Source organism: Alexandromys fortis, unplaced genomic scaffold (genome assembly GCF_014885135.2).
Source record: "Alexandromys fortis isolate MF-2015 unplaced genomic scaffold, M_Fortis_MF-2015_v1.1 scaffold_6, whole genome shotgun sequence".
Classification (NCBI taxonomy): Eukaryota; Metazoa; Chordata; class Mammalia; order Rodentia; family Cricetidae; genus Alexandromys; species Alexandromys fortis.
In genome coordinates, this window is record NW_026067902.1 from 13,368,760 (window position 1) to 13,637,844 (window position 269,085).

The 269,085-nt window shown below is 44.3% G+C and overlaps 4 protein-coding genes and 1 long non-coding RNA gene across 14 annotated transcripts; 3 read left to right on the plus strand and 2 right to left on the minus strand.

The window, feature by feature from the left end:
• The first annotated feature begins 7,562 nt into the window (after nt 1-7,562).
• On the plus strand, nt 7,563-56,610 carry Secisbp2l (SECIS binding protein 2 like). Its single transcript, XM_050133136.1, has 18 exons — nt 7,563-7,726; nt 15,924-16,102; nt 17,741-18,065; nt 19,524-19,659; nt 24,571-24,797; nt 25,065-25,089; nt 25,588-25,703; nt 31,161-31,295; nt 34,233-34,313; nt 34,897-35,064; nt 35,198-35,339; nt 39,259-39,428; nt 40,673-40,805; nt 42,292-42,454; nt 45,115-45,335; nt 46,824-46,978; nt 49,720-49,939; nt 52,774-56,610. Exons 1-18 carry the CDS (start codon nt 7,703-7,705, stop codon nt 53,427-53,429), a joined length of 3,276 nt encoding a protein of 1,091 aa, XP_049989093.1. The 5' UTR covers nt 7,563-7,702; the 3' UTR covers nt 53,430-56,610.
• Nucleotides 56,611-70,056: 13,446 nt separating this feature from the next.
• On the plus strand, nt 70,057-161,434 carry Shc4 (SHC adaptor protein 4). The gene is made up of 12 exons (XM_050134230.1): nt 70,057-70,870; nt 98,149-98,219; nt 114,941-115,004; nt 116,378-116,497; nt 125,765-125,818; nt 129,039-129,090; nt 138,735-138,855; nt 140,713-140,881; nt 143,527-143,587; nt 146,751-146,918; nt 154,798-155,051; nt 159,209-161,434. The coding sequence occupies exons 1-12, from the start codon at nt 70,286-70,288 to the stop codon at nt 159,362-159,364; spliced, it is 1,875 nt and encodes a 624-aa protein (XP_049990187.1). The 5' UTR covers nt 70,057-70,285; the 3' UTR covers nt 159,365-161,434.
• Nucleotides 120,168-121,877, minus strand: Eid1 (EP300 interacting inhibitor of differentiation 1). The gene has a single exon (XM_050134231.1). It carries the CDS (start codon nt 121,680-121,682, stop codon nt 121,206-121,208), a length of 477 nt encoding a protein of 158 aa, XP_049990188.1. The 5' UTR covers nt 121,683-121,877; the 3' UTR covers nt 120,168-121,205.
• Nucleotides 145,090-150,287, minus strand: LOC126496691 (uncharacterized). Of its 2 annotated transcripts, none has more exons than XR_007590406.1 (3): nt 149,971-150,287; nt 149,537-149,763; nt 145,090-145,424 (listed from the first exon to the last, which is right to left on the minus strand). It is a non-coding gene; the product is annotated as an uncharacterized lncRNA (long non-coding RNA). The 2 variants fall into 2 exon arrangements; XR_007590407.1 differs by lacking the exon at nt 145,090-145,424 and adding an exon at nt 148,083-148,768.
• A 1,974-nt stretch (nt 161,435-163,408) lies between the features above and the next one.
• Cep152 (centrosomal protein 152) lies at nt 163,409-222,637 on the plus strand. 9 transcript variants are annotated; one of them, XM_050134179.1, is made up of 28 exons: nt 163,409-163,957; nt 167,394-167,487; nt 168,246-168,349; nt 168,559-168,631; nt 168,738-168,977; nt 170,079-170,226; nt 172,529-172,672; nt 173,567-173,706; nt 175,983-176,183; nt 180,948-181,095; nt 183,828-183,919; nt 184,713-184,876; nt 189,373-189,571; nt 195,444-195,563; nt 196,111-196,220; nt 196,928-197,056; nt 197,181-197,307; nt 198,920-199,063; nt 201,045-201,302; nt 203,197-203,328; nt 204,915-205,565; nt 209,088-209,220; nt 213,355-213,519; nt 215,720-215,816; nt 216,513-216,616; nt 218,812-218,968; nt 219,260-219,372; nt 221,358-222,637. In XM_050134179.1, exons 2-28 carry the CDS (start codon nt 167,401-167,403, stop codon nt 222,344-222,346), a joined length of 5,169 nt encoding a protein of 1,722 aa, XP_049990136.1. In that variant the 5' UTR covers nt 163,409-163,957; nt 167,394-167,400; the 3' UTR covers nt 222,347-222,637. The 9 variants fall into 9 exon arrangements, with proteins under 9 accessions (XP_049990136.1, XP_049990137.1, XP_049990132.1 ...); XM_050134180.1 differs by having other exon boundaries at nt 172,532-172,672; XM_050134175.1 differs by having other exon boundaries at nt 163,410-163,957; nt 170,061-170,226.
• The last annotated feature ends 46,448 nt before the right edge of the window (nt 222,638-269,085 follow it).

Here is a 269,085-nt window from a genome sequence, read left to right on the forward strand (position 1 = left end):
GACCAGGCTGGTCTCGAACTCACAGAGATCCGCCTGCCTCTGCCTCCCGAGTGCTGGGATTAAAGGCGTGCGCCACCATCGCCCGGCTTATGTTATCTTGAGACAAGTTACAGTCATCTGAGAGGAGGGAACCTCAATTGAAAAAACTGAGAAAATTTTCAGAAAATCTGGCTGTAAACAGGCAAAACTATAGGGTATTTTCTTTCCCCAGTATAATATGTTTCTGATTACATATGGGAATTACATATCCTGCACCCCAGTCACACTCACTTCCCAGTCCCCCTCCACCATTGTGACCTCCCCCTGCAAAAAAAAGAACAAACACACACACACACACGCAAACACACGCACGCACACACACACGCACACGCACACGCACGCACACACATGCACACACACGCACACGCACACACATGCACACACACGCACACGCACGCACACACGCACACACACATGCACACACACGCGCGCGCACACACACACACACGCACACACATGCACACACATACAAGTCTAATTTGTGTTGTTCATATATTCACTGGAGCAAGGTCAAACTCCTAGTAGCAGCCCCTTAAAGAAAACAGAGTCCTTCCCCACTCACACCCCCTGCCAGAAGCCATCAACTGTGGAGCGCTACACTTCAGCATCCTTATCACGATTTTGAAGAGTTCTCTTCAATGGTTTCCTGTCTAAGTTGTTACTTTTTTGGGGGAATGGCTGTGGGGGGGTAGAGATTGTCACAAAGGCCTTCTATGTCCCTCTTTCTCAACTGTGAGTCTGCAGTCAATGATACCTCTGCAAAGGTAGCTTTCTTGCCCTTTGCAGCCAGCAGGAGCGTGGATCATGGGCATTCACATGGTTTCCAGCATCAGCACATGCCAGACCTCAGCATGGTCTCTGGTGGCAGTACAGACCACGGGCATCACTAAACAGCCCTCTGCCACAGCCTGGCCCACAGACATCAGCACGGTTTCAGGCAGCAGCACAGCCCATGAACATCCAGAAGGCCTTTGGTTGATAACATGGGTCACGGACATCAACACGTTTCCCAGCTGCAGTAGGACCACGGACCCAGACATTGTCTTCAGCAGCAACACAGGTAAGGCATTTTCTTAGCTAGTGATTGAAGGGTGGGGGCCCAGTCTATCGTGGGTGGGGCTCTTTTCTGGGTTGGTGGTACTGAGTTCTGTAAGAAGGCAGGCTGAGAAAAGCCACGAGGAGCAAGCCAGTAAGCAGTATGCCTCCATGGCCTCTGCATCAGCTCCTGTCTCCAGCTTCCTGCTCTGGCTTCCTTTAGCGATGAACTGTGACGTGGAATTGCAAGCCAAACGATCCCTTTCCTCCCCAGCTTGTTGTTGGCTGTGCTGTTGAATCACAGCCATTGTAACCCTAAGACACCTTGCCAAACAGTTCCACGACTGGGGACCAAGTTTTCAAACATAGGAGCCTATAGGAACCATTTCCATTCAAACCACTACCATACCCTGTCATAAACCTTGAAAGTTATTTCCTGCTTTTAGTCAGCCTGACCTGAAGAACTCACTGCCATAAAAATGAATGCTCTGACTAATTTTTAAAAAAAATCTGATCTAAAGTCTACTTACATGGCCAATGATTTCCTTTTAAACCTCAGCTCCCTGTACTACATGGCTTGACTGTTGTTGAGGCTGGCTGCTCTTTGTGTAGCTGACCATACCATCCACAAAGCCTCTGAGGGTTTATTATTTTCTGCTTTTTATTTTATTTACATACAGCTTATAGCTCAAAGGAGTTGAGGGGATTCCATTAAGATCCACCATTTAGTTAGCTCTACTTCCGGTGACTCTGAGTCAGCTGCGCATGCTAGCTCATGTAGTTATTCGACAAACAGCATTAAGTAACCCTGTTATCAAGGAGTCTACACTTGGAGAAAAAAACGATTGCACAGATAATTATACCCAGTACACAAACAGTTTCGGGCAGGATGTGGCACAAGCGAGGGGAATTTTAAGGCCGACTCTTTCAGACTTGGCACCAACTGGAGGAAATTTGAGGCTCAGTCCAGGAAATAGATGAAATAATTCTCAGTCTGGGCGGGGCCAGATAAATAGGAAGCGCTGCACGAAGTTAAGGAGATGAGAGAAGGTAGTTAGCGCAGGCAGTCACCGAGGTTTCTAGACGCGTGCTCAGAGCTTCTATTAGCAAAGGCCTGCTGTGTGCTTGATGGTGATTTAAGCACAGGAATTATCCATCAGTGGTCAAAACCCAAATACCCAGCAAGCAAAACCCAAAACCTTTGTCTCCGTGGGGCGGCCATGGAAACTGATGGTCAGTACACCAAACAATAGGATGTAGCACATCACAGGCAGTGCTGAGAGCCAGACAGAAAAGGCCAGGAACAAGAGGCTGAGCTATTTTGCTGTGGTTTGTTTTGTGGTACTAGGGACTGAACCCAGGACTTTGTGTATGTGTTCTACCATCAAGGCCCTCTTTTGACTTTTATCTTGAAACAGCATCTTGCTAAATTGTTCATGCTAGGCTTCCACTCTGTCTCAGGCGGATTTGAACTTGCAATCCTCCTTGCTTCAAACTCCCAAGTAGCTGGGATTATAGGCCTGTACAATGAGCTGGTTTAGAGGTAGTACTGCAATCAGAGAGAGCCGATTTCAAAAGTCATCTTCAAGCAGTGACCTCAAGCAAAGGCTGGAATCCTGTGTGTTAAGTAGGCTGAGAGCCCTCCAGGCAGCAGAAACAGCAAGACCAGAACGGGGACTCAGGAGTGAATGCGTGCAGAATGTTTGGGAACTAGACTGGAGGTCAGGCTGCTTGAGTCAAATAGGGGAGGAAGGGAGGGAGGGAGGGAGGGAGGCAGGGAGGCAGGGAGGCAGGGAGGCAGGGAGGCAGGGAGGCAGGGAGGCAGGGAGGCAGGGAGGGATGCAGGGAGAGGGAGTAGGAGGGACAGAGAGAGGGAGGGAGGTAGGGTGAGCCTTTTTAGAGATGCCTGCCTGATCTGAGATTTATGGTTTATTCTGTCTGATTGCCAGATTAATTGCCTCAGAGGCTGTCTCTTAGTTGTAAAAATGTCTCCCATGGGGCTAGGGGTATAGATCAGTGCCAGAGTGCTTGCTCTCCATGCCCAGGGCCTTGGGTTCAAAACCTGGTACTTTTTACTCTTATTTAGTCTTAATTTGTGTGTGGTGTGTGTGTGTGTGCATATGCTTGTGTGGCGTGTGTGTATGTGTGTCTTGTGTGTGTATGTGTGTGTGGTGTGTGTGTATGTGTGTGTCTATTTGTGTGTGGCGTGTGGGGTGTGTGTGTGTGTGTGTGGTGTGTGTGTATGTGTGTGTCTATTTGTGTGTGGCGTGTGGTGTGTGTGTGTGTGTGTGTGTGTGTGTGTGTCCAAAAGCCTTGGAACTGGTTCTCCTGCTGCAGGTTCAGGCCTGGAACTCAAGTTCAGGCTTGGGAAATACCTTCTGTTTCGGAGCGGTCGCATCGGACTTAACATTTTTAACAGTGAAACTGTAAAGTAATAAACCAGTTCCTGAACAAACATCCAGATTGGCTTCCAGGTCTTTGAAGTACTAATTCTGATATTTAGGCCTTCAACTTTATGGCAAATACAAGTTTAGCAAGCTTTAAAAAAATACTCTGAGTGTGTGAGCCAGTAAATTCTACTAGAGCACAAACATTATCTCATTTACTCTTGCATTCTCTCTACCTTGTCCAGTGTCTCCCATATCATTAACTGGTATGCAAAAGAATTTTCTAACTAAGTCACCATGTACTGTTATATTCAAGAACAGTCCTTAGCTGCCAGGGGTTTCTACCCCAAAGCCAAGGACCTGTCTGCATGGCTCACCTCCAGGCTGTGGTGGTGGTAGTGGAGGGGGGGGGATGGAAATGACGACAGAAGGAAATACGACTTTGAAGAGGCCTGCTACTTAGCTTCCACCTCCCTGCAAGAGAGAAGAGATGCTACTCCTAAGGTCCAGTCAACGGGGAGCAGTTTCAGGAAAATACAAGGATACTTGGACAGCATCTCCCAAAGACTGAGAGAATCCAGGGCTTTACTGAGATATCCAAGTTCCTAGGAAAGAGAGAAGATTTTTGTGGGCTCAGAAAACACTGTGGATAAAGCTTCATTTTGTACTAATGTAGATCTGTAAGTGTACCCACTTTCCCCAGAGAAAAAGTGTACTGAAGTCAGGCATTTGTTTTGATATATACCAAAAAAAAAAATAATAAATAAATAAATAAAGGTGGTTTAATGGCTAGACAGAGGTAAAGCTTGATGGACAGCCATAGAATAAGAAAGTAACAAAAATGCCCCAGAGTTTGGTGGGAGGGAGTTCTGCCCAAAGCTGCTTAAAGAGGGTTCCACCTCAAAAAGGCTGCCCGCCTGAGTCCCTCGGGCATCAGTTGAGAGGATCGATTCCCAAGAAGCTTATGACCTTCGTCTCTAAATACTTACCGAGCACTTGTAAGATCCTGGGCATTGGTATAGATGGTGAAGACACTGCGGTGTGTGAGGGAAACACTTGATAGAAATAGAGTTTTAAATGAAGACAATGAGAGTGTTTTATATCTTTATAAAGATTCATTTACAATGGTGTATGCATTTGTTAAAACTAGATTTGGTTGCAACTTCATCTCTTTTGTTGTAAAATTTACATCTGATGACATGCACACATCTTTAAAATATGTTAGTTTAGTATTTTTAATTAAAACACCCTCTTCATACATTTTGGTCATGTTTTCCCCTCCCCTAACTCCTCCCCTATCCTTCCCACTTCCCTGAACATTCAACTTTATGTTCTCCATCTCTCCTTCAAAGAAAAAAAAGAGACAAACACATACACCAAAACAAACCAACCAAGAAACAAACAAAAACCCACAAAGGAAAAATCAAAACAAATAAGCAAAAAAAGATAAAACAAAAGAAAATGAAACAAAAAGCTCAAAAATATATCACTGAGTTTGTTTTGTGTTGGCATGCACCCCAGGCATGCAGAAATCTTAAATATGTTTTTACACTGCATTCTATTTCAAGGAGAAAACAAAAGCTATTAAGACATATCCCTTTAACTCTGGGTACCAAACTTACCATAACTGTAACTGTAGCTGTTATATATCTCTTCTTCCTTTCCTTATCACAGGGACTGTCTCTACTCCATAGGAATCCAATTTCTTCCAGGGGTTTGTATATCCTGCAACCAACGAAACTCCTTGAAGGGCTCTCTCTCTCTCTCTCTCTCTCTCTCTCTCTCTCTCTCTCTCTCTCTCTCTCTCTCTCTCTATCTCTCTCTCCTGTGTGCGTGAGGGCATTTGTGAATGAGTGTGTGTGTGTGTGTGTGTGTGTGTGTATGTGTGTGTGCATGCGTATGTGTTTGTGTTGATGCCCTGCTAGGGCTTGAACCCAGGCCCTTGTGCATGCTAGGCATGCAGCCTACACCGAACTATATCCTTAGCAACCCCCTCCCCCCTTTATTCTTTATTTTGAGCTAGACTGTAAGTTCTAGGCTAGCCTTTGACTCACTATCTCGTCCAGGCAGCCCCCGAGCTTGCATTCTCCCTACCAAGCAGCTAGAACAACAACCTCTTCTTCATTACAGTGCTTGCTTGATCTTTAGAGAATTTGTTCTTTCAGAGCCTCTGGTTTCAGTCCCCATTCCTACTGGATTTCTTTGTCAAGATCCTTTTCCTTTGGAATTACTTGCTGTGTGTGTGTCTTGCCCATTAGACAAACATGCCCTTTGCCCTCCCCACGTCTCGTTAACTGTTGTACCTCCAGTGATTAACACTGTACTTGACATGCTGACTATGTTAACACTTTTGGCTAAATAAAATAACTCGTTTGTATTACCTGTAAAATAGTTCTTTAGATTTCTTCGTTTTCTTTATAGATTTAATATTTTTTAATAGCCATAGTCATCCATTTTGGGATTCCATTAAATTAATATGACATGGTGATACTTCTTGTTTCTAGAATTCTTATAATTTATATAAATATTGGATTTAGGAGATTCTCAACCAGAGCAATTTCAGTCATAAAAATCGCATAATATGGGAAAATATTTGGAGATTCTATATTTAAATTTCCTCTTACAGATCCCCTCTTACAGAGGGGAAAGCCTCAAATACTATATAGTACGTTTCTGACTTTTTACTGAGATGGGGGTGTCTTGCTGCTAAAGACCACCAGAAGGGACACGGTTCATTTCATCTTTCTGTAGGAACGGAGGATGAACATCTGCTAGCTTATGTAACAACCTTGTATAAATAGCTTCAGTTTGTGGAATAACCTTAAATTGCTTCTGCACTCACTGAATCCTGAACAGGAGTGTGTAATAGACTCTAAACGGTCTAACATTACACGGCTTGTACATTTCTAGCACAAGTGTGTGTGCGATTTAAATAAAAGTGTGACTATGGCAGAGGAGTAAAACCAAATGCATGAAAGTCTCCATGCACAGGCAGAAATGTTTCCATCCTGCTGTGTGCACACTAGCCTTCATATGTCTTGTTGGCATAACACAGCCTCGTTAGGTTGGGAAAAGTACAGCATCCACACTAGCACACTTAGGACCTTCATAGACCAGTCCCTTCTTGGAGGCTTCAAGTCAAACCAGACTAAAAAGCCGGACTAGCCAAAAAGGCAGTTTCCAGGCTTGACTCACATGAAGCGTGATGACAAAGCAAATTTCTTAGACTTCTCTTTCCCTCTTCCAGACATTGATCCCTTCACCAGTGACCTAACAGGAGTCAACCCTACACTCTTTCTTCACTGAAGTATACATAATTCAGCCGATTCACCTTATCAAGCCAGAACTCCTCTGGAGAGCTTGTGTGTGCTGGAGGCTGTGCCTAACTCCCCAGAGGGAATCTAACAGTAGCGTCCAGTTTCAAGGCTGGCTCCGTCTTTAAGGAGTTGATGATCTGAAGATTAAAGGAACAATCCATAAGCATTGGGGGAGGGCAGCAGAATAGATAACCGCTTCTTGGATAGTTATGTAGATTCTGGGTACAAACAGGGTTTGAGGTGGGCAAAATCAACCTGGAATTGAGGCTAGACGTTGAGTCTGAACCTGAACAATACATTAATTAGTCATTATTTACGGAGCTTTAAAACAGGGTTTCTTTCCCATGGTAACTCTGTGTATGCAATTTATGTGTGCACTTTTCTGAGGGCAAGATTGTTTTCATTCGTTTAAGAGTCCTGGCAGGATCACGTGACTTTCGTGCAGCTACAAGCTCTTCCAACATCCCGAGTCAGTTTTGGCTCCTGAAGAGACTCGGAGGTCCCAGCAAACTGAACAGAGTCGTCCCGGGTTCCAGGAGGCCCAACTCTCCTAGTGGAACAGTCCTGGGAGGAGTGCAACTCGAGGCTCCCAACTCGGCTGTGCCCCTAGCCTTGGTCGTCTTCCAGCCGCCCCCCGTCGGGGTTGCTCCCCGGCCGTCCCCGCCCCTGCGCACCTCCATTTCCTACTGCGCCTCCGCCCTTTCGGCCCTGCTCGGCTTCCGTCCCAGATGATCCCTCCCCGGGGCGGCCACCGCCTCCACCGCCGCGAGCTGGAGCCGCCTCCCGGGCCAGTGGCGTAGCCGAGTCGGCGTCCGGCCGGCTGTGCGGAGAGGACGGGACCCGGCGGCACCGAGCGGGGGCCATGGAGAAAGCGGCCCGCGGCTCCGCGTACACCGACTAGAGCCGGCGTCCGCCGCCGGCGCCATGGACCGAGCGCCGGCCGAGCAGGTACGCGAGTGCCCGGGCTGTTCCCGGGCCTCCGGGCGGGCCAGGCCGTCTCGGTCGGAAGGCCCGGGGAGGTGGACCGGAGTCGGTCTGTGCTCAGCGGCGACAAGCGTTGCCCTTGCTACGGTCTGGAGTGTATTCCTTTTATGAAGAGACTTCCGCGGCTCCCTCCGTGTTTTCCTAGCTAGTTATTCTGCAAATAATTACCCTTTTTAAATGGAGCAAGAGTTCATTTTTGAGTCCGTTTTCGTACTAGCACGGTAGTTCCGTTAATAGTCTCTTTAGTTTTTGATTGCATCGAATTCTTGCTGGTAAGTGCTGGGAGGAAGGGCTAGTGACAATGTGAAAAATAACTTAAAAAAATAGTGTCATGCTTCCTCCTCCCCTCAGTATCTTACAGCTTCTCTTAAAGAGACTTAATTTGATTCCGATTTCTGTTTACTGGCGAATCTCCTCTTCCCAAGCCTTGTTCAGCTAGTCACGTAGTTGAAGGGAGAAGAAACGCTAGTGACTTGCCTGTAAGTTCTGCAAATAGTTAATTAACTCGAATAAACGAGACGCCATCTCCCAAATTCCTGTATATGTTTGTGTGTAGTTAATGACAGTTTTGATTTTGAATCACACTCTTTTCAAACGAAAACACAGCTTTCTAGTTTTGTAGGCTTTGTCGATTCTGTTTTTGAGACTTGCCCTGTTGTCCATCCTATCCCAGATCTCCTAGGGGCGATCTTCCTGCCACAGCACTTTCCCCAGGGCCTTGCCACACGGACTTGAATTTAAAAAGGAAAGACAAGCTTCGTGAGAATACAAGTCTGTGTTTATTAAGGAGCGCACAGTATCAGGAAAATTGGTGCCGGGATTCTTGGTACATACACAGAAGTATTCTGTTACAGCTTATTGTAAATTTAATCAAGGCATTATTTTTTGAAAGTAATTCCGAAAAAAAATCAGAGATTTCAAACTTGGACAAAAGGAAAGGACATTTCCTTGCATGTGGGTCTCTGATGAGAGGGTGGACGTGCTGATCCTTCGTGGACACGCAAGAGCTAGTAATGCATATGTATGCTCACCGCCCCTTTCATCTTGAGGAAATATAATTACCTATTTCGATGGTAACATTTAGCATAGCTCTCGACATGTGATTATCCCGAGAGCAAGTGCACTGGCTGTTTAGAGAGCATCCTCCTCTGTCATCCCACAAAAACACCATCCACTAAACCTCTGAAAATCCAAGAGCTGGAAGAAAGCCGTGCAAAATTCTTTTCTCTCGAAAGCTTTTTTCTCTCTACCTCTTGCCTCAGCCTAGCCTGTAGTGAGAACTACTGAAGAGCATTTAGATGGGGAAGTGTCAAATTCCCATCATCCTCCAAATGTTTGGGTTTTTTCTTTTAAAACCATTGTGGTTTATATTCAGAATTTCTGAAAACGCCTACAGCGTTAGTACTTAGTTTACATAAGTTAGTTTTTTGTTTTTATTTTTTAATTGTACTCAGTAATAGACGTGTTGCATTTCAAGTTAACCTAATTAATAAATCCTTGGAGGATTGCACAAGGGTAACTTAAATCTAAACACTTGTGTCTGAAGGCATTCATGCCGTAGACTTTTAAAATTGCCGTTTGCACAAGCTCATTTTGTGAAAAGGTAAGCCTTGTTTGTATATGTTCTAAGAAGTAAGCCATTGGTAATTAGTGCTAGATGTTTCATCCTAATTGTAATAACAACTGAAGTCATCTTACAACCGGAAGAGCCTCTCAGGAGTACTCTCTCTTAAGTCAAAACAAGTAGCTCGATTTTAACTGCCAGAGTTAGCTGTTACAAGAGCAGTTATACTTGGCACGATGCATTTTCGTGTGTGTGTGTGTGTGTGTGTGTGTGTGTCTATGTGTGCGTTAGGGGGTTGGGGAAGTAAATTGCATAGTGTGCATATAGAGGTCAGAGGTCAGGATTGGTCAGATAATCTCCCTCAGTTGCTCTTCACCTTACTTTCTGTGACACGTCTTCCTAAACCCAGAGCTCACTGTTGCAGCTAGATTGGCTGCTCAGCAAGCCCAAGGATCCTCCTGTGTTTGCCGGTCAGCACTGGGATCACAGGCTCCTGTCTGCACTAGGTTTTCCCTGAGTCTGGGGATCTAAACTCAAGTCCTCATTCTCTTCCTACAAGCACTTTAGGGACCAGGCCATGGCCTCTTTTATAATAATAATAATAATAATAATAATAATAATAATAATAATAATAATAATAATAGTGTAAATCTTGTGTAAAGGGATGTGAAGAATAAATCATGGGATTCATTTGTTTATAAAGATTCAGAGTCTATTTTTAGGAAATCTAGGAATGTTTTGGAGCGAGCGTAAGAGTGACAGGACACTTGAAGTTGCAGGCTCTTGTATTGTCTCAGTACTCTAGTCATCTTTAGTACATTAGTACAGTCTTCTAAAAGGATCTATAAAAATCCCTGCTTATTCGCCTCTTTCACGCCTAAAACAAGTGCCGTGAATTTGTGTAGTTCTGTCACAGATAAGAATATAAACACAGGCTGGTGAGACGGCTCAGTTGATAAGAGCACTTGCTACCAAGTCTGATGACCTGGGACCCACAGAGAAAGGAAGGAACTAGTTCCTGAAAGCTGTCCTTCCCACACCCCGTATACACACATGAACATAATATAATAAAAGTATACAGTTGTTTTAAGTGTTGAACTAATACCAGCACTCCAAACTAAATGTGTAATCAGTTTTCCACACCTGCAGGCTCCAGAAATAGTTCAGGGGAAAAGCTGAATCTGTACTAAACATGGACAGGCTTGAGTGCTTATTATAAGAGATAGTACGTACACAGCCCTAGACTCTGGTAGTTGTAAGTAGTAGAGACACAGGTAAAGAACACACCGGAGGGCAGGAGTGGCCTGTGTAAATACCACTCCCCCTCCAGCAGCTAAGCATCCATGCCAGGTCTATAGTGAAGGTCAGGTAACCTGTCCTGGCACTGAGGGACAACTGTATTTTATGTGTTCCTATAAAACCTTTATTATATAGCCACACAACTGATGTTTTTATAGGAAGTTCACAAATATACTGTGTGTGCGCGCGCTTGCATATGTATACACAAACATTCACACAACATGCGTATTTTTGACTTTTTTTTGACACAGAGTTTCTCTGTGTATCTTTGGCTGTCCTGAAACTCACTCTGTAGACCAGGCTGGCCTTGAACTCACTGAGATCCTCCCAAGTGCTTGGATTAAAGGCAAGTGCCACCACTGCCAGGCTAAATAATATTCTTAGGGAGTGTGTTCATTTAGAGAAAACATTTGGAAATTTAAAAAGGTATTTTCAAGTCTTTATGTCAAAAACAAAATCTGAAAAAAAACCCAGTGGAATGACATGTCATTAGGAAAATATTAACTAAATATCAAAGGTCAAAGACAAAAACTAGAATGCTAGGCTGTTAGGAAAGTATAACCACATATCACAGGTGGAACCTGTGTAGTTCTACTGAAGTGCTTTGAGACAGATGTGCAGTCTTGAATTCTCCATGTGTTACAAAGTTTAAAAGGAAAATAAAATTATCCACCCAAGGGTAGACATGTGGGGAGAAACTTTAAATAAAGCAAGAAAGAAAATAATGTAAAAGCAGGAGCTAATAAATTAGATATATGAAAATTAATATTACACGTAAAATGGTGACTGCAGGTTTTCCTAGTCCCGTGGAAGAGTGTGGGTCAGGAGGTGAGTGGTCACTCTGTAAGTCCCTGCTGTTTTCCTCCGTGTGCTCCGGAGTCTTGAGCACTGATGGCTGCAGTCTGTCTTGGCCACCAGGTGTCTGCTTCATTTATGTCCCCTGGAAGGCACTTATTTTATCTGTATGGGGGTGTGTAAAGCACCTTAATGTCGAATGCATTTCACCTTAACATAGAATGTGGAGGTTTCCTCCGTCCCTTCTGGGGGTGTGCAGCACACACTCCCAAGTTTCACTGTGGGAGAATGTCTCATTATGTTCTCTTCAGTTTTGATTTTAGGTGGGTGTCACTTTTCTGTTGCTTAATCTGGGAGATTATTTGCATTCTCCTGGAGCTTCTCTGAGGAGTTCAGAATGCATTCTCTGCTACGATGTGCTTTTGAGTGCTCTGTGCCTATGTCCTGCTCATCTTGGGGCGATGGCTTCCAGAGCTTGTGCCGGTGTGGTGATCATCTAGACTCTGTAATCCCAGAGTGGTTACCAATGAGCTCTCTTAAGGAGACTTTACCCTTTTATGTTATGATAACATCTTTGCTTTTCTAGATTATTTGTATAAATGTCATCATTGGCATTTGCTTTAATATGTACAAAATTCAAAATGAGTGAAATGCATAAGTATTTTCACAGACAGAATTAGATTTTTCATTAATTTAGGAAATTGTGAAATATCTTATGAAAGATCGTTTTGCCACTGAGTTGGGTTTTTGAAGCAGACAGTAACACAGCAGTGGTTATACTGTACTGTTACTTTATGTCTTTTATGTATATGATTATTTTATGTATATGATTGTTTTGGCTGCATGCGTGTGTGTGTGCGCATGTCAATGCCTGGTTCCTGTGGGGACCAGAAGAGGGCATTGGATCCCTCAGAGCTGGAGTTAGGCAAGCATCCATGTAGGTGCTGAGAATCCAGTCTGGGTCTTCTAGAAGAGCAGTCAATGGTCTTTAACTGCAGAGCCATCTCTCCAGCCGTATTTACATTTTCTGTACAGTAAGGTACTAGTTCCTGTCTATAAAATTTGGTTTCTCAAAGTACAGATTATGAGGGGCTGGAGAGATGGCTTGGTGGTTAAGAGCTCAGAGGACTTGTTAGCACCCACATAGGTTGCGCCCAGCTACCTGTAACTCCAGCTGCACAGGACCTAGCCGCACATACCCTCTTACTTCACTTACCACACATAACCGCATATAGTCGCGCATACATATAATTAAAAATGAAAGAACCCTTTAAGATATGACTGTACAGATATATAGATCATGAGCTAGACATGGTGGTGCATACCTAGGAGACGGTGAGTCAGGAGGGTCATGAGTTCAGACTAGCCTAGAAATAGTGAGACATTTTAAAAAATGGCAATAAAGATTAGTGAATAAAACATGGAAATTCAAACTGAGGAATAATGTTATATAAAGAAATTAGTCTAATTTTTCTAATATTTGATTACTAATACTAAAAATTGACAAGATTTATATTTTGACATTTGAATTTTAAAGGATTATTTGCACTCAGCACTGCTTTGGGGGCTGTTGTTTAGATGGATGGACAATAATTGAAGGCTTCAAAGTCACAATGAGCAACTTCAGAGAAGATATAAAGTTGAAACTGTAGGGAAAGCTTGTCCATCTGTTCCTTCTGGTGACATCTTCTGCCCATGCAGCTGTTGACCACAGTGGCTTCTCTCTCTCACTTTGCTAAAAACAAAGGATCATTTCAATGTTTGTGAATTTTATTGTTGAACGTTGGTATTTAGAATTGCACTTAGAATAGAAACCAGTACAAGCCTTAATCTTCAAGGATGCATTCATGCACATGTGTGCCTGTGTGTGTGTACGCACATGTGTGTGCCTGTGTGTGTGTGCACATGTGTGTGCCTGTGTGTACACATCAGCTTAAGTAGTCACATGTTCTGAACAAGTTACCTGGGGCTGTAACACATGTTTATGTAAAATACAAATTAAGCTGTGTAGAGAAGTTTGTTGTAACTTTTGATCTGTACAAGAATTTGAATTTGTTGCCAAAGTCGTAGATTAGGTTGTTTTGATTTTGATCAGTTTTTATTTGGGGGAACATAGGAGAAGAGTCAAGAAAAGTGTTATTAAAAACTGTTAATAGTTAATTACTGTGACTCTTTTTTTCATTGTATTCATATTCCTTACCTTATAAAAAACTAAAAGGTATTAGTCTAGATCTTATAGTTCTTCAGAGTTCTTCCATGTTCAGAAGGACTCTGATTTATAGAAAAATCTTATAAATTACATTTTAGTGTAATTAAAATAGTATTTTCCCCGCTTTTGCGCATGTGCATAAACTATATAAAACATGTTTTTATTATCTGCATTGTTGGAAGTCAGCCTCTTTTTCCAATTAATCATTTATTGGCATATTGTATATCAGTTTTCAGTTCTAATGAGTGGCAGAGTGAGAATTGCCATCTCCCTAACACTTGAAGGTGTTTTGCCAGAGTTGTATTTCAGGAAACCATCCGTAGTTCACAAGTAGGTGTTCTCGCCCCTTCAGCTTTGGCTGATGAATAGTGTGAATGTCGAGTCCACAGTTCAGTGGGCAGGGAGGGGACAGAGTTACTAGATTGTGCTGTGCTGATCTGTCTCCTTCCTCTGGTAACAAGCATTTCTCGTGTATACCCCGGACTGTTGGTGGAGCAGTCGGTTTTTCTGAGTAAAAGCTGGCCATTAAATTTTATCTTTTAATTTTCATGCATTTTTATTACTTTTGTAAGAAAATAGACCTGTGTTTTTATGGGAACTTTTTATTAAATATCACCTTAATGACTTTAGTAGAAAAATGTCCTGGTTAGGACTACTTTGGTTTGCTTTTTGTTTGTTTTGTTCTTTTCTTTTTCTTTTCTTTTCTTTTCTTTTCTTTTCTTTTCTTTTCTTTTCTTTTCTTTTCTTTTTTGAGACACGATTTTTCTGTGTAGCCTTGGCTATCCTGGAACTCATTCTGTAGACTAGGGTGGCCTCTGACTCACAGAGATCCACCTACATCTGCCTCCCAAGTGCTGGGATTAAAGGTGTGTGCCACCATTGCCAGCTAGGACTTGTTTTTTTTTTAAGTAATTGTTTTCAGTGGTTGAAATGTTGACTTGCATTTCACCAACTTTGTTTTAATAAAAAGATATTAAGTACTTTTTAGATTATAAATTTACATGGTTAACAGTCTGCTTTTGAAGACTACTGTAGATTGTTTGTTTTAAATTCTCTTTTTGTTTTTGAGGCACAGTCTCTAGCTCGGGTTGGCATAGAGTTAACTCTGTAGTAGAGGACTGATGACTTGGAACTTGAGATCTTCCTGTCTTTCTGCCTCTCAAGTGCTGGGGTTCCAAACGTGCACCACCATGTCTGATTTATGTGGTGCTGGGTTTTGTGCATGCTAGGCAAGTACTCTACTAATTGGGTTAGAACCCCAGTTGCTCCCTGCCCCCTTCCTGGGAGATAGGGTCTTGTTATACCCGGCTGACCTGGACTCCCTATTAGACCAGGCTGGTCTCAGGCTCTTGGCAGTCCTCCTGGTTCAGCCTTCCGAGGGCTAGGATTACAGGAATGAGCCACGGTGCCACCTTCTATAGCTATTTTCATGTTTCAGAAACTTAAATTTGTTAAATATAATGTGCAGAAAATTACTAAAGTCAACATACAGTTTGATAACATGTTGGACGGCTTGTAGGTTCCTCTAAGACACAGAACTTCCCAGGCACCCCAAGCTCCCCAGGTGCCTCTCCCCAGTTGCAGCACCCCCCCCCTTTCCTAAGAGCATGTTCCTGCCCTGATAGTTACAGAGCTCATTTTCTTAATATTTCTTCATGTGGATATTTTCTCCAAGGGTAATTTTTATATGGCTTTTAATTTTCTGGAACTGTATCATAAGAAAGATACTGAGGGAAGTCTGTGTTAGGGTCACATTAGCATTTGGGTACCTACTGGGAGAAGTTTCTCTCACTTTTTTTCATTTTTGTTTAACTATGAAACAGAATTTTCTCCTTATGTTTTTGACTCATCTTAGACATTTCATTGTAATTTAATGATACAAAACTTAATCTCCTGCAATGAACAGAAATAGACTAGTTTTTCAGTTACTCGAAGAAATGTAATTGTTGTCAGAGCTTGTGCCGAATGACTTTTCCCTCTCACAAAATTAGCAGAAAATACCATTGTGTTTAAGGAGCTGGATTTCTTACTACTACTGTACTTTTCGATCTGAGGTGTGACTTCCTTAGAGTCTTGATTATTTTAGCAGCTTGATTGCATAAGAAATGATTTCACTGCAATATTGTGACTTGTGCTAACTCCTTTGTTGTTTTCCTGGTTATTCACTTACTTGAAGTCGACACTGCCATTCATTCTGTGTGTGCTGTGAAGACTGTTGGTGGAGACTCTTTGTAAGCACCAAGCTTGTTTTGATTGTTCATGTGTAACCCATGCACTCTGTTTTCTCTTTGAAGAATGTCAAGCTTTCCGCTGAAGTAGAGCCATTTATTCCCCAGAAGAAAAATCCGGACACATTTGTGCTCCCTATGGCTCTCCCAAATGATAATGGAAGTGTTTCTGGTGTTGAAGCAACGCCAATCCCCAGTTATCTGATTACCTGTTATCCATTTGTCCAGGAAAACCAGTCCAATAGGTAATTGCATTATTCCTTTCTTTATTGGTGGGGATATAGAACTTAAACTTAGCAAAGTACACTAATCTTTTTCTTTTGTAATTTTCAAACTTCAATCATTTATTTGTATCTTTTCAGTGTAAGGAAAATATGCAGAAATTTGAAATCTGTCAACATGTATTATTTTCTTATTCTTTCTAAGAGGAAATGCATTTTTCTGAGCATGCCATTGAAATATATCCCTGTATAGTGACCCAAGGGAGATGTGAAATATAAGAAATCTTTTTTTTGAGATTAGATGCTTAATCTCATAACTGCCAGACAATGTCTGGCCCGCGAAGACAATATTAGGGACGGGTGTTGGGGTGCTATGGTTGAGTGTGCGCGTCTGCTGATTTCCCTAATCTAGCAAAGTCCTGGTAGCATCTAGGGTGGGACCTGTGGTAGTTGTGGTATGCTTGCTGATCCATCTAGACATCTAATGGTGCCCTCGTTGCTATAGTTCATTGTATTGACAAATAGATGTACTTTCAGCTTGTTTCAAGTTATGTCACATACAGGAAATGCTGTTTCTCAGCACTGTGGGAGAACTCTACAGCTCTGTGCAGCCATCTGTGGGCTGAAGTACCGAGTATCTGCACACCTGTAGCCCATTGTGGCACACTATCGTACCAGGGCACAGTCTTTGTGAAATTCTGGGTGTGTGGTTTATGAGGTCAGCAGACTCCCTTGGGAAATAGTAATGCCCCAGTGAAGGTTCTGAGTTTCTTACTACACACTTTTCAAAGTTAGGCAAACAGTAGGAGCTAAGAACCCTTCTCAGATGAACTTAGACTTCACTGAGAATCTTTGAGTCAGTTGTGTGTGGTGTCACAGAGGGGTAGTTAAGGCAGGAGGATCATGAATTCAAGGTCATCCTTGAAGTCCAGGGTAGCCTAGGCTCCTGAGAACCTTTTTTGTTGTGCTGTCAGATAATGTAGAACATTTTTATAAACTAAACTTAATAATACTAGTTCTTTCTGTAGCAAAATAGCCATGTGCAGTATGAGAAATTTAATTTGCCTTAATGTGAGGTAGTCATTAAGAATTCATGAGCAAGCCATCCTTCAGATTATCCTTTTAAGTAGTTTTAGGATTTTGGTAGTCAGTTTTTTCTTCCGTTTTGCTTTGTCATTGCAAAGGTGAGGAAAAGGACCCCTTATTCCTTAACAGCAATTGTTGGAGAGAGGGTTTCTAAACAAGACAGCATCTTGTGGGTGCTTTGTAGGAACTGTGTATCAGTGAGGTCTTCCTGACTTCCTTGGACATGGGCCTTAAGTTGCCAAGGAGAGTAGCCTGGACGAGACCTGAATTGGCTTAGTGATTAGGGGAAGAGGATGGCTGTGTTGCAGATGCAGAAGCTAGGGGTTTGAGAGGTTTGTAAGTAGTAAAGAATGTGGAATTTGGTAAGCTCTCAGGCTAGATCCCTTTATACTATCACGTCCGTTGCTATAAGTACAGGGCATCTCTTAAAACGGCAGAGACACATGATGGCATTAGTTTTGCCTTTTCCCCTAGAATTATTTTGAAGGCACCGTTCTGTATGTCTTTATTGTTTGTTCTGCTTTTATATTACTCTTGTACTTGTCAACAGATTTTTTTTTCTGTTTGGTTTTACAGACAGTTTCCTTTATATAACAACGATATACGATGGCAGCAGCCCAGCCCGAACCCTACAGGTCCCTACCTTGCCTACCCCATTATATCTGCTCAGCCACCTGTGTCCACAGAGTACACCTATTACCAGCTGATGCCAGCACCCTGTGCCCAAGTTATGGGCTTCTATCACCCTTTTCCTGCACCTTACTCTAGCACCTTCCAGGCTGCAAACACTGTCAATGCTATAACCACAGAATGCACCGAGCGTCCAAACCAGCTGGGACAGGCCTTCTCTTTGTCCAGTCATCGGAGCCGCAATGGTAACAGAGGGCCAGCAGTGTCAAAAGTGAGTGACCGCTTTCTTTGTGTGTAGTTTTAAAATATGATGTGTTGTTAATACTAGTATAGATAATTTACTACTTGTATCTGCTGGTCTTTAATGCTTAATTTGGTACAATATTCATCACTAGTAGAAAGTGTTAAAGGCATATTATTTAAAAAAAAATATTTTTCCTGTGATATTTGTTACCTCTCACCCTTGATTGGTAATGTAAAGTCACCTTTATGATCATTCATAGAGTTTTACATAAACACAGTACACAATTATTGCTAAATTTAATTTTGTTCTAAAACTGCACAGTGATGATGCCAACATTAAATGGATCATGTGGTTGAATGTTAATGTACCTCAAGCTGTTTCAGTCTTCTGAAATCAGCAGGAGAGAGGGAAAGATTGGTGTTAGTGTTTCCTCAGATCCTCAACCTCAGTGTCTGTATTCTGAGTCATTAGCAGGAATAGCACTTTGTCACGTGGGAGAGTAAGAAACAAGTAAGTGGTGAAGCCACTTCTGTTCACGGCCTCGTTTGACTTAAGCTGTAGGTATATATTGAAGATGCAGCGCAGGGCTCCCTGAAGTTTATCCCAGGCTGCTTTTCTACTAAGGGCTTTCTTCGAAGCTATAGGAAATGCCTATTTATAGGCAACACTGTTGAGCTCGTGGAGGACGTTTCTCTTCTTTACTACTATGGAGAAGTATCAGTTTCCCAGATTCCATTAGCTAGCTTCTTAGAAAGAAAGTCTTCACCGCCTTTTGGCATGTTTTTTAAAAATTAAAAACAAATAAGCAGCTGAGATTACTTTGAAGAGATTTTTGCCTTGGTTCATGTGGGTCAAGAGAACTCTTTCAGGGAGTGAAAGGAAATAGGTATAAAAAACAAGATCATAGTAAAGCTTGTAGCTTCCAGATGTTCAAAGGATGGGACTTCTCAGAGCGCCCGCCCAGCAGTTCCAATTCAGGAAGTTGAAGTTAAATTCTTAGCTCTGCTGTGTAAGGAATTGCTGTTGAGGAATAATTATTCTTGTTTTTAAAATTTTAAAGAAATAAATCAGCTTTTTAATAGTTTCTATTTGTACTCCAGAGTAGAAATGTTTTACTCATCTTTGTTATGAGTCTAAATTTAGTGACAGGGTAACTTTTTATGCTTTTATTATCCTTTAAGATAAAAATGTCTGGCCCTTTATATGGCATTATTAAAATCTTGTTAATTGTTAATGACTTAAAAAATAAAAATGAAAGTAAAAGCTAAAATTACCTCAGATTTTACTAATCATGTGTTAATGGTTGTCTAAAAACATGTGTGAAATGTGCTTATGGTGCATTGTTTAGCCTGTGGTGCTTCTTAGTGAATAAGTCCACAAAATCAGCTCAGAACCCGATTTATGGTATGTGTTTAGGTCTTTGTGTAGTGGATATAATGTGTAATTTGTGTTTATTATATTTATTGTTTTTTTTTTTTAACTTAGCCACAGCTTTTACAGCAACATATAAAAAACAAAAGACCACAGGTGAAGAATGTGGCTACTCAGAAAGAAACAAGCTCAGCAGGTCCTGATAGCCGGTCAAAAATTGTGCTTCTGGTAGATGCTTCCCAGCAGACTGGTAAGGAGTGGTCTGTTTATTTACTTGTTTATTCCTGCACACGCGGGTAGGTGTTTGTGTGCTGACTCCAAGTTGATGCTTAGTGTCCCCATTACTTGCCTTTCCTCCCTACATCCTCTGGCTGAACCTGGACCTGGCTGTCTTGGCTAGTCTGTCTAGCTAGTTTGTGTTAGGGATTCTGTCTCTGCCTGTGAACTCAAGACCAGCTCAGCTATATACTGAGAGCCTGTCTCAAAGAATATTGTAAGGACCGGGGAGATGGCTCAGTGCTTAAGAAAACTTACTGCTCTTACAGAGGGTGGGAGAACGGCTCCCAGCAGCCATGCCAGGTGCCTCACAACTGCCTGTAAATCCAGCTCCAGAGTCTGGTACCTCTGGTCTCCAGGAGTGCCTGCACTTACAGGCACATTACTCTCCTGCACTAAATATAAAAATGAATTTTAAAAAATTTGTAAATGTCATAATGAAACTCGTTATTACATATAAGTGATATGTGTTCATAAAAGCTTTTAAAAAGATTTTTAAAATCCCCCAGACAAGGTCTGGATTGACCTAGGTAAGGCAGCTTGTTGCTTTCTGTTATCCAAGTTTTTCTGTTGGATATTTAGTTGTGTGACCTTTTATATGTGCTTAGGTTCTTCAGGAGCAAAAGGGGGATCTGGGAATTAGTTAAAAGCCATCTGTTGATCGTCCAATGCTGTGTGGTTTGTAAGGCTTAAAGCAGTGTGTTTGATACGCTGCCCTGCTTGGAGTAGTTACGGGGAAAGTCATGTGTTCCCAGTCTGTTCCTCCTCACCAGGACTCATTTCTGCATCCTTTTTTAAACCTTAGCAAGGTTCTTAAAAGTACTGTATGGGCCAAGCTTGGTAGCACACACTGTTTTGTTTTTGAGACAGGTTTTCTCCGTGTAGCCCTGCTAACCTGAAACTCACTCTGTAGGCCAGGCTCACATCAAACTCAGAGATCTGCCTGCCTTTGCCTCCCAAGAACTGTTTTTTAAAGGAGAGCGCCATCATGCCTGCTTTTCTTTTCTCTTTCTTTTCTTTTTTCTTTTTTTTCTTTTGTTTTTTAGTGGTGGTGGGGGACACACACTTTTAATCCTAGCACAAGGAGGCAGAGGCAGGCAGGTCTCTTGAGTGTGAGCTTAACCTGGTCACAGAGTAAGTTCTAGGACAGCTGTCATCAAAAGGACAGCTTCCTGAAACATAAAAATTAGGAGTTATGGTTTAAATAGATTGTATATGCTATAAGCATTTTCTTTTTTTAATTTTATGTATATGAGTGACCCGTCTTCATGCACACCAGAAGAGGAAATCAGGTCCCATTCCAGATGGTTTGGGTCACCATGTGATTGCTGGGAATTGAACTCAGGACTTCTGGAAGAACCACCAGTGCTCTTAACAGCTGAGCCATCTCTCCAGCCCTGCTATCACCATTTTCATTCCTTAGTTTGTTTTTAACTTCTGAGGATTACCTGGCAGCAATAAGAAATAAAAATTACTTAGTTTTGTAGAAGTAGGTCTTTCCACTTGTAGGAAATTTTTACTTCTTGTTATGTAATAAGGTGGCTAGAGTCCAAAATGGGAGCTGCAAGGTGGCTCAGCAAGCGAAGGGATTTGTTGTCACACTGAACAGCTTGAGTTCGAGTCCCCGAACCTTCATAGTGATGAAGAGATCCAGCTTCCGCAAGTTGTCCTCAGCCCTGCACTCAGGCCCACACACATACACACACACACACGTAAGATAAATAGATGAAGTGTAAAAACACACTTGTCTGGATACTAGATAACAGGCAAAGGCAGCTGCGTTCCTGTGTGTCTCAAACAAGCAGGTTAAGGTTTACAGCAGCAACAGCAATTTGGAGTTTCTGAAGTCCAGGAGTGTGTCTACTCAAGCTTAGGGGTACATGAGGGGACCCTGAGATTGTTGTGTAAGACCTTAGAAAACTTGATTATCAAACACTGGCGTCTCCACAGTTAGTCTGCAGTTCAGTTGCAATTAAAATCTCAGTAGGAATTTTTGGGGAACTCAGCAAAGTATTCTAAAACAAAGGAGCAGTAATCCGGGAAGGGTTCTCTGTGCATTAAAGCTTAGAATTAGCTATGATGTTCTTGTTTTGTTCCCTTTTTCTTGTTTTTTTCAAGACAGGGTTTATCTGTAGCTTTGGAGCCCGTCCTGGAACTAGCTCTTGTAGACCAGGCTGGCCTTGAACTCACAGAGATCCGCCTGCCTCTGCCTCCCTAGTGCTGGGATTAAAGGCATGCGCCACCACCGCCTGGCTGCTTAATGCTTTTTAAGTTAATTGACTTCCTTCTTTAACAATTCCATTCATATATGCAGAAAATTCTGTTGCCCTCACTCCCATGGTTATCTTCTCCCACCCACCCAGTGTGCCCCATCTTCACCTTACAAATTCCTTCCCACATTGCTGTTTTTCTCCAGGTTTATATTATCAATGTAGTATATAAGAATCGAAAACAACCCAGAAACACATGCATGGAAATGACAAGGATAACATTGGAGGCCCCTAATTTATACCCCATTCAATTGACTGCAGATCGACCCAAGACTTAAATGAGAGAGAAAGCCAGTGAGCAAAGAGAATGCAGACACTCCTTTGTGGCTGCCTGGCTGCAGAGGAAGATCATTTCCAAAATGAAGAATTTTAATTTAAGAAAATAAACTATAATGTTGAATTAGGAGTGGCAGGGCTACGTCCCCGGCACCCGTCTGCCCGCATGGCTAGCTTATGCCCGAAATAATTACACGGAAACTGTATTCTTTCAAACACTGCCTGGCCCGGCTAGATCCAGATTCTTATTGGCTAGCTCTTACATATTGTACTAACCCATTTCTAATATTCTATGTAGCCCACGAGCTGGCTTACCAGGGAGGATCTTAACCTGCGTCTGTCTGGAGCGGGAGAATCATGGCGACTCCCTACTAAGCTTCTTGGGAAAGCTTTTTATTATTTATTTATTTTACTGTGTCTAATGAGAAAAGATTAGTAAGAGTAAGAAAATTGGTGTACTATCCTATCCTTGGAACTTGGGGGTAAGGGAGCTGGAACAATTTTGGCTTTAGGGATCTTTCTTTTGACGCAGTTAATCCATAGGGGGTGTGTCCACATGAAGCTTCCCCTTTAATTATAGTGCAAGAAAAATATCAGAACCTTCCTGGTGTCAGAGGTGACAGTTCATGAATACACGGGGTGCTCCTCCATAGAATATATGAAGCCACCTTGCAGTAAAGTATGAGAACTTGTCGTAACACAATGACATAGTATTAAACAACACAGCTTCAAATTGTATCATCAGTTGTGAGGGAGGGATTGAAGGGAGAGGGCTCAGCAGTTAAGAGCATTGCTGCTTTCCCAAAGGACCTGAGTTCAGGTTCTAATTACCTATGTTAGGGACTCACAAGTGCATGTAACTCCATCTCACACAGGCACATACACAGAAATCAACAAGTAATAAAATCAATTATTTAAAATTATGAACTAATGGAACTATAGAAGAAGGAAAAGTCGTGAATTCAGGTGACTGTAACAAGCGTTTTAGAAATGTCTTTATATTTGTGAAATTAAAATAGACATCTCAGAGGAAAATTTTCAGAAGTCAACCTAAAAGTAAAATTAATCAGAATTGTACAAAAGAAGAACATTAATAGCTAATAACATCGGAAAAGATTCTTGACCTCATTATTAAATGCAAAGTACAAATTAAAACCCATAATAAGCCACCTTTTCTATGCAGCAGATTGGCACAAGTTACAGCTGGGGAGGCAGTGTCAAGTTGCTGTGTGTGTGAATCACTGGGCGTGCTATAATACTGCTGTTGGAATGTAGGTTGTTTTAACCACTTTAAAAACTGGTTTAGAAGCCGGGCAGTGGTGGCGCACGCCTTTAATCCCAGCACTCGGGAGGCAGAGTTCGAGGCCAGCCTGGTCTACAAGAGCTAGTGCCAGGACAGGCTCCAAAGCTACAGAGAAACCCTGTCTCGAAAAACCAAAAAAAAAAAAAAACTGGTTTAGTATAATCATGTTTGAATCTTTGTGTCCTGTACAACTCATTCACGTTTGCCTTACAGAAGCTTCCGTGTGCACACGTTTGCCGTCGTGTCCCAGACTTAGTTTTCATTGAGTTCTTCCTTTGACAGTTTCATGGACACATAACATACATTTTGATTGTTATGCACCTCTGCTTCCAGTCAACAGTGGGGTTGTTTGTTTATTTGGAGCTACTCTAACCACATAGTCGAGGAACTTGGAACTCAGCTCTGCAGACCAGGCTGGCCTTGAACTCACAGAGAAACAGCCAAAGCGTGCTGTGAGTGGTGGAAAGGATAAGTCCATTGGTATGTCCTTGTAAAAGCAGTCTGTACTGCAGCGGCATTAATGAACTGGAGTGCCATGCAGCAGAATCGTAAAGCTGGTGTGGAAGTATCCTAGAGCCCATTTTGTAGACCAGGCTGGCCTCACAGAACTCACAGAGAGCCACCTACTTCTGCCTCCCAACTACTGGGATCAAAGGCCAGCACCATCGCTGCCCAGCTGACCTTTCTTTTAGAAATACAGAAATCTATGGAAAGTCTATGCAGAAGAGGGAGTGAAAACTAAACCTAGGGTAGTGGTAACAGAAGAGGAAGGTAGGCTGGTGGGGCACGTATGGTGACTTTGAAAGACTCGTGATGCTTTCCTTCTTAAGTGGCTGGTGATTTTAGTATTTTATGACACAAATATTTTATTTTCATAATGATGCCATGTTGTATAAATTAGTATTTTATGTGATCTTTTCAAAGAGTCACATATTTCTGTTTTTAGACTGTTACTTAATTTTATTAGAACCTTAGTAATTTAACAGGAATGTATAAATCACATCACAGAGAATTGTCCACTTGTCTTGCCTTGTAGATTTCCCATCAGACATTGCTAATAAGTCTCTCTCAGAGAGCACAGCCACAATGCTCTGGAAAGCCAAAGGCAGGAGGAGGAGAGCATCCCATCCTGCTGCAGAGTCCTCCAGTGAGCAGGGGGCCAGCGAAGCTGACATCGACAGCGACAGTGGCTACTGTAGCCCCAAGCACAATAACCAGCCTGCGGCAGGAGCGCTGCGGAATCCTGATTCTGGGACCGTGAACGTGTGTAATTCTTCACCTTCTTTGACTTTTTGTTTGTTGTTAGTCCTGTTGTCAGTAGTATATTGTATTCTTTGCTGAAACTGAAGGATGCATTTTTTTTCTTTTTAGCAGTCCTTAATGGTATTTGCTATTCATGAAAATATGAAACACTGTTCTAAGTTAGTAATAAATATATTTAATACTAGGTTAAATTATGAAACATTTGCAAAGTATGGCATGGTGACTCTTAACTAGAAATTAACCATCCTTTTTGTTTCATGTTTTTAGCATGCGGAATCATCAGGCTGTACAGGTACTTATTTATTTATTTATTTATTTATTTATTTATTTATTGTTTTTTCGAGACAGAGTTTTTCAATAGCTTTGGGGCCTGTCCCAGAACTAGCTCTGGTAGACCAGGTTGGCCTCAAACTCACAGAGATCTGCCTGCCTCTGCCTCCCGAGTGCTGGGATTAAAGGTGTGCGCCACCACTGCCCTGTCAGGTACTTATTTTTTTGCAGTGTTTTTTTTTTCTGTATTTTCTTCCATTTCAAGTATTCCTTTAGTGTGGCGTTTTTACTAGTGCTATAAACAAAACCTATAAGTCTCCAGTGATTCAAGTTAGTTGAAAGCATATATAGTTTTGCTAAACAAGTTGAGAAAATGTGATCTTGAGCATTCTGCAGGATGATATTTGTTTTACTAAGAATGCACAATTCCATGTCTGTAGGGAGTGACTCAGTTGTTTAGATTTTTTTGCCTCCTTTATAAGAAAATCTAATCTTTAATATCTTTGTATGTTTGCTACAGGTGGTGTCAACTGGCCCAAAGTAACTTGCCAGGCAACCCAGAAAAGACCCTGGATGGAAAAACACCCAGCGTTTTCTAGAGGGGGAAGGCAAACTGAACAAAGAAATAATTCACAGGTACTTTGAGTGAGGCTGGACATTTGATTAGGTATGAGACGGATGTTAAATTTATCATAATAATGGTATAGCAATTAGCAATCACATTATTCTTAAGTTTTAAAGGTGAATAAAGTTATCTAAATGTGAGCTACTGTGTGGTCTGTTGATAAAGCATTAGGACCTGCGTTTGGATCCCCAGCCCTACTTAAAATACTGTCATGCTATAGTGCACATCTATAACTGCAGAGCCCTTGGAAGGCAGCCAGCCTAGCTGAACTGGTGAGCTTAGGTTCAGAGAGAGACTGTGTCTAGAAACAGTAAGGTAAAGAGACGGAGGAAGTTCTATTCATACGATTCTGTAGTAATCGTTATGCTTTGCGATGTCTTTAAAAAAGGTGTTGTCTGCTGAGGAAGGCACCTGAGGCTCTCATCTGAGGAGCAACACAAACACAACATGTGTGCATTTACATGACACAGGGAACTCTCATATCCAAAACTTTTTAAATGCTGTAGCAAATACAGTGTGAACAGTGAAACGACAGTATGTTGAGAGAAGGCGGTGAAAATGTGGGTGTAAACGGTACCGCCTTTCTACTTTGTGTCTGTGACGGTATCATGTTAGAAAACTATACTCCCCACCTGCTCTTTCACCGGCTGTGTCTGTTTCCTTCCATTTCAAAAACTGGAACCTTCTTCTCTTAAAAATGGTTGTTTGAACTTAAGGACTATAGAAGTCTGTAAATGTCTAAACATGTATTTATTTATTTTGTGGGTGTGAGATTAGGATCAATCTCGGGTCATCAGGCTTGCTAGCAAACAACTTTGCCTGCTGAGCCATCTCCTCAGCCATGGGTATTTCAGTGTGACTTACTAACATTCTTCTATGCTGGTGGCATTGTCACATTGGTGACCACCTGGTGCCACAGTGTGGCTCGACTGAGCAGTTTCCTGATAGCCACGCAGAGTGGGGCTGTGCACAGCTCTGCTCTAACAGCAGCTCTGTCTTCCTGTGTTGGTTAGCTATCAAATAGGGAATTGTTTATTGGCCATTATTTCTCCTTTTTATTTTTGATAGACTCTCCAGATTCTTTATGTCTAAGTAAGGAATGAAAGCTATCTTGTAAATATGAATGGACCAAGATAACGAGTTATGTATACCAGTTGCTGCCTACTCTTGGCCTCCCTGAGACCAATACTTCTTCAGATAACTTCTTGACTTAGGCTCTACGTGCTGTTGGACAACCAATAGTATTGCCCCTTCCCTGTGTTTCTGCAAAACCTGGCCATTTTTGGTCCCAGGCTTGTGAGGCAATCTAGCTTTAGCTTTTTTTTTATGATAAAGATTAGACAAAACCTGCAAAATGTTTACTGAGTTTTTCTGTTGAAATTGAAATTGCCAGATTTGCCAGGTTCCTGGTCTTGGTCCTGGCCTGGCTTTTGCTGTTGTTTATTTTGTGACTGCTTCCACTAAAGGAAATATCCCTGAGATGAAAAACATTGTAAAGGCTTTCTTTCTACCTGATAACTTGGGGGCGGGGGGAGAAGCTAAGCAGTAAGTGTATTTTACTTGCTTTGAGAGGGGTCTTCTCTAGCGCTGAGCCTAGCCTGGAACTTGCTGGGCAGGCCCGGTTGCTCTGAACTTGTGACCTCCCCACCTTAAGTTTCCCAGGTGTTGGCATGTGCCACTCCACCTAGTAAAATTGTTTATTTTGTATCTTTCTTCATTCTTAAAGTATTAGAGCCAGATTTTGGCAGTGTGTTGGTCTGACTACTACTGATGTTTTGTTGTCCCAGTAGTTTTCTTATGTAGATACTTTTTTTTCCCCCAAATACCAACTCCTTTTTTAAGTCAAAACATTATGCCCTTTTGCAATTTCTAATTGTTTTCTAGACTTTAAAAGGCTTTTAGAAGGTAAATCCAACAGACCTATATTTTATACTAGTTGTTATTCCGTGTGTGTGTGTGTGTGTGTGTGTGTGTGTTGTAGGTCTCAGATAACTTAGAGGACAGTGCACTCTTCCAGCTTCTCCTGGGTTCCAGGGGTCAGGCACGGGTTAACCAGGCTGCACATGGGTTCCAGGGGTCAGGCACGGGTTAACCAGGCTTCTCCTGGGTTCCAGGAGTCAGGCAGGGGTTAGCCAGGCTGCACAGCTCCTTTAGCTGCTGAGTTCTCTCCCCAGTCCTGTGCTAAGTTTTTATAGTGCAGTGTTTCAAGAAATTTTTATCAGCGACTTAACTTTGATGCATAGTGATCTAGATTTTCAAAGCAGCAAACCACTTTTTTTTTTTTTTCCTACATAGGGTTTCTCTGTGTATCCCTGGCTGTCCAAGAACTCACTCTGTAGACTAAGCTGGCCTCAAACTCACAGAGGTCCCCCTGCCTCACACCCAATGCAGCAAATACTTTTACTCATTGCTTATAGCTAGGACTGGAGAGATGGCTGAGTGGGTAGGCGTGCTTGCTGTGCAGGCTTGAGGACCTAAGATTACGTCTCCATCACCTATGTAAAATGTCAGGTGTGGACATGCTTGCCTGTAACCCTGACACTCTGGGGGCAGAAACAAGAGGATTGCTGCAGCTTACTGGCCACCAGCCTAGCTGTGAGCTCACCGAGAGACCCTGTCTCAAGGGAGTAAGGCTGAGCACTACAAATGGGCGACCCAACTTCTTTGTCTGACCTCTGTACACAGATGCACATGTACCTACCCAAACAAATGTGTATGTTCTACACATGAAGACTAAACATTTAAAATACAAAAAAGAAGAAAGGAAAATCAAGGAGTAAGGGAGGAATGATAGAGTGCTTCAGGATTTTTGATTTCTGTTATGTTTTTTTTAGCTTTTTATCACTATTACAAGACACTTGGGCAAGCCAAATTTACAGAGATAAATGCTTTATTTAATTTCTAGTTTTGGAGATCAGAAGTCCAAACAGCATGATGGAAGCCCTAGTGAAGTCTCCTAGCATGTGATGGGAGTGTTTTAGTGAGGAGAGGGGATGAAACCACGTATAGAAAGTCAGGGAAAGAGACCTAGGGATCAGACTCAGTGTAGATCTTACCAACTGGCCAGCCTGTCCCAGATATCCACCTGGCTCTGCCTCCCAGCAGTGGGGTTAGAAATGCATGCCACCACGCCTGGCTTTTAAATGGATTCTGGCAATCAAACTCAGGTCCTGGTGTACGACAAGCAAGTGCTTAATGCCTGAGCTATTCCCACAGCCCTGGGCCCACCTCCTGAAAGTTCCACACTTCCCAATGCCACCAAGGCCTCCAGGAACCAAGTTCTGAAATAGGAGCACTTGAGGGGGACAATATCCAAAACAATTAGCATGTTAATTCGATTTTCAAAAGGTTTCAGTGTAGTTGAGCATCTCCATGTTTTGAGTTCTGTGCGTTTCTTTTTCTGTGAACTTGTTTGGTCATGTCTCTGTTTACATTTTGACTCTAGAACTATTTCTTTTTACTTTGATTTATTTTGAGACCAGGTCTTGTTATGTAATCTAGGCAAGCCTTGAACTTGAAATCTTCTACCTCAATCTCCCAAGAACTGGAGCTACAAGTATGCCGTCATACCCAGCTTGACTCTTGATCTCTTTCCTCTTTTTTGTCCCTCTGTTTTTGTTTTATTCCTTATACTTCTGTCTTTTGAGGCAGAATCCCACCCTGTAGCCATCCAGCCTGGAACTACCTATGTAGACCAGGCTGTCTTTAAACTTGAGGTGATCCTCCTGCCTCTGCTTCCTGAATGCTAGGACTGCAGACATATGCTACCACCATGTCTGGTTCATATGCTCACTTTCCATCAACAACACTTACTTAGGAGAACTGACAGGAAGCATTCAGTTATCATGAGGTTATTGATTTGTTCAGAAGTTATTGGAATATTTGCTTCTCATGGACCTTGTGGAAACTTAGTTTGAAAGTTTTAAGTTGTTAGCACTTTTTTCCTTTTTTCTTTGTTTGTTCATTTATTGTTGATGACAGGGTCTCTCTGTGTAACCTTGGCTGGCCTGAAACTCACTTTGTAGACCATACTGGCCTCAAATTCACAGAAATCTGTTTGCCTCTGCCTCCTTAGTGTTGGCATCAAAGGTATTAATCACCATTCTTGGCAATCCTGGTACTTTTTGTCTCCACCTATAAGTATCAAGTTGCATTTATTTTTTAAAGAAAAACTGTTAGATATTTTTTACACCACCAAACATACATACTAACAGGTTCATAGCAGCAAGCATGGGAATGGCCAGGCGTAGGTCTGCATGTTGATTTCAGAAACTTTTGTCCTTAATCTCCTGACTGGCTCACGTTGTTTCCTGTTAGGATTTTGAGGTGGGTGTCAACAGAGAGGAACTTCTCATGTCTCTTAATTTCTTCTGAGGGGGCGTTCAACGTCAGCTGACATAGGTTCTTAAGTATCTTGAAGTTCTTAGAATGCTCACCATGCCTTTTCTTTGCCCTCTTACAACGAAATGTTTTGCAGATTTATTAGTAAGATGTCTGAATCTGTGTGTTACTATGAAAAAGCACCGTAGACTTGATGCTTATGAGCAGAAAGGTGTAGTAAACCAAGGTTAAGGTACAGGAAGTTGGCTGTCTGATGAAGAATTATCACTGTTCCCTTAAGGGAAGAGCATTAGAGAGTCCTGGGTCCCTTTTACAGGCTTCATAAATCCCATCCATACTGCTCTGTTCTTGTGACCTAATCACTTCCAGAAGTCCCTGTCTCCCAGGGCTCAGGACTCACCACATGGATTTGGGGGCATAGAAACAGCTCTTGTTTAGGTAACAGGAGAATAATACTTTATGTGATTGGATAAAGTTCTATTTCCTTTCATTTTTTTCTTCTCTGGTTTTTGTTTTTGGTGGTAGGGTTCTTTATTAATGACTGAGAATCTTGCATTGTAGCTCAGCTACCTGGCACTGTTCATATTTCAGCCCCGGTCGGCCCTGACTGTGCAGTCCTGCCTCTCCCTCTCTAGTGCTGGGGTTATAGGCCTCTGCCCTTGCTGCTTCAGCTCATTTCCTGAAGGCAAAGGCTCTAATAAGATATTGCTAAGAAAAATCATCTCTAGGATTGCTGTTTTAGTTTAGGGTGACCAAGGATAACCTTAAGTTTTTGGTCCTCCTATCGCTCCTTGTTCTTTCCACTCAGCAGGGTCCCTGGAGGTTTCTCAGGTGATGATTTACTAGCAGCCCACACTTGTCCCTGGCTAGTGAGTGTTCTGGTGCATCAGTGCATCTGTTTGCCTCCTGACCTTAGGCTTGTCAGGCCTGACAACAGTGTTCAGTTTTGGGGGCAGAAGACATTCCACCTTACTGTTGGTTGTTCTGGAAGCTTTAGCTGTTAAGATAAGCTGTGCTTTATAGAAGTTCCTTGGGTCACAAACTTCTTGTGCTCCTTTACAAGTTTGCTGTACTTCAATGACAAAGTTACTTGGAAATGATATTTTCTTTCCTTTGGGGTTTCTTAGGCTGGATTCAGATGCCGAGGACACAGTACTTCCTCCGAAAGAAGACAGAGTTTGCAAAAGAGACAAGACAATAAGCACCTAAACTCTGCTCAGTCTCACAGAAGGGACATAAATTCTGACTCTTTATATTTTGAGGTAACTTTTTCAAATTTTATTTTTAAACCATTCTACAAAAAGGCTTCATAAGAAATTAATTAGGTATGTAATTATGTTATAAATAATGTTCGAGACTTAACATGTTACTCTGTCAGATTATAAATGACTTACTGTCTCGTTTTTGTCTTGATTGTATTTATGTAAGCTAACATTCCCTTTATTAATTTCTGTTTTGAGTGGTGTGTGGATTAGAAGCTGCTTTTGTCAGCACTGGGTATGTCAATTTTCAGATCTGAATAATTTAATCAAGATAATTTCTGCTCCCATTCAGGAGAATCTTGGAGAAAAAAAGAAAAACGGCTGTTTTCTTGGCTTTCCCAGCACATACATCCTAAGTCACTGTTTCTAGTGTTTGTTCAGCTAGCTAGCTTTTGTTCCAGCCGGGACTGTAACAGGAGGTACTGTGTGGTGGGAGGATACAGGTGTGAACATACCTTATACACAGTTTGCTGTGGTTGGACTAGAACACAGAACAAGCAACTTTGGGTGGATCTTAAAGAAGAAGTTTGTTGTTGTTCCAACCATTCTTGGTAATTCTTTTGTGCAGCTCACTTCAGTTAGAGCATAGATGTTTTATAAAGTGGATTGTTAGATGTGTATTAAACTGGAAGTCTTGACGTTAGAGGACAGGGATTAGTATGTTAACTAAGCTGAATGATGTCCCACAGTAGCTGAGTGTGTCTGACCTACTCTGCCAGGAACAGTTGCCACCCTTAACTGACAGGTACTCACTGACTTCATAAATAAAAAAGGTTCTAAGAAGCTTATATTAACATCAGTTAAAATCTGGAAACCATGAGCCAGGCATGGTGGTTTAAACCTGTAATCCTAGCTCTCCAGAGCTGAGAAGAAAGGATTGCCTTAAGCCACTTAGCATGCACTGTAGTGTGAGAACATGTCTCAAGAAAACAAAACAAACATGAGGAAATTTACATTCTTGGTAGAAAATATTAGAATAAATGATTTTCTGTTAATATTGAAAAGGACTGCAACTTTGGTAATAGTTTCTAGGAAGACAGCATCCCCCCCCCCCTTTTTTTCTTTTAAGTGACAGGGGGTCTCTGTGTAGCTTCCTGGCTGTTCTGGAAGTCTCTATGTAGACAAGGCTAGTCTTGCAATCACAGAGATCCACCTGCCTCTTCCTCCTGAGTGCTGGGACGAAAGTATGTGCCAATAACTGACACAGTTTAAATGAGGCTAGAACTCAGGGCTTTGTGCTTGCTGAGCTGGCATTCTGATGCTGACCTATCCCATCAGCCCCTGTTGTTTTCTGTTTACACAGGTGATTAAACTTGAAGTACTAGCTGGGTATATTGCTGTATGCCTGGAGGGAGACTTGAGTTGGGGCTTTGCTTGAATCCCTGGGTTCAATATCATGTTTGTTTGTTTCTTTGTTAGCTCTGTGTGTGGTTCCTATTTGTGGGCATGTGAATCCCTGGGTTCAATATCATGTTTGTTTGTTTCTTTGTTAGCTCTGTGTGTGGTTCCTATTTGTGGGCATGTAGAAGCCAGAAGACAGCCTTGTCCCTCAGATTCCGTCCACATTGATTTTTTTTTTTTTTTTTTTTTTTGTCAGAAGATTCCTCATTGGCTGAGAGCTCAGTGATAAAGCAAGGCAGACTGGCCCATGAGCCTCCTGGATCTGCCTGTCTTCACATCTCAGCACTGGGCTCTCTCAGTGCCTGCCACTGTGCAGCTATTTTTACTTAGGTTCTGGGGATCAAATCAGCTCCTCATGTTTGCAGAGTGAGCACTCTCCCAAGCAAGTCCCTCCCTGCCCCACTCTCAAGACCTCAACCTTCTCAGGAACGGGGCTTTGTACAAGGTTTTCATAAGTTCGGGTTAAGCAGTCTTTCTTTTCTTACTTGTGGATTTTATACAAGTTCAATATTTTTGGGACTGATAAACTATTACTTCTATTCCTTCCTTTTAACAAAAGTTCATTGTAATTTATTATAGGCACACTTGTATGATTGTTTCCACACAATCAAAAGAATATTGACTAAGAAATTAATTTGAATAAAAACATTGTAAAAGTATTTTAAACATTATTCTTCAAATTGTATGTAATAGGGAATAGAATACATTTTAAAAATGAATACTAAACTACTTAAAACCTCCAAATTATCTGAATGTGATAAATCTAGTTTGAATTCTTTTCAGTTACCTATATCCTGTCTTAGGATATAATTAGTATAAGAATGCAAAAGGGGTTTCAGAAATTTAAAGGACGTACGGATGTGATATGACTTCATACTTGAATCAAAAATAGGTTTAGCATGGGAGAAATAACATTTCCTTTTAAAGACTGATTTAGAATAGTTCAACAGTAGGATAAAATATACACTATTTTCCTACCTTTCAGAATGTCAAGCATAAAAGGTTTCTATGTTGGGTAGGTTGTTCATTGGTAGAGTAGTTACCTAGCATAAGTAAGGCTCTGGGTTTGATGTCCAGCAAACACATGTGTTCACATGTATGAGTGCACACACACACACACCACACATGCACACATGCATGCACCCCCACCTACATACACCAGGAACCCCCCCACATGCAGGCCTGCACACACCCATCCACACACACACATTCACATGTGTATGCATCCCACCCACACACCAAGCACACTCCCACATGTAGACATGCTCACATACACACACACACACACACATACACACATGTGCACGCATCCCCCACACATGCACTGAGCACATCCATACAAACATGTGTATGTATCCCCTACATACACCGAGCACACCCCCCACATGCAGGCATGCACACTTGCACACCCATACACACACACACCAAGCACACACCTCACACAGACATGCAGGCATGGACACACACACACACACACACACACACTCTTTTGTAGGGTTCTGAACATTTTCACTGACATCAGGCAAACTATTTCAGGATGAAGATGGGTTTCAAGAACTAAGTGAGAATGGAAATTCTAAAGATGAGAATATTCAACAGAAACTTCCTTCAAAAGTAGTAAGTAACTCCTTTCAAAATTATAAGAAAAATAGAACACCTTTTGAACTTAGCTATGTGGAAGGAAGTCTTGAGATTGGTGGGAAGGACACAGGACACATGGTGTGGGGGTTGTATGTTAGTGTTTACTCTCAGCACCTGAGAACCCTTACCGCAGTTGTACTCAAGTTTATGTGCATATATGGGTGGCTGGGAGCATGGCGTGCTTGAGGGAGATAGAGGACAACTTGTTCTCTCTGTCCATGGATGTCACAGGGAACCCAGGTTTTCAGTCTTGGCCATAGACTCCTGTACCCGCTGAGCCTTACTGTTTCTTTTCCTAAACAAAAGTAGTTTCTAGGAAATCTTCTGTTGTGTTTCTAAATGAGAAAACAGTAAGTACTGTCATACAGCATACAGCTTATATAGAAATTTCCCTCAGACAAGCACCACATTCTAAAATGGTCCTCCTCTCACCCTACTCTTTATGGCCCTTAGTCCTCTGAGCCTCCTGTCCTGCAGCACCTGCCTCAGTTGGCTTTGTCTTTCCTTATGGTTTGACCTCTGTGAGATGACTAACAGATATGTCTCTCTTGCTTCATAGTTGGATGACTTACCTGAAAACTCACCCATCAATATAGTTCAGACTCCAATTCCCATTACCACGTCAGTTCCCAAACGAGCCAAGAGTCAAAAGAAGAAAGCACTAGCTGCAGCCCTTGCCACAGCACAAGAATACTCCGAAATAAGTATGGAGCAGAAAAAATTGCAGGTATATAGTCACTTTATTCACAGTTGTGATTGTTTGCTGGGCTTGGTGGGATGGACAGGAATGTCAAATGTAATTACAATTTCTCATACTTTCCTAATCATAAAAAATGAATCATTTCTTATTCGCCTTTTAGGAAGCTTTATCAAAAGCAGCTGGAAAAAAGAATAAAACCCCTGTACAGCTAGATTTAGGGGACATGCTAGCTGCTCTGGAGAAGCAACAGCAAGCAATGAAAGCACGCCAGATCACCAACACCAGACCACTGCCGTACCCAGGTGATTCCTTAGTGTGGGGTATAGCTGTGTAATCTTTCTCTTTCTCCCTCTCTACTCTGCACTTGACTAGTCTCTCTCTCTCTCTCTCTCTCTCTCTCTCTCTCTCTCTCTGGTACAAGGAATATGGGTGTGCACACCTAGCATGCTTTCAGGAGTCTGTCTTCTTCCACCATGGCTTCTGAGGATCAGTTGAACTCAGGTCATCAGGCTTGTAGTACAGACACTTACCGCCTTCCCTGGCCCCATTTTTTGTTTTGTTTTTTCTTCAAAGGATAAAATTTAAAAAATCACAGGGTAATTTGGCTCTGTTAACTATGAAAGTATCCAATTAAATGACAAATTTTGATAGTTTAATATATGTAAATGAGACAGTGATCTGGCTTGCCACTGAAACTGTTTCTCTTGTAACCAACCTTGTCAGTTTTAGAGACTATTTGATCTCCCTCCTTTCCCTTTAGAGGGATAGGGATAGCAAAAACAAGGGAAGGGCATGAATTAAAAGGACTAATGGTGAGAAGCAGAATTTTCTGTCTGTTCTGTTCCCAGATTGTCCAGTTCCAAGAATATTGCTGAATAGGTAAAAAGATAGGAACGCGCTGTATCTGTGTGCAAGATGCTAACGTGTAGCTGCTCACCCATGTGGTGGAGACCTGTGCTTGAGCGACTCTTGGTAGAGGTGACATGAATGCATAGAGCTGCATGCTACTGAGCTGTGAAGAGTGGCAGTCGCCTCCCCCTGGATACGGCAGAGGAAGTGGCCTTTCAGCTCACAGCTGGGGTTCTAGTCAAACTGCTGAGCTTGGCCTCCTGCTCTTTGATTTGTTTCTTTAGATAGATATTTATCTTCCTGTACTTTAATTCCCTACATTAAAACAGAGCAGTGAAGATTCCTACTTCAAGGTTGTTTGGGGAATAAATGAGCTGATAGATATATACTACTTAGAAAACCTGTGTTATAATCACTCAGTGAACTAATGCACATTATTACAAAGAAGAGGTTATTAACCTGTGATTGTTGGAATTTTTGTTGTTGCTATTTCTGTTTTTGTTTTTTAAAATAAGACTGCCTTAGTTTCCCAAATGCTGGAACTACTGGTTTGAGCCACCATACCTAGCCATTTGTCATTTTAACTATTTTTTTTTTCTTTAGTTACTGAGAACTAAAGCTTGTCTAAGCAAGGGCCTGTGCTTGGCTAGACAAACACTACCATTAAACTGAATCTCTAATCACCATATTTTTTTCCATGTATTTTTTTTTTCAATGCTGGGGCTTGAACTGAAGGTCTTATGCATACCAGGCAAGTGTTCTTCCACTGACCTAAATCTCCATCTCTACAACTTTGGTTGATTTAATACATGTTAAGAGCTAGAGAGATGGCTCAGTGGTTAAGAACATTGACTGCTCTTCCAGAGGTTCTGAGTTCAGTTCTCAGCAACCACATGTTGGCTCAGAAACATCTATACTGGGATCTGATGCCCCTTTCTGGCATAAAGGCATACATGCAGGTAGAGCACTCATTTATTTTAAAAATGTTGTTAAACAGCTCAGAATATCTGTGCTTAGGATGTGCTGTCTGGAGCTGTTGGGGTTATGGAGATGGTGAGGATAGGCCCACTCAAGAAGCTCACAGCTGACTCAGTCGGCACTTGTTCTTGCTGCAGAGGACCTGGGTTTAGTTCCCAGCACTCAAGTGGCAACTCATAACCACTCATAACCGTAGATCCAGGGGATATAATGCGCTCTGACATAGACACCTAGCATCCACATGGTACACATCCATCCCTCCAGGCAAAGCATTTGTATACATAAGATAAATCTCCTTTTAAAAGTTTATAGCCCTGTGGGAGAGGAGACACACATGAATAACTGATCAACTGAAGTACCTCAGGAGAGATGCAGCGAGTTCTGTGAGCCTGTGTATGGGAGGGATTGATGGTATAGATGAAGAGAAATACTGATTAACAAGTGACTTCATGGAAGGTGGGGTTTGAATTGGGCTTTGGAGAATGGATAGGATTCCTAGCAGATAGAAACGAGACTCCTTTCAATCACCAATCTTTATTTGAGAGTATTGGGTACAAAGAAAGCTGTTGGGAAATTCAAGAAAAGAATGAGATTATGGGAGTGAAAAATTTGTAAGGAATTGATGGAGCAAGGAATAGCAGGATTTAGAGACAGGCCAAAGACAGCTCCAGGGTATTGCAGAGATGGCTTCATCATTCATCAGTAAAGTACGTGACGTGTGAGCATGAGGCCTGCATTTGGATCCATGGTACCATCTAAAGCCTGGCATGGACAGCAGTGCCTGTAGTCCCGGTCCTAGAGGCAGAGCCCGTAGAGCCCGCAGATCCCGGAAGCTCATTATCTAGCTAGTGTAGCTGAACTGGTGAGCTACAGGTTCCCTGGGAGACCATGTCTTAAAATCTCGGGACAAGAGTGATTGGGAACACATAGCACCAACATCTGGTCTTCACCTGTGGGCGTGCACACATGCGCAGGCGCACTCTCACCTACACAGCACCCTACCTGTGCTCTCTGGCTTAGTGGAGGGCTGCAAGGGTACCACAGTGACATGAGGAGAGTTGACAGTGGCTTTGAACTTGAAATGCTAGCAGTCGAGGCCCTGGAGACCCCGTTTGTCATGTGTTTATGCATGTGTAGTTTAGATTAGAAGTCAGTGCATTTAAAGTGAGGGGAAAGCCCGTGGAGTGACTGGATTTCAGGGACAGAAGGAAGAAGAGCCACACATATAAACATGAGTGAATGGTGTCCCAGGAAGAATTTTTGAAGATTGGAAAATTGTATTTGGCAACTGCAAATGGTTCTGTTGGATCCTTGGGGAGGGGCATTGAGACAGGTTTTTTCTATATAGTACTGACTGTCCTGGAACATGCACTGTAGACCAGGCTGGCCTCTTAACTCAGATCTGCCTTCTTCTGCCTTCTGAGTGCTGGGATTTAAAAAAGGTGTGCACCACCACTGTCTGGCTTCTATTGGGTCTTGACAGTAGTACTTAAAATACAGTGAATATGGCCAAAATCAGATGCTAGTAGTTTGGAAGAAAATGATATCAGAATGATGCCGAGACATCTAACTGGTAGAGATTGGGCAGTAAGAGTGCCTTAGGTTGAAGGCAAGCCAGTTGAGGTGTGTTTGCCTCCCAACCCCTCTTTTCTTTTAGATAGAAGGGGGGGGTGTGGATCAGAGAACACAGCTTGGGGGTGGAGGGAATGAGTATGAAAAGGATCAGCACAAGGTACTAGAGGAACTAAGGTGACATGGGCCGAGTTTGTTAGTGGGCCTTGGACAATTGTAAGGATATCTGCCCCCTCCTTTTGGATGTTTTTTGTAACTTGAGCAACGTCTTCTCAAGAAAGTGACAGGAATATTCTTTTAGAGTGAAGGGGTTGAGATTGGAGGCTTAGAAACGTTGAAAGATCAGGGTTAAAGACTGAGGGTATGAGCAGGGGTGTAGCCGGTGCTGAGTAGCACTGAGAGTGGGTGAGAGAATTTCCTTCCTGACTCTCAGCTAAAGAGGAGCGATAGACAGACTGCAGGAGTATATAAGGATGAGTAGCCGAGTCTGTAGGAGCGAGCACACCAAAGGTGGGCCAGTCTAACTGGGAGCAGCTGCAGAGAATGCGCACGCTTGGTTGCTGAAGTGGAGTTGAACTAACAGTACAGGCTTGCTTGAGACCTCTCGGTCAGCTGACTGCACTGACTTATTTCCTAATCTTAGGGAGGTTGAAGACTCGGGAAGAAGGTGTGTCTGAGGGACTCTGCTGAGCCTGATACTATGATGTCTTTTTTGTCCTGGGGAGACAGTGCTTGTGTTTTTGAAGATTTAATACTAGAAGTTGTCCCAGTGCGTGGATGTGGCTGCAGTAGTGAAGCTAATGTGTTCTTGTTTGTTTGCAGTCGCCACCGCAGCTGCTTTTCACACGAAAGACTCTGCCGCCAGAAAGCCTTTAACCAAAAGTCAGCCCTGCTTGCCGTCCTCTAGTTCTCTGGACATTACTTCCTCCAAAGCAAAGAAAGGAAAAGAGAAGGAAATTGCAAAGCTAAAACGACCCACAGCACTCAAAAAGGTAACCCCCAATCTAGAGATGTCTCTTTTATAGGATAATTAAGGGTTTACTTTTTATTTCTTTGCAAAATTAGTTGTGTTTTAGGAAGCAGATATTCTAATATATTCCTGTACACGGCTATGTGTGACTGGTTAATTCAGACCAGCATTGTATGGCAGTCGTCTTGTGTAAGAAGGTCCTACAAAGTGAAGGTTTCTATAAGGGTTAGAAAGTAAGCAGCCAAACATTTCATATCCCAAACACTAAGTCCTTAGGAATTAGAAGCTCAGATCTGTCCTCCCTTTGCATTTTTTTCTCTTAGGTGTATGTGTGGGCATGCATATGTTGGCATGCCTGTGTGGAGGCCTGCATGTAGAAGCCTAAGGTTCATGGCCGAGTTTTCTCAACTGTTCTTGACCCTGTTCTTTGAGGAATGGTATCTCAGTTGAACCCACAGCTCACCGATATGATGAGTTTGGCCAGCCAGCTTGCTTCAGGAACCACATCTCAGCCTCCTGGGCCCTGATTCTTGGGTGATCTGCCACACCCACCTGGCATTTTTGTGTATTCTGGAGATCTGAACTTCACTTGTAAGCGTGTGCAGCAAGCAGTTTAACCATTGAACCATCTCCACAGCCATGCCCCCCTTTCTCCTTCTCATCTCTTTTCAGTGCTGGAGGTCTGACCTGAGACCTAATATACCTGAGACAGGCACTCTGCCTCCAGCTTGCTAGCCCTACACCTTCTAGCCTCGGTGTTTGCTCTGTATGTAGGAGAGCAGCTTTAGGCCCACATTTTTACCTCCATCTTCCTTAGCTATAAATTGGTGATAATATCTGCTTTGGTCTAGTAGGGTCAGAGTGGGGCAATTCATTCCTGAATGGTTGAAAACTATAGAGTGTAAATCACATGAATTGTATGAGGTGGTTTCTAAACTTACAGTTAGTCACTGTTTGGGAAATCCTCCTTGGTCACCTAGGGTTTCAAGATTGAGGCAGTGTGGGGTGTTTGTTTTCTCCCAGCATCCTGCTTCCCTTTATTTGGAGATGGAAGCAGGTGAAGTGTGTCTGGCTGTGCACTCTTAGCACACTCTCCCTGTATTCTCTGTACAGCATCCCCTTCCATTTGCAGTTTGTAAAGTAACAGTCACATTTGTGCAGGTCAGATAATGCAGCCAACTAAAGCCCTCTTGGCCGTGCCATTGAAATAGTTCACACCTAGTTGAGGAGTGAGCAGTAACTGAGGAACTGTGCAATGGCTTTCAGGTTATTCTGAAAGAAAGAGAGGAGAAGAAGGGACGTCTGACTGTGGAACACAGCGTTTTGGGAGCCGAGGAGCCAACAGAAGCGCATTTGGACCTCACCAGTGACTTGCCTCAGGAGACTGTCTCCCAGGAAGGTGAGGACACCTCTCTCTGTCCTAACTGTCTGCAGTGTTGCCACTGAGAGGAAAGCCTCACTGGCTGAACACTGTATTTTATGTGCGTTGACTTACACGGTATCTTTTGAAGGCGGATGGCTGAGAGGGTGGACAGGTGTTACATAGCAGGTCGTTAACACTTTGGAGGCTGGAGCCATCATTTGTAGTAACATCTCAAACATTGGGATCTTCTGAGTGCCTGGGACTCCTGGGATTGTCATAAGAGTTCTTGTTCATCATCTTTTACGTAGGGAACACTATTTGCCAGTTGTTTTCTTTTTAGGAATGTTTTTCAGATTATTTTTTATTGATTCCTTTCTTGATTTGAGGGAATTAATATATAAGGTACAAGGAGCAGAGAACTACAAAGCAGAGAAAGATTGTATTCATGCCCAGCACATTCCAGCAGAGAGGTTCTATCTGGTACATTAAGTAGCCACACAGAGTTTTGCAGCAAGGTCAATCTGATTTGTGCAGAAATCAAGTAGGAGTTTTTCACTACTTTTCAAAAGGTGAATTTATTCCTAAGCATTATTTATCTAGGATGTGTTTGGTTGCGGTTTCCCTTTATTCTCAGTATGATTCCCCTAGATTTATGTGTGCCCATTCACCCATTCATCCCTCTGATTTTGACTAAATAACTACCAAACGTGCTCACTAAGTAGTGGAGGTAAGAGGCTGGAAAACAGAATGGTCAGGGGCTGATAATCCAGTAAACAGATAGGATTAATGTGTAACTTTGTTAATTATTAAACTGAATATACAAATGCACTTCCCGAGTTTACCTGTTGAAGAGAAGCAGTAACTTAGGAAGAAGCAGCAGAGTTGATAGTTTGCATCTAAGTGTGGCTGCCTAAGCACAGAAGCAAAGGCCAGATAAGTAGGTGGGGAAGAGGAGACTCAGGAGAGGCATCAGAATGGTGGGTAGGTGTGGGTGTAGAAAGTCAGGGGAGGGTGAACAGGTGTGGGTGTAGACAGGGTGAGCAGGTGTGGGTGTAGACAGTCAGGAGGGAGAGCAGGTGTGGGTGTAGAGATCAGGAGGGTGAGCAGATGTGGGTGTAGAGATCAGGAGACATGGAGTGACATAGGATTGTCCTTGCCACTACCACATAGAATTTGAAAGAAAGATTTAAGAAATAGGAGGCAAGATAGAGATGTGTAGAAACACTGCAGAAAGGTACAGATCTCTGTGAGTATGTGTCTTAGAAAATTTGCTTCCCCATCTCCTCTGTAGAAACTTCTAAGCTATGCTTGGTTTTTTTTTTTAGTATGAAGGTTTTACATACTTTATTCTGTTAGTTTGTAGGAAATAATAATTTGTGATAGGAAAATACCTAACTTACTATCTTCCAGAGAGTTAGGGTATGACCTGAGAAAATTCTGCCATCTAAATTGTCTGTGTCCGCCTGGAGCTTCTTAGCATTTGAAGTTGTCAGGTTCTTCCCTTCTACTTGCATCTCCACAGATACTGGACTGAGCATGCCCAGTGATGCTTCACTGTCTCCAGCAAGTCAGAACTCTCCGTACTGTATGACACCTGTGTCGCAAGGCTCTCCTGCCAGTTCCGGCATAGGCAGCCCAATGGCTTCCTCAACCATAACCAAAATCCACAGCAAGAGATTTCGAGAGTAAGTTTTTTTTTTTTCTTTTTCCCCCACTATTGCGGTCAAACAGTTGAAGAATCTTGGTTTTTCTGAATTCGTATTCTTGTTACCTGGTAAGTGGAGCAAGGTGGAATGCAGAGGTTGCTGCTCTTGTTTAACAGGGTTTGGGTCTGTTAAAGCAGTACTGCTGTCAGTATCCATGGTGTGGGGTTTCACAGTAATGCTTTTTTGTTTTTGTTTTTGTTTTTGTTTCGAGGCAGGATTTCTCTGTGGCTTTGGTTCCTGTCCTGGAACTAGCTCTGTAGACCAGGCTGGTCTCGACTCGCAGAGATCTGCCTGCCTCTGTCTCCCGAGTGCTGGGATTAAAGGCGTGCGCCACCATCGCCCGGCAGTAATGTTTTCTTTATCACATATGGCGTTTCTATCCCAGAATCCTGGCCTCTTACGTCAGATGTATATTGTGTATGTGTGTTATATATATGTGCATGTAGAATGTAATGTACCATGGGTTTTGCCCCTGCAGATGCTTTGAGTTTTTGTTTTTTTTGGTTATGTTTCGTCTATTTTTTGCATATAACACAGGTCCTTTAAAAAGCTCGCTAATCAGTTAATAACATATAATAGGGTTCTTTGTTCAAGACTGAATCTGTCACGTAAAGCCGTGCCATTTTGTTCTTGTTTGTTGTTCATTTTGTTGTGCTAGAGGTTGAATTCGGGGCCTCTTGCTTCCTGGTCAAGTGTTTGACCACAGAGCAACACAGTCAACTCCAGTACTTGCTTTTAAGCAAATATGTCTAGGTTTAAGAATTAGGATAATTAGGGAATCACTAAGCTAACTGCTGGGACATATTTTAGTATTTGTGTGGATGAAGTGGTTTTACTTTAAAAATGCCATAGGAAGGAATCCTAGAGTGAGAGTCAGTGTGGTCCAGCAGCCACTGCTCTGTTCTGCTTCCTCCTCAGCTCTAGTGTTGGAGCAGAAGCCTCTCTTCAGGCTCTGAGCAGCTAATTCTATGTCAGACAGCAGGTGTGGAGCAGATGAAACACTCACAGAGATCCACCTGCCTCTGCCTCCCGAGTGCTGGGATTAAAGGCGTGCGCCACCATCGCCCGGCTGGATGTTGAATTCTTTGAGTATATTTCTATCTTCTGAAATCCTGTCATACTTGCTTAGACATTTTGATGCAAAATGTGAAATTCCCTGGACATGTTTTCACTGTATGATGTAGACTACAGCCTCTGTAGGACATCGGATGGTCTACACGTAAAGTTGGATGACTTTCTCACCCTGGGGTTAAGTACACAGTGACCACACACTGTGATTTTGTGATAGAGCTGACATTTAAATGACCTCTGTTTGATTGTCTGCTAGATGTAAAAGCCTTTAAGGCCTCAGTTTACCTATTGAGTTCATCATCTGTAGTCATAGGCTTTTGGAACATCTAACCAAACTGATTTTTGTGACTGGAAGCAGACTTGCCCAGGATCAGAGGACGAAGGGTTTTGGGTTTCTTGGCATGTTTTCTAACATGTTCTCTGTTAGCAAAAGAAAGCAGTTTCAATAGATGGACTGTGAGGTCAGTGGGCTATGCAGTGACTGTCCACAGCCTTGAGTTTCTTTAATTTAGCACATAAAGGGGAGGGTTTCCTTACATAGGTATCACTGTGCTTTGTGCTCATTCATGCTCCCTCCCCAGTGCCTGCCGTATGCTGCTTCACTTTCTTGTCCCAAGCAGTCCTCTGCCTTCGCTGGGTGTGGTGGCACACATCTTTCGTCCCAGCACTCAGGAGGCAGAAGCAGGTGGATCTCTGAGTTTGAGGACAGCCAGGGCTACATAGTTGACCTGTCTTAAAAAACAAAAACAAATGTTGCATTACTTTCTGTTTTCCTCCCTTCTGTAAGATTTCTTCTGCCCTCTTTGATCATTTTCTACTTCATGCTTGTACTCAGGTGTACGCATATGCACATAAATCTAAATTCTACATGAAAAAAAGCATGCAATATTTCCTTGAGTCTTTGTTACTTTACTTAGCATAATGATTGCTAGTTCCATCTGTTTTCTTGCAAATGTCTTGATTTTATTTTTCTTGGCAGCTAACTAAAATTCCGGTATATATTAATAAATTTCTATCAATCTCATTTAGCCATTTATGTTGAAAAGCATTTAGGCTGTTTCCATTTCTTAATTATCGTGAATAGTATGGTGATAAGCATGGGTACACATTGATCTCTTTGCTCTGGTAACTTGGAATTCAGGTGTATCCCCAGGAGTGGTATAGCTGAGCCCTGTGGTGGCTCTGATTTCCGTGGTGCCCCAGTTTACCACCAGCAGTGTCAGGCTCTCCTCCCTGCAGGGATGAATGGTTACTGAGCTTCAGAGACCTCTAGTGCTTTTATGTCACAGTGACCTCTTAGCAAGCCAGCATTCAGTTTATACCTTTAGAAATTGAATAATTAGGAGTGCATTAGTATTTCCATGTGGCAGCCTGTCCTGGACTACAAGCTACTTTGTGGAAATTCAAAAGATAATCAGTATTACTGTTTTTCTGATTGATGTGTTGTAGAGACTGAGGACTTTATAAATATGCCGTGTTATATGTCAAAGATATTTTCCTGATATAAGTCTGTAATTACAGGAAAATAAATTAGGATGGAATTACCTGACTCTTTGCTTCCTTTCCAGATATTGTAATCAGGTTCTCTCTAAAGAAATTGATGAATGTGTGACTCTCCTTCTGCAAGAACTTGTCAGTTTCCAGGAGCGCATCTACCAGAAGGACCCCGTGAGAGCCAAAGCCAGGCGGCGGCTGGTCATGGGGCTGAGGGAGGTCACGAAGCACATGAAGCTGAACAAGATCAAGTGCGTCATCATTTCCCCGAACTGTGAGAAGATCCAGTCAAAGGGTGTGTGCATTTGTTCATTACCATTGCAGGGAATTTGAGCAAGCCTTGCCTCCGGGAGCCACATCTTTCTCTATAGTATAGTCATAGAATAAATGTTGAGCATGAGAAAACGAAATCTTCCAATACCTAAAATTAAGTAGGTGTAAGACAGGATTGTAAAGGGGATCTTTAGGTGTTAACAGTGGTTAAACATCTCTGTTAAGCCCACCAAGTGTCTCCTTCCTCTGGTCAGACTAGACCTAGTCAAGGTACAGTACTCTGAGTCTGTATATTCTTCTCTTGAAGCCAAGCAGTGGCGGCGCACACCTTTAAGCCTAGTACTGGGGAGGCAGAGGCAGGTGGATCTCTGTGAGTTCAAGGCCAGCCTGTCTACAAAGCAAGTTCCAGGACAGCTAGAGCTATACAGAAAAAGCCTATCTCAAAAATTAAATTAATTAATCAATTAAATAAAATAAAAACACTATAAAAAAAAGGTAAAGATCTCAGCTTCTGCTTATGATGATTTGTCTCCCAGAAACCAGTGGTTACATTGGTATCTTAGGGTTTTTATTGCTGTGATAACATATCATGGGCAAAATCAGCTTGGGGAGAAAAGGGTCTAGTTCATCATTCAGGGAAGTTAGTATAGGAACTCGGGGCAGCAAGCTAGAGACAGGTGCCGTTGCAGACACCATGAAGGAGTGCTGCTTACTGGCCCCCCATGGTTTCCTTAGCCTTTCTTTCTTTCCTCCCCATGCCCACACCCTGAGACAGGGTTTCTCTGTAGCTTTGGAGCCTGTCCTGGAACTAGCTCTGTAGACCAGGCTGGCCTCAAACTCACAGAGATCCACCTGCCTCTGCTTCCTGAGTGCTGGGACACCTGGCTAGCCTTGCTTTCTTATAGAACCCAGGACCACCAGCACAGGGGTGTCCTTGGGGTATCCCATCCACAATGCTCTGAGCCCTCCCACATGAATCACTAATTAATAAAGTGCACCATTGGCTTACCCATAGGCCAGTGTGTGGAGGCTCATGGCGGGCTGACATACCACTATCCAGTACTCATAGAAAGGCTCTTGGTAAGCTGGCACAGGAGCACATCACATGGTGTGCAGCCTTGTGTGACCAGAGAAAACACCTGCGCCGCCATGTTCTTCTGTCTCCCTAAATATGATCTCGTGTTACTGGGCTTAGAGACTGTGAAGGAAAGAAGACGATACTATTAACAGTGTCAACTAGTTTCTTCAAAAATGTTTGTTGCATTGAAACTGGATTCCTGCTATGCTATTAGATAGAGAAACTAAAGTACTGTGTTTGAAGGAATTTGGGATTTTATTTTGGAGAAAGACAAACATGTAAGGGGGGGGAGAGAGAGACAGAGACAGAGAGTCTGTTGTGTGTTACAGTTCAAGGAAGACCTTCCTTTGCTGCAGGATTCTGTTTTTAGCATGGTTAGCTCCAGCATGAAGGTGACTGAATGGACGCCTCTCCCCATGTTGATTTCCTTAGGTGGCCTAGATGAGGCCCTCTACAATGTCATAGCCATGGCCCGGGAACAGGAGATTCCTTTTGTGTTTGCCCTTGGAAGGAAAGCTTTGGGACGCTGCGTGAACAAGTTGGTTCCTGTTAGTGTCGTGGGAATCTTCAACTATTTTGGTGCTGAGGTAAGAAATTAGAGGAGACAGGCCCAGGGAGGTGACTTAGTAAATGACCTTCAGTCTGATCCTTGGAACCCACCTCAAGCCAGGCAAGGTGGTATGTACATGCTTGAACTCAAGCACTGGGGAGCCGAAGACAAGTGCATCTCTGCAGGCCAGTGAGAGGTCCTGTCTGGTAAACAAGGCAAGGAAGGCCCCTGAGGAGCAGCACCTGCCATTGGCCTGTAGTGTATCTGCACACACCTGCTCACCTCCCACACACACTTCCTATAGTGCATCCGCATACGCCTGCTCACCTTCCACACACACACACACTTCCTGTAGTGCATCCGCATACACCTGCTCACCTTCCACACACACACACACACACACACTTCCTGTAGTGCATCCGCATACACCTGCTCACCTCCCACACACACACACACTTTCTGTAGTGCATCCGCATACACCTGCTCACCTCCCCACACTTCCTGTAGTGCATCTGCATACACCTGCTCACCAGCCACACACACTTCCTGTAGTGCATCCACATACACCTGCTCACCTTCCACACACACACACACACACTTACTGTAGTGCATCCGCATACACCTGCTCACCTTCCACACACACACACACACTTCCTGTAGTGCATCCGCATACACCTGCTCACCTTCCACACACACACACACACTTCCTGTAGTGCATCCGCATACACCTGCTCACCTCCCACACACACACACACTTCCTGTAGTGCATCCGCATACACCTGCTCACCCCCCCCCACTTCCTGTAGTGCATCCGCACATACCCACTCACCCACACCCACACACACTTTAGAGGCCTATTCTCTTTCTCCTTCCTGTTAACACATTCCAGGAGTGAGTCATCCAAAGGAATGGACCAGAACTTCCTTCTTCAGTATTTTCTTTTCTTCCCTTTTCTGACTGTTTCTGTCTGTCCTGCTTATAATACCTGTTTCAATCTCAAAATCATAAAGCTTCATGCCTGTTCTCTTTTTACTGGTTTCATACAAATGTGTGGTTTGTTAGACACTACAAATAAAATTTGTCATTATTAGTGGTCCATGAAGGGACCGCTTTTAACCATTCTTCTTCCTCTGTAAAAGCAGTGTGTGTGTTTGACAGCTAGGTGCAGCATTGCCCCCTTAGCAGTCAGCACAGCTAGGAGCAGCATTCACTGTTTCTGGTCTCTGAGCAGCAGTGTGGCAGTAATGGCAGTGCCCCAGTGAGAGTAAAGAAAGCCTCTTGTACTTTCCACATTGTCTTACTTTTATATATAAACTTGAACATATATCAAGCCATGTTGAAATTCTCTGATGATACATGTTTATTTTCTTACTAACCAAGACATTAAAACATTTGCCAGGGGTACCAGGCAGGTAGTTGTGCATACCTTTAATCCCAGTACTTGGGAGGCAGAGGCAGTGGAGCTACAGAGTGAAAAAAAGCGCCACCCCTTCCCCTGAGCAGTCTCTGAATGATGCCGGGAAGTGCTAGGCTTTATCTCTGAGTTGAAGTGCAGCTTTGGTGCTCGTCAATATGGCCATTTTATTGACCATGAGGCTGCTCCATGTCCACTCCATTTCACTTCAGTTATTTCATTCATACTAATTTTTCTTCTATTGATGGAGGAAGTTTAGGTTAATCTATTTCCAGGCCCTGTATTCTGTTTTTATAGTTTGCCTTTGTTCTAATAATCATGCTTGCCTATTGTGTTATATTTTAACTATTGTCAAGTCCTAACCTTATCTATACAAACCAACTTCCTTTAGCCTCTTTTCAGTTCTTCCCACAATTGAGCGTTGCAGAAAGATTGTCTTTTTTATTTTTGTTTTTTGTTTGTTTGGGAAAGAACTCACTATAGAGTTCTGGCAAGCCTGGAATTCGCAGAACTCTACCTGCCTCCGCCAGGATTAAGGTATCTGTCATCACACCTAGCTAGAGGACTTTAGATTCCTTTGGAAACTGCCATCTTTTTCTTTTTTTTTGGGGGGGGGGGCGGTTCAAAACAGGGTTTCTCTGTAGTTTTAGAGCCTGTCCTGGAACTCTTGTAGACCAGCCTGGCTTCAAACTCACAGAGACCCGCCTGTCTCTGCCTCCCGAGTGCTGGGATTAAAGGTTAAAGGTGTGCCACCGCTGCCCCGGTGGAAACTGCCGTCTTCTGTACCCCTGAGCACCTCCCTACACATGCTCATTCCCTCACCTTCTAACCCAAGTAAGACTGCCACTGCCCCCAAGCTAGCCTGCGCTTCTCTGTGTCTCCCTTCACTGTTTCCCACGCTTAGCTAGTGAAAACTGCCTGTCCTTCCTTCTCAGAACTGTACCTGTTTTCAAGTTCTGTGCCAGATGATTCTTTGAATTCTTCAGTGAGGCCCACAATGAGAGATTCAGTGCCTTCTATAAAAGCTCCAGTGTTGTTAGTCCAGTGTTTGTTTTTAGAAACCTTGAGCCACTGTGCTCTTTTCCCTTTGAGTCATGCCCAAGTTTCCCTAAGAGAAGAGCTTACGTTCCGTTCTACTCTCTGTAGTGCAGACTAAAGGAGGGGCTGTTTGTGGAAACTTTTAAATGGATTGCATTTAGAGGCTTGTACTAGAATCAGTTGGCTCAGCCCTGTGAGGATTAGTAAGTCACGTCTGTTGCGTGCATTTCATAAGGTTCTGTGGTTTATGAACTGCCCAGAACTAAAAATGTAAAAAACTTCATAAAAAACCATGGTTAGTCACAGAGGAATCTCTGTCTTTTTAGAGCCTATTTAATAGATTAGTGGAGCTCACCGAGGAAGCCAGGAAGGCGTATAAAGACATGGTCGCAGCAACAGAGCAGGAGCAGGCAGAGGAAGCCCTGAAGAGCGTGAAGAGCGTGCCTCACCACATGGGCCACTCTCGGAACCCCTCTGCAGCCAGTGCCGTCTCCTTCTGCAGTGTCATCTCTGAACCTATTTCGGAAGTAAATGAAAAGGAATATGGTAAGGTGTCTCATAGCATTTTCAATGAAATAATTCAAGTGGTTAAAACTATCTATATTAAACCTTCCATTGTACTTGTTTGTTTTTATACTTATTTTTTTTTTTTGAAGTCTGACCTTGAACTCACTGTGTGGGTGAGGAAGACCTTGAACTTCAGACCAGCCTGTCTTTCTCGCCCAAGTGCTGAGATTACTGGCTACCACACACAGTTTATTTGACACTGGGAAGCAAGCCCAGGACTCCGTGCAAACTAAGCAAGAACTCCATCATCTGAGCCACATCTCCAGCCTATTTATTCTTATTCTTGATTATCAAGTTTGGCTTAAAAATTAGCTTAATAAAAGTTAAAAAATTTGGCTTAAACATTATTATTTAAAACAATATTTGGCTGGGCAAGGTAGCACACACCTCTAATCTCAGCTCTTGGGAGACAGAGACAGGACCGGCGTGGTGTATATAACAAGTTCCAGGACAACCAGGGCTATTGAGACTGCCCTTTAAGACCCTGGAATTCAATCACATTTTGTCTTAGTCAGTTGTTCCATTGCAATGAAGAGACACTGTGGCCATGGCAACTCATGAAGGGAAGCATTTAGGTGGGGCCTGCTTCAGTTTCAGAGGTTTAGTCCATTATCATCATAGTGGGGAGCATGGCAGCATGCAGGCAGGTGCTGGAGCAGTAGTTAGAACCAGATCCGTAGGCAGAGAAAGAGAGAGAGGTAGACAGATACACACACACACACACACACACACACACACACACACACACACACATACTGGGTCTGGTGTGTGCTTTTAAAACCTCAAAATCTTCCAACAGTTCTTCCAACAAAGCCTACCTCTCCTGAGGCTTCTAGCTGGGCAGTGGTGGCACATGCCTTTAATCTCAGCACTTGGGATGCCTTAGTTTTTATTTTTAACACTACTCAAGAAGTAATTAAATGCTGAACCTCTCTTTAGGAAAAAGAAAAGCCAATGAAAGGAAATGTAAATGTGACCTTAAGGCTTTTTTTCATAATGAAATATATATGAACTAATAACTTATTTTAATTTCTTAAAATTGTACTTATCATGTGTACATATTCATGATAGGATGCGGCACCGCGATGGATGCTACAGCATGTTCTGTGGTGGTCGGAGTACAGTTTAGTGGAGTCACTTTTCCATGGTTACCAGCCTTTAATAGCTGTTTTTAAGAATGTTATTTACTGCCAGGCAGAGGTGGTAGCAGGCGCCTTTAATCCTAGCACTTGGGAGGCAAATGCAGGCAGATGGCTGTGAGGTCGAGGCCAGCCTGGTCTACGGAGCAAACTTCAGGACAGCCAGGGCTGCACAGAGAAAGCCTGTCTCAGACCCACCTCCAAAATGTTATTTCCTGTGTGGCAGCCGCGAAGCGCAGATGTGGTGGAGTGAGGAAGGTGGAGGTCAGATAGGACAGTAAGTGCTTTTCAGTGGTCATGTAAAGTGGGGAGGGTCCAGTCGGGACTCTCCTAGGAAAGTCAGGAAGGAGGGCTCCTAGGATGGTCATCAGGACTTCCCCAGAGCATATGTGCTGAGACATAGCTTATCCTGGGACTGCTGGCACTGTGAGAGTTTAGTGATACTTGGGGGAGCTTGCACGGTGGGGGCAGGATGCAGTGGGACCACAAAGACAGGTAGGTACGATCAGATCCTGAGTGGCTCAGAGGTGCTAGCTAAGGAGTGTGAATCTTGTCTTAGGACACCAAAAGCCAATGAGAGAGCTAAAGGCAATTTGCAAAATAAGCTAGGAATGTACCGCAAATGAATGGAGAGATTAAGACCTGAGTTAAGACAGCAGTGACCATATTGTAGTTTTTGAGCTAGAAGTGACACAAAGTAATGAGTTCTGTGGGACAGAGGTATAGAATAAGGAAGAAAGATAGGGTAAGAGTTGTCAGTTGGTGTCTTGTGCTTTTATACTGTGAACGATTGTGTTACTAATGAGACTGCGCACATAGGCGGTAGACTGCATCCATAGGTAGGAGGGAGGGAGTGATCTGGCCTCTGCTGAAGCAGCTGGAGGGAAGAAAGGCTTCTCGTTTGTTTCCCCTTTCTGTATAAGCTGTGTCCTGACTGAAGTGTCCCAAATGCCGCCTGCATCAGTGTGTACAGTCTGTGGCTAATAAGTTAAATATAGGTTGTGTGTCGTTTTCTCTTTTCATTACATGATAGTAGTATTACTCCTATAAAACGCATTTACTGTAAGATAATTGGATATTTTTATTTAAAAATTAAGCCAACAGGAGTGTGAGACTGTGTTCACCCTAGAGTGCTAGTCTGTGAAGGTGGTTTGTTAATACTGTGTAAGCCAAGTGAGGTGTGTTTGAAGTCAGATTTTCCCAGACACGAGAAATGCATGGTTAGATTGGTTGTGTATAATGAAACATGTGACCCAAATCATAGGTGATATGCTTTTCCAAACCCTTGAGGTCAGAATTTTTGTTTTGCTAGATATCTTGGCTGTAATGCATGTGAGTTTGGGATCCTTGAAGTCAGCATAACTGTAGGGACACAAACCCCCAGAGACAGTGCACTGTTTTCATATGCAGCCTCTATGCGAGCACCAGTAGCTGTTAGCATGTAGCCTTCTACTTTCTGACACAGCGCTGCATTTTATCTCTTAGGTCTTCATTTGAATGCACGTTGTTTTGAACATTTTTATATTTTTATAGCATTTAAACTCATTTTCTCACTTAGTTGCTGAGCCAGCAAATTTTTATATGTTATTCTTACCCCTTATTTCGGTGTTTCAAATAAGTTCCATGATTCTGAAACAGTGTTTTTCATTCTCAAAAATGTGTTCCTGCTTGTAGAAACTAATTGGAGAAGCATGGTGGAGACTTCAGATGGCTTGGAAACATCAGAGAACGAGAAAGAGCTTCCCTCTAAGCAGGGCCCTTCTGAAAAGCCTAGTAAACTCGTGCTTGACACAACCCTTGTGAGGAAGCAGCCGCTACCAGCTGCAGGTAGCACTACCTCAGCGCCAAGCCAGGGGAAGCCCCTAAGTGACAAGGACGAGCTGAAGCCAGATGACCTGGAGTGGGCCTCCCAGCAGAGCACCGAGACAGGCTCCCTGGATGGCAGTTGCCGAGATCTTTTGAATTCCTCCATCACCAGCACCACCAGCACTCTTGTACCTGGCATGCTTGAAGAAGAGGATGATGAAGAAGAGGAAGAGGAGGAAGATTATACTCACGAACCCATATCAGTGGAAGTGCAACTCAATAGTAGAATTGAGTCCTGGGTCTCAGAGACCCAGAGGACTATGGAAACCCTTCAGCTCGGCAAGGCCCTTCCTGGCTCCGAGGAAGACAATGCAGAACAAAGTGGAGAGGAATCTGCAGAAGCACCTGAGGGCCTGGAATCAGGGGTGGATGGTGAGACCTGGACCCCTGACCAGCAGCCGAAGCCCAGCATTTCCATGAACAAAGAGCACTCTGACTCCAATTCTGCTCCCCCAAATCTGTAACTCAGGAAGTGTCAGCTGTCTCCAGCCGTGTCTGGCTGCAGCCATGTCCCTGACACTCCATCTCAGCGTTTTCCACTGTCCAGTTATTTACTGTGTTTTTAATTCCCAACAGACCTTTTATAGCTTCTACCTATTTTGTTACGATCTCTAGCTTCTCTCCTAACTAGTGTCCAAGTCTCTTTCTGAGAATTGTGGAGACAGTTCAGACTTGTTTCAACTTACTTTGTAATGAAAAATAATGATTAAAGAAAGAAGACCAAATTCTACAGAAAAAACAGCTAATGGCTGTTTAAGGTTATTTTACAAACTAAAGATTGAGATTATAAGGACCAGTGTTTGCTGATTCCATCTCCTTCAGGGTAATTTTTGTCTGTTGGAGTTGTGGAAGCTGCTTATGAAAAGTGCTGGAGGTAGATCAGGGACTTCAAGTCAAGGGCAGCAAGGCTGCTCAGCGCTATGCATTAAAAATGGGTGCAGATTTTACTTGGTCCACAGTGCTTGTTTCCGAAGCTGCTGGTCATTGTAACCCACAGAAGTCGGGATGGGCTGAAACAGCCTGCAGGAGTTAGGCAAGCACTGGAGTGTTACCACGATGGCCACCTTTGTAGAAAGGGATAGATGTTTGTAAGAGCAGACAGTCACCATGGTGCAGCTTGCCAGGTTCTGTCTAATTCTTGCCTCTTACCTCAGGAATGCTCTTGTACATAGTATGTAAAGTCAGGCAAACGCTGACAGGTGAACAGTATACAGGTTTGTATTAGCACAGCAATTCCCTGTGGACATCCAGAAGCAAGGCTGTCCTGCTGTGTTCTACTTCTTGCTTTTGCTTTAAGACCCTTGTGTCTTGAGACGTGGTTCTGTTTGCATATTCAAACAAATCCACTTTGTAAGTCGTTTCATCTTTTTTTAAAATGCACCTTCCTCATGGCAAGAATCACAGTTACAAGATGTCAGGGAAAGGCCTTTGGCACAGTTTGTGACTTGTTTGGATCAGGCTTGGACGAAGCTGTAGAAGAAAAGAGAAGGTTATTCTAATATGTGGATTCTTCAGATGATTTATCATATGCAGATTTATGCAGAAATTAATTTTATTCGTGGTTATCTATGTCCCTCTCTAGGAGTGGGGGGGGGGGGGATCTTAATGAGCTATTTTGTTTGCTGTCCAGCCATCACCTGAATTCCTTTGTCTTCCAAGTTTCTGTAAGATGGGAGAATCATACATCACCTGTCTTTTGTCTTCAACTCCTTTCCTTCAACCCCAGCTACCAGCACACAGACGGACACGAGCTTTCTCCACAGAGAGAAGCGGGCAGTAGCCAGGTGTATGCCCCTCCTCTGCTTATGCGGGGCAGGACTTTGTCTCCCGGAGGCAGAAGAGACAAGCTAAAGAAAGTCTTTGCTGAAATAATTGGGACCTGCTGTGAGAGTTCTGAGGCTTTATAATGCTGGCATTTAATGCTGGAGGGATGAAATTTTTGACTGATGGTATAGATTTGTAAATTGTAAAAGTTTAGGAGCATTGCTTTATAAAAAAAAAAAAAAGTCAACTTGATTAGTGTGCTAAAGGGGACAGTCTAAACTGCTGTCCAGTGTAGACTTTAGGCACTAATTATCTGATACTTCAGTTAGACGTAAGGAATGAAGCTGATACAGTGTGATGTACATGGGCGGATTCTTACTGTCTGCATATTTGGAAGCCTTAACATATGTAGAGAAATGATAGAGGTTTGGATGACTGACAGTCTTGAAAGTAGGTGTGACAGCTTCTCCTGCTTTTCATGACGTTGTTTCCTGTTGGGTGTCAGTGGTTCACATAGCTCTTGATCTGGAGGCTGTGGCTTTTCAGAGATTCCTTGTATTTGATTCTCTTCTGGGCGTGGATCATCATTTTAGAGTTTGACACTTGTACCAAAAGAGAAGTTGAGGAAGTCTTGACAATACCTGCAACTTCCTTCTGCCGCAGCTGTCAGACGTTCAGTGAGTGCCCTCTCAGAGGCAGTGGCTTTCCTGCCCCAAACCCAAGGGACCACAGGCATTACACAGGAAGCTGGTCACTGTAGAGGACAGCCCAGAGTTTATTAAAGGAAGTTCTGAGTACCCTTAAATATGTATCAGCGATGTCTTTATAATGTTTCCTTTGGGTAAATTTGGGGATGTTCGTGTATATTGAGTTCCAGGCTTTAGAGGGAGTATGAGAAATAGGAAAATCTTATTTTTGGAAGTAGGTATCATTCACTCTTTGAGACTTAGAAGATGAGTTTATCAGCACAAGAAATAAAAACTGATTTTTTCCTTAGTGTGTAGATGTAGTTTTACTGGCAATAATTAGTGTTAGATTTCTATCAGTACATGAATTACAGTATAAATTACACTCCCCTGGTTTGACTCCCTCTCTGGTAGGCTTGTTTGTTCTGAAGATTACTTCTCAAAGACAGATGTTCATAATAGCTTCGTTTTTTTGGTTTTAATCTTTGTAAATGATGTAATATAATTTCTTTTGACTAAACATGGAAAAATAACAAGTGTTATACATTGAAAAGTTTTTACAGGCTTTGACTGGGATCATTTTTGAAGAGACGGTATTTTATATGCTTCCAGTATTTGGAAAAGAATTAGTCAAAAGGAATTCAAATAATTTAAATATTGACAAATTAATATCCAAATAACATACTTGTGTGATTTTTTAATAACCTGGGGAAAATGGGATGTGGGAATTACAATGTGCAAAGAAAGAGCGATCTTTGCATTCATTTTTGACTCCTAACACAAAACTGCTAAATCGTAACACATTGTTACTTTAATATATGTATAAAGTATTACTGTTTGTAAAGCTGCTGTTTGCTTAAGAAATTATCATGTAAGTATTTTCTGTACATTGTGCCAACAGATTAGAACATTAATTTAATTTGCTGAAAGCTTATCTTTTTATTTAATTTTTTTCTGTGGAATATTTTATTTCAAACATCTTTCCTTCTTCCTTGTCCCTTCATTCTTTGTACACATCATAGATTCTGCAGAATCTAAAAACAGAACCCTGGTTAATGATAACATTTAAACTTTGTTGGCATATCACACCTTAAAAGTATTTGTATTGTTTTGTAATTTAATTTCTAAATATACCACCTGAATTTATAATTTAATGTCTTAATTGTAATGCTCTAATAAAAACTAGCAAAATTTAGTGGATTATACCAAAAGAGGACTTGTGTGTTTTCTTGTGAAGGATAAACATTATCCCACATTCAGAGGTGAGGAACAGCTGTTTGTACTAAGCACTAGCAGGGTCTTCTCTACTAACAAAGTAGTTATTGAAATGCATTTTGATATCAGTCCAGCTCCTTGATCTCCTCTGTGCAGGTTGATTTTTGAGGATTTTGCCTCCTTTGTCGCATGGCTTTGCCAGGATTCTCGTGGAGTAATAGCAGTCTCTGTGGAGGGGTCGACAGGATCTGTGGTACTCGCCTGTCTTCTGAGCAGACTGCCTGGTGTTGGATTCCTGTAGATCCCTCAGGGCTCACAGCAGCCCTATCGTGTTGGTACCAAGGCTGTGCTTTCCTTCCCAGGATAAACTAAAACTATTCAAGATCCTACAGCCAGTGAGTGGCAGGTCTGGAATTCAAATTCTAGCCACGGAATAATCATTTTGTACACTGTGAAGATATGTCTGTGCCTAGGTGCGTTTTGATTGGTTTAATAAAGAACTGAGTGGCCAATAGCCAGGCAGGAAGAGGTTAGGTGGCAGAGAGAGAAGAGGAGATGAATCTAGGCCTAGGACAGACTCCAGGGGAGACAGGAAGCAGGACATGCAGGAGGAGAGGTTAAAGTCATGAGCCACACGGCAGCACATGGACTAATAGAAATGGGTTAATTTAAGTTATAAGAGCTAGTTAGGAACAAGCCTAAGCTAAGGCTGAGCTTTCATAATTAATAATAAGTCTCTGTGTCATGATTTGGTGGCTGGTGGTTCAAGAAAGCCTGCTACACTTAATTGTGTCTTAGAGTGTCCAGGCATACACAGCACTTCCGGGGCAGCATGGACTTTGAGCAGTGAACTCTGCCCCCACGGAAACTGAGAAGCTGTAGAAGCTTGTTGCTTGGTTTTTCTTCAGATTGGCCAGAAGGTATGCGTAGCCCCTAATGACAGTTGAAAGCTGCCATGAAATGGGAAAGGGAGTTGTCTTAGGGTTTCTATTGCTGTGAAGAGATGCCATGACCATGACAACTCTTATAAAGGGAAACCTTTAATTGGGCCTGACAGTTTCAGAGGCTTAGTCCCTTATCATCATGGTGGGTCTTGGCAGTGTGCAGGCAGACATGGTGCTGGAGAGTAGCTAAGAGTTCTTCATCTTGATGTACAGAGAGCAGTTGTCACATGAAGCCGAGCTTGAGCAGGTAAGACCTCAAAGCCTACGTTCACAGTGACACACATTCTCCAACAAGGCCACACCTCTAATAATGCTGTTGCCTGTGGGCCGAGCGTTCACACATGAGAGTCTATGGGGGCCATACATACTCAAATCACAGAAGTATGTTAAACAACAGGTTTTCTGCCATGTACTTAGTTCCTACTCTGGCATGCTATAACTTAGAAACCGTGTTGTTTTATTTTAAGAGGGCGTTTAGACCACCTGTCGAGTAATGTCCTTTGAGGTTTCTAAACCATAGTAGTTCCAGACCACCCAAGAAAACAAATACCACCGCAAAGAAAATCACATGACACATTTGGTGGCTCTGTGTGTTTACACTATGCTGTAGTTCATTGGCTGTGTGATAGAATTCAGTCTAAATAACACGTGTGACAGTTACTGGATATATTAAGTTTGGTTGTATAAAAACCTTAGGCTGTTCCTCTCTATTCTTATAATGCAATGCCAAAATTGGTTCTCCATTAAATTCCTCTGTCTGTATTTTAATATCTCTGTGTTCTGTTTTATTAAGTTTTTCTAAGGCCTGTATCTTAGCACTCAGATTAACCAACTTTCTTATTGATAAGACAAAAATGATAAAGCTCACAATGTTTACAATGACATTACATAAATCCCATATAAATTAGATATCCTCTTATTTAATCATTCCATTTTCACACTGTCTAGCATATTATCATACACAGGCCCAAATCCTTCCGTTGTAATTGCTTTTTACATTAATGTAGGGAAAAAAAACCTTTTAGCTACTTCCTCCCTTTAAGCATTCCCAATTGTCTTACTAAATCTACCAGCCATGTTGATGAAGATGTAAGGCTTATTGCTACTGTGTAGAACAGTAACAGCCTGACTGGGTGTCAATGCAGCTAGCTAGTTTGACAGAGAAGGGGGTTCAGGGAGAGCCTGCCAGGGAAGAAAAAAGAAAACCAAGCCAGTCGGGCAGTGACTCTGACTGCATGTAGTTCTGGCCTATGCTGGCGGCTATAAAGTCACAGGTAAATGGCTTTTCTGTGAATTCGTACCCCAAACGTTGGGCACCAAAAGCAGCCAAGCCACTAGAGAGCTCTTACCTCTATGAAATCTTCAGACTGAATGAGAGTGAGTGCATGTCTTATCTCACCGTATATTCCTCTCTAGGGCCGGGATTCAAGGTGTGCATCCCCACTGCCTGGCCTCTGAGGCTAACTAGTGTGGCTGCTGGGGTTTAAGTTGTGTGCCACCACTGCCTGGCCTGTATGACTGACGAGCGTGACTGCTTTACACTCACCTTCAGGTAAGCTTTAGTTATCAAAAACACAAATGAATTATCACTACAGAGCCCCTACTCTCATGAGCCTGAGCCACAGTGTGATTCAATGGCACTTTCGTGTAAAACATGACAAGTTAGAGTGAACCCTTTTGCTGCTGCTTCTCCAACTGATTCTGAATATTCCATTTTGTTACCATGGCAACAGTCCTTAGCCCTTCTCTGCCATGCATAGCCTCCGTCTCAGGAAACCACTGCTTTTGCTCGTGTATAAGAAGCGGCTCATTCCTAAAGCTTGGTGTGACAGGGCAGCTCGCCCATCACATTCCAAGCCTGCTTCTGCTTCTCGTTCTTTGGCTATTTCTGCCACGTCCACAGTTAACTCCGCTGGAGTCCTTCAACGCCATCCGCATGGGCTGGAATCAGTGTTGACACATACCCTCTCCCGTGTCTCGTGGTTTTACACACGGCTGCTGGTGATTGCACCTGAATTCCTGCACACACTAGGCACACCCCCAGCCCATGACTTCCTGATAACATCTGGTCACTCCCAGAAGGCCTTTAAATTATTTCCCCCAGATCCTTCAGAGGAATTGCTATCTATGGCAGCTCTCGCCTTTCAAAAGGTATATTAGCTTTCTGTTGGTATAGTAAGATTATTTATATGTAAAGAGGAATTTGGTACTTCTCACCCTAGTTTGTTCTGTCCTGAGATGTCTCATTATGTTGCCGCCACTTCCTATACAGCAGTTTCCCAAACCTGGGGCTGCCACTCCCAGCCAGTTTGCCACAGCTTCTACCCCAGGTGCCATTTTTTGCCTTGTTCTTCCTTGCTCCAGAGACGACAGATTTTTCTGAGTATAATTGGAAGTTTCTTGTCTTGACCACCTATTCTCTGTGCCAGCAGCTGCTTCCAAATTACCACGCAGAGGCTTAATAATATTTATGAATTCTGGGCCAAATAGCCCAGGTTTATTACTAACTAGCCCTTACACTTTGTTAACCCTTATTTATGCTCTACCACGTGACAGTACCTTTATCAGCATGGCGCGTCCGTGCTCCCTCTGCATCTGGCCAGTGATTCCTGACTCCACCCGTTTCCTTCCCCACATCCTTAGTTTGGTTGCCCTGTCTATACCTCCTGCCTGGCTACTGGCCAATCAGCAGTTTATCAAACCAATTTGAGTGACAAATCCATACAGTGTACAAGAGGGTTATTCCACAGCACCTGATTCCCCATGAACCAACATCTGCACACCTCCCTAAGCTGTCCAGGATCATAGAATGGAGGAAAGTCAAGAGTCTTTCTCTGGGTTGGGCTTTGTCTTGCAGGAATTTGATTTTTTTGTCTAGACCACTACATGAGCCAGCCATCTGGATTATGTGCTCTGCTGTCATTTGTGTGCCCTCAACTGGTTCTTACAGGTTCTCCCATGAGCCTTCGAGTTCACTGCTTGGCCAGCTGCTACCAGAAGCCCAGCTTCCAGCCCGTCTTGGCCTTGGACATGACTTCTTCTCTGAGCTTCATCATCTTTAGCTTTTGATTGAAAGTGAGAAATATGTACTTTTTCCTTTAAGTTCAACACTTACAAACCATTGTATGGCTATTAATTTCAATACTGTTCTATCTTGGAGAATAGGGAGGCCTGAGGAGATAGAGAAAGACACCGGCTGATTGACAAAGCCGCCAGAACACTTACGGTATTTACTGATGTGCAGGTCTCTGTCTTACACAGGCACAGGTCCTGGGCACCTCTAAACAGTTCCGTAACACAGCACCACCAAATGTCACTGAGCCCAGAGCACCAGTGCAAACGTGATGATAATGAACACACTTAAAACATTGGTAGATTCCTGAAACAAAGACTCTGAGTGCTGAAGTGAGTGTATATTCCCAACAGGTGTGCTCAGCAGAGGGTCAGCACAAGCCTTCAAACTACATAAAGCATGGTGCTCATGAAGGGCGATAAAATGCGGAATGGGTGCAGCGGCTCAAGCTCCTGTCTCTCCATACCCTCTCACCTCGTCTTTCCCCTAGGACTGACTGACACGCCCACCGTTAATGACGATTAGACATCATCATGATAAGACAGGGGGCCACTTGTCCTCTTGTGTCTCTGTACAGCTGTCTGAGTTACTCAGTGTCAGGGAAGTCAGTGCACAGGTGTGGAAACATCTGGAGTCTTAGCCCTATATTTATATTTTTCTATATTTTTCTATTTTTTATATTTTTCTATCTATAATTTTCAGATAGTGGGACTTGGACTATTAGAGATGGGATGTATTAGTGAGTGTGGAAAGATGGCCCGCTGTAGGGTTGCAGAACTGACGCCCATTTGGGTGTGTGGGTGTGTGTTGGAGAGGGATCCATCATGCTCCTCGCAGCTCGGCATTCTGCTGCCAGCTACTGGGGTGACTTAGAGAATTCAGCCAAGGGCACTTTGCCCCCGTCGGCCATAAGTGTCAACATAGGTCTGGTCCAAGATACCCAATCTTGTGCCAGCTCCAGGAGTTCAAGCAGAGAGTAAGGAGGTGGAGACCAAATGTAAGGAGGTAGCCTTTACCCTTGTTCCATTGGCCTTCTCCAGCTGGCCAAAGGGGTGCAGCCGTCAGGCCAGCATCGAGTTGCTGCTTTGACAGGAAGAGGCAGCAGTTACAAGTGAATGGCTGGCTAGTTAGTCTGATGAGAAGAAATGAGCCCACCTCCGGATCTCCCCCACTTCCCAACGAGGGAGAATTCTCATTGCTGCGTGTGGTGTGTATCTCGTGTGCTTGGGCCCCTTCCGGACCACGGGTTTCAGTCCTTTGATCTGGCTTTCCCTCCAAGCGAGCCCTGGCCAAAGGACGTGCATTCTGCACAACTGACCACTGTCGCAGCAAACCAGGCAAGCACATTTCTATTTTCATCTCAATTCCCAGCATCTCGGGAAAGAACTTGGCTCTTACTCTGGACCGACCCCTGCAGAGGGAGGAGAGCCTGCAGGCTCCTTCTGTAACCTTTCTTTGACTTGGACTCAGAAGACAAAGGTGATCTTGAGTACTGCGGAGACACAGCTTCCCTTTATGCTACCACCAGGCCCCGGGAGCCGCCTGCTCTCTAGCACTGAGGCCCCTTTGTCCTGAAGGGGGACTGTGGCTTCCCTGCCGGGCCCCTCCCCGCGAATCGCTGTGCCTGGAGAAGCCTTTGGACTTGCCCGGAGCACACTGGCTCTTTCTTCTCAGGCCCCTGCAGCTTCGGTGCTGCGCGCCTGGTCGCCTGGCTCCGTGGCTCAGTCCGGTGTACGCTCCACGGACAGGCCTAGCTTCTGCCAATGGCCGGCTGGGACACAGTTCCCGCCGCCGCCCCCAGGGGGCGCAGCAAAGCACCGGGAGAGGCTTTCGCACCTAAGCAAGCAACAAGCTTCTAGAAAGTGTTTCCAAGAAATCGGTTTATTAGGTATATTAAGAGAGGGGGAAATCATCCCAATTTTACTGTAAAAAAATCCAAATATGGTAGAAAATATGGAAGCCAGGGAGAGTCGACCCTCATAAAGTTTTATCTAGAGCTCTCAACCTCCGTGTGAACCTCAGTGCCCCCACTGGTAAATGATGGTGCATTTACACAATGGTACAAGATAGCCATTAAAATAATACATCTGTAATTGCATGAGATATATGCAATTTTTTCCCAACAGGGAAAAAAATAGGTAGAAAAATGAGTGCAATGTTTTCGGGTTGTTGTTAGGAAAAGAAAAAAAAACATGGTTATGTATGAGGGAGAATGTGCTTTGCGTGAGACGAAAATATCAGCAAGGATTGTATTTAAATTACGATGTGGATGAATTAAATTTTCATCTATGGCTTGTTTTTTAGCTCTGTCATTAAGGTACTTCTATATAAAACGAAAGGGGCTTAAGACGTGAGTCAGCTTGAGAGGCCGAAAGGGCCCATGGGATTGTAACAGCAGGCTTTGTGACGGTGTGCTGACAGAAGCCGGCCTCTTCTACAGTGGCCATTTGCACTTCTACTAGCCCAGCAGGGAACAGAGCCCCATACCATGTCCGCCTTTCTTTGCTGGGCCCTGCACTAGCTCCACAAGCTGCATGCCCCGGCTCCTGCCAGGCTTCGGAGGCCCCTCCAGTCTCAGCCCCAGTCTCTGCAAGGGAGGGACCAACAGAGACAGAGCTTTGTGAAATGAATCCCTAAAGTTCTCTGGCTTAGCCCGGATGCAGCAAACACTAAGGGACCTGAGTTCTCTCTATGAGTACCCCGAGCCTTTTCCAGCTCCCCTCTTACCTAGAACCCTCTCTTTGGGGAAAGTCATTTGGCAACCCTTAGTTAACATCAGCTGGATGAGCTGGCACTTCCGTCTCTGCCTCTTGAGTGCTGAGGTTACAGGTCTTTGCCAGTACATCAGTTTTGTTCCCCGAAGCCAGCCTGGGCTGCACAGCAAGACCCCTGCCTCAAAAAACAAAAACAAACAAAAATCCCGAAAGAGGCAATGAACTACCGGCATGGTAGGTTTCAAACAGAAATTAAAGAAGCATTAAGTTCATCTAGTCTATCAGGAGAGTCGTTGTGATGTGAGCCTGTGAAGTTAGAGACCAAACTGGGTAACAGGGCAGTAGAGTTGCTGTTGGATTTTGGGTCACAGGTGCCACAGTAGAGGGAGAAGTTCACCGAGGCGCTAAGTCTTCATTTTCCAAAGAAGTAGAGGGGTACAGCCTTCTCGGAAAAGACGGACACCCGGCTAGCTCACTCCATTTACTCTATTCAAACAATTGCAAGGTTATTTGGGGCTGGGAATGGTTCCAACTACCAAAGTCATCTTGTTCTTGCTGCCCATGAGAACAGACAGCCCACACAGATCTCAGTCCCTTCTGATTATGACAAGCCACAATCAAACGCAAGAGCTCCAAGTCAGCTAGGAGTGTCTTAGAACCAAGGTCAGTACAACTGCCAGCTCTTGCGGAGCACCAAGTGCAGATTCTCCAGAGAAACACTGTTTCTTCAAGGTTTCAACAGTCTCAAAACAATCCTCAGCTTCTACTGATTAGCCAAACACTGTAAAGGCTTTGCTGAAGCATTTCTCTCCAAGCCAGACACAAAGACCTTACTCTGCGCTCCACAGCAAGCCATACTTTACACTTTCCTACATGTAGTGACATTTGATTTGTCTCTGTTTCAGACAAAGTCTTCAAGTTACCCTGGGACTGCAGAGTTCAAGCCCTTCTTTGTGGTAAAACACCAAACTAACCTCCCTGGAATGGAGTTGTAGGTAGTTGTGAACTGCCATGTGGGTGCTAGGAATCCAGGTCCTCTGGAAGAGCAGCTAAGTGCTCTTACTGCTGAGCCATCTTTCTATCTGTCTGTCTGTCTGTCTACCTCTCAAGTGTGTATGTGTGTATGCGCACACACGCGTGTGCATGTGCGTGCATATGTGTGTGAGCGTGTGCATGCGTGTGTGTGCATGTGCAGTCATGTGTGTCTGTATGTATGTGTGTGCATGTGTGTATGCATGTGTGTACGTGCATGCATGTGTGTGCATGTGTCTGTGCATGTGTGTACGTGCATGCATGTGTGTGCGTGTGTGCATGTGCGTTTATGTGTGTTTGTGTGTGTGCATGCATATGTGTGCGTGTGTGTGCATGTGCGTTTATGTGTGTTTGTGTGCGTGTGTGTGTGTGTGTTTGAAAGCATGTAGAGGCAAGGGGGAAACTGGAAGGACTCTGTTTGTCCTTCCATCATGTAGGTCCCAGAGACTGAACGCAGGTCATCAGGCTTGGCAGCGAGTGACTTTACCCACTCCACCATCTTGCTGGCCCCTTCCTTACTTTTCACTTAGCAGCAGCCCCTTGTGAAAGTTGGCCTTGCCTCTTGTCTGTAGCCCAGGCAGGACTTGGACTGATGAGCTTCTTGCTTCAGCCTTTCCACCAGCTGGGGCTTTAGATGTTCACATCTACACCGGGAGCTGTGCCGGTGACTGCTATTCCCTCTCATCCCTTCCAATAGTTCATTGAAAACTTCTGTTGTGGTTGTTTTGTTTTGTTTTGAGACAGGGTTTCTCTGTGTAGCCCTGGATGTCCTGGACTCACTCTGTAGACCAGGCTGGCCTCAAACTCACAGAGATCCGCCTGCCTCTGCCTCCCGAGTGCTGGGATTAAAGGCCTGCGCCACCACCTCCCGGTGATTTATTTTCTCTGAATTCATACCCCCATGCCTTTAGAGGTGGCTCCAGGATTTCCTTAGCTTTGACTCACATACTATACAGTGGCCTGAGATCTTGTCATTTCCCCTGATGCTAAGGGACCTGAGAGTGTAGGTGACTTTGGAAAACCCAGGGGCCTGGCACGTGGACTATTTCCACACCTCATTTTCCGATCAGTCTGTCTTTACTCTCCCCACACAGAAATTCAAGGTAGATTGGTGGATGGAAGTTCCCAGGCCAGGTTTTCCTTTTCACCTCGATCTGCTTGGAGGGAGGCTTTAAAGAGCCAAGTCTCCAACCCAGGCTGGGCCTACTATTTTGTTTAATATCAGGTGCAGTATATTCCTTCCTGATGTAACACAGAAAGTCACCATATTGGCATTAAGAATAAAACAAAACAGAAAACCCATCATAAATTTAGCAGTTTAACCAACACGAATGTCTGTTTTCTGTAGGTTGATCAGTCGGTTTTTTGTCCGCTATTGGCTCCTGGATTTCATGTACAACATTCATTCGCCTCATCCCAAGGTCCTCAAAGATTCCCTGCTCATTATGCGACCGAGTCAAAGTCTAGAGTCTCATCTAATTCACCCGCACAGTCGCCCCAGATCTCATCCAGCCATCCAAATTAGGAATGGCTGAGAAGGAGACACCCTGGGACGAAGTGTTTTCACTCTTCGTGGACCTGAGACAGTGAGGAAACAAATGGTCTGTTCTTAAGATAGAGCAGAAGAGTAGGCATGGGCGAAGAGCTGGAGAAGCCCCGGCTTGGAGAAGGAGGAAAGTTAAAAGGCATCGCGGCGGTCGAAACAGTTTTATGAACACGGCCTGGCAAACCCAGGTTCAAAGGTCTGGGAACAGTCATAGGAGGTACACGTGTCTGTCCTCTGCGTCTTTTTGTGTGTCGTAAGGTAGGCAGATGGTAGCCTCGGAGTTGAGGTATTGATAACCCACCATCTTCAGTGGAGCCTTTCGCGGAAGCTACAGGTTTCAAAATTCAGCGGCGGTGGGGACACTTTTGAAAAGCTACTAACACGTCTGTCCGGGAGAAAGGAGATCCAGATTCGGTGGTGGTGTAAAGCCAATATCTTGTACAAACTGAAGTTGGGACAGACGGCAGCAACCATCCTATGACAGGTTTCAATGTGGGGACAGGAGGATGGTGAAATAGCAGTGTGTCGTGTTGGTGGCCAGGACAAAATGCAGCCTCTGTGAGGGCACCGTTTCCAGAATACTGACCGCAGGGATGGGGGCAGGCGCAGGAGGGAAGCGGTCACCTTAGGATCTGCTCTGCGGTAAGAGCCTGCCACACACTATGTCATGCAGATGTCCCCTGACAGAAAAGAAAATAGAACAGCTTCCGGAACAGCCCCGCCCCTGGTTCTCTAACTCCAGGTTAACGGCTTTTCCTCCCCTTCCCTCTAGTGGTGGTAAGAATTGAACCCATGGCCTCACACGCTAGGCAAGCACCCATTCCTGTCTCCTTTTAAGTTATTGGGTTATTAACTTTGAACTCAAATCTTGCTAGTCCAGGCTGGCCTTAGCTTGTATCCTCCTAACCCCTGAGAGCTGGGATCACAGCCTGGTTCTACCAAGCCAGCCCACCCAAGACTTCTCCTACATCAAACGGCCAAATGCAGTGTGTGGATTGTGGTCTGACCATTGGGTTTTCTTAAAACCTCCAGTCTGACGTTACTCTCTCTTCTAAGAAGTCCTTGGTGGGCTACATACACTTGCTTTTCTCCAGACAGTTTTGCAGACTAGCGCTAGGAAAGAAGTCGGCGGCAGAGCAGTTACTTTCTGGCTGGTCTCAGACAGCGGACTCAGGCTTCTCTACAATTCTAGAACCTGTAAGAAGAAAAATCCTCACTTCTTCCCCCTCAAGTGTTTGCCAAAGCTCTGGGGAGTAATGAGATGCCTGTGGTCTCAACAAAGGCCAGAAACTAGATGGGCGCTTTCTGGTCTTCAGGAGGCAGTGGATACAGCAGGCATCCTGATAGGATCTTTACTCAACAGCCAGGGCCAGGCTGCGGAACTTGCTTTCCTTCACGTCTGCGCATGCGTAAAACAGTGCAGCCGCCTTAGGTAGCTAGTACTGCCAGGCATACCAGTGGGTGGGCGCTGAGCAGCAGCAGCCCCAGTGAACGTTACTTAGTGTTGTATTTGTTCCTGTTTTTAGTGGGAGATGATGTATTGGCCCTCTTGCCCGCCTAGCCCGCCTACTTACCTGCAAAGGAGCCCGCTCCCTTGACCAGCCTTCCCTGGGGCTGCTGGACCGCTTTTCCGGGACTGCAGGTCAAGGTTTTCCAGGCTCCCGGGACAAAGAAGTAGCTCCCAGCCGTTAAGCTTGTGTTCTTATCTGTTTGTCCCCACATAGCTTTGCCTGCAGCTTCCAGAATGCCTTATTATGTTGATCTGGTCAGCACGACTCGGAGTTGGGTGAGAGGGGCCTCCCAGATCAGTCGGGCCTACAGGCAGGACAGCCTCACCAGGCCTTGTACAAGTCAGCAAATGTCACCACTTTCTCCTGGGCCCATATGAGCATTGGGAATAGTGTCCTAAGACACTATTCCTTTCTTGGTGTCCCCTACTTTGTGGTACTTTTTCTTTTTGATTCCCTAAAATGGCATAGTATACTCCCACAGGTAGGAACACTGCTTCAGTGGGGACACCCTGCTTTCAATGGCCTTTCATCTGCTTGTTTATTTTGAAGATTTATTATTTTTAAGTAGGTGTGTGTGTGTGTGCTTGTGCATGTGTGTGTGTAAATGTGTGTGTGCATGTACGTGCGTGTGTGTGCAAGTGGCCATGGAGTTCAGAAGACAGCATCCCGGCGGTTGAGGTACTCTGAGTTGCCTGACACAGAGCTATTCCTCTCCAGGCCCCCCCCCCCCCAGGGGCCTTTTAAACAGTGTTCTTAGGGAGGCAGATACTCCTGGAGCATTGCGCCAAGACTTTACAGGGTTTAGAGTTATTTCATAAGCTCCCTCATGCTATTCGGTGGCTGCTTGGCATAGACAAGGCCATTACCACTCACAGAGGGCAAGGGATTCTCTCAAGGCAGTATGATGTTACTGTGGTATAGAATAGGTAATGGAGGGATGATGGGCGGTGAGGAGGACAAAGCAGAGGTGAACGAGAGGAAGGGAGAGCAGTCGGAAGATTGTTTCAGTCTTGCCTCCATCCTGTCTACCCAGGTCCTGGGCACATGAGTTCTGATTTAGCAATGCCACCTTTGCCAGCTGTGGAAGAAGAAGGATCGAAAAGAAGGATCAGTAAGGATTGAAAAGAAGGTGCATGAAGCTACAGAGGGGACCTTCCCAGAGAAAAACACACGCTAACAAAGTCGACAGACAGGATGTTGAAAAGCCACTCTGAGCCCAAGAGCGAGCGAAGGAAGCTGAGGTGAGGGGGCTTTCCTCCCGGACACCTGCACCCAGCTCATTCAAGCCCGTGTTTGGACGGCCCCCGGAGTCCAGGCCCAGTCCTGAGTACTCAGGGGCTGAAGCAGCCTGTGGTCAGTGGGAAGATGAGGTGGCCCTCTTCCCAGACTCTCTTGGCTGCTGCCTTGGTATTTGAATTCATGAATAGTCTCAGGTACTAGAGCCAAGGCTCACAGAGAAATGCAACCTCAGCTGCGTCCTCCCGGAGAATCTCGCCCCACCCCCACCCCAGGGTCTCAGCCCGTCCCTCTTCTCAGCTCCTGAATGAACCTGCATTTCTCCTGCCCAGCTGGGGCTCCAGCTTCCTGTGCGCTCAGCCTTCACTGTCGTCTTCCCGGGGCATTTGATGGGCTCAGGAAATTACACCAGACGGAATATGGAGCGGCAATCAATTAAAAAAAAAAAAGAATTACATTTCTAAGAAAAATTAATCTAGGCTTCGCACAAGTGTTGTTTGTGTACCATATGCCCTAATGTCCGTGGTACTATATATCTAATTTCTAGCTCTTTTCTCGCCCCTCCCCATCTCAAGACAAAAGGAAATCGATTTTTAATCTTCTGCCTTCCCAGCATACTGACGATCCAGGAGCAAAGATTGCTTTTACTTTTAACCCATTCTTCCGACACCACCCTCCCTCCTCTCCGCCAGGCTACGTTTCTCCCGGCTACTAGTTTAGTATATTGGCTGTGCATGACTCATGAAGCTGCAGTCTGATTGGACGAAAACCAAGCAGCACCCCCGCCACCCCACCCCAACCGGTCAGTCAATTACAGCTATTCTCGGCTCCATTCACAGATTTATTAGCTCTCACACAACGAGGGAAATTCATTCGGCAAAGTTCATTCATAAAAATTTCAACAGCCTGCGTATCATCCGCTCTGCTCAGCGTTCTGCTGTGCACAGGCTACTGAAGGAGACTGCAGGAGGGTTCGGGAGGGAAGGACACCCCGAGAAGGGGTGGGCCGGCCGGGATTGGACCCGAGCTGCACCGAGGATGCCCGGACCTCAAGCTGGAGGAACAATGCGGACCAGCGCCCGTCGCTAGGACTCCTGGCTGGTGGCCCAGAACCGAGATCCTCCGAGAGAGGGCAGCCGTCATAACCCCAGCCCATACAGAAGGGCCTTTGACTCTTATGTGCTTTTTTTATTTTTCCCTTTGAAATGAGCAATCACGGAACAAATAAAGGGTTAATGGGCCAGTCGCTGCCCCGCCCCGTGGGAGCTGGAGGGAGCAGGTTTGAAAGTTCCTGTGCGCAGCGGGAAGGGGGGTAAATATTTCTGCTAAGGCTAGAGGCGTGGTGGCACTGCTGCCCCAGCCTGGGGACTCCGGGGAGAGGACCGCTCACCCCCTCCCCAACTCCCCGGGCCTTTGCCAGGGCCGGGAGGAGACTGCAATCAGAGCCGAGGAGGCATCTTCCTGGCCTGTTATCCTTGAGAAGTCAGGGACCCGGGCGGGTGACCGCCGGAGCAGAAGTGAAAGGTGGCTGTGCTTGAGAGTCTAGCGGACAGTGAAACAGTTTAGGCTTCGGTGGCCCGTCTCAGCCCTTGCAAGGCTATGCGAGAACGCAGCCAGGACAGCCAGGCAGGACTCGCTCTGTATGTAGGATTCTTTGGGCACCTGGGGATGCTTCACAGGGCCAAGTACAGCCGCTTTCGGAACGAGTCCATCACGTCTTTGGATGAAGCGAGTCCAGGAGGCTCGGTTGGAAACAAGGGCTCGTCGCCGCCTCCCTACCCAGCCCTGGCCCCTCACCTGCCGGCTGAAGATGCCACTGTGCCCACCCAGGAGAGCCCCACCGCGCTGTGCACCTTGATCCCCCGTATGGCAAGCATGAAGCTGGCCAACCCAGTCACTTTTCTGAGTCTGAAAACCTTTTGCCTGGGTACCAAAGAGGTACCCCGGCTGAAGCTTCAAGAGAGCCAGGATCAGGCTCCAAGCAGTCCAGCTTCCCCAGAGACCAGTCTAAATAGGACTGGGCCTGCTCCTACACCGCATCCGGACCAGGTGGGACCCAGGGCCACCACTTTGCCTCCTGATGCTTGCCCACTGCCTGGCCCTGGACAACCAACCCCTAGGAGCAGGCAGGACAGGCACTCTCTGCAGCACCTGTTGGGGTCCGGTCTGCACTACTGTGTGAGGGTAAGTCTGTAAGGTCTACTCCCTGAGCACGGGCAGGAAGGTGCTTGGCTCTCTGCAGGGGCTTCATCTTACCTGGCTCTAGGCTGCAAGAAGATATACCTACCGTTGTATCTACAGAAATGAGAATCGTCCTTACAGATTTGCTACAGGGATCTGGCAGGTACCAGAGTCAGACCCTCTTTGCTCCTTGGGTATGAGGGACTGCTAACAGATAGGCAGACATAGCTTCTCACAGAGACAGACAAGATGGCAACTTAAGGTCTTCTCTGGTCCAGCGTCAAAGATGTCTCGTGGGATTCATAGTTGAAACCTAATAGGCTATTCTGACTATTATACTTGAGGTGGTGAATACAGTAGAGGTTTCCATGCTAAGATAGAGGAAGGTGTCAAGGGCCTTGTCTCGGTTTAAACTTTCTGAATCTGACATTTAACAAGCACTTCTGAAAACCTAGCAAAGCCCCGAGTGTTGTAGCAGGAGCCAGCCTTAGTTGCCTGCATAGGACCGTGGGAGCAAGAACAGATGCCTGGGTCCAGTGGGAATGCATGCTGTTCTTCATGGAGGGTCTAGATGAATTAAGATGAAGAGCGACTTCCAAAGTTTAATCTTGGGTAACACTCAGGGTGCCAGAGACAGAAACAGAGGGAATTAGGAAAGGGGATTCCTAAGTTTGCTTTCGACGTGTCAGATTACAACAGTGATATCTAAGGGGTGCTGGTATACAGCTGATATCATCTAGGGGTGCTGGTATACAGGAGATATGTAGGGGTGCTGGTATACAGCTGATATCTAGGGGTGCTGGTATACAGCTGATATCTAAGGGGTGCTGGTATACAGCTGATATCTAGGGGTGCTGGTATACAGGAGATATGTAGTGGTGCTGGTATACAGGTGCTATCTAGGGGTGCTGATATACAGGTAAACTGTCTCCTCAGCTCAGCATTGAGCTTAAAAAGTCAGAACTGAAGGTAGAAACTGAAGCGTGAGTAACTGTGTTGCAAACTGACCACATGGATCTCAAGGAAGGCTTAATGATGGGTACTGGGAGGACTGCAAAGAGGAGGGGCTCTGGGGACAGCTTGGTACAGCCCCTAAGGAAGATAAGCCCAGCTCCTGCCCTCTCCGGGGAGCAGCGCACCCTGGCCAGGCTCACATGTTTGAGGAAAGTCCACAGGTGCTTTGCACTTGTCAAGCTGTTGGGTGCCAGCCCTTTGTGGTTTGGAGTGATTCCCAAACCTGTGATCTTGGCACCTGCCCATTGCTTCAGATGCCTATCTGCCCCCCCTTTCCTCCTGTCCTGCACCCCCTGCTGGCTCCCCATACCCACAGACCTGTATAATTTTAAGTGTGAAGATGCCCATTTTCCCCAGGAGGTCCCCTTCCCAGGGTCTCTGGGTTTTTAATGAGGAGACCAGTGCTCTTCTCACAGTGGTAATCACTTACCGCAGGAGAAGTGCTGACCCCGTGACCCAGATGCACGTCACAATATTGTACCAATAAATATACAAAGCCTAAAATATATTAATGTGTATAGATCCTAACTCAGAAAACAAAAGGATTCTATTTGTTGTGTTATCAGTTAAAATGTCTCTGAGGAAATGGAATTCCGAAGGAGGAATTTTTCAAGTCAGAAAGAGAATGAGGTCGGGATTCATGTCTCCTATTTACCATTCTTAGCTTTCTTCCCCACAGGGCCCCACCCGGGCTGGCCTTCTGTTCCTCACAACTCTATTGGGATGTGAACCAATTTTTAAAAATGAAGCACCAACCTCTTAATTTTCAGTGAAAATTATTGCATCAATGAGACGTACCGTGATTGCTATACTCTTGTGTACGGGCTCAATATGAAGATGTGAATAAAAGCTTGTTTGGAGTGTTAGATTCAGGTCAAGGGGTCAAGAGACATCCTGGATGGCAAGTAGACATGCTGCCAGTGAGGACTTAGGTACAAATTTTGTAAGTAAAAGGAGCCGCCACGTTCTGCTTCCTTATCCACATATGTGAGCACTGTTCTCTGCTCCCAGTCACTCATACGTCTGACTTACACATATGGCGAACCAATCCCATTTCAGGAACTGCTGTAGAACCCGGACATTGGTCAACAAAATAGACAAACTCTAAGCATCAGAATGGGTCCCGTCCCTGTGGAGCTTTTAATGAATAGACAGGTCGGTGTCCTGTTTCAAATGTTAGTGATGCCGTGGAGAGTATGGGAACAGGGTCAACAGGAAGGCAGTCCCTTGGGCGGCGATGCTGTATCCTGGGTATGAATCAGCATTGTGATGGCATCTCATCCACTGCAACAGAGACTCCGTTTTTCCATCTACCCTAAGTTAGAGTTGGCTTTGGGTTAAACAACCTTTAAACAAGTTTTCTTCTCATGATCTTAATGTAGAATTAGTAATGCTATCAAAAATTTTTCTTTGACTCCTAAGAGTTATTTGGGGTGTGGGGGTTCGTGACAGGGTTTCTCTGTGTAACAGCCTTGACTGTCCTGGAACTCACTTTGTAGACCAGGCTGGCCTTGAACTCACAGAGATCCACCTGCTTCTCCCTCCCAAGTGCAAGAGCCTATTTTTAAGGAACTTTGGTTTAGCTCAGATTTTGATTCTTTTGGAAGGTTCTCAGGGAAGGTGGGCTAATCACCCAGTCTTTGTGAGCTACCAAACCAGGCTGTAGTCCGGGTAAGGTATTGGAGTAGGTGAAGTTCTTTACATAGTGTCAAATGGTGACTTGTGTCTTCAAGACAAAGTCTTCCTACTCTGAGGTCTTCCCAAGGCATTCTAGCCATCGACAGACACTCCTGTTGGTCTCTGAGGTGCCCCGTACAATCTGCAGTGAGTGTGAGGACCAAAAAGAGCGAGCCCTGAGTCCTTGAGCATCTCTTGCACCAGCATCTAATGACTCCAGGCATCAGTTTCCCTTCTCTATCCTTTAAAATATTAGCTTTATTCCTCCTACTCCCAACCCTAACATAATTCAAAGACTAAGGCAGAAAGAGGCTCCTTGGAGATGTCCCCTAGTAATCCTAGCTACTACCCTCTGCAGAAGACTGTTTTCTCTAAATCAGCCTAGACAGTTATGATGTCTGCATACGATAGCTAGTGAGTAGCAGATGGAGGTCCCATCCTGTTTGCCTTACTCTCTCTCCTTCTCTTCCCATTAGCAACCTCCCCCTGACATATTACCTAGAAATGTATTGATGGAGCAAAATAGATGGCAGGCCACACTGTGCAGGAAAGCTTTCTCCCAGGGTCAGTGCATACACCTGGCCTGGCTGGGCATCTGCGTGACCCTCGACTCCTGCACTTTGCCTAGCCTCTCTCAACCATTGCCCCAGACTGGAATTGCACCCAGATTGCACCCAGATTGCACCCAGGGCTCCGGTGCCACAACCTGGGTGGTTTATGCAACAGAACTTTACTCCAGTTAAGGAGGCAAGAAGCTTCAAATGAAACTTTAGAAGGGCCAGCTCTCTGCCCAGGCTCTGGGAGAGGAATCCTTCCTGCCTCTTGCAGTTTTCAGTGAGTGCCAACAGTTCTTGGTGTTTGGGGGCGACAGGCACACCCTCTCTTCTCAGCCACTGTATTCACACCGTAGTCTGCATGGTGTCCATGGCCAAATCCTCGCCTTCAGGAACAGGAGTAGCGGAATTAAGGCCTGCTCCGCTTGGGAGGACCTGCTCCGCTTGGGAGGACCTGCTCCGCTTGGGAGGATCTGCTCTTCATTACCCATCTGCTCACATGGGCCTTCTTGTGCTCAGCAGCTGTACATGAATTGAGGAGTTTCTTCCTTACCTTTGTAAATATCACAGCCTGCTCCTTCCCCAGGATGTCCCCTGTCAAAGAATGTGTTTGATTCGTGAGCCGATAAGCTAACACTCTGAATCCTGTTTGTCTGAACTGGATATAGTCCACGATACTACATGTGAACTTACAGTTCCTTCTTCGTGGGGGGAGCCCAGAACTGCGGGTTCCAGCAAGGCTAGTGCTCCCATCTCCCGGCACCAGCACCCAGTGGCTCCCAGTCTCCTTCCTCCTTAGAAGACTGAGCTAAAGCAGTGACTCTGACACTAACTGACTGTATGACCTTGGGTGGGTCACTTGGCCCTCCGGGTTTCATCTGCCTGTTTAAAACCAGAAGTAGGAATGAAGTGCTGTCTTGGAGCTTGAGTCAGGGGCTTCCTTTCCTTTCATCTATATTATCAGGATCTCTGTTATTAGAGCTTCCTGGAGGAACTTCCTTGTAGCTTCTTGGTGGCCAGTAGAAGGAACGGCTTTAGGGGCACACTGGGTAATTATTGTCCCTTTCTCTATGGCCCTTAGCTGGCTGCCACCGTCTAGGCAAGAAAGGCATGTTATTCCTGAGTGGAGCTGGTGGGTGTAAAGAGGGTGGGGGTGGAGTATAGGGTGTGTGTGTGTGTGTGTGTGTGTGTGTGTGAGAGAGAGAGAGAGAGAGAGAGAGAGAGAGAGAGAGAGAGAGAGAGAGAGAGAGAGCGCACACAGGGCAATGCATATACGAAGTGGCTTCTCTTGAGACCCTCACGCACCCCGTGACCCCTCCAGTTCTTTTCACCACTGGACAGCAGACCAGACACAGTGATGGGGATCAGCGAGTCTAGGCTCTCACAGTTGAGCAGACAGAGGTTCGATTATGAGAAGCGCCTCACCTCAAACCACGCATCCCCTCGGTGGTGGGCTCCAGATGCCTGGGTAACACTCTCGCGTCCTCAGTTCGCCTTGCTTGTTTCTCCTTGGTCCCTGCATTGTGTGTGCTACTGCAGGTGGGCTCTCCCTGGTTAGGGTGGTGGGCGTGCTTTTGAAAGATCTTGTGGGAAAGCAGTCTTAAAGTAGCAGTAAGAAACTAAAAAGCGAGTGTGGAAGCGTGGCAAGGAGTCTGTGTTAGTCTGCTTCCCATCCCTATAAAAATTATCCAACATTGAAATATTTTATAGACAAAAGGGGCTGACTCAATTCACCCCCCTTGGAGGCTGCAAGTCCAGGACTGGACAGGTCCATCAGGTGACGGTCCCTTGACGGCATCACAGCTTTGACGGCATCACATTGGGGCAGATGGTCTCTTGGTGAGATGCGGCAAGAGCGAGGTTATTGGAGAGAAAAACCAGATGGACTCAGGGTCCAGACTTCCTCTTTTATAGCAGGCCGCCTTTGTGGGAACTGACGAGGGTGCCACGGGAGCTTTCCAAGGGAAGGCACCCAAAGACCAAATTCTCTGTCCCCTCCTCCTGCCACCTCCCGACAGTACCACACTAAGACCAAGCTTCACTACCTGAACCTTTGGGGACATATTCAAACCATACCCAAACCTTAGCACACCCCAGAGAACGTAGGCTTTGCCCTTTTCACTCTTGTTTAAGGAGCGGTTTGCGGGTCACATGTGCCCATGCTGGAGCAGAGGGACACAGTGTGCTGCCATCCGACGTTCCCTGACTATGGCTTCTTCCACTCAATACCATGCTACAAGAATGAGCCCACTGTAGTTCTCAGCACACGGGCTAGCAGGTGGCCTGCATCTTCCACACTCCCTCCGCCCGGCTCCACTCACTCCCATTGACCGTCTATACCCGGAGGTGGCTAGGTTTGCACATCTGCCTGCGGCATGGCCATCTGAAGACGTTCCCAACCCCTTTGTCTTTCCTTAGCCATTTTCTAACCTGATAGACAAACTGAGATGCCTTTTTGAGTGAACATAATGGGGTTTCTTTCTTTTACGCAGTGGGACAAAGAGTGCTTGGGGACAGAACTGAGGGAGGGACCTTTCCTCCTCCGTGGGAAGAGCCTTTGCTGTCTTGAAAATGTGGCAGTGTCCTGGAACAGGCTGTCCACATTTGACAAAGAGCTCGTGTGTCAGCGGTTACTCTGTACATCAGATATTTGGGAGCGATAGAAATTTTAAAACAAATTTTGCTTAAACTTGATAAGATTTCTTGTGTGGTTAGGGACAGGCGAAAATGGAAAAAATGCAAAAGCTTTGTACAAAACTTGTCTCATCATGGGGAGGGGTGGACATTCAGAGGTATACTTTGGGGCTAGGTGTGTGTGGGGGGGTGTGGTGTAGGGTGAGTGTGTATGTGTGTGGGTGTGTGTTTGTGTGTGTGACTAAATTTGACCTTGGTACCTCACCATGTCCCTTCCCTTATCCCTGTGTAAACCTTCACCCTAGTTTCTGCTGTGACTTCTCTAAGAATGACCTGGTATCTATCTGCTGGTCTGCTTTGAACCCTTGGAGCAATAGAGCAAAAACCTTCCCTGTCGAGGTACTTGCTTATCTTTTTTTTGGGGGGGGGGGGTTTCAAGACAGGGTTTCTCTGTGGCTTTGGAGCCTGTCCTGGCACTAGCTCTGTGGACCAGGCTGGTCTCGAACTCACAGAGATCCGCCTGCCTCTGCCTCCCGAGTGCTGGGATTAAAGGTCTTGCTTATCTTATAAACTTTTCATTGTGATATTTCCAAAAGTCTTCCAAGGAGCTCCTACATCTGTTAAAAAACATCTTGATTTCTAATCTACATCTTGGACCAGAACATATGAGGCAGAGACCCAGGAACCTGCATTTTGCTAAGCCCGCTCCGTGACTCCTATGCACATAAAAATGGAAAATGTTGACGCCGGCGAGTGCTGTGGTTCACAGCCAGGGATGATTTTACTTTCTTCTCAGGCCACTTGGCAATATCTGGAGATATTTTAAGATAAAACTGAGAGGAAAGGAGTTCTTTTGGCCTAAGTGTTTTGATGCAGCCAAACATCGCTCAGTACACAGATAGCTCCCACAAGGAGCGTGGTGCGGGCGGCCTAACCGGCCAATAGAGCTGAGTCACTCAGAGAAAGCAAATACGCCTGGCTGTCAGTCAGGAGCTAATGACAGAAGGAATGACCTAGAGATGCTTAGGAGCTGCAGCCTGAGCTGCGTCTCAAATCCTTTCTCCTTTCTTCTCCCCTAAACCCACACATTTTCTGAAAGGCATACTTCCCTATTCTACTTCCTTCCCAGCAATACCCCCACCCCTTAGGTGTCAAACACAGGAGCAGCAAGAGCAAGTATACCCACATTAGCAGCCGATTCTACTGTAACAGGCACACTCCAGGGTAGCCGGCATTTAGGGGCTAGGTTGGTATGTGTGGTGTTCTGATTAAGAATGGCACGCAAAGGCTCTAGAGACGCAACCTTGTTGGAGTGGGTGTGGCCTTGGTAAGCCTATGCCAAGCCCAGGCTCTCTTGCTCTCTGCCTGTGGACCGGGATGTAGCCAGCTGTTGCTCCAGTGCCAGGAGTGCTCCCAGACTCCCACCATCCCCCACCACGATGATAACGGACTGCCCTGAGTCGCCTTGGTCACGGTGTCTCTCCAAAGCAATAGAATAGTGACGAAGTCGGTATGATGGGGTCATGTCCTTCCATTATTGGGACTGACATTTTAATAAGTCAATACTTCCAGAGCTTTAGCAACTAATTCCCAGGCCCCGAACCTACTCTGAGGCTGGAGATTCCCTCTACTGAAGAAGAAGACATGACTTAAAGCAAAAACCTTGAAGACCCACGTGCTACAAGGATAACGTTAGACATTGGACTTTTCTCCGCGTGGCGGTGCACACATTTAAACCCAGCACTCAAGAGGCAGAAGAAAGCAGATCTCTGTGAGTTTGAGGCCAGCCTGGTCTATAAGAGCTAGATCCAAGACAGCCAGAGCTGTTACACAGAGAAATCCTGTCTTGAAAAACAAACAACAACAACAACAACAACAACAACAAAAGAAAGAAAGAAAGAAAGAAAGAAAGAAAGAAAGAAAGAAAGAAAGAAAGGAAGGAAGGAAGGAAGGAAGAAAGAAAGGAAGGAAGGCAGAAAGAAAGAGAAAGAAAGAAAGAAAGAAAGGAAGAAAGAAAGGAAGAAAGAAAAGAGAAATTAGACTTTCTCCTTAGCAACTATCTTAGTCAGGGTTACTATTGCTGTGATGAAACATCATGACCAAAACAAATTGGGGAGGAAAGGGTTTATTTGACTTAACACTTCCACAATGCTTATGCGTGTGTGTGTGTGTGTGTGTGTGTGTGTGTGTGTGTGAAAGAGAGTTGGGAGGGAGGTTGATTTCTCAGGCTAGTGAGTTGGTCAGCCGCCCTAACCAATCAGTCAGTTTTAGATTCAGTGAGAGAAGTTGTCTTAAAAAAACAAGGCAGAGAACAATAGAGGAGGACACTGGACCTTGACCTTGGATGTCACAGGCTGACCTGTACACCTGCATGTGTACCACAGGTCCCTAACCCACTCCTCTGTTGCTGGCCACCTGGTGTAGTTCCATGCTGCTGTGTTCTGTGGCACAGTGAGCGGGTGTGCGAGTGTCTCTGTGGTGTGTTGACTTGCAGCAGTGCCGTACCTGGATCACATGCGAAACCTATTTCAGTTTCCGGAGGTGTCTCCATGTTCACTTGCGTAGAAGCGGGACGAATTTCCAATCCCACGGGCAATGTGTGGATAGCTTCCCTTCTGCCCTCCCCCTCACCCCCGTTTGTTGCTTTCTTTGTGACTGCCATTCTGACTGGAGGGAGATTCACTCTAAATTCAGATTCCGGTGAGGCTGAATATTTGTGAGCCCTTTGGGTTTCATCTTTTGAGACCTATTTCATTAGCTCCTGTAGTACTGAGTTATTTGTATTCTTGCTTAGCTTTCTTAGTTTTTGCTATAGTCTCTATACAGCCTCCGGTGACATTTGTAAGCAGTAAAGGATTTCTTTCATTCTGTGTGCTGTCCCTTCATTCAGTTGACGGTTTCCTTTGCAGAGCAGAAGCGTTTCTGCTTCATGGGGTCCCATTTGTCAGGTGTCAGCGTTCTTTCCTGACCGACTGCAGGCCTGTTCAGGAAGGCCTTTACCATGCCTAAATCTTGGAGTGTGTTTCTGTCTGGGAGATCCAGAGTTTTGGCTCTTGAGTGAATGCCTTTGATTTATTTGGAGTTCATTTTGCATGGAGTAGGAGATATGGATCTAGTCTCATCATTCTACACCTGTGTTTCCAGATTTCACACCCTTTAGGGTGAAGACACTGTCTTTTCTCCAGTGTATGATTTTGGCATCGTTGTCAAAAATCAGGTGCCTGTAGCTGTGTGGGCTTATGTCTGGTTCTTCTAGTCCATGGATGTCCAGGCCTGCTTTTGTGTTGTTACTAAGTTCTTTTTATTCCAATGGTTCTGCAGACACCTTAAAATCAGCTGCGGCAACACCTCCAGCAACACTCTTTTTGCTCAGAATCGCTTTGGTTATTCTAAAAACTTTTTTTTTTCCTGTGAAGAGTGGTTTTGAAATTGTCATGAATGGAGGCTACTGGTGTTACTAGTAATTCTATACCCTGCCACTTTGCTGGAAGTGTTTATTAGATCTAAGAGTTTTCTGGTGGAATCTTTATGATTTCTAACAGAATCATACCTGCAGATAAGGAACTGGACGGACCCTGGAGTGGAGGAAGATACCAGTGAGAGACATGGGGACCCCAGTAGGAGAAGAAGCATCAAGGGGGAGGTCCTGTTTCAGACAAGTTGAGCTGGGTGTGGCAGAGTCATCCAGATTGGGGGGAGGAATAATTAGCGGCAGGAAAACATCTGCCTCGTAGATCAGGGGTCAGTCAGACCTGACGACTGTCCCATTAAATGGAGTGTCTGTAAGTGATTTCAAAGAATGGTAAGGACTGGAGAGCCTCCTAATGCTGCACAGCAGAAGCCCTTGAGACCGGAAAAGAAAACATTACATATAATTTGGACACATAGGTGACTTATATAAGCACGCACTTGTGCTGTGAAGCCGAGGCCCTTTATTTGAATGCCACACGCAGTGATTCATATTCCTTTTCATTCTGTCTGAGTAAATTCTGCCCACAGCACCCCATCTGCATTGCCCTTCTTCCTGTCTCTGAAGCGAAAGGGCCCATGCAGACACCTTCACAGCAGATGAGGGCAGAGCCCACTTCGTGTTTTATTGTAGTTTTGAACAGTGGTAGCTACGTCCAACTTAACATTATTTTTTAAAAGCAACTTACCACCATGAAGTAGTTTTTTTTTTACCAAGCTTTTGACCTATTTTCATAGACAAAAAAACAACAACAATCACACCTTACCAATGTGTGTAATGTCTGTGTAGATTAGATATAGCGATGGCTAAATGAAGATGCAGCACAAACACAGAAGATTCCCAGTGACCCCACAGTTCACAGCCAAAGACATCAGTCTAGTGACACATTCTGCGTGGGTAGGTATAGACCACCCTGCTCGATGCAAGAGGTTGGTCAAGGCAGACCCAGACAAGGAGCTTTAATGTCATGCTGCATGTTAGCAGATCTGCCACGTGATTTGTTGACGTGGTTCACAAGGCACCTGCAGCTTTTGTCATGGTGTGTGTTGTCCCACAGCTGTGATCCACGGCTCACTGAGGGCCTGCCACTTTATTCAGGAGCTGTAAGTTTGCTTCGCACTTACTGCATTTACCAAACTGAGCTGAGAGTCGATGCCTTGGTGGTTGTTTTTCTCAGAGGTGGCTTTGCATCTTCTGGGATGCACTGAAAAACTCCAAGCGTTTTGTAAACATTAACCAACTTTGGATAAAGTGTATTACGAAGGAGTGATTTGTTCTCAACAGTTTTTGTCATTTAGAGGAAACACTTTTCTCAGGGAGTGTCAGCAATTAGTAATACCATGTAGTGAAGAAGACGTCTTCCCCAGAGACAAGTACTTTAATGGTTATCCAAACCCAAATGGTCAGCCCTAAAATATATATTCAGATGAGAAACACTAAAAAAAAAAAAAAAAAAACTAAACCAAAATACAAAACAAAACAAAAAAACGCTCTTTAGCAAAAACCAATTTGTGTTTATGTGCTTTACCCCATCATATGAATAGGATATCTTTGACCCCAACACTCCAGCTGTTGGCATAGACCTCGGGCTCCTAAGGAAGGAGATGTTGGCTAGCAAAAGAAGGGCGACAATGACACTACTTTTAAGGTTTGGGTTTGTTTGTGTGTCTACTAAGCTTTTTGCTGTTGTGTTTCTCTGAAATGTCAAAGGTGGCTGGGGAGGGAGCTGTGTTTTCTGCCAGGCGAAGGCCAGTAGGCGCTGTGGGCCTGGAACCTGCATTTGAATGAGAGAGAGGCCCTACTTCAGACAACAGAGATTAAAACCTTCATCGTGCCCTTTAAGAACCATCAAGTCCCTAGTGAGAAAGGTCTCGGGTGAACTCTCTGAGAAAGGAGGACCAGAGGGGCCAGAACTCCCCGACACCATCTGCAGAGAATGGATTAAGAGGCTCTGGTCATTTGGGTGAAGGCATTATGAGAGTTATGGATTTCACCAATACAGAGAACCCCTCATTTGCTCGCTTAGAAAACTGTTCAAAGGTGGAGGATCAGGGTTACAAGGTTGCCATGAAGTTGTCAGCTTAGGCTCCTTCCAATTTTCTGTGTGGCCATACTTAACACATGGGTTCCATTCTTGGATTCTCTCAAGGTTGCAACATTGCTGCTGGAGCGCCCACTGCCACATTTGTTTTCTAGATGGGAAAGGAGGATGAAAACAAAATGCTTCACCTTCTGGTTGCGCTAGCCAATTTCTAAGCAATTCCCCTTCAAGTCCTACCTACTGATATCCTCTTACATTTGTCCATGGTTTTGAGAGAGGAATCTGGCAAGTGGTTGTTTTAAAACTGGGTACATCTGAGGGAACACTGGAGTACATTTCTTATATGGAATTAAAAAATGTTGAATATAAGGTTGGGAGTGTGGCTCAGTGGTGGAGGGCTCGCCTGGATGGAGGGCATAAAGCCCTAGGTTCCATCTGCTGGACACTCCTGCATGTATATGCATGTAGCCTTGCTTATATGCATGCACGCATGTAGGCACACACACACTGAAAACACAGAAACAAAGAGCAGAACAGCAGTTACCAGGATGTGGAGGTACAAAGACAGGGAGATACAGGTCAGAGGATACAAACTTTCAGGTCGTCATGATGCCTAGGTCTAAATGGCTAAACCATTCAACACAAGATACTGAAAATTTGCTAAGGGGGTAGACTTCATATGCTCTCACCAAACATACAGAAAGACTGCCCACAAGGGTCATCTGTTAGTCGCACTGCAACGGCGGCCGTCTCAGATGTTCAGTAGGAGGATCAGAGGATTTCAACATAGGATACTTCAGAAGAATGTTAAAGGAAATGATTCAGTGGGCAAGCCATCACTGGGGGCCACAGGAATGCCTGGCTTACACCTAGTATGCTACCACCTACTCCTCATGATTCTCATTATTTTCTGCACAAAATACCCATCGTCAGGGGTCATAGCTACGGGCTGTAGGTGTCAGGGAGGAGGGAAGCTGCCCGACTTCCATGGAAATCAAGTTTGAGACGAACTCTTTATTCCGTACAACTCCCCGAGCTCTCTAGGGCCCTAGAGTTGTACTGGGGTATTCCTTTCATGTTAGCTACTCTTTTCACAGCTGTGAAAAAATGCCCGAAGTAAGCGACTAAGAAAAGAGAAACTCATTTGGGATCATCATTGAAAAGGGAGTGTGGTCCGGCCGTGGTGGCAGGAAGGCAGGGTGGAAGGGCATGAAGCAACAGGTCAACTCACGTCGTATCCCAGGTTAGGAAGCAGATAGGTTCAGATCACTTCCTCCTTCGGCCCTTTGCCTTGAGTCCTGGACTCCAGCCCCTGGAATGCTGTCGCCTAAATTGCAGTGGGCACCCTCACAGCCAAGCCTCTTGGCAAACATGCTCATAGCCAGATGCAGAGGTGCCATGCTCACAGACAGTGCTGAGGTGTGTGTCTCCTGGAGGATTCAGAATCCAAACAACTTGTCACTGATGACCCAGCCACCTCACACCTGTGCTATTGACTGCTTATGCTGGATTGCATTCCTACAAAGTTGTTACTCCATGTTCCTACAAAGTTGTTACTCTGTGTCGCGGTCAGTAATGCTAACGACCCACCTCACACTAAGGAACTTTAAGAGAGGCAGGTGGGTCTCCGTGAGTTCAAGGCCAGCCTGGTCCACCCAGGAAGTTCCAGGCCAGTTGTGGCTATGTAGTGATTCTATCTCAAAAAAGGACAGTTAAAAGCAAAACACAAAACAAAAACCCCTAAACACACAACCAAACAAAAGGAGACAGAGAACTTTCTTGTACCCTTTTTTCTCCTCAGCTAAAAATGCTGGTTTTTTTTTTTCTCTCTCTCTAAGGAGTACAAGTCATAAAACATACAATTGAATCTAAGGTCCTATTTGAGATTCATTCTGAAGGTACTGATCTAATAATAGAGGGCATTATTTAAGTCTGAATCACAATTGTAGACCCGTCGGGAACTTCCTGTCTATGACAAGTGAACAACTTGACAAACTGCCATGCTCAGTTAGAGCCTGCTGATGGTGACCTTGTTCCGGTCACTTTCTGTTTTAGGAGCAAAGAATTTATGACTCCAAATGGGTTTTCGCTTATTTGTTTTAAATCACTTTTTAAAAAAATTTCTTTGTGAGCGTTACTAAACCCTAGCATGTGCATGAAGGTTAGAGAAGGATCAGCCCTCTCCGTGTCTGCCATGTGGGTCCTTCCTGAGATTGAGCTCAACTGGCTTCGTAAGCCTTTCTCTGCTGAGCCATCTCAGGCCCCATACTGTCTATTTTTAAAATCCTGACTAGCAAGATTGCCCTTGCTGAAATGCCATCACAGCGAGCCTTCGGTCTGATCCTGAAGCACCACTGTGGCTGTTGAAGGCCTGGGTCACATATCACACAGCTTCTGGACTTAACAAAGAGGCTCCGTCACGGTCCCTCCTAAAAAGATGTAAGAGTCCCTGAAAGCTACCCAGAAAGGGCAGATGTTTTTTCCACTCCAGAAGCTGTTTGATTCAGGAACTAGGCTGAAACCAACTCATTATTAAGAAGGATTTATGTGAGCTAATCCTTGTGAGCTTTGAGACTATTTCCACTCTAGCCTTCCCCCTCCACAGCCCGGGACTGTGAATCTGCCATGGTCTCCCCTCTTTCTAGTGGCTGTCAACACTGCCGCTGCACACACTCAAGTCTATACCGCCCTTCAAACCACTCTTCTCCTCAGCTTCTTTCCTCTAATACGGAGTCCTACCAACAAAACAAAATCCTTGAGTTTAGTGAGCTTGTCTCTGCCTCCCCTTCGCCTAGATGCACCAGGATTATTTTGTTGATGAGAAGTAGAGATGTTGGAACGGATGATCTCTGAGAGTCCTCCAAGCTTGGGCTTGCCTTCAGCCTACGGCCAGAACCAGACTCCATTACAGAACTGTTGGGAGATAGTTGATCACACTCAGAGACTGTTAATAAAGTTAACCTTGAATCAGGGGGCGGAGTCAATGACAGCTGACCAGAATTAGCCATAGAGATTTTGGAGGACTCAGGATATGATAGAGAGAACAGGGAGGAATAGCCAGGGGCTTAGAAGGTTTTCATTGTTTTTTTGTTTTTTGTTTTTTTCTTTTTCTTTTTTTCTTTTTGATGTGGGAAGTGTGGAAAGAAAGGGTCAGCTGGTCGTTCTTTCACTGCTTTCTTGATCTATCAAGTTTTTACCTCAACATCTGACTCCCAAGTTTTTTTTTATTGATAATAGAACAATTTAGATAAACACTTCACAGAACACTGTGTAAAAGAAACACAGTAACAGATGATGAACACTTGGGATGCATCTCTGCAAAGGTGTGTTGGCTGACCGTTTGTTCTTTCAGAGATATCACCTAAACTGGAGACTGGGTGGATGCCATTTGGCACTTCAGCCGTAGGCCTGCTAGCGTGAGGCGTTATCTCAGCACCATGAGGCTGGCCATCTGTGCGGCGCTTTTATGATTGAACTTGGAAAGAAACCGTGTGTGTCTTAGAACTCATGGAGCATGGTACAAGTGAAGCCACCACCGTTGTCCTCAGGCTCTACCAGAGACACCACATTTCGTTAAGAACCATCAATAGATAGCAAATAATTTGGCTTTTTTCCAGTTGTCCCTTTTCAGTGACACTTACCTAAGTGGCAGTCACAGTTTTTTTGTTTGGATTTTGTTGTTGTTGTTTTTTGTTATCTTGTTTGTTTGTTTTTTTTTTTTTTTTGGTTTTTCGAGACAGGGTTTCTCTGTGGCTTTGGAGCCTGTCCTGGAACTAGCTCTGTAGACCAGGCTGGTCTCGAACTCACAGAGATCCGCCTGCCTCTGCCTCCCTAGTGCTGGGATTAAAGGCGTGCGCCACCATCGCCTGGCTCTTGTTTATTTTTTGAGACGAGTCTCTGTATAAACTAAGCTGGCCTGGAACTCAGGCAGATCTGCCTGCCTTTGTCTCTTGAGTGCTGGGATTAAAAGCATACACCACCACGCCTGGTGTAGCAACAGTGTAATTGAGCTGTATCTACCGCCAGTTGAGGCTTCATTTTTTTTTTTTTTTTTTTTTACTGAGTGCATAGGCTGAAGGCTCTCGAAGGTCAAGGGTACAGACACTCTGGGCAGGAAAGGAAATGGAAGAGGCTACTGACATCCCTAGTACCCTATGTCTGAGCAAACACTAGCAGATGTGAGCACACAGGATTTTTGTTTTTAAAGATTTATTTATTATGCATACAGTGTTCTGCCTGCAGGCCAGAAGAGGCCACCAGATCTCATTACAGATGGTTGTGAGCCACCATGTGGTTGCGGGGAATTGAACTCAGGACCTCTGGCAGAGCAGCCAGTGTTCTTAACCTCTGAGCCATCTCTCCAGTCCCTTAGTCTATTTTTTTTTCATTATTCAATGCAAACACATACCAAAGCATGTGTTCTCAAGACTGACTCAGATTTGTGAACGGAGAACATCATTAATTTCTTTTTTTAAAAAAATTGAGAAATAGAACAGAATCATTCTATTTATAGAAATAGAATTGAGAAATAATGTCATAAAAAAGATGTTCCACTTTAAGTAGATTATGGGTTGTCAGGTGAGATCATACAGATACATCATTACTAGGTTATATTACATCCCAACTTAGTTAAACAGGCATACAGAATATGATTGGTAGGTCATTCATTAAAGCATTGGAATGACTGACAGAGTTATAGTGTTGCCTTGGCTTCAAAAGCAACAATATTGAAGCCATGGCCAAAAAGAAGAAACAAACAAACAAACAAAATCCATGGTGGACAGACTGGATCACTAGGACAACAGTCACGCCATTTCTTTGTCTTCTCCCTTTAGCATCCTTATTGACACCTGCCTCCGGGCCTGCCTCTCTGCATCTCTTATAAGGGGCTGCACAAGATGCCAGTCCTTTGCACGTAGGCCTTGCGAGCTTAGATTCCCGGTAGCAGGCCTGCGAATCACGCCGAGTATCTGGAGATCGTGGTCTGGCTTTTTGCCTAGCCTTTCAGAGCCGAGGCCATCCAGCAGGCCTCTCCTGGGGAACAGATTAACTTCTGTGACTCGCTGCTTTTCCTTCTCATTTATGATTCATGACCCAGGCTGTATTTTTAGCTTTTATTTATTTGGGTCTAAGAAGTGAGTTGGAAGGAAATGCAGTTTGGAATCTCACGGAAGAACAAGGAGAAAGTGGTATCACGTTGGAGAGAGGGTTGGCAGTTTGGGAATAATAGTCAAACACGACATTCAGCAAATATTCAGAAAGCCCACGGGGGTTCCACACTGGGCTAGGTGCTGAGACTGGAAGACTTCAGAAGACTCAGCTTCCATACTCTAAGTATCAAATGGTTCATTAGCTAGCTTCTTTGTTTATTAACTAATAAAAGCAACACACATACAGAAGGACCTCCCACACCAGTTCATCATGAATATATTGTTTTGTTTTGGCCTTTTTTGTTTTGTTTTGTTTTTGAGGCAGGGTTTCTCTGTGTAGCCCTGGCTGTCCTGGAACTCACTCTAGATCAGGTTGGCCTTGAACCCAAAGATCCACCTGCCTCTGCCTCCTGAGAGCTGGGATTAAAGGTGTGCGCCCTATGTCCAGTTTGGAAAGGAATGTATTATAATCCCACTGATCCCCCCCCCTCCACATCTCTAGACTTTAGTCTCACTGCAGTACTTGGAGGTGGGGAGCACCCCTTGTGCTTGCCCTGTGTCTACTGCTTGGAAACCCCTCTTCCAACCTTACAGGCTTGCCTTTCCTGACTCCCCCAGATCCCTTTTTCTGAGAAATCTTCCCTGGCTCCCTGAGCTCCTCCTACTCCACAGCCCCACAGCTCTGCCATCTACTACTGTCCATGTCCCTACAGAAAGTGCTCTTGATTGACATCCCTTCACAGAGGTGGAGGCTTTTTCATCAGCTCTCCAAGCTAAGCAGACGGAAGAGAAGGTGCCCAAGAAGAACACTGTCAGCCAGCACAGAGACTGCTACACACTGAAACCTCCCCACGGGCCAAACATATGGTTTGCAAAATTGGACAGCTAGTAAGTCCATGCAAAGCTCAGACCAAACCCTAACTTGTTTGGACTCTGTGATATTCTCACTTCTTTTTCATGTTGACCCTCACGGGGCCAGTCAGCTTGCTCCGTGTTAACAGGTCAGTGTGGGTCTCAGTGTCTTCCTCGTGCCGTGTGTCCACAGTGCATTGTCTGAGGCTCTGTTCTGTATGATCCTCATCCAGCCACCTGGGCCAATAGTAACTTCCGAATTGTAAGAGGAAAAAAAATAGGATAGGTCGCTGTTGTGTGATGTCACCCACCAAATGAGGAGCTACATCCGACTTCAAAAAGGCTAACAGAATAATCCATATGCAGGGAAGGGGACGCTGGAAATGCTTTAGGACTGGCACTAATGACTCCCACATACACCAAAGAAAGCAGCAGAGGAAGCGGAAGAGTGGAAATAAAAGAAGGGCGCTATGTTTAGAGGAATGAGGGTCTTCGGGGACGAGGCAGGGCCTGCCTCGCTAACCACAGGCCTCTGATTTAGCAACTGTGGGCATCAATTATTCAGCCGTTTCCCCCACCCCTTAAATTAGCACTTTTAAAGCTGTTCCTCCTCTGAATGTATTAATTCTTTGACACATGGGGATTCCCCTGCCTCCATCAGGAGAGAGGCAGGAGAAAGCAGCCAACTGACACCACAAAAGTGAACCTAAGTGGGGCAGGCTTTTGCAAGCCAGGCTCTCCATTCATGCTTGCATTATGAGCCACCAGTCCCAGAAGGCTGGAGACTTTCTCCTGGAACAAGAGACTAGCATTCATGGTCCCCTTGGATTAGGCCTTTACACGTTGATAAAAAATCTCTCAGCAGCTGCTTAGAAGGCTTGGGCACAATGCCACAAAGACTTGCTTAAAGGTATTGGTTGCAACTTTTGAATTTTAATCACAGATTTAAAGCCATTGAATACAGAATACAAGGCCTGGGGACTCTCTACTAAGATGACAATGAGAATTTTTGTCAGAGAGAATTCACCTTTGTCTGCTCCGATTCCTGCTTTCTTGGGACACAAAGGATGATTGCTGTGAGGTGGAATGGAAGACTAATTTTACCCTCGAAAGTTAGTGGCTGAGTTCATATTCTGATGCTGTGGTTACTGGGTTGTTAGAGTCGGGGCCTGAGTCCCAGCGGGGCTATCCACCTGGCTTCAGCTTGTCCTCAACTGGGCAGCTGAAGAGACAGAGCAATAGGGAAAAACAGAGCAAGCAGACGTGTTCAGTCTGGCCACATTGGGAAGAGATACGAATAAGGAGGTCCCGGGTCCCCCAAGTTCATCTTCAGAGTCCAGACGTCAGGTTTATGGGTAGGTGGAAGGCAAGAAGTATGCACAAGCAAGCAGACCCAGGCAAGGTGTGCCCTTCCCCACCACTGATCATTGGCTCCGTGCCGGTCCTTTCTTGTCAAGTGGTCTGAGAATGTGTCGGAACTGTGGGGAATCTCTTCCTGAAGACAAGCGTCTTTTCTGGCTGGCACCAGGCTTTAGCTTTCTCCTTCTCACAACAAGAGTCTTGTGAAAAGTCTATTTCTTGGGGGTCCATTGATTAAATAATATGGTCACTAAAGGGAGGCTCTACTTGGAATATCTTCATCCTTGACAGGGTGCTTACACTATGATGTAATACTCAGAATGGGACATTTTATAAAGAAAACTTTTATTGGCTTGTGGCTCTGGCGTCTGGAGAGTTCAAGAACACGATGCTACCATCTGCTCCTCATCCGGCCAGGGTGAAGAGGATATGCCATGGTGAGACTGAGCTTGTGTGCTAGTTTGGGGTCTATCGGATGGATGGTTGGAGGAGAGACCCAACACAGTATCTTTACTCTATAGATGTTCAGGTGCTTGGATTCATTTTCATTTTAAATACCCCCCCCCTAGATTATACCTATTTTGATCCATGGCACACTTTAAGAGGATAGTCATTATGGGGAAACCTCTGTGTGATCCAGGACCCCGATCAGAACTGTCATTAATATCTGCCTCATGGGTAAGATGCTGTAACCTTGAGTTTATAGTCATGTTCAACACCGGTATGCGTAGCACACATACACATGTGCTCACACACACGCACAGAAACTATGTTAACGCTTTTTCAAACATCAAAGCGTCTGTCTTCTACTTTTTCATAGACCTACAGGGCATCATTTCTCCTACATGATAAATTTTGGGGTTGGGAGGTGTCATAATACAGACAGCTTCAACCATCAGAAGACCCGAGCTCTACACTAACCAGCCCCGGGGAGCACTGAGCTTCTGATGATCAGTTTTTTCCAGCTGTCCGAAGGGATTGCCCACCCCCCTCTTTAGGCCCTGCACCAGTTTCATCCGGGGGATCAAATGAAGTGATCCTCCCGAGAGTAGATGGAGCACAGCCCTGTTTGTGCAAAAGCACCTGGTGACACAGGGTGATTGTTCTACCTAGGCGCAGGCGCAAAAAGAATTACTTGTGACTTCAGTGTTCTTCCTAGGAGAGGCCACAGCCCTGAAAATGCTCTCTGTGTGGGATTTGCCTCTGGGATGACCTCAAGTCGGATAATTTCATCTGTGCTCAGGTCTGTGGGCAGAGACGAAACCTCCCTCAGTTCAAAATATGTCTATGTAAGGGATTTTCACCGAGAGTAGGATGGTTGGAATGAGGGCAGAAATGGCTGGCATACTTGCCTTGCCCACTGATGTCCAGCATCTTTTTACAACTAGATTAGAAAGTTTCTAAACACAATCATATACACAACTCCTTTCCTAGCGTGTTAGCCATTGGCAACAAGACCAAGATTTTTATTTTATGTTCTGGCTTCGCAGGTTCCCCTCGGTCAAAGAGAAACTCTTGAGTCAGCCTAAAAACCCCACTTATTTCTATAAATTGTCGGAAAATATACTTTAGATGTCACTGGTTCTACTTATTCAGGCAAACCAGGAACAGAAGTAGAGTGGAGATAATTCCCTCCATAGCCTCTGAGTGATGGAGTCTGCTCAGTGGAGGAGAGGAGGAGGCTCTGGTTCCGGAATAACAGCCCTTTCCGGCCCCAGTCTTGCCATTTGGCTTGGGCTCTGTTCTGGAGCATGAGATCTCCCTCTCAGTGGAACAAGCAGAAGGCACAACTTACTTTTAGAAGGTTCCATTGTTGTGAGCATCAAGGACTCCAGACGTTGAAATTTCCTGGATGCCAAGTTCCCATTTGTAAATGAGTGAACACGTCCACGGTTTCTAAGCTTTGACCTTGGTGTAGAAAGAGGAGTTTTCAGTTCAGGCTTAGAGTAAAAACAAACAAACAAAAGTCTCAATTTAATTAACCAAGAGGTATTTGAGGAGCTGCTGGGTGCCAGGCAGTACTCCAGGTGATGTCAACAGAGAGATCCTGTTTTTCATTGTTTACTTCAAGCGAGGGAGACAGAAAACAGACAGACACATATTATTTTCAGCAATAAGGGTACGAAGAGAAACACAGAACAGGGCAGGGCATGAAGGCAAAGGAAGTGGGGGGCATTCTGCTTTCTTTAATGCCCCATCACTCTAAGAGAAGCAGTGTTTGTCAATGCCAGGTGACTTCTGGTGGGAAGGGCGGTTTGTTCTGAGTGGTGTCTTCCCAGCCCAGAGGATGGATTTTCCCATCCATCTCCAGAAGACCCACCTTCCAAATCAAACCTGCCGGGAGAGCTTCAGGTGACGTAGTTCCAGGGATATCTTAACAGATGCCATACTCCTTTAAGAATGACCATATTTTAGGTGGTCCAGCTAGCTAGTAGCATGTAGGCTATTTTGAGACTTCCTGAGCATCATTTCTTGGCAAATTCCTTGAAATAAATCATGTATTGCACTGTCAGAGGTGCAGGTCAGCGTGATGACGAAGACACCTCCCCCCACTCACCACCTCCCTGTCCTTGAGAAGCCTGCCGTGCAGCTGGGGTTTAGCCTTCGAAACAAACCGCGGCCTCACTGGGTAGTACAGCATGGAGGTGTGACCAAAATTCTCTGGATCCCAAAGGACAAGCAGAGAACATCGCCTCCACGGCAGATCATCAGAGCTTCTGGTTCTTGGTTCATTCACTCACTAGTCAACCATGCATCCCTGAGTGGTTTATTCCAGGGTCATGCATTGTCTGCTGGTAGTGCTAGTTTGGCTTCGCAACTGACATTGTCTCTGGACAATTGCTTTACTGGGATGTAGCTTACATTCCATACAGTTTGCTTACTGTGATGAACCCTATGGTTCGTTCATAATTGTATTCAAAGTATACCGTTGATTAGGGCTGACTTTTGTATATTCATCGAGTTGTATAACCATTACCAAAGTTTAGAATATTGCTATCGGCTCTGGAAGGACCCACACTTGCCAGCAGCCACACGCTGGCCACATCCTTCCCAGTTCTATTCCCAGTTACTAATTCTCTAGTGAGGGAGACAGAAAATGGACAAATATATTGTCTTTTCAGCAATAGATGCTTTGAAGAGAAATAGAAGAGGGCAGAGAATGGGTGGGGGCTGGGGGAAAGAGATGGCAACAGTCTGGATTATTTTGTATGAATGAAATCATACAATAGGCGTTCTTTTGTCACTGCCCCCCACCCAGGATTAATGATTTCAGAGTTCATCTATGTTATAGCATGCTTCCACACCTTCCAGAACACACGCGGCTGACTGGCTCACTCTCTTTACCTGCTCTTAGTGTACTTTCTTATAGAACCCAGGCCCACCCGCCTAGGGGTGGCACCGCCCACAGTGGCTGGGCCCTCCCACCACAATCATTCATCAAGAAAATACATCCCCAGACCTGTCCATGAGCTAATTTAGTGAAGACAAGTCCTTAACTGAGGTCCAATATTCGCAAGTGACACCAGTTGGTGTCAAACCATTACAGAAGGAACCATGAGTTGTTGGTTCAAAGGTCCCTACAGGTGGTATGGTAAGCCTGGTTTTTAATTTTTAATTCTAATATGACAGACTTACTTTAAAAAAAAAAAAAAGAAAAAGAAAAAAAGTCAGTTCTAATGTCTGAGTGAGTCCCAGGAGCCAGCACAGGGACTGTGTCTCCAGTACTTGAAGACAAGGGGTAATACACGAAAATATGCATTCATCGTCATTGTACTTCATTGACCCAGCCTCTCCCAACGACTGCAGTCATCCTCATGGCCCTGTCTCATCGCTATTACTTATCTGGACAGACCCAAGGAAGGGAACGGGAGCCGAAAATGTCCTCTTTCCTCTTTGCCTTTATTGCCATAGTGCAGCAATGGGCTGCAGCCTCCAGACCAGCGGTTTCTAACCTTCCTAATGATGCTATCCTTTTATACAGTCCCTCACGTTGTGATGCCCCAACCACAAAATTACCTCATTTTTACTTCGTAACTGTAATTTTGCTACTGTTCTGGCTCATAATGCAAGTACCCGATATGCAGGAGATCCGAGGTGCGATCCCCCAACCCACAGGCTGAGAGCTGTGCTCTAGAGTAATTGATTCGGTCTCAGCGGACAAATGAGGGGAAGCCAAGCATCTCTCCTCAACAGACTCCAGTGATGTTGTCTCTTCCAATGGAGGTGCTGATGGGTCACCCCTAGGAAGACAACCAACTCATATTTTTAGAGGTTGCCCATATTTAGGAGCTGGGGTATTAGGAAGAGAGATGAGGTCGTATGTGGATCTGCATTTGCTAAACCAAAGACTGCCATCTCTGGTCTATCTTGACAAACCAAAGTTCTCCTTCGGGCCTTGTCATCGGCAACTCTTTACTTATGAGGTTCAGAAGTTCCTAGACAAAGAAATGGACAGATTGATTTTAGACACTGTTCTCCCACCCCTGCTGACTCCACAGGGCGGCTTGGAGATGGCAAAAATCCATTCGGGCATCTTCCACATGTACCCCACCCTTGGAAAGGAATTGTTCTCATTGTTGGTCACCTCTGTGTGACTCCATTCCCCTCTTCTGCCCCACACCTTGTGTTGTATCACAGTGAGACTAGCTGACAGTGACATCACTCCAATCTTGATGGCTGTATGAATTGCCTTGGTGGGTCACTTGAAGGGAAGGGCCTACCTTACAGGGAATTGGGTAGGAGGTAATAACACGTGCGCATGCGTGCATGTATGTGTACATGCATGGGGGGCATTAAGAAGGGAACCTTGGGGATAACCCTCTCTTTCCTTCCTCTACCTAAGAAAACCCTTCTTTTTATTGGCAGCCGGAATCCCCTGCTGGGGTCCCATCTCATGGAGTTAGAATCCCACCCAGTCTCACAGGCTCCTGCATGTGGGGCTCGGACCTCATTAGCCTTGGGATGTCTGCCCCACCTGATTGTCTGTGCTCTTTGTCCTCTGCTATCCGGACACACTGTGGACTTGCCTTTCTTCTCAGTCTCCCTCATCCTGATCCACCACACATCCTCCTGTCTGGGCTGGCTGTCTCCAGAGTCTGGAGTGAAACAAATCTACCACCCATGGAGCCTACTGCCAAGAGATCCACAGAGCTGCTAGCGGCAGCATCCCAACCCAGCCTGCGCTACCTGTGATGATAGTGTCATAGAATCTAGACTCACCTGGGAGATGGGCCTTTGGGCATGTGAGGCAGGGGATGCAGTTACCTTGTTTGTACTGAGATGGGAAGACCTTCCTCCTGGGGTGGCCTCATTCCCTAGCTGGGATTCTGGCTTGCATGAATTGAACAAGAAAGCTAAGCACAATCACGTATCATTCTTGACTTTGTGAATGTTATGTGACCGGCAGATCCAGACTCCTTCTGCCTTGAATTCCCCACCATGATGAACCATACCCTGGAGCTCTGAGCCAAATAGAACCTTCGTCCCTTAAGTTGCTTTTGTCTTTATCACAGCAACAGAAAACCAGACTGAGACAGTACTCAGGTCTTTTTCTGGGACCTTGGTGTTCCTGCTCTCCTTTAGCACGGGCAGAGAGACTCAGCCAAATCTCCATCACCCTCTGCCACTTCTCTCTACTCATTTTAGAGGTACAATAAAAAATAGAAATAACGGCACATACAGTAGAGCACCAGATAGAGTAACAGAAGTCCTCTCTCTCTCTCTCTCTCTCTCTCTCTCTCTCTCTCTCTCTCTCTCTCTCTCTCTCTCTCTGTGTGTGTGTGTGTGTGGTGTGTGTGTGTTTGCTAAGTACCCCCTGGGTGCTGGGGCACAGTCCCAGGCCCCTCTTTCAACAGTGCTTCTAGCCAAGGAACTGAGCAAGCAAACTGCAGATCTGATGCTCAGTGGCCTGAAAGGACAAGTAAGGGCTGTGCTCATGCGCAGCAGGAGCGAGCCTAAGGATGATTTGTGTTAATTAAAACCCGCAGGAAGGAAAAGAATCGAGAGACCAGTTAGTCAGGGAGAGAATGGCTCAAGGGGAGGCCCTGCCCTTGGGAAGGGTGGGGTGGATGCTAACGATGGAGGCCAAGTCTGTATCAGAGTGTGGAAGTGGGGCACTTAGTAACAGGAGCAAAGAAAGCCAAGGGTTAGGCTGTTTGAGTAGACGTGAAGAGATTTCAGCAGTGAGGATGTAAGAGATTTTTATATATTATATATGTTACGTATGATAATATATGTAAGTCATTTGCGCTCATTGCTTAAATATATATAACATATACATGTGTATAAATAAATATATAGGTATATAATTATTTATTTTTAGCAATCCCTGTGTATGTAATGTATGAAATGTGTATAAAAATGTAGTGCCCGTCATCTTTCGGGATGTACCATATCAGCTTGAGTTAGTGATGTGTAACTGCCAGGGAAGGCACCCACCTCAGCACCAAGCTGGAGAATTGGAAGTGTAGCCCAGACCTGCTCCCCACTCGTGTATAGACTCCATTCTTCTCCAGACTGGTGTTTAGGAGTTTGGGATGAATGAGTCAGGTTCTAGGGTGAGGAGGGAAGAGAGGGTCATGTGGTCATAGAAACCAATGGGAACTCTCAGGCGGCCTTTCCCATGGGCCTCATCGGCCTCATCGTGGATGAAGGACTGTGGCATCCTCCTTCGTTAGAGTTCTGAAGTGCACTTTCCAGCTGCGCCCCTAAAACAACCTCCCTTGGTCTAGTAAGCCTAAAGTATCAGTCAGTCAGTCCCCATCCCCGGACAGCCCACTTCCCTGCGGTCCTCAAGCCTGAGAAGTTAAGAACCAAGTATACAGAATGGTTTTGTGTTCTCATCGGAGACCCCGGGAGGAGTACTGCTAGCAGGGGTCTGGCTGAGAAGGTCTCCGCCACACCAGATTAATGGCGGTATCTGAACATCAGCCAGTTTGGGGATGAGAAATCTATAAAACCCACTCAGAAATATTACAAAAAGGATCTGGGGAGTGCCCCCTCCTTTTCCCATGACCCAGGGAGGGTGAAGGCTTCCGAAGGACGGCAAAACAGGAAGTGCCTCATTTGTGAGGCCCTGGGAGCCCTTTCATTCACACCCCTTGGCACTCTTCAGAGTCACTGCCGCTCTGCTGAGAGGATCTTACAGCCTCACCTGCAGAGATGCTTAGAAAACTGTCACTGTATCCCTCCCCTTGTCCCTTCCTCTGCTTTGTCCTCTCGGGGACACTGAATTCAATTTTCAGCTGTCAGCCTGTTACTTCCTGGCTTCCCAACTGGCGTCTTGCAATCAATGGGCACCAAAGCAATTCATAACCTCTCTTTCCTGTCCCCCTGGTCCTGATGATGGCACTCCAGGTTCCTCTGTGCCCGGGCGGGAAGCAGCTGAGTCATCTTTGACTCACTCTTCTGCTCTCAGAGCAAATTAACTGCTGAATCCGGCGGTGCGGCTTTCCATGATGTCATTCCAATCCTCCTCCTTGCTGCGATCCCCCTTCCGAGTGGGCTAGCATCACTTCCCTCTCTCAGGGAGCCTCCTGCTGCAGACTCTGCAGCTACCCACCTTCACACCAACTTAAGCCTCTTTAACAGCATTCCTGATTCAGTTCCCCTGCTGTTACGTTAAACGTGGACAGTTTTGGTTTTAGAAGTCACAACACCTTTTCCAGTGTTCCATGTTCAAGCTAAACTTACCAAGGACTATTTTAGGGGGTGATTATTGTCATTATTATTTCTTTTGAGCTACGGTGATCTTACAAAAGATGACAAGACCTTATTTTTATAATTTATTTATTTTATGTGCATTGGTATTTTGTGTGCATACATGTCTGTGTGAAGGTGTCAGATCCCCTGGAGCTGGCATTACACAGAGGGGTGCCATAGGGGTGCTGGGAATTGAACCTGGGATCTCTGTAAGGGCAGTTAGTGCTCCTCACTGCCGAGCCATCTCTCCAGCCTAGATAAGACCTACTTAATGTTACTGAATTCTGGGTTTTTGCGCATTTAAATGCTTGTTCCAGCGCTTAGGAGATCAGGAAGTCCGGTGTTACTTGTCTCTTACTTATTTTTGCTTCCTCTGACATCTGGGCAGTTATGCCTACTAAGCCTTGTTCTTAAAGCTTTCCATAGGTGAAATAATTTATCTCTTCTAACAATTCCAATTTTATTGTCATTTCATCAAGGACAAAACCAAGGTAGAAAAGTCGGGTCAGTAGCTGGGGCTTTAAAATGAAGGTGGGGCAGAGCCAGTGTGTGAATCTGTAGCTCACACAAGTGAAGACCTCAGATCTACACTCCCCACCTCTGAGCCCAAAGGCATCCTAGTCCCTGGCATTCCCAGAACCTGAGTTTGTATTTACTTTGTAGTTAACTAATGTCTTATAGCCAAGGGGACATGTGTGTGCATTGGTGGTCGGAAATATTGACGCAGGTGATGGGCACACAGGTAGCTGCCGCCAGGAGCCAACTGTGCCACCCAGAGATGGAGTTTTGGTATCTGCATCCTCCTACTTCTTTCTTTCTTTTTTCCCTAGTACATGGGCTGCATTGAAGTGCTACAATCAATGAGATCACTGGATTTTGGAATGAGAACCCAAGTTACAAGGTAAGGGCTTGAAACTGAAGGGACTCTAATAGTTTAAAGTCACTGTAGTTTCTCCTGTGGGTCTCTTATGAAGTCTTCAAGTCATCCGTGTGACTGGAAGGGAGAACTGACCCATCAACCTTGCACGACTGGCTTGATCTCATTGTATGAAAACTTCAGACCTGTATGGGAAAGTATTAGCGTTACATATGAGGACTTACAAGATGATTGGTGGTTCAGTCTACAGAAGTAACTGTTTCCTAGGTACCAAAGTGTTTAAAAGTATGCCTAGAAATAAGATATGAAGAGTCTCCAGCACATCAAAGAGGTCACTCAAAATAAGACCAAGCAAGAACTTTCAGCATCATAAAGGCCAGGCTATCGTTCATTCAGTCTTTGACACAAGAATCCATCTGGGTAGTCCACCATTTTGTATAATGAAATGGGTGGACCTCTACCCAGAATTGTCCCATGTAGCTTAGTGCAAGAAACTATAGCCCTTGTAATGCAAGGCTCAAGTCAGGCACATCAGTACAAGACATGCCTCCTTAGAGTCAGCTCTAGGACAAGGAAGGAGAGAGAGCTAAGTGACACCAGCAGCTGGGGAAGCTGTGACAGGAAGGAGGATGAGCTGAGAGGAATGGCTTGATCGCAGATGGTTGGGAATGAAGATGGGGACATATGCTATGCAGGTGCCAAGTGTGCCTCTGAGCTGTGGCAAGCTCCCATCTGGATCTGTGACTGTGAGCCACCTGCTTAAAGGTGGATGCTCTCATTATGGAGAGAGAATAACCTTTCCTGAGGCTCCTCTCATGCCCTCCTAGACATAGAAGTACCCTGCTAGCCAGAAGCCTAAGAAGATCTTCTGCCCCTCAAGGAGACCTGCAGTGTACAAGGAAGTGTTCACTCCTGTGCTGTGGTTTTGAAAACCTTATCTCCAAATGTTCTTAGGTTATTTAGAGCAAAATAGGTTTGGGATATAATAAAGTGAAGCCATAAATCCCCAGGGTTCCAGGAAGTGTACTCTAGGGGCTGCTGACTCGGAGTCTGCCTTATGTAGTGTTCCGTTCTGCATTTCCGAATTTCTCCTCACCAATCGCTGGCATTCCTTTTAGCACCTTGCTTAGTAGGCATAACGCACAAATGTCAGAGAAAGCAAAAATAAATGAGGGACAAATAACACAGGATTGTCCAATTTCTTAAAGGTTGTAACAGGCATATAAATGCACAAAAGCACAGAATTTAGCAGCATCAAGATTGTATCATCTCTTGTGAGATGTCAAACCAATGATATATAACTGTGTTTGTGAAACCGACCTCAGTCCCTGGACCGTAGAAGAGGCTTCGTGGATATTTACTGATTAGATCTGTCTTCCTATCTGGCTGCAGATACCATGTCTGGAGGTGGTCACAACGTTTCTCCTCTTTTATACCCTACTTCTCACATCCTTACACCCTTTGTGTCCTCCTCCAAAGGACATGGATTCTAGACTACTTTCCATCCTGTTAGCCTATTCAGGCTTCATTTCAATGATTCTGCATCCGAGAAACCCCTTCTGTAATCCTCCTTACAGATGCCAGGAAGTGGGTTGACCCTAGGTGCCTTGGGTGGGTGCACAGGACAGATGAGTCCTAATTATTCTGACCTGGGTGCTATGGTTTGACTGTGCCCCCATTCATACAAATAAGCTTATTTGGCGGTGTGGTCGCGTTAAGATACAATACCTTTTGGAAGAGATTAAGTGACAGAGACAGAGGTCTTCTTGTGAGTAGAATTAGTGCCCTTTTCGAAGAGGTCCAGGAAGCTGCTGGCCCCTGCTTCCACATGAAGATACAGAAAGGGCTCTCTGCTCTGAAAGAAGGAGACTTTGCCAGACACTGAGCCTGCTGGCGTTTTCATCCTGGGCTTGCCAGCTTCCAGGACTACAGGAAATAAATGATTTTCTCCGTTTTAATATTTGCTGTAGAAGCAGGAGCCCTAGACTGAGACAGCAAGAACTTATTTTCTGTTGCTCCATCTGTTCACACACAGACCCCTCCATTCTTTCACCGAGTCTTTACAGAGGCCCCGAAACTGCTTAAGCAGTATGGGATCTGTATGAAAGACAAGGGTCTGCCCTTCGGAACTTGACATACGAGGTAGGACACAGACTATTAAAGGGAAGTAACTATACAGGGTGTTTGCAGGTAACCACTGGTACTATTGCTCTAACAATAATGTTCTATAAGCAGAGCGCTTCCAAACTTCATTGTTTCTTAATCACACAAACACTGACTAGTTATTAGAACATCAAGAAACACACGAAAGGAAAGACTGCTTGTAATCCCATCCAGAGATAATATCCATTACCGTTTTGTGTTCAGAATATCTTTCCAGCCTTTACCTCTACACAGGAGATGACAAAATTATAAACCATATTCTATAATATCTCTACCACAATGAACATTTTCCTAGCACTCCCATTTTTTTTTATTGTGGTTAAATATACAAAACAGAGTTACCATTTTAACCATCGACTACGTTCAGGAAGTATATGTTGATTCACCCTACTGTATAAGCATCGCCAGCATCCACCCCCAGAAGGCTTTCTTCTCCCCAGAATAGCATCCTGTACCCATGAAACACTAGCGCCCCACTCTCTTCCCTTCTACCCCCACAGTCTCTACCAACCCCCCTTCTGCTCTCCGTCTTTGTTGTCTTGACTGGAGCAAATAGTTTAGATGTTTGAAAAGTTTCTGATTTGTGTTGCTGGTGTGCTCTGACCAGTGTAGTTTATGCTCTTACTAGCCATACATTACTTCAAAAAATGTGTTCTAAGGGTTGGCTACTGCTTGTTCTAATATGTATAAGACCCTGAATTTAATTCCCAGAACTATTCTCCCTATCCAAAAATAAAATAAAATAAAAAAAAAAACAACCAGCCAATCAACCAATCAAAACAAAAATGAAAAAGAGAGAAGGAAACTACTGCCACCCTCATCAACAACGAAAACTTCATCATGACAGCACTGAGGAGGCAAGCCAATCTCTGTGAGTGTGAGGCTAGCCTGGTCTACGTAGTGAGACCTGTGTAAAAAAAAAATTGTTTAAATTATTTCTATTCCAGTCAGTGGTGGCACATGTCTTTAATCCTAGCACTTGGGAGGCAGAGGCAGGTGGCTAGCCAGATCTTCAAATTGAGATCCAGGACAGCCTGGGCTACATAGAGAGTCCTTGTCTCAATAAACAAAAATATAAAACAGAACAAAAAGTTTTTACTTCTATTTCCTTCAAGAAGTCATGTATTGCTGAACGTACTGGTAATTTTTCGAGACTTTTCTCTGAAAAAGCAGGTCTTCTAAAAACACTCTCCAGGGGAATGTGACCTTGGTTTACCCTGTGTGCTATTTGGACAGGAACATTTTATCTGAGTCCAGGATTTTTCCTTTATCCCCCCCCCCCCCCCCCCCCCGTCCCATGGACATTAGGGCCTGCATAGCCAGTCAGGTGGCCATCTTTGAAGTCCCATCAAGCCCCTGAGCAGACTGTTCATTCCTCTCACATGATCAGAATGAAAAACTTGCCCACCTTCTCTGTAGCACCCACTTCCCACCTTGGTTCCCGAATGCTCACTCCTCTCCTCTAGTTTTGTCTTTGTTTCACTGCTGTGAACCCTGTGTGTCTGGTACTGGCGGAGACCAGAAGAAGGGGTCAGATGCCCTGGGACTGGAGTTACAGAGAGCTGTGAACCACCATATGGGAGCTGAGAATCAAACCAATGTCCGTGAAAGAGCAGCCATTGTGCTGAGGCACCGAGCCATCTCCCCATCCCCTCCCTCATAATTCTTATCCCAGCGTCTAGCCCTGATGCTGGCCAGATCTCAGTTGTTGGCAGGAGAGGATTTGTGTGAAAGGGCAGGGAAGCAGGCACTTCCTGCTAGTACAGAGAAATAAGATTCTTCAGGATGCAAAGACACAGTCACATTTATCTTCAAAATGTCTGGAAAACAGAAACAAGCAGAAGAGAGAAGGGGGAAGTAAAAAGCAAGTGGCCCATGTATGGTTATTTGCTCTCTTCCGTAAAAATGTTTTCCCCATGAAGGAAAGTGGGCTGACCAATCCAGCTAGCACCCAGGCCCAGAGTCAGGGCTATGAGTTGGCCCACTCCAACATCCACCAATGGATGAACTGTTGGAGCATGTGAAGGGGACAAGACAAGCCTACAGACCCAAAACGTCAGGATCTCCATGGCACAGACAACAACTGGATACCCACGAGGAGCCCCACTGAGAGCCCAGTATCAGTGGTGTAGTAGAAACCAGAGGTCTTGAACCAGACCAACAACTTGTGGCCATGAACACTCACAAGTGGACACGAATGGACCAAAGGGTAAACTGTGTGTCTCAACAGGCTACACTACAGCACCCACAACAAGATTCTTCTTTTTCTTTTTTCTTTTGTTTCTTTGTATTGTTTGGTTTTTCTTTTAAATTTGGTTTTGAGTGGGAGGTGGTTGCAAGGGCAGAGGGCAGAATCCGAGGAGGAGGAAAGATGAGTAGGATTGGAACATGTGCTGTGAAATCCACAGTCAATAAAAGTTCAGAAAAGATTAGAGAAAAATGCCCTCCCCACGATTTTAAAACCCAAGTTAAGTAAAAGACCTCAGTTTGCCTTAAATCAAGAAACACAGATAAACCAGAAATAAAGCCACTAATCCACGAAGCCTCGCTTCCTTCCCTGAATTAACTCTCCACAGAGTGACAGGAGAACCAATCTTCTCTCTCCTCAGGGTGTCTCGTTATACAGGTCTAGGTGGGAACCTGCCTGGCGGTGAAGGAGGAACAGATGTACCAGGGTTAACCCAGGGGACAGCTGGTGGGCAAGGCTTGGTTTTCAGCCTGAAGATCAGAACTTGATTATTTTGAGCTTCATGGAAATTCCAGAGGCCGTGTGTCCTAGTTACTGTGCTATAGCTGTGAAGAGACACCATGACCAAGGCAACTTATAAAAGGAAGCATTTAACTGGGAGCTTGCTTAAAGTTTCACAGAGTGAGTTTAAGTCCATGGGTATTATGACAGGGAGGTAAAGAATGAACAGGAAGGAGCAGTACCTGAGGGCTCTTATCTTATCCCCAAGTTATCCCACAGAGAGAGTGAGACCAGGCCTGGCATGAGCTTCTGAAACTTCAAAGTCAACCCTCAGTGACACACCTCCTCCAACAAGGCCACACCTTCCCATCCTTCCCAAACAGTTTCACCAACTAGGGACCAAGCATTCAAATATATGAGCCCATGGGGTCATTCTCATTCAAACCACCGTACCACATCCGGCTCATTATCATGGTACATGATAACTCCAAAGTGCAGGGCCTCTAGCCCCTTGCTCGCTGCCCTGCCCTCTCCCAGTGTGTAACACCCTGCGTTTATAACTCATATTTGAGAATGAAACCAGCTATGTTAAGCCAAGAGCACAGGATCATCCTACCGTGGGGCTCCAGAAGCTGGGAGGTAATGACTCGCAGTGAAGGACATCAGTTTCAAGGAGTTCTCATGGAGAGAAAGACTAGGGGATGAGTATTCCCTTTGGAGGTCTTGGCTTAAAATTCATTTTCTCTAGCTGATAGCAGCAAGCTGCACGTGAGGTTTTATCTGCTCTATCCTACTCCACGAGGGGCAGGCAGTTTAGGGATCTGGGGTACTAAGTAAGGAAACAGGGATTATAACTCAGATGGAACTGTCAACACGTTCATTTCCTGTTCTCCCTATTGTTGGTATGTGGTGGGAGTGGAAACCGGGTTTGGCGACTCTTCAGCTCTTTTCCTCCAAGGGAGAAAAATTCTAAGGGACAAATCTTAGGAAAATGTTAAAAGCCAGATGTGATGGAGCATCATAAGAGGGCTTGTTAGGAACAGAATGTTGGAGCATGTCCCTGCAAGTTTTGTCTCAGGAGTTTGCATGCCTAAGGTCCCAGGTGACACCCGTGTTACGGTCCAGGTGCCACACTTTGAGACTCAGATGCAAGGGATGCCTGCCTAGCCTGGGGTTTGAAAATGAGGTCTCCAGTTAGACTGTGTGTCACATAGCAAGCTCTGATTTTGGAACAGGTGGCTCTTAGAAAATCATAAAACCACGTGGAGTTTTTGCCTCTGTTTGTAGGACAGGAAGACGGGCGTAGTGGGAATACAGGAATATTGAGTTCTTATTCTTCAATATTGTACATAGACAGAGAAATTAGTGATATGGTTCTTTTAGAGACATATGCTAAGAGGCCTCTAGATTTCATTAAACATGAATTGCATCCAGAGAAAAACCTCACTTTGATCAACAGTGGGCTTGTGGACAAAGGAAACACAAGCCAGTTAGCGCCAGAATGACAGACTTTTCCATTGTGTGTTGCTGTTCCTCTCAGAAAAGCTGAGCCTTGTCTATTAGGACAATACATGTCCCCATTCCCCTTTAATGATGTATATTGAGCTCCATCCACGAGAGCTGTGCAGGAGCTGTGCATTTTGTGGATAGCTTAACTATAATAGGGCCTTTCAATTTATTATGATTCATTCTTGAAAATTATGTCTTCACTGCTGTGGGAGCATGAATTCTTAGGAAGGAAAGAAGACAGCATTGGGTGAGGGTATTTGCAAATATGAGCCTTGCAACTGCAGCTCTTTGCTGGGTCTCAGGTAGACTGAGAATTTTGTAGGGGTGCTCTTGAAGCCATCCCTTGACACACTGAGGGAACAGGTCTCTGCAAAGGGAGGGGGAGAATGAGCATCACCACAGACTCTACAGACAGTTCTGGGACTTGCTTAGCCCTTCAGTGTTGAATTGAAGCAGAGTGACGAGGCATTGTCCGATACCTGTTGTCTCTGAGGAAGGGACAAATGTATGCGTGAGAGGACATCTTAGGGCAAGGCAATATCTGTGAAAGGAACTTAGTTGTGAAACATCAGTAGTAAGTGTTCCAGCACTGGAGGGAACTGGTATATCCATCCTGAAGGGGGGCTGCCTTAGCATCAGCGCTGTTGCTGTGATAAAAGACACCCAAGAGCAACCCAGGGAGGAAAAATTTATTTGCCTTACAGGTGCAAGTTACAGTCCACCATTTTATTTTATTTTATTTTAAAGATTTATTTATTTATTTATTTATTTTTATTATGTATACAACCTTCTGCCTCCATGTATGCCTGTGTTCCAGAAGAGGGCGCCAGATCTCGTTACAGATGGTTGTGAGCCACCATGTGGTTGCTGGGAATTGAACTCAGGACCTCTGGAAGAGCAGCCTGTGCTCTTAACCACTGAGCCATCTCTCCAGCCCCACAGTCCACCATTTTAAAGAGGTCAGGCAGCTAGTCACATCACATCTACAGTCAATGGCAAAAAGAGAAGAAAAACTTGCTTGGTAGCTTACTCTACCCTTACATAGATCAGGGCCCAGTCTGTGAAGTGGCGCCACACACAATGGTCTTGGTCTTCCGATATCAATTAACAATCAAAACAGACCCCACAGACATGTCCCCAGACCAACTTGGTCATCACTTAATTGAGACTCTCTTTCCACGTGACTCACTAAGCATCTCAGGGTCTCTGGTTATTTAGGAAGATGAGAGTTGCGCCTTGTCTCAGTGTCACAGACATGCTGAAATTACATTAGATCCTGAGTATATTGTTGTGTTGCTGTGCCCCAAATAGTCTGCTAGGTGCCATGGGGTACCTAAAGGAAAGCAGATACATGATCTATCTTTAAAGAGACTTGTATGATTTATTACAATTGTACAGTGGGTAAAATTTGCCCTATACCACCCCCCCCAATTACTTAGGAGAATTCTTGATATTGAATATTATACTCGATATTGAGTATGGTTAGATCCAGGTCTTAAGGCAGGTAGCCATAAAAAATGATAAGAAAATAATGCCATTTATTGAGACACTATTGCCTTCTACTTTATATATTTAAGGCTTTGAAACACAGTGTCTTAGCCAGTGTTCTATTGCTGTGAAGAGACACCATGACCAAGGCAACTCTTATGAAAGAAAGCATTTAATTAGGGACTGGCTTACACTTTCAGAAGCTTAGTGTGATACTGAAGAAGAAGCTGAGAGCTATATCCTGATGCACAGGCAAAGACAGAGAGAGACTCTGGGTTTGGCATGGATGTTTGAATCCTCAAAGCCCACCCCTAACCACAAACTTCCTCCAACCACCCCACACTCCCTAATCCTTCTAATTCTTTCAAATAGTGCCACTCCCTGGTGACTAAGGATTCAAATCTATGAGCCCCTCGCTTTGGTTCCTTTAGCATTTACTATAATTTTATGTTTCTATTTTATTCCCGTGTCCTCATGAACCCTACACTGTAGTGTCATGTATGTGGTAGAGCCCGATACTAAAGCCCTCCTCCCCACAAAATGGTCTCCTTCTCTATCATTCCACAAAGAAGAAACGGAATGGAAATGGAGAGATGGCTAAGTGGTTAAAAGCACTTGGTTCTCTTGGAGAGGACCTGGGTTTGGGTCCCAGTACCCACATGGTGGCTTACAACCATCCAACTCCAGTTCCAAGGAATCCAACACTCTCTTCTGACGTTTGTGAGCTAAATTTGACCTCTGCCTGAGTTTTATCTTGTCAGCCTGTTAGTGTGCTTTGGGTACTTTTAACTAGTTGAAAAGAAAGTAAAAGAAAAGTATTCTGCATTGTGTAGAAGCTAAATTTAAATGTCAGTGTCCATGAGTGCTATTGGCATTATAACCATGCATGTTGGTGTCCATGTTATTTGTGCCTTTATACTCTTTATTTATTGCTTATGGCTGCTTTTAAAGCCATAGTAGCAGACTGTGACAGTCTTATGGCTTGAGAAGCCTAAAATATTTACAATCTGGACTTTTCAGAAAAGCTTTGTAGACCACTGCCCTTGAATGCTGTTCAGCTAAGGCTCTTTTGGAAGGACTTGGGAAAGAGTTGAAAACTTGTAGTCCTGTCACTGAGAAACGGAAGCAGGAGCATTAGGAATTCAAGTTCATCCCCAACTGCAGTTTAAGAGCAGCCTTGGTTGCATAAGACCCTGTCTCAAGTGCAAAGGATCAAATGAAAACCTCCCAGACCCTAAGGCCCATCCTGAACTAATATAATCAGAACGCCTGGAGGTGAGATTTGATCTGCAGTGTGTGCCAACACTTTCTGGTGTTTCCGCTCTGTGCAGCCACAGCTGAGGAATTGGGCTCAGTGCCTGCAGGCATTTGGAGGGGTAGGTGGAGGCCTGTCTGCAGGTCACCTTCATCACTAATGTGTGGAAGGGTCATGAGACCAAAGAGGTTCAGACCTAAAATAAAATCCCTCCCCCTGAGCAGGCTGGGAAGAGACAGAGGGAGAATCATGCCAAATATTATATTTTAGCATATAGCATGATTGAGTCAGAAACAGGTTTTCTCCACAACTGACTCTCATTAAATGCACAGGCAGGATAGCCCTTCCTGTTCCAGCAGGTACCCTGATTCCTTCATATCCACAGATGCAGCCATCTGGTCAAAGCTGTAGAGCAGAACCAGTCACCCTGTGCAGTGTGGCCAAGGGAAAGTCTCATCCTGTGCAATCCTCACCATGAGTTGTGTGCCTTGGAGTCTCTTGCACAGCTGGTTTAAAAGCTGCAGGTAGCTAGGTCCCAGCATAGATGTGCAAAGTTAGTATCTCTAGGAAGAGCCTCAAACATCTGCACTTGAATCAGCTCCTAGTGGGCTAAGACCCTCTCAGTTCAGGCACGCTTACCTAAATGATGATTGATGTATTCTTGGCAGATGTGCAGGTCAGGGTTGCTCTCCCACTATTTAACATTGTGGACAGTTAACGACTCCACTCGGGATTTATGTACACGTAGAAACAACGGAGGATCCCATGCAATGTCTATGGCATCTGTGCCAACCTTGCTTTGGGAGGGCTCACTCTTTAAAAGGATAGGCTTAACAGAAGCTACGCCCATTTGTTCCATCAGGTGCTGTCTCTAAATATCTCCTGTCCATAGCAGGAGTAAACGGGGCTAAATCTTTCTTCTTTCAAGATAGGCCTAATTTTTAGAAACACGTGATCATCATTTAAATGAATTGGGGTAAATAAAGTGGCTGATTGAATTAGCTGACCTTGCCTTTTCAAAATAAGCTTTGTCTCCCTCCCTTTCTGCAGAGCTAGGGATCAAACCAGTGCCTCCTACATGCATGGCCAGTACTCTAACCCTGACACACCTGGAGCTCAGGAAACAGGATGTCGACAATCACACAGCAGATCAGTAAAGCCTTTAACTCCAAACAAAGATTCATAATATTTTACATATTTTATGTAAAGCAAAGTTTTTTTTAAGGAAGCCTAGCATATCCCAAAGTAAAAGAAAACTGTTGTGAATTGACAAATTTGTTGTTGTTGTTTGAACCAATTCCACTTCTTTATTGCCATTTTCACAAGGTTTAGTTATTGACAAACCCCATGAGCCATCAGTTTGTGGCTGTAGGTGTTCGAATATTGAACCATATGAATCCCTTACAAGAAATCACGATGAAGGGCTGCCAGACATCAATCCCGTCTGTTGGTTTGAGAGACTTGGGGAAACGCGATACTTAGGAGAGAATGGTTTTCCAGTGGGTTCTAGTGCGATTCATGGGTCTCCATTTGCATCTGAGCCAAAAGAGAAGGCCAGGGTAGACAGAGCAACCCATGTACAGCGAGCTGGGTTAGGTTGCAAATGCGCTTCGGAGTCAGATGTTAGGCATGATTCAATTGGGCAGTGTGGGGGATAAGTCGGTGCGACGGTGAATGCTGGGCCCACTGAAAGGCTTTATCCTGCTCTGGGTCCCCAGAGGCCAGCTTCTAAAGCGAAAGGATATATTTGAAGCGCTGGCTGTACCTTCCTCGGGTGCTGGCGATGCCCCCTTGATAAGGGCACAAAGGCAGTGTGAAGCCTTCCACTGTTCCGCTGTCTGTGGGCCCTGACTGCCTTCATTGTGTTCTCACTGCCGTGAAGGCCGGCTCGGTTCTCCAGCGTCCTGTCTGCGGGCTTTCACAGCCCGGCTTTCATGTCTCAAGCCGAACAGAACTGAACACACTGGTCACCAAGTCTTGCGGTTCCGTAGGAAAAGATTTCACGTTTCCCCAGGATGGTCCCAGCAACCTAAGGAGGCAGGGATGTGGAGTGTGTCTGGTCATTGCCTGAAGGCAGTCCCTGGCTGTAGGGGAGCCAGTCCTTGTTTCAGGGTTCCTGTGGAGATGATAAATCAGGCAATGCTCCTGCGAAGTACAAGCAATATTATTTGGCTTGAGTATTCTTGACAATCATCTGGATAGGCTCTCGCTATGGTTGAAAGTTGAGTCTTATGTTTGTCTAGATAAAGCCGAGGTGGGGGGCAGACATAATTTCTCTCTGCTGGGGGCGGTAAAGAACCTTAAACGAATCCCACTGGGTCCTTTACCTGGGCTTCCCCCTGCCCCCGCCCCCCAGACTTAGCTCTTCAGTAAACAGGAAAGCCAGAAAACAATTTCACTTGGCAGAGAGTTTGCTCTGTGGCGCCTCCCCGTGAGACTGGCTGCAGTGTCCAGGACAGTGCTACTGTCTTCCAAACTTGAAGGGGGCGGGAGGTGGGGGAGGGAGGTCCGCCCTCCGACTGCAAGGCAACATGGCTTCCAGAGGAGGACAGCTGTTTAAGGGACAAAGATATAGGGGGAAAAAAATCTAACGTAAGTCCTGCAGTGGGCATAGTCCGGAAAGAAAGGTGGTTTTGTTTGGATGATTAGTTTGGACTTCGTGGAGATAGGCAAAATTTCTTTTTCTGTCTTCTGGCGTGGGCGGGGTTTTGCAGTCTCAACAGTAAAGCTTCAGCCACATTCTCACTCCCTTACATCAGCCCACGCTCCCTTTCCCGCTCACGTGGAGAATCAATAAACAAAGTGGCCACTGTTGGTGCTGTGCTCAGCGGCAGGCTCCCTCTCTGCACCCCCTTCCCCCGCAGCCCCCTGCTCCTAAAGGCCTGTGCGGGAAAAGCCGGCTGGGTGGGCAGGCAGGCAGAAGACAGCCTGGCACTCTGGGCCCTGGAAGCCGTCCTTTCCTGTCACCCCTACCTTTCTAGTCAGTGCCTTGGGCTTGGGGTGTGGCTGAGGCTCCTAAAGTCACTGAGAGTCACACTCATCCTTGGCCATGTTACAGTGAATTTCTTGGTCTCTGTCTCAGGGACAGAAAAGATCTTTGTGGGGAAAGAAAAAAAACAAAGCAACAAAATGCAGCAAATGCAGACGCCTTTGTCTCCCATGACTGGGGTTCTGGGTTAGTTAGCGCACATAGCAAGCAAAGAAAGCAGAAATGTGAAAGGTTATGTGGAAGCAATTTCTTGAATGTTTTCTGGGAGGCCAGGGTGGGACACTGGTCTTTTAAATAAAGTTTGTACAATAGGTCTTCTTTGGGAGAGATAGCCCATGGTTGATTTGGGCTTTGAACTTTCAGCAATTCTCCTGCCTCTACCCCATGAGTGCTGAAACTGTAGGTGTGTGCCATCACACACATCCACAAATAAGTATTTTTGAAAGCAAGTTCACAGACACAAAGGTACAGGCTCTCCTCATTCTTTTGAGGACAACTATAGTCAGAGACCTTCACATTCTTAGAAGACACAGGAAGCTTACTTGGCCTAAGTTGCATGAGCGTACCCTGCACGAGCCTACTTGCCAGGGCTGGGGGGAAGCAAGTCAACCAGCCAAGCCTGTACCAGGTAGACGGCTGCCACTTTTTATCCCTTAGCAGCATATCGTGGCCTCGCTGCTGTGAAGGGCTGGCCAGAGTGCAGGCCCGGCTCTCCGGTGCGGGGGGGGGGGGGGGGGGGGGGGGGGGGGGGGGGGGGGGGGGGGGGGTTGTAAGCAAGGAACAGCACACATCGCTCTAGTCCCAGAGCTATCGAAGGATCCTTCCCTTTCTTCCCTGCCCAGTGTGGGTCTGGATTTGCTCCCTGTCTCTGGCATTATTTGCTGCCTTATTAGAAGACAGATAAACTTGGATTTGTTCAAGTTTAGATTCCTCTTTACAAAATGGAGTCAAATACTTGCCTTGGAATGCTATCGGGGAGAATGAAGTACATACACAGAGGCCAGACCAGAAAGTGAGTAACAAAGCAACCCTGGCCAAGGGAGTCAGTTTGTTAGTTCTGGCATGCTGGAGAGCCAGGAACTCAGGGCTAGCCTGAGCTATACAATAAAATCTTCTCTCAAAAAAAAAAAAAAAACAACAACAGAAGCCAAACAAAACAAAAATAGTTTTAAAAGATTGTTTATCTGCTAGGCGGTGGTGGCATACACCTTTAATTCCAGCACCTTGGAGGCAGAGGCAGGAGGATAGACCTCAGAGAGTTTTTGGCCAGTCTGGTCTATGAAGTCAGTTCCAGTACAACCAGGATGGTTTCACAGAGAAACTGTCTTAAAAATGTCTAAAAAAAAAAAAAAGCCCCCAAACGATTGTTTATCTAATCAACTTCAGATAGAGATAAAACATTATTTATATTGCTTATACCTAACTACAATAGAGTCAGAAACAAGAAATAATCCAAAAACACTTACTGCTTTTTCAAAAGATCATGATTTAATTCCCAGCACCCACATGGTGGCTCACAGTGGCCTGAAACTCCAGTTCCAGAGAATCTGATGTCTTCATGCTTCTTAGCTCTGTGGACTTCTGCACATATATGGTATACATATACACACTCAGGCACACACATACTCATAAGAATTAAAATCAGTAATAAACACTTAAAAGAAAGAGAAATATAAACAGTAAGTCACAAATGCCGTAAATAACCCAAGTTAGTGTTTATAAGCTTGTTTGCTTTTTGGAGACCATGTTGCTATGTAGCCCAGGCTGGCTGTGAATTCCCAGCCTCTCTCAGGGACCAAGTGCTGGGCCCATAGGCTGGAAGCACAGCCACATGACCCCATCGGCACTTTCTGTAGTGTTGTCTGGACAGGATGAGTGTAGCCACCACATCCCGTTCGAACATTGACCCTTTCCCCTCCGCTTCATATGACCCTCCCCCAGGACTTCCATAGTCTGAATACCTGGCATCCCAAATCACAGCGCTTAGCTTTTGCATTTTATCTATCCCTTAGTTGTGGGTCAGTATTTTTACTCTAAAATTAAAGAATTTCTGTTACATACACAGTATTCAAGCATTTCAGCTCACATTCTCGCCCATCAAACTCTTATATTTGTTATTCTAAAATGTTTTGCACTTCCATTGATTGATTGATTGGTTGATTGATTGTGTATGTGTGCGGGGGGGGCGTGCGTGTCATGGTGCACTTGTGGAGGTCAGAGGACAACTTATAGGGGTCAGTTCTCTATTTCTACCATGTGGGCCCCAGGTGACAAACTCAGCCTCAAGGCTTGGCAGTAAATGCCTTTATTAATGGAATCACCTCACAGGCCCAGTATTTGCCAAATTTTACCAAATTACTCCTTAGAATAATTGATAGGTCCCTAACGATGGAGAAATACATTTGAACTAGAATTTCCCATTTTTTCTAAAATCCTATTTTGTGTTTTTTCTTTTTTTTTCCTAATTTAAGTGAGCATGAGATATCTTGTAGATTTTTTCTAATTTTCAGTTTTAAAAGTATGATGCATATTAACCTTTTCCCATTTTGTTTTCTTTTGTTATTTGAGACAGTGTCTTGCTCTGTAGCTCAGGCTGGCCTAGAACTGAAGCCCTTCTTTTCCGTCTCAGTCTCCTGAGTGCTAGGATGTGAACCCACCATAGCCGGCTTTGTTTTTCAAGACTGAACTTTTCTATTGTTGTGCAAGTGGTTTAATTCAGGGCACGGCACACTATGGCCCATCAGCCAGATCTGGCTGGCCCTTATTCCCAAAAATAAAGTTGTATTGGTACACAGTTGTGCTCGCTTGTCTATATATTGTCTTGAGCATCAGCTCTCTGGTCTTTAACTGCTAATCTGTCCCTCAGCTTCCCACACCAGGCCCTGGCACTGTCACAGACTTGAGCTCCCGTCATCCAGTCAGTACTGGATGCCTTCTTGTCCTTGCTCATACTTTTGTGTTCCCAACCCCCACTCTTCCAGGATGGTTCACCTTCTGAGAGGGACCATTCTCTTTAAGTCAGATTCACAATGCTAATTTCATTAGAAGATACAGACAGCTGATGTACAAGAACCAGACTGTTTGGGAAAACACTTTGCGGAAGCACAGGGTACTGTATAAAAGTGGTGACTTCTACCACTAATTAGCAGTTATTGTAGGTGGCAGCGTCAACATCCATCACTATTCCTACTGTTTTTTTTTTTTTTCAAACTGCTTGTCTGGCACTCCCAGTGGCTGTCAGGAAGTAGACAGTCTTCCAATTCTTAAAATACTCTATTGAATTCTATCAATACAGCAAGGAACCTAGGTGAGTTATTTTGGCGATCCCAGAGGTCAACGTGGATCAATTGCAATCAATCATCAATTCAAATAATCATTTAGGTGACTAAAATATCAAACACACAACCAAGCAAGAAAGTCCAAACATCTGCATCATCCTTCAGTCAGTTCCAGAAAACAAGGGTTGGACTACCGGAGGAACAATAAATATGGCCTCCCAAGAGAATACGGACCCAAAGAGCAGTCCTTTCCCCTGCTGAGTACCACAAGCAGTCACGTGAAAGGAAACAATAATGCCTCGGGAGAAAGTTTCTTTATACAGAGAAAACCAGAGATTCTGAGCCACAACATTTTATGTAGAAATGATGCCCAGAATCTTTGGAAATTCTACGCACTTCTGCAATGTCAGTTAGAACACGGAGCTCCGACCTGTACTAACTGACTTTTCAGAAGCATGTCTGCAAGCCTTTGTTTGCTCTGATGGCTCCTCCCTTTGGATCATCATAAACTATATTAAAAAGCTACAATACAGCATTGTGTGTATGTATACATGCAATTTGTTAATTTTAACAACGATCTTTTCCCTTTGTATTGTGAACAGGCTGGGTGTTCCACTTAGAGAGGGAAGCCTGGTTGGTTATGAATGCTCTACCCTGGACCAGAAGCTTCTCATTATAACCACCCTTCTGGGGGGAGGTGGTACCTGCTCCTTCACTACCTCCATTAACCAGCTACTCTTATTTATTAATAGTGCTGCCTGTTCCTCAGGAAGTGTGGCATACAGTAAGGTCAGAAAAGAAGCAAAGGAGAAAACTTGAAATTGATTTTTTTTTTTTTTTGCTCTGTGAAATTACACGAGAGTTCAATGGCTTGTAGCCGTAGCTGAGTCAGTATGGCTCCATTTGAGACCACCTTGAAGTTCAATGCTTTTCCTATCCCTCATAAACTTCCTCTACGGTCAGATTCATTTATATTTAATTGTGTTTTGTGGTGAAATAGTATGACCTTTATGCACCATGGTGAGGATTTTGCTCAGGGTAGAATTGTGATTTATTCCAAGAAAACGGTTTGCCCTTGCCTGGTAAAAATCAGCATCACCATAAAAGAAATCTGAAAATCCAAAGGGCGGGGAAAGACCAATAAAGCGAATCACAGGACTCCTAGTAAGACAACTTTTCGGTATTAGAGCGCTGCTAAGACTTCCTGGGTTTGAGATGCTGAAAAAGTAAGTGCAGTGCCTTACAGCGTGGGGCTGAGCTAAAATCATATGGCAGCTACCCGTTACCCTTTCTGAACCCTCTCTTGAATGCTGCTCTTGATGACTTACAGACCACAGGTAGAATGCTAAGACTTTCTATGGTTTCTGTCTTTAGGGAAGCAATAAGCCGCCTGTGTGAAGCTGTCCCTAGGGTCCATGGAGCCATGAAAAAGCGAAAGGTGAATATTTCCATGAGCTTCTTGTTTTATGTCGCCTTAACTATGGTATAAAAGTGGTCCTTGTATTCCTGGACTTCTTTAATTTTTTTTTTGTGGTCCCTTTTTTTGTCTGAGAATTTTATGTATGTGTGCGCATGTTTGAATGTGGGTGTGGATGTGTGTACACGTATGCTTGTGCTTGTGGCAGCTCGTCTCCCTCTGCCTGCATTATTTGTTTGTTTGTTTGTTTTCTTGTTTTGGAGACAGGGTCTGTTACTGGCCTTGGACTTGCCAAGTAGGCTAAGCTAGCTGGCCACTGAGCTCAAGGAATCTGTCTCTGTCTCCACTGTAGAGATTACAGGCATGCATGTCCTCCTCCTCCTCCTTCTCCTCCTCCTCCTCTTCTCCCTCTCTCTCTCTCTCTCTCTCTCTCTCTCTCTCTCTCTGAATGCATGTGTTCTGAGGGTGGGAGCTGGGACCTTGGCTGAGCTAGACAGCTGGGGAGATCCCCAGCGTGAGTTTCCACGACCCCAGCTCTAGAGGTGGAGGGATAGAACCAACTCCTGAAAGTCTTTCTTTTACCTTCACATATGTGCTGTGACATGCACATGCCAACATTCATAAACACACTTTGGTCCACATAAACTGATAATAATAAATAAAAAAATGTCTAGCATACATGATTTCTGGAAACAGTTACTAACGGTGACAGCCCATTTGCATACTAATGAGGATGTGCTTCTCAGTCTCTATAGAAAGAGTTCAATTTTGGCAGTATATTTGATAATGCAGACCTACAGAACATCTTATACAACCTTCAGATTTAATGGACATCTTATTTTGTGTCGGAAGTGACTGAGAATAACACTTCATACAAATATGTAGCCCTGAGTGGCAGAAGTGTGCCTCGGACCATTTCAGAAATTCCTTGAAATTTTGACCTAGTCTCAAGCCAAAATTCCCTTAGTGGTATTTTATGAAACTCAAGTGAGTGATTCATACAACAACTTTTCCTTACTAATCCAGTATTGGAATATAATACAACACAAGGATAAAATAATTTAATGCCAATATGCGAAGGAACGACAGCTGGAAAATAATGTGTCTTCTGCTCTTCTGTAGACAAACCACTATTTTTCCTAAGAGCAGAGACTGTAAGTACAGTGAAGTACCGCGATGTCCATAACATCTGTGTCGCGATGTCTCAGGCAGCATGCCCTGGCACTGCTCCTCTGACACACACACACTCTGATACCCACGTGTCCCATGAAGAGCCAAGGCTTTGGTGAAGTCCTACCACACAGCCGTTCCGGCTCATTTGGTTTATAGAAAATGAAACAGAGAGGAGGCGGTGCTCATCCATAGCTTACAATGATGCTTTGCTATTTTTAAAGGCTCCCGTTAAGTCCCTGTCAACGGTTCTTGGCAAAAGCAACCTTCAGTTTTCAGGAATGAATATAAAACTGACCGTGTCGACATGCAGCCTCGTACTGATGAACCTTGACAACCAACAGGTAAGGTCACCAATGGTTATAGTTTGGCATATTATTTTTTTTTTCCTGGAGGTCTGTGGTTAGTAAGAGAATAAGGTGTCAGAGTGTGCTTACAATTTAATAAGCTACAAAGAGAAAAATTCCCCAAGATTTCTGCATTCAGTAATTAGAGTTCCTAACAGTGTTACTCCTGCTGTGGAGTTTAACTGCCTACAAAACCACTTACTGCCCCTCACTGGTTCTGTATAAGGAACCAAAGATAGAGGACACAGCTAATATTGTTTGCCAGTTCCTATCCCTGATGTGGTTATTGGACTGAGGTCAGATGAAGGACAAAGAGCAAAGGTGCTATCGGGGTTAGCATGGGGTTAATATGCTATAGAATTTTCTCCAGGCATGGCGGACTAGACAACACTTACCTCCTCTCCTCATAAGGTGCCACTGACAAATCATACAGTTTCCCAAAGTTTACCCCGGGGAACTAAGGAAGCTGGCTCACTTACAAAGCCTAGGTGAAGGGTTACAGGCAGGAGCATGGATGGCCTTGAAACAGTCACACTGAGAACTCTGCACCCAGTATGGATGGTGACTCTCCCATGGCTGTGTGGATAGAGCCTGGACCCAAGTCCTTCCCACCTTATGGAGTCCTAGCCCCTCTCTGAGAACACGTGCAATTAGGGCAGAATTGCATTCAACTAGTTGGGAGGAGTTGTTGGATACTCTGGATACTTTACTGAGGGTCCTGTACCCTCCCTGTCCTTCTTTCTTGCGAGAGAATGTCAAGTTTTTTTTGACTGATCTTTCACAAATGGGTACACTGGATTCTTGAAGATGGAGGCAGTTTGCCTCAGAGAAGAGCCCCCAACAAAAGCAGCTAACTGAAATGTGTGCGGGAAGTGTTACCATCCAGGCCTTTTAGTTGAGCGCTCTCTAAGATGTAACAATGTGGACATCATTTTCCTTTCATGATCTGGAATGCTAAGGTTGCCTGGGTTTCCTGCAAAGGTTACTCACTAGAGAACCACTCTGCTGCAACACATATAAAAGAGGCACAGACACTGGGCTAAACATGCGTGGGAACTACCGTGAAAGCTGCTCAAGCCAGATGATTTATTATACATTTTGGAGCCTGATCTTGCTGTGTGTCTAATATCAGTAACCGAGGCTGTTCCTATGGGGAGTACTGTTTACCAAGGACCCATGGATGGCTTCTTGGTGATCTCTGGGTCACAGTACCTATTTACAAGGCTCCTTGCATCATTTGAATGCTCTTATAAGGTCATTAAGTGAGGTAACGAATGCAAATCACTTAGCACAATGCTGGCAATGTGGTGCCCGATATTGTTTACTCATTCTTTCTGCAAGGCCTTTTCAGGTACATTCCTAGCACCCAGGAAGCCAAAAGCATAATATGCAAAACCGTCAACAACTTCATTGTTGCTTTTTTCGGATGATGAAATGTACAGCTCACTTAGTAGTATAAAATAGCTCAGAGGACACTGTTAACCATGAAACAATGCAATAGTCATGATTGGTGGGTGTTGCTTATCTATCCAAGTATAGGTGATACCATAGTGAGCACAGTGGTGCATAGTTTGGAGGGCAAAGGCGGAAGATGCAACCCAAGTGAAATTTCATCCATTCAACCATTCTGACCTCAGGGTATTTGCATGTGTAAACTGCAGTTCTGGTTTTACTTGCATATGGTACCATAGGGACTCGTTGTGTTTAGAGTTGACGTCTCATTGAACTACACCGATTACTTACTGTTTTTAAAAGGCAAAGCTGGAGATATCCTGGTGACAGCCTCATGTGCAGAATCTAATAATCGGTTTTTGTTTGTTCGGGTTTTTGTTTGCTTTTGAGACAGTCTCTCTATGGTAGTCCTGGAACTTGCTATGTAGTCCAGGCTAGCCTTGAACTCAGAGATCCTGTCTCTCCCTTCTGAGTGTGGGGATTAAAGGTGCATGCCACCACCTCTGGCTAATAATTGTTTTTAAACGACCCTTTCCAAGGGGAAACTAAAGAGAATTGGGGGGTGTCAACAATGGGGTTGTGGTGCACACGGTGGTGAGGCTGCCCAGCCTGTCTCTTCTCTCCACTATTCTTCTTTAGCCATGGCGGTTAGAGGTGTGTTGTATGACTTTTCCTGGAGAGATGTCAACAAACACCTGTTTGCACAAGGTAAGGCACTGATGGCAGACCCATCGGTTCCACGCAAACCTAGCTCAGTGAGCAGTGAGTTTATCGGGTGAGGGGTTACTTAAAAGTGCATGGATGACCTCAAAGGCAGCTGCTCAGGGAAAAAAAAATAAAGACCCATCCAGCATGGATGAGGACTCACAAAAGCTGCATCTCTGGGGCTCTCTGCACAACTAGCCTAGCTGGGCTGTTTAGAGACTCCTCTGCCCATTGTTACTGCTTCCACAGTCAGTCATGTGCAGGGGCCTCTGGAATCACGTAAGTTTTAGATTTTGAGATTTGTTTCATATATACCAGGAAAAGAACAGTTAAAATGTTCAAGGGATGAAGTCAGTGGAGGAGTCCTCATGGATATAGCACGAGCAAATGACTAGTTAACTATTGAGAGGTCATGAAATCTAAGAGAATACGGGCTGGTGAGATAGGCTACCAAGCCTGATTACCTATTTGATTCCCAGGCATGCATGGTGAGAAGAGAGAACCAACTCCTTAAGGCTATCCTTTGACCTCTGCTTGCTACGGCAGGTGCCCTCCCCACATACGCACAAATACCAAATGCATGGCTCCTCCTAACTTTCAAGATATACTTTGGTCCCCAAACTTAGATACGTTCAACTTTGTGGACACTGTCATTACTTTTCCAGGGGAGGTGTGAGCAATTTACCCCAAATAGACACCAATAAATCAAATCGATGATTCCCCCAAGGTCAACTAGTCAGTCAGTGAATTTATTGGGTCAGTAAAGACAGCTGGGGGTTACTCAGTGTTTATAGCTGCACTACAGGTCATATCCTAACATGAGTGGCAACCCCCCAAATGTCAGTTCAACAGAATCCTATGTTGGGTAGCTTCCCCCTTCCATGTATTTCAGCACCTATTGCAACCACATGCAACTGGGGCAGAATCACGAATAGGTGCTCTGCATGAGCAGGAGGGTGGACTAGAACCTCAGGACTAACTACAACCCTTGGGGCAGTTATTCCCCTCCCCCCACCACATAGGCTCCTGAGCTCAAACTCGGGGCATCAGGCTTGGCTGTATGGCGGAAAGTGCCTTTGCCCACTGGGCCATCTCATCAGCCCAGCCTCCCAAACAAAATGAATGTAAAACAAACAAAAAAATCTCATGAAACCCTTACAGTTAACCTACTGTCTTATATTGCCATCACGGCACAGGACTTTTTAAATTCATCATAAAAGATGTGCTAATATATTCATTTTTCTTGGCAAGACCTTTGGTGCAATTACCACTCAAGGACTTCAGCATCTTCTCCAAATCACCCACAGCAGAGAGCGGTTTCCGCTGGCTGGTCAATTCTTTCAGAAAATTCTTCAGTTTACCTAATCTTAACTTCTCAGAATACATTTGTCAGGTAATTGAAAACGGTTCGTTTACACTGTAAGCACTGGCTGTTCCAATCTTAAGATGCATGCAATGTAAAGGAATTTTGTATAAAGTTATGTATGCAAAGTTATTAGACAAAACAAAATACACATAACAGGAAAATTTATTATCGCCAATGCTGGTGCATAAGGACTAACAAGCATAATTAGAAGGAGGGAGAGAAAGAGAGGGAGAGAGGAGAGAATATGAGTATCAGGTACCCAGGTGGACTTCTGAGCAGGTTGAAAACTTTCAAAGTTTGACAGCATAATAGCTCACAAAATCTTTTATAGGTACAGGTAGGATTTCCTTGTTCTTGACAATTTTCACAAACAGTTCTCACAATATGAAGTTCAGCTATAGTCTTACCATCTGTCAAGGTAAAAAAACAGCAAGCAAAATGTCCCTAGTATAAAAGGGTATTAGAAAGTTTTTCTTTGGGCTTTCCCACACATTTTAATGCATGAACTTAAAACTTTAAAAAGACATCTTGGTTGTTTTTTTAACTTTAAAAATCATCACAATGGATTTTTTTTTCAAATTACAGATCACAGTAGCTTTATAAATCATGAAGATACAAGTGCAGTCAAAATTCCAGTAGCTTCTGTAACACATTTTAAGATGATAGTACACATGATAACACGTCTACACTTATACACACATAACAACTTTGCTTATCCTTTGGGGTTGAATACTCAATCTTAAATCTCAAATTCAGCTTTTGATATCTGATTTACATAAACCACAAAATAGAATTTGGAAAGTTTTCTCAACAGGCTTTCAGTTCGAATCAAAGTTATCTTGTGGATGTATTTTTTTCCTTATTCTTTCATTAGATTCTTGTATTGGCAGTCACGATTTTCTCTTGCAAAACCATCTTTACAAGCTTAACACGAGAAAGTTCTCCGACGCAAGGGAAATCATCTCGTTCAACAGTCTGAGCCAGAGCTTTTTGCTGAGCCCCTTCTTCCTTGATTCTCCTTTTCCACAACTGCACGGCCACTCACTGTCTTGTCTTCTACTCCGAGAAACAAAAACCGTTATTTTTTGTGTGTGTGTGCACAAAACTATTTGGAACGAACCCAAAAATAGCAGAATGTTGAATCTCTCCCTCTCAGGTAGTTTCCTCCTCTTTCGTCAGCATTTACTCCCGATCAATGATCTCATCACAGCCGAGCTCTTCGGTCAGTCGATTGACAACCATCAGCGAAAACAGCTCTTCGATAAAAGCTAGCTGGTCGAAAGGGCTCTTCTCGCACCGCGCCTGAAAGCCGCCATCCAAGGCATCGCCGGCGCGCGCCGTTCTCAGGAACACCTTGTTGGCTTCCTCCAGCGCGGCAGACACCCTGTGCATCGCGCCGCTCCAGCGCTCCTCCTCCGGGAACTCGTAGTCGTCCTCCCAGTCATCAAACTCGTCGCCCTCCAGGTCTGCGCCAGCCTCGGGGAACAGGCCGCGCTGGGCGCGGGCGGCCGGCCCGGCCTCCTCCTCCATGGGACCCTCCTCCGCGGCCGGCCCGCGGGCCCCGCGGCCTACCTCCATGTCGCCCTCGCCGGGCAGCACGTCCATCTGCAGCTCGTTGCTCTCTTCGTACAGCTCGCAAAGCTCTGCCATCTCCGCCATGGTGGATGCTACTTAACGCAGCCAGGCAAAAAAAGCTTCCACGGAGACGGACGCGCGAACGGGCGTGGTGCGCGTGCGCAGGCAAGTGGGCGGGCGCGGCACGCGAGCGCGCGAGCAGGCGTGGCACGCGTGCGCAGAGGACGGGGACCGGCGTGGTGCGCGAGCGGGGCTGCGTGCGTGCGTGCGCAGGCGAGTGGGCATGCGTGACGCGAGAGCGGGGACACGGGGCACGCGCGCAAGCGAGTAGGCGGGCGTGGTGCGCGTGCCAGCACCGCGCGCTTGCGCAGGCGAGTAGGTGGCCTGGCGCGCGGTGGGCGTGGTGCGCGTGCACGAGCTCTGTTTCTACCCCCACTGCCCCAACCCCCTCTCCGATCCCCCTAGGGTCTGGGTGGGCTCCGGAGGTCGCTGCTGGGTCTGGACCTTCCGCCTGCAGACCCGCTCCAAGTTCCTTGATTACTGCTTGCTTTTGCCTCACTTCCCGCTTAGCTGCAAGCCGGAAAGCACCGGGTTTCTGGGACAGACAGCCGCCTCTCCACTATCTCCCTGCCTCCCCAGCATCCCCTGTTAGTCATCCTTCCCCCTGCCTCCACAGCATCCCTGTCAGTCATGCTTCTCCCTGCCTCCCCAGCATCCCCTGTCAGTCATCCTTCTCCCTGCCTCCACAGCATCCCCTGTCAGTCATGCTTCTCCCTGCCTCTCCAGCATCCCCTGTCAGTCATCCTTCTCCCTGCCTCTCCAGCATCCCCAGTAACCAGTACCGCTCATCATTTCAAAGCCACCTAGCCAGCATGACTGAGTTGTGTGAAAATTCAACTTTCCATTTTTTTCTTCTAAATATACTGAAGTTGACCCTAATCAAGGACAAATGTGTGTGTGTGTTTGCGCACGCACACTTGCTCTGCAAACTTAAGCTGCAGTGTTTGAGAATATTCACACCCTTGCCACCAGTTGTTTTATTGAATTAATAAAATTAAATTTCAGTTTTTATCAATTTGTTCTCTTTTATGTGTATGGATGTTTTACTTGCATGTAATGTCCCTGCGCCATGAGTGTGCATGGCCTGCAGAGACCAGAAGAGGGAGCTGATCTCCTGGAAATGAGGTCATAGTTGTGCACTGCCCTGTGGGTACTGGGACTCGAACTCTGGTCCTTAGTGTGAGCAGTCGATGGTGTTTACTGCTAAGCCAGCTCTCCAGCCCTGACTGTATCCTTATAATTTTTCCATAGCTTTAATTTATTCGAGGACAATTATCTTTCAGTAGGCATAGGGAATGTTTGCTTTCTTTCAATACATTAATAGGCCTTACTATGTTTGTTTTGCTGATTTGTAGGAATTCTTTGAAAATGTATCTATATATTGTTTTTCATCTTACAAATATATTCTTCGAGTCTGTATGCTTAAGGAATCTTATATAAAACTTTTAAAATTAGTTTGTATGTAACCAAATAATTCGTTTTCTATTGTTGTACTATTAAGATGGATTTTCCAACTACAGTAATATGCCTTGCTACTTGACAAGGTAAACCTTGTCCACTTGTTTAAAAATATGCCCTAGTTTTTTTTTTAATATTTATTCTTCCATATACATTTTAAAAACAGCTTGAAAAACTACACTAATGACTGGTAGAATTTCATGGTATTTGTAAATTAGTTCAGGGAACAATTATTGACATCTTTATAATATTACCTTCATATACATAAAGTGATATATATCTTTCTACTTAAGAAGATTTAAAATTTTGTTCTTGAGGATTTCATACATTTATATAATGCTATAGGATCCTATTCACTCTCCCATTTCCATCCACCAACTCCTCTCAGGCCTCCCAACATATCATATCCTCTCCAAAATTAATATTTTCTTGTTTTGTTTTTTAATGACCCACTAAGTCCACTTAGTGCTGCACATATGTGCTTGAATGGGAGGCCATCCACTGGAGCATGGGCCACCTACCCGTTACCATGCCTGCAAAGAAGACTGGTTCTTCTAGAAGTCATCGCCTGCTAATGGCTCCTCAGCTAGGCCTCTGGCCATGAGAGCGCTCCTACCGAGGCTGGGATTTGGGCTGGTGGTCTCGTGCAGGAATTGTGAGGATATCCACAGATGCTGTGAATTCATGGCACAGTGGCCCTGCCATGTCCAGAAGACACCAGTCACAGCATTGCCCTTCCTCCTCTGATGGTTATATCACTTTTGCCTTCTCTTCTGCCAGAGGTCATGTTTTCCCTAAAGTATTACATGAGTCTTTACTGCTTTTATATTTGGACATACTTGTATGAAATCTTCCTTTTTGCCCATTAAATGCAGTTTCTGATGAGTGGTTATTGGTATATGATCTCTGCATGTTGATTTTGCTCTTACTGAAATATTAACTCATAGAAGTGCGTAAGTCATGTGTGTGGTTTGATAACCACAAACTGAATGTTATTTGTTTACCTACAACCCAGAAGAAAAGGAACGCTTCGTGGATCTCAGAAAATACTTTTTCCTTTCCTTGTGCCTCATGAATAACCACTAGACACATTTTAAGCAAATATTTCAATAAAATCTTTGCCATTTTTCTTAAATTAAATAATACATTAATTTATTCTTTGTGTTTGACTTTTTTCTTTAACCTACCAAACACGTTGATGTAACAACAATGTAATAATGTTAGTAGTCTCCTATTTGAATATCACAACAATTGACTTTGGGAATTGCTTCTAATTCAGGGCTATTTTAAATAGTTATTTCTTGATAATATAATTTGTTGCGTGTATTTACTCAGTTCTCGTTGGATGTCCATCTAGGAGCAGATTTTCTTGGCTGCCATATATGTACGGACAGCCTTAGCAGGTTCTGCCACACGGTTCTGCTGTCAGAATACATTAGTAGTTGCATGGCTGGTGTTTTGATGAACCTTTAGAACTGTATAACAGTTTACTTTTGCAAATCAATGGTTGGCTGTATTGTATTGTGTTCGCTTCCAAACACAAGTAAACAAATTAGTATCGCAAATAAAACTATCATTTTGTGCTAATTAATGCAGCTATCTGGCTAGTCATACTCCACATTAGAAATCTTTAAAGTTTTATACTGTCTTTAGATTTGTTTTACTTTTATGTGGGTGGGTGTTTTGCCTCTATGTGTATTTGTGTACTATGTGCATGTTTGGGTCCCCAAGAGGCCAGTAGAGGGCACTGGATCCTGTGACCAGAATTACACATGGTTGTGATCCAATGTGTAGATGCTGGGGGAGGAACCCGGGAGAGGCTCCTTAAACATGGAGCACCTTTCCAGCTCCCATGTTATAATTCTTTTTTTTTTTATTTTATTATTTATACAGTATTCTGTCTGCTTGTATGCCTGCAGGCCAGAAGAGGGCACCAGACCTCATTACAGATGGTTGTGAGCCACCATGTGGTTGCTGGGAATTGAACTCAGGACCTTTGGAAGAGCAGGCAGTGCTCTTAACCGCTGAGCCATCTCTCCAGCCCCCATGTTATAATTCTTAATATTAGTGTGCTTGGATACATGGTAGTGAACGATTAAAACAAAAGTAAATATAATAGGTCTATAATAGAAATAAATTTAGTAAAAATATAAATGGAAAGAATATGAAGGGACGTGGGGAAAGTACTGGTCAAAGTGATGGAACACATCCTCCCATCATTTTTTTTTTCTGTTCTTAACTTTCAGCTCTCAGTTTTTCCAGAAGGAAAATTTCATATTCTAGTAGGCTTTGCCCACATGACAGCAAAAGGTGACCCCTAGAATCCTTAGGCCCCTATGGTCCTTAGTGGAAGCGAGAGCTGCTCTCTTTCCTACTCCCTGCCTCAGTTCCCCCATAAAACACTTCTCAGTGTCATATATTGAAAGGTTTATATTCACTGAATGAATGGGTAGACCTCAATAATAAGTCTCTCTAGGTGGGGACAAAGCTTTGACTTCAACCCTTATGCCAAAAAAAACCAACAACAACAACAAAAGGGTTTGTTTTAGAATTGTAGGCAGAGAGGTTTCTAAAGGGACGATAAGCAGGTGGAGACAGAACAAATGCATTAGAGCATTATACATGTTTAATTTCTTTTTGTTTTCCAGATTATTGCAAAGCATCAAATGCAATCGATCTCATTTGCCTCTGGAGGGGACCCTGTAAGTACCGATCCGTAAAAGTACTTTTTTGCGACTGCTAAGAACTCCCGTATGCAGAATACTAACTGCTTCGTGTCTTTCCCAGAGATCTCAATTTGTTAAAGACTACATATATCAGGTGGAAAGCTGAACAGAACAAAACCAAAAGCAGTCCTTCGGGCAGATGTTCCCTGTGTCTGAACTGTAAAAGCTTAGGCTTACTGGAAGACTGCTGGCTTCTGCTGTTATCAGCTGATCTTTTTGTTGTTGTTGTTGTTGTTGTTAACGTCAAAGTCATGAGAGTGTGTGTGTCCTATGTGCCATTCCTCTCTTAGAATCATTCCCGAGAGCGTTCTAAGCAGACTACCAGTTGGATTTAAAATATGATGGGAATCCCGTTCACCATCATTGTTGCCAACCAAGGTCACTAAGCCCATTCTATAATGACCATCCCGATTTGCAAAACCCCGTGGAGCCCCTGCTCAGCTATGGAGGGAGAATTTCCAGCTCCTCTCTATTCAGAGGCTGTGTAGTGTTTGTTTCCCACATGGTGTGCAGGGTTTCTCCCCCAGACCACTTTTCAGTGTCATTCCTTGATCCGTCACTGCCTCATTTCTGGACCAGAGTCTTTAGAGAGAGGCTCCATACATGATTAACTAATCGGTGATCCATTAGCAAACAGGACATGCGGGCTGACTTTTGTTTCATGATGTGCCCAGGGACTATTCAGCGACATGATTTGTCCCCAATTATGAAACCAAAAGTTAGATATGAGAGAGAGAGAGAGAGAGAGAGAGAGAGAGAGAGAGAGAGAGAGAGAGAGAGAGATTAATCAGGAAGGGACTCAGGCACTTTTTGAAGAGACTTACTCTTTATGATGTAGTTAAAAAATAATGATTGGTGGTTGCCCTGAATTCACCCTGTTCTTCAAGGTTCCAGGGTTGCTGTCATGTTAGGGCTGGTGCACAGATCCTCATTTCCTTTTACCCAGCATGATTTGTTATTGTTCTTCAGAATTATAAGGCTTTCCATTCTGTCTTCAAATAGTTTTGAAGCTTTAAATTTATTCAAGAACTGACCTTGCCCCAATCAAACCATCTGCAGCCACTGTGGGGAAATCTGTATATGTCTGCAGTTGAAAAATCTACTGGCTTGGGTTTTAAATGATGATCTGGCTCTATCCTAAGCATTGGCATCAGGACACCCCCCTGCCAGTGAAATTTTGCCCTCTTGTCAGGAAGGCAGTGTTGACTAGTGTTAAGCATCAGAGTCAAGTAGATTCGATGTACTAACTTTTCTAAGGTTTGGGGTCTTTCTTTACAAGACAGGAATAATTTCTATCACCCCAGTGGTGCAAAAACCAAATGAGATTGTGTACCTGCAGGGTATATGGTTACAAAGAGGCCCTTAGAATTCCAATCCCATATTTGCTTTAGGACATCCTGAGCACCTTAAGTGAAATATGAAATAGCTAATGGAACAGGGAAGGTGAAGCTAAGTTAACGGTTCCTGTGTGGTCCAGCATCAGGTACAGGGAAGGTCAGGCTGAGTTAAAAGTCCCTGTGTGGTCCAGCATCGTCATCTTTTTTCTACCATTTTTTTCTCCAATTTTCAAAAATATGGATCATTCTTCCTAACCCGTGATGTTTGCTCGCCTTCACTTTTTTTTTTTTTCAAGACAGGGTTTCTCTGTAGCTTTGGAGCCTGTCCTAGAACTCGCTCAGTAGCCCAGGCTGGCCTCGAACTCACAGAGATCCGCCTGCCTCTGCCTCCCAAGTGCTGGACTTCCTTCACTTTTGTTCTTTCTCAAAAAGCTTTTGTTTTTCTTAGTCATTTGAGCAGCCCTTGTAAATTCCTCTACAGCCACCGTGCTTTCTCTGTTTCGAAAACACGGCACAGATTTGTGAAAAATTCAAGATATTTCCCGACATTTGTTCTTTCCATTTGACTATTCTGCGGTTTCTCCCAGATATTTACAGTCATAGAATTTTAAAACTATTAGAAAGTTGGGGATCATTTGGAAGATGATGAAACAGGCGGGGAAAGGGGTCCGAGATTCTTGAGTCTGCAGTGACCCTGAGTTCTGAGGGAAGAGAGAGCAAAGCGCACAGATAGGACCTTACTCACTTAGAAGCCACTTCAACCTGTCTTTTTCTTTGCCCGAGACATCTTAGGTGTGTGCTATTTTTAAAAATGACTTAAGACAGTTCTGCTGACCCTGAGATCTGCTTCCTGCGTGATTCATTGTGGTTGTTAATGTGGAGGGCATTACCAACATGGCTTTTACTTCCTGCCAGCAGCCCGAATCTTCCCTCTGGAGACCTTTTTTTATGCTTTGAAATGGCATTGTAGGTATTTTTCCCACTGAGGATTAAGATAACGAAAGCATCTTTAATTATTAAAATCTTGCCATTCATCAGCTTACTGGTTCCAATAAAAGCTGGGATTCCCAAGCACCTTTTTGCTTGCTTTCCCAAAGTCAGCAACACAATTCTTTCTGCACTTAAGTTATTCATAGGTTCTTGGCTTTAAAACGATTTCCCCCATCTATTGATGAAATAGTTTATATTTTTTTTTTTGGTGTATTATTCTGTAAGCTAGCTTGCGTTCCACACACGCAAGTGAGTTATCAAAGAAAGGTCTCTGGAGGACTCATTTTCTGATGCACACGGGCCTGTTGGACACGGGCCAGTGCCAATGCCACACCCCAGCTGCTAGCTCTTGTGGCTGCTTAAATGCCATGCATATTCCAGCTTAGCTCGGGAGGTAGCTCCTAGATACTTTTAAAGAATCCTTGGCTGTGCTCTCTTGTATTAATGCTACATCCACTCTGTCTCTGACTTTTCAGTCTTCACACCCTCCCTGTGAGGGTCGGAAAATGCATTGTAATTGTTAAACTCTACAGAGGTTGCTACAGAGCAGTGGTTCTCAACCTGTGGGTCGTCACCTCTTTGGGGGGGGCGGTCACCTAAGATCATTGGAAAACACAGATATTTACATTATGGTTCGTAAAGGCAGCAAAATTACAGTTATGAAGTAACAACAAAAATAATTTTATGGTTGGGGAGTCACCACAACCTGAGGAACTGTATCAAGGGTCGCAGCATTAGGAAGGTTGACAACCCCTGCCCTAGAGAAAGTTATGACTAAATTTGCCTCAGTGTTGGGCCCTAAGGAAGTCTTATCTTCCAGTGGTTACAATTCGTTCATTAAAATGCAATTGTTTCTCCTTTTTTATTAGGATACCACAGACTATGTTGCCTATGTAGCTAAAGATCCAGTCAACCAACGAGGTATGGAAACATAACTTCTGGCTCTCCCTAAGACCTGATGAGTACCAACTACAAAAACAATGGTTACTTCTAGTGTACACGGTAATGCGTGTCACTCAGAGCAATGGCAATGCGTGTCACTCAGAGCAATGGTGCACCATCTCTGCAGTGTGATGTTGAAGGACTCTAAGAAAACTATGCAAATTTGAATTGGAAATAAGTAATTCTCCCAGCTGAGAAAACTGGGAAAATTCCCAGGCAGTATTGGAAGCTCAGTCACTTGAAAGATTCACAAACCAAAAAGCTTATTGTATATTTATGTACTCAGAAAAGAAGCTGTTTGGTTGTGGTAGCAGGGCTCTCAGATCCCTGGGTGATACAGAAATGACTCATAAAACTCAACGAGGCATTGGTGTTGTTCTCTGTGTGTATGTGTGTGTGTGTTTGTCCCCGTGTCCGTGTCCTTATGCACTTGCTGCTGAAGGAGTGTTACTTTGAGATAGAGTACGTAGCTTCTTTTTTGAGACAAGCGTGGTCTTGAACTCGCCATGTAGCTAACCTTAAACTTCCGATCATCCTGCTTTCGTCTCCTGAGTGGGATTACAGGCGTGTGTTACCTTGCCTAGCTTTATGCAGTGCGAGGGCTAGCCTTCAGGGGTTTGTGAGTGCGAGGCAAGTCCTGTCTGCCTTTGGGTCTCGGCTCCAATGTCTCTTTTGAGAGGCCTTCAACCGGTTGCATCTGCCTCTAGTCATGTGCTCCCCACCACCATGACACTGTACCACCTTCTTCTTCTTCTTCTTCTTCTTCTTCTTCTTCTTCTTCTTCTTCTTCTTCTTCTTCTTCTTCTTCTTCTTCTTCTTCTTCTTCTTCTTCTTCTTCTCCTCCTCCTCCTCCTCCTCCTCCTCCTCCTCCTCCTCCTCCTCCTCCTCCTCCTTCTTTTTTTCTAGTTTTTTGAGAAAGGGTTTCTTTGTAGCTTTGGAGCCTGTCTTGGAACTAGCTCTTGTAGATCAGGCTGGTCTCAAACTCACAAAGATCCACCTGCCTCTGCCTCCCAAGTACTGGGATTAAAGGCGTGTGCCACCACCACCCAGCCTGTACCCTCTTCTTGTGAACAAGCCACACTTCGTCACTTGTTTCTCTCACCCACCTGTCTGAATGTTTCATGTGTTCTTCCTGTCAGGCTGAGATCTCCACGAAGGCAGGCACTCTCTCTCTTACGGTTGTTCCTCAGACACTCTTCACAATGGCTCAGACATACCTACTGCTCAGAAACAACGTTTTGAATGACTGAGTGGAAGAGTTGAGTGAATGTCTCATCCCAGGGTATAATAAGGTTGTCTACAAAATGCATCTCCTGGCCATGCTTTGAGTTAAAGACCTGAGGTTCCTTAGAAGGTTGGACCTCTCTGGATAGACATGGTTAGTCCCGTTTCTCCTTCTTAACCCTGGAACATTCAGACTTCTCCGAGAGATGAATTTAGGCCAGTTCCCCTCAATTAATTAAAAATCCCAAACTGGGAGTTAGGGATCTTCTTCTCCCCCTAGTGATGGCATTTGCTCCCACACAATTGGCTAATACGGACTGGTCTTTGGGAACTGAAAGACTGTAACTCACAAAGGCGGACAGGTGCACGGTGTGTTGGGAGGCACAGCTGCAGGGGGTATATGGAGGAAGGAGCCTAGCAGGGCAGATAGGAAAGAGCTAATAAGCCGAGTCTTGATCCTGTGGGTGGATGGGTGGAGGTTCTGTTGGCAAAGCCGAGCTATAGAAAGACTGATCTGGCAGGCTGGAGCAGGTGCATTTAGGGAGAGACGTGAAGCCATGGAAGCGGTGTGATTGTCAGAGTGAAATTATGAGAAGCAGCCATTGGCATCGAGCTTGGCACATTGTAGGTGCTGGGAAACTGCTTGCCAAGAAGGACATAGTCCTGAGAAGGAAGAAAGGAAAGAGCAGGTGCCAAACCCTTTAGTCTATTGAAACTGAGGTGCTCTGAGCTTCATAATGTTGAATGGATAATGACGGAGAGCCATTGGGAGATGAAGGAGCAGGGCACAGGAAAAACTACCAGCAAAGAGCCACCAACTAACTGCTTGCTCCAAATAACCTTTGTTTCTTACCACAAAAAGTACAGATGAGGAAGGAGGATCATCACGCATATGAGGCCAGGCCGAGCTACACGCTGTGCTCCAGGCCAGTCTGAGACCCTGATACCCTATTTAAAAAAAAAAAGAGGACAAAGAAAAGCACCTGGAATCCAGATGTAAATTCACTTTGGCATCTGTCACTGTCTTAACAGAGTAACTTAAGGAAGAAAGAGTTTATTCTGGCTCACTGTTTAAGGGTGGCTGCCATGGCAGGGGTGTCAAGGTAACATGTGCTAGAAATACCAAGTCATGTCACCTCTGTCACCAGAAGCAGAGACAGGTGAACACAAGCTTGCTGCTCAGCTCCCTTTCTCTCTCTCTATATATATACTTCAAGATCTCAGCCTGGGAATGGCGCCACCCATAGTGGGTGGGTCGTCTCTTCTCACTTAATACAATCAAAATAATCCCTTACAGGCATGCTTGTAAGTCACCCACCAGGTGATTCTACGTTCTGTCAAGTTGGTATTGACACAAACATCAGAGTCAAGGGGTATTTGTAGACAGGTTGTGGCTTTTGATTTTGAGTCAACTGTAGCGAGAGTTCAAAGTTCGGAGTTAGGTGCTGAGGGTGAGGGCTGCACAATCACAAATTATTCTTCTCCATTAATTAAGCGAAACAAGGAGGAAACAGTGTGCGGCAGCATATCCATGCAGAATGCTCCTTCTAGGCCGAGTGGCTCAGCAGGGCTGGGCTGCACAAAGGGAGCCCACCGCCAGGAGCATGTGGGCTTTGAGAAAGTACTCTTGAGCAATTTTGGCCAAGCTCACAGAGGGGTTTTCAGAAACAAACAGTCCAGAGGGTTCAATTTCTTTCTTTATGTGTCTGCTTGTTATTCAGGTAATGAGAGCAAGGTGAAGTCAAAAGACTGGGTGGGGTAGTAATGCCCTCCGGTGCCAGTGTGTGATGTGACAGACTGAGTCAGAGCCTCACGCCTTAGCGTGCTGGCCCGGATCTGTTGTTGTATATTCACGTGCATGTGCCACAGCGGGCAGTGGAGGTCGGAGGACAGTCAGTGGGCGTCATTCTCTCCCTCCACCATATGGGGCCCAGGAACTGAACTCAGCTCACCACCCTTGGCAGCAGGGGCCTTTACCTGCTGAGTCATCTTGCCAGACCGTAGTTGTCTTTTAAATTTAGCTTCTAGTGTTTTGAGATAAGTAGCAGAAAACACCTAGAAAACATAACTTTGTTTTTTTTTTTTTTCATCTTTCTTTCCTCGGGAAAACAGGTCTATCAAAACAGATAATTTAGAATCATTAGGTGATTTTCCTGGGTTTAAAAATTAGTTATTTCCCCATCAACCTGGTCCTCCCTTTCCTGTCCTGTGTGTCTGCAGAGAAGAACCACCATAGTATTTGAGTGTGTGCATGCACACGCACGTGCGGGCGCGCGCGCACACACACACATACACAGAAACAGAGACACACCGACACACAGACAGACAGAGAGAGACAGAGAGACAGAGGGGGAAGGAGAGAGAGATTAATTGCACCCTAATGCACAAAGGGTGAGCTAGCTAATATGGAAGAAAGGTGTGGCTGCAGAGACTCGTCATTTAGTGAGAGGGAAAAACATAACCCGTAGGATGTGCATGGGGGAGGAGAGGTGCCAAGGGAACAGAAGCTTTCACAGGGTCTGTGCTCAGACAGGATCTGTGCAGGTGAAAGCGCAGTGCAATGAGCTAACTGTGTGTGTGGCTGGTGATGGCGTCCGTAAAAAGACAGGATTTCAGAGGAGGAAAAGGAGCAGAAGCTAGGGAGCCACAGCTGAAGACATAGGCCAGAAAAAGACTGTAGAGAATAGAGGATGCCGAGAGGTCACCAGGTGCCAGCAAAGATTTTTGACCTTTATAAAAAGTATTATGTCCAGGCGGTGGTGGTGCACACCTTTAATCCCAGCACTCAGGAAGCAGAGACAAGTGGCTCTCTGTGAGTTCGAGGCCAGCCTGGTCTGCAGAGCGAGTAGTTTGATTCCTCTTGTAGCTGTATCTTGATATTGGAGAGCAGAAAAGCAGTCTGGAATTGTAGGTTCCAATTCAGAGATGACCTCATCAGTTCTAGACAAAGGTCATTAATGGTTTAAACTGCCTCGAGGATGGAGGGACAGTTTGGATCAAATCTGTGGATTGATATTTTCTGATGAACATTTACACGTAAGTGTTGATGAAGGAATAGGATTTGCACGTTCCTGGGGAACTTGGTGAGGTATCGTATGCAGTCCAATATCTCAGTAACGGGCTGCCAGTTACTACCTGCTGAGTAGCGTCAGCCAGCATGAGCTGTAGTGAAGTTGCCAGTAAGGAGGCAGAGGTTCTTGTCAATAAAAAGGGACCAACAATGAAACAGAGAAATAAGGCAAGGAAAAGTATTGCCAAGTGTTACATGCTCACCAAGTTGCAGGCACTGTTGGGCACACTTTGTCCATATTAACTCATGTCGTCTTCACAACAGTTCATAACCTAGGTAATAATGGTGTGTCATACACACACACATACACACACACACACACACACACACTAAAGTTGAGAAAAGGTGTTTTAAACCCAGGCGTGGTGACACACACCTACAACTACAGCGCTCAGGAGCCTGAAATAGGAAGATAAAAATTTGCAGCTGTGTAGTAAGACACAAGCTGGGGGAAGAATGAAAAAAGTGGTTTTCCTCCGTCAATAAAGGTGTGGACCAAGTCCAGGTCCCGAGCACAACTTCCTTACAAAAGAACATCCCAAGACACCGAGAAGCATTTGAAATAAATGTAGCCTTATTAGCTACAAGAACACAAGAGTGATTGGTGTTGTATTTCATCTTTAAACTTCTAATATTGGGAAATGGCAAGTGTGGTAGAAGAGCAGTTAATTTTGAGCGTAGCTGACAAGAACACAGTTAAACATCCTACAGAGCTGTCTGACGATTTACATCAAAACTCTGTTGTCCCAACTGACCTGAACCCAGCAGCTTCATTCCTCAGGAGGTAATTAGGGTGCACACAGAGACCAGGCAATTAAAATCACTACCATGCAATGTTTATATGGTAAGGCAAACACTATTCCAGTATTCATCTATCAAAAATTAAATCCGTGCATAGCATGTATAAGAAGGTGGTAGTAGGACTGTTTTAGAAGGATGAGTAAGGACACGGGCAAAATAACCACTGCGCTATTAACTGCACAAAGCGGACCATGAGCACTATGTATGTATGCTGTGCCTGCAGGTGATTTTTGAGGCAGGATTTACACAACAAAACTGGAAATACCTGTGTCGAACTGCCAATAGTGACTATCCCTGAGATTTGGGGGTGATTTAAACTTCCTTTTGGTACCTTTTCATTTTCTACAGTTAAAATGAATATTTATTATATATTTTTAACCACCTTATTTGTTTTTAAAGTAGTGTCTCTATTTTGGCACCTTTCCAACAAATGGTCGTTAGGTCGGGGTTGTTATATATTTTTAGATGCTTTAAATCCTTGAATAAAAATAGTGGAATCAGAAAGGTGACATAAAATTGCCCAGTAAGTTAGCGTTATCCCTCGGGAAGGGCAGTTCTCCTGTCCAGATGTTACTAGGGATGGCATTCCCTTTCATAGGCGCTTAGTTTCATTAATAAAATAATTTTAAATCAAACTCTGAAGGACATCCAAAGACCATTTTATTAGAGACCAAGAGAAAAGCCGCAGGTCAGACAGATTGTAAATCCCGGCAGCCGCCTGGAAGAGGAGGAGGTGGAGCCAATCAAGAGAGCCAGCCTTGGGGCTGGAGAGATGGCTCAGAGGTTAAGAGCACTGGCTGCTCTTCCAAAGGTCCTGAGTTCAATTCCCAGCAACCACATGGTGGCTCACAACCATCTGTAATGGGGTCTGGTGCCCTCTTCTGGCCTGCAGGCATACACACAGACAGAATATTGTATACATAATAAATAAATAAATAAATAAATAAATAAATAAATAAATAAATAAAAAAGAGAGCCAGCCTTTGAATTAGGGTCAGTAATGGGAGTCAGCCAGCAACTATAGAAGCGGGGTTATGGGACCATCACAGAAAACAGTGAGAAAGCCCAGAGCACCAGGGCAAACATGCCGAAGATTTTGGTTGGTAACCATTGAAAAGTAGAAAGTAGGGGAAAGGAAAGTTAAGCTTTTTAGGTAGAACTCAGGAAAACAGAAGCTCAGCAAAGAAGATCTGCGAACAACTGCACGGAGGGAGAGACTTCCAGGGGCTGCGAGCACATTAGTTTCGGTGGAGGCATTTCCCTCCTCTCTGCTCAGCTTATTTCCTGCCTTCCTGAGGGGTGGCCTCCTAGCCAGGTGATCAATAGGCCCACTTGGATTCAGTCATGTGCTATCTACTAATCTTCAGCGTGTCTGGAAACGCCATGTGTCCACTCAGGGCCAGATCCCGTTCTTCGGATGAGGAGGAAGTACCTTTCCCCTCGTGGGCCTCCATAAAGCCCTGATACCTCCGTGAAGGCTTGTACTGCATTTGCGTCCCACAGCGCCACCTGGTGGATGACCGGAGCCACTGACCCTGGGATACACTATCGTTTTTCAAGATCTAATTTTAGATAAACTTGGTCTTTATGAAAAACGAACAGACTGAAGGCCGAGAGTGGTGGCGCACGCCCTTAATATCAGCACTCAGTGGGTAGAGGCAGGTGGATCTCTGTGAGTGGAGTCCAACTCGGTCTGCGTAGTGAGTTCCAGGACAGCCAGGCTATATAGAGATGCGGCACTGGGGAGTGGGCTTTGAGGTCTCAGAAACTCCCGTCAATCCCAGTTGTCTCTTTCTGCTGCATGCTGCTGTGGATCAAGATGCAGTCTCTCGGACAACCATGTCATTGCCATGCCCGCCTCCCTGTTGCCACATTCCTAGCCATGGTGCTCAGGGACTCGTCCTCTGAGAAACTTAAAGAAACACAGTAACACTGTCAAAACATGAGTGTTTCCCAAAGGGGAGGGTCGGGCATGGGACTCGTCCAGGGCCAGCCTGCCATCCAGGGCCATTTCCATGGAGAGAGACAAGATGCCTTTGCTTTTTTTTCTTTCCTTTTATTTTTTTTTCCTGTTTTCCTTTTCTTCCTTCTATGCAGTCTACTTAAAAAGGAATAGGCCCACAGTGGGTGGTCAAAGCAAAGCAGAAAAATCTTCTTGGACTTCCTCTAAAGTAAACTGATCCCCCGCCCTATTATCCTTGCACATGAGGACCTCACCATGGAGTAGTGTCATAGTTGCTTTCTATTCTGTGACAAAACACCACAGCCCAGGCATCTTCTAAAAGGAAGGGTTTATTAAGAACTTGTCATTTCAGAGGGTGAACCGTGATGGTGGGGAATATGACATTAATCAGGCAGGTTTGGCACTGGAGCAGTAACTGAGAGCTCACATCTTGATCCACAAGCACGAGGCGGAGAGCACACTGGGAGGGTGTGGAAACCTCAAAGCCCATCCCCAGTGGCACACCTACCATTACGAGGCCACACCTCCCTTAACAAGGCCACACCTCCTAATCCTTCCCAAAGAGTTCCATCAGCTCAGGATCTCTCATTGAAGTCTATGAGCCTGTGTTGGCCATTCCCATTCATGCCGCCACACGTAGCACGTCCAGGATCACACATACGATGGTGTGAGTGGGATCTGAACTCGGCTCTAAATCTTTTGCACAGAGTACTTGTAGTTTTTGTCCTCCTCACCAGAAGTCAGTGTTGTCTGTTTACTTATTTGGGCTGGAATCTCCTGCCTCCCCCCCCCCCCGCCTCGTCTTCCTGTGTTTCACCTCTTGACATCTTCTCAACCCGAAGGAAAAAAGTTATAATTATTGGTTCCACTTTGGTATCATTCTTGTTTTGATTTCATTTTTAGTTGAGCCATATATGTATGAGATTAGAAATGAGCAAACAAGTAAATGACCTTTTTATGTAACGTGATAGAAGTGGGTCCTCTATAGATACATAGACCTTTACACACATGCATGCACATACACACACAAGTGCACACACACATGTACACACACACACAGACTAAAGGAGGAAAGGGGATGCACCACTGTGCTCAAATTACATGATGTCCTAAGAAATTGTATGAAACCCAACACTATGCACAACTAAAAACTCTGAAAGAGATTCAGATAAAACGTACAAATTAGGAAAACCACTCATCCAAAAATCAGGTCAGTTCTGGAATGGGAATATGAGCGATCCCTTGAGTTGTGGTCAGGCTGAAGGAAGCCTGTGCAGAGCCTCTGGTCAGTCACTGTCTGCTCTGGGAGCTCTGTCAGGGATGTGAATGACTTTCTACACCAGCATGTATGTTGTCTCTCCCAGGGCTCATGCTGCAGGCTGGAGCTGTTAAGGGCCCACGAAAGCAGGCCTCCCTTCCTCCCCAGATTTCCTTGTAATGATTTGATAAAGTCACAATAAAGAACACACAAATGTTTCCTCAGCACTTCATCTGATTCCCGTGTGCTTTCCTCAGCCCACCCCACCTTTCCTGCCTTTCTGGTTCTAAGCAATTGCTCACTTAAAACAGTCACATTCTCACGTCTGTAGAACTACTACCAAACTTTCCCTCATGCCTCAGTTCTTTAAAGTATCCAGATATTCCGCCTTTGATCTTTTATTTCTCATCAGTCTTACTACTCTTGTCTTTCTAACCTTCTCATTACTGATTCTGTCTATGAATTAGCCTAAGTGTTCTTCCTAAGTCATCCTTGGGAAAGTTCCGTCAACCAACTCTTCGTATTGCAAAGCCCTAAGCATGGGTATGGTCGGTGCCATTTCAGTACCTGGGCAAGGAGGATCAGGAGTTCAAGGTTAGCTACAGAGAGGTGGTAGCTAGCCTGGGCTACAAGAGACAACAAAAAGAAGGCAGTCGCAACCGATTTGCTAATGGTGCCATGCTGTTAATTGCCCAACCTTGCTTATTTTACTTGTGAAAACCAGCCTTAGTAGCTGCTTCTGCGAGAACACATCTATTAGACCTGTCATGGGCTGGTAACGACACCTCCACCAAATCTGCAATTTAGGTCACTGCAAGTCCTCAAGAGGGATTTCATGAGGCTCTGCATCCGCGTCACTGGTTCAGGGCAGCAAAGACTGGCAAAGGGTGAGCAGAGGGAGGGGTCTCCTCGACTGTACCCTTACCAGCCGCTCCTTTAGGGGATGGGTTTGGAAATGGCTCTTTGCTCCTGTCTTCTGTAATCTACCACACCACACAGGGCCTCAAACCCGGTGCTGGTGTGACCGTTTCCAGTGTGACTGCTGCGTTTCTCATCTCCTGCGTTGAATTCAAGAGCTAGCACGCAAACTTCTGCTTTGAGACCCAAATTTCTAAGTTTTTAGATAGGAAGATTTTTGAGTATATTCTCACTGATTCGTATGGACTATGAGGTTTGATCATGCCATCTCAGAGATGGCGTGTATTTGGAAGCCTGATTCTTTTTAAACATAACTACAAATTTGTGTTCTGAAGCTATTTTGACTTTACGTAATGTTCTCATGATGCTTTTTGTGTGTCTCCTCACAGCGTGCCACATCCTGGAGTGTCACAGCGGAATGGCCCAAGATGTCATAAGCACCATAGGGCAGGCCTTTGAACTCCGGTTCAAGCAGTACTTGAAAAACCCTTCCTTGAACACTTGGGAAAGGTCAGTCGGGAGTTCCGTAATAATCTAACCTCCTGTCTTTCTGAGTATTTGAAACACGGTGATGATGGTGGGACATATGGCGCACATATTGATCTTAGCGCTCGAGAGGCAGAGGCAGGCAGATCTCTGTGAGTCCAAGGCCAGCCTGGTCTACTGAGCAAGTTCTAGGCCAATCAAGGCGACACGGGGGGGCCCTGTCTAAAAAGAAAACAAAAAACTTCCTATGATGCGATGAATAATTTTCTTACAAAGAGCCATTTCAGTACAAAAGTAAGAGCTATTTGCTTTTCTTCCACTCACATTTATCCAGACGTCCTTCTGACACTAACGTGGGATGGAATCCGCCCTGTCTCTCCAGCATAACACAAGACTACGGGCCCTATAGATTTCTAAAATAGCAAACGTTAACCAGTTCCTCAGATTTTCTTCAACCTGGTTCTCGTGCTTGTTAGTGAAATCCAAACCCAAACCGAAGAGTAAAAGAGTAAGAATCAAAGCCCTCCGCAGAACCCTGTTAGCTGCTGGTAGGCGGTACAACCGGCTGTAGTCTGTGGGGTGACGCAGATGTGACTCAGGAAGTGGGTGTCTGAGGCCACGAAAGCTGATCCTTTTGGGCCACCACAGGACACCAAGGTCACACTCAAGAAGTCAAATCCTTGGATAATTTTAAATGTACCCTTCCCCAAACTGTCATCCTGTGTATCAACAAACACTGGGTTGGAGATGCCTCTGTATGAGGTAGGTTGTCCAGGGCAACAGAAAAAAAAATGATTCCCAGGAGCCTTGATGCTTTTACCCAGGATCATACATGTGGGTTTGTAGGTTAACTCATTCTAAAACAAAACAAAACAAAACAAAACCCCTTGATTTGGCTTGGGAAGATGGCACAGTGGGCAAAAGTGCTTGGCACTCAAGCCTGATGACCTGAGAGCTTGGACCCCAGAGACCCAAGTAAAAAGATGGCCCTGGGGACATGCGGCTGCCATCCTGGAACTCCTAAGGTGAGCTGGGAGGTGGAGGCAGGAGAAGCGAGCCTGGAGTCCACAGGGAAGCAGCAGAAACAAGAGAGCTGTTCCCCACAACACAAGGATGCAGGCAAGAGCTGACTTCCCAGAGTTGAGCTCTGACCTGCACATGAGTGCCAAGACACACACACGCCTGCACTCAATCACAGTGCTTTCACATGCATGCAAAAATCATAAAGAGATTTGATCTGACTTATTCTTTTTATCAGAAACTTCTGTTAATTCCAGTTTGGAGGAAAAGCCTGTTTGTGTCTTTTCTCCATCCTGTTTCAATTTTTGAAACAATTGCATGTTTCCAGAATTCTCCCGCTTGCCCCAGGTGACTCCAATAGTTCTTTATGAATACTGTACTCGTCTAGATTTGTGCAGACAAGATAGCTGGCCACAGCTTTCCTATTCTTTTCATCTTAGTTTAGTAAACTGGGCTAGGCCCTCCACCCAAAGAACAATATCTAAATTTTCTTTGACTAAACATTTCCAAAATGAAGCCAGAGATACTCAAGAAGGCCTTGCATTCTGATGAAGCTGTGTTGAAATAGCCTTCCACCCAGGCGAGCCAGCGTTTACCATAAATGTTATTACTACTGCAGAGAAATGCAAAACCCTCACCCTTGACACTCTTCGCTGGCTTCATCCATTTGGATTATCTGCAGACTTCTAAACAATTCAGCATGGCAGGCCAGATGTTTGACATTGCTTAATCACAGCAATAAACTTAAAACACAATGCACAGTTTCTCGGGATGATTTGCTTGGCTCCGATCTCTTTGTATTCCACATAGTCTTTGAATTCCCACCCAGCCTCTTCGGGGGCTTCTCTTTTCCCCTTACAGTGAGGAGGTACACGGTGACGGCACCTCTGAAGACAGAGACCATGACTATTACAACGCGATCCCAGGGAAGCAGCCACCTGCAGGCGGCATTTCAGACATGCGGATCAAGGTCCAAACTACAGACCAAATGGCCTACTGCCCTATCCGGTGTGAAAAGTTGTGCTATTTAGTAAGTAATGTTTATTGTTACTGGTACCAGAGACGTGATTCTGTTCTTACCTATAGGGCCCTTGATTTGATGATTTTTCAGATGCAAGTTTAGTGAGAGCACCATCTTCCTCAAAACAGGGTCAGTCAGGGTCTACACTGGATTGTTTTCATTCCCAATACCCTACCCACAGCTTCCGCAGACATTAGAAAAGCAAAAACCACCCAATGCAGCCCTCTCATCTCTATCTTTCCACATTCCCCAGTCTTCCTGTGACCTTGCTTCTCTTCCCAAGCCACTGTGTCCAAATATGACCCTCCCCTGTGCTGACCTCATCCTCCCATCAGCCCTATGCCTCTGTTCTGTTCAGTCTCTGTCTCAAAATCACCCCATTGGTTCTTTCTCTTCTGCCTGTGGATAAGCTTTGGCCACTGCAACCCAACCAACACTGCCTCACCTTCTTTCACCCCCACTTCTAAGGACCACACTCTCCATCCTTGCTCCCACACGAACACTGTGACTTAGAGACCCCGTCTCTGTTTGACAACCTGATGCAAACAACTTTTACAGTGGCCCCCTAGTGACTTGCTTGCTGAAGGGGCTTCTCCATTTAGGAGTCCTGAATCTTTAGGGCTGGCACCTATTGGATGTTATTCTGTGAGTTCTCTTCTGTTGGCTTCCTAAATATTATTTTCACCTGGGTACTCCCTTATGGGACCTTTAATTTCTGCTCCCATATCCTCCACTAATATTTCTGTTAAAGCTGAAAGAATCCTCCCAGCGAACACTCACGTGTGTAACATTTGACTCGCTGCATTTGTTCTACCACTTGTTGCCGTTTATCATTCATGAGCCGTCTTGAAATTTGTTTTTGCATTTTTTGTTGTGTGTAAAGATGTACACATATGTATAATCATATGTATAATCATGTGTGTGAGCACACATGGAAGCCAGAGGTTGATGTCCATCACTCCCACCATATTTACTGAGGCAGGGTCTTTTGCAGAGCCCAGGGCTTGCCCGTTCAGCTAGTCAAGTGCCCAGCTTGCTGGACAGACTCTCTCTCCCTGCTTCTTTTGTGCTGGGATTGCTGGGAGCTGTCTGCTATTGACCTGGGTGCTAGAGACCCGAACCACTGTCCTCAGGTTTCTCTGGAAAGCTTTCTGTCCACCGAGCCATACCTCCGCCTATTTCTGAGACTTCCAAGGGCAAGTTAAATCTTTCCTTTTTCTGTCGTATTCTCTTCCATTCCCCCTGGAAAACCTAGCCCTACCTTGCCAGCATGGAAGCGTTTCCACAGCTCCTCCTGGGCTTAGATCTTGCCTCTGGGACTGAATATACATCAGTCCTCTACCTTTTCTAACTTCAGCCTTTTCCTGTCCCTTCAGCTCTAATACCAAACTATGTGGCCCTGGCTTGAACTCACTGAAATCCCCCTGCCTCTGCCTTATGAGTGCAGGGGTTAAAGGCACAGCACCATACCGTATTCAGTTCCCCTCGTCATGTTTATTCACGCCACTGCCCCCTTTTCTCTCATCAATAGACGTTGCCTTTTCTTACATTGTGGAGCCCATCGGGCATTTGCCCATCTCTGCCTCCCACGCATGCACTGGGGTCACAGAGTTCGACTGACTAGGGCTTTGCGTGGACTCTGGGGACCCAAACTCCAGCCTCCACACTTTCGCAGCAAGTGCGGTAAGCATTGAGCCATCACCTCTCCAGCCCCAGATGAGCCTCCCTAAAGCATGCATGCTGCACTTCCCCAGGGCTTCAGCACATCTCCATCCCACTGCTGACGAGCATGAGGGTGGCCGAAGCCTCTGAATTGGCTGAGGTTTTCAAGAGTGACAAGTGAGTCTAGCACAGACTCAGTGGAGTAGGGTTCTAGCTCATCACATCAGAATCAGGTAGAGACTGGGAGGGCTCAATCGTAAGGCGCTTGCTGGGCAAGCTTGAGGGCCTGAGCTTCATCCCCTGGACCCACATTAAAAAAAGCCAGGTGAGGTGGCGTGTGCTTATAGTCTCAGGTCTGCAGCAGGGGCAAGAGCCAGCTAACCGGGGCTCTTCAGCCAGCCAGGCCTGATCAGTGAGACCCTGGCTCCAGTGAGAGACCATGTCTCAAAACCAGGTGGATAGCTCCCAAAAAATGACCCCCAAGATTGACTGCTGCCTTCCATACTTATGTGAACACACATGCACAAACACATCTACAAACACACACACACTCACAAACACATCTACAAACACACTCACAAACACATCTACAAACACACTCACAAACACATCTACAAACACACTCACACTCACTCACAAACACATCCACAAATACACACACACACACACACACACACACATTAATTAAAATTCACTTTCTAGCCGAGACTTTGAGCGCTGGAATGTAACTTCTGGAGCAAAGGGACTCTCAAGACACACGGTGTGGACAGTCCTTTCGAGTCCCTCACCATCAGAGTCACTTCCGCAACTGGCTCCAAAAGAAAGGCCATCGAGTACCACATGTCCCCACAGATTCTCTGTTCCCAGCTTGTCAGACTTCTGTGCTGGAAAGTGAAGTTGCCTGCTATGTGCTCTTGAAAGCTGTCTTTTTCTTTGTGGACTTTATGAATGTGTACTCTCGATAAATGTCCTGCAATCTGTTGTTTGTACAGCCCGGGAACTCTAAGTGCAGCGGCGTGTATGAGAACTGTATGGAACAGAGTGGCTCTACAGGTAGGTACGATGCCTCCCCAGCTGCCCCTCCAGCTCCTCTTGAGCCATAGGAATGCGTGGGCCCCTGCTCTCAATGGCAGACTTCAAACTAAACATGCAGTCTTTGGGGCTGCATGCTTCCCAGAGAAGCCAGCGTGTTAGCGTGTATCATCCAACAGCTTCACGCTTCTCCCTTGCTCTCGTGTGGTCCCTAATGGGTGGCTGCACCTCTGGGGTTTCACTCTGCTGTGACATCATGAGAACTCTCACTGGAAAAGGGTTGTCTTTTGTGCAAGGCTCAAGGAACTTCCACTCCAATAGTATGGAAAGAGATGCCGATTCCGCTGCGATTAGGACGTAACCTGGGTTCTAGTTTGGCAAAGGTAACGGAAGAGATACCTGAGATGCAAGGGCATCAATCCACCATCCTTGCCTTGGAGCTCTGTGCTCATCACTGTGTGTGCTCACTGCCATAGGGCAGACCTTCCTGTCACACAAACGCAAGGCCTCGACTGTCCTGTTAGAAATAATTTATAAAAGCACTTGTACTGCCGGCTAGTGGCTTCACTCTTATTGATTGTCAGGAATATTGACTTCAGAAGGCGAGTCTTGCAGGGTGAGGTGGGAAGGAACCGGACAGCCAGCTTTAGGGACTCAGCAGCCACCTGTCACCTTTCATATCTATTTCTGTCAGTGTAGCCTACTGGTTTTATTTTTATTTCATTGGAGACACACGAAGCGTATTTGTAGTGTATTTCTGATTGTCACCATTCTACAAGCTTGTAACAAAGGATTTGTGAGCTAAGGCAGCATTTTAACTTTCTAAAAACACAGTTCCTTTTGATAGAAATTAAAATTCTAGAGTGGCACTTGCCTTAGGTCCCAGCACTCTGGAGGCAGAGGCAGACAGAGTTCCGTGCATTCAAGGCTAGCCTGGTGTACTAGCAGTTTGGGGTCAGCCAGGGCTACACAGTGAGACTGTGTCTCAAGATATATTTTTCCATGAAATTCCGTACAGTCAATTAAAATCCTAAGTTAGTTACTCCTCAGCCTTTTGGCTGAGATCAAGTATACAACTCTAAACTAATTCTTAGTTAGATAACTGAAAGATGAAATCACCTCTGAGTGCAAATACCTCTGAAACCCTGCTCTCTAAGAAGAGTAACTTCTCCTCCCTTCTCCACCCAGGAATTCCCAGTGGGAGCTAACAGTGGGCTGGACCTTGCCCACTCTGCTATACTCTCAGCTGCCCTCCCGTGAAGCTGATTTTTCTGTGTCTCATGTGGTCTACATTTACTCAACAATCCCCTCAGTGATATTTATTGAAGCCTCTTGGGGCATTTAGACATAGAAGTAGATGTACATTTCAGCTCTCAATATTTTGAATATGGGAAGAATTAGAATTTGGGGGCAGAAGTATAACGTGATTAGGTCATTATTGCTTCTGAGCACATAACGCTGCTTAGACAGAGCTTGCCCTACGAGCAGAAGCATGTCTCCAGCCTTGACTGCCTTGCAACGATCTTTTAGTGGTGTTTGATGTGTGAAAGTAAGTTTAAAGTGGTACCCAACCCCAACTCCTTCTGACCAAGCAAGCAGTCATATGTCTCAGAGTGCACAAACACAATGTCCTGGCGGCCCCTCCCTCTGTAGAGACAGGGTCCTCCCTTGGGATTTCCTACATGCAAAGTATAACTCTGGTGAGACGACAGGAAGAGCAGACGAACAGGAACATACCGCATGAGGAACAGCATTGAGAGCGCCATCACACTGCTGGGCCTCTCTCGTCACCGTCATGTGCAATCTGGCGTGAGGCGTGAGCCTGTCCTGTTCGGACCACATCAAAGGGGTTGCATGACTGGAGCAATAGAAGAAGGAATGCCGTTTTACAGTCAGGCCATCAAGAGCCGTGGCCTTGGGTGCAGGGGGACATCACTGCTTCTGGTGCGACCTCATGACGATCCTGTACAGCTGAGACTTATAAAAGTGCCCATTTAAACAGAGACGCAAAAAGAGATATGTCCCGGCATCCTCAGGACACAAACATCTGGATGATGTGGAGTCCTTCATGCCATCAGATCAGGAGAGATTGCGCTAATACCCATGCAGCCAAAGACAATCGCGTGCCAGATGTGAAGCATTACAGCTGTGAACGAGGCGGACATTACCCTCGCTTTTACGGAACATGTAGCCGAATGTACTACAGACCTTAGCCAGTGGCAGGCATGAGAAAATGCATTACTCCCATGGAATGGCCTTCTCAGCGTGAGGCCAAGCTTCCAGGGAAGCAGAGAGTCATCAGTCTTGAGGGTGAGGGATGGTGCTACCGAAGAAAGAGGTTTTGACAGCTGAGGTTGAAGTGGCAATCACACTGCAGGAGGTCAGTGTGCCTCTGGCAGGACTGTCCCAGGGAAGCCAGGTAGATGGGGGAGCCCAGCAGAGCATGGAAGCAGCTAGAAGGCTTTTGAATCACCGGGAAATGGGATTGGATTTTCAGTCTTAAAGAGCCTTTGGCCCCAGTGTGTAGACTGGGAGGAGGTGGGAGAGCGCAGGCTGAGCGGGACGAGGGACTAGCCTGAGGGGAGAAGCCATTCTGCCAGACACAGCTAAACATCAGCAACCAGTGAAAGGCTGGCCTTGACAGGAAAAGCCTTTGAGAGGAGACGAGAACTAGACTTTCTGTTCTTAAGAACTCTACTTGAGGGCTGGAGAGACGACTCAGGTGTTACAAAAGGCTAGAGTTGCAACCCGAAATAAACTGTACTCGATTCATTCATTGGTTTACTTTTAAGTTAACATAGTGCAAAGGAAGTAAGACTTTGTATTCAGTAACACGTCCCTCAAGGGGGATTAGCGGTAGATGGTCAGTTCAGTACGATATACTTTCCTTCCTCCTGGACTATCATGTTGAGCTGGTGCTGTTTGCTAGGCAGGCCCTTGCGGTCCCTGGCCGTTTCTTTCAGGTCTTCTTGCTTATTTTGTAACCTGCTTTTGTCAGCGGCACAGCTGACCAAAGGAATGGGGCAAAGAGAGAGGCCAGAGGGAGGGTAGTTCTTCCTCAAAGACCTAAGTATTAGAGGTCAGTCCCTGTTTGGGGTGGGCTTGCGTGATGCACAGCTGCCTGTGGCTCCTCAGTTCAGACATGATTTACACATAACTCACTGTCCACTGCTAACCACTCCAGGTGTACCCCGCGAGAGAGGGATGCAGGGTGATGTTTCGCCAAAGAAGCACTCCTGCCGAGTGGATCTCTTTGATGACCCCTGCTACGTCAATACGCAAGGTCTTCAGAGTGCCCGTGGCTACACTGGAAATCAAAGCTCAACTCAAGGGAGCACATGGCATCTTGGAAGTAAGTGCCTTCCCATTGCCGTATTATTAGCATCCTGGTATTGTGGCATCCATACACTTGGCATCTGAGAACAGCAGCTCCCAGTCCTCCTGGTTATGAAGGCCACATGTCCAAATCAAGCTGTTGGCAGCCCTGACTTCTCTTGGTGACCCGAACAATCTGCCTAGTGCCTCTGTCCTTGTGTCTGCGGTGAACTGGTAAAAGACAATGCTTGGCTTACAGAAACTCCAGTCTCTGTATTGACCTCACATGTTCTGCTTCCTGAGGCTCCCTTCTCTTTGCCCGACAGGACAAGTCACTGCATTTGGGTGAGATGAGGTGATTGCGTAAGACCCTTAATTTGGTTATATCTGAAGAGACCCTTTTGCTGAATAAGACAGACAATTAAGACTTGAACGTTATCTTTTGAGGGACCACTATGCATAGAAGACTCTTTCCTTGGCTTCATCTCTGGGGAGTTAAGAACATTTTTTAAAATTTTTTAAAAATTACATTTATTTATTTTTGTGTGTTCACACACATGCACAAATACATGAAAAGGCACTGAGGACAGTCTTTAGGAGCGGGTTCTCTCTCTTCACCTTGTGAGTCTGGGTATTGCCCTTGCGTGTGAGGTTTCAGGCGAGTGCCTTTCCCTGCTAATTCTTGACTTGTCCTTCGCTGTAGCTAACGACAAATCAGATCTTTGTGGACATGCTAGGGATTTTAAGGACTTGGTGCATGGTTTTTAAATAATTCTTTCAACACTGAATTTACTCCCATTTCTTTTGACTCTCTGGTGTGTCAAGGAAGGGCTCTCAAAGCCAGCTGGTAATCCTATTTCTGTGTCTTTGCAAGAAAAGCATCGGCCACTATGTCTGTCCTATTTGGTGGCAATGCTAACTTTAATCACCTGGAACCCCTTGCTAAGGCATCTCTACAGCACTGACCTGAGATGCTCTTCTCTTCCACCATACACTTCATCTGTGGTCAGAGACAGTGAGGTGAGCAACCGCTTTCTCTCCCGACTTGCTTGGGGCAGTGAGTGCTTAAGTAGGAACCCAGATAAATAAACGCTAAATGAGCCCAAAGCCTAAAATCTTTCGAGAAATAAACATTTCCCACAAAATACTGGGCTCGGGGATTGGTGTGACACCGAAGTTGACCTGCTCCGACGCTTGGGGAGGGCGGGCCTGCCACTGCCCAGGATGTTTGTTTCCTCACAGCTACTGAAAGTTCAGCACTTCAGCCAGGGCGGCTGTGAGTGACTTTTCAAAGGCTTTGTTGGGCCTGACCTTCAACATTGTCAGCCATGTGACAGGTGCTTTCCCTTTTGGCAGAAAAGTGAGATCGTTCTTCCCATTCAGTCCACCCGGGCTCATTCTCTAGAAGCAAATGCTGAGGCAGAGGTTGGCGTTTCAGGTCTCTAGGCACCGGTGAGGAAGAGAATATGACTGGACAGAGGGGAAGGTGGGACACAGCCCAGGCCTGTGAGAGCCTTGGCCAACTCCACGCAGAGCCTGTATGTTCTGTCAGCCTTGTCCCACACAGGGCCCAAGTGAAGTGGTCTGTCTAGCCCCAAGAATCTGTCTGGATGTGGGCCACCTGAGGCAGGGCAAGCCTTTGGCTGCTGAGGTAGCCCCAAAGAGCTAGTCATCTGGAAGCTGACTGCTGGGCCAGGGTAGAGTGGGTGAAGGGGGAGCACCTCTGTCCGGGCAGAGGGAGTGCTGTTGGGTGGTGACGGGATATTCATTTCCAGTTGCTGCAGCGAGTCCATGTGGTTGTCCAGAGTGATCAGGCCTCAGTGGATAAAGGCAATATTAGTTACAGAGATGGCCTCCAAGGGACCTGAGTAGACCTGGCCTTTTGTTCTAGACAAAGAAATAATAGAAGTGGCCGAGTTAATCCCAAATGAATCCCTGCTAACAGCTGAGAGCAAGCTTGCCTTGTTCGGACCTCAGTGGTTTTATCTTTAACCTCTCCCTTCTGCCTGCATCGCTGCCAGCCCTTTTCCTGATGCTCTCTCCATCTTAGTGTCCAATAGGATTCAATGTGCACAGCCTCCTGGGCCTTTGAGGATTAATCCCTAAGGAGTAATGCCAGCTTGCCGTTCCTCCCCTCAAAAATCAAACCCAAGTTCAAATGCATTTTTAAAATGTCAGTTGAAGAAAATCTTATGATGAGTTAGAGCTGTGGAAATTTTTTTTTACTTTTTTTTTTTCTATAAAATGCCTTAAATAGATCTTCAGCTTTTCTCTGTAATTGTTCCTCCTGTTTCCCCTTCCTGAAAAACCCTCCTAGCCCTAGGACAAAACCAAGCATACACACACACACACGCACACACACACACACACGAATACACACACATGCACACACACACGCACACACACACATGCATACACACACACACTCACACAGAGACACACACATGCGCACGTGCACACGGAGTCCTGACTAGCAGAGATCCTCGCTCCACCCCACCGCACTGCAAACAGGAGGTGTCCTCACAAAGCCTCAGCTCTTATTGGCACTGGCGGGGTCGTTCTCTAACTCTGCTGCAACCAATATTAACATCCATAGCAAAGGAAGCTCCCGGATACTGAAGCATAAGATGGACTGGCTTATTTATTTCTACCTACTTGTTTAAGTGTTGGTGGCACAGGGCTGGGATCAGGCAGAACATCTGTCTTCCCTGGCTGGTTCAAGGTCCTTCTCTGTATTTAGGCAGTGACAGGAGAGGCAAGGGTAGTGTGTGAATATTCCTTTAAAGAATGTCACCCAAAGTGGCAGACATCACTTCTTCTCACTGGAAGACATCCATTTCTTCATGTGCCATTGTGGAACCCAGACACGTGGCCACAGCTTCCTGTAAGGGAAACTGGAAGTTACTCTATCTGGGTGCGGGAGTGTGGTGGCAGGGAGGACACCACCTGTGGGCAACCAGCTGTCTCTGCCGCTGTGGACCTGGCCCTCAAACAGCCAAGTGGCGCTCCAGCTACATGACACACAGCATGCAATGGCCGTCCTTGTCACCTGCCCAACCGTCTTCCCTCACAACTGCCCGAAAACTCACACTTGCAAAGGGACAGCAGTCACTAGGAGTCCTTCTGAGCCAGAGCCAGGACCACTTGCTTCAAGCCTGGCTCGCTTTTGCAAGACGACTCTTGCGGTGCTCCTCGCTTGTTTCTGCCATCACCCTCCACGTGTCCGCCTAGACTAGATGCCAGTGGCTGTCTCTGGAGTCTCCACCTCTTCCAGCCTGTTTCATGTTGCCGTGGCATGAGTTGGAAGTTTGTTTGGGGAGCCAAAACACATAACAAGGAGGCATGTGATTTTCTTGGCGATGCTGTTTCTTCAGGGTACAGAGTATCCCTTCTGTTGTCGCTTCATTGTCCTGTGGATCCCTGGTAATGGCTCCTCTCTCCGGCTGTGTTCTTGTTATCTGAGTGGGCCTTTGTTAGGTTTGTTGGTTTTACCAATCTTACTGAAGCATCTGGGCTTTTTGTTTTGTTTTCTGTTCGATTGGCCTCCATTCTTATCTTCACTGTTCCCAACATATGTCCTTTTGATTAGCTTCTATTGTATCATCTTTTATAGGCTTTATAATTTATTACCTCTTGACCTGTTATACTTTATATGAGATAGTGAGTCTAGTTTAGTGTTATGTGAATCAGCTTTCCAAACGCCGTTGATTAAAAACTTCTTTCTCCCCTGTTGCCGCTCTGTGATACTAAGGTCCTGTGTATGTGCATGCATTTCTGGGCTCCTTGGTACACTTTCTCTGTTGGCAGCCCCTTGTTCTATACCACTGTACTCAGTACCATGTCCTAAATCAACATAGTTTTGTAATTTTCTTAACAGGCACATGAGTCTTCCTTTATATTAAAAATATTTTTTCTCTTTATATTTATATTATTATTATTATTATTGTTAGACAGGGTCTCACTATGTAGACCAGGCTGGCCTTAAACTCAGAGATCCACCTGCCTCTGCCTTCTGAGTGCTGAGATTAGAACCATAGCCACCATGCCTGGCCTTGGGGTACTATCTTAACCTCTCATCTATGTTTAACATTTTTTTTGGTCAGAATTTTCTAACAAATTTTCAGGCACTTTATGGAGGTGTGCTCTTACTTTCAACAATACAGGTAAATTCCCGTCATACAGTCTTATGTCCTTTCTTGGTATTTACAGGGTTATAGTAGGGTGAGTTAGTCGTGCCCTCAAATCAATACTCAGGGTGCTTTGGCTGGGATCTGTAGACATGCATAGGTCACAGAAACTCTCAGCCTAAGGTCCACGTTCCCAGCTGACATCAGCAAGAGAAACTTCTACCTCATTCTGGTTTTCATGCTCTAAGCACTAGTTTAAGCCAAGTATAGTGGTATAGTTCCAACACGTGGGAGGCTGAGCCGGGAGTCACAAGAGTTCAAGACCACACTGGGCTACATAGTGAGTTTGGGGACAGCCTGGGCTACCTAGCCACACAAAATGAAGACAGAACAAACAGAAACCTTAAATGTCCTTCTGTGGTACATTGGGCACCATTTCTTTACATTTTTGTTGTCCCCTTTTGTTTGATGGTTTCACTGTTTAAAATGGTCCCCAATCACTGATACTAAAGTAATGTGTAGTGTTTCTAAGTCAAAGTAAACTGTGAAGTACCCTCATGAGAAAAGACAGGTTTATAAACACATCAGTCAAGTCTGAATTAAAGCGCCCTTGGCCATGAGGGCAGTGTTAACAAAATATGCCCACCCTGTATCTTTTATCCAAAACCCACGTGAGGTAAGACCGGGGGTTCACTGAAGAGACTGTTGTGGACCGAGGCTAGTTGGAAAGGAGACCCCATGTCTCCTGCAGGGGCGATGGCTTGTTTCCACTAATCCACATCACAGCAACTTTCTGTTGAGTGGCCAGAACCGGCCACACTCTGGGTCCTCGGCAACAGGCTGCAAGGTCATGTGCCGAGGGGGAGTAGGGTGACTTCAGAAGATGGGAAATTCCCCTCACACTTGATGGTCTCCTCAGAATTTGCACCTTCCAGTTGTATCCTGAGTTATGGGACTGTCCTGACTTTTGCGTGCATTTTATTAGACATTTTTAAAATTCAAAAGTTTTGTAGATGCTCACAAACACAAATAATAAGGAATGGACTAATTGAGAAATGAAAAACCCTCCTTCCAAGCCCGACTCTGTACCCATCACTCCAGACGTGGACAATTTCCTCCACTTCCTCTCCGTGCATTCTTAGGGCCTATTACCCCTCTGCCCATCCTCACAACGAGCACTCCCCTTTGCACCCGCCCTTCTGTTCCAGAACAAGTGAGCTTGTGCACTGTGCATTGTAAGCACACAGCCCACTTAGTGTCAGCTGTCACACAGGAACAAGGTCGCGAGTACTGCCCCACAGCCTTGAGCCGTGATAGCTGGTGATGAGACCAAGGCTGATCTTTTCTTTGTTGTTGGTTCCCAAATTAAAACAAACGAACATACTTAACTTTTAAAGTTAAAATGAACTGGAAAATCTCTCATGTAGTTTGCTTCTAACAGAATCTGAGCTAAGAGAACATTGGCAATTACTCGGCACGCGGTGCCTTGTCCTTGCCCTAATCTGGAACCCGTGTGAGAAAACAATGTCTGCATCCCCAGGCTGGCCCACGGACTGTGGACTCTCTTCAAGATGATATAATGTCTCTTTTCCTTTGTTTTGTCCTTGTCTAAAAGCCGTCCACAGTCTCTGAGCAAACCAAAAGCGCACACCGCAGCCAGCCGCCTGCACCCTCACCATGCATGGCTGCATGCATTGCCTCATGCTTATGGGAAGCATGCCCCTGACATGATGCATGCCTGCATGCATTGCTCTGCACTCGTGTGGAGCCTGTCTCTGATACAAACACACACAGGGCTGCTCATTAGAGTTTTCCATTGTGTCCAAGAACAGGCAGCACCAAGGCCAACTACAAGTATTACTCACCGTCTGGACACATTTCCCCAGGCCCTTTCTGGCACTAGTGGATGATGATTTGTGGGGGAGCATTCTTTCCAGTCATTAGCTTTAGACTGAAAATTTTTTTTACAAGATATGTTTGTGGTGCTAACTCTAACTGTCCTATGCACATAGACTTTCTTAAGTAGGGCAGGGCTCCAGCACACTGACAGGGGACTTGGGCTATCAACGACTAAACAGCTTGGTGGAATAGAAGCTGCACAGTTTGCTGAGACCCTCCCAGAGGGCCTGTAAACGTTCCTTTGTGTTAGTGAAATAAAGAGTGGTTTCTATGCAAAAGATCCTTTGCATTTCAAAACACAGTGCTGGTTTCTGTGATTCATTTGCTTTGTTAATTTGCCACCAACTATGTGACTTTGACCAAAATTCCATCATAAAGATTGATATAGTTATTATTGTTGGATTTTAAAAAGCTTTATTTTAATTGTATACATATATTATATATTAGGGTTGTGTCATAGTTAACTGCCCCCCCCCTTAAGTATGTAGTGCCCATTGTGACCAGAAGAGGGAGCCAGGTCCTGTGGAACTAGAAGTACAGGCAGTTGTGAGCCAGCCTGTGGGTCATAGGAACTGTTTTTAACCTCCGAGCCATTTGTTTTGCTTTGAGGCTAGCAAGGTCTCATTGAGTTGTATAGGTTTGTCTCAAACTTGCTCGGTCTAAGTGTGCTATGTCTAGGAGATGGTGTACATCATTGTCCTGGCAGTACTGTCCAGGACAGCCAGGACTGTTACGCAGAGAAACCCTGTCTTGAACATTTGGAAAATGGGAAGGTTTTTACATCCAACATCAGTGCGTTGGAGTTTGACTTTAAAAACCCAAGCTTTTTAGTCAGACGGTCCTTGTTTCAAATCCCAGATCTTTTGAAAATAAAATAACACAAATTATGTAAGGTTCTTAACAAGAGCCTGTTTAATAAACGAGAACCACACAGTGGTTACTATCGCCATGAGCCACAGCAGCACTGGGCTCACCGGATGTGCTATGCTCTTATTCCCGATGCTCCCAGTCTGGGACGGCCCTTTCTTCTATCTTTGGCTGGAGCCTAGCCTTGAATGGCTGAGCATCTCCCCGGCCTGGGACAACACTGTGTCTAGGACCCTGGGAAGCTGCCCTAGGCCAAGCTCCGCTGATACTTTGTTCCCTCGCCTCCCTTCTGCAGTTCTGACAGGTGAATGGTATTGACCACAGCCTGGCCATTTAACAATGCTAAGCTAAAATGTTTGCCCAGAAGAATGCCTAGGTGCAGTAAATTTACAAATATAGCAACTTATAAACTATCATAAAAATGAAAATGAGCTGGGTGGTGGAGGCACACACCTTTAATCCCAGCACTTGGGAAACAGAGGCAGGTCTGAGTGTGAGGCCAGTATGGTTTACAGAGGGAGTTCTAGGATAGCCAGGACTACACAGAGAAACCCTGTCTCAAAAAACAAAACAAAAACAAAACAAAAAAAAAAAAACAAAAGAAGAAGAAGAGAAAGGAAGAAAGAAAGAAAGAAAAGCTAAATGTTAAAAAAAAATGGGCAAAATCCAAAAGTTCTGTTGTGGCTTTAAAAAAAAGCTTTGAAACATTGCAGATGTTATTTCTGAGCCAGGTTCAGCATAAGCTTTTTCATTTTTAACAAGAAGCCCCTGGAAAAGAAAAGCCCCTTTCCACAGTTGGAGAAGCAGTTCTCGGGCTGATTTCACATCCCACTAAAGTAGAGACTCTCTTGTGCCTGGTAACCTTTCCCAGTGATAGAAGGCAATGCCAAGGTTTAAACTAGAGTTGCCGGGCAGGATGTGTGTTCTATGGTGGGGTTTAAACAGGGCTTTGAACACAGAAGGGAGGAGAATGGACTCATGAGGGGGTACTTTGTGACGTCTCTTTTCTTCTGATTGTTTTAGAGGCACCAGAGACTGTGCAGCCGGGAGCCACGGCCCAGCCCGTGAGCTCACGCTCTTTGTCACACATAAAGCAACAACTTCAGAATGAAGAATGCTTCCACGGCAGGCTGAGCAGGGGGGCAGCAGAGAGACTTTTGGTGAAGGATGGGGACTTTCTGGTTCGAGAGAGCATAACGTCTCCTGGTCAGTATGTGCTGAGCGGACTACAGGGTGGTCAGGGAAAGCACCTCCTCTTGGTGGACCCTGAAGGCAAGGTAAGCCTGTGTTCTCGTTACACGTCACACTCTGCGTCTGCACGTCATATTCAGTAGAGGTCATACTCTGCATCCACATGTTTTATGTGTAGTAGAGGTCAGGTGCTACACGTTAACTTGTCCTTGACCACGAAGCCAAAACTAGTGGTGTGGTTAGAACTTGACGCCACTCTGGAGCATGGTGCGGGGGACAGTGTCTTTCTGCCTTTTTGGCTCTGCTCAGTGGACAAAGCTGTAGTTGTGGTGGACCCCAGAGGTGACTAACATAGCCACGTCACAGCAATGCAGAATGAAATGACACAGAGAACAGAACATGATTTCCTTAGTGATACTGAGAATTGTGGCTTTTTTAAGCATTAAGAAAACTGACAAACTTTTAGCTAAGATACAAATAAAATAGGAAACCCACTATGATGGGTATCATGTAATTAAGATCAAACAAGATTTCTATATGCAGCTATACGCCAGCAAATTGGATAAACTGGAAGAAATGGACAGGTGTCTAAAAACACAGCATACCCCAGGACTGAATACAAGGGAATGGAAAATCTAAACAAAATAAAATTGCTAGGAAGGTGGAGTCAGTCACCAAACCTCTGCCAGAGAAAGGCTCCAGGCCAAGTGGTTTTCCTGGCGAGTGATGTCTGGTGTCTAGAGAAGGAGCCTTGGCCCTTCACAAGCTCGGGCTGAGAGGACATGCGAACTCATCTTCTAAGGTGTTACCTGGACACCAAGGTCATAGAGTTGGTCTTCGTTCCTCAAACGATCCAGTCAAGAAAATCCCTCACAGATGTGCCCAGATGCTTGGGTTTTAGCTGATTCCCAGAGGTGGTCAAGCTGACAACCAAGATCAGCCATCAGAAATGGGAAGAAGAATAAAAATTGCATGATCGTCTCCATGAATGTAGAAAAGGCATTTGACTGAGCTTCACACCTTTCATAATGGAAACACACATCCACGGAAACAGGAAGAAATTAATAATAATAAAATTATAAAAATAGTAATAGATAGGACATAGTAAATGCCGTGTAGAGGAGTTCACAGCAGACAGCAGATGTTTATACAAACTTGTTGAGTTTCTGTGCACAAATGAAAACTACCCAGAAGGAAATGAAGAAAACAGTTACATTTATAAATGCCACCAACAGCAAAAAGGTACGTAGCAATAAAGTCAACCAAGAAGAAGAAATACAGCCAGGAGGTGGTGGTGCACACCTTTCATTCCAGCCCTCAGCAGGCAGAGGCAGGAGGATCTCTGAGAGTCTGAGGCCTGCCTCATCTACAAAGCTAGTTCTAGGACAGACAAGGCTACATAGAGAAACCCTGTCCCCAAAAACCAATAAAACAACAACAACAAAAGTATTTCTGCAGTGAGAACTATAAAACACTGATGGAAGGAACTAGAAAAAAATGCAAATAAATGGAAAGACATCTCCTTCGTGGGTTAGAAGACTAAGCATCATTAAAATGTTCGTCTACCCAAAGAGATCTACACATGCGATCATAATTCTTATAAAACTCCTGATGGCATTTTATAGACACAGGAAATCCTAAAATTTACAGTCAGCTGATACAAAGATGTCTGAATAACCAAAACACTTTGTTTTGAAAGAATAATAAGCTGAAGATCTCAAAACACATCACAGCATTCCATTACTCAAAATAGGAGTGTTGGCATAAAGTTAGACATTTAGACCAGTGGGACAGTGTAATGGACCCCAGACTAAATTCATGTGTGCAGTCAGTGATCTTTAAGATCACTAAATCTTCTCAAAGTAAACACTGGAGAAAGGAAACTCTCCAAATGCCGCTGAGAAACTGAATACACCACGCAACTGGATTCTTATACTGCTAACAAAAGTTAACAAGGGTCAAAGACTCAATTGCAAGACACAAGCCCACAAAATTCCAGGAGAGAGTGCAGGGGAGTGTCTCCATAATAATGGTCTTATTTGTTAGTTAAGATGGCCAGAAACCGGGCGATGGTGGCCGACACCTTTAATGCCAGCACTTGGGAGGCAGAGACAGGAGAGTCCTTGTGAGTTTAAGGCCAGCTCGGTCTACAAAGTGAGTTCCAGGATAGGCAGGACTGTTACACAGAGAAACCCTGTTTCGGAAAACCAAGAAACCAACGAACCAAAAGAAACAAACAAACAAAAAGACTGCGAGAATACAAGCATCAGCAGGCAAACACGGAGCAGTGGGTGTGTGCTAAACTAAAACGACCTTAATGCCAATCCCCACAATGAGACAAACGTCTGCAAGCTATGAGTTTACAGAGTTAATATCCAAAACACATAAGGAGAGTCTGCAACCCACAAAACAAAACATCTCTCCAGAGAAGAGAAAGCACACGGTTGAGTGACACATGGCGAAAAGTACCCAACATTTCTCATCAACACGAAATGCGAACCAGAGCCGCAGTGAGCGATACCTTAAGGCTACTAAGCTGGTTATTATCCAACCCTAAAAACAGAAAAACAGTTTCAAAGTTTCTCAGAAACTTAAAAATATCATGGCTGTGCAAAGTCGCAGCCTCACGTCCGGGTAGTTGTCTAGAAGAATGGAAATCACTTGTGCACGCAGCAGGGATAGTCCCGGAGCCAAGAAGTGGAAATCTTTTCAAAGTTCATGGATGAGAGGAGGAAGAAGATGTAAACTTACAAAGGAATACTATTCAGCATGCGAAGGACAGCCTGTCACATGCCGCCATGTTTACGCGGATGTTGAGAGCATTTGGTTAAGTAAAAACCAGCCAGTCCCTGGACAAATGTCACTGACTCCACTTAGATGAGGTATCTTATATAAAAGCACAAAATAGAATGATGGCTGCCACTGCCAGGGGAAACGAGCTGTGGTTCTCAGAGAAGCACAGTTTCAGTTGGAGAATGTTGAATTGACTTCAAATCTCATGTAATGGATTTTTTTTTAAATCATACAGTTTTTAAAAGTTTTTGTGGTTGCAATACAAATGTTGCAGGGCCCATCCAGTATATCAGGAAGTAGAAGTGGGTAAATAATGGGGTGAACACAGAGTGTGGTCGACTCTGCTGAAACAAAAGACAGACACCACTCAAGATCCCCAACTGAACTGCGGCCATGCAGAACCGCGGCCGGCAGGGTCACCGGGTGGAATTTCGTGTGTGCTCTCGTCTCTCTCAACTCAGAATACTTTATTTTTTTTTAATATTTATATATGTTATATATTTATGAAACATATAAACACAGAATTGTAAACACAATCACAAAAATAAATTGTTTTCTCAAGTTAATGGTAGTGGTTGGGCAGACTATGAGCCACATTTTGAAGATGGAGGATACAAAACAACCATGTAAAATCTCACCTTGATAAACGCTTCGAGGTCTTAAAAACAGGGACAATGTACCACTTGATTACAGCTCCCAAGACTGATACACTGTCTACCAAGTCACTGGAATTTACCAAATAAGCTAAGACGCTAAATGAGTCATATAGAGACAGTCCACATGGTGGCTCACAACTATCTGTAATGAGATCTGGTGCCCTCTTCTGGCGTGCGGCATACATGCAGAGACAACACTGTATACATAATAAGTAAATAAGTAAATAAATAAATAAATAAATAGGGTAAGGGGGAGATGATGAAATTGTTTATTAAGGAGGATAGTGTTAGGAATAATCTTAAGAGGAGCCTCTCTGCCGATGCAAATAATTCCAATCAGACCAAATTAGACCGAATAAAAGATGCCCACGTTTACTGCTGCGCCCCGGGATGGCCAGGAGAGCAAGGTGAGGGGAAGAGAGAGACAGATTGGGGGACCACGCAAAACCTGAGACCATGTGTTCTTTTTCTCTGGTAGCCTAAACAGCCTGTGGGTGTGGTCCTGACCCTCCCTGGGGAGGGATCAGGGCTTTTGGCGTTTTTTTCCAGAGGTGGAGTCTGGACCAAGGCAACTTCCAGGAGGAGGGGGCTTGAGATGGAGCTTTCTGCTCCATTGGCACCCCAAGGATGAATGACAGGGGCTGGGGTGACACTTCCAATAAGAGAGAATTAAAGACCATCTTTTCTTTACAACATATCTACTCTAGGGATATATTCCCCTCCAAGAAAATTGTTTACATCTTTCAGAAGAGCTGCTACTATTCAACCAAATATACGTATGCTTCCTTTCCCAGGTGAGGACCAAGGACCATGTGTTCGATGATATTGGCCACCTTATCAAATACCATATGGATAATAGTTTGCCGATCGTCTCTTCTGGAAGTGAAGTAAGCCTTAAACAACCAGTAAGAAAGGATACTAACCCAGGACTTTTGCATTCCAAGAAATGACAACCCCAGGCCCCGGGGCAGCAATGTCGGAAGAATATCCTTTATTTTCCGGAACAATGACAACGCAAACCTTTTCTCCAGAGAAAACAGGACACAGACTGTGAAACATCTTTCCGAGACCACCGTGGACTATGTCTTTTATAAAACAGAGAACTAAGAAAATGCCCTCTGAATATGAAAATCAGAGAAGAAGGATCTTGATCCATTTGAAAAGGAGTTATTCATATGCACGGAGGTCACTTTTCAAGGTCACATTGCTTCGATTAAAAGCACAACTACAATTTCATATGCTAAAGACAACTTGAACTGCTCAGGCAGTGGTATGTGCCTTCAACTTGATAATCTGGGAGACATTTTCATATGGGGGAGATTAGTTTCCAAGAGTTTTTGTGTTCAATAGCTACAGAACCAGTTGCCAAAAGAGTTAGTTTTTCCTTACTCTAAAAGCAAGGGGAAGCAATTTGATCAACAGTGTTGGCTTTACTCCATTTTCTGTTTAGCGGCACTGTTCGCTGCCACTGTACATGACACGGACACCAAGTTCAGGCTGCGTCTTTGCTTGTGGACATATGGAAGGTGTCCTCCTTCGGTCTCATTTGTTGATTAAAAGGTTGGGGCCCCAATTCACCGGCCAGTGTTCCTCAGTCTTTGCCATCTGAACGGTTCATATGCAGCATGAGACAAGTTCATGGGGCCAAATCTCTTGGCTATTTCTGATTTTGAGTACATGGCTATAAAAGATGGTCAACGAAACCAGTGTCCTTCACGCTCAGTCCCCACGGGTTCGTTCCATTCTTACGGAGAGGACAGGAGGTAATTTTAAGTATAGCAGACTTTCCTTTTGACTGGCTGCCACTGGATCCTAGCGTCATCTCTCTCTGTGTCCTGTCTCCCTCTCTGCCTGCGATCAGACAAAATGCAGTATGAGAAAACACACGGGACAACGGGCTTGGAACAGCCTGCCACACACAGCCCGAGGGTTAAACCGATGGTGAAATGAATTCCCAGAGGCTCTAGGCTCAGACTGGTCATCACTGTGGCTCTTGGCAGGGTGCTAAACCTGTCTGGAGTCCAGTTTTCTTGTTTCTGAGTCGAGAGAGCTCAGAGGTGCACTCTGAGGTCTGTTGCGATCCTAATATAGTTGTTCCCGTGTTAGAAGTTACTACTGAGAAGCAGCTAGCGTAGTTAAGGGTAAACATTTAGACTTTCCCTTTATTCTGTGTCTATACTCTACTGATAAAGGGTCTCAGCAAACCATCACTCACGTAGTTTGACCCCAAGTGTCTTAGTATTAAGCAGGTAACGTTGATGATCTGGTTGTTTTAGTAATAGCAGAAATGTTTCAGAGAGTTCTTACTTGCATCTGCATATAAAGACATGAAGACATGGTCATTACTGAAGGAGAGAGAGAGAGGGAGAGAGAGAGACAGACAGACAGATTAATCCTGAGTTTTCTGGATAGCTATCTCAATACCACTTAATTTTGGCTAAGTAGATACAACCTAACCTTTGCGATTATGATATATTTGGTAAGTTTTAAGTACAATATGGGCTAGTTTTTTGGATCGAAGTCATCAGAAATCCAGTCCAGTGAAGCCTGATGTTTTCGTGTAACAGCTCACCGTTTGATTTCTGCTGCCATTGACTTCTCATATAGGCTTCCTTCCCCCAGCTAGCAAATGGTGTACATTTCATTGATTTCCCCTGTATCTAGGTCTTCAGCATCTTTCTTCATAAAAGGATCAGTGTAGTGCTAGGAACGTGTAGGCAGGACAGGACTGTGGTCTCCTTCCAGCTGATGAACACAGACTGGGGGGCTGGGAGTTCCAGATGTAGGGCGCACTGGTGGTGTGAGCAGCACGTGTGGGCAGCCAGCACTGGACTCACGTGGTGCCGTAGCTAGGGAAGCAAGTAGTGCCCTTCCAGGTACTAAAGACACCGTTCACACGCCCGAAAGATGCAAGAGATGTCTGCATGCTGTTTTAATCTCATATCCTCAACCTCTATTTTAAAACGGTGGTTCATTTGCCTATAAATATCTGTAAATGACTTTTCTAAAAAAATAAATGATTATTGCTTTCTGACGACTGATAATAGAAGTCTGGTATTTGGGACTTGGAAATGTTAGCGTATGTGTGGTGGATCAGCGTCTTGGCAGGAACAGATGCTCCCTCGAACTGGGTAATGTGAGGAGAGATTAATAAGGGGGTTTTTAAGATTTGCTTAAAGTAGAGAGAAACCGCGATAGAATGCAGTGCTCTAGGGCCCAGTAGAAGGTAGAGGGTGAGAGCAGTTACAGAGCCCAGAGGAGAGCTGATGGCTGCGTGCAGGGGCTGTGGACGGTCCTGGGGTGGGCTGGGGTCACAGCTGATCCTGGTGGTGCAAAGGAGAGGACTAGCTAAGAGCATTGATAACCTGCTTTTTTCCTGCTGCTCTGCCCCTGACCTGCTGGGTTTCTTCACTGCCTGAGATAAGCTGAAGGCAGAGTGAGGGAGCTTGTTGATGTTTTCTTAAAGGTTGGCTTCCCAGAGCACAGCAGAGGGATTCCAGGGAAAGCAGGGTCCCCTTCCTGGGGTTCTTAGTCTCCTTAGTAACAGAATCTAAGAATGAACTCCAAGGGAAGCTTGAGGACAATTGTACAAGAGGTCAAAGAAAAGGCCATGGCAGGCAAGCTGTAAATCACTGTAGCTGCCCAGAGGAGGAGAAAAAGCCATGGTAGTTGAGTTAAGTTGGAGTACAGGCCAACCACACGGTGGACCGGCAGCCAGATGGTGGGGAGGGGAGCTTCAGAGAAATACTGGAAACCCTCCAAGTCCCAGGGAAAACAGATGTGGGTTCTGGCCAGCATCCAAAAGCAACGAATGAGCAGGAGCTGGGAAAGTTACACCTGCTTGCATGAGGACACACAAAGGCAGGTGGACCCAACAGAACTTCATGGCATCTCTCGATTGAGTACGCTAGGGGACAGAACTTCTGGAAGGAAAAGTACACATCTCAACAAAGAGCAAACTATTCCTCTTGTCTTTCCATCTTTGCTACAGTATTCCCCTGTGCACCGCAGCGTGGGACACCAGATGTAGTTTGGTTGTGAAGTGTGCCCAAGTCTCATTATAACAGACAGCTAACCTTGATTCACCTTCAATAAATGCCGTTTACCCGAATGCCTTTCACTGATCTTTTCTGGACCCAGTAGCTTCCTTTATTCGCTCATTCCTTCATGAATTCCCCAATAACACGGTTGTTCTGAGTGCCGAGCATGGGCCATGAAGCGTGATGATAAATGCTTAAGAAATACCTCCAGATGTTCATATTGTTCTGAGTGAAGCAGACCTGTAATAACTGACTACAATAGAAAAGAAATCCATCTTCTTTTGGAGCAGGTATGCACACTGTGTACGTGTGTGTGTGTGTGTGTGTGTGTGTAGCCAAATCCAGTTCTGCTAAGTGAAGTGTGTCCTGAGGCTGAGCAGTGAAGGAGGGGCAATGGAGGTGAAAGGCAGCACTGGCTCCACGGCAGCGATCCAGGGGACCATGGGAAGGTCAGTCTTGGGATTGCAGTGTTTCTCTGGATCACGCTCATTCGGTATCAGATGCCCCGCTGAGGGGTCGGGGCAGGCATTTCGAGGATGGGATGGCTATTGGCAGAGCAAAACTAAGCACATTTGGAAGGCCTTGGACTAGTATTTTACTCCACATGGGTGCAAGGTTTAAAAGGATGTGGTAATCTACACTACCAAGTTCTTCATATTCATCCCTTACAAAAGAAGTCAGAGATCGTAATTGCAACAGAACTCAGGGGCTACAACCTGTGTCCATGGTAGGTCCAGCCACCCACCTCAATATGCAAATCAAGGGAGACAAACGTGGAAAGCAAAAATGAGATTTATTCAATGTGGTTATGACTTCCAAGTTCAATGCTATAATGGGATTTAACGATAGGCTAACATCCGAGGGAATTCAAGTACGTAGTGAAGAAGCACCAGGGAGCAGGTACAATCTTATCAGTAAAGAAACACAAATTTAAACAAGTCAAGACTGAATATAAGGCCAAATTTAACAACCATCGTCTACCTCTGGACGGGCAAACGCTCCGCCGTATCTAGGCAACCGTAAGCCCGCCCTCTCAGAGGGCTTTTGTGATTGGCCTACGACTTCTCCAATGGGACTCCGGGAAGCTTCCCGCCGCTACTGGCGCCCTCTTCGAACAGCCGCGCTCAGGCAACTGCGGGCGACCTCTCAACCGACCATGTGGGGGGCGGGTCTTCCGCCCTGTCGCTCCGCCCAGTCGGCCGGCCCGTCAAACGGCGGCGGCGATTGGAGGAGGTGGCTGCTCATCGAGTGGCGGGGTTCGCGGGCTAGGTTGTACCGGGAAGGTGCTGTCAGGCTGGAAGTAGTGGTAGCGGGTTGCTGGAGGGCGCTTCGGTGACTGCAGCCTCACGGCCGGGCGGACTGCTGCAGGATTGGGAGTCGCCTTCGAGTCTTCTGCACTGGGGCGACTGTGCACGCTGGCTCCCTGCCCGGCCCTCGACCCCAGCACTGCACCCGCAGACCCGTGCGCCCCCCGGGTTCCTGGGCGCCGGGCCCAGCTCTTTGGTAAGGGTGCTGCGTGAGTGAGTACACTAGGTGGAGGGAGCTTCCTGTATTTTCGGGTTGCTGTCCTCTGCCCACCCTGGTTTGTCCAAGCTGTTATCGGTCCACGAATCGCCAGAGGTTGTCATCATTTCTGTCTACGGCTGTTTGCCTACCCCACCAAGTTGCTTCTCCGTGCCCTTTGTATCCGAACAACACTTGAAAGTGTCTGAAACAACCTGTTGCGTTTTGGCTGTTTCCATTCTGTAAGAGAAGCTAGCGTGTGAGCTAGCGAGCGGGTGCGGTTTCCTAACGCCCAGGGCACTTACCCTTGTAGTAGTTAGGACTTTTGGTCTGACTTAAGCTGAATCTCACCTTATAGCTTCATAATACGCGACTGTTTTTATGTAAAGACTGAAGTTTGAAGCCACAAGCAAAGAGTAATAAGACGAGCGCTCTGGAAGGGCACAGAATGGACTTTTGATGGAGCTGGCGTCTAGAGGAGGGCGGAGTCCTCATCTCGGAGACGTCAACTTTCCCACAGGCAGTTACAGCCACTCCTTTCTCACACCCACGCTGTTTTTTTTTTTTAACCCTGTTTCATTAGTAAAGAAATGGAAGCAGTTTAAGATTGCACAGCTGCCGGAGTCCAGGTTTTTGAATAAGGACCTTCAGTGCTAATTGCTTACAACCATATTGCATCCTTTAAGGTCTATCTAAAGGTCCTTTCTACTGCTGCTGGAGAGACGGTTCAGTGGTTAAGAGCTTGTCAGTGCTCTTGTCAGAGGATGTGTGTTCATTTCTTAGCACCCGCATTGTGTGTCGTGTGTGTGTGTGTGTGTGTGTGTGTGTGTGTGTGTTGGGGTTGATGATGACCAGAAAACTACCAGGGACACCAGAAAACGACCAGGGATAACACTGACGAGAAAATAAGTGTTGGGTCAAAGGTCTGTCTGATCTGAGTCTGGACATGCTTTTTATATTCTTGTAACTGGGGTTAGAAAAAGTTCCCTGGCTAGAATGAAAATGTTAACCAAGTAGCTGTATTTTAAAAAGCACACGATCCATGTAGTCTATTCCTTGATTTTTTTTTTTAAAGTGGTTAGCCCTCTGGTCAAATATAGGAGTAAATCATTGTTTATACTAATGCATGATTTTGCCATATTCACCCAGAGGCAGTTTTACGAGGGCACACGCTCATTTTGTATTGATGCTTTTCAACATGATTATCTGGTCATATTTCACCAGCAGTTTATTAAAGCCATGAAAAACATGGTCAGTGTTGTGTGACTGTTTTCAATGCCGTAGTTGAAGATGGCGCTTTATTACTTACATTAAACTTGCTGAATTCTTCATGAACTTAACCTCTGTTTTTGTATGTTGCTATGTGTATGAGATGTATGTGTGTTTATGTGTGTATTTATATGTGTAAATATGGCTATGCTGGTGTCATGCCATGTGTGTAGAGGTCAGAGGACAGCCTCTGGTGTCAGTCCTTGGTTGCTGCCTTGTTTGAGACAGTCTCTGTCGCTGTTCCAGTGTGTAGGGCATGCTAGCTGGTCAATGACCTTCTGGACAGTCTCTGAAGCTGGAATTACAAATGCCTGTGCTGTGTCTGGCTGTAATGTGGGTTCTGAGGATTTGAACTTGGTGTTCAAACTCAAATGCCAAGAATTTTGATGCACTGAGCCATCTCCCAAGCTTGAGCTTAGACTTGTTAAATGAGCATTTATATTTCTTTCTAAAATGAATTCTTGTGCTATTTTCCCATCTTAAGTTATCATCTCATTTTCTTGGAAAAAAGCTTTTTGATACTTTCCTTTTGATTAGGTGTTTTGTAAGTTTTACAATTTTTGTAATTTTATCCCTTGATTTTGTTTGTTTTTGAGATAGGGTTTCCTTGTTTAGCTGCCCCCCTCCCCCAACCTCCTAAAACTTGCTCAGACTGACCTTGAACTCACAGAGATCTGCCTACTTTTGCCTCCTAAGTGCTGTGATACATACTATTTGGCTTACGACTGATGTTTTTTGTGTTATACAGTTTTAAAAAATGTATTTTTATTTTATGTGCATGGGTCTTTTGCCTGCAAGGTTATCTCTGCATCACCTGCATGCTCAGGGTCTGTGGAGGACAGAAATGGGCCTCCTGTCTCCTGGAACTGAAGATACAGATATCATGTAGACACTGGGAACGGATCCTGGGTCCTCTGCTGAAGGCACAAGTGCTGTTGACCACTGAGCCGACTCTCCAGGCCCAACTTTTCCCCACGTCTTTAGGGTGATAGATTGAAGGATATCTCTGTTTCCATCGTCTGAGACTCTGTCTAGGCATGATGTCTGCTTGGAGCAATGACCTGAACCCAGAGATGTAAGAGTAGTGTCTTCCCCTCGCCACATCAGCTGGCTTAGGTTACCATATTCTGATCTCTATTTTATGATGTATACAAGAGAATTCCAGCAGGGCCCCGGGAGAGACAGGCTTTCATCCCCCAGTGATGTCTGGTTAAAAGCCCAAATTTTGGGTTCACATTTTAACAGCTATAAAATAGTCTGTATTTTAAAAGTAGTGTTGTGTCATAATTAATTGAATTGGTCTCTTTTTCTTAGTGTGCAAATGGGACTACATCGTATAGTACAGGGTGTCTTAGATATGATAAAGGGGGTTAACAGTTACGAAGTTTGTGATGTAGTTCGCAACTGTTACCAAAAGGGGGTTATTCTTTATGGCAAAATGCACTGAGTTGCTGGGTCCGAATGCTTCTTATGTGACTCACTTTAATGACTTTTTACAGTCTGGAAGTTGTGAATGACTTGTGGCTCAGACCACACGTGGAAGTACATGTCTCTGGTGGGAGGAGCCTAGATTCTTAGCCACGCCTTTGGTAGCACATACTTTTTTTTTCTTTTGTTCAGAAATTATTCAATAATTTAGAATTTGGGGATTTTAGGTTCTTGTGTATAATTTAAATAATCAGAAGCCTGTCTAGCGTTAGTAGTTGCTTCCCTGGAGCCTCTGCTAGCATAGCCCACAGTCTGTCCTTGTAGTATTTTGCCAGACCGTGATTGCTGAAGAGGGAGTCCTGGAACCCTCAGCTTTTTGGTGTGTAAACAGTTTCTGGGTAACAATCACTAGTTCAACTGAGGAGCTGCTTTTTTGGAAAACATGAAATTTGTATTTGTGGAATTCAGAGCATAGAGCAGAGTCTCCAGGACCTTCACTGTGTGTGTTCAGTGCGTAGACTTGAGACTTCAGTTGAGCTGATTCTTAAGATCGCTGTGTTCGGACTTTCTAGTTTGTTAGTGTTCTGAGTTTTTGTTTGCAGACATCTTACTGATGTAAGTACCTTCTAGCCACTTGGGAAGCCTGGTCACTGTCTTAATGATTCTTTGCCCTTTTTCTTTGCTGTGAATTGTTGTCATATGACTGTTTTGGGAGTGACAGTTCTCCCTCCACCCCCAGGAGGACCATGTCCTTGGAGTTTGGCAGTGTAGCACTGCAGACACAAAATGAAGACGAAGAGTTTGACAAAGAAGACTATGAAAGGGAAAAAGAGGTGAGTTCCTTGGAAAGAAAGCCCTGAGCCCAGTGTTTAACAACTGGTCATGATTATGTCATCTTGTGTTGTTTTGAAGGGATTTATAATTCATTAAATTTCAACAAAGCAAAACTTACAGCCTGATTAATACTGGACTTTTAAATGACAGAGGCACAGGGCCTGGAAAGATGGATATGTCGTCTGGGTCATCCATCTTTCCCTCCCACGATTCCTGTCAGTCTGCAGTTGCATATTGATATTGAAATTAGCCTTGTTTTGTTAATTTTAGTGTATGCTTTTGCATCTGTTAGGAGCAGAGATCCGCTCCCTAGAGAGTCACTAGCCCATTAGCAGAGCTTAAGGGCTCCTAGGCCATTGCTCTTGCTGCCGTTCCCATCACCTGTCAGAGCCCATCTGGCCACTCAGATTCCCTGGGGGACATCTCATTGTCACCTCCTTGATTCCGGGAGGTGGAGTCCTGAAAGGCAGGTGTGCTCTGTGGAACCCGACGCTGCGAGTGGGTGCAGTGATTTAGGGTTTGCTCTGCATCCATCAGCTGTGACGTGTGCATGTAAACCCGACACCCTTGTGGGAAAAGTCGTTAGTCCCGCTGCCATGCTGTCCCCTCCCCTCAACATGATTCGTGTGCTATTTAAGAAACTCATTAAGTGGAGGAGTAGGAAATCTCTGTGTACCCTCACGCATCGGCTGCAGGGCCGCTGTGTAGTGTCTGGTGTGTCGGGCAGCGTGGTCCTGATGTGACTCTCCTGACTCAGTTGCAGCAGCTCCTCACAGACCTCCCTCACGACATGCTGGATGATGACCTCTCCTCTCCTGAGCACCACAATTCTGACTGCAGCGTGGATGGCAGAGCTGCAGAGTAAGGACCTGGAATCACCTCCTCTTGTTTATCCCCTCCATAAACCTTCCTTTGATTCTCTGCTGATGATAATGTAAACTTTAGACTGGTTTGTGAAGCTTTTGGGTTAAGGTTAGAGGAAAAATAAATACGAGAATCTTGGGTTTCTTTGTGTTATTTCTGGCCAAATATGGTAGAGTATAGATCTAAATGTGATTTTTTTTTTCAAGACTGCATCTTTCTGAGGAACTGGAGAGGAAGTGGATTGAGCATGACATACTGCCCAAATCTCACCTTGTGAATGTAAGTGCCGTTGTGAGCACAGTGTTGCTGCGGGGTGGGTAGATCTCAGTGCTTTTTACTCTTGTTGACTAATAGGACTGTACTGGCCTTATATTTTGGAGAACAGTGCGGCAATGGTTGGGAAGAAAATCGAGGTAAAGCTGAAGACCAGCATCTTGTGTACCATTCCGGAGAAGCCGGAGATGAGGGCGGAAGTGGCTATAGCCCTCCAAGTAAACGCGAGCCAGCAGATTTGTATCACCTTCCTGAAGACTTCAGGCCATACACCGGTGGTCAGAAGCAGGAATTTCACAAGCAGGCAGCCGGTGTTGTGACATTTTCAGATCCTCAGAGAGACAAGTTTCAGGTGTTGTGAGAATTTGACGTTGAAGAATTAGTGTGTAGACGTGTACTTGGGTGGTGGTTGTGTGTTTAAGGAAGTGTGTGGATGCATGACAAAGTGATTTACAACAGTTTTTCTGAATCTGCTCACCCAGGTTCCTGCTCAGTTAGTTTTCTGTTTATAATCGAATGTGATTGCGATGCCAAGCCTGGTGTTCAAAACAGAAGCTTTTGGGAAGTAGTCATTTAGACAGTAAAGGTGTAGCTCCTCCTTTACCGCATCTGTCTTCCGTGAGACTGCTGCCCTCAGAAGCACGCTGTTCTTAAAGTAGCGATTTCCTGTAGATCATGACATTTAATTTCCTTGGCTTCGTATTCAGTTTCATACTGAATTTAAATCTAACGCTTGCAATCCAGGTCCTGCTTTGTGTGATCCGTGTCACGGCTGTAGACGGCGTGACTGTGAAGGGAACACGCTGTGTACTGACTGTGGCATCAGGAGACAGCGTGTCTTAGAATTTCACAATGACAAGAAGCGGCTCATTTTCCCAATTGCTATTCTGTATCATTCGATGACATGATTTTTTTTTGGGGGGGGGTCCATTAAAAGGTAGGTATTTTCTCCTCATCTCTGGAAAATGTTATTCTCTGAAAAATAATTGACAATTTCCTGTATGTGAGATGTTATCACATGCTCTCATTTATTGAACACGTGTATATTTTATGTTCCCAAGATGGTGACATTATCGTCACCATTTGTGGCACAAATCTCATTGCAATTCTTTAAGTTTTATTTTTGAAATTGACTCCATTGTATACTCAAGAGAACTAGGAAGCAATTTATACTATTCAATAATAGTGGGTTCTATTTTTGAGCAAAAATGTCTATGAATATTTGGTCATGGGCTGGGGATGTTGTAGGTCAGTTGGTAGAATGTTTGTCCAGCATGCATGGGGTTCTTGGTTCAATCCTCTGTATAGTATAAGCCAGGTGTGATGGTGCACATCTGTATTCCAGCACTTGGAAGGTGGAGGGCGGTGCCTAGTAGAGGACTTTTGGAAGAAAAGCCAAATCGTAATGTTAATTTTATTTGTCATTTTTTAATAGCAATTTGGTTCATCTCAGGGACCCAGCTGTCAAGCTTTAGAGCCGTATAAAGTGATCTATAAACCGTACCAGTCTTCTGGCCAGAGCACTAGCTCACCAGCCCAGGAGATAGCAGCAAGTGACATGTTTGATGACCTGCAGCAACAATTTTTAGGAGCCAATGAAAGTAGGTATTCTGTTTATATTTATTTATTTGACTGTTACTGTTTTGTTTTTTTGAGCCTTGTTGTGTTGCCCAAGCTGGCCTCACACCCTTGGCAATCCTCCTGCTTAGAGCTGTATTACTACACCCAGCTATATTAACATAATCGGGGAATTTTGAACACTTAGTGAATGTTTATATTTAATTATAGAATTAACATTTTTAAATAATGATAATAGAAATGATGACATTTAAAAGAGCCCTTATTTCCTTATAGTAAATGTATATACTGAGATATTTATGAGCAAACTAATAAGCACTTTAATATTTATTTTAAAATATATAGTTTATTAAACTAGGAAGTGGTGGTTCACCTATAATCTTAGGAGGAACGACAGGAGGATCTGGCACCAGCTGAGACCAGCCTAAGTGCATAGAGCAGTCAAGACAGACTGATTACCCAGTGAGGGTATTCAAGGCCAGCCTGTGTGCACAGTGAGGGCATTCAAGGTCAGCCTGTATGCACAGTGAGGGCATTTAAGGTCAGCCTGTGTGCACGATGAGGGCATTCAAGGTCAAGGTCAGCCTGTGTAGACAGTAAGGGTATTCAAGGCCAGCCTGTACACAGCAGTGAGGGCATTCATGGTCAGCCTACATTGCCTGGTGAGACCGTGTACCCTGTCTCAAACATGCCAAGGGCTGTGGTTGCAGCTCAACGGTAGGGGACATGTATGTTTTTTGTAAGGCCCTTGTTTTCATTCCCAGCATCTCTCAAGAGAAAGTGTTTGTAGGGAAGGTAAAATAAACCTGCTATGAGTCCATTGTGCTATGCCCTCTAATGTAGCATTATTTGAAATTGAAATGTCAGAGGAAAGTTTTAGCACTGAATATTTCAGTCACTCTGAACTTAGAGTTTCTCATCTGCTTTGGAACACAAACACACTATCTCACTAGTCTTGGGTTTCTCACTTGTAGACATGTGTTTAATGAATCAGTTATTAATTTCTTAATGTTTCTTTTACTCATATTTTTTTATGTGATGATTGGACAAATCTATTATATTCAGAATTGATGTTGGTTTCAGGTTTAGTTATATATAATTTGCTCCCATCTCAGTCACTATTCTATTGCTGTGAAGAGACACCATGACCAAGGCAGCTCTTGTAAAGCTCTTGCAAAAGAAAGCATATAATTGGGACTGGCTTACAGTTTCAGAAGTTTAGTCCATTATCATCAAGGCAGGGAACATGGCAGCCTGCAGGCTGGCACTTGGAGCAGTAGCTGAGAGCTACATCATGATCCATATTTAGGCAAAGAGAAAGGAGGCACAAACAGGCAAACTGACTTTGGGCTTCACATGGGCTTTTGAAACTTCCAAGTCCACCCCCAGTGACACACTTCCTCCAACAAGGCCACTCCTCCTAGTCCTTTTAGTTCTTTCAAATAGTGCCACTCCCTGGAGACTAAAGATTCAATAAGTAGACCAGGATGGCCTTGAACTCACAGACCCCTATCTGCCTTTGCCTGAATGGTGGGATTAAAGACGTGTACCACCAGGCCTAGACTTAAGTTTTTTTTTTTTTTTTTTTTTTTTGGTGGTTGTTGTTGTTGTTTTAATTTAGAAAAGAGTATAAATTATTTTGTTGATAAATATTAAAAATTTTTAATGTGACTTTATTGATCATAAGCTTCCAGAAGCATTAGTCTAGTGGGAAATGAAGAATGTCATTATGGAAATGAAGTATTATTCTTATATCTGTCATTTTTCTTTTTCTACCAGTTTAAATATTCTCTATGGTGACTTTGTTTCTGATGAAGACATCAGAGCTCATTCCTCTTGTTATTAGTTAATGAATATAGCTGCTATGTGCCAGTATAAACATAAAACAATGTCTTTACCCTTCGGCTAAAGAGGATACTTTGACAATTTGTCTAGCAGTCTCTGTGTTTGTGTCTGACGAGAGCACGTTTCTTCATTGCAGCTGTGTTAGTTGTCCACACGGGTAGTGAGTTCGTGTTTAACCTGAACCCAGAGGCCTTCTCCTTCCTGGTGGTGACCCATAGTAAAGCGTGTAGTTGTCCTGCAGTAGAGTCCACTCGTGTCAATGAGACCAAAGCCAAACAAGATGCATATCCTCACTCCCCAATGCTCTCCGATACATTCTGTAGCATCTGTCTTCTTGTTCAGAAGGACGATAGTCGGCATTCACTGGTTTCATGATAGTTCACCAAGTTGTTTAAAAAGCTTGAAATACACTACCCTAGCTAATCACAGACTTATATTTTAGTATGTTTTTTATCTAATAAATTGTCTCTAATTCCAAAGCAGACTCTGCAGAAAATATACATATTATTCAACTCCAGGTTCTTAACAAAGCGAAGGAGAGACAGCTGGACAGCTTAGTTGAAAAGCTGAATGACAGTGAACGCCAGATTCGGTATCTGAACCACCAGCTTCTCATCATCCAAGGTGAGGCAGCGCTGGCTCGGAGCCCCTTGGAGCTTTTTCTGATGCAAAAGAGCGGGGCTGCTGGCTTCTGATAAATTCATCTTACTCTGTTCTAATTCCTTGTGCCCTCATTTCACCCAGGGAGAGGGCGCACGTGAGTTGTAGGAGATCCCAGGCCCAGGCTGCACTTCTGTGAGTAGTGTGTGCAGACTCACTGTGTACTCCCCTGAGTACTGGGATCAGTACTGCTCACTGTGTAGTCCCTGAGTACTGGGATCAGTACTGCTCACTGTGTAGTCCCTGAGTACTGAGATCAGTACTGTGTAGTCCCTGAGTACCGGGATCAGTACTGCTCACTGTGTAGTCCCTGAGTACTGGAGTCAGTACTGTAAGTCCCTGAGTACCAGGATCAGTACTGTGTAGTCCCTGAGTACTGGGATCAGTACTGCTCACTGTGTAGTCCCTGAGTACTGAGGTCAGTACTGTGTAGTCCCTGAGTACTGGGATCAGTACTGCTCACTGTGTATTCCCCTGAGTACCAGGATCAGTACTGTGTAGTCCCTGACTACTGGGGTCACGGGTGTGTACAACTATGACCTGCCCTAGGGTACCATTTTGATTGGCACGAGCTTGTATCTGTAACCTCTTATGAACAGATGCTGGAAGTATTGGGAATCTTTTTGCCATGAAGGGATCCAATAAGGGATTAAAAGCAGCGTAGTTGGTTCTGTGAATTATTTTTGGTGTCAATTTTTTTAATAAATTTTTTGTTTCGTTTTTTGTTTTTTTTTTCTAAAGCAACTAAAACTCAATTTTCTGAGTTGATTTTCATTCAGATATAGATCTCATAGAGGTTGTGACAATTATGGTCCCACAGTAGTGACAGTATATATGTAAATATCTTTCATGTTCCAGATGAGAAAGATGGCTTGACCCTCAGCCTTCGGGAATCCCAGAAACTCTTTCAGAATGGAAAGGAAAGGGAGATCCAGCTTGAAGCACAGATAAAAGCGCTAGAGACCCAAATTCAAGCATTCAAAGTCAGTGAAGAAAAGGTAAGACTATAGCTTTATTCAATGCAGCTTTAGTTTGGAGACTGGAGTGGTGGCTCAGCAGTTAAGGCCCTGGCTGCTCGTTAGAGGATGAGGGTGCAGTTCCCAGCACCCACGTGGCAGCTTGCAGCAACCTGTCTTCAGTCCCAGGGATCCAACTTCCTCTTCTGACCTCTGTGGGCACCAGGCACATGTGGCTCACAGACATACATGTGGGCAAAACACTGACAGATTAAATAAATGAACAAAATTAAAAGAACAAAACCTTTTTAGTTTATATAAGACTACATTCAGAAGAACTTTGCACCATAGATGCTCTGCCAGCCACCTGAGGTCACCTGTGGGTCCAGGAGGTGATGGCAGTTCTCCTCGGTGGATGCCAGCATTTCTGTCCTTTCTGGATTTTATGTCCTCACTGCAAAAGTCTCTCAGTGCTCTGATTTCCCCTTTCTGCAGATGCTCCTATGGCCACCTGGGTAATTCCAGATATAGTTCCAATTCTGTTAGTCTCTTACCACTTAAAGGCTTTGCACAGCTACTTCACCTGTGTGACAAGGTGACCTTCTGTCCGTGGGTCATCTCTTCTCTCCTCGGTCTTGTTTTTGTATGCCTGTGCACACTGCCTCTTCTTGGGAATGCCTAGTCCATGGCTGTTGGCATCTGACTAACAGCTTCTTAGTCTTTTATACTCATATAAAAGACGGAGAATACCTTGAAGGCATCATTGGACTAGCCTCATGCTTGTAGCTCTGTCATTTAGGCCAGTATTTGGCTTACAGCTGGTGTCAGTGTATGCTGAGTGAGCTATTTAAATTAACTTGTAGAAAATTTTTCTTCTTACATATTTTTCTGTTCCTATTTGAATGCTGTCATGATGGTAGCTTTATGGTGTATTTTAAAATTGGCAAACAACGGTTATCCCTATTCAAAAAACTTTGAAAATTTCCCTCATTAATTTTTTTTTTTTTTAAGTTTTTCGAGACAGGGTTTCTCTGTAGCTTTGGAGCCTGTCCTGGCACTAGCTCTTGTAGATCAGGCTGGCCTCGAACTCACAGAGATCCGCCTGCCTCTGCCTCCCAAGTGCTGGGATTAAAGGCGTGCGCCACCACCTTGTTTTTTTGTTTTGATTTTTTTTTAAAGATTTATTATTTATTTATTATGTATACAACATTCTGCCTCCATGTATGCCCGCACGCCAGAAGAGGGCGCCAGATCTCATTACAGATGGTTGAGAGCCACCATGTGGTTGCTGGGAATTGAACTCAGGACCTCTGGAAGAGCAGGCAGTGCTCTTAACCACTGAGCCATCTCTCCAGCCCCTTTGTTTTGATTTTTAAAAATTATTTATTTATTATATATAGAGTGTTCTGTCTGCATGCATGCCTGCAGGCCAGAAGAGGGCACCAGATCTCATTTATAAATGGTTGCTGAGCCACCATGTGATTGCTGGGAACTGAACTCAGGACCTCTGGAAGAGCAGCCAGTGCTCCCAACCTCTGAGCCATCTCTCCAGCCCCCCAATGTTTAATGTTTTATAAAACAGAACTCTAATTGGAATTCTGACTGGAAAGGCACTGGACGTTACCATCTTATGCATGTGTCATGCAGGTCTTAGAAGGGCCAAGAACTTGCCCAAGGTGACGCAATCAGCTGTTGACTTGTAATGATCTTGAGCCAAACAGTTTCTTCAGAGTCTTCTTATTTCAAGGTTATTTGGTTAGTAACTTTAATTCCATCCACAACTTTAATTCTTTCTTGTTGTAAAGCCTTCATAATCACAGATTTAGGGCATTAGGAAACCATCGTGGATTGTTATTTTACCCACAGTATCAGCTCTGCCTTCAGAACTCTTTATGCTGGGATGTGGTGGCATGTGCTTATAGTCCTAGCTGCTCGGGGGGCTGAGGCACGATGATCACTTGAGCTTGGGCAGAGATGGAATCCTGTCTCAAAAAAGAAAACCAAAACCCTTTTTATTTGATAAGTTACCATTTGCAGTCTATGGAGGGGCAGCACATTTTTCTGTGACCCTACAATAGGTCGTGCCCCCCCCTTCCCCCCTTGCTTATAGAGCCATGCAAGCGCTGCTAGGACTGATCCTGCAGCAGGGCCACTGTGCTCTCTGGGATCCTCATTTACCCTCTGCATATAAGTGTGCAGTCTAGTTGTCAGTGAGGAATTGTTCCTAGCAACCGTGGGCTTGTGAGTAGCATCTGGGACAGTCTTACAGAGCAGAGTTAAGATGCTATCAACATGGGTACCCTGTGTGTGTTTGCTAGTTGACCAAGAAGGCCAGAACAACTGAAATCACTCTGGAAAACCTGAAACAGCAACTGGTGGAGCTCCATCATTCTGAGTCTCTTCAGCGAGCCAAGGAGCAGCACGAGAGCATCGTCACGGGCCTCACACAGAAGTATGACGAGCAGGTGCTGTCCCTACAGAAGAATTTGGATGCCACCCGAACAGCACTTCAGGAGCAGGTCAGGTGACTCTTGATGAACAACTGTCCATCGAGTAAAGCTGGTCATTTTTGTAACTGATACTTTGTGGTCCCCCAGTTAGAAATTTTGCTGCTAGTGATAGGTGTAATCTATTGTATTGTAGCTGAATCCTCCCCCTCCACACACACAAACCCCCCCTTTTTTTTTTAAATCATGAATATGTCTGAAACCCTCATTTTGGGTACTGTTCTTGTAGGATTGATTGGTACCTTCTCAGACCTCAAAGTGTTAGTCCAACTTTATTTTTGATAATATTTATACATATTCACATTGTCATAGATGAAGGTCAACTGAAAGGAATGGGTGTACTGCCACTGGCCAGAACCTGAGGTTGACCTGAGAGTCTTTTGTAGATCTCTGAACATTCACCGCTACATAAAGAGTGTAGAGAAATGATTCTTTTGGGAATACAAGTTGGATATCTGGAATCCAGTATTCTGATGGCTGACAGTATTGTATAAGAAAAGTCTTTGAACCGAGTGTATTATGTCCTGGCTAGTTTTTATGTCAACTTGATGTAGCTAGAATTATCTGAGAGGAGGCAACTGCAATTGAGAAAATGCTTCTGTGAGGTCAGGATGTAGGCAGACTTGTAGGACATTTTTTAAATTATTGATTGATGGGTGAGGGCTCAGTCCATTGTGGATGGGGCCAACCCTGGGCTGGTGGTCCTGGGTTCTATAAAGCAGGCTGGGCAATGAGGAACAAGGCATGGGAGCAAGCAGCACTCCTCCATGGCTTCTGCATCAGCTGCTGCCTCCAGGTTCCTGCTCTATTTGAGTTCCTTCCCTGACTTCCTTTGATGATGTGGAAGTGTAAGCCAATAAACCCTTTCCTCCCCAGGTTGCTTTATCATGGTGTATCATCACAGCAGTAGGAACCCTGACTAAGACATTAATAACATTAAATAAATTTCATGTTTAATCTTGAGTCTCATCCCAACATACATTGAAATGTTTCCCATGCGGGACACTCAGTCTGTGTAAAATAGGGGAGGAAGTCTGACCCAAATAATCTGCTTGTGAGTCTAAATTTGAGCATATTTCACAGTCAACTTTTATGTTTGTGTCCAAGAAGGAGTAAGTATTGAAGCTCAGAGTGTATCAAGGTAACCGAGTTTTGGGATGAATTTTTCCTAATGTAATCCAAGAACTAATTTAACCCAAGGGAAAAGGAGAAGAAACTAAGGTGAGGGTATGACAAGCCTCCCACACCCAAAGTTCATTCTGATTTGTGTTATCTCCGACTTCCATGGCTGACTCTGCCTTTTCCCTTGTTTGGTAGACCTAGTATGGCAGAGTAATTGTTTGTGTAAAATCTTATTCCATTATTATTTCTATTTTATATTATACATTTTATTTATTTATTTATTTTTTTTATGACTCAGTCTCATGTAGCCCAAGCTGTCCTCAAACTTGCTAAGTAGTTAAGGGTGACTTTGAACTCCGGGTCCTCCTGCCTTTGCTTTCTGAGTGTTGCAGTTATGAGCATGCACCACCATGCTCTGTTTGCGAGATGCTGTGGTTTTAGGCCTGTACCACCATGCTGTTTGTGAGATGCTGGGGTTATGGGCATGCACCACCATGGTCTGTTTTGTGAGATGCTGTGGTTTTAGGCCTGTACCACCATGCTCTGTTTGTGAGATGCTGGGGTTATGGGCCTGCACCACCATGCTTCTTTTGTGAGATGCTGGGTTATGCCCCAGGTTTGGTGCATGTTAGGCCAGAATTCTTCCAATGCAAACCCAGTCCATTTTATTTTTGTGTATATTTATGTGTTTTATTCAGTTATTATTTTCTTCCTTTTAAATAGAAAATATTGTGAGTTTGGCCATAATGAAGGGTTTCTAGGGATGGGAAAAGAGAAAGGTTATGCCCAACCACAGAAGGAGATGAGGAAATTATAAAAACTTAACTAGAATTTAAGGTGCAGTCTTTTTGTTATTTTACCTTTCTTGTAGGAATGGTTGGTACAAATGTTGGCAGACCCCAAAATGGCTCTCAGGACAACCTCCCTGGTACAACCAGTTCCTTCTGGTCTGTGGTTATTGCAGGACAGCTGATGAGTCAAAGCCTGTGCCTCTGACTTCTTTATCTGTCCCCATGCCTGCCAATCACCACTACAGAAGAGGGACCTTAGCCTAGAAGATAGAACAGAATCTTGGTTCTGTGCCGAGTGGGCTTCAGATTCCAAACCATGAGCTGTATTTACTGTGACTCCCACCATCCTGGGAGTGTTTTTGTGGTCCTGCCTTTGTAAACTTGTTATCAGTTGGCTCAGCAGGATTTGCTGTAAGAAGTCAATTGCTTGTGCCCGCTCTAAATTATTTTCTAATCCAGCTGGCGTTCCTAATCGGAAGAGCGCTGCAAGAGCCGAGTTCACACCCAAAGTGAGGGAAGGAGAAAGAATTTCCCATGATTCCACCTCCTGCTGCTGTGATTAGTGCCTTCATTCTCAACATGCTCACAGAGTGGTGGTGATGTGTGGAACCCTTTATATAAACTTAAGATACTCAGGTTGTTGACACCCACGAAGTAACTTGCTACTATGCTGAGAGTACATGGGCTCTGTAAGTCTCACTGGGAGCAAGTGGCATCTCGACCACGTTGAGTGTTCCCATTGTAAGCATAGAGAGCTGTTCCGGTTATCTAGTGTTACAGTTACCTAGTGAGTGTTCCCACTGTGAACACAGAGAGCTGTTCCGGTTATCTAGTGTTACAGTTACCTAGTGAGAGCTGTTACAGCTATCTAGCTCTCTATTGATTTCTTCAGTTTTGCCCAACTAGCTCTTCCATGTGTCTTACATTTCTTCTAGAGACCCTCAGTTCTGGAGTGGTATTGTAAATGGCATGGCTTTTTTATAAATTCCAAATTCTACTTGATCACTGTGATGTGCAGGAAAGTGATTTCCCCCCATTAGCTGCAATTTTAGTAGGTTTCCCCTTCTGATTTTCTGTGCAGCAGTTATGTCATCCATAGAGTTTTACTCTCTTCTCTCTAGTTTGTGTTCCTTTTATTCTTTTTTCTCACCATCGTTCATTGGCGAGAACTTTCAACATGGTGCTCAGAGGCGAGAAGGGACTCCCTTTCCCGGTCCTCGTATTTGTGGGAAAGCTTCCAGGCTCCCAGTGTATATACTAGATTTAGATTTCTTTCTCTTTTTCAAGAAAAGTTGAGAAAGTTCTTAAGACTTTTCTTTTAAACCACAAATGGGTGTTAGTTGTGCCTTGAAAGCGAATTCGGCACAGAGGCCAAGTAATTGCATGTGCTGGGTGGAGCAGCATTCGGACACAGCTTTTTGAATGTCTGTGTACCTAGTGCAATTTGAGAAATACATGGTTATAGCATGTTACTAACTTAGTGCTTTCCTTAAACATCAGATTTTCAATGTAGAGAAGACTGTATATGCAACATTGTAACAATTCAAGCCTATAGTGACCTCTAAATATGGTTGTGAGTGTCTGGCCACCCTTTCACGACAAGTTTTGTGCTGCATCCTGTTAACTCATCGCGCATCAGCCAGGTTATGCTGGCTCATTAGCGCTGAGCTTCCCAAGCTGGCCTGGGAACCAGCAGCAGCATGCCAAGAATTTCACAGCACTAAATAAACACGGACCGCTGTCCAGAAGCTTCATTTTGCTAAAAATCTGGTAGAAAGAATTCAAAGCAAACACAGCTGCATTATGACATAGAATAGAAAATTCACAGGCATTTTACAGCAAAACGAGAGCCTTCAGCGCCCCTTTCCTTTGCAAGGGACACTCCTGTATTATTTGCATTTTGGGCATCCCTGAAATTGTGTTGAGAGCGATATTGAGGTTTAGGTTGTACTTGGGTACCTGGTACCCAAGGCCCATGTATTCTCCTTACTTCGGAGCTCTTGCTAGTGCTTTTCTTAGGGCTTCTCAGGAAGTTTAAGATCATTGCCACACTGATTTGCCTGCCTCTTCCATGCTTTCATTGACATTCAGCCTGAGTGGCTCTTAGGTGAGAAGCAATGGTTGTCACAGTGATGATTTCTTCTCCCTGGGCTCCACATGCCCATGCTTCCTTATTTCCAATAGGTTTTCTTTTTGGAGAAATGTTTGCATAGTATCTTTCTCTCTCCATGTGTGTATGTAGGCAAGACAGATCCTTGTCCCCTGGTGTCTATTTCTTATGTGTCCTCATATAGTCACACTCAACAGTTATGTCTTTCTTGTCATTATTTTCAAGTATTCATTATAATGCTTGTCATGCCTAACATATTCCAGAGATGCCTTGGGAGATGAGGGAAATAAGATGTGTAAAAGGTAGAAAGAGGAATATAAGAGAAACAGATCAAATTTAAAAGAAACTCAGAGGAGGGAAAGATTATTTTTGGCTGCCCTGAACAGAATGAGCCTTTGGCTGCTCAGAACAGAGTTTCCATGTGTTCATCTGTTTCCTTGTCTGAAGATACGGATTCCATGACTCAAAGTGGTTTCCCTACATTTGTATGTATATGTTAACACAGCATAAAATGCACAGGACTGTAATATGTTTCCTTTGGCATGAGTAGAATCTGGTTTTAGAATAACAGGAGCTTGCGGGTGTCCTTTGTTAGCCGGGCCTTTCCCCAGGCCACATGCTCTCCTGTTCTCCCCCGGGTACAGGTTCCCCCTGGACAAGAGATCATCGCACCAGATGATGATTTTAAATTTGACACTTTGTTTAATTTCTACTAAAACTGATTGTGAAAATGACTTGCTGACTTTGGTTTAGGAAAGCGTTTGCGTCCGTTTAAAGGATCACGTGCAGCAACTGGAGAGGAATCAAGAAGCTGTCAAATTGGAAAAGACTGAGCTCATTAACAGGCTGACGAGAAGTCTAGAGGACAGCCAGAAGCAGTGCGCCCACCTGCTGCAGTCAGGTGCGTGTTGTGGGTCTCCAGAGGCTACTGTGATGTGTACAGGGAAGATGAGCTTTCTCGTTCAGACTGCCAGCTCACCAATGGTGACATGGAGATTTCTTAATATAAAACCTCAGCCTTAGCTTAGGCTTGTTCCTAACTAGTTCTTGTAACTTAACCTATATTTTTTAACCTACGTACTTACGTGGCTCGGTTACCTTTAGTCTGCAGTGCCCATCCTGCTTCCTCCACATCTGGCTGGCGACTCAGCCTTTCTTCCTCTATGAAGTCTCTCTGTCCTCAGAAGTCCTCCCTACCCTTCCTGCCTAGCTAATAGCCATTCGACTCTGTATGAAACCAGTCACAGCGACACATCTTCACACTGTGTAATTGCACAGCACAGCACGTAGCTGGATTCCTAAACTGCAGTTTTACTCTACTCACTGTCCTTGCGTGTGTGGTGTGTGGGAGGTGCATGCCTTGTTCGGGGGTAAGGCAGAGGAGAGCCTCACAGTCTGGAGCTCGAGCGCAGGCTGTCTTGCCACCACTGCATGCCGCGAATTGCACTGCAAGATCACTGGGCCATCTCAGCAGTCTGAATCCTTGCACTGTAAAAAGCCAGAAGAGACAGAAAAGCCCACCAGCGACCAGTTTCTTCTAGTTTGTACTAAAGGTGTGGTTCATGTCTGTTACACAGTCTGGAAAATACAAACAAGTGTCCGTTCCAAATAAAAACCTCCAGCACTCCTCCTCTGAGAAACCTGGGCTGTGATGCCTGGCACTGCTTCCAGCGGAGGAAAGGGACGCACATGCGAGGAGGGCACTCTGCTCCAAAGATGAAGTTCTGCCCTCAGCCTCCTTTGACTATAAGGCCTCACTGTATTTGCCTCTTCTCGACCCCCCCCCAATATATGATTAAATAGCTGTCATTTTGTTTATCTCCAGTTCTTTATCCCTCGCAGTGAGTCACTTACCTGAGCCGAGAGTTACATTTTTGTCACTGTGAAGATTTCTAGTGTGGCCTCTGTTGTATTTGAAACATGCTTCCTATGCTTTTCATGGTAGTGGTACTTTTAATTTTTATAGATGATGTTCAAGACAATAAAATGTCAGTATTGATACACAGACTGTTGAGCAGACAAAATCATCCTAATTTCTGGTTAACAAAATAGTAATTTTTTTTTTTAATCAACTAACATACAAGTCACATTTTGGCGTATGAACCAGTTAGATGATTGGTGTGCGAGTGTAGTGTAATCGCACAGTGAAGGTACTGAAGTTAAAGGCTGCCTATGGATGTGTGTGCGCTTGCTGAGGGGCCAGGTTGGACCCTGTCCTGTTTAGGCTCTGCTTAGCTATAGATCCATTTTCCCCCTTGCCATGACTTGGTGAGTCTTTCCCTTGACTCTTAAAGGCTTTGACAGTAGGATTTTCTAAAGTAGCCTCGTAGACTGTATTTCCCTCAGCTATTTCTGAGAGGGCTGTTTTCATTCAAAGAAACCTTCAAATGGCCCTCTGAACTAGACTCCTAGTACATTTAAAATATTCGTTCGTTGGGGTTAGAAAGAGGGCTCAGAGGTGGAAAGCACTTCCTGCTCTTGCAGAGGACTAGAGTTCAGGTCCCAGCACCCACGGGGCTCACAACTATTAGTAATTTCAGCTCCAGGGAACCTGACACCCCCTTCTGGCTTTTGTGGATGCATGTATACACACACACACACACACACAGAGACACACACACACAGACACACACACAACTTTAAAGTAGTAGTTTGCTAAAATTCAGAAATACAGCTGTAGTGTGCTGCTTTTCCATGTGTAGATGGGGATGTTGGAAATAAAAGCATTTAAAAAGATAGCAAGATACAGTTTAATCGGAGGGCAGAAATGGTAGGGTAGATCTTTCTTGACTTGTGTGAGCTAGAACCTTGTGTCCCCATTAGATGACTCCCGGGCTGCTATGGTCTGTAGATGTGGCAGTGACTGATCAGGCCTACAGGATCCAACGCTCCAGTTCCCAGGTTTTGAGCTCCTTGAGAACTAAATCAGAAACACGTGGGCCAGACTTGGGTCTTTGAGGTCTCTGTGGTTCTCTGTCTGCATGGCTGTAAACCATAGCAGAGCAGACTCCACCTGGAGCCTCAGTGCCTCCTGGTTCTGTAGATCTGACTTTGTCTCCTTTCAGTTCCATGTAGTTGTTGGTTGTTTTCCACTCTTATTCTTTTGGCTCCTATTCTTTATTTGGGGGTCACACTACCCAACTCCCGAATAAAAGCACATAGAGGCTAATTCTTACTGATGAATGCCCAGCCTCAGCTTGGATTGTTTCTAGCCAGCTTTTCTTAACTTAAATTACCCTGTCTACCTTTTGCCTCTGGGCTTTTATCTTCCTCCATTCTATCTGCCTTTCTTTACTTCTTCCTCCACGACCAACTGTGTAGCTGGGCGACTGGCCCCCGATGTCCTTCTCTCCTTCTCTTGCCTCCAGGTTTTCTTCCCACATTTCTCCTTCGCTTTACTCTCTCTGCCTGCCAGCTCCTCCTATCCTTTCTCCTGCCTTGCTGTTTGCTCTTTATTAGACCAATCATATGTTTTAGGTAGGCACGGTAACATAGCTTCACAGAGTTACAAATGTAACATAAAAGAATGCAACACGTCTTTGCATTATTAAATAAATGTTCCATAACATAAATGAATGTAACACATCTTAAATTAATATTCCACATCACATATCCTATGACTCTATCTTGCAGGCTCCATGCAGGAGGTGGCTCAGCTACAGCTACAGTTGCAGCAAGCGCAGAAGGCCCACATCCTAAGTGAGAGCATGAATAAGGCTTTGCAAGTGAGTGTGATCTCTTAGAAGAGACTTGGGCAATGCTATAGCACCTTTTTTGTACCGTAGGTTTCTCTGTGTAGTAAGGGTGGCTGGACCTTCAGACCAAGAAAGGTTTTCAGGATCTCACCCATACCACACTGCTGTTAGGTAGACCAAGGTGTTCCAGTCCAGTTCTGATCAACTGCAGAGCCAGACCTCTGCTTCCTCCTCAGTCTCTCCACTGTCTCTCCTGCCTATGCAGATGTATCCTAGGGACCAGGGCATCTACGGTCTGTAGGTGTTTCCCGGGGACTGGCGATTCTACAGGTGTGGAGAATATTTAGTTGGGATGTGATTTTTTTTTTTCCTCACATCCTCTACCATCTTAATTTCCCTGACAGTAAGGAGGATGCTGGAGAGGACTTTCAGCATTGCCTCTGCCGAAGGAAGTGCTCTGCCTGTTGATGATGCAGTCAGAGCATGGCACACTGCTGCAGGCAGAGCGTAGCATGCCCCTGACTGAGCTATCTACTTTGTCCTCTGGTGTAGTGAGGCCAGGACACCAGAGGTATCCCAGCTAAGGGGTTTTGTAAATATGAGGGCTGTGGAGAGATCTGTCTGCATTTGCTTCCTCATTCATTTGGCTTATTTGAAAATTTGGCAAGAACTGGCCTTCCTGGAATTATTTAGAATGAATGTTAAGAATATATTTGAGACTTTTCTGCATTCTACTTATCATTAAGTTAAGTCTGAAACATGGGATGACTGACTTTGTTATCCAGGAAGATAATGGAAGTTCTTTCTGATGACTTTGCTGCAGGAGGAATTAACAGCACTTAAAGATGAGATTTCTCTGTATGAGTCTGCTGCCGACCTCGGAGTGCTTCCAGGCGACTCAGAAGGAGACCTGAGTGTAGAACTCACTGAATCGTGTGTGGACTTGGGCATTAGAAAAGTCAACCAGAAGCAGTCCAAAGCTACCAGGTACGGCATGGATAGTTTACCATAGAAGACTCTTAATAAAGCTGGTGCTGGAGGTATGGGACATGGGTGGCGCCATGCGTATAAAAATCTGACTATGGGGCAGTGTGTTTTAGAAACTCTTCATGAAATATAAATGACAGAAAATCAAATGGACGGAAATCTGAAGTATTCATGTGTCTGTAGTCCTCTTCATGTAGATAGACACCAGTTATAGAAGATAAGGAGGGGATTATCTAGTTAAAATAAGCAGACTATGGGGCTAGGGAGATGGCTCAGTGGGTAATAGAGCATGCTCTGCAGGCATAAGGACCTGAGTTCAAATCCCCAGCACCCAGCACTGTGGGAGGTTGAGACAGGAGGATAACTAAGAGTTGCTGGCCGCCCTGCCTAGCTTCAGATTCAATAAGAGACTTTGTTTCAAGGGAATAAAGGAGAGAGTGGTAAAGCAGAAGTGTGGGAGCACACGCCCGTGTGATACATGAGCACAGACCACACACATGCTCACAAATAGACAGTGAGGTGGATGCCTATTGTTTTTAATGTTAGCTTTGTGTGTGAAAAGCAGTTGTCTTGCACTGATCAGTCATCTGTGAGAAAATAAGCGGAGCAATGACCTTACGCTCTTCTTGAAACCTTACTGAGATCTTAAATAACTTTTTTTTTACATTTATCTCTGTTGTGCATGTTTTGCCTGCGTGTATGCATGGGCATATGCTGGTGTCTGTAGAAATTAGAAGGGGGTCAGATCCCTTGGAACTGGAGTTATGGATGGTTGTAAGCCACCAAATGGAACTGGGAACCGAACCCGGGCAGGGCTCTTAACCACTGAACTGTTTCTCCAGTCCTGAGATCTCACTTTTAAAATGGGTTCTTACCGGGTGGTGGTGGCACACGCCTTTAGGGTTTCAGCAGATACACTTGGTGAACTTTGCATCCTTGCTATATGGAAGGCACTTTGTGAGGTCCTGAAATAAGCTACAAAAAGTCAGTTAGAAACTGTCTTTTCCCTGGGTTCACAGTTTGCCAGGCCAGAGAAAGAAGACATAGCCAATAAGCAACCAAGTGCTGTTTGGTCAGTGCTGGCCTTGACTGGTCTGAGTTGGAGATGAGCTGGAGTACTGTCAGGAGACTGGGTTAGGCTAAAGCAGGTGCTGCTTTTGCTGAGGAATGGAGCCTGGGACCTCGCTCATTCTCAGAAAGTGCTGTATCACTGACTGTGCTTCCGCCTCTGGAAGAAAGTGTTAAGGAACAGCATTTGGCCTTCACCAGCACTGGCTGTGTTCACTGTCATTACTGAGTTGTTTAGTACAGATTGTGTCTCAAGTATTAAGCAATTGAGTACAAAGCTAAGTCTCCTGACAGGTTCACCCATAGTGGCCTTGGGAAGCTTGCATTTTAACACTGCCATTGCCATGTAGACCTACTGCTGGCAATGGATGGATTTCATGGGTCGGAGTCTAAAGTAATAGGGTGATCCTGCATACGAAATGCTGTTGTTCAGCTTAGGAAGGCTCTGTTTACCTGAGCGTCTTGTCTTCTGGGGCTCTCACCTCTACAGATGACAGCCTAGAGGAAAGCCAAGAAGAAAATAGTGGAGCTAGACTGATGTTTTTGGTGGGAGTCATCCTCGGGCTCTTGTCTAGGGCCATGGGACCCATGTTTCTTTCCATCCCGTTAATTACCTGGTTTGTGAATGGAGGTCAGTGGGGCTCGGATGAAGTGGGGGGACTGCCATCCGCTCAGCCTTCGGAAGAGGGGTGTGGAGAGCCCAGCAGTGGCACAGTGGCTCTCAGTATGAGTACTGCGACCCAATCATGTGACGTTGGACAGAGGCTTCCACTGTGGCTGGCAAACACAAAAGGAGTATATTATTAGTTTTATCCCTAGATACTTACAAATTTGAAGCTATATGTAGTCGGCTTGAAAACATACTTTGCCGTGAATGCCTCCTTTCTTGTCAGTGCCAAATGATTTCTCTGGAACTAGGGAAAGAGTGTAGGCGTCGGATCCAGGATGATGTGGACCACAGCTTTGCCTTTTATTGCTAGGTAAATGGCCTTACGCCAACTTTTTAACTTTTTCTGGGCTTGTTTTTTTTTTTTTTTTTTTTTTTTTTTTTGTTTTGTTTTTGCTTTTTAATCAAGCTTGCACTCTCTTGGAACTTAAAGTGAGAATTAAAACAGACAATGAGTGTGAGTCTCCTGGAATACGCCCTAGGACTTACTAGGTACTAAAATAATAGCCATTTCTGTTATCTTAGAGATGACTGGCTAAAATGTGCCATCGATCAGATTTTACATTTATCAACTTTGAATTCAACACATACGTTTTAAAGCATTTTGATCCTCAGTTTTGTGACAATGTTGGCTTTACTGGAGCACAGAGAGGTGAATCACTTGGCTCAGGTTCTCATTGGTGCCCCCGGGACTTGAATTAAAAAATCTTCAGGCCTGCCGGGCGATGGTGGCATACGCCTTTAATCCCAGCACTCAGGAGGCAGAGGCAGGCGGATCTCTGTGAGTTCGAGACCAGCCTGGTCTACAGAGCTAGTTCCAGGACACCCTCCAAAGCCACAGAGAAACCCTGTCTCGAAAAACCAAAAAAAAAAAAAAAAAAAAAAAAAAAAAAAAATCTTCAGGCCTCGTGTAGTTTCCTGTTTGTTCATATTTACATGATAGTCAAGCCTTTTTACTTTAAACTTCGTTCTTCTTTGTCTCTCTTTATTGACAATTAAGGATATAGTTCATTCAGAAATAGTCTTCTCAGATCGTATTACTTTTCAATTTGTACTGTGGTTGGCCTTGGAGCTGAGTGATGAGCACATACGTGTTGAACCCTTTCAATAGACATACTTCATCTTTATCCATTAAAATGAATTCTGCCTTTTGTACCTTTTGGTTTTGGTTTTGTTCTTTGAGGTAGGATATTGCTGTGTATCCCAGGTTGGCCTCAAATGTACAATCTTGCCCTGGACTCCCAAGTACTGGGGTTCTTGGCATTGAACTACTATGCCCAGCTACTCTTGTAATTTCTATTTACATAACTTCATTGCCACGATGTAAGAATTCTAATGTACATTCCTCTAGTTAATAGGCTCAAGGCATTTCATCATTATTATAAAGAAATGGCTGACCCACTCAGTTGGGAAAGTAGAGGACGTAACTGAATTGGAGTGGGTAGTGTTATGCCTGCATCATGAGCCCCCCCAGAGAGCACCAGGAGTCCAAATTCATGTGCAAGAGCACAGAGCCTTTGTTGCAAGCTCCAGCTCGGGCTGTCCGTCTGTCCTGACACAGTGGTTGCATTAGGGAGAGCCCTGAGCTCGGTTTGAGGCAGGGTTTTTAAGGAGTAAAGGATGGGGCAGGTGGATTCTGGATTCAGATGGGGGCAGGAGTCGGGCAGCAGGAGTCTTGTCAAACAGGGATTGGTACTGGCGTTGCTGTAAGGAAATTGGCAGCTTATACACAAGTTAAGTAGGCTATTCTTAATATTCTAGAGCATCTAGTCCTTGTTTGTCTCAATTCTTTTTGGTCCTCCGCAGGGTACAGTTTGTGCTTTTCCTGGTTATTGTAAGGGTGAGGCCTAGTCCCAGTATTGTTAGTCCATAGCCTGTCATGGCTGCACTAATGTTAAGTCAGGCCTCTTCAGGTAGCTGGTGAGAGCTCCGGAAGTCATCAATAAATACATCGTCCAGAGGATGTCATCTCTCACTAGTGGTTAATAGTTGATCTACCGTCTTTGAGAAGCAGTCTCATGTCAAATTTCAAGGACATAGGAGAGAAGAAATTGGTGCTTTTCTTCCAGTGACCTGATTGTCGAGTTAAAGGAGGCTGCTCTTCCCTGTGTGAGTTACCCTTTTTCTTGAGCTGTTTCCAAATCACTGACCCAGGTATCAGTGGCTCCCAGCTTTTACTACCACCCCACCCCCTCTTCTGCTACTGCCTAGTAAAGTTGAAGGGTTTAGCTCAATGTTCTATTTTATAGTAATCTCTACACAGCTTGCAGACGCTTCCTCTCTCCATTATTATAGTTGGCTGCAGAGCTCAAATAATAAACATTTAACAAGTGGAATGCCCTTTTCCTTTGGTCTTCTCAGCACGCTTCATAAGGGACTGCAGTCTATTTGGGTTTCAGGGAACCCCCGTTACCATAGGGTGTCGTGAGCCTTAGGCAGAATGGTCACTATTCTGACTTTTTTCCTTTTGAAGAAGGGGAGAAAATTATTAATGTTTATTTTTTTCAAGACAGGGTTTCTCTGTGTAGCCCTGGATGTCCTGGAACTCGCTTTGTAGACCAGACTGGCCTCAGATTCAGAGATGCACCTGCCTATGTTTCCCCAGTGCTGGGATTAAAGGCATGCGCCACCACCGCCTGGCGAGAAAATTATTACAGTCAAGCCATACAAAACATGATTACCATGTGGTTAGGGCTTTACAGAATAACTGTGTTTGATTTGTTACTTGGTTTAATCCTAAAACTGACCATTTCCTCATCAGCACTGAACAGCAGGATGCCCCAAACGAAGAGCTTTCGAAGGATGAGGTTATCCTGAAGTTGAAAACCCAAGTTCAGCGCTTGCTGACCAGCAACTCTGTGAAGCGTCATCTGGTGTCTCAACTACAGAGCAATCTCAAAGAGTGCCGTGGGACAATTGATGCTCTCCAGCAAGCGAAGGACGGAAACACAGGCATGGAGGTGAGGTCCATGGAGCCTGTACAGTTCAGAAGTCTCTTTGAAACATGCAGTAAAGAGAGCCTTTATGCTTTGTAGTTAAGTTCTTGGTTTCCGGGGGTTCCTTTGACTCTTGAAGTAAAGCTTACAGAAAAAAGCCACTTGAAAGGGTATGTTTGCTTGTTCTTGGCACCTAGTAAATAAGATGCCAATTAGGTTAAATTCTTTGTTCACGAATGAAAGATGTACTGTAGGTGGAGCTGCTAGTTTGTTCCTGACCGCCCAGGCCCGAATAATCACATAGGAACTGTATTAATTGCAACATTGCTTAGCCAATGACTCTAGCGCATTCTTAGCTAGCTCTTACATCTTGAATTAACCCATTTATATTGTTTTGTATTTTACCACGAGGCTCGTGGCCTACTGGTAAGGTTCTGACTGGCAGCTTCTCCCTTCATGTCTCCCTGACTCCGCCCTACTGTTCTCTATCTCTGCTTGGAATTCCTTCCTTGCTCTATTCTGCCCTGTAACTTCTTTATTCATTAACCAATAAAAGCAACACATATACAGGAGGACTTCCCACATCAGACTACTACATAAAGGGGCGTGTGCATGTTGTTGGTTGGCTTGAACCACCAGTGCTTTACAGCCCCGTTAATAATCGTGTCCAGTAAGATCCCCCAGTGGTTCTCGACCTTCTTAGCGCTGCGACCCTCTAATACAGTTCTCATTGGCTGACGCCCAGCCACAAAATTATTTTCATTGTTACTTCATAACTAATCTTGCTACTGTTATGAATCATAATGTAAATATCCATGTTTTCTGATGGCCTTAGCCAACTCCTGTGAAAGGGTCTGCCCCTGAATACTGAGATTGTAGGAGTGTGCTACCATAGCCTGCTTCAGCCAGTATCTGTGGAGATGAGGAGAAATGGAGGCAGGGATCTGTGGCCCAGTTGAGGTTTCACAGTCAGTCTTAAGAAAATTGGAGTTACAGGATATGACTGATGGGGGGCGGGGTCAGTGTGATTGCTGAAAGCTCCTGTCACCAGGTGTCCTCATCTCACAAATGCACTATCTTTACTGCCAAGAAAACTAATGCGGGAATGAACTGATAATTAAGAAAAGAAAGTGGGCAGAGCGGTGGTGGCACACACCTTTAATCCCAGCACTTGGGAGGCAGAGGCAGGCGGATCTCTGTGAGTTTGAGGCCAGCCTGGGCTACAGAGTGAGTTCCAGGGCAGTATTGAAAGCTGTATAATGAAACCCTTAAAATACCCAAAAAAATAAAAAAATAAAATAAAATATGAAAGAAAAAAAGTGGAACATTGAAAAGAATATAGGGAGGGCTGGAGAGATGGCTCAGTGGTTGAGAGCACTGGCTGCTCTTCCAGGGGTCCTGAGTTCAATTCCCAGCAACCACATGGTGGCTCACAACCATCTGTAATGAGATCTGGCGCCCTCTTTCGGTGTGCGGGCATACACGGAGGCAGAATGTTGTATACATAATTAATAAATAAATCTAAAAAAAAAAAAAAAAGAAAAGAATATAGGGAGTATATTCCTTTTCTCCTGAAGGGAAATAATTTTTAACCTGTCTGTTGCTTTTTTTTAATCTTCTGGTTCTTATGCCAGGAGTCCTGTTCATTAAAAAATCCTGTCAAAGTACGAGAGATGTTCTAAGGTGTCAATTACTGGGACTTAAAGTAAATAAAAAAATGGCTGCCCCATGGCATTGTGCCACTGTTGCACGTGGGTGTCTTGCCAATCAGTACTGTGGTTTATAGTGTCAGTAACTGAGGGAGACTGCTCACTGATTTTTTTTTTTCCCTCACCAGCATCCTGCATAGTACCTTGTGGTATATAAAAGTCAAAAGGTTGGTTTGTTTTGTTAAACCTTCAAGTTTGCGCTGTGTTGTGTGATGAGTGAGAGTTGTTGATCCCCTTTGAGTTGCATGGAGTCTTCTTCCCCAGATCTTTATAACAGAACCTCACTGAGTCTGTAAAGTTAGAGAGCATGATTGGGAGAGAGAGAAAATAGTTTAGTTAATCTTTTTTTTCTAATTTAACTTTTTATTGATTCTTTGTGGACCCACTTTTTATTCCTTGTGCTTCCACATCGTGCATCTCTCAGTCCCACTCATTTCCCATCCCCTCATCCAGCCTTTCCCTCTGCAACCTTCCTCCCAAAATAAAACAAAATACATTTGTTTTGTTTTGTTTTGAGACAGGGTTTCTCTATGTAATAGTCCTGACTGTCCTGGAACTCACTCTGTAGGCCAAGCTGGCCTCAAACTTACTGAGGTCTGCCTGCCTCTGTCTCCTGAGTGCTGGGATTAAAGGTGTGCACCATTGCCTAGCAACAAAATAAAATTTAAAAGGAAAGAAAAAGGAAAAAAAATCTCGTCATGGAAGCCGCAGTGTGACCCAATGAGTCAGGCACACAGTCAGTACAGCCTTCAGTCCATACATCCCCACTCCCAAGTGTTCATGGAAAAGAGTCATTGGTCTGATTTGAGGCTTCTGCTCCACCATGGATACTGGGACTCCTCTTGTATATCCTGTTGTCCTGCATCTTGCTGGTTATTTATTTCTGTTTTTTGAAAAGCTACTGTATGTAGGATTTTGTGGGATTCACAAATAATAGAAGTATAAGGTGCACATTAATATTTAAAAGGCAGTTTGGCTATGTGGAACCACATTTAATTGTAGCACTTTGGGACATCTACAATTAAAGAAATTGTTTCTATTAAAAATTTAGCTGGATGTGGTGGTGAATACCTTTAGTCCCAGCACTTTGGAGTCAGATGAACTCTATGAGTTCCAGGACAGCCAGAGCTGCACAGTGAGACCTTGTCTCAAATAAAACAACCAAAGCATACTGTTATGGGCATTTCTAAGCTAATACATGATAGAGCTTAGGAGACTGTTCAGATACAGCATGAGCAGTGTTTGAGAGTAGACCAGATGTGCTCTTCATTTCCCTTAATCACTGGGTGATTAAGACTGAAGTTGTAAGGTTAGAGAGATGGCTCTGTGGCCAAGGGTGTGCAATTGCTTTTGTAGAGGATCCGAGTTTGGTTCCCAGCACTCTTGGGCAGCTTCATGGGATCTGATGGTCTCTTGTAGGCTCCTTGGGTATTGCATTCATGAGCACATACTGATATATATATATATTAGTATTTATATTAGTATTATATTACTAATACTAAATATTAGTATTTATATGTTTTATATATAGAACTTTATATGTTACATATGTGTGTATATACATATATGTATTAAAGATAGAATTGTAACGTTCTTAGAAAAACCATATTGACCTACCAACAGTCAGAGTCCATATTCTGAATCTTTGTAAACATAAAACACTGAACACAGAAAGCATTTTGTGTCTGATCCCCAATACATTTATTTTGTGTGTGTTGATGTGGGTGTTCACATTTGTCAGTAACTTTTGAGGGATCAATTGTGATATAGAAGACATCTATACCATCCTTGGCAAGAAACAACTTAAAAGTGTATTTTAGCTTGTGGTAAAGGGATATGGCTCATCGTGGTGGAGAAGGCACAGAGGTGGGAGAAGTGACGTGGCTGGTCATGACCTGTTGGATGCTTGCACTCACCTGACTTCCTTTTCCTTTTTTTTAAAATTCATTCCCAGTCTGTAATCCGTGAGATCTTTTCACCTACATTAAGGGTGGATCTCCTCTCCTCTCCAGTTAAGCTCCTTGGAAATGCCCTCACAGGTGTCTAGAGTTGTGTCTCCTAGGTGATTCTCAGTACTTTGACGTTAATGGTTCAGACTAACAATCATCATTCCAGCCTTTGTCAACTTGACACCCAGCACATCAGTTTTAATCATAACATCCCACTTCTGATGCACACTTAACCTTTAACTCAGACACAGTGAGGAACAGGAGGTTCCTCTGTAATAATCTCTAACAGTTACACTTGTTTTTCCCTATCTGCCATGTCTGTAACTTTCAATTTGCTCACACTCCTTTGTTATGGGAGGCGACTAGTTAGTTCCCAGCTGCTCAGCCCCCAAATAATCACACAGAAACCATATTATTTGCAATAATATTTGGCCAATCGCTTAAGTGTATTCTGGCTAAACTCTTATATCCTAAACTAGCCCATCTCCATTAATCTGTGTATTGCCACATGGCAGTGGCTTACCAGGTAAAGTTCCAGTGTCCGTCTCCAGTGGGGCTCCATGGCTTCTCCTGATTCTGCCATCTTTCTCCCAACATTCAGTTCAGTCTTCCCCGCCTACCTCTACTCTATCCTATCACAGGCCAAAGATGGTTTCTTTATTAACCAGTGGTATTCACAGCATACAGAGGGGAATCCCACATCACTCCTTTTCCTACCAAATTACATTTTTAGTATCTTTCTGCTTCACCTGCTCTCTGACTGGACACTTGAATGAGAGCAGAGCAGAGCAGTGAGTGTGCCCGCACCTTGGCTCAGATACTAGAAAGTCTTCATTTCTTCCCTAGAACAAATTTGTCCATTGCATTGAAACTTAGCCTCACTCAGATTCTCAGGGTGCTGCTACAGAATGCAGCTGGGTTCTTTTCTAGAATGTTACATGAATGGCCTTTGTCCAGTTGCCAACTGAAACCCAGAGAGCCAGACTTCACTGTCTAAATTCCTTTTAGCCTCCTAGTCTTCCCATGCTTCTACCAGAATTGTCTAATGGCTCTGCCGCAGCATCTCATCATTTCTCTAGCTCACAGGTCCAATATCTCTGAAATTCCTTTAGCAAACCAGTTTAAAAAGTCTGTTAGTCACATGGTCATGTAGTCAGGGCAGCAGTGCCCCTGTTTGGAGCAATCTGTGTTCCATTTCTAATGACTGTGTCCAGATCATGGGATAGATTTCAGATACTTTGATGAACTGAATGGATGTGCCGATTTCCCTTTAGAGAATAAAGAACTTACAGATATGGAAACGTTCAGATGGAAGGGGACACGCAGTTACATAAGCAAAGAGTTTCCACTGTGGTGGCAACACAGAATGCAGGTGAAAGAACTGTTAGCTTTCCCTTTTTCCCAGTTCAGTAGCCGAAGATAACTGCTGACATTAAAGGTCAAGGGAATTTGAGCTCATTCCTGCACCATCTAGCAGCGTGTCCATTCTTATGACTTGTCTAGAAAATAATCTACCAAAGTATATCATGTATCTTAAAAATAGTACCTACTAAGTAAAGTATATATGTGAGGTAATGCTAGTTAAAAGTACGTAATAGAATATGTTAATCCTATTGAGTAAAATGTAACAAAAATGGACTTTTGACTAATTTCAAAATAATCTTCTCCTGCGATCCACGTTACTAATTAGAGTGTGTGAAGCCAACAGGCAGTGGGGCAGTGCCTGGGAGGCTCTGCTTTCAGCTGGTCACCACCAGTCAGGAGGCACGACTGCATCTCTTGTCTCTTACAAGGAATTTTTTATTTCTTAGCATTCGTGCTAGAAGCCTAGCCTAAATTTAGTGAATAACACTAGAAAATACCAAAATGAGGGAAACTGTCTCCAAAGTAACTGATTAGCACTCTCAGAAGATGCCGTAGGTTTGAAAGCTAGTGCAGAGCTATTATAGCCGGGAGGAGACGGGAAGATTAAATGCAGTGTGGCATCGATTTAATCTTGGTGCAGAAAGGGCATTAGAGGGAAGTGGGGGCGTTGATATGGAGTCTGTAGAATGGTTGATTACATGCCCACGTTAGCTTTCTGCTTTGATGATTATATGATTGTGTTTGGGAAAGAAGATGAAGAAAAAGACCTGGAAGTTATTTGTTCTATTCAAACATTATTTTCCCTAAGTGAAATTACTTTAAAATGTATAACTTTATTTTATTTTTAAACTTAAAACCTTTTAAAACTCTCAGGCTAAAACAGATACCTCTGGAGGAACAGTTGATCAGTTTCGGCTTGATTCTTCTGAGACAATTAGAGAAGACATTGTGCGACTGAAAAGTGAAGTTCAAGTCTTACAGCAGCAGAACCAGGTGAATAAGCGTCCCGACTGTCAGTGGGACTTCCCATGGCCTTACTAAATGCACAGGGAGTGCAGGCTCCTGTAGCGGACACGGGCCATGTGGGTTAGTGGACATGCTTTGGGAAGTTCTTGTGGTTCTGGCTGTCTCCCTTATTGGTGCTTTGGGTAGTACCTTTATTGGAAGGTTGAGTGGTTCCTATTTCATGGGGTAATGCACCCAGCGATCAATAGCCAGCTCTCGACCAAGATATAAAACTTTTTTTATTTTGATGAGGATTATTGAATTCTAAGGTTTACTTTAAGGTATCAATTAGCTTAATACTTCTCTGGTTAAATAGTTCCATTTGGTGCATTTTAAAACAAATACAATATATTAATGTTTACTCCTATTAGAATGCTAATTACTACAGAAATATGTCTATCTTAGATATGAAGATAATTCTGTAGACTTGTGAGAGAGAGATTCTATCAGATAACCGTATACGGCTGTGGGTATTATGTTAGACTGATCATTACAGGTGGTGTTTCTTTTCTGTCATCCTTTGTTCTGTGTCTAGCAACTTAAAGAAGCTGAAGAAAAACTGAGAAGTACAAATCAAGACTTGTGTAACCAGATGAGACAGATGGTCCAGGACTTTGACCACGATAAGCAGGAAGCTGTGGATAGGTGAGACATGTTGGTGCCTTGCTTTTATCTCCTGGCTTTCCTCCTGGATAGCCCAGTCTTCTACACTGGCAGCCCCTCTCCCGAAATGGAGTGAACTGTCCTTGTGGAAATTAGATTGACAGAGGTCAGCCCCTCCTTCCCAGATTATCATGTGGAACACCAAGGCAGAGTTATGTGGTGGGCTGACCCTAGCTTGTCACCGCTGCACTTCACTGAACTAGTAGAGCCGCTTCTAGAGGCCTCTGGGAAACCAAATACCGAGTTACACATATGCAAACAGACCTTTGGAAGATGACTTGTAAGTTGGCTACTGCTGGTATTTGTGTAGTAAACGTGTGTTTTGAATTTAGGGGCTATTTCTCAGTTATTTCAGTTAAACAGTTACTTCTTAAAAAAACACCAGTCTCCAACATAGATGAATGATTCTGTTTGAAGGGGTGGGATATAGTCTAACACCTAAATCCAGTTTCCTCTAGAAACATGATGAGAGGAATGTTTGAAGATTCCTGCAAGACCAGTGGATTTAAATGAGCTGCTCTTGGTTTTGGTTGGGGGAAAGCAGTCTGACCCAATTATAATTTACATTCGTGAAAACAAGGGGGAAGGAAGGCAGGCAGGAGGGCAGGAAGGAAGGCAGACAGGAAGGAAGGAAGACCAGTTCATCCTGTCCCTGGTGCTGCATGGCTTTAGTTCCTCTCTCTTGCTAGGTGTGAAAGAACTTATCAGCAGCACCACGAAGCCATGAAGGCTCAGATCCGAGAGAGTCTTTTAGCAAAGCATGCTGTGGAGAAGCAGCATCTCCTTGAGGTCTATGAGGGAACGCAGTCACAGCTCAGGTAAGAGGAGGCCTCACTGCCTGTTTGCTCCAAAATTTGGAGTCATGTGTGTGTGCACTCACACTTGTGCGTGTGTGCACATGTATGCACACACCTGCCTACTTGCTGGTTCTGTGTCTCCAAGGTCTGACCTGGATAAGATGAACAAGGAGATGGCTTCCGTGCAGGAGTGTTACCTGGAAGTGTGCAGAGAGAAGGACGAGCTAGAATCTGCTCTCAGGAAGACCATGGAAAAGGCTCAGGAGCAGAGGGTAGGCCGCTCCCATGTCCTCTCATGCCTCATAATTTCCACTAACACACCTGCTTTGGCCAAGTGTGGGAAGGTGTTCATAGAGGCTTTTTATTTGATTATATCAAGCTACTGTGGCTCACAGAATTAAAAAATACTGAAATTGTTATTAAAACCTTTGTAGAAGGGTGACTAGATAAGGGAAGAGGATGTTTCTTTTTAAAAATTAATTGTAATTTATGGTTTATTTTACTATTTTTAATTATGTGTGTGTCTCTATGTGTGTTGTGCACATGAGTGCAGTTGTCACAGGCCGGAAGAGGGTGTTGATTGTCTGGGCTGGAGTTACAGACTGTTATAAACTGTCCAGCATGGGTGCTGGGAACCAAACTTGGTTCTTTGCAAGAGCAGGCTGTACTTGTAACCACTGAGCCATCTCTCCAGCCGCACCTTTATAGACTTATTCTGGGAGACAGAGCACTCTGGTTCAGCTCGCCCCCCCATGACACCTCCATTTTCATGTGTTTACTGCCTGTGCCTACCCAGGAGATCCTGCATAGCTTATGGGCGCTGCACAGTGTGCCTTCAGCATCTGTGCACATTGCACAGTGTGCCTTCAGCATCTGTGAACATTGCACAGTGTGCCTTCAGCATCTGTGAACATTGCACAGTGTGCCGTCAGCATCTGTGAGCCTGCACAGAGTGCTATTAGCTGCTTTCCCAGTACACCTGTTGCACTCAGAGTAGACATTTGCCATTTTATTGTCCTGGGAAGGACAGGAGTTTGAGTGTCATCTCATGACAAGGAAAGTGAGGCTCTGGATAAGGCTGTGTATCTCCACTGGCTTCTCGGGAGCTGGAGAAAGAACAGTGGGTTCTTTATCTGACCTGTTTTGCTGCTACTGCCCTTGCTGCGTGTCCAGGAGTACCCCCATGTTAAGCAGTGGTCAGCTCTGTCCTCTGGAGATGGAGGGAGATCTGACTCTGGCTTGCTTGGACCAGCCTGTGGGTCACAGTTTGAAAGCTACCTGCTTCAAGGCTAGAAACTAGGTACAGATACTAAATATTCTGCCCAAATGTTTTTGAATATGATATCTTAAAGCAAAGGTATTGCCATCACTTATGTGGGAAAGGCAGTCGTGAGCAGATGGGATGTTCAGTTCGTGTAGTATTTTGGCCGTGTTTCAGTAGAGCCGCATGACGGAAAACATGCCATGAGTGTTATGTCACTCAGTGGAAAACGAATTTTTAAAGGGAGTCAGTGTTGGCTACAGAGGAGTTACAAAGGATTTGAAGTTATTTAGAAATTGAGAACTTAGCTTTTAGTGATTTTATAAAAATAAAAATAGGGAGAGAATCATTGATATGAGTATGGTATAAGTAGGGAGCTTGATCTGGAGACAGAATTTATAGAACGTGCAGGACCAAGATCCATGCCACATGCACTGTTCTGTTTTCCACAAAAACAGAGTGTCATACTCAAAGCCCAGGTTGGCTTTGAACCTGCGGTGAAGCCAGGAATGACTCTGACCTCCTGATCCTGCCTCCGCCATGCCCACGCTGAAGCATTTTTAATGTGGCGACTGTCTGTACTACCCAGAGATGCCAAGATATTAACTTGAGTTTCTTTACAGAGACAGCTTTTAGAAGACAGAGAAGAATATGTAAGCAAACTGAAGTTAGAACTTGAAGAGAAGTACCAAGAAACTCTTAAGACAGAAAAACAGAACTGGCTGAAAGAACAAGAAGCCGGTGTTAAAGAGCAGGTTGACAAAGAGGTGACGACACTGGGACAACTGAAGAAAGGGGCTGGGTCAAAGTTTCTTCTGGTCACCCTGCTTATTAATTTATTTATTTTTCCCAGCCCTGGCTGGCCTGGAACTTGCCATGTAAAACAGCCTGGCCTTGCACTCACAGCCATCTCTCTGCCTGTCTTTGCCTCTTGAGTGCTGGGATTAGAGGAATGAGACACCACACCTGGCTTCCGGTTACTATATGTATAATAACTGTAGGTCATTCTTCCTGAACACGTGACTTGTAATTAATTAGCAAGCATGCAGATAGCCATCTGTTCTGTCTCAGAATCTGGCTGCTAGAACACATCATACCACTTTGACTTTTCAAAATTATTCCATGATCTTTATACAAATTCAGGATATATGTTTTTTTTGGATATTTCTTTGATTCTTAGAAATGAAACTATGGTCTAATTTCCTATTATGAGATGGCTTTAATAAGTCTCCGTCAGTGTCTCTAACTATGTAGTTATAGACATAAATGATTCATGCATTGGATCAGAAGAAAAGTAATGGGCAGGCTCAGCAGCCAGAACTTAATTTATTTAATTACAAAATGTAGTGTGTTACTTAGGCCACTTTCAAGTAAGTATAAGAACATCCTTATGGCTTCTCTGCTCACCCCTCCCCCATCCCGTTAGTCCTTGATTTTCTAGACAGTTTTACTTGTGCTTTCATGTTCCTATATATACTTGGTTTTATGTATCTTTGTGAAATCTGTAGCCCCTCAATGAGAGATGAAGTGTTTATCTGAGACTCACTTACTTTGCTGGGTGTCATCATCTTCAGCTGTCTCTGCTTTCTTACTGTCCTGTAACTTGGTGATTTTGTTTATGACTGAAGGACGTTCGATTGTGTGTAACTTGCATTCTCTGTTAGTTGTCCTGTCGCTGACGTCTAGGTTGGTTCTATACTTAGCTGTCATATGCAGCAAGGCAGTAAACATTGCTATGTGAGTGTCTCTGCCATAGGCTGACTTTTGGGTAAACACCCAGTAGTAGTGTGGGTGCACCTTCTTGTGGCTTTACTTCCAGTTTTGGAGGAACCTGCATCCTGGCTCCCTCAGGGGCTGGACTGGGTTAGCTTTCCTGCAGTGTGCAGGCTCCCTCATGCCTGCGTGTTTGCAGCATGGTCTGCTTGTCTTCTTTCCTGTCTCTTCTGACTTCTTTTTGAGACCAGGCCTCACTTTGTAGCCTGGTACTTGCTATGTAGACCAGGCTAGCCTTGAACTCAGAGAGATCCATCAGTCTTTGCCTTCTAAGGACCAGGATGGGATTAAAGGCATGCACCACCATGTCTGGCTGGTTTCCTAGAAATTTAAGGACCAGAGTATGATCTTAAACACTAAGAAATAAAAAATCAGGCAGAATTCTAGCTTGTTTAAGATTCTGTCATAGATCTGACATAGAGCTTGCTATTCTGGTAGTGTAGTAGCCAGAAGTACTTTTAGAACTCCAGATAGTCAGCAGATGGGACAGGCAAAAGAGGAAAGACCATTTTGCTACTTTATAGCTTTGCATAAGACAGCGTTGCTGGGCATGGAGAACTCATGGAGAGGTTCTATCCGTGCCGCTCCCTCTAACTTAGTTTATACTGAGTAAGGTTTCAGGGGGTTCAGGTCGGTGAGACTGTCTGTTTTTAGCGAAAGCCAAAGAGGAATGTATTTTTGTTGAGTGACCTTCTAACCCTCATATAATAATTATAAGAGTATTTATCAGGCGTGTCCAGTGGCTCTTGCAGGACCCATGTGCCCAATATGCAGAACTTTAAACTTACCTAAAACATGAGATTATTTGTGTGATTATAAACATGAGCTTTATAGATGGCAACGCTGTATCACAGTGTCAGAAGGCCACCGCCCCTCCAAGGTTTTATACAGCTGTAGTTGTCTTTCTTGAGTAACCTTTAATTCTAGTTTTTACTTTATTGAGTACTTTTCTTCTCATGTTCCTCCTAAAAACAGAACATACAAAAACTTGTTCAACAGCTGGAAAAGGAGTGGCAGGCCAAACTGAATCAGAATATAAAGGCTCTGAGAAAGACAACTTCAGACTGTGGCAGTCAGACCGACCAGGGCGGCCCTCCTGATGCCCTGACAGAGGAGCAGGCTCTCAAGGCCCAGCGGGAGTTAGAGCAGGAGAAGGAGATGGCTGTCAAGGAAGCTTTGAGGAAGCTGGAAGTTGAGTTGGAGCTCAAGCACTGTGAGAGCATTACACAACAGGTGAACGGCGCTCAGGGCGGTAAAACGTGGGGCTTGTGGTCAATGAAAATCCAGGAGATGCCGCCCGCCTTGGACCTGGACTGTGACTTTATACATTTTAAATGTTTTAGTGTTCCTAGAATGGAATAGATACTGCAGCGTCTCTCAAGCTTCCTTCATTTCTAAAACTCTTTCTCTGTTCTCTGTTTTCAAAGTGCTTCCTGAAATCTAAGTGTTAGGATGCCGGAGGGTGTGTGTGTGTGTGTGTGTTGTGTGGTGCTTGTTTTAACATTCAAATGAAAAGTTAAGAATCTTTCACATCGAGTTTTATAGAAAATATTCCACTAAAGTATTTTTGTTAGTAATTTTAGTTAAGATCTTAACAGCATTGGTATTAAAAGTCTACGCTGAACTGAGTTGAGTTGGCAGGTGTGCCCCATAGCGGAGCTTTGTAATTCCCATCAATGGCCAAAAAGTGGTGCCATTGCCTTTCGCTTGAAGCATTCACAGCCTGGCTTTACACGTGGGTGAAAACATTTCAAAACGAGACTGTGCGGAGGAAAGTGTTGCTCATGTTATCAGAGTAGAGATGACCTAAGCTCTGTATCTAGGTGAGCTAGTGCAGTGTTCTCCTGGAGAGCTGCCCTGTTTGTGTGTGAGAGATCAGAGTGCAAAAGGCAGGAAATGTCTTAAAAACGTATTATATATTTTATTTTAATAAGAAGTCGCCTGGCCTGTTGATGTAGAATGGTGACAGCAATGCATTCCCAGCACTAGAAAGAGGAAAAACCAAAAACAGTAACTGAAGTAAGGTATTTAAATATCCTTAGCTTTTGATAAATACTTGGCATTGTGTATATATATATATATGTATATATATGCATTATTCTGCGTGTTATTGTAGGATATCTTATAATCAGGAACATAGGCAAATGAACATGTGACATATCAAGGACACCTTCCATCAGCTAAAGTGTCCTGAAATGGAACTGGTATTGCACTTGAAGAGGCAGGAGGATTACCAAAATTTCCAGGCCAGCGTGGTCTACGTAGTGAGTGCCAGACCATCCTGGTCTACAGAGGGAGTCCCAGGCCCCCAATCTTCTGAAGTCTTTACTATGGTTAAAAGAACGTTTCTTAGGGAAGTGTTTAAGAGTGCTTCTCAGTATATATGAGATTTTAGATCAGATGAAGAAAGGTAAGGAAAGCTAGCACGGTATGGAGTAAATGTTTCCAGAAGACATACATTTCTGTGGGAACTCTTATCTTCTTGCTCTAGGTTAACCAGCTGGAGTTTCTGTGCATGTGCAGTTAGTACTGTCACGGGAAGCTGTTGTGTCAGCGCTGCATTGCCATGTGTATATCTGTGTTAGGAAGGAGAAAGAAGTGCAGCAAGCTCTGTCCATGTAATTGCTGACAGATTATCACCCCTCACCCGTAAAGCTCATCACGCCTTGAGTTCTTGTCTGCACCTGAAGGGTCATGTGCATTCTTATGTCCAAATTCATGCTTGACAGCAGCAATCTGTGCTTGCATGAGGCGTGTCTGTGTATGTACTCATAGGGTGTGTTGGTCGAGCAGGAGCGAGGAGGTGGTGAGTATAATGATTGACAGGTGGCACTAGGTGACCCTTTGGCGTACTTTAGTTTTTCTACCATGATAAATAGAACTTTGTTGGAAATGATTGATAGTACTTTGTATGACGCTTCTGATGGCTGCATTGCTCATCAGATGCAGATTCCCACTTCCCCTTTGCAGGGGACAGGATATGAATTTAGAAAGAAGGATTGCTGTTTCCTGTTTGGTATGAAGTTAGTGTGGTTGTAACGCAGGGAGACACAATGTAAAACATGTGTGAGGTCATAGTTTCTGAAGCTTTACCCTTGCTATGCCTCTCTCCTGTCATCTCCTGTAGGTGGAAACAGCTGTGCAGAATGCCCGCAGTCGCTGGCTACAGGAGCTGCCCAAGCTTGCAGAGTACAAGGCGCTGCTGAGAGCCCAGCAGCAGGAGTGGGCGGAGCAGCAGGAACTGGCCATGGCCCAGAGGGTGAGTGCTGTGCGATTCTGTCCATAGCCTCCCACCTCCACTCTGGAATGTACGTCTGCTCTTGGCGTTCAGCCTAAGCAGGTGGAATCTGCTCTTGTCTCACTGGAGGTGAAGGCTGTAATCTCAGCACCTTGAGTCTCTCATCATCCGAGAGATGGCTGCACTTAGAAATTAACCCTGTTTTATTATTTATTATGGACTGTTTGGTTGCAATTGAGAACAGGTCTCTGCTCCCGGTTATTATTTCATGTGTGTGAAGATTTCCTGAATTGTCTGTAGTCTTGGAGCCTGTTCACTTTGAAAATACCCAGCTCTCTAGAAAGTTCATGCTCTTCCAAAGAAAAATTCAGGTGTGCACCCCCCTTCCCCCCATTTAATTTAATCAAAAAGCAAGCAAGCGGAAAATAACTTTAAAGTTTGGCACAGTAATTCTAAAATTTATTTTGAAAAATAAAGGGCTAGCCTTTTTTTCACTGTTCTGAAAAAGGGTTGTAATCCACACTACAGATTGTGTTTGAAGGCAAAAACTGCCTTGCATCACAGCAACACACTATACAAGACAAACTTGAGGGATAGGCCCAAATTTGAGTAAATGTTTAGCAGATTGTTTTACTGCCAGAGAACGAAGAATGGATTGGTTGCTCCATGGTGCATAGTCTTGTGGCAACCCAGTAACACTTTGGGGAAAGTAGTTTTACCCAGCTGTGTGTCACAATAAAATTTGGTTGATAGTGTTAAACGTTTGAAAGATGACACTGTGCTGGGGCTTGCCTGGAACCCAGCCCGTGAGGTCTGATGCTCAAGGTCATCTTTTGCTACAGAGAATTTGAGGCTAGCCTGGGACACAAGAGACTTTGTCTCAAATAAACAAATAGTAACCTTTTAATATTTTCTTACTATAATAGTAAGTATATGAATATTTCTTATTTTTGTGTGTCTGAAATAACTCAAAGTAAGTATCTCAGAGGGAGAGAGAAAGAGGAAACAGTATGATGAGACTCGGCAGTCAGAAAATCATACAGTTGGGTAAAACATAGACAGCTGAGAGCCACAAGGTCTCCAAGAATACAGAGGTATTTACAACCCTGGCACTCGGGAGGCTGAGGCAGGAGGATTCCACTGCCTCGGCGGGCAAAGTGCTTGCTGTGCAAGCATGAGGTTCTGGATTCGGACCCTCAGAGCCCACAGAAAGCCATTTGTGTGCACCTGGGCCTGGCTGAAGATGGCAGGAGCAAGGGGATTGCTGACCAGCCATTCTGGTGGAACAACAAGCTTCAGGGGTAGTGAGAAACTCTGAAACGTGAGCTGGAGCATGGGGGGGGGGGAGTCCTGGTGTCGGCCTCTGGCACATCACAGGTGAGGGCACGCCCACACTAAAATAAGAAAAAAATAGCCTTAAGTCTAGTATAAGCAGATTTTACAGAATGTATGTCACATCTAGATTTGTTTTTTCCTTTATTTTTTATTTTAAATTGCTTGTTTAGTTGGGAGGTTAGCCCAGACCTTAGGATTTGTTGTACTAAAGACTGCCAGAGATGTTCAGATGTGCGCTGCTGACCCTCTCGCCTTGCTGCTGTGCCCTTTAGCTGTCACTTGCACTCTCTGAAGCCAAAGAGAAATGGAAAAGTGAGCTTGAAAATGTGAAGCCAAATGTAATAGCTGTCAAGGAACTGGAAGAGAAAATTCACTCTCTCCAGAAGGAACTGGAGTTAAAGGATGAGGAAGTCCCTGTGGTTGTCAGGGCTGAGCTGGCGAAGGCGCGAACTGAATGGAACAGAGAAAAACAGGAAGAAATTCATAGGATTCAAGAACAAAATGAGGAAGATTATCGGCAGTTTTTAGATGAGCATCGAAATAAAATTAACGAGGTGCTTACAGCAGCTAAAGAGGACTTTGTGAAGCAGAAAACTGAACTACTTCTTCGGAAGGAGGCAGAATTCCAGGCATCTCTGGACCAGAGTCACAGGGAGTGGACAGTGCAGGAGGCTGAGCGGACGCAACTGGAAATCCATCGGTATGGGGAAGACATCCTCACGGTGCTTGAGTTTCTCCTAAGGGACACCTGGAAGGAGGATGCTGGTGATTCACAGGACAGGCAGCTTTTGGAAGTCATGTCAGTTTGTTCTTCAAAATGGATCTCTGTGCAGTATTTTGAGAAAGTAAAAGCCTACATACAGAAAGCACTTCATGATACGCTGCCCTTGCGTACAGACAATGCCGCCTCCGAGGGGGAAAAGGTATGTTTCTTAGAGTCGAGAAAGCTGTTGAATGCCAGGGGTGGTGCAGAAGGTGAGTCTGGTGGGCTTCTCTCGTCCTCATCTTACTATTAATAGGTTAAGATGTTTGTCTTCCCCAGTGAAACTAGCTTTATTGCAGCAGATCTAATGGATTACATTTGTTGCTAGTTTTTTTATTTTTTATTTTATATATTTTTTAAAATTGCTTCATAGCTCTACTACTATGAGGCACGGCATTTAGCCTCTAGATATCTATTACTTAAATATATGTGTGTCTTATTCTTTATAAAAGCATAAAATTTGAGAAATTAAATAATTGTGTTCCTAACCACTTCAAGAAGTATATGTCTTATTAAGACAGGGGGTTGTTTGCTTCTTGTTTTTTTCTTTTTTTTTTCTGAAGAGGTTAGAAGTCAATTTCTTGTCCTCAATGAATTTATGTTGTTGGAGGAGGCTGCTTGTTCATCCCGGCCACCCAGAACTGAAATAATCACACAGAAACGATATTGTTTAGATCACTGTTTGGCCCATTAGCTCTAGCTTCTTATTGGCTAACTCTTACATCTTAATTTAACCCATCTCCATTAATCTGTGCATCACCACGAGGTCATGGCCTACCAGCAAAGTTTCAGCGCGTCTGTCTCTGGTGGAGATTCCATGGCTTCTTTCTGGCTCTGCCTCCTTTCTTCCAGCATTCAGTTTAGTTCCCCACCCCCCAACTCTGTTCCCCTATAGCTCTGCTATAGGCCCAAAGCAGTTCCTTTTTTAACCAGTGGCATTCACAGCATACAGAGGGGAATCCCACCCACATCAGTGTCTTATTATACAAAAAGTAGACAATGAGGTCCCAAAATTGTTAAAAAGAAACAAACGAACAAGAGTTTTGATGCATTTGCCAAAATTCCTGGAGTACAGTTTCATAGATGCTCCATACCAGTGCATGCAGAATGAATTCTCTGTGTCCTTTTAGTCATGCAAGTGCTGTCTGAGGCCAGATGAAACCAGCCTGACCAGTTTAGGATTGAAGGGCGAGGCACTGATAAAAATTCCAGAGTCATGTTCAAGTGTGTGGCCAGCCCGTTTCAGTGTTCAGGACCAGGTGGGACAGTGTCTGAATGGACTGTGAGGCAAGCTTTTGCCATCAGAGTTCGGGTCTGTGAAGACATCACTGTTCAAGACTATTCTAGGCCATTTTCTATCATTTGGTGTTAATGCCTACTGGAAATGCATATAAGCCAGGGTGGGAGTTCAGTGTAGGAGACAAGCTAGCAAGTCACTTTGGGCAAATCTGTGTCATTGGCCATCCAGAAAAAGAGAATCCAGCTCCCTGGTCCAGTTCCTGACCCTGGCATCTGCTGGCCTGTTTGCGTCCTACATATGAAATAGGACAGAACTTTAGAACCAGAGGAGCCGAAATGGTCAGTCCACCTCGTCCCAGTTCATCCCAGTTCATATGTTTATCTTTGATTTTACAATGATGCTACTATTATGTAGTTGCCATCAATAAAAATGACTTACTTCCCATGAGCATTGCTTAATACTTCATTGAGAATCTTGGGGAGAAACAATTAAAATAAGAAAAATAGCAGGTTTTAGGAATGGAGGTGATGAAGAAATCATGTTGCTGCTTTCAAATTTGTTTGTCTAGGAAAGAGTCCTGTTGAAATAAGAGCGGCGGGGCTGCGTCCCCAACACCCCGACCGCTTGGCTAGCTCATGCCCGAAATAACAACACACAAACTGTATTCATTTAAAGAACTGCTTGGCCCATGAACTCTAGCCCTTACAGGCTAATTCTCGCACCTGGTCTAGCCCATTTCTAATGATGTGTGTAAGCACCCCAAGGTGCGCTTACCGGGAAGATTCTAGCCTCCGTCCATCGTGGATCTGAGCTTCATGCGTCTGCCTCAGAGTGCAGAGCTATCGCGTCTACCCGGGAGAGCTGAGCATGGCGTCTCTGCTCCAGCAGAGCTGTCCGGTCTCTCCGGAAGCAGAGCAGAGTCTGACCTCACTTTCTCTTCCGCCCAGAATTCTATTCTGTTTACTCCTCCCATCTATGTTCCAAGCTGAGGGCCAGCCAAGCAGTTTCTTTTATTGCTCAGCCAATGAAATCAACAGATTGATATATGACACTCCCACATCAGAGTCCTTACAAGTGAAAAAAATGGCACTCCCTTTCTCCTGCGTGTGTTATTGTAGATGGTTATTACATCCAAGGTCTAGTTGCTGATAAATGTGATTTTTCCTATAGTGAAAATGTGGGATTTTCAAGGCATTTCATTTTATGTCAGTGCAAAAATCAGTCTGGAGGTCTTTGAGGGCCTGCAATTACACAAGCAGTGTAAGCTCATCCGTGTGACTTATCTGGCTCATGGGCTGTGGACATGAGACAATGCGGCTAAGAGCTGAGACTTTCACAGCTCTCCATGGGTGGGTCGAGCTGCATTCTTGAGGAAGATGGCTTGACACACCTAATCTCTAGTTTGTCATAGAAGCAGGACTTGACCTGCTGCCCTGTAGCCACCACAGCTCCAGGACACTGGGGGTCAATTAATGATTCCTGTACACATTCCATAAATATGAAAGTGTGCTGTATACATTCCATAAATATGAAAGGCTGATTTATAGTTTATTAAAGCCGTAGGGCTTAGAATTGCTCATGAAAATTGAGATAAACCAAAGCTTGCTAAGACAGGAAGGATGCAGGAAGTGAGAAAGACAATTTTTTAAGAAAATGTACTATTGAAGGATATTACTAAAATAGTTCCTAATAGATAGAAGAAAATGGAAATATTGAGAGAATTCCAAGCAAACTTAGGCAGTATGTTCTCTCATCTTCCAGAGACAAATTAAAGCTAGATAGTGTTGGTAGTGTTCAAAATCTGAACATTCTGCTTTTAAAGCAGTGAATTTGGTAAGTAGAATGCCTGAGAGTGACGGACACTAAGAGTCTTCGTCATGCAGAAAGGGCCTGGTGCAATAGGTTCACTTCTGTAAGCATTGTCTGTCTTTAATTTAGCATTCTAGCATCTTTCTTACCTAGTAACAGAATATGTTAAAGTACTTATTTTTGAATATGTTAGTTGCTAGTGGATTTGAGTCCGGTTACAGTGAGAGTGTGCTAGATTTTCAGGAATAATTCTGGTACTGTTCATTCTCTCCTGTCCCGTGTCTGTTGCATTTGGATGTTATTCCTATACCATCCTAAGAGAGACACCGCTGATGGATAGAGCTAGACTGTTGATAGGCAGTGTTTTCTTTTGTTTTTCGAGGCAGTGTTTCTCTGTGTGTAGCCCTGGCTGTCCAGGAACTCGCTCTGTAGACCTGACTGGCCTCAAATTCGGAGGTTCACTTGCCTCTGCCTCCCAAGTGCTGGAATTAAAGGTGTGCACCACTACTGCCTGACTTCTTTTTGTATTTTCAGTATTAGAATTACATTTCTTTATTCTTTAAAGTTAGGATTTTAAACAAATATTTGTAGATATTTCCCCCAGGTATTAAGTAAGACGATATTTTATTTCAGAGGAATATGGTTAAGACCTCCGTCAACTGGAACCCTGGCCAAGGAGACCCTGGAGTCCCAGCACCCTTTCCTGTCTCCACCTCTGGACGCTGTGCTCAGTCCTTGGCTTTGCCAGAAGCAAAAGCGGAAACTGGTACTGATTTTGTTTGCTGTCTAGATTGCATTTTGTATCCAGGGGCAGGGTTCTCTTAGACCCTCTTCCATCCTGCTGGGCTTTCCTCCATTCCCAAATGATGCTACAGAGTGAAGAGTGAGAGGCAGGTGGACCAGTCAGACATTTAGACCTGACTGTTGAAAAATCGAGGGTTTCACAGAAGGGAATTGCCAAATATGGACAGTGAAGACTACATTCAAATCACTGAAACTTGTTTGAGTTGTTTCTCTATTTACTTAAAATACAATTACATCATTTAGCCTCCCCCTCATATCCTTTCAATCCCTCCCATCCAGACCCCCAAACTCATGATCTCTTTTTATTTCATTATTATTGATGTGTGTGTGTGTCTTCTGCAAAAATGTTCTTCAAGGAGAGCTTCGTTTATCTGTGGGTGTAAGGATGGCTATTAGAATGCAGTTACTAATGATAGTCGTTTAGGAAGTGGCAGTAAGAGACTCTGTCTCCTGAGAGTAGGGTTACAGACAGTTGTGAGCTCCTGTGTGGGTGCTGGGGATCAAACCCAGGTCTTTTGGAAGAGCGGCCAGTGCGCTAAACTGCTGAGCCATCTCTCCAGCCCCAAGTAACTTACTTCTTATGCTATGCTGCAGCCCTTCGTATTCAGAATTTACCTGGGAATAGGAATCTGTTGATTATTCCTGAGATTTCTGGAATTGGCAAATCATGAGTCCATCCTTTCCCATATACTGAACCTTTGTAGTCTGTTCCTGTCCTCTACCCTCTGCTGCTGCATAATTGCCCTTTGTTGTAACCTGCAGAGGACCGATAGCTGCCTGGGTCTTGAGCCACACATTCTCATGCACCTAACACAGTAGGCAGTATTGCAGTGGTCCTTAGGTGGCAGTTCTTGTCTTTGCTCTCATCAGACCCTTTCCCCTTGCCTCTCTGTTCTAGTTGGCTGGGAGTACCTTACTGTGTTAGTGGATGGCAGTAGGACCATAATTTGTATTTTGTTTCATGTATCACATTTGTAATAGCTTGAGATTTACATTGTAATCTGTTAAATGGTAGAGACAATATTTAGACATGACTTGGCGTCTTATGAAAGAAACTGGCTTGGGCTAAAGGCCAACAGCACTGTGCAAAGATTCATTTTTCTTCCCTTGTCTTTTTTCCTGTAAGTGTATCCATAAGCTCATTAGGAAAGACTTTATTCTGTTAAATCCTAGTATCTGTCTTAGGGTTTTTATTGCTGTGAAAAGACACCATGGCAACTTTTAAAAAGTAAAACTCTTAATTGTGGTGGTTCACTTGCCATTTCAGAGGTTCAGTCCATTCTCATCCTGATAGGAGTATGGCAGCCTGCAGACAGAGAAATAGTTGAGAGTCCTACATCTTGACTTAGAGGAAGTTGTCTGACTGACACATGGCAGTATCCTGAGCATAGGATACCTCAAAGCCTCCCCCATAGTGACACATTTCCTCTAACAAGGCCATATCTGCTCCACCAAAGCTATACCTCCTATTAATGTCACTCCCGATGAGATTATGAGAGCCAGTTACATTAAAACTACTACAGTACCACTTCCAGAAGTTACCATGGGGGATGTCAGATTTGCTTATAGTTTCCTAATCTTGTTATTTTAAGTAATTTAACCACTGATGATGAAATATTTGCTATATGTCAAGAATATGAATAGTAGTGGTAAGTTATGAAAGCTTATAGCCAGGAGCCCACCGTTTGGCTTAAGAAATAGTGGGTCTGCAGGACTAACACAGTCCCCACAGCATCTCCCAGCCTGAGGACTAACACAGTCCCCCACAGCGTCTCCCAGCCTGAGGACTAACACAGTCCCCCACAGCGTCTCCCAGCCTGTGGCAACAGAGTCTGATTTTCAAAAGCCGTTTTATTTTTTTTATTTTGATATATATATACATATATATATATTAAAACATGATAGAAATGGATTAATGCATTTTATATTTGTAATTTGATTTTCCTCCATCCAACATCATGCTTCTATGATTTGTCTATGTGATGAAACCCTAGTTCACCTATTTTTATGCCTATATTATTATTATTATTATATTGTTGACATAAGTGTTTCTTGAGAGTGGACATTTAGCCTGGTTTTCAGGCTTACTGTCAGTCTTCAGTGAGAAGTCTGAACTCAGCCTGCCGCACCAGTGCATACTCCTACAACTCTGGTGTTTATGAGCAAAGTTGGCACTGTTGAAAAGAAACAGGGAAATCAGGAGGGTGCTGCAAATAATGTCTCTGGGCCACTGACTCGGTGCCTCGGATACTCATCACCTGCCCAGTGCCTACTTTCTCTCTAGTTTAGTGTATCATTCACAGTCATAGTTACCTATCGTTGGTGACACTTTTGTATATTACTTTAATTTTATAAATTCTATGTATTACTGGTAGCAATACTGTTATTTATTGTACTCTTACTATATGACAGGTACTTAACTATATGCCAAAGGATTTTGTTTATGGCTTCCAAAACTTTTAAATAAATTTAAATTTGTTGATAATTTCTAGCTTACAAAAAGTAGTTACAAGAATAAAATATTACAAGAATAAAATAGTTTCATGAAACACTCAAGTAGCTAGCAATACCTGTTGATGACATTTTTTCTGTTTTGTGGTAATGTGTATCATGTAAATATCATTCATTCTAGAACTATCTGAGGGTATGCTACATACATTGTGATATTTTATGCATAAATGCCTTAGTCTGTGTTCTCTAGGAATAGGGTTTTTTCTCCTCTTATAATCTTAGTATAGAAAATTTAACATTACAGTGTCAACCTGCTGTTTCATTCTGATCTTGCCAGGGTACCCAAAGGCTGTCTACTGTGGCGTGTGCTCTTTCTCCTTGTGTCTTATACCCATACGCCTTTGCATCCTTTGGTGTAAATCATCCCACAGCATCTTTGTCTTTTTCATTTTGAAATGCTGAGGACTAATATTCTTTCTTTTCTTCCCCCTCATTCTTTTAGTTTGTGTTTTGGTTTTTATTTAGTTAATTTTACATCCTGGCCACATTTCCCCCTTCCTCTTCTCCCATTTCCTATCCCCCACCTTGCCACCTCCCATCTACTCCTCTGTTTCTGTTCAGAAAGGGGGAGACCTCCCTTTTCAATACAGAACTTACTCATTTGAGGTTTATCTTCTGTTTTTCATGACTGTTTGGATTGTGTCTTCTTGGCTGGAAGGCTGCAGTAGTGGTGTCTTTTCACATTTGGGGCACATAGTATTCGCTTTTCTTTTATTGTTGAGGTTAATTTTGATCACCTGGCCAAAATTGTGTCCAGTTTATTCATTATAAAATTACTGTACTCCCTCCATCTGCGGCCAATAAGCAGTCTGCAGAGAGGCGCTTTGAGGACCGAGCAAACAGCCTTCCTATTAAAGCCTTCTCTTAAACATGGCGGGCACTGGTGGTTCTTGCCTGATTGTCTTTATTGGCCTCGTTGAAGAATGATAGGTTTTCCAACTCTGAACAGTTCTCTACATTTACCAGTTGGCATTCAGCATGTTTTTATAATTAAAAAAAATCTTTACTTGCTGGTTCATCCGTTCAACTATTTACCTGTCTCTCCATCCGAGTCAGTAGTGTATGATTCACATGTTCTTCTTCTTCAGTGCTTTATAGTTAATTCGTGGATTTAATCAGCTCTCACATTGCTCAGCAGCATCAAGGGAGATTATCACCTGTGTCCTTGTTCTGTGCTCATAATTTTTAGTTCTTTCCTTACTGTCTGGCGTTTCAAGGTATTTCTGTTTCATTTTGTATATACATGTACTTTTGAAGGGAGCCATTTCTTAAAAATTCTTTTAAGAGGTTCCCTTTATGGGGAATGGTATTCAATATTAAGATCTGGGCATTGGTTTTGTAGCAGTTATAAACTGGATGATTTTATCGAGTTTTATGTATCAAAACATTAAGTCAGAGGCTAAGTAACCATGCCAGCAAGTATTGGGACCGAAGTTAGACCTGGCCTCTCTCTTGAACACCCTGTTCTTTCAATTACGCTCTTGCCTTTGGTCATGAGTTCTGTCATCTGGGCTTCTTTTTTCTTGCTATCCTGTAACCCAAACAGTTTTATAAAAAGGTTTTGTATCATTTAATTTTTTTCCAGATAAAAAGAGCGTTGAAATTAAAGCTTTCTGCTGTGAACACTGCTTCCAGGAGCTTGAAAAGGGAAAGCAGGAGTGTCAGGAGCTGAGACGGAAACTGGAGAAGAGCCGCAGGCTCCTTCAGCACTTAGAAAGGACACACAGAGCTGCAGTGGAGAAGCTTGGAGGTTAGCGCTGCAGGCTCGCTGCTGCTGTAGGAGGCTGGCAGGGCCTGGCCGACATGGTCAGGTGGCACGTTGTTGTTAACGTGGGCACCAGTGGCACCGTTATATCCAAACTGATATAATCCAGTCTGGATCTATATTTACTAATTAGCATTAGTAAATATCTTTCTTGATTATGTGACATCGAAGGCCTAAGTGTGTGTCAGGCAGGGCTCTGTGGCTCTGGGAAGTGGGACTAGCAGAAGTAAAGCCTGTGGGTCTGGGTAGCTTCCATCCGGTCCGCTCAGGCATGCTGTCAGGGTTATCTGCTATCATTTGCCACTGCCCCTCTGAAGAAGGGAGCTGTTGGCCTAGCATGGCTCCTCCATTCTCCTCTTCACTCACCTCTTCCCTGTGTTCTTGATTGTACATTTGAAATGTTTCCAGTTGTTTTCTTGGATGCTGAGCCTTACCTATGGTGTTATGTGTACATGACTCTGCTGTTTAGTTTTAGGTCTAACTTTCATGCTTTTGGATTAACTCACAAAATACCGTATCTGATTTTCCACATTAGATACTAGGCACAGCTGTGTGTCCTGTATTTCCGCATGAGTTTCTCATTCTCTCTGTTGCTGTTCTGTATTCTATCATCCAAACTGTTTCCTGAGGATACAGGATGTGCCTTGTCTTCTCTGCAGAGTCATAGTATCCACAATATACTACTTAGTAAAGGTTTGAATGAATAATAATAATTTAAGAAAAAGCTAAATGTCAGGGTCCCAGAAATTGTGTAAAGGGTGGGAGGAGTCAGGCAAGCACTTTTATTTTTTGCATTCACTTCATGTGTAGTCTTGCCTGGATGCTGACACTGACTCTCGAGCCTTTCTGCTCCCTTTCCTATCTGCTCGTCTGTCCTTTGTAAAGGCAGCTAAAAATGGACTGGATTCTAACACTTTCTTATTAAGCCCTCTGCAGTGGTTGTAATTTATGTATAGTAATATTTGACCTGGATTGTAACACTTTCTTGCTAAGGCCTCTGCAGTGTTTATAATTTATGTATAATAATAGTTAACATTGTCGGGAGGTGGTGGCGCACGCCTTTAATCCCAGCACTCGGGAGGCAGAGGCAGGCGGATCTCTGTGAGTTTGAGACCAGCCTGGTCTACAAGAGCTAGTTCCAGGACAGGCTCCAAAACCACAGAGAAACCCTGTCTCGAAAAAACAAACAAACAAACAAACAAACAAAATAGTTAACATTGTGCACCGTGATCATAAAAGAGTTGCCTTATTTACTTAGAGGCAGGATCTTATTACATAGCCCTGGCTGGCCTAGAACTCACTTTGGAGGCTTAAATGACCTTGAGTTCACAGAGATCCATCTGCGTCAGCCTCCAGAGCACTGAGCACCTGTTGCCTTGCCTGGAGTAGTATGTAGTTCATAGGCTCTGCTGCTGGGCTGCTTTGTTCAGTCGCTGAGCACTGATATGCCGGATATAATCTGTTAAGATATGTAACACTGTCCTCATTTTGCATGTGGGACAAACTCAGGCTTCGAAAGATAAGGAATTTGCTCAGGCCCATCCAGCCACCAAACTGAGTTAGTGCTTACTTAATCTTGGATCTGCACCCTGCAGGGCGCATGTTCTACTTCATAGCCCTTGGGCTCGGTTAGCCTCTCCTGAATACCTTACACCATGTAAAAGAATGGCACATACTTTAGGGTATTTTCTGTTGAGGTTCTTGCTCAGCGATTTTTTTATGATCATAAACTATACTAGGGACTGAGCATTGGGGAATGTAGCTTGCTGGTAGAATTCTTGCATACCATGTACACCACTGAGTTCTAGATGAAGCACTGCAAAAAACGAAGCAGACCCATTCTGGAGAGCTTCCAGTTAGCTGGGAAGGTCAGCACATGCACACCAGACGGTTGAACACCAGTTTCAGGGTGTGCGCAGTGGAGGTGAAGAGGAAACAGATTTTAAATGTTGAGAAACTGCATAAGGGAAAATGGAGTGCAGGGCTCACTGGGGAGTGAGGACACGGGGGAGAACTGGTCCAGTGCGGGACTCACTGGGGAGTGAGGACATGGGAGAGAACTGGTCCAGTGCGGTGCTCACTGGGGAGTGAGGACACGGGAGAGAACTGGAAAGTCGGCAGCCCCTTCTGAAGGTGCTTTCATAGGGACTTAGGAAGGAAGATTAATGCTCACTTTCTGTTACAGAAGAGAACAGCAGAGTGATTGAAGAACTAATAGAAGAAAACAATGACATGAAGAATAAATTGGAAGCCCTGAGGGCCCTTTGCAGATCACCGCCACGGTAAACCTTTATAGTTAAGACCATTTCGTTTCTAAGCACCTTAGTAATTAGTAGAAACATCATCCTGGATGGGTTTAATGTGTTATTCACATTGAACAGATTCGCAGGAAAGGCTGCATTAGTGCACTGTTTTCTGTCACTTAGGCTATTTATATACACGCCATGTGTATGATGTTCAAAAAGTTAGGATTTGGGGCTTATTGTGGCCTTTCACTAATAAGAGCAGAGAAACCTTTCCCTGTGTTACTGGGAACCTCCTGCACTGTGCCCTTCAGTGGCTCTGTCCATTTTCATCTTGTGGATTTGCCAGTGTTTACTTAGGCAATCATAATGTTGATTTGTTGATTTCCTTTTTCTGTTTTGTTCTTGAGACAAGGTTTAATGTCCCCAAGGTTGGCCTCAAATGTAGCTCAAGATTACTTGAATTAATTTCAGCCTCAGTCCAGTGAGTGCTGGGATTATAGGTGTGTACCATGAGTCCTGATTTCTGGGGATGGAACCCAGGGCTTCCCTCTACCACCAGAGCTTCCGCCCCGGCCTTCCTTTTATATTAAATAACCGAATAATGGTGGTTCCTTTATGTGGAATCCTGGGCACATCTCAGGTTATATTATTAGATCGTAGGAGTGAATGTAACTTTTCAGGTGACGTTTTTATCACAGCCTCTGTTGTTGTGTGATCTGTTGTTGTTCTTAGGTCGCTGTCTGAAGGAGCCATTGAGACCACATGGCTGCCATGCAGTAGGCAGGCCTTGGAAGAACTCCGTGGGCAGTACATTAAAGCGGTTAAAAAAATTAAACGTGAGTCCCTAAAGAGATCGTCAAGATCCTTGCTGGTGTAGGCCTCTTGCACTGTTGTGAAATGGAAACTCAGGGTTTGTCATTTTAGTGAGTTTTCCAAACTGCCTTTTCTTCAGCCTTAGATTATTGATGTCATCTCAAAACTGCACAGTAATGGATTAGTTTGCCCACGTGACACAAATAGGTTTTTTTCCTAACATTTACTTTTATTTTATCTGTATTCGAGTTTGTCTATGTGTATGTGTGTGTCTGCACCATGTGCATGCCTGCTGCCTGTGGAGGCCGGAAGATGGTGTCAGATCCGCAGGCACTGGAGTTAGGGATGGTTATGGGCCACTGTGTGGATGCTGGGAACTAAAGCCTGGTCTTATGCAAGAGAAGCCACTGCTTTTAACCAGTGAGTCATCTCTAGTTCTCAAGAGCAGTTACTTTTATATTCTTGATTATCATTTTTTGGTCTTTGTTTAGTCCTCAGGAACAAATTGCCTTAAAATGTAATAACCTCACAACATAAAAACTTGCACCGAAGAACATGCGATGGAAGACTGGAACATGGCTCAGAGGCAGAGCTTCCGCAGCCTGTGAGGGAGGGGGCAGAGGAGGGCGGGGAGAGGCCAGTGTGTCACCTGCGGCAGCTTCCTGTTATAGACAGAGGGACTGTGGGAGAATCCAGTCAGTGTTATTCTCTCTTATTCCTGCGACTCCAACTCTGCCACGCTTTGTCAGCACCAGCCACTCTGTAGAGCATCTTAGGGATTCCAGAGTACAGGCTCCTGCATTTCAACTACAGAAGTGCAGGGCAGGAGTGAGGGCCTCAGTACAGCAGTCGGGGTCTGTAGAGGAACATACTTTCCTCCTAAAATTGCTTTCACAAAAGGCAGGAAAAGTCTCAGATTCTAATTGTTGGGTATCAGAGTCCCCTGTAGATGTGAAAGGCCGATCAGCACCATCAGTGAGATTCTCAGTTCTTTGTGCTAGCAAAGGGCATAGTTAGAACAAACAGTACTTACACGTTTCCATTGAGAAGTGGAAATTAAGCCGTTTTCATCCTGATATAACACACGTTATGTTTTAGTTAACTTTTAGAAGGGTAATTGGAGGTTTTGTGGCAACATCATTTTAATTTTCTAAGCAGAAAGAAGGGACTGTGAACCCCCAGTTAGCAGTGTCCATAGAGCGTCTAATTTTCAGAAGTTTACTGGCACCGGCAGGGCAGCCCTGTGTGAGCGGCATTCCTAATACAGTAAGAGTGGCCGAGTCCTGGGTGTCAAGTGCAGCCCTAGATCTAGGTTTTAAAAGTTAGCTTAACCAGCAGTAGCACAAATGAAAGCCACACTGACGAAGGGAAAGGTATGGAGTAAGACTGTGTGCCTTTCAGAAGGGAGCACGGTTCTCCCCGCTCTGCAGAACACCTTGTACAGCCCTCGTGAGTTGTTTACTCTTCCATAGATGCTGTGAAAGCACCGGCTAAGGATGTGTAGCATGGTTAATACAAACCCAGAGACAGATATTGGGCTTCAAACTGAAGATCAGAAAAACACAGCAGCCAGCCACCAGAGAGCTCTTACCTCTATGAGATCTTCAGACTAAAAAATCAATCCTGTCTCCTCCCATTTTATATTCCTCTCTAGGGCTGGGATTAAAGGCGTGCACCACTACCACCCAGTTTCTATGGCAAACTAGTGTGGCTCCTGGGATTAAAGGTGTCCCACCACTGCCTGGTCTATATGACTGACCATGTGACTGTTTTACTCTCTGATCTTCAGGCAAGCTTTATTTATTAAAATACAAATGAAATAGCACTACAAGAATGGACTAGAGATTTCTAGAACACAAGAGAATACGAGTTTTCCTCCTTTCCAGTGTCTGCCTTTCTGCTCACTGCTGGGCATTTTTTTCTCAGGGGAATCATAAGGCACAATAGAACACATGCTCCTGCTCATTCATCGAGTGCCTTAGAATACGACAGAATGCATCGTGGTTTTCCCCACGTGCAGCCATCTCCATCTTAGGGCTAACAGTGCTTTTCTTTTGAGTCCACCAAAGTGCACTGGGAAGTGTTCTGTTCTAAATACCATGGAAAGCACAATGTTTAAACCATGCTTCCTTCACCTCATCTGCCAGAAAACTGGTCTGAAGTTTGCTCCGCTGTTTTTGGAAAAACAGTGAAAGTTGGGGTTCTCCACCCTCTGCAGGTGACATGCTTCGATACATTCAGGAGAGCAAGGAAAGAGCTGCAGAAATGGTAAAGGCAGAAGTGTTACGGGAACGGCAGGAAACTGCCCGGAAGATGCGCAAGTATTACCTGACTTGCCTTCAGCAGATCCTGCAGGATAATGGAAAGGAGGAGGGGTGAGTTCAGTGTACGCTGTGTGTCCTGACCACACCAGGACTGTGTGCCGTTGTTTCCTTAACCACAGAACTAACTGTTTATGCGATCAGTGTACATTGCATGTCCCGACTGCACCAGGGCTGTGTGCCGTTCTTTCCTTAACCACAGAATTAACTGTTCAGGTGATCATGAAGTTTAGGCTGGATTTCCCTCAGCGTTGGCAGAACTATTAGGAAACAATCCCAGGACTGAGGAGTCTCATGTATTTCATTTAAACTGTTTTGATTTTATGTTATGGAATGCCCCCACAGAGCTGAGAAAAAGATTATGAATGCCGCTAGCAAACTCGCTACAATGGCAGAGCTGCTGGGGACAATCGCGGAGTCAGACTGTGGAGTCAGGTGCGCACAGGCAGGCCCCTCAGGTGGGTTCTCTCTTCATTTGGATATCCCGTGTTCTCTGTATGAGAAGGGGCGGCTCTGTAAGGAGTTAGAGTTGACTTAGAAGGTAGCGTGAGGGGTAAGGAGAATGGAGAAAACTGGTCTGTGGTTTCCACAAGTAGGCTGCATAGCCTCACCAGCTGCCACTGCGGCATCCATCCTGAGAAGTGGACAAGATTTTAAATGACAAAGCATGAAAAGAAAAAAGGCAAAATTGTAACTGGATTTTGAGTGGTTGCAGTTGATAGAAGTTGTAGGATGTGTGAGAAAATGGGAAACCTCAGCTCAAAACTGCCCCACAACAGCAAAAGTAGGAGTAAACCTATTTCACATGTGGGATAGTGTGTCCCAGGAGAAGCAGTGGCCCATGGGTGCCAGTGATGAGCTGGTGATGTAGACAGTGCCCACGTGGAAGCACTGCTTTTATTCCTCCCCTTTCCTTCTCCCTTCTCTCCAATTTCCTTCCTTCCCCCTCTCCTTCCCATTTCGTTTCTCTTTTCCTTCCCTAACCGCAGTGTTGGGCCAAGTGGAAGCAGAGCAGGTATCTGGACGTGAAGAATGTACTGTTAGCCTCTCTCCCTGAGCGTCTGCTCTCAGGACTTTCTGCCTCCTTGGAACACAGCTCCTCAGTCATGCAGCACAGACAGACACTGCATTCAAGACATCTAAGAGATAAACATTTAACCAAGAATCATCATTTATTTAAAGAACATCATCACGAGAGAGATGCAGAAACAGATGCAGAACAAAGCTACCAGAATGCGTACCTAAGACAAGAATGCTTAAAAAGCAGAACCTGAGGATGTTTGGCAGGATAGTAAATGTTCTTAGAAAGATGTAAACTTTAGGGAAGTGGAGAAGAAATGAATATGTGCCTTCCAAACTACCAGAGGAAAACCTTTTAAGAAAAGGTTTAGTCTACCAAAATCAAGGAAGAGAGAAGGCTAGAAGACATGCATAAATGAACACTAAAAGTAGTTTGCAACATCAGCAACCACTGGATGTGAATGGGGTAAGGGTTTTACAAACACTGATGCTGAGTTCTCGTAAAAATAGAACTCAAGGTAACAGAATGAGAACAAGGAGATGAAATGGGCCATTAGAATTTAAACGTAATCACGTGAGTGGACAAAGTAGCACACACATTAGAGGGGCCCATTATAATGAGATGGTCTCCCATGAGACTGAATAGCACAGCTTTAGTGTCTCAAAAATAAACGCTGGTAGAAACACAGGAAGAAGATTACTGTTTCAGAATTAGACATGCTTAACATGCTCTTGTGGAAATTCAGCTTCTGACCTTCTGGTCACCTGGCAGCAGAGATTTTTTAGGCACCCAGAATGTTTCACAGAGTCACAAGCATTACTTGTGGAGGTTTTTGATTGGTCGCTTGAGGTACAAATGGCAGTGGCAAGTAAGAGAGCCATCCTTTGGTGTCAGAACAAGGATGTGAAAATCATGTGTCCAGGAGAACCGGCTTCTGTCGGTCAACTCAGGGTTGCAAGATGACCACTGAAATACAGTTCTGTGGCTGTTTTTCCTCCAATCCAGTGCCCTGTCCTGACTTACAGAGAATGCTTGCCCTGAACACTAGAGAGATGGGGTTGTTCTCCTGGGCTTTCTTTGTCAGAAACTTCATGCTTGACCTCAGACTCAGAGCAACGTTGAATCGCCGTCAGCTCTTAAAATATTGTAGTACCTACTTAAAAAAAGATGGCATGCTGAAAATAAGGCTCCCTTCTCTGGTGACTCCAGCAGTTGTCAAGTTGACATAACACTAGCCAACACAGTTTGTAACGTTTCAGCCACAAAAACTACCATTTCTATGGACATGAGTAAAAGAAAATTTTATTTGTCTAGCACTGATGCATTTTCTTTAATAATACACAAAATTTTATATTCTTCTCTATAAAGTGTTAATTTTCTCTTAATTCTTTCTTGTGCTCCTATTTGTTCTTTTGCACATAGTAGCATTTCCCTTGACTTCAGAGATGCTGATGGGCGTTGAAAGATCAGAAAGGAGCGGTGTGAATCAGAGTATTCCACATTACAGTGAACGCAAACCAAACAGTGGGAAAACCATGCCCAGAAGTGTGTGTGAGCAAGTTCCTAGGCGGACGGCTGCATCTGGTTTACAGAGGCGCTCAGAGGATCCAGAACACAGAGAAAGAAAGCCCGTGCCTTCCACAGCTTCGCCTTCAGACTGTCAGTGTGGGGATGAGAGCTGCAGGCCCCCAGACATCTTGGCAAAGAATGTTGCTCCTGAGTTTATTCCATGCAGGGGTGAAGGTGGCTTGGATTTGCGCGAGAAGAAAGACCCACCCGGTCGAGCTGGCTCTGACTCACTTCTTCATTCAGCCACCCCTTTCCTCAGAACTGCCGAAAAGAAGTCTTCACCTAGATGCACTTCAGGATCCGTCCACCCACGCCTTAGAGGGCCCAGTGAGATGCCAAGGTTCAAAGCACTTATGTGTACCGAGAGTGCTGCATCTGAGAAGAGTCGGGGTGTGGGCTCTCAGGACCCTCCAGTGAAGGATGGAGGGGGCCCCAGTGGCTCTCCAGGCTGGCTTTCTGATAGTGCTTTACCCTGTGGCAGTCGGGCTGGGCTGTCTCTGGACGAGAGCTCCCAAAGCACTCAGGAGGTGCTGGGGGACTCTGTTCAATTGCAGCAGTTCTCAGCAGTCTGTCTCCCAGATGCCCAGAAAAGTGATCTGGATTGTCAGAGTGGTTACCCTGCAGAACTGCCCAGAGAAGCCCTGCATTCCCAGCAAAGGAGGACAGGCGCGCCTCTGGGCCACTCACCCCAGCAGGCCACTGATACGTTAAAGCCAGCCTTCAGAAAGCTGAGTGGCCCGGGACCATCTTCAGTGTGTCAGAAGCCTTCAAGAAAGTTAGCTGCTCCCCTGACTAGCCAACAAGATAGTGGCTTTGACAGCCCATCTGCCAATCTAGACTAATCATGTGCCCTAGTTTAGAAGAATCACTACTATTTACACGAGAGGCTGGATGGAAATCCTTTATACTGAAAATCAATTCCGGGGTCTGCCAGTTTTCATGTGCCCGAGTAAAGTTTTCTCATGCAATCACTTGAGGCTTGGTGTTGCCTTAATCTTGAGGGCCTGGGTGCTGTGCTGTGTGATCTGCTTCTGTGTGGTGCTTTCGTCAGTTGCTCAGCTCTCTGTTTTTATATTTTTAAGCTGACTTATTTGCAGTGTTAAAGTATTTAATAAAGTTGTGTGTAATCTGTAGATTTGTCATGATTTATTTTGTAGTTTATAGTCTAGAAATGGTATTTTGACATCATGCTTGAAATCGACTCAAAAAGTACAGACTTGATTACTTGTGTATGTGACCAGCCAGATGGAGTGTAAAGCTCAACTCATAAATATCAGTATTTGTGTATTAGTTTTCACTGATTTTCCTTATGACTATTTTTTGATCTATGCATTGTTTGGGAATATGTCACTTTATTTCCAAGAATTTGGGAACACCCCTCCCCCCAACATATACACACACACACACACCCTGAGTTTTTCCCTATTTTCCATTGTTTTTGGAGAATATAGTTTGAAAGATTCCAGTTCTTTTATAGAGGCTTGTATATGGTCTCCGGTAGCTTTCAGTGTGCAGTAGGCTTTTGGTTAATGGCATTGCCAAATCTGCCGTAACTGTGCTGATAGTTGTGCCTTTTGGTCTGGGAAGCATGGGATATGGAGAGCTGCAGCGAGGCCTCAGTGCTTCAGAACACTTGCTTTCCTGGTGGAGGACCTGAGTTCAGGTCCCAGCATCCACATGAGAGTGGCCCTCACCTCTGTCTAATGCCAAGTCCAGGAATCCAAAGCTACCATCTGTCCTCTGCACACGTGTATACGTGCACACGCGCACACACAGACATACAGACACATAGGCACACACATGCAAACATACAAACACACACAGAGACATAAGCGAATACAGTCACACATGCAGACATAACACAAACATATATGTATGTAAATGTGTAAGATCATTTCTTACTGTGTGGGGTATGTTCATTTCTGATTATAATCATTACATTTCCCCTCGGTTCTGTCATTTTGTTTCATGTATACATGTTAGGAGTCTGTTTATATTTGCTGTATCTTTCTAATGTACTGATCCTCTACCATGTAGGATACCCTTTGAATTTAATAGTTCTTATCAAAGTTTATTTCACTGTAATGACTGTAGCCACTTCAGCTCTTTTATGATTATTGTTTGCTTGGTGTCTTTTTGTTTTTTCTGTCTTTTTACCCCAACTTTTTATCCTTTAATTTAATGGGAATCTCTGGCAGCATATTGCTGGAACTTGCTTTTTTTTTTTTTTTAATATAAACAAGCTCCCTTTTTCTCCTCTTTCCTTTTTCTTCCCCTTCCTTTCTTTTTGAGACTCTGTGTGTGTGTGTGTGTGTGTGTGTGTGTGTGTGTGTGTGTGTGTGTGTGTGTTGGGTGTCGGGTGTGAGGCCTTCCCTGGAGCATTGTCAATTCAGAATTCACATGCCAAACCAACTTTTCCTTCTCCCAGTATCTTAGCTAGGGTCTTTATTGTTGTGAAGAGACACCACTATCATGGCAACTCTTACAAGGAAAGCATTTAAATGGGGTAGCCTGCTTACAGTCTCAGAGGTTCAGTCCACTATCATCTTGACAGGGAACATGGCAGCATGAAGGCAGACATGGTACTGGCTACATCTTGGCTTGCAGGAAACAGGAAGTTGACTAACAACTAACACACTGGCAGTATCCTAAGCATAGAGAACCTCAAAACCTGCTCCCACAGTGATACACTTTCTCCAACAAGGCCTTATCCACTCTAACAAGGCCACACCTAATAGTGCCACTCCCAGTGAGATTGTGGGGGCCAATTACCTTCAAACTACACATTCCACTCCCTGACCCCCATAAGCTTGTAACAGTATCATAATGGAAAATGCGTTTAGTCCAGCTTCAGATGTCCCCATAGTCTATCACAGTCTCAGCAATGTTTAAAAGTTCAGAGAGGAGGGGCAGACTCTGCTGAACGTCTCCCATTACCCTCATCACTGGGAAAACTGGAGTCTTCCTGGAACCATTTTACTACAGTAGCATGTTTCATGGTGTTGGAAAGATCAAAATGAGGTTTTTTTGTTGTTGTTTTTGCTTTTTTTTTTTTTTTTTTTTGCAAAGGTCCTAATGACAGTCATACATAGTGAAAGTTTGGTACATCTGAGCTGAGTAAATAAAGCACATTAGCTTCCTCAAGGCTCTGGATGTGAAATCTTCCCCCACTGACCCCTGTCGTCCATGTTTTCAGCACTTGGTAAAAATGATACGCGAGTATATCAATTTTAGATCAAGTAAATTTGTGTTCCCAGGATGCACAGAGGTTGACCGAAAACTAAGTTTTAAGAAAAGAGAAGAGGATCTCCTAAGATCGGCATGTATCTGGCCCATCGCTAAGAAGAGTTGGCAGCATCTCCATCTGGAGATAAAGATGTCATCCGCTCAAAGCCAACCCCTCTCTCTTCCAGCCACCTCCCGAATACGGGTAGTACAGGCTGACCTTCACAGGGCCTTTCCGTTTATTTACCTGTTCCAAAGTAAACGTTTAAATGCGCGAGGGTAGCAAATCTCAGAGACACCAGGAGCACCCAGTGGCTTCCTCTGGTGAAGCACCAAACTTTGTCCTTTCTAGAGAAGTCTGTACAGACCAGAAACAAACACTGGAGTTTGATGCGGTTTGGATATGGACACCATGTGCAGCAGAGACTGCCAGAACTGAAGAGGCTTTTGTCCTTAGTTCCACAGAGCATGTTACTGTAGACGGAAAAAAAAAAAGTGGCCAAATGGCCAAACAGCCAGCAATCTGTAGCTTCTCATCCCTGACTCTGCTGTTCTGCCCCCAGTTGCCTACCAGGAGGAGGACCCGTGCTGACCTCTCCAGAGACGACATAAGGTAAGTGTGAGGGGCAGACATCCCAGACCAGACTCGGCTCTCAAAGCACGCCTCTGATGGCTGCTCACCTCAGCGACTGGCTGGCCAGGGAAAGCTTGGAAACAGCAGACGCTGTCTTTCCTCAGTACTCATTCCCAGCGAGGACAAGTCTGTGATTATATAATAAGCTTTGTCTCCTGGCCCCTGAAGAGCTGACCTACAATGTCAAATGTGCAACCCATTAAGTAAATTCCACCTAGCCTACAACACATACTTGCCTTCTCGGGACATTCAGCTGCTCCACCACGAGAGCCCTGCCCTCAGTGGTTCCCGCTGGCAAGCCCACTCTCATCTGGATACTTTGTAATCATACAAAGTTTCGCTGTGGGTTTTTAAGAATACAAAACAAGTTGATCTGCCCTCTTTGCCCTTTGCATCCATGATTCTAGAGACTATATAGATAATTGCTCAGGCCCAGCATTCACAATGCTATCCTGCTGAAGAAAATCTTTCCATGGTACCTGCCTCCTCGGGGGCAATCATGGCTTCGTTTTCCTCCTTAACTTGCATCCCCCGACAGATGCCAGGTTTCAGTTGTGTTCCCTCTCTAGTCTAGAAACTTTGTGTGCTCCGGGGTTTCTCACTTTCCCAGTGAGCCCACGGGGTAAGTGGCTGTGCCCCGATGTGAATGGGCTGGCAGAAGTCGTTATTTGCTGAGGCCAGATAAAATCGTCAGTGGAAAGACCTTCACGGGGAGGGCTGTGTCGTTGTCGCCATAGATGGCGTTTGGAGACACAGATGGTAGCAGCCGCTTCTGTGCATGTTGATATCCAGTCTTTTGCAAGTGCAGCAGATAAAATGATGTTTATGAAAAGTTTGTTCATGAGCAAGTCCACGTTTCTAAGGTGAACGTCAGTGATAGAAGTTATAAGCAGATGCGCGTGGAAAGCCCTGTTGCTTGTTCCAGCCCCCAGGTGAAGTCCACCCCCGAAGCAGAGTCTGTATTGGGTCTGTATAGACAGGGGCACATGAAGTGGCGTGTGTTGTTTTGTAAGTGGGAGCACTTCGCAGTCATTGTGCTGTGCCGTTAGAGCCGGCATATGAGTGACAGGTCACAATTTTTAGTGTTAAAATCCTAGGGCTGGAGAGATGGCTCAGAGGTTAAGAGCACTGATTGCTCTTCCAGAGGTCCTGAGTTCAATTCCCAGCAACCACATGGTGGCTCACAACCATCTGTAAAGAAATCTGGTGCCCTCTTCTGGCCTGCAGGCACACATGCAGACAGAACACTGTAAACTAACTAAATAAATAAATCTTACCAAAAAAAAAAAAAAAAAAAAAAAACCAACTAGAAGTAAGCCTAGTGGGGAGGCACACACTTTTAATCCCAACAGTGGGAAGGCAGAGGCAGGTGGGTCTTTCTGAGTTCAAAGTCAACTGGTCTACATAGTGAGTTCCAGGACAGACAGGCTATGTAGAGATATCCTGTCCAGAAGTCATGAAAACTGGATTAAGAGATATTTATGCATATCCATATGACTCATCGGCTGAGTGGGCAGCTTTCCTGGCTTACAGAAGGGGTGCTGGGGAAGACAGACGAAGTGAGTGCAGGTGTGACTTCCTGTGCGCCCCCATCACTCCAGAGCTTCCTCTCTGCTTTTCCCAGACCATCCCCCAAACCTCTTGCTGTCCCCTTCTTCCACTCCCCCCTCTGCCTTCATCCTGTCTACCTCTAGCCTTTCTACCAGCCTTTGCTCAGAATCCCGGGACTTCTGTCTTCTGTGGTGGAAGAGGGCCATATAAAAGATGGCAGCGGTCAAGAAGGCTGGGCCTAAAGATACAAGGGAAACCCACAGACCATCCGCCTTCCTTACCTGCTCAGATGTAAGGGAAGTAAACACAGCTGGCAGGAGATCCAGACCACATGTGGGTGATGGATGACAAGAAATATTAAGGACTTTGACCATGCATTTGTTGGGACTGGATACACAAGTCCAAAGCCTCGGACTCAGGGGGCAGGGGATGCAGCAGCAGGCTGGAAGCCCATGTGTCCAGCTGAAGCTGATGTCCACAGGCAGCGTCTGTGCAGGGAAGTGAGGCTCACATGAGATCATCTTCTTAACTGGGTCACTTGATGTGGGGCTTTTTTCACATCTGTAAAACCCTTCATGAAGTGAATAACTGGATTCGAGTAGCAGAGCGTGTGAGTACAGTATGGCTGCTGTTTCCCTTCCATCCAAATCTTGCACAGGCATTTGTCTTGAGCCTTTCTTAATGATGAACATATTAGAGGGGGAATTTTGAGGACCTATAGCGTAGCCTGTGCAAATTGAGGCTATATAAATTATCAACATGATGGACTGCTGTAATGTTAATGCCATGTGGTCACTGGCTTGACTCCAATACCGAGCTGATCGAAGAGTTTCTAAATGTTCAGTTTCTGTGCTTTCATCTCAGAAGCCTGCTGCACTTTCCAGTCTGAGCCCTTTAAGAACTGCTGCTCCCTGAGAAAGGAGGAATACCTTGCTCAGCCTAGATATAATGGGGAGGGCCTTGGTCCTGCCTCAAAGCAATGTGCTAGACTTTGTTGACTCCCCATGTTGTTGACTCCCCAGGGGAAGCCTTACCCTCTTTGAGGAGTGGAGGAGGAGTGGAAGGAAGGAGGGATTTGGCATTTAAAATGAGAAAAGACAGTGAAAGAAAAGGAAGGAAGGAAGGAAGGAAGGAAGGAAGAAAAAGGAAGGAAGGAAGGAAGGAAGGAAGGAAGGAAGGAAGGAAGGAAGGAAGAAATCAACTTAATTGATCAGATTCTTGGCTACCTGACTCAGAAGTTAGCAGTGTCTTGACTTTATCATTCTGTAACTACTAGGAACCTATGAATTGAGGAACACCACTCCCTTATCCAGTAATAGAAACCAAAGAATACATATGTACCTGGATTCTCTTAGTACCTGGCCCTTTGAGCTGGTTGTCCAGAGCAACCCCAACAGGGCAGCCTTCTTCCTTTCCCCACTGCCCTTCTTCTGCTACTGGCTTTGGAGAAGGAGCGCCTAGGGCAGTGGTTCTCATCCCGTGGGTCCCAACCCTTCTGGAGTCACATGTATTTACATCACGATTCATAACAGTAGCAAAGTAACAGTTATGTAGTAGCAACGAAATAGTTTTTTGGTTGGGGGTCACCACAACATGAGGAACTGTATTAAAGGGTCTCAGTGTTAGGAAGGCTGAGAACACTGTTGTAGAGACAAGGAACTTGCCAGTCAAGGGTTCCGAGATTCTTGAAAACCAGGAGCAGGGGCACCATGGTTGCTTTTCCATGGGGATTTGTTTTCAAGATCAAGCTCTTCTGAGAACGGGTTTTCTCAGCATGAAAGCAGAGCTGGAGTGAGCGTGTGTGTGTGTGTGTGTGTGTGTGTGTGTGTGTAGCTTGAGGAATGTGTGCTCTCAAAACTCACAGGGAGATTTCCATATGGAAATGGGAATTCCCTCGCTTCGGTGTAATTTGAAGCGGTTAAGCGGGGTTGATGGGAAGCAGCAACCAGGCAACAGCTGCAGGTGTGAGCCACACAGGGCTCCGGGTAGAGCTGTAGTATGTTCTCATTTAATGCTTAACTCCCTCTAGCGGTCTCTTACAGCACGCAATGCCCTGGCTATAGGGTGGCAGATTTTAGAAGGACAGATTTTAAGTGTGTTTAAAGCTTGCTCATGTATTGTAGAATTTCTGTTCAAAGCTATAAAATGTCAGTATAAAAGACAAAGATCAATGAGTTTGATACCCCTCCCCCAACACACACACACTCAGGTAAAAGATGAGGAAGGACTGGCCCGGGATGGGTCTGCTTCCCATTGCTCTTCTCATAGTGTGTTGCCCACAGATGTAGAGCGCCTACACTCAGATGCCCGTCAGCTCACCGAGGAGAGGAAACTGGAAGTCAAATTTAGTAAGTATATTTGGCGGTGCTGCTACTCTGGGAGGGGAGGGCCTTGGCCCATTAAGGAAAGAGCAGGGATGACAGGGAATGCTCAGAGATGAAAATACCAACCGGGAGGACCCTATCTGCCCCTCCTTGGCTCCTGCCCACTGTAATGCTTGCTCAGTGGAGCCTTCAGCTCCTGCCGCCCTGTTCTGTAGTATAAAGTTGTGCTGGGGGATGCTCAGTCCTGTTTCATTCTTTAAAAATATTCGCTTGCTCTCTAAGGAGTTGGCTTTTCTCTACTCTCACATCAAGGTAAAGATATGGCTTCATTTGGGGGATGAAAACTAACACAGGGAGGTTACAATTGGGAGCAAAGTCTTTGCTGGTGGTCAGCAGGGGGACCCCTGCTCACCGTGGGGAATGTGGGGAGTGTGCTGAGACCTTGCACACCTGCAGCTGCTCCAGGGAAGGTACAGCTACACTAATTCTCACACGTGAAATTCCAGACGCTGCACCAAAATAAAACGGCACAGTGATGTGGAAGCATAAGGCAAACCCTTTCCTCCCAATTTGCTTTTGGTCACGGTGTTTCATCACAGAAATAGTAACCTGCTGAGGTTTCAGAAGGCTCGGTATAGCAGGGGAAAACCTGACTAATAATGAAATAAATTAGTTCACATAAGTCTTTTTATCATGTCCCTTTATTCTTTCTATGCTCTCTCTAATGCTCTCTCGATGTCCCTCTTGATGTTTCCTTTTTGATGTTCCTCGCTGTTCTACCCATTCCACAAGGTTTCCAGTTTATATACCCACACAGACTAGTTAACAAGCATGCTTTTTTAGGTCTAACAAGAGGGATAAAAGACTGACAGTGTGGGCGCCCCATGTCTCAGAAGGGGCATGACTGTGCAGCTCCCCACCAGGGCAAAACCAGGTGGATTAGGATGGAGCTTGGCCCAGGGGTGCTGTATCCACTGGCACCCAGGTGAGAAGGAATTGCTTTCTCTGGTGCTGCTTTAGTGGCTTAAAACTTTTTCCTTGTATTAGGGGTAAAGGCACAAACAGTTAATTTCCTAGGCTAAGACCTTGAGTTGAATGAAAGGTGAAGGTAAGTACAGAATATTAATAGCTTGTTAAGGTAGAGCAAAACCCAGTAGATTACACCCTCCTGAGTCTGTTGCCAGAGAATTCAGGGCCACCCAGACCTGTTTATCAGTGAGAACAGACATGCTGTCTCTCTGCTCAGTGCCTCCTGCTTAGAGCTCCTTCCTTGTCATGAGTCCTGCACAATAAAGTGGGCATTCCTGGCATTCTTGTTTCCAGGCTGTCCCTGTGGTCCTGTCTCTCTCTCTCTGTGTTTTTAAACTTTCAGCCTAGTTCCCATAGTGCATAGCGAGTAGAGTGCAGAACGGAACCCTTGTAGTTTTCCAACTAGTCATTAATATCCCTTAATATAAATGAACTCAATTTGTCTGTGAAAGACACAGGCTAGCAGATTGGATACAAAAACAGAATCCATCCTTCTGCATACAAGAAACACACCTCAACCTCAAAGACAGACATTTACTCAGAATAAAGGGTTGGGAAAATTTTTTTGAATCCAATGGACCTAAGAAACAAGCTGGTGTAGCTGTCCCAATATCTAATAAAATAGACTTCACACTAAAATCAATCAAAACAGATAAAGAAGACATTTCATTTTTGTCACAGGAAAACCGTCAAGAGGAAATCTCAATCCTGAATATCCGTGCCCCAAATACAAGAGCTCCCTCATACATAAAAGAAGCATAGCTTAAATCACACATTAAATCTCATACACTAATAGTGGAAGACTTCAACACCCCACTCTCACCACTGGACAGGACTGCCACACAGAAACTTAACAGAAAAATAAGGGAAAGGACAGATGTTATGACTCAAATGGTATTAATAGACTTCTATAGAACATTCCACCCAAACAAAAAAGAATATACCTTCTTCTCAGCATCTCATGGAACCTTCTCAAAAATTGGCCACATACCCAGTAACAAAACAAACTTCAACAGATAGAAAAAATTGTAATAACCCCATGTATCTTATCGTATCACCATGACTTAAGGTTAGAATTCAACAGCAACACTAATTTCAGAAAGCCCACAAACATATTGAAATTGAATAATACTCAACTGAATCACCACTGGGTCAAGGAAGAAATAAAGAGAGAAATTAAATACTTCCTAAAATTCAATGAAAATGAATGTACAACATACCCAAAGTTATGGGACAGAATGAAAACAGTGTTAAGAATAAAGTTCATAGCAATGAATGCCTATAATAAAGAAGCTGGAAAAAAATCCTACACTAGCAAATTAACAGAACAACTGAAAGCTCTAGAACAAAAAGAAGCAAACCCATCCAGAAGGAGTAGATGGTGGGAAATAATCAAATTGAAAGCTGAAATCAATAAACTAGAAACAAAGAAAAAAATACAAAGAATCAATGAGACAAAGAGTTGGTTCTTTGAGAAAAATCAGCAAGATTGACAAACCTTTATCCAAATTAACCAAAAGACAGAGAGAGAGAATACCCCAAATTAACAAAATCAGAAACGAAGGGGGGAAATAACAATAGACACAGGAAATCCAGAGAATCCTCGGGTCATACTTCAAAAACCTGTACTCCACAAAGTTGAAAAATTTAAAGGAAACGGACAATTTTCTGAATAAGTACCACATGCCAAAAATTAAATCAAGATCAGATAAACAAATTAAATAGACCTGTAACCCATAAAGAAGTAGAAACAGTCATTAAAAGCCTCCTAAGCAAAAGAAAGCCCAGGGCCAGATGATTTCAGTGCAGAATTGTACCAGAATTTCAAAGAACTAATACCGATACTCTTTAAATTGTTCCACACAATAGAATCAGAAGGAATACTGCCAGACTCTTCTTATGAGGCTACAATTACCCTAATACCTAAACTACACAAAGATACAACTTAAGAAAGAGAATTAAAGATCAATCTCACTCATGAATATTGATGCAAAATTACTCAATAAAATACTGCAAATCAAATTCAAGAACATATCAGAAAAATCATCCACCATTGTTCTATCAGGAACTCACCAAGGTCAGCTGGACAGGGTCTGAAAAAGCCTGGGATAAAACCGGACTCGCTGAACATAGCGGACAATGAGGACTGCTGAGAAGCCAAGAACAATAGCACTGGTTTTTTTTAATTAATTTATTTATTTATTAATTTATTTATTAAAGATTTCTATCTCTTTGGTAGCACTGGGCTTTGATCCTACTGCACATGCTGGCTTTGTGGGAGCCTAGGCTGTTTGGATGTTCACCTAACTAGACCTGGAAGGAAGTGGGAGGTCTTTGGACTCCCCTCAGGGCAGGGAACCCTGACTGCTCTTTGGGCTGATGAGAGAGGGGGAGGTCATTGGGGGAGGGGGAGGGAAATGGGAGGTGATGGCGGGGAGGAGACAGAAATCTTTAATAAATAAGTAGTAATAATAAAAAGAACAAATGAGACGATGTAAAAAAAAATCATCCACCATGATCAAGTAGGTCCTAGAGATGCAGGGATGGTTCAACATATGAAAATCTGTCAACATAATCCACCATATAAACAAAGTGAAAGAAAAAAATACACATGATCATCTCATTAGATGCTGAAAAGGTCTTCTACAAAATTCAACACCCTTTCATGATAAAGGTCTGGGAGAGAGCAGGGATACAAGAAACATACCTAAACATAATAAATGCAATATACAACAAGCCAACAGTCAACATCAAACTCAATGGAGAGCAACTTAAAGTGATTCCACTAAAATCAGGGACAAGACAAGGCTGTTCACTCTCTCCGTATCTACTCAATAGAGTATTTGATATCCTAGTTAGAGCAATAAGACAACAAAAGGAGACAGAGAGGATACAGATTGGAAAGGAAGAAGTCAAACTTTTGCTATTTTCTGATGGTATGGTAATATACATAAGTGACCCCAAAAATTATACCAGGGAACTCCTACACCTTCAGTAATGTGGCAGGATACAAGACTGACTCCAAAATATCAGTAGCCCTCCTATATACTATGATAAACGGACTGAGAAATGAAATCAGAGAAACATCACTCTTCTTCACAATAGCCACAAACAACATAAAATATCTTGGGATAACTAACCAAACAAGTGAAATACCTATATGACAAGAACTTTAAGTCTTTGAAGAATGAAATTGAAGAGGATATCAGAAAATGGAAAGATCTCCTATGCTTATGGATAGGTAGGATTAACATAGTAAAAATGTCGCTCTTACCAAAAGCAATCTACAGATTCAATGCAATACCCATCAGAATTTCAGCACAATTCTTCACAGACCTCGAAAGAACGATACTAAATTAAAAACCCAGGATAGCCAAAACCCTGTATAATAAAGGAACATCTGGAGGTATCACCATCCCTGATTTCAAGCTCTATTATAGAGCTACAGTAATGAAAGCAGTTTGATAGTGGCATAAAAACAGACAAGTGGACTAATGCAATCGAATCAAAGACCCTGAAATTAACCCACAACCCTATGAACACCTGATTTTTGATAAAGAAGCTAAAAATATAAAATGGAAAAAAGAAAGCCTCTTCAGCAAATGGTGCTGGTATAACTCGATGTTAGCACGTAGAAGAATGCAAATAGATCCTTATCTATCACCAGTCAAAAAACTCAAGTCCAAATGGGTCAAGATTTCAACATAAATCCATCTACACTGAATCTCATAGAAGAGAAAGTGGGAAGTACCCTTGAACGCATTGGCACAGGAGACCACTTCCTGAATATAACACCAGTAGCCCAGACACAGAAAGCAACAATTAATAAATTGTACCTTCTAAAACGGAGAAACTTCTGTAAAGCTAAGTACATGGTCAATAAGACAAAACAGCTGCTTACAGAATGAGAAAAGATCTTCAACCCTGCTTCTGACAGAGGACTGATCTCTGAAATATACAAAGAACTCAAAAAACTAGACATCAAATTACCAAATAATCTATTTAAAAAATGGGGTACAAATATAAACAGAATTTTCAACAGAAGAATCTTAAATGGCTGAAAGACACTTAAGGAAATGCTCAACATCCTTAGTCATCAGTAAATACAAATCAAAACAACTCTGAGATACCATCTTACACTGATGAGAATGGCTAAGATCAAGACACTGTTGACAGCCCATGCTAGAGAGGATTTGGAGTAAGGGGAACACTCCTCCATTTCTGGTGGGAGTGCTAATTTGTACAACTGCTGTAGAAATCAGTATGGTGAATTCTCAGAAAATTGGGAATCAATCTGCCTTAAGACCCAGCAATACCACTTTTGGGCATATACCCAAAGGGGACACACTCACATTATAAGAACATTTGCTCAACTATGTTCATAGCAGCATTGTTTGTCCTAGCCAGAACCTGGAACAACCGAGATGCCCCTCAACTGAAGAATGGATAAAGAAAATGTGGTACACTTACACAATGGAGTACTAACAACGTAATGAAAAACAATGACATCTTTAAATTTGCAAACAAATGGATGGAAGTAGAAAAAAAGTCTTGAGTGAGGTAACCCAGACCCAAAAAGACAAATATAGTATGTACCCACTCATAAGTGGATACCAGACATAAAGCAAAGGATAACCAGTTTGCAGTCCACAACCCTAGAGAAGCTAGAACCCTCCTCCGGAAATAGATGGAAGCAGATGCAGAGACACACAACTAACCACTGGGCTGAGCTCTCAGAGTACAAAGGAAGTGAGGGTGGACCAATAATATGAAAAAAGGGGACAAGGCCATGATGGAGAAACAAATAGAAGCAGCTGGCCTGAGCTAGTGGGAATTCATTTTGACTCTGGACTGACAAATTGGGAAACTGCCACACAAGGACCCCTGAATACAGATGACAATGGTGTGACTTGGGCAGTGTATGAGGCCACAGGCAGTGGGACCAGGATCTAACTCTAATGCATGAACTGACTTTGTGAAGCCCATTCTCTATGGAGAGATACTTTGCTCAGCCTAGGCACTGGGGAAAGAGGGAGGGCCTGGTCCTGCCTCAGTGAGGTGATGGAACAGGCTTAGTTGACTAAGGGGAGGTCTTACCTTTCCTGAGGAGTGGATAGGAGGTGGGGTGAGGGGGAGGGAGCGGGAGGGAAGAAAGGAGGGGGAACTGGGATTGGTATGTAATAAATAAATAAATAAATAAATGAAATTAATTATAAATAAAAAAGAAATAAGGGCAGTCAGGTGTGATGGATCACACATATAATCAGAGGCAGAAGAATTTCCTTGAGTTTGAAGGCAGCCTACTGTACAGTGAGTTTTCAGCCATCTTGGACTACAAATGAGATCCTGTTTCAAAAAGCAAATGAGAGAGGCTATTGAGAAAAGGAGGGGAGGGAAGTGTAAGAAAGGGATGGGGGAAAGAGAGGGAGGAAGAGGGAGAAGGAAGAAAGGGAAGAAGGGAAGGGAAGGGGAAGGAAAGAAGAGAACAGAAGGAGACTTCCCCAATCAGAAATCAGTTGGTCACCCCCATAACAGTCCTGCCACTATTGTGCCAGGAGGCAGGCACATCTTGCCTGACCCGTCAGTGGTGTTGTGCACAGGGTATATACTGAGTAGGGCTGGCAGTTCTCTATTAGCAGTCTGCACAGGATTCTCCACTGAGGCTGGCCAGCAGGGAAAAAGCTTGGAGCCACATATTTTTCTGTGTCCCAGAACTAGACATCTCTCTCTCTCTCTCTCTCTCTCTCTCTCTCTCTCTCTCTCTCTCTCTCTCTCTCTCTCTCTCTCTCTTCCGCCCTCCCCCTCTGTGTGTGTGTTTGTGTGTGTGTGTGTTTAGCAGTAGGATTTCATCATCCAGTTCTGTTGAGAGCCACCAGTAGTGGAAATTGCCAGTAGTGCTTTGGGAGCCTTAGGGTGGTAGCCCACCCTTGTTACTGGGGCTTTCATTTAGCAACCTATGGCATCCAGCATCAGCCCTATCTGGATACTCATATAGGGCATTGTGTTCTTAATTTTATGATTTGGTTAGCTTTCCAAGTAGCTAATTTCTTCATTATTGCTTTTTCTTGCATGTTTATGTTTGGTTGACCCCTGTTCCCATCTTTGTGCCCAGCTCATACAGCTCTCCATCCCCAGTTATCCGTGGTTGGCTTTCATATCATATACGTTCTGTTATTCTTCCTGCCCCTTGGAGAATGTTTTCTTCTCCCATGGGCCTTTTCTAGCTTCCCAGGCGCTGTACATATTCATCCCTCATAGGCGTGCATTGATAAAAGCCTACAGCTTCTCGAGGCCCCACACATGAGAGAGAACAAGTGGAGCTTCTGAGCTGAGTGGCCGCCTTTTATCTTTTCCAGTTCCATCCATTTTTTCCAGTTTTTATTTCATTTTCCTTCATGACTGAATAGAATTCTATGATGTCTGTGCACCACGTTTTCACTCTCCGTTCATTTTTGATGGACATCTGGGCTGATTCCATTTCTTTGTTACTGTGACTTTTGTGGCAACAAATGTGGATGAACAAGCATGTATGTGGTAAGGTACAGAGTTCTTTGCCTCTTGTTTCACGATGACATGGTTTTAATCTGCATTTCTCTGATGGATAAGGCCAATGAGTGCTATTGGTCTGTTCTGTTGAGACAGTTTCTCTATGTAGCCCAGGCTGGCCTGGGACTCACAGAGATCTGCTCCAACTCCGCATGTGCTAGAATTCAAGGCATGTGCCACCATGATTGTATGCCAAATACATTTATTTATTTATTTACCTATTTATTTATTTATCTGTCCATTTATCCATCCTTCCATCCATCCATCCATTTATTTGTTTATTTTGGTTTTTCAAGACAAGGTTTCTCCATGTGTAGTCCAGCTGTCCTGGAACTTGCTCTGTAAACTAGTCTGACCTAGAACTCACAGAGATCCACCTGCCTTTGCCTCCCGGGTGCTGGGATTAAAGGCGTGCGCCACCACTGCCCGGCCCACTTGTATTTCTTAAGCTGAGAACTCTCTATTTAGTTCTTAGATCATTTTTTTTATTGGATTATTTGTTTTCTTACAGTTGAGGGTTTTTGTCCAGTTCTCTGTATATTTTGTATACCAACCCTCTGTCCAATGTAGCTGTCGGTTCCCTCCCTTTCTCCAGACTGTCTCCACTCAGCTGCTCCCTCTGCTGTACAGAGCTCTTAAATTCCACGTGGTCCCATTTGTGGATTGTTTATTCATTTCCTGAGGTACTGGGGCCCCTTTCAGAGAGCCCTCACCTATCCTGATGTCTTGAAATATTATTCTTAGTTTTTCATCCAACAGTTTAAGTTTTACCTTGAAGACTTGGATACATTTGGAGTTGCTTTTTGTGCGGGATGAGAAATAAGGACTTATTGCCATCCTCCTACATGCAGACATCCAGTTTTCCCAGTACCATTGCTGAAAAGGATGTTTTCCTCTAATATATATTTTTGGCATCTTTATAAAAAAAAGTCAGCTAGCTATAGCCATATGAACTTTTGCCTAGGTTCTATTCTAATTTGTGTGTCTGTTTTTGTGTTGGCGCCATGTTGGTTTTATAAGTATAGCTGTTATAGAACCTGAAATCAGTTATGCTGATGCCTCCAGCAGTATTCATTTTGCTTAGAAAGACAGGGTCTTTGGTACTTTCATATTAATTCTTTGATTTTTTTAAATTTCCCATTCCTTTATTACTGTTCTTTCCTTTTTCTGTCTTATTGCTCTGGCTAAGTACGCTATTGAATAGAAGTGGGAAATATATATCCTTGGTTTTTTTTCTGATCTTAGTGAAAAATCTTTTTTTTCCCCATGTAGCTTGATTTTCACTATATAGGTCTGTCATGTATAGATTTTATTGAGTAAATGTACGCGGTGGTTTAAATGAGAATGATCCCCATAGGCTCATATGTTTGGATACTTGATATTCGGTTGGTAGAACTGTTTAGGAAGAATTAGGAGATGTGGTCTTGTTGGAGGAGGTGTGTCAGTGGGGCTGGCTTTGGGACTTCAATAGCCTTTCTCTGTCCCCATCCTCAGTGAGCTGTCTGCCCCCTGCTTCTGGTTTGAGCTGTGAACTCTAGGCTGTTTTGGCTGCCATGCTTTTGCTCATCATCATGAACTCTAACCCTCAGGAACCTTAAACTCCCACTCTTTATAAGTTGTCCTAGTCTTTATCACAGCAATAGAAAAGGAGCTAATGCAGATGATGGTGTCTGTATTCCTTCTCTCTTTAAGGCTTTTATTATGAAGGGATATTGGATATTTTTTTAGTGGGGGGGGGGTTTGAGACAGGGGTTCTTTGCGTAGCCTTGGCTGTCCTCGAACTAGCTCTGTAGCTCTGGAGTGAGGCTGGCTTCAAGCTCATAGAAATCCACCTGCCTCTGCCTCCTGAGTGCTGGGACTAAAGCTGCGTGTCACTACTTCACGGATGTTGAATTTAGTCAAATGCCTTTGCTATATCTGTTGAAGTGATTTATGATTTCTGTCCTTGAGTCCATTTCTGTGATGTACGATATTTATTGACTTACATATATTGAACTATTTTGCATTTCTGGAATGAAGCTGATTTAAACTTGATGGATTATCTTTTTGATGTGTTCTTTGTAGCACCAAGTTTTACTTTTTTGGCTTTCTGGGGGGCCCACCACCCAGCTCCCAAATAAATCACACATGGTGTCTTATTCTTAGTTATGAATGCCCGGCCGTAGCTTGACTTGTTTCTTGCCAGCTTTTCTTAAATTATCCTGACTACCTTTTGCCTCTGGTTTTTTCCTTTCTGACTTTTTTTTTTGTTTGTTTGTTTTTGGTTTTTCGAGACAGGGTTTCTCTGTAGCTTTGGTGCCTATCCCAGAACTAGCTCTTGTAGACCAGGCTGGCCTCGAACTCCCAGAGATCCACCTGCCTCTGCCTCCCGAGTGCTGGGATTAAAGGCGTGCGCCACCACCGCCCGGCTCCTTTCTGACTTTTACATATCTTCCTTTCACTCTTATTCCATGCCTGGCTGGGTGGCTGGCCCCTGACATGTCCTCCCCTTGTTCTCCTTGCACCTCTTCTCCTTCTGTTTATTCTCTCTTCCTGCCAGCCCCACCTATCCTTGCTCCTGGCCATTTAGCACTTTCAGGTAAAGAATCACAGGTTCACAGAGTTAAACAAATGCAGCATAAACAAAAGCAACACATCTCTACATCATTAACAAATGTTCCACAGCATAAACAAAAGTAACACACCTTAAAATAATATTCCCCAACAGTTCTTGAATTTACAAGTGTCTGTGTGTGTGTGTGTGTGTGTGTGTATGCGCGTGCACGCATGTCACTCAAATCATGCTTCTGCTTAAATTGCTACTGAAGGGTGGGAAGCAGGTAAGTTTCATTCCACTCTGCCTCTGTGGGCTACCATTCTTTACTCTTTATTTTCCAATCGGGCACAGCCTGCCACGGCCCTTACACTATGCTGGGGTCTCTGGTATGGTTCCCTCGATGAGCCCTGTGCCTTTGTCCCTGTGCTCCTTCCCACAGGCCACCATGGACTGACAGACACATTCTTCAGCTTCAACACTCTCCTGTGACTGGGTGTTCTGAGGATTTTCCTGGGATTATTTATTATATAAATTTGGCGACTCAGGCTTTATACAGAAATAAATGTGAATATCAAATCTGCTACCGTAAAACAGACTGTATCAGGAGTAGATTTCTAGCTGTTCAGTTCTGTGTTTAAGGAAATAGAAATAACATGGCTTTCTGTTTTTGTTCCCTAGTCTTATTTTTTCCTGCTTTCTCCTCTTCTTGTGTTTCCATTTCTTTCTTGTCATTCTATTTTTAAATTTCTTCTCCACATTTTCTTCTATTTTCTCTCTTGTTTTTTATTTTGTTTCCATTTTCTTTTGTTTTTCTTGTTTTTCCTTTCTTTTCTTTTTAAAAAGTTGACCTTTTAAATGCAAATTTAAAAAAGTGGTTTTTTTGTCTAATATAGAAAGTGATATAATAATATTTAGAAAATTATCTTATCTATCACTAACTAGGACTATGAGGTTCAATGTCCTTGGGATTATATCACATTTATTGAGTAATGATTTTCACATAATAACTGCTCATTAAATTGTTTTCTTTTTGAATGAAACTTCATTAAAAATTGTAGCTCTGTGGCGAGCACATGGTGAGATCAGGATGTTGCCAAGCAGACTGTACCTGTGAGTCAGTAGTCAGCCTAACCCGAGCTGACAGAGAAACTGATGGAATGTTAATTGATAGCAGCTGGATGACTGGCAGGCCTGCTGGGGAAGGGCAGGGCCAAGAGCTCTCAGCACCTATAAAACTTACATTTGTCAAAGACCCCAGAGGCTTTTTAATGAGAATGACCTCTGGTTAAAACTAGAGGGAAGGGGAAGTGAAGATAATGATTTGGGGACTTTGGATCTAGCGTATGTCCCACTTACTAGCTGCTGACTTAGAAGACAAAACTCATGGAATTCTCATAGTCATTCTGGTTGGCCTTTAATGATCTCAGAACCCGGTTAGGTGGGCTCATGACCTGTTGTTGCTTAGCAACACTGGAAACACACTAGAATGGGTGGGGGAGTGGGGGCGAGACAGGAAGTGTCCCAGCATGCAAAGTAGTGCTTTCAGTACCTTGGCTGAGGGGAAAAGCAGGTTGTGGTGATTGGATTTGCCTCTTAGAGGGTTCCCGGCGGGGAAGCTTGGCTGCGGTTGGAAGACTTGTGGGAAATACAATCAGGAGGCGAGCATAACCAGCTGGATGTGCGGCAGTCAGACCCCGCCCCCGTTCCGTGACCGACTCTAAGATGATACTGGAATAGCAACAAGGCTAAACTTCCTACTGGTTCCAGGGCCTCTGTTGGCCCTGAACTGCTTCCTCATGGGGCGTGAGAGTCCCTGAGGAGTCAGTGGCCACCTTGTTCACTAAATGAGAGATTGTTTCTCCTGTGCGAAGCTGGATGTTCACCCCGGCGGCAATCGCTAGTCAGCTTTTGGGTCCCTGTGAGGTGCTCATGTAGGCGTGTGTTGAGCTGTATGTAGATGAGCTGTTGGATCTGTCTTCTCCTCCCCTATACGGGGCTTCATTTTCTGTGGCCTTTTAAGGCAGATTCTTGAAGCATTGAATTTATCTGTAGAGACCTGAGAATTCTGGCCACTCTTGAGAAGGGTCAAGGCTGTATCTAGTTTTCCTTCAGAGGCTGCCACATGACATAAGCCCGGTTCGTAGTACTTGCTCCCCATCCGCGGCTGCTCGCACAGCATCCTGTCCTCTCTGTGTCAGGTATTAATGATACGTGCAACCCACAAATGCCTTTTCATTGTACTCCCAATGGTGCCCGCATCCACACGGGCTGCCTCTCCTGCAGGCTGGGTGCCCGATTTGTGCAGCTCCCATCCCAACTGATGGCTTTATTAGTCACAGCATTACCAGAAAACACTTGGTGTGAACTTTCATCAGAAAAGTCACAAAGAATTTCAACTTTTTCATTATTAGTAATATAATTAGTTTATAATTTTTTTTGACATGCCTTATCCAATTTTGCTAGATTTTCAAATTAATAAACACTGGAAGAAAATGGAATTAGCAATGGTCTGTTGATCAGCTGGGGCAAGCCATTGCTTGTCAAAATGATGATGCGAAGGGGGAAACATGTTTTGGGTAAATAAATATATTGTGTAACTGTAAATCTGAATCGGACTCTGACCCAGCTAAGAGGGAAGATCATTCTGATTTCTATTGCAGAGGAAGTATTAATTCAGCATTCGGACACAGAGTAAACCCCTGGTGTCTTCTCAGCAAGGTGGAATTTGTGGCTTTAATATGGCTGCATTCCCATTATGGATAGGGTGCCAGGATCCTTGCCAATGTTGGGTTGCTATTCTTTTGGGTTTTTCCCCTGCTGAATGCCCACAGATATGAAAGGAAATGCCCACATGTTCAATAAATGCCTTTATCTGAGGTAGAACTCTAGAGCCCAAAGGGCTTGCTGAAGCAAGTCTTTTTGCTTGGTCCTGGTGACATATGGTGACAGTTGTGGACACGCACTTTAGTTGTAGGTTACACTCGAGTAGCATGTGTGGTACTTGCCATTGTCACCTATGAATCTATGGTTTGTGGGTTCTCTGTCAGAGCAAATCACATATAAACCCTCACTTCAGAGTCTGTTGTGAGGAAACTGACTCAAGGCATAGCTCAAGTCACTCAAGAAGAAAGGGGTGATACAGGGAAGGTCCTTCCAAGACACTGAAAAGGATCAAGAACCAGAAGCCACCATTAAATTTAAGATTATATTGCAATAGTCACAAACTAAGGCCCAGGAAGCTTCTGTCACCATGATCACACCTACTCCTAGTAGCCAGAACTATTGACTGGCAACAGAACCATGCCCATGCTCACTATTATGTAGATCTTATCTATAGCTGTAACTTCCTAGAAGCCACAGCAAGGAGGTGTCCTAGTAGGTTCCAACTTACCCTTGCAAATTCAGCTAACTGGCTAAGCCAATTTCAAATACAGAACCTAGCTGCAAGGGAGTGTGAGAAAACACTTTTCTTTCCTGTCCATGTAGTGTAAGGAAATACTTTATAGATCAATAAAAATAATTTAAAAATAAAAACAATTTAACAATAATAATAATAAAAAAAACACCCCAAGTGCTGTGCCATGAGGCTAGTCCCTCTGGTGCTGGAGTGCTACATCTATCTGTGCCCCTGGAACTCCACACCTATGCTCCCAGAGTGACAGCATTAAACTCGGTGTTTCACAGCACTGGAGGGGATGGTCCTCTCCTTCCCGGGAGAAGAAAAAGGCACAGGTTGAAGAGATGACTCAGTGGGCGAAGACACGTGTGCTTCCATGCCTGATGAGCTGAGTTCAATCTGGGGAATAGATCTACACGGTGGAAGGAGAGAACTGACTTCCACAAGGTGTCCTCTGGCTTCCACCTTTGTGCTTTGTATTTCTCCCAGTAACTAAAAATGTAACTAAAAACTTTTTGTAAATTGAAAAAAATATCAGGTGTGTATATGTAGCAGGCTTTTTCTTTTAGGCCACGAACCAGCTCCCAAATATTATGACACAGAGACTTCTTATTAGTTACAAACACTCGGCCTCACTTAGGCTCCTTTCTGGCTAGCCCTTTTATCTTAAATTAACCTGACCATCTTCCTTTTGCCTCAGGGCATTTGACTTTTCTTTCCAGGGAAAGTGTGTCTTACTTTCACTGCTGCTTGAGTCTGGCTGGCTGGTAGCTGCCTGGCTTCTTGTCCTAGGAGTATCCCTCTCTTTCTCCCTCGTTCTCTTCTCATCTTCTTGAGCCTAGATTTCTCCTGTTTATTCTCTCTTCCTGCTAGCCTTGCCCATCCCTCTCCTGCCTGTCTATTGACCATTCATTCAGCTCTTTATTAGATTGGTCAAGTGCCTTAGACCGGCAAGGTGAAGCAAATGCAATACATCTTTACATAACTAAACACACGTCCTTATATCATTAAACAAATGCACCATAAACAAATGTAACACACCTTTACACACGTAAAGTAATATTCCACAGCATAAACAAATGCCACACATCTTTACATAGTTAAAATAACATTCTACAACATGCATAGGTAAATGGATTTATGCCTGGGTCTTCCGTTAGGTTCTATTGATCCAAGTGTGTTTTTATGCCAATACCATGCTGTTTTTATTACTATAGCTCTGTAGTAGAACTTGAGATCGGCGATGATGATACCTCCGGCAGTTCTTTTATTGTTCAATCTTATTTTTGTTTGTTTTGTTTTCCATATGAAGTTGAGTATTGTTTTTTTCAAGATCCGTAAAGAATTGTGTTGGAATTTTGATAGGGATTGTGTTGAATCTATAGATTGTTTGTGGTAAAATGGCCATTTTTTACTGTGCTAACCCTACCCATCCGTAAGCATGGAAGATCTTTCCATCTTCTGATTTCTTCTCCAATTTCGTTCTGCAAAGACTTGAAGTTCTTATCATACAGATCTTTTACTTGCTTGTTTAGAGTTACCCCAAGATGTAATATATTGTAATATATATATGTTTTTTCAAGACAGAGTTTCTCTGTGTAACATTCCTGGCTGTTCTGGAATTTGCTTTATAGACCAGGCTGGCCTTGAACTCACAGAGTTCTGCCCACTTCTGCCTCTCAAGTGCTGGGATTAAAGGTATGTGCTACCACCACCTGGCCTAAGATATTTTAAATTGTTTATGGCTATTGTGAAGGGTTTCCCTCATTTCTTTCTCATCCTTTTTTAACATTTGTATATAAGAGGGGTACTGATTTCTTTTTTGAGTTAATCTTGTTTCCATCCACTTTGCTAAAGGTATTTTTGAACTCTAGGAATCCCCTGATAGAATTTTTGGGGTTACTTTTGTATATTATGCTATCTGCAAATAATAATCCTTTGACTTTTTTTCCAATTTGTATCCCCTTGATCTCCTTTTGTTGTCTTAGTGCTTTAGCTAATAATTTGAGTACTTTATTGAATAAATATGGAGAGAGTGGATAGTCTTATCTTGTTCCTGATTTTAGTGGAATTGCTTTGAGTTTCTATTTAATTGCATGTTGGATGCTGGCTTGCTGTATATTTCTTTTATTATATTTAGGTATGTTACTTGTATTCCTGATATAAGAATTTTATTATGAAAGGGTGTTGAATTTTGTCAAAGGCTCTTCCAGCATCTGATGAGATGATCATGTGATTCTTTTTCCTTTCAGTTTGTGTATGTGGTGGATTACATTGACAGACTTTCATTTGCTGAACCATCCCTGCATCTCTGGGATGAAGCCCACTTGATCATGGGTAATATTTTTGATGTGTTATATGATTTGGTTTGCCAGTATTTTATTGTTTTTTTCATCAATGTTCATGAGGGAAATTAGTCTGTAATTATCTTTCTTTGTTGAGTCTTTGTGTGGTTTGGGTATCAGGATAACTGTGATCTCATAAAAAGAATTTGGCAATGTTCCTTCTGTTTCTATTTTGTGGAATAATTTGAAGAGTACTGATATTAGTTCTTCTTTGAAAGTTTGGTAAAATTCTGTGCTGAAGCCATCTGCTCCTAGAAGTTTGTTTGGGAGACTTTTAATGACTGCTCCTATTTCCTTAGGGGTTATAGGTTTGTTTAAATTGCTTATCTGATCCTATGTTAACTTTGGCAAGTGGTCTCTATTGAGGAAAATTCCATTTCTTTCAGATTTTTCAGTTTTGTGCAGTATAATTTTTTGAAGTATGACCTAATGATTACCCGGATTTCCTCATTTTGTGTTGTTATGTCCCCCTTTTCATTTCTGATTTTTGTTAATTTGAATATTCTCTCTCTGCCTTTTAGTTAGTTTAGATAAGATTTGTCTATTATGTTGATTTTCTCAAAGAACCAACTTATTGTTTCATTGATTCTTTGTATTGTTCTCTTTGTTTCTATTTTATTGATTTCATCCCTCAGTTTGATTGTTTCCTGCCATCTACTCCTCTTGGGTGTGCTTGCTTTTTTTTTTTTTTTTTTGTTCTAGAAGTTTCAAGTATGCTGTTAAGCTGCCTCTATGAGATTTCTTGAAATTCCTTCTGTAGGCATTCAGTACTATGAACTTTCCTCTTAGCACTGCTTTCATAATATCCCATAAGTTTGGGAATGTTGTGCATTTATTTTTATTAAATTCTAGGAAATCTTTATTTCTTCCTTGACCCAGTGATGGCTCAGTTGAGAGTTACTCAGTTCCCATGAGTTTGTGTGTTTTCTGTAGTTTGTGTTGTTGTTGAACTCCAACTTTAATCCATGGTGATCTGATAAGATGCAGGAGGTATTCCAATTTTTTTTCTATTAAGACTTGTTTTGTGACTGATATGTAGTCAATTTTGGAGAAGATTCAATGAGATGCTGAGAAGAAGTTATATTCTTTGGTGTTTGGGTGAAATGTTCTGTAGATATATACTAGGTTCATTTGAGTCATAACATCTGTTAGTTCTGTTATTTCTCTGTTTAGTTACTGCCTGGATGACCTGTCTATTGGTGAGAGTGGGATGTTGAAGCCTCTTACTATTAACGTGTGGGGTTCATTGTGTAATTTAAGGTTTCTTTTACAAATATGGATGCCCTTGTGTTTGGAGCATAGATGTTCAGAATTAAGACATCATCTTGGGTGGATTTTTCCTTTGATGAATATTAAATGTCATTCTCTTCTGATTAATTTTGGTTTGAAGTCTATTTTGTTAGATATTAAAATAGCCTCACCCGCTTGCTTCTTAGGTTTGTTTGATTGGAAAATCTTTTCCAACCATTTTCTCCGAGGTAATGTCTGTCTTTGATGTTGAAGTGTGTTTCTTATATGCAACAAAAGGATAGACCCTGTTTTCATATCCATTTTGTTAGCCTCTGCCTTTTTATTGGTAAATTGTATCTGTTGATATTGAGAGATATTAATGACTGGTAATTGTTAGTTCCTGTTATGTAGTAGGAGACTGCTTGTTTGTTCCCAGATGCCCAGACTCAAAATAACCACATAGAAACTGTATTAATTAAACTATTGCTTGGCCTATTAGCTCTACCTTCTTATTGGCTAGTTCTTACATCTTAGTTTAATCCATTCCTATTTATCTGTATATCACCACATGGCTTACCAACAAGGTTCTGGCTCGTCTGTCCCCAGCAGCAGCTATACTGCGTCTCTGACTCTGCTTACTTCCTCTCTCTATATATCTCTTCCAATCTGGTTATGTTCTGTTAAGCCATTGGCCAAGACAGATTTATTTATTAACCAATAAAAGCAACACATAGATAGAAGAACTTCCTACATTGTTTGTTAAGCCATTGGCCGAGACAGATTTGGTCATTAACCAATAAAAGCAACACATAGATAGCAGGACTTCCCACACCACTGCTGTGTTTTGTTGTTGTTGTTGTTGCTGGTGGTGTGTGTGTGTTTCCCTTCTTTGAGTTTTGTTGGTATGAGATTATCTATTGCTTGTATTTTCACGGGCGTAATTTACTTCCTTGGGTTGTAGTTTTTCCTTCTAGTATCTTCTACAGATACAGAGCTGGATTTGTAGATAGATATTGATTAAATTTTACTTTGTCATGGAATATCTTGTTTTCTCCATCTATGGTGATTGAAAGTTTTGCTGGGTATAGTAGTCTGGGCTGGCATCCATGGTCTCTTAATGTTTGCGTAATCCTTGACCTGGCTTTTGACTTTTAGTGTCTCCATTGAGAATTTGGGTGTAATTCTGATAGGTCTGACTTTACATGTTAACTTGGCCTTTTTTCTTTCTTTTTTTTTAAAAATATTTATTTATTTATTATGTATACAATATTCTGTCTGTGTGTATATCTGTAGGCCAGAAGAGGGCACCAGACCTCATTACAGATGGTTGTGAGCCACCATGTGGTTGCTGGGAATTGAACTCAGGACCTTTGGAAGAGCAGGCAATGCTCTTAACCACTGAGCCATTTCTCCAGCCCAACTTGGCCTTTTTTCTTTGCAGCTCTTTATAGTCTTTCTTTATTCTGTATGGTTAGTGTTTTGATTTTTATGTGGCAAGGGGATTTTTTCTCTTTTTCTCTTTCTCTCCTTTCTTTTTAGCTCAGTCTATTTGCTGTTTTGTAAGCTCCTTGTACTTTCATAGGCATGTCCTTCTTTAGGTTGGGAAGTTTTTCTTCTATGATTTTGTTGAATATATTTTCTGTGCTTTTGAGTTGGACTTCTTCTCTTTCTTCTATTCCTATTATTCTTAGGTTTAATCTTTTCATGGTGTCCCAGATTTCTTGGATGGTTTGTGTTAGGAATTTTTTAGATTTTAACATTTTCTTTGACCAATCAATCTATTTTCTCTGTCATATCTTAAATGCCTCTCTTTCTTCTCTTGTTATCTGTTGGTGATGCTTGCATTTGTAGATCCTGCTCACTTACCCAGATTTTCCATTTCCAGAATTCTCTCAGTTTGTGTTTTCTTTATTGATTCAATTTTCATTTTTAGATCTTGAACAGTTTTGTTTCCATCAGCTGTTTGTTTTTCTCTTGATTTTCTTGAAATTCATTAAGAGATTTATTGATATTCTCTAATTTTTTGTTTGCCTTTTCCTCCATTTCTTTAAGAGATTTTTTTTAAAAAAAAATTCCTCTTTAAGGACCTCTATCATCTTCATAAAGTTATTTTTAAGGTCATTTTCTTGTGCTTCAGCTGCATTGGAATGGTCAAGACTTTCTGCTGTAGGATAGCTGGGTTCTGGTGGTGACATATTGCCCTTTCTGTTATTGTGTTCTTACCCTGGCATTTCGGCATCTGAATTTCGGATGATTTTAGGTCTATGTGCTATTCCTGTGTTTGTCTCTGTTGGATGGGTGTTTTGTTCCTTGATTTCTGTTTCCTCTCTGGTCTTCTGGCCTAAGCAGCCAATGGTCTGGTGATTGGTGAGTCTTCAGGTCTAGTAGGGTCTCTCCACTGTGGTTTTGGGGCCTTGGGTCTCTTGATTGGGTCTGGCCTCTGGTAGCTGAAGTTGTCTTTGGATTTTAGATCTATCCTGGCCTCCAGTAAAGCCTGAGTCTTCTTCTAGGGTACCTAGGACCAGCTTGGCCTCTGACAGAGCTGCTGGGATTCTTTTTCTGACTGGTGAGTACGGTTTGTGGGCCTATAGAGTCCACTGGAATTCTGGGGAAGGATGATTGTGACTTGTGTGGTCTGTGCCTCAGTGGCAGAAGTCTGCTGGGGTTTAGGGCAGGGCCCAGCAGCAACAAGGCAGGGGACCAGCTGGGATGGTGTTTGCCTGGGGAAGGTGTGCTGGAGGCAAAATCTAGGGAGGGGTTTATGTGTCACAGTTCTTACAGTTAAGTGTGTGGCAAATGTGTACAGCACACTGTGCCAGGCACTGTGTTTTCTGTAACCTTACTGTGAGTTCATAGTGACCCTTTCATAGATCTCTTGGGTGGACACAGAGAAAGAGATCCTTTTTGTATTATTTAGTCATTCAGGAATAACAGATTGGTAGCAAAAGCAAAGCAGCAGAGAAGTTGATACGTTAGCACAGAGTAGTCAGGGCCATGGAGAAAGACACTCATGGGACAAACAGAAGATGACACCTTGAGCTGCATGGCTCTCCCTCACCGGCAAGGCTTACTTCTGACTTTACAGTTCTTGGTTGTATTCAGGAAGAAGTCAAACATGTGTGCCTACTTCACTGAATAGACAGTTCATATATGTGATTCCATGTTCTCTGGAACCTTTTTGTGTCTTTATGTGTATTGAATGTGTTCACGTGTGTAAGTGCTTGTGGAGTTCAGACGACAGATTTTATCATCTTTGAGACAGGCTCTTTTGTTCCTCACCGCATGTACCAGGTTGCCTGGCCCACTAGCCTCTCGGGACTCACTCTGTGTCTCCCATCTCACTGTGTGAGCCCTGGAGGCTCAGATGCATGCTACCTGTTCAGCTTTATGTGGTTTCTGGATAGCCAAGCCTCCTGCTTGCAGCTTTACCTGCTGAGCCATTTCCTCAGCAATCAGCGACTCTTATGTGATCCTTATTGTCTTGACTGAATGAACTCTTTAATAGCGTTACACGTAGGTTTCCATGAAAACACATCCATCAGAGTGGAAAAAAAAATCTCATGAACAATGCCAATAAACACACCCTTCCCCTCAGAGAATTCCACTGGGGGGATGTCCGCAGCCAATTGTGTGATTTTAAAACTTCCTGGAAGTGGATGGAGTGCTGATTGGATGATGTATTGAAAAAAACAATAAAGCCAGTATATTTAAATTCTTGTTCTGTACCAGGGACTGTGCTAGGGACACATGCCATGAAATTCTTACCATTGTAGGGGTTTTAGCTGAATTTTACAAATCGGTGTCCTCAGAAGAATGGCAAGTAAATAACGCCGTGTTTCAGAGTAGGCAGCATGCAGCGGTGATTCCAGCTCAGCCCTGTATGCGTTCCTGGGCTGCGTTCTCAGTTACGCCGCTGGCAAAGGCCAGTGGTGACTAATTGTCTAATCATGTTTCTAGCCCTTAATTGTTGCTTTCTGTTTCCTTGTGGCCAGAGATTTATTTTAATTTTTCCTGTGGCCGATGGTCCATGACAGAAGATTCCACAGTCATATACTGTAAGTGCAAAATGCTTAGGTGGATGGCCAAGAAAAACTTCCCTTTCAGATTGCAATCGCTTGAGACATTTGCCTTTCCATACCAAGCTTGAATTTACAGTCAGAATGGATAAACAGTCCTAGTTATTCCTAGCTGTTCATTTATTTTGAAAAGTGTTTTAAGTAGGTTGCGGGCAGAGTTCTGGACAGTGGGGATGTTGACAGAGACCCTCTTCCCATGGAGCTTCCATTCCACTAGAAGGGACACATGGATAAATTCAGCCAGGGACATCTGACATGAAAAGGAGGCCCAAGGGCAAGGAGAGCAATGTGGCAGACAGCAGCAGGTCCCTGCGTTCATGAATGCGTAAGGGATCTTTTGAAGATGGTTCCAGAAAGCTTTGGGATCAGGTGGCATTGAGTAAGGACCTAAACTAAACCGAGGGAGGAAAGTCCCGGTGTCAGCACTTTTTGGGTAGAGGCATGAGCAGGTCCTTTGAGATCCTTTGAGATCCTTTGAGAACGGCAAGGAAGCTGCTGATACAGCAGTGGTGTGGAGGTGTGGGCCGGGGTAGGAACAGCTTGAGTTGATAAAAGTGAGATCACAAGGAGCCTCGTAGGTCTTGATAAAGACCAACTTTATTCAGAGTAAAAAACTGGGGAACACTTTTAACGGGGGTAATAGGGTGTTGGTCACTTTCCAGGAGGGTCTCTGTTGCTGGGGGTAGGATCTCATTGTGCAGCCCAGGCTAACTTCAACTCCCTATGTAAATCAGGTTGGCCTTGAACCCACAGAAATCTGCTTGCCTCCCCCTCTTAAGTGTGCTGCCCTGCTTAGCTTCTTTGTTTGTTGTTTTGTTGTTGTTGTTGTTGTTTGAGACAAGATTTATGCACTTAAATTTCCACACTGATGTATGATGTGCACTAATCACATTATAAATTTCCATTTGGTTTTAAAGATGGAAGAAATGATAGCATGTTGATTTGTTGAGGGTATCCATCCAATAGAGGAAAACTTTTCCTAAGACTGGAGTGTGGATTTTCTGCCTTTAAAATCACTTGTCCTGAGAATCCACAGTTCCACTGCTTTTTTCGTTAACAGCTGGTCTGTTACCGACTTTTCTGTTACTCAGTCCCCCGGGGATGGAGCCAAGCACATGTTTTTAGCATTCAGCTATTTCCCCAGCATCCCAGGAAATGCAAAGTGTGTCACATCACAGAGGCATGACGCATGCACCATGGAATCTGCCTCATCTAGACATCAGAATTTTGTTCTCTTTGATCAAGTTTGCCCTACTTTCTAACTCAGTGCAAGGCGAATGGGGGGGGTGTGTTTCTCCTGAATCCTCTAGCTCAGAAATTAGATCCATATACTTAACTCTCCATCGCCAACATGTGCATCTAGATCGAAATATTATATGGCTTCCTTCACACAAGTCATTTGAATTGAATCCACATAGCATTGCCTGTTTGGGCATCAGTTGATTCTTGCCAGGCAGACTTCATTCATTGGTCAGCCTCATTTTTTTCTTCCTTCCTCCATTGAACCCTTAGGGGAGGTGCCTTATTTGGAATTTTCAGACAAGCTAATGTAGGTAGCACTGATGATAAACCTTTGAGGGAAAATAATCATTTGGTTTATGTCTTGGAATTCTAGGACACCAACTCACAAGAATAGCAGGAAAATTCCACGTCAGTCATTGGAATAGTTTAATTGAAAAGGCCTATGCCAAAAAGCTACAAGACTCTAACTATTGATAACCCCACCCCCTGGATAGAAAGAGTCAGTTTGACATAATGTCACATTTTAAGCTTGCTCACCAGTACTTGATGTTCTAGAAACTTCTCTGCCTCTTCTCATTCGCCTCCTTTGAACCGGGTCCTGCCCACTCATCTTTCTCTTTGAGCTTTCTGTTTCAGTTGCCACTGTAAAATCAACTTGCTAAATGAACTCAAAATATGCGATTAATTTTCATGACTATTTGTCACTGAACTGAGTCCATCCTTTTCAAACAATACGAAATAAACACAACACGGTATTTAATAGGCAAAGGTGGCTGCCTCGGAGGACAGTGGACGTGGTGACCCTGCAGCTTTTCCTTGTGAGCTTAAGAACGATGGGCACTATATAGCGCCGGCCTTCATTTCCCACACCCAACAAATGGTGGTCAGCTCATTTGCCACCATAAGTCCACGAATAATTTTCACTGTTGTATCACATTGCTTTGGCTGTAAATGCCCAAGAGAACCTTCAGTGTGCCACACATTTTCGAGTGCTTAGATGATTTCATGCGGTCATAGCACCATTTCTGAACTGATGTTTGCAGAGACTAATAGTCTGGCTCAAGTATTTCTTGCTGAAATTTGAGAAATTATATTATAGCAAAATATTTTAATATGCTAACATATATGTTTTTAGGAAAGTACTCTACCCACTGACCCACATCCCCAGCCCTCACTTGTATGGTTTAAAAGGGTTCATTATTAAAAGGGTTCATTATTAAATGTGTCTGCTAGGACATCTCTACACACTCCAACATGGTAAATTTATCAATAACTAGTTTCATTATTAATTTAAAAATTACAGTTGTGCTGTTTGGGCAGTGGTGTCGCATCCCTTTAATCCCAGCACTTGGGAGGCAGAAGCAGGCAGATCTCTGAGTTCAAGGCCAGCCTGGTCTACAGAGCTAGTTTCAAGACAGCGGCGCTACACAGAGCAACCCTGTCTCAGAAAAACAAACAAATGTATAATTCCATTAATGCACTATTAACAACTTATAATTCACAAAGCTTTGCATGTTACATTTTCTTGATTTGTTTACTGATATACCAGAGTCCTGCTGGCTCAGGTGCTGAAATGCTGTCAAGGGGCATCCAGAGAATCAGAGAATGTCACTGAACCCCAAGAGACAGGCAAACCATCATCGCCTTCCACGGATCGAAGGACTCTTGCAGTCTCCTCCTCTGGAGCTTTTCATTCTTTTGTCTTTTGACTTTCAGAGTTGGTACAGCTTTCTGCCCTTCTTGACCTTTTAAATCTTTGACAATTTTTGGAAGTCTCATTGTAAATATCCTGAGTCCCGTCTTCCACGATCATCTTCTTTTTCTCTCTCTGTGTTGTATTTTCCACTTTTGAGTATCCATTTCTGTCACTAATTTCCAACAGGCATTTAAAAGGACACTTTGGTGCCATGTTAAGATCTAGAGATCTGAACACTTATAGGAGACTATGCTGGTGACCTCGTTTATGTCGTGTGCACGAGGCAATCACAAAGCACGAAGAATGGAGCCCAAAGAGATCATAAGCCTTGAGAAACAACCAATGTTCTGTTTATCAGAAGAGACAGAGAGTCTAAAGACAAATCAAACACTTAGAGTAAGATGCGGGGAAGGAGGCATGTCCAGGTTCTTGATAATGAATCTGGCAGTTGAGAACTAGAAAGAAATGGTATCTCTGCTGTGCAGAGGTTGGATCTGTAAGACAGGCAGGCATTCAATAATAAAGCAGTAACATTCATTTCTTCTCCAAAGCTTTAAGGGGCTGTTTGGTAATTTACAGAATCCTACCATCTCAGCCTGAGGAGAAAGAGGCACCTCCTTGGCTGTTGGTGGTGACATCTCATGGGAGAGGAATGGGGACAACCAGAGAGCCCAAGTGTGAAGCAGGAATGCTGAGTTCCCAGGTTACATTTCCAAAGACAGGCTGCCAATAGGAAGTCAAGCTGCTGCCTTTGTCGGCAGGTTTGCAGGATTAATTGCATGACTGGGGGTTTATCTAGAGGTTCATCCTGCCGAAGAAGCTAATGGGCACACACCAGAAACTGACAAGCTGTGGAGTCAAGGTATTGTCTCCCTCCCAGGATGTCCCTCAGCACACATCGATAAACTTGCCTAAAACTGTTTTCAATTCTGAAATGGAATGTTGTTCAGAATAATAATGTGCACTTAGAAGCCACTTAAAACATCTTAAAAAACCTTTAAGTGCCTCGAATTCAGCTTTGTTTAAAGTTTAAACAAGAAATGCAGTTCTTCTTCTGAAATGCTCTTACCCTGAGAATTTCGTGCATGCATTCTATGCCCCCCGAGCTCCTTGTGGCCCTCCCACACTCTCAAACTTCATGTCCTTTTTGTTTTTTCAAAAGTCCAATTAGTAGTGCCCATATATGCTCGGACATGGGCTCATCCACTGCAGCACGGTCAGACTGGCAGGGACCACATCCCACTCCAGAAGGAAACTGACCCTCATTTCCCAGCAGCCATCAGCTGTCACTAGCTAAGGGTGGGGCTTCACAGGTCCCTCCCTCTTCACGCTGCAACGCTGTCTGGATTGATCGTGTGCAGGTCACCACCCAAGCTGTGACTTCACAAGAGCAGTGGTCACGTGATATCTCGAAGACACCATTTCCCTTGGGTTCTCCCTAACCTTTGACTTTTACAAATTTTCTGTTTCCACTTTCCTAATATTTCCTGGACCCCAAGGGAAGGGGGTGTGATACAGATGTCCCATTTATGGCTGAGTACGCCATCAACACTTGTTCCCTGTACCTTGACTACCTGTGAGTCTGTGTTGAATGCTGTCCATTGCACCAAGGGGCTTTCCTGAAGCTATCTGAGATCTATGGTAGCAAGATGTGCATTCAGAGGGCAGTTTGAGGCTATGTCCATTTAGTGGGATAATCGTTGTAGTTTCCCTCCTAGGACCCAGGGCCTCCTTAGTCATGAGTTCGCATCCAGATTTACAGTACCAGACCTGAGTTTCCTCCTATGAAGAAACCCTGTTGTTTTTTAAGTAACAAACCTTCTAGAAGCTAAGGAACACTGTGCACTAGGAAGCCAAAGCACAAGGTAGTCATAACCTTTGTGTAGATTGATAGCGTATAGCAGATATTTATGTACCGCTGACCTCAAAACTTATAATCTTTTTCTTGTAATTAGAGAATGTCTGTGTATATCTGTTTTAAAATATATTGAAAGAATTTTTGTTTCTTTTTCTGAGATAGGATCTGTAGCTCAGGCAGGCCTGGACATCACTTCCTAGACCTGAAAGGTTTGTTTTGGTAATTCTATGGACTATTGAATTATAGTTATAGAAGCTTATTACAGAAAACTGCATTCACTGAGATATGTATGTGGGAACTTTACCCTTTGAAAGACAATCATATAATGCTGACCTCACCTGTCAGTCTAGTAAGATCCGCCCACTCACTGTGCCTGCTAATTGTAAAAGTCAACTCACGAAGGGACTCGCAGACTCTCAGACCTATAAACGTATCTAAGTACATTTCACTTTGAAATGCTTCTGACACATACGACTAAGATGGCTACGGCAGACAGGCTTGACCATTTGAGACAGAGTCCTCTATCCCTCAGTGCGTGTGATCATCTGGCTTTTCTATTGAGCCTTCAGATAAACCCGTTCTTTGAAAACTTGTAGCCCCAACAGGTCACAGTCCCACCACACCTCCAGAATTCCAAACCAAACCATTTCTTTTCAGCACAGGGCACAGGCTCCCCTGCCATAGGCTCTTGCTTTCCGAGGGCGATCCTTGCTGGCTGGCATACTTTCTGCCTTGGAAAAGCCGTTCTAACTTATCTCAGGAAGGAAGGCCAAGTAAGAACAGATCTGCAGGTCCAGACAGGGCCCTCCAGCCATACCCTTTATGCCCAGATGCTTTTATTGCCTCTGGGTTTGCTGCCAGCTTTGATTTTGATAGGCATCATCTTTCTTGTTGTGGGGACACATGGGAGCTAGGTCACTGTCTGCATGCCCCACCAGGGCTCCTATTCGTGGTCCCCATACTCCTGTTCCCTCCAGCCTCTCTCATCCTAGTACAGCCACACTCAGAAGCTACTGAACCAAAGGGAGTGGGGTGTTATAGTAGAAACTGGGGCCCACAGATGGTGAGGAAAATGGTTGTGCTGATGTTCACTAAGGGGCATTTGTATAACTGCTTACCTTCCAGCAGCCCCTTCCCTGCAGGAGAGTGAAGGCCGAGTAGCTGGTAAAGCCTATCGTGGTACATGGAGGGATGGTATGCTGCTGACTGGATGAATCCTTGCCACAAGTCCTAATTCTCCATTCCAAGGCTGCCTCCTGACTCTTCCCACTGCTCTCATATTTCCTGAATAACATAGGAATCACACCGAATCCTCTGAAGACATTTAGAAGTATTTTTTAATTGTCAGCTTCATGAAGTCAGCTATGGGCTTTGAGCTGTCGAGTCATTTGTTTTTGTGCTGGACCACCTAAGAGGGTACTTACTGGCTTTGCTGATATGTAGCATTTCCTGTCCCCCTGGGGTGTCTGGCTTTCACTGTCCTGGGATACCTCAGAGCACACCCCCTTAAACTTTGCTCTGACCACCCAACTGCTAGTTTGAACCAACACTGCTTCTATATCCTAGGTGGCAAGATTTAACAAGTTGATTTTTATTAATTCCTAGATAATAAAACAAAAATAAGCCCTAAGATGCATTTTAAAATGTGTCATATATTATTTTAGGCACACGAGCTATGAATGGCAATAATGATGTGTTTAAAGCCATTAAATCATGGGGCCAGCCGAAAGCACTCCATAAAGTAGAGTAGGAGTAACAGCTATAGATCAGACTGAAGTCTGAAAGATGACCGCACAGGGACCAGGGAGGTGGGAACCATGGTAACTGAATCTCTGAAGCTCACAGAGGAGATCTTTGTTTATAAAGTAAAGATAACTTGAAGGTCCAGTCACTTAATGGATTCCCCATTTACAGAAGACAGTGAGCCGTGCTGTCCTTCCGTAAGTTAGTCTTCTCTACATGGAGAAGACTCTGGAAGGGTGAGGAACTCGGTGTGTGTTTGCTCTTGGGTGTTTTGAATAGCAACATCCCGTTCGGTTTTCTAGTGAACCCCAGTGATGCAGGCAGAGTGAATAGTTCTGTCACCTCACAGAGGAAGCTGAACCCCACTAAGTACCTCTTAAACCATCAAAGGCCTGACTCTTCTGTGAAATGCAGGCTCAGCTACAGTAGGTCTAGAATGGAGCTGGAAAATGATGCGTAGCTAGCCTGCTGCCATCTGAGCTTGCTGCTCTTTAAGGCCTGAGACAGCACAAATGCACCCAAGTTGCTTAGACGAGAAAAATTACAAAGTTTTAAGGCATTGTGGAGAAGGAAGTGGGTACTATATGTTTTCTAAATTAATATCTTTGTGATACAGGCTAATCTTACTTAAAATCAGCATATGGGCTGGAGAGCTGGCTCAGTAGTTAAGAGAACTGAAGTTTCTTGCCGGGGGCCTGGATTCCACAATGGCGCACAGTGCTGTAACTTCAGTTTTAGGGGCTCCAACTGCCCCCCTTTGGCCTCTGCAGGCTCCTGCACACATTTAGCGCTCATAAACTCACACAGGCACACGTGTGCCTAAAAATAATACATCCAAGAAAAGAAAAATAGTGCAGACCCCTGTAACAGAGTTTGCTGACATTTTTATGATGGCTTTATGATGTTCTGTTGGCATCCAGTTTACAGGGCAGGTTCTTGGGGCTACACAGCCTCATTTACAAATGGTCCTGGAGCCCACGCATGTCTTGTTCAGGATAGAGTTCCCATCTTACTGTTCTTGGTCCTTTAACTGTTGCTGTAGAACTGAACTGGGGTGGCTTTTACTTTTGTGAATTGGATACTTAATCCAAGAAGCAGCTGAATTTTCTAGTAACTTTCCCAACAATAGAAGAGCCTGCCCTGACGGAGCGTCTTCTTAAACTAGATGTTAATTGGGCTGCTTAGTAGTTTTCAAACTATGTTTTTACAGGATTGTTACAAAGACAATGTCAGGAGGGAAGAACAGACCTGAGATGTGGTTCTGGACTTGTCTCTGTCTTATTCACATGCTGGGGGTCTGTGTAGCTTGTGTTCAAATAAAGATTTCTGATGCTCCATGTCTGAGAAGAGCCCGTAGGTTAGATGGCCTCGGACTCTTCTATAGTTAGCACTGAGCGGTCTGGGCAAGTTGGTGATGCTTGAGTTTGAACTAGAACCGGACCTGCTGATGCCTATTACCATCCTGCAGCCTGAGAATACTAGACTTTTCTCCTCTCTCAGTGGTCCACTGACAGGTCTGTTCCCAGCCTGGGAGGCTTAGGGGAGAAAACTGAGAACTGAGGGATTTTGACATAGAGTATAGCTCTCTCACAAATTAGCCATGGAAGCTTGTACAACCACCTTTTATATATATATATATATATATATATATATATATATATATATCAGCTGTTTATTCTGCCTTACCACTTGGGTGTTGTCCTGTGCACTGAAAATATTATGGTAAGTGAGACAAGACACAGTATAATTCTTACCAGAATCACATGTAAATGGGTGATAAAGAGACATACAAGTAGATAAATATAAAGGATGATGTATTCTAGGAAAAACTCTATCACAGTCACATACAGCCAAAACGTGATCGTGACAGGTGGCTTGGGAATCACTTCAGATAGGGCAGTTAACTCCCCTTGATACTCGTGCTGAGACCTGAAGGGAGAGAGTTCATGTGGTGACTTGGGGCCAGTCTTCTAAGGATTGGGGTGGCATTATGCCCAAACTGAAAGTATAGATACAACGTTCACATTTTGAAGAATCGAATGTACAAAAGTAGATAGACGTTTATATGGAGGCAGACTGGAGGGGTAGGCGCGGCCAACTTCTCAGTGCCAGGGTGTTCACACTGGCTTCGCTGAGAGTGACATTTGCCAGGAGGCTCAGACAATGGGAGTGCAGATCTTGGAAACGAGAATGGATCTTGGGCTGGAACAGATGAGTAGCCATTTATTTCTCCACCCTCCGATAGCAGGAAACCCCCTACAGATAGGAAGGAAGTGGAGATACCCTGTATCTCTTCCCATTCAACTCTCTCTGTCTCCTTGTGTCTCTCCCCCCTTCGCTGCCCCTCACCCCGTTTGTGTTCCTTGACTCAAGTTCAGTGGGGAGGAGCAGAAATGATGTGAACCTCTGAGACCCCACTTTCAGAAGTCTCTCCCTGCACACACTCAACTGAGCATGCTCAGAAAGAATGCCCGGTACATAGCTGCAAATTATTCCAGGCCCAGGTTTGCACAGAATGCCCGAGGAATTCTCACAAGAAGTAGAGATGAGGGACTCTTGAGATTTTAGAGAACAGAAGGTCTTATGGGAATTATCCATTTTACAGATAAAGAAACTAGATTCCAAGAGGTCAGCTTAACACAAAGTCTTTCGATCTATGCAAGTACGTAGAAACTCGGGTCTCATGGTTCCCGGTGCAGTGCACTTTCTTGGTGGACTCCATTCTTACCAGTTCACATAAGTTTTTTTTTTTTTTTTTGTCTAACCAAAATGGGTTGTAAAACACCCCACTGTGAATCCTGCGGGTGCAGCATCAGCTCGATCTGAACTTATCCATTGGCATACTCGTCTACCCAGTCCTTGTTTGCATGAGTTTAAGACTCTAATGGCAGAAGGTCCCCAAGATGCCTTCCAGCCCTCCCTGTGTCTGCCCCCAAGTCTTTTCTCGTTAGGCATTTGGGCAAGAGACAGGATTCCCGATGGTGCGAGAGAACCTTTTGGACCGACTACCTCCTTCTGGCAGAAGCACCACCCATCAAACCAGAGGGGAGCAAGAAATCACAAAAGTTTAGTCATCTGAGCTCAGAGAGGCCAAAGTCTGAGTAAAGACAGACTCAGATTATTAAATGTAACTTCTCGGAAACCACCCGACAAGATCAAGATGGTGAGCCCCTCAAGGGCTGGGAATAAAGGGCCCTTTTAGCTAAGACTCCACACCCTTTTGAGGGAGACCCTTGCATCACACATGCAGAAAGTATGTGGAGCTGGAACATGATGTTTTCTGGGATGGCAGCATCCCAGCTAGTCCCATCTGAAGCTCAGCCTTGGGAGGGGCGCTATTGGCTTGGCCTGGAATGAAACTCTGACTATGCATACTTCAGGGAATTCGACTAAGAATGAGATCACCCTGCTGTGCCTGTGCTGGCCCTCTTGCGCACAGCATACTATCTCTTAGCAGAGGGTTAGAAAAGGCAACTGTCAACATTCCAAGTCAGCCTTTACCATGCCCTGAGTGACACTCCTCTCCCAGCCACGCAGAAGCCTTGACTGTGGAACACTGTCACTCTGCTCCCTACCCCCATACAGAAGATTTTTACTTCCCATTTTCTACAGTAGAGATGTAAAAGCTCACCCAATTCTGCCAAGCGACCCTTGTGGTCTGAGTAACCAAATGCCCACCGCCCTCGTCTGCTCATTCATTTCCTTGCCTATTTAACAAAAGGATTTATTTAGTGACAACGTTCTAGTAATTAGGATTGAGGGACAAATCAAGAAGTCACTGGCCTCACGGGGCTTATGTTCTAGCTGGATTCTGAAAAGATCGCAGAGTTTGCCATTTTTTTCTCAACCACTGGCAGTCTTTCCCTGGCATCAAGGTTTCTTACGTTTATCTTACCGTGTGGGTGCATACATGCCACGGCACACGTGGAGGTGAAGGACCACCGTGTGGGAGTCGACGTTCTCCTGGCTCTGTGTGAGTTCCAGGGGTTGAACTCAGGCTTGGAGCCAAGCGCCTGTACCTGCTGTGCCATCTTGCCAAGCTATTCACTGACATAGTTTACTGGATGCTAAGCGTTCGATAAACTTTGCTTTTCCTCAGTCCGTGGTTTCTAAATGCCCGCTCTAAAGTATGCTGAAATGTAATTGCCAGAGTGATGATGATAAGAGGCGGGACCTTGGAGTGGTGGCTAGGTGGTAAGACGCTGTCCCCTCGTGAACAGATTGAAGAGGTGAGTTGGTGGAAGGGTGGTAGCTGGACTCCTCCCCTCCTGTCTTTTTCCGTGTGCTGCCTCACATATGATGCTTTCTACTGTGTTATGCTCGAACAAGAACTGCAAGCCGAATGAACCTCTGGTTCATTACAAGTTACCCAATCTCTTGTATTGTGTTACGGCAACAGAAAGGCTAAGCTGCATCCTATCTACCAGGACTGAATAACACGATTTTCCAGATGGTTTTCTTCCGCCAGCCTTATAACCCTGAAGAACCTCCCTAGCTCTGCAATGCCAAAATGGGTTTTTCCAGCTCCCTCACTTGCATCAAGACATTTAAAGAGGACCTAGCTTCTCCATGACCAGCGGTGTACCTACTTCTGACACCCTTGCTGCCAACTTCTCCGCTCTCATTTTCCTGGATCCCCTTGAAACCTTGTCTCTCCTCTTGGCATGGCTGCTGACTTCTCTGATCCCTTCCTATGGCTTTGATCTCAGTATCAAACCCAGTTCCTCTCCAGGTCCTCGCTGGATGGTACATTTGCCTCCCAGGAGACCTACCTCCCTGCCTTCAGGTGTCCCTCCCCCAGTCCATCCTGCATGTGGGCACCAGATAAATGGCCCCTGAGTGTCCCCTGGACACTTGTGCTGCCCGCTCTCTGCTTTCATCATATCTGGTGGGGTTCAGAGGCCCTTCTGTGCGCTTCCCCTCCCAGTCCAACACCGTTCTCCACTTTCTCAGCACGCGTGTCATGCTCTCCAGCGTGCAAGGGTGATGTCCCTTCAACACACAAAAATAATTTCATTTTTCTTCATGCCTTTCCTCCCAGCCTGGCAGTATCCTTCCTCCTCTAACCCAAATGGATCACCCACTTACTATGTGAAGCAGACTTCAACTGCTGCCTCCTCCCTGGGCCTTCGTTGTCCGACAACCTTTCTGTGGGTTTTCCCAGGATGCCGTACAACACTGTACAGTTCTGTACACCGCACTGTACGCTACCCTTTTGTCCCCAAGCCTTTAGGTTTTAGATAAACTGTATTCTGTAGTCCTGTGGTCTCTGTGTGGTTTGTTCCTGCCAGAGCTCAGGACGCGGCTTCGTTCTCCAAATCCATGGCATCAAGGTCGCAATGCCTTCAGAAGACATGACTAGACCCTTAAGGGGAATAATAGCACCTTATAGGGGTGCTGTTATTCTCCTGGGAGGTCTAATAAGATGCACCTGGTAGCTCCCCTGAGGCTCTCTTCTCCATTCACTGTGTGGTGCAGTCCTTTAGGAGCCCTCTGTGGAGTAGAGAGGATGCTGGTGCCGGCTCCTGGGCCTCCAGCACTGTGATGTGAATGGACTGCTCATCTTTGTAGTTTCTCAGCTGTGCATATTTTGTTATAGCCACACAAACTGTCAAGATGATACTGACTACTGGCATCCCTGTTGCATCTGCTGCTGCTGTACTTCAGGACCCATGATTGTGGGCGTGGACATATCACCTGTTCCCATGCAGGTGTTGTTTGGGTGTTTCTGACCACATAGATTATCGTCACTTGAAAACGTTAAGTAAACAAGTAGCTGGGTTCTTGCTGCATGTGGGAGCAGGGGTGCACACGTTTAATCCCAGCACTCAGGAGGCAGAGGCAGGTGGATCTCTGTGAGTTCGAGGCCACCCTGGTCTACAGAGTGAGTTCAAGGCTAGCCAGGGCTATACAGTGAGACTGTGTTTTAAAAAAAAAAACATGGCTCTTAAAATATCTCCTAGTAATATAATCTTCTCGGAAAAAGAGCAACTAGTCCATTGGAGACGTTCGGGCATCTTCAAAAAGGTGTTTTCATCTCAAAGAGCTAAGACTTTGTATACATGTGCATAGGAGAAAAGCCACAAGTATAAACATGGAAGGGATTTTGCCTAGAACAAAGGGAATATGGCTCTAATCCTTTGGCAATATATTTAACTTCAAACTCAATGAGCTAAAAAATCTGTTCCTTGGTGAATATAAGTCGATGGTCACGCATCTGAGTACTGATGGCTGTGTGTGTGTTTCTGTCTTCGTCTGTGGGCACTATGTATTGTACACCATTACCTCATATGTTGTAATCATCACGTGTCACATCTGAGATTCAGAAGCCAGGAGTGTTGTTCCACTAGGCATCAAAGCCATCCGAGGCTAATTATCTTGCTTTAAATAATATGCAAACATCAGAAATAAAAAACTAGTTCAAATATTTGAATATTCTCTTCTATAAAATCCAAGCATTGCTATTCATTTATGATCTATAATTTTAGTTTTTATTTTTGTCCTTCTTCCTTTGTAGTATCACTCTGAGCAATTTAATGAATGGTGTGCAAGGCAATCAATCCTCTCACTGAACTAACTCATGGCATGTGAGTTGAAGGGGCCAGTCATCATCATCTTACTAAGGCACACCAAGATGTCTAGTCATTTGAGATGTGTGTGACCTTGAAGAACGTTAGACCCAAAACTTGGCAGGACACAGAAGGAGAGAACGTGGGGTGGCTTGGCCATTGCTGTCTTCTCAGCATGCAGTGGCTGAGGTCAGCCGAGAGCGCATGCGCTCTGGCTCGTGCCCTTTTTGTCACACCCGTTATTCTCCAGGGCCCGCGCCCTGTAACACATCACTTTACCCTATGCCCACGCCTCCTGTGACACATGCCTTTCCCCACCTTCCTTGGTGCTCAGAGTCTGGAACAAGCGCATTAGCGCTCTGCTCAGGGACCCCCAGTGAGCGACCCTGTGTCTACAATAATTCTGTACCACTTTCCTGCTAGGGAAGAGACAGAGGGCCAATCAGAACTTGTCACTATCAAACAAATAGCATCAGGGACAAGAAGCCCCTCTTCTTGGAGGCCCTCTCCCCTTCTGCCCCGGAAGCACCAATACCTCCGCTTAGGAGTTGATACGTGCATCGGCAGCCGGAAGCGCAGATGATCCCTTGGGTACTATAGCCGTGGAGGGCCCGTGCAGGGCTCCCCAACCACCTTGCATGCAGCAGCTATTCTTTCCAAAGTCATCTTGCCCCAGGCTTCTAGAAAAAACGAGCCGTCTCATGGTAGCTATGCCCTCAGTCTTCCCAGATGTCCAAAGCATGGAAACTCGGCGAAGACTTTGCCAGCTTGAGCTGTAATTGTTGCCCTTTAATGACAGCTTCTTGTACTATGAACTCATTTTACCCAGAAACGGCTCTATCTCTGCCCCCCAGGGTTTACAAGTCATCCTGACACAGCTGTCACTGAACAATGCTCTTCTCCTTGTTTTAATCATGACGTTATACTTCATAGTCATGGGACCCATGAAATATTTTGTCTGCGGTTTCAAGACAATATTGAGGTAGCAACAATAATGGACGTGAGTGGGCAGTTGTTATTTGTTCTTATTGAACTTGAAATTTCCCATATTGGACACATTATCTTTCTGGAAAGTTCCCCCTAGTACCGATTCCCTCTGATTTTGTTCTAACCAACTTTGTCATCTCTCTTTTGAACTAAACTGAAAATGATTTATTTTACCAGGTAAGTAATATAGAAAAATAATGGGACAATGATTAGCAATCATAATTTTTTTTCTTTTTGTTTTTTCAAGACAGGGTTTCTCTGTAGCTTTGGAGCCCGTCCTGGAACTCACTCTGTAGACCAGGCTGGCCTCGAACTCACAGAGATCCGCCTGCCTCTGCCTCCCAAGGGCTGGGATTAAAGGTGTGCGCCACCACTATCAGGCTTTTGGTTGTTTTTATTTTTTGCTCGTTACTATTTTTGAGGGCCTGCCACCCAACTCCTAAATAAATCCATGCACATGGCAAGGCTTATTTTTACTTATAAAAATGCCAGCCTTAACTTGGCTTGTTTCTAGTCAACTTTCCTTAACTTAAAATATCTGGAGTACATTTTGCCTCTGGGCTTTTTCCTTCTTTACTTCTGTATCTTACTTTCACTCTTACTCTGAGTCTGGAACAAGCTAGGGAAGAGACAGAGGACAGAGGGCCAATCAGAACATGTCACAATCAAACAAAAGCAGCAGGGACAAGAAGCTCCTCTTCTTGGAGTCCCTTGCCCCTTCTGCCGCTGAAGCACCAATACCTCCGCTTAGGAGTTGAAACGTGCAGCCTGAAGCGCAGGTGTTTCCTTGGGTACTACAGCCATGGAGGGGCCAGTGGTACTGGGTGGCTGGATCCTGACCTCCTCTATCCTTGGTCTAACTCCTTCCTTTCAGGTTTCTCCTTCTATTTCTACTCTCTGCCTGCCAGCTCTGCCTATTCTTTCTTCTGCCTTGCTATTGGCTGTTCAGTTCTTTATTAGACTATCAGGTGTTTTAGACAGGCAAAGAATCACAGCTTTATAGAGTTAAACAAATGCAGCATAAACAAAATCAATACATCTTTACATCATTCAGTAAATGTTCCACAGCATTAACAAATGTAACACACCTTAAATTAGCATTCCACAATGCGTATTAGTCAAAAGACTCCGAGAATAAAAAAAAACTTAGCTGTGGCTTTCACAAGCATAAATTCAAATAATTCATTATTTTTTTCTGTTAATTTATCTTTAGTACATAATAGTCTGTAGCAAACCAGTTAGGGCAATGTTTCTCAACCTTCCTAATGCTGTGACCCTTTAATACAGCTCTTCATGTTGTGGTGACCCCCACCATAAAATTAATTGCTACTTCATAACTGTGATCTTGCTACTGTTATGAATCATAATGTAAATACCTGACATGCAACCCTGTAGCGGTCATGACCCACAGCTTGAGAACTGCTGATTTAGATCTAAATGAGAAAATCCAGCTCCACTCCAATCTTACCAAAAAGCCAGTGTTTTGTCATGTGGTTTTGACACTGTGTACATGTAGACAGTCTTTGCTCTTGAATATAGATCTGTGGTGCATTCGTCACTCTTTAAAGATAAAAGAGGAAAGATGTCTCTGCTTTCTAGCTTCAGGTTTCAGTCCATCATGGAGGCACACCAATGCGGGTAACTACATCCACATAAAAACTTGAGAAAGCTTAAAAAGGAATTCTAGACACAAAAGAACAGAGTTAAGCATGGCTTTTGGTAGCCACAATTTTTTTTTCTAGTTGGTCTGGTGAGCAGGGATGCTGCGGCTGCTTTAAGAGAAGTGCAATAAAAACTGCACAGCTTTTTTTTTTTTTAAAATAAATGGTGGCTTCCTGGTTTACCAGCACAAATGGCTCTAACTCTTTCGGGGAGGTCTGGCTATGGAACATTTAAATGGGGTTTGTGAGCAGAGTGCTACAACTTGCTTAATGGCAACATAGACCCACTGTATGCTTGAAAATAGGGCTGTGAGCATGGCTTGCGCCAAACAGACCTCTGCCCAGCCATATTGGACTAGGCAGAGCCAAAAGCAAAGCAGCCTTAGTACTACTCAGGGCACTTAGCATTTTAAGAAGTGCTTCTGGTCAGAAAAGAATTACAGATACACAATAGGACAGATTCAGACATAAGAGACCTCTAAATGAGACACAGTGTGTTTTTAAAAATGTATGTAGGCTTGGGAGAGATAAGAAAAAGCAAAGAGACAGTAGATGTAATATAAAAGACTGTAGTCATAGATTAAATGAGTAAATATAAAATAAATATTAAACTTGTAGAAAAAGTAATAGAGTAAGAAAAAAAGCCATGTAAAGATGGAATATGCATAGAGAGTCTGGATCATGTATATTATTGTGGGTTTTTTTGAAATTTTGACTGTGAAGGAGCTAAGTACAGAGAGACATTTCATTGTATGGGCTGCTAAGCTAAACCAACATATATGTTTTAAAGGTTTCTTGACTTCAAAACTTGAGTCTAAGGATACCTTACTTTGGAAAAGAGGTGTTTCTACAGAGTATGAGAACTTGTAGATTACTTCCAGACTAATGTGGTTTGAAGAACCAAGACTCCCCTGTAAGGTTGTCATGAACACTCCCAAAAATATTTTGCCCAACAAAAAGCAGGAAGCAGTTTGAAGAGAACTATGCCCAAATTTCCAAATATTGTTTATAAATGTTTGTTTACATTTAATGTGGGCTATGCTATAGAGATAAATACTTTGCATTGGTATGGGCATTGGTTTATTGATACAAATTTAAGGTCAATTTTGTTATATGTATATTTCTGATCTTGATTAAGGTATTATGTTTGTGCAGCTCATTTTAAATGTAATGTATAATTAAGAAATATGGCTAACAGATAATCATCTATAATAGTCAAGCTTGTAGTCATGTTAGGTTTTCTAGATATATAGAGATATATTTCACTTAGATAAGTATTCTTCAAGTCTTTCAGAGACCTTCAGAATATGGCATTTAAAATGTTTAAAGGACTTAAGACTTTTCATGATATGAAACACATCTACTTCTGGTAGCACCAGTTACTTCAAGTATAGAAGAGGCCCTTATGGAGTTTGCTAGTCATTTGGGCAAGAAGCTGCTCTTGTCTGGATTGCTTGATGGTATGTTGTGTGAATGGACATGCAGGACCCATAGAGAAATGACTTCTGAACTTGCCTAAAGGTGAGATGGTCCTTCGGGGTTCCTGCTTCATGAAAGAGTCTGCCAGACATTCTGCAGGACACAGAAGAAAGTGACTGACAAACTGCCAATATAGGCGGGACTGTCTTTGAAATTTCCTGCTTCATGGGAAAGTCTGCTGGATACTACCGGCCTGTAGGCTGAATATGGATGCCCCAACAATACAGAAGAACTTTGGGTGACTGCCCAGGCAGCAAGATGTCTCTGTCAATTCTAGAGTTTTGGAAGTTGCTTACAATGCACTTGCTGTTTACATAGGTAATATCATATACTTCTGGAATCTTTGATGGAGTTGAAGAATAGATATAGTTTTCCTTAGTAATGATAAAAGATAAAGTAGATATAAATGTTGTAACTGTAATTCTTGCTTGATCACTGTTTTGTTATATGTAATTTTTCTGTGTTAAAGTTAAAACCTTTTTTATTTAAACAGAAAAGGGGAAATGATGTGGGAGGTCCTTCTGTCTATGTATTGCTTTTATTGGTTAATAAAGAAACTGGCTTGGCTTGATAAGGCAGAGTAGAGCTAGGCAGGGAAAACTAAACTGAATGCTGGGAGAAAGAAGATGGAGTCAGAGAGAAGCTATGTAGTCCTGCCAGAGATAGAATTTGCTGGTAAGCCACAGCCACATGGCGACACACAGATGAATAGAAATGGGTTAAATTAAGATGTGAGTGCTAGCCAATAAGAAGCTAGAGCTAATAGGCCAAGCAGTGATTTAATTAATATAGTTTCTGTATGGTTATTTCGTGGTTTGGGCAGCCAGGAATGAACAAGCTGCCTCCTACAACAGATAGTCCTTGCTCTTGAACATAGATGCATGGTATATTCATCACTCTTTAGAGGTAAAAGACGAAAGATGTGCTTTGCTTTCTAGCTTTAGGTTTTAGTCTGTCACGGTGGGGAGGCTTTGGTGGGCAAAGCTGCTCATTGATGCAGCCGGGAACCAGAGAGATGGAGAGCCCTTGTGTCTGGGGCTCCCTCCTTCACTCCTCCACTTCATGTGGGCTCCAGCCCATGTGATGGCTGCATTCTAGGCAGCTTCTCTCCTTCAGTTAATATTCTCTTCTCAGGAGAGTCGCTCACAGAGAGGCCCAGAGGTGTTCTTTGTAAATCTGCTAAGCCACTTCATGCTGACACGAATCCTGTCGTGCCGACACTCAAGATTGGCCAGCACATCTGACATGTTTCTGGCTGCTTTTTTACTCTTCACTGTATGACCACTCCCCCACAAAATTCACAGTTTTCTAGGATATGACTAAAAATAGCATAGAAATATTTCACATAGGAGCTGGGAGGCGCACGCGCCGGCAGACGGAGCTGGGAGGCGCACGCGCCGGCAGACGGAGCTGGGAGGCGCACGCGCCGGCAGACGGAGCTGGGAGGCGCACG

Bases quoted from the DNA above. Each gene is read 5' to 3' on its own strand.
- Shc4 (XM_050134230.1), top strand. From the start codon at position 70,286: ATGCGAGAACGCAGCCAGGACAGCCAGGCAGGACTCGCTCTGTATGTA. The intron at 115,005-116,377 runs GTGAATATTTCC...CTATTTTTAAAG, and splicing joins GAGCCATGAAAAAGCGAAAG to GCTCCCGTTAAGTCCCTGTC. The intron at 140,882-143,526 runs GTAAGTAATGTT...TTGTTTGTACAG, and splicing joins GTGAAAAGTTGTGCTATTTA to CCCGGGAACTCTAAGTGCAG.
- Secisbp2l (XM_050133136.1), top strand. From the start codon at position 7,703: ATGGACCGAGCGCCGGCCGAGCAG. The intron at 18,066-19,523 runs GTGAGTGACCGC...TTTTTAACTTAG, and splicing joins GAGGGCCAGCAGTGTCAAAA to CCACAGCTTTTACAGCAACA. The intron at 31,296-34,232 runs GTAACTTTTTCA...AAACTATTTCAG, and splicing joins CTGACTCTTTATATTTTGAG to GATGAAGATGGGTTTCAAGA.
- Eid1 (XM_050134231.1), bottom strand. From the start codon at position 121,682: ATGGCGGAGATGGCAGAGCTTTGCGAGCTGTACGAAGAGAGCAACGAG.
- Cep152 (XM_050134175.1), top strand. From the start codon at position 167,401: ATGTCCTTGGAGTTTGGCAGTGTAGCACTGCAGACACAAAATGAAGAC. The intron at 170,227-172,528 runs GTAGGTATTCTG...CTAATTCCAAAG, and splicing joins ATTTTTAGGAGCCAATGAAA to CAGACTCTGCAGAAAATATA. The intron at 199,064-201,044 runs GTGACGACACTG...TCCTAAAAACAG, and splicing joins AAGAGCAGGTTGACAAAGAG to AACATACAAAAACTTGTTCA.